Genomic DNA, 288,358 nt, shown 5'->3' on the forward strand with positions numbered 1-288,358 from the left:
GATTCATACATATAAAGCTATCTTATTCGAAGGTTTAAACTTGTAATCACTAGAACATAGTTTAGTTAATTCTAAACTTGTTCGCAAACAAAAGTTAATCCTTCTAACTTGACTTTTAAAATCAACTAAACACATGTTCTATATCTATATGATATGCTAACTTAATGATTTAAAACCTGGAAACACGAAAAACACCGTAAAACCGGATTTACGCCGTCGTAGTAACACCGCGGGCTGTTTTGGGTTAGTTAATTAAAAACTATGATAAACTTTGATTTTAAAGTTGTTATTCTGAGAAAATGATTTTTATTATGAACATGAAACTATATCCAAAAATTATGATTAAACTCAATGTGGAAGTATGTTTTCTAAAATGGTCATCTAGACGTCGTTCTTTCGACTGAAATGACTACCTTTACAAAAACGACTTGTAACTTATTTTTCCGACTATAAACCTATACTTTTCTGTTTAGATTCATAAAATAGAGTTCAATATGAAACCATAGCAATTTGATTCACTCAAAACGGATTTAAAATGAAGAAGTTATGGGTAAAACAAGATTGGATAATTTTTCTCATTTTAGCTACGTGAAAATTGGTAACAAATCTATTCCAACCATAACTTAATCAACTTGTATTGTATATTATGTAATCTTGAGATACCATAGACACGTATACAATGTTTCGACCTATCATGTCGACACATCTATATATATTTCGGAACAACCATAGACACTCTATATGTGAATGTTGGAGTTAGCTATACAGGGTTGAGGTTGATTCTAAAATATATATAGTTTGAGTTGTGATCAATACTGAGATACGTATACACTGGGTCGTGGATTGATTCAAGATAATATTTATCGATTTATTTCTGTACATCTAACTGTGGACAACTAGTTGTAGGTTACTAACGAGGACAGCTGACTTAATAAACTTAAAACATCAAAATATATTAAAAGTGTTGTAAATATATTTTGAACATACTTTGATATATATGTATATATTGTTATAGGTTCGTGAATCAACCAGTGGCCAAGTCTTACTTCCCGACGAAGTAAAAATCTGTGAAAGTGAGTTATAGTCCCACTTTTAAAATCTAATATTTTTGGGATGAGAATACATGCAGGTTTTATAAATGATTTACAAAATAGACACAAGTACGTGAAACTACATTCTATGGTTGAATTATCGAAATCGAATATGCCCCTTTTTATTAAGTCTGGTAATCTAGGAATTAGGGAACAGACACCCTAATTGACGCGAATCCTAAAGATAGATCTATTGGGCCTAACAAACCCCATCCAAAGTACCGGATGCTTTAGTACTTCGAAATTTATATCATATCCGAAGGGTGTCCCGGAATGATGGGGATATTCTTATATATGCATCTTGTTACTGTCGGTTACCAGGTGTTCACCATATGAATAATTTTTATCTCTATGTATGGGATGTGTATTGAAATATGAAATCTTGTGGTCTATTGTTACGATTTGATATATATAGGTTAAACCTATAACTCACCAACATTTTTGTTGACGTTTAAAGCATGTTTATTCTCAGGTGAATATTAAGAGCTTCCGCTGTTGCATACTAAAATAAGGACAAGATTTGGAGTCCATGTTTGTATGATATTGTGTAAAAACTGCATTCAAGAAACTGATTTCGATGTAACATATTTGTATTGTAAACCATTATGTAATGGTCGTGTGTAAACAGGATATTTTAGATTATCATTATTTGATAATCTACGTAAAGCTTTTTAAACCTTTATTTATGAAATAAAGGTTATGGTTTGTTTTAAAAATGAATGCAGTCTTTGAAAAACGTCTCATATAGAGGTCAAAACCTCGCAACGAAATCAATTAATATGGAATGTTTTTAATCAATAAGAACGGGACATTTCACATAGGATGTATCCATTCCATCCTTAAGGGAGTCAAGTCTCCCGAACGACACACTTGCTGATTCATTTCAGAAGTTGTAGTCCAGACCAGTTGTAGGGTGACGAAAAGTCTTGAAAAGTCATTGCTAAAATTGAATGGAAATCTACCAGGCCTCAACGTCAAACAGGGAAACTGGTAGTCGAAGCTTATCTCAATGAGGGAGATTTGCTAGCCAAATGGGAAGCGCACCATGATACACAAAATGTCAGTGATTGATCAGATTCCCAGTGGATAACCTCCAGAAAGGTAAGATATCAGCTTTTAAGCCTGATGAACTTCAATCTTTATGATTGACTTAACGGATTAGATGTTTACCTCATAATTGTCGATGATATCCAGACGTAATGTGTATCCTCCTAAGCACATTATTTTCTACCGACATCTCGCGATGTTAGGTACTGTGGGAGGCTTGGCTTGACCAATTGCGGGGTAGCCCGTGCGTTCTCTTGGCACACATGTTCGATTGTTATATTTCTGGTGCTCGGTTCCCACTTGATTCCCAGTTCCATTGAAGACTTATGTTATGATTCGAGATTCACTATTTCATCATTACGGTACGTTATCGAGATTATTTTGGTTACTATATTCATTCATATTGTTTGCGGTTGGGAAGTTACATCGGGGGAATGCAAGTGGGAACTATGGTTGTTATTTATTCCAAATCGTGCCCACGCTAGTTGTTTGTTTGGTTTCTTGTTCGTTTGGTTCTACATACATGTTTGAAGACATTATTATATGGTAGAAGATTATTATCGAGTTTATTTGCTTGAGGACAAGCAAAACTCTAGTGTGGGGTTGTTTGATATCGCATATTTTATACGCATTTTCCTTAGCGATATCGGGTACATTTTGGTCCTTTTGGATACGATTTGGAATTATTTCGGTGAAAGTTGTGAAAAGTTTGAGTTCCAAGACCAAGGAGGTTAATTTTGAAGTTATTTGATGGTTTTGGGTGATTTTCGATGTAAACGAGTGAAAGGGTTTGGTCCGATTCGAGTTTTGGTATTTGTATTAAGTTTTTCAGCTCATTTCAGCAAAAATGACATGGAGCGCCGCTCCAAAACGTGGCGCGCCGCGCCATTCCACATAAAATACAGTTCGAGCGTTTTTAAAAGGCAGATTTCAGCTCACCAGTAAAATGGCGCGCCGCGCGAGGAAATGGCGCGCCGCGCGAGTAAGGGCGCGCCGCGCAGGGTCTTAACTGGGTTCAGAATTGCACCTATTTAAAGCTCGAAAATTACCCTAATTTATGATTATCGTATCCAGACGAATTCCAGCAGCTTTTTGACGAACTTAGGAGATTTTTGGGGATTTCCAAGGTCATTCTAAGGTATCAATCATTCCGGAAACAAGTCTCGATTCGTTTATCTTTCAGGATTCAATCATTGATTAGGTTAATCTCTTGTCATAAACAATGAATTTCTCTATTACTTTATTTGTGATTTTTATTGTTGCCATGATTATTGGCTAAGTTCTTTAATGTTTGTCTAGATTTAATAACCTATGTATTGGATGCTACTTATCAGTTGTTTGATTAATTTATGATGATTTGATGTTTGAATTAAAGAACCATTCTTATTGAAGCTAGACTCTTCGATTCAATTGGTTGTGTACTTGTTTGATAGGACGAGAGTTCATTAATTTAGTGCATTAATTTACAATTGGTTTGTCTTAATTGATTGTTTGCTTACTCGGAGACGAGAGTAAATTGAATTCAAAAGGCTAGACGAAATAGGGGTGAATTATGCGCAACGAGAGTTGGTGTGATTGTGATTTGAGTCTTCATCTCAGTTGAACTGTTTAGTCACAATTAGGAGGTCATAGGCTACGGGGAATTCCGTGTCGTGTAATCTTAATTGAAGTGTTTGCGCTGGGGAATTCCAGGTGAACCGACTAGATAATTCACATAAGTTAGATAATAACTGGGGCTTAATCTAAATGCATCCAATACTAGGTGAAAAAGGTCTAGACAAGCATTCGTTTTTTTTATTTGTTTACAACTATCTTATTTTACTCGTTTGTTTGCTTTAAAACTTAAAACTGAAAACACTAAAAATATTGTTCAATCTTGTTATTAATTAAAGCTATCTTTGATTTTGGCTAATCGTTAAATAGCCAACAAAACAAATTATCTAGTAATTCAATTTTCTAGATTTAACTTAGTTTAATTCATTAGTTACAATCTTAATTTTCACGTCTAAACTGTCCTTGGAACGATCTTGGATTTACCAACTTTATACTATTGCACGATCGGGTACACTGCCCATTAGTGTGTAGTAAATCTTTAAACCGGTTTTTCCCATTATAAATAATAGACGCGATTTCACACATCAAGTTTTTTGGCGCCGCTGCCGGGGACAGTTGTGTCGAAGATTAAGATTGCTATCTAATTGTTCTTAGTTTAGTTTAGTTATATATTATTATTTCTTTTCGTTATTCTCAAGTTGAATCGGTGCGTTTAATCAGTTGTTAGTGGTGATTTCGCAGGTAACAGGTAGTGCATGCCACATACGCGTTCTTCTAATTCTCCGATTTTTCAACCATTTGCAGAACCCGAAAGAGAGTTATTCAGAGCATTAAGTCACGAAAAACAGTCTACAGTGGATTCATCTTTTTCTCCAAGTGCTAATATAATTAATTTGGGAAGTAGTTCTAAAACTGTGGTGCCCGATACACCACATGAAATCAGAGAAGAAGAAGAATCTTACATTTCCTTAGATCTTTTCGAGACTGAAGATATGGCTGACCAAGAACAACCACCTCGTCCTCAGACTATGGCACAAAAGTTGAAGGCCACACGAGAGGGCCAAGGCAATTCGATTACTCAACCGAACATCACTCAGCCTTTTCAAATTACAGGGCCGATCCTGAATTTGATTTCTTCTGATTGCCGATTTTATGGCAAGGATACTGAGGATGCTAACGAGCATCTTCGTAATTTTAATGATGTTTGCAATTTGTTTAAGCTACATGAGGTTGCCGATACTTCAATCAAGACAAGGCTTTTCCCTTGGACTCTTAAGGGAGAAGCTAAGAGATGGTTAGATAAGCAACCAGAGGGCACGATTACCTCTTGGGAGACTTTGGAGGATAAGTTTTTGTCGAAGTTTTTCCCTGCGTCTCGAGCTGCTAGACTTCAAGCAGAAATTTCACAATTTAGACAAAAGAGCAGTGAGACATTATTTGATGCTTGGGACCATTTTGCTACTTTTTTACGCTCGTGTCCGCAACACGGGTTGAATGATTTACAAAAGGTTCAGATTTTCTACAAAGGTTGTGACATTCCAACTCGTCAGAGTATTGATCAAGCGGCAGGTGGTACGTTAATGGATAAGACCGAAGAAGAGGCGTTAGAGATAATTGAAAAGCAAGCTGCTTACTCTCACGAATGGCATCAAGATCATGAGTCATTCCATTCAGCTTCAGTTAAGAGAACCGAGACCACTGGTGCGTATGATGATTTTGGGTCTATCAGTGCTAAGTTGGATTCTTTTGGTAGAAATTTAGAGAAGATGAATAAGGATATTCATGGTATGAAGGTTGGTTGTGAGTATTGTGGGGGTTTACATTTAGCTAAAGATTGTGATGCGGGGTTAACGATAGGTCAAAAGGAAGAGATAGCGTACATCAGTCAGCAAAATAATAATCAGTTTCAAGGGCGCGCTCAGTTTAACCGCAATTTTAATAATCCCTACAATCCTCAAGGTCGTCAGGGAGGTAGTAACGGTAATTATCAGAATTCGCCGGGTGGAGGATTTCAGCAACAAGCTCCTGGGTATTTTCAAAAGCCCCAAGCTGAAGAGAAAAAGTCGAATCTTGAAGCTATGATCGAAAAGCTTGTGATATCTCAAACTCAGCTTGTTACTACTGTTACTCAGAATAATGAGAAGAATGATCAGATGTTCCGGAATCAACAAGCCGCGATTCATAATTTGGAACAACAGATTGGTCAACTTGCTAATCAGAGAAATGAGAGAAAATCGGGGGAGTTACCAAGTAACACGGATGCTAACCCGAAAAATGGGCACGTTAATGCTTTCACCACCTGAAGTGGTATAGCATATGATCCACCAAAGAAGCCTGCTGAGTATGATTTGCGAGTTCCATTGGTTAAAGATAGTGAGCCGGTATTTGATAGTGAACCGGAGGGGGATAAGGAGCCGGAACAGGTGATTCAGGAAGTTGAAAATATACCGGTAAAGGTTGCTACTAAACTGGTAGCTAAGGAGTATCAACCACCGTTCCCATACCCGAGAAAACAGAGGTTAGAGAAGTTAGAGGCGGAAAAATCAAAGTTCATGGAGTTGATCAAGAAAGTGAATGTCAACTTACCTTTCATTGATGTTATTGCGGGGATGCCCAAGTATGCTCGGTTCATGAAGGATTTGCTTACCAACCGGAAAAAGATGGAAAGTGTTTCATCCGTGACGTTAAATGCAGCATGTACAGTGGTGGTGACAAACCAACTTCCCAAGAAGTTGGAAGATCCGGGTTGTTTTACTATTCCTTGTTTATTGGGGGATCTTGCTTGTATGCGGGCATTGGCGGATTTGGGTGCTAGTATTAATTTAATGCCCTACTCTATTTACCTTAAACTAGCACCTGGGGAACTTAGACCCACTCGTATGGCCATATAACTAGCGGACCGCTCTATTAAATACCCTCGTGGGATTATAGAGAAATGCTAGTTAAGACCGGGACATTAGTTTTCCCCGCCGACTTTGTAGTTCTAGACATGGAAGTGGATGAAAGGATTCCAATTATTTTGGAAGGCCATTTTTGAATACCGCTAGATGTCTAATTGATGTTTATGGCCAACAGTTGACCCTTAGAATAGGTGACCAAAAGGTGTCCTTTGCTATTGATAAGGCATTAAAATACCCCGGTTACCTAGATGACACTTGTTATTTTTTGCAAACCGTGGACACACATGTTGAGTTTTTGCAGGAGTTTCTAGAATTGCAGGGAACAGGGGAATGTGAAATAGCAAGTGATGAAGGGAATGTGTTAGATGAGGTGGATTTGATGACCACCCTAATGGATGAAGGTTATGAGCCAACCGAAGAAGAGCATGAGAAGTTGGAGAAAGCAAATGCATACAGGAGCAAAACTTCAATTGAAGAGGCTCCTGAATTAGAGTTGAAACCACTCCCGGATAATTTGGAGTATGCTTTTCTTAGGGAGGAGTCTAAACTCCCGGTGATTATTGCTTCCGATCTTTCTGTAAGTCAAAAGTCTAAACTTGTCTCCATGTTAAAAGCCCACAAACCGGCTATTGCATGGAAAATTCAGGATATTAAGGGTATTAGTCCCTCTTATTGTACACACAAAATCCTACTGGAAGATAACTTCAAACCGTGTGTGCAACGACAAAGGCGACTAAACCCACATATGCAGGAAGTGGTTAAAAAGGAGATTGTTAAACTCCTTGATGCAGGTCTTATTTATCCTATCTCTGACAGTCCTTGGGTGAGTCCGGTTCAATGTGTGCCCAAAAAGGGTGGCATGACCGTGATCACAAACGAAAGAATGAATTAATTTCTACCAGGACTGTCATGGGATGGCGGGTGTGCATTGACTATCGAAAATTAAATGATGCCACCCGAAAGGACCACTTTCCCCTTCCCTTCATCGATCAAATGTTGGAGAGGTTGGCGGGAAAAAGTTTCTATTATTTTCTTGATGGTTTTTCGGGATATTTCCAAATCCCTATTGCACCCGAAGACCAAGAGAAAACCACGTTCACGTGCCCGTATGGCACATTCTCTTATAGGCGTATGCCGTTCGGTTTATGTAACGCCCCTGCTACCTTTCAAAGGTGTATGGTGGCGATTTTTCATGATATGATCGAAGACTGCATGGAGGTGTTTATGGACGACTTTTCAGTCTACGAAGACACCTTCGAGTCATGTCTTCTTAATCTTGAGCGTATGTTGATTCGGTGCGAAAAAGCCAGTCTTGTGCTCAACTGGGAGAAATGCCACTTTATGGTTCGTGAGGGCATCGTTCTCGGGCACAAGATTTCTAAAGTTGGAATTGAGGTAGATAAGGCGAAAATCAATGTTATCGCCGGGCTTAAAGCCCCTACCGATGTTAAAGGTGTTCGAAGTTTTCTTGGGCACGCCGGGTTTTACCGGCGGTTTATCAAGGATTTTTCCAAAATTGCCACGCCCTTAAATAAACTTCTTGAAAAGGATGCTCCGTTTGTTTTCTCGGAGGAGTGTCACAAAGCTTTCAATATTCTTAAAGCAAAGCTCACTAATTCACCTATCCTTATTAGTCCAGATTGGTCTATGCCATTCGAACTTATGTGTGATGCTAGTGACTTTGCAATCGGATCCGTCTTGGGGCAACGTGTTGGTAAACATTTTCGGCCCATTTACTATGCTATTAAGACATTGCAAGGAGCGTAACTAAATTATACCACCACCGAAAAGGAACTCCTAGCAATTGTTTTCTCTTTTGACAAATTTCATGCGTATCTCATACTAACAAAGACGGTTGTGTATACGGACCACTCAGCCCTTAAGCATTTGCTCTCTAAACCCGATGCTAAACCGAGATTGATACGTTGGGTATTGCTTTTGCAAGAATTCGATGTAGAAATCCGGGATAAAAAGGGTGCCGAGAATCTAGCGGTCGATCACCTGTCACGTCTTGAGAACCCCTCCCGTGAGGTTCTCGATGAGACTTCTATTCATGATGATTTTCCCGATGAATATCTCATGAAGGTGGAGGAGTGTGAAGACCCTTGGTTCGTTGATTTTGCGAATTATCTAGTTGGTGGATTCTTAGAGAAGGGTTGGTCACATCATAAACATAAGAAGTTCTTTAGTGACCTTAAGTATTATTTTTGGGAGGACCCTTATCTCTTTAGGCGGTGTTCCAATGGAATGATCCGTCGGTGTGTTTCCGGAGAAGAATGCGAACGCATTCTTGTCCAATGTCATCATGGTCCGACAGGTGGGCATTATGGTCCCCAAGTTACGGGGCGAAAAGTCTTTGAGGCCGGGTTTTATTGGCCCACTATCTTCAAGGATGCCCACCGGATTTGTCAATCGTGCGATGCTTGTCAACGGGCGGGCCAAATCACCCAACGAGACGAGATGCCTCAAAATGTCATTCAAGTTTGTGAGGTTTTTGATATTTGGGGAATTGATTTCATGGGCCCGTTCCCGAAGTCGAATAATAAGCTCTACATTCTTGTTGCTATCGATTATGTTTCAAAATGGGTTGAAGCACAAGCTTTGCCCACTAATGATGCACGGGTCGTAGTTTCGTTCCTAAAGCAACTCTTTTCTCGGTTTGGTTCCCCGAAAGCTTTAATTAGTGATCGGGGAACTCACTTTTGTAATGCCCAACTCGAAAAGGTGTTGAAACGGTATGGGGTAACCCATAAAGTTTCGACATCCTACCATCCTCAAACGAATGGGCAAGTCGAAAACACCAACCGAGCTTTAAAGAGGAATCTTGAGAAAACTATTGGTTCTAATCCTAAGGAGTGGTCGTTTAAGCTCGATGATGCCCTTTGGGCATTTAGAACGGCGTACAAAACGCCAACCGGAACCACTCCTTTTCGGTTACTTTATGGCAAAGCGTGTCATCTCCCGGTGGAGATTGAACACAAAGCTTATTGGGCTCTAAAAACGAGCAATCTTGAACTTAAGGAGGCGGGTCGCCTTCGGTTGAGTCAATTGAATGAGTTAGAAGAGCTAAGGCTCGATGCGTATGAGAACTCACTGATTAGTAAGGAAAGAACGAAGAAGTGGCACGATAGTCGCTTGAAGGATCCTAAAGAATTTAAGGAAGGGGATCGTGTGCTTATTTTCAATTCGAGGTTTCGTTTGTTTCCCGGGAAGTTAAAATCTAAATGGTCGGGACCTTTTGTTGTTCGAAAGGTTTATTCTCATGGGGCGGTTGATTTGGTAAATTTGAAAGGGGAAGAGTTCAAGGTTAACGGTCATCGGCTAAAACACTATGTCGATGGACCGCAAGAGGTGAAAGATGAGATTAAACTCATCTTTACCTCTAACGACGCGTAATAATCATGGTTAAAACCATTGTTGTAGAGTTTGTATATTTTTGTGCTTGTTTGACAATATGTGCAATATAATCATGCTTGGATTTTTGTTGGGGTTAGTTTGGTGGTTTTAGGTTGAGAAAATGGGATTTAAAGGTTTACAAATACGAAATTCTGGTGTACCAGCACATGGAGCGCCGCTCCAGATCATGGCGCGCCGCGCCACTTTGAGACACCTGATGTACCAGATATTGAAAAAAGCTCGACATGATTTTTCAGTTAATCGGAGCGCCGCGCGACACTTTGGAGCGCCGCGCGGATACCCTGCGCGCCGCGCCAATTCCTGTCGGCCAGCCGTTTTCTTTTATAATTAAAATCAAACCCGAATTTTTACATCCACACAATTAGAAACGGGTTGGTAGCTGTATTTACCCCAATTCCTTTTATTCTTTTCATTCATAACATCTCTTTAACACTTACAAACACTTTGATTTTCAAAACCCTAAATCTCAAAACTTTGATTTCTTGTTTCAATTAACTTCAATCTTTCAAGAATGGCTCCCACCAAGGTCCGAATTTGTTTCTTTCTAACTAATTTCATCTTATTATGTGTAATTGTTTGTTTAATTTTTGAGTATCATGATGAATTAGTGTGGGGTTGCTTTAATTTGGGTTATGTGATTCAATTAGTCATGGGTTTTGTTAGATTATCATTGTATGCTTTGATTTCATGATTAATTTTGTGTTTTTGGAAAGTTTAACATGAACCTAGGGTTTGTAGGTTTAAAAATCCGAATTTTGTAAGTGAGAAAGGGGATATTTGCTTGAAGGTGTGGTAGTTCTTGAATTGTTCATGTGTTTTTGAGCTAGTGTGGGGTTGTGTCCATATGGGCGGGTCAAATTGTTTTGAATGACTTGAGCTATATTTTTCTAATTATGTGTAATGCCATGCTAGTAAGGATTAAACATATGATTTTGAATTGTGATGAAGATTTTGTTAATGGTTGTTGGAATTGGTAAACGTTGCAAACATGATGAAGTTTATTGGATTGTTGGTGTAGCGACCCCGACAAATCGTCAAATGACGGCGTCAACTGCGTATGGTCCCATTACATGGTCGTAAGTCTTTATAGCAAAGTTTGACCGAAAAGTATGTCGCATTCATTTCATAAATAAGGGTGTTTCAAAGTTTACAAAAGTAATTTCCATAACAAGTACATAACAATGTTTAAAGTTGGTATGAAACACGTGCGACACGATTAAAAGTAGTCAAAAAGACGTTTCACGTAAGCAAGTATACTCGACATCCAATGCAAGTATCAAATAGTATGAGCGGAAGCATGTATCACCTAAGTTCAAGGACCTGAGAAAAACATAGAGAATCTGTCAACGAAAACGTTGGTGAAATCATAGGTTTAAATAAGTAAATGAGTAATAGTAAGTTGAACCACAAGATTTGCAACATCGATAAAGCCATAGTACATTCTAAAAGTTAATATTCACGAGCACCCAATTATCAAAGCTTAACGTTCCGTCCGTTGAATACCCCATCAATTAGTGCTAGAACAACACTGTTCCCGAAAATATATTTCATTCGTAAACGGTAGCGAACCGTTTGAATGAGGGTTTGTCAAACCCATATGGCCATATAACATAAGTTCTCGCTTACACCATCTGATGTAACTAATGATAATCGGATTGGGGATTTTCATTCTAAACTCGTATGTAGAATGTTTGTTTTCCCGTTCTTGTGTTCACTTAGTTCAAAAGTATCGTTTATGTTTTCTCATCCCAAAAGTAAGTTAAAAGAGTAAAAGTGGGACTATGATCTCACCTTGTATGCACGAACCAAAAAGTACTTCGACAAGTAACGTGTGCAAAGAACAATGCTAGTCTTGACCTAAACAAATAGGTTGTATCAATAACGATAGTCACGAAGGGTCAAAGATGTTCAATTAGTCCTATGGCTCAATACGACTCGATTAATATAGCATGTGAATCAAATCATCAAGTTTTATGCAAGACACAAGTATAAAAGCATGTTAGAAAGATTGCATAATTAATTGATTAAGTTTGACAAAAAGTCAAACTTGGTCGGTCAAAGTCAACGAAAAAGTCAACACGTTCGGGTCGTGTCCCGAACTATTTTTCTGAGGTTTTTAATCATGTATGAGCATGTTAGGACAAGTTACATGTGAATCGGAGGTGCGTAGCATAGCAAACATTATTCAAAAATTGACCAAGTTGGACAGAATTCTGGCCAGGCCATTTGGCGCGCCGCGCGGGGTAGGGGCGCGCCGCGCCACCCTCTGTGCAGGTCTGTTTCTGTTTTTCCCAAGTATGCACGAGCCAAAACCTTTTCCAACCCAACTCTTGACCCGCAAACACTTATAATGCCTATTATATATCGTTGGAAAGGTATTTTGACGAGGAATACAACTAAGTACATTTCATCAATCAAACTTCCACTTACAACAACCAAAAACCGTAATTAAACATTCATAATCAAAGTTTAAGTTCCAAAAACGCATTTTATGATTCGGGCAACCAATTTACATGTATGTTATGCCGTTTCGAAGGTAATCAAACACACATTGCAACAAAACACTTAACAACAATATCTCATAGCATTTGACGCATCAAAAGTTCATGTAAAGCTCATCAAACCCTAATCCAAAATCACAAATTTAACAATCTTGCATATGAAACTAATCCATGTCAACCTACATACCAATTTGAAGCTAGTGATGTTAGGAACACAATTAAAACATGAACTTTCATCATTCAACAACATATGAACACCTAAAACTCAAGATTAAGCAAGCATTCTTTCAATATGAACTAGTTACATCAAAATATCAAAAACGAGCATACAAATCACATAAACAAACTAGACTCGAGCCATAGACACTAATTAACAACCTTATAACTTAAAAATCTCAAGAACACAAGAATTAGTGATTTTAGAAAGTTACCCAAAATTGATGAAATTGGTATGGAAACGAAGAGGAGATCACGAGGAGTTCAAATATGCAATTTGTTTTGATCGAATCCTTCTTGAACGAATTTGGATGATGATTGAAGGTTTGAGGGTTTTGAGAGAAAAAGGTGAAGTATTATTTGGGAGGTGATAAAATGAATGGAGGGGAAAGAGTTGACTAGTTGACCTAGTCATCTCTTTCTCCAATTGGCAACTTTAGTCCCTCAACTTAGGAAACGGGTACGGGAATTACCTAAACGAGATAATTCAAACGCGTATTAACGAGATGTGTTATAAACATATAACGGAACTTAAATAGTTAAACGGAAAAGTAAATGGAAAAAGGCGGGATGTTACATTACCTACACCTTAAAAGAAATTTCGTCCCGAAATTTAAGTAGGCGTAGTAGTCGTTGTTTCTTCCTCGAGATCTTGCGTTTCCGAATTCACGAATAGATGAGGATACTTCCTTTGCATTTGATCTTGTCTTTCCCAAGTAAACTCGGGTCCTCTTTTGGCATTCCAACGAACCTTGACAATCGGGATTCGGCTTTGTTTCAATGTCTTGACGGAGGTGTCCACAATTTCAACCGGTTCCTCCACGAAATGAAGTTTGTCATCAATGGTAAGCTCCTCGAGAGGAATGACGATATCGGGTTCGGCAAGACACTTTTTCAAGTTGGATACATGGAAAGTAGGATGAACGGAGTTCAATTGAGGCGGAAGATCTAAACGATAAGCAACGGTTCCAATACGCTCCAAGATTTCGAAAGGACCAATATACCGCGGATTTAGCTTCCCGCGTTTTCCAAAACGGATTACACCCTTCCAAGGTGCGACTTTTAACATTACTCGGTCACCGGCTTGAAATTCAAGATCGTTGCGTCATTTGTCGGTATAGCTCTTTTGACGACTTCGGGCCGTCCTGAGCCTATCTCGAATTTGAATGATTTTCTCGGTGGTTTCGTGAATGAGTTCGGGTCCGGTGATTTGCACGTCGCCTACCTCGGCCCAACAAAGAGGTGAACGACATTTGCGGCCATATAGCGCTTCAAAAGGTGCGGCTTTAATACTCGCGTGATAACTATTGTTATAAGAGAACTCGGCGAGAGGTAAGTGCTTGTCCCAAGCTTTTCCGAAATCAACCACGCAAGCTCGTAACATGTCTTCTAAGGTTTGAATTGTACGTTCGCTTTGTCCATCGGTTTGAGGATGATATGCGGTGCTCATGTCTAAACGCGTTCCCAACGCTTCTTGCAATGTACGCCAAAATCTAGAAACGAAACGGCCATCTCGGTCGGAGATAATCGATAAAGGTACACCGTGTCGGGCTACGATCTCCTTAATGTAAAGTTGTGCAAGTTTCTCCATTTTGTCCGTTTCTTTCATGGCAAGGAAGTGTGCGGATTTGGTGAGACGGTCAACAATAACCCAAATGGTATTATAACCGCCCGTCGTTTTTGGTAGTTTTGTGATAAAATCCATCGTTATCCTTTCCCACTTCCATTGCGGGATTTCGGGTTGTTGAAGTAGTCCGGACGGTCTTTGGTGTTCGGCTTTGACTTTGGAACATGTCAAACACTTGGAAACATAAGTAGCTACGTCCCTTTTGATGTTCGGCCACCAATATAGTTGTTTAAGGTCGTGGTACATCTTATTGGCACCGGGGTGAATCGAGTATCGTGACTTATGGGCTTCATCTAAAATAAGGCTTCGTAGGTCCCCATAACTAGGCACCCAAATCCTTCCGGCGTAATATCGGAGTCCGGTCTCCCTAATTTCGAATCGAGAGACGAGAATGTTCAAGAGCTCGTGTGAAAGGTTTTCATCCTTGAGAGCCTCATCTTGGGCTACCCGAATTTGGCTATTAAGGTTTGTGTGGATGGTGATGTTTAAGGCTCGAACACGAAGAGGCACCGCTCTTTCTTTTCGACTTAAAGCATCGGCTACTACATTTGCCTTCCCGGGATGGTAACGAAGCTCGCAATCGTAATCGTTTAAGGTTTCAATCCACCTTCGTTGTCTCATGTTTAGTTGCTTTTGATCGAAAATGTGTTGGAGGCTTTTGTGGTCGGTAAAGATAGTACTCTTGGTTCCATAAAGATAGTGTCTCCACATTTTAAGTGCAAAGACAACGGCTCCGAGTTCGAGATCATGTGTCGTATAGTTTCGTTCATGAATTTTGAGTTGTCGAGAAGCATAAGCAATGACTTTCGTTCGTTGCATCAATACACACCCAAAACCATGTTTTGAGGCATCACAATATACAACAAAGTCATCATTGCCTTCGGGAAGTGACAAGATAGGAGCGGTGGTTAGCTTCGTTTTCAAGATTCGGAATGCGGATTCATGTTCGGTCGCCCAAATGAATTTCTTTCCCTTGTGAGTCAATGCGGTTAGAGGACGTGCAACCAAAGAGAAGTTTTCGATGAATCTACGATAGTACCCGGCGAGACCCAAAAATTGACGAATGTGAGTAGGAGTAGTAGGAGTCTCCCATTTGCTAATGGCTTCGATTTTCGTTGGATCGACTTTAATACCTTGGTCACTTACAACATGACCAAGAAATTGAACTTCCTTTAACCAAAATTCACACTTGGAGAATTTGGCATAGAGTTGTTCTTGTCTTAAAAGTTCAAGCACAAGTCGGAGATGTTGTTCGTGCTCTTCTTCATTTTTAGAATAGATCAATATGTCATCAATGAACACAATAACGAATTTATCGAGATACGGTTTGCACACGCGGTTCATAAGATCCATGAACACCGCCGGTGCGTTAGTGAGACCAAATGGCATGACAAGGAATTCATAACTACCATAACGAGTTCGGAAAGCGGTTTTGGAGACATCTTCCCCCTTAACCCTCAATTGATGATAACCCGAGCGGAGATCGATTTTCGAATATACACAAGACCCTTGTAGTTGATCAAAGAGGTCATCGATGCGAGGAAGAGGATATCGGTTCTTAACCGTCAATTTATTTAGTTCACGATAATCAATGCACATTCGTAGGGATCCGTCTTTCTTTTTAACAAACAAAATCGGAGCGCCCCAAGGTGAATGGCTAGGTTGGATGAAACCACGATCAAGTAGTTCTTGGATTTGACTTTGCAATTCTTGCATTTCAGATGGAGCGAGTCTATATGGTGCACGCGCTACGGGTGCGGCTCCCGGAATAAGATCGATTTGGAATTCAACCGGTCGATGAGGCGGAAGACCCGGCAATTCGTCGGGAAATACATCGGAATAGTCACTAACAATTGGCACATCATCGATGTGCTTCTCATCGGACTCGACTTTCTTAACGTGAGCAAGGATCGCAAAACAACCCTTACGGAGTAGTTTTCTAACTTTAATACTCGAAACGAGGTTGAGTCCGGTGCAACTCTTATCGCCATAGACGATCAAAGGTTCACCATTCTCGATAGGAATTCGGATTGCGTTAAGATCACAAAGAATGTGAGATTTCGTTTTGACTAACCAATTCATACCGATTATTATATCAAAGCTTCCTAGTTCCATGGGTATCAAGTCAATTTCAAATTCCTTACCCAAAATTTTCAAAGTACACCCCCGGTAGTATGTGTCGGCACTTAAGAGTTTTCCGTCGGCCACTTCGATGGAATAAGTAGTATCTAAAGGGTGTGGTGGAGTGCAAAGGGTAGGAGCTAAAGTCTTGGACACAAAACATTTATCGGCACCCGAATCGAATAAGCAAGTAACATAAGAGTTGTTGAGAAGAAACGTACCCGTGACTAGTTCGTTGTCATCTCGGGCTTCCTCGGTGTTGATGTTAAAGGCTCGGCCTCGGTTGTTGGGGTTGGTTTTCTTTTTCGGGCATTCGTTCTTATAATGGCCCGTTTGGCCACATTCGTAACAAGTGACCGTTTTTGGAGGATTGGGCCCCTTTCGAGCGACGGGGGCGGTGCTTGTGCAATTGTTGGCCCTATGACCAACTCCTTGGCAACGGTGACAAATTAGCTTGTTACATTCGCCGTAATGATGTTTGTGGCACTTGTTGCACAAAGGTAAGTTTCCGACATAACCCTTCTTGCCGTCGTTGTTGAAGGGCTTTTTGGTGAAGGTGTTGTTGTTGTAGTTAGTTGATGGAGTGGCTTCCCATTTCCTTTTGTTGCCACCCGACTTGTCCTCGGCCTTAGGAGCCGGTACTACGATTTCGTCAACCGTTTCAATTAATTGGCGAGCCATGTTCATAGCGGCTTGATGAGTAGTGGGTTTGGATGACATCACCCCTTGTTTGATGCTTTTTGGAAGACCGAGCATGTAGAGCTCAATCCTTTGAGATTCGGGGTTAACAAGATTAGGACACATCAAGGATAGTTCGGCGAAGCGTTGATTATAAGCCTTAAGATCGTTTCCGACCGCTTTCAAAGCTCTTAGTTCTTCCTCGAGCTTTCGGGTTTCTTCGCGCGGAAAGTATTCGACAATCATCTTTTCCTTCAAATCGGCCCAAGAGAGGGCATGAGCTTCATCGGTACCCACCGATTGAACATAGGTGTTCCACCAAGTGAGAGCAACACCGGAGAACGTGTGGGTGGAGTATTTGACCTTGTCTTGATCCCGACAACCGCTTATGCTAAAGACGGCCTCGGTTTGTTCAAACCAACGAGTAAGCACAACCGGTCCACCGGTTCCATCATAAGTGTGAGGTTTGCACCCCATGAAAGCTTTGTAGGAGCATCCCTCGTTTGAGTTACCGGCCCCATTGTTGTTGTTGTTGTTGTTGTGGTTGTTGTTATTGTTATTGTTGTTGGAAGAGTGACCGGCCATGGCCGCATCTACGGCGGTAGCTATCATCCGTTCGAGAGCTTGTTCGGGAGTTTCATTGCGGCGTACACGACGAGGAGCCATTGTTCCTTCAAAACAAAATAATACCGTTGGTTAGTATTCTAAATAATACTAACCGTGATATGGGATAAAGATAGAGGGAAAATTATCCTTGACCCGCCTTAAATTCTTTATGTCATAATGTCGGTATGTTCATATGAGTCACCGTAATATAATTTCCAGGAATTATATTACCCTAATTCATATGTGCATTCGACATTACATCATATAGTCAAGGTGGCGTGTCAATTAAATTATACAACGCAAGATTTAGATAGGATAAGAGTAGATATGAGTAAGAGAGTTCGAGTATAAATGCACAAATAGTCAAGTAATTCCTACGTCAAGTCTATATGCCGGTTGTAGTCTAGACTCACCAATGTACCCTAAGACTCGGGGTTGACACCAATGAACTCTAAATCCCTACAACCAAAGCTCTGATACCACTTATAGCGACCCCGACAAATCGTCAAATGACGGCGTCAACTGCGTATGGTCCCATTACATGGTCGTAAGTCTTTATAGCAAAGTTTGACCGAAAAGTATGTCGCATTCATTTCATAAATAAGGGTGTTTCAAAGTTTACAAAAGTAATTTCCATAACAAGTACATAACAATGTTTAAAGTTGGTATGAAACACGTGCGACACGATTAAAAGTAGTCAAAAAGACGTTCCACGTAAGCAAGTATACTCGACATCCAATGCAAGTATCAAATAGTATGAGCGGAAGCATGTATCACCTAAGTTCAAGGACCTGAGAAAAACATAGAGAATCTGTCAACGAAAACGTTGGTGAAATCATAGGTTTAAATAAGTAAATGAGTAATAGTAAGTTGAACCACAAGATTTGCAACATCGATAAAGCCATAGTACATTCTAAAAGTTAATATTCACGAGCACCCAATTATCAAAGCTTAACGTTCCGTCCGTTGAATACCCCATCAATTAGTGCTAGAACAACACTGTTCCCGAAAATATATTTCATTCGTAAACGGTAGCGAACCGTTTGAATGAGGGTTTGTCAAACCCATATGGCCATATAACATAAGTTCTCGCTTACACCATCTGATGTAACTAATGATAATCGGATTGGGGATTTTCGTTCTAAACTCGTATGTAGAATGTTTGTTTTCCCGTTCTTGTGTTCACTTAGTTCAAAAGTATCGTTTATGTTTTCTCATCCCAAAAGTAAGTTAAAAGAGTAAAAGTGGGACTATGATCTCACCTTGTATGCACGAACCAAAAAGTACTTCGACAAGTAACGTGTGCAAAGAACAATGCTAGTCTTGACCTAAACAAATAGGTTGTATCAATAACGATAGTCACGAAGGGTCAAAGATGTTCAATTAGTCCTATGGCTCAATACGACTCGATTAATATAGCATGTGAATCAAATCATCAAGTTTTATGCAAGACACAAGTATAAAAGCATGTTAGAAAGATTGCATAATTAATTGATTAAGTTTGACAAAAAGTCAAACTTGGTCGGTCAAAGTCAACGAAAAAGTCAACACGTTCGGGTCGTGTCCCGAACTATTTTTCTGAGGTTTTTAATCATGTATGAGCATGTTAGGACAAGTTACATGTGAATCGGAGGTGCGTAGCATAGCAAACATTATTCAAAAATTGACCAAGTTGGACAGAATTCTGGCCAGGCCATTTGGCGCGCCGCGCGGGGTAGGGGCGCGCCGCGCCACCCTCTGTGCAGGTCTGTTTCTGTTTTTCCCAAGTATGCACGAGCCAAAACCTTTTCCAACCCAACTCTTGACCCGCAAACACTTATAATGCCTATTATATATCGTTGGAAAGGTATTTTGACGAGGAATACAACTAAGTACATTTCATCAATCAAACTTCCACTTACAACAACCAAAAACCGTAATTAAACATTCATAATCAAAGTTTAAGTTCCAAAAACGCATTTTATGATTCGGGCAACCAATTTACATGTATGTTATGCCGTTTCGAAGGTAATCAAACACACATTGCAACAAAACACTTAACAACAATATCTCATAGCATTTGACGCATCAAAAGTTCATGTAAAGCTCATCAAACCCTAATCCAAAATCACAAATTTAACAATCTTGCATATGAAACTAATCCATGTCAACCTACATACCAATTTGAAGCTAGTGATGTTAGGAACACAATTAAAACATGAACTTTCATCATTCAACAACATATGAACACCTAAAACTCAAGATTAAGCAAGCATTCTTTCAATATGAACTAGTTACATCAAAATATCAAAAACGAGCATACAAATCACATAAACAAACTAGACTCGAGCCATAGACACTAATTAACAACCTTATAACTTAAAAATCTCAAGAACACAAGAATTAGTGATTTTAGAAAGTTACCCAAAATTGATGAAATTGGTATGGAAACGAAGAGGAGATCACGAGGAGTTCAAATATGCAATTTGTTTTGATCGAATCCTTCTTGAACGAATTTGGATGATGATTGAAGGTTTGAGGGTTTTGAGAGAAAAAGGTGAAGTATTATTTGGGAGGTGATAAAATGAATGGAGGGGAAAGAGTTGACTAGTTGACCTAGTCATCTCTTTCTCCAATTGGCAACTTTAGTCCCTCAACTTAGGAAACGGGTACGGGAATTACCTAAACGAGATAATTCAAACGCGTATTAACGAGATGTGTTATAAACATATAACGGAACTTAAATAGTTAAACGGAAAAGTAAATGGAAAAAGGCGGGATGTTACAGTTGGAATCTAAATGAGTGATAAGTAATCATGTTTGTCATGTTTTGGGTTATGTTGATTTATGATTATGGTTCATGAGTTGTTTTGTTTTAAGGGATAATGTGGTTTGGTTGAGAGTGTAGTTTTTGACATTTTTTTTTTAAAGTATTATTTGTTAACTTGGAGATCGTTTTCAAAAGTGGATTGGCATAAAACATGATTTGGTTGTGAATGGTACTTGGTGTCTATTATTATGACTAACATTAACTTTTGAGTTTGTTGTTTTGTTTTCTTTACTTGTTTCATGAATGTAGAGATCAAGAGGATCCCAGGAACAACCAAGGCAACCACCGAATAATCCTGAATTATGGTTATCTCATATCTCGAATAATGAGGATTTGGAGGAAAGGTTCACCACAAATAGCGCTCGTCCGATTGAGCGAACTTATTATTTAGATTGGACGCATCTTTCATCAGAGGGTCCTAATATGGTTCGGGAGTTGCGTCGTTACTTGTGGGTAGTCTATGCGGGCAATGAGTTGAGACCTTATGAAAGGTTATTTGAGATTAATGAGGATATTTATGAGCAGATAACTATAGAGTTTTTCTCAACTGTTAGTTGTCGACCTCGAGTCTCTCCGACTGAGGCAGATTTCTTATCGTTTAGGCTTGGCGGGTTAGAGCGTCGTATGTCTAAGATTGAGCTGGCTCGGGCATTAGATCTATATCCTGAGTTGACTGATAATGATTTGAAGTGGCATTTGATGAATTGCAGAGTGTTTGGGGAGCAAGTTTTCAGTGAAAGTGATTATTGGCCGACTGTGGCAACTGCTAGTGCTGGTCCGTTTAGTTCGAGTCGAAGTGTTCAGTCGATGCTTAGACTTCCTGAGGATCGAATAATTTTTAAGATGATAGCTACTATGTTTATGGCAAGGAGAAACGCAAACAAAATTCAGCGAAGGGATCTTTGGATCCTACAACAAATTAAACTGAGGGAGCCGATCGATGTCCCATGTATGTTAGGGGTATGGTTGCAGGAAATTGGAATGAACAACTGCACGGAACGCCCATTGTTAGGTGGGCATTTTGTTACTAGGTTAGCTCGGGCGTTTTCGGTCCCTACGAGTCGATGTGATGTGGTGGGAGTTGAGGCGATGCCCACCAATATTCTGTTTTTCTCTAAGGCTGAGTTTATCCGTTGTGGTCCAGGAGGATGGGTTTTGTTTTCTGATGAAGAGCAATAGCAACAGCAACAGCCAGGTGACGGTGCAGGTCGAGGACGTGGAAGTGGAGCTAGTCGATCCACGTATGAGGCTGGGAGCTCGAGTGGTGCGAACGTACAGGGTACGTGGTCAATGGGTGAAGAGAGTTGGAATTCTTTGGTGAACAGTGTGGACGGTCTTCATTTAGAGTACAGGGACAGCAGGTCAGCATATGATGCTCAGGTGGAGCATAATCAGCGGATGTTGGCAGAGCAGCGTAGGAATAATGAGGATTTGATGACTTGGCACCAACAAAATTATGGGTCGATTAACACAACACTAGGACAGTTTGGAACAGAGTTGGGTCATTTGGGAGAGCGTGTTGATAGGGTTGAGTACGATGTTAGGGGAATTAGGGCCCACAATCAGTGGGAGATCCATCAGCGACAAATTCAGCGTCAGATGCGTCATAACCCGGAGGTGTATATTCCGACGCGAACTACCATTCCTGATTATACGTCTGTTACTCCTCCGAGACCGGATCCTTCATATGACCCGTACCAAGCTTGTCAGGATACGTATGGTGTGAACTGGGACCCTACCAGAGATTTTTGGCCGGGAAGTGATTGATTGTTGCGCGTGATTATGTTGTAATTTGTTTTAAACTATTTCCGTTTCGTTGGTTTGTACTTGGATAATTTTATATTTTGCTTATGTACTGTGGATTTATTTAGGCATAAGGCGTTTCGGTACCGGGTGGTGCCACCTTGTCCCATTTATGTAGTTCGTGTGTTTTTCTTTTCTTAGGTATGTTGGTGAAACAATTTTTTTTCAAGTCTGGCATTAAGTTCAGCAAAACTACTTGAGTGATGATATTGGTGTGAGGATCGGGAATGGACGATGTTCTTATGCTGGCAGTCAGTTCAGCGCCATCTGTCACTGTCATTCCACGATTAGTGGTTAAGCTCGATAAGTTTTTATTTTTCTTACCCTTTCGATTTTAATCAATTTTTGATTTCAAGTAATGGGGACATTACTTGATCTCAAGTGTGGGGTGGGGGATGTAAAATCTCTCGGGTTGGTTGTTAATAGAATCATCATTATTTTGGTTTTGATATCTAAAAGACTTGACGTTTCACGGGGTTTTGGTCGTAAAAAAAAATTGAAAAATTTAGGGGACATTAAAAAAAAATGAAAAATTAGTTAGCGAAAAAGAAAAAAAAATAGAAAAATAGTTAAAAAATCGACCAAAACCCTTGTTTAAGATTTGGCTTGGTATTTTTATTTTGTGAATTTGGAGAAGCCGAAAGTGTTCCACATGTTCATTTCCATTGAACATGAAATCCTACTAGTTCAAAGAACTCAATAGTAGGTCACCTGTACCAAAACGGGTGTAAACCGTGAGAGAGCGGTGATTGCATAGCGTGATTGTGACCGAATCACGTGCCAGATCAAAAACTTTTGGTTACTTGGTATAGCAGACTTCCGAAACTATATCATTTTATTATTGCATCATTTAATGATGTGATACTGTGGGAAGAGGAGCCTTGAGCTTCACCAGTGCTGTCCTTTTTAGGAGCAATAGCTACGTGCTTATGTTTGCTTAGACAACACAACCCATAGCCAAAAGCTATGGAACCCGAAGGTTTTCGGGATTTATCGGGAGTAAAGTCTTCCGAAAGTTGTTTCAAAACCAGTGTCAATTGAAACAGATTGGCACTTCCGAGTGACTCAGATCCACTCATTAAGGAAGTAAAGTCTTCCGACCGTTCTACTTGGTACGTATACCTCTTAAGCGTGCCATTTCATTACCCATCATTTCACGATGAGGTACTGTTAGAGGAGAAAGTCTTGAACTTTCAAAACATGTTCATTATTTTGAATGTGAAATCCTACATGAACATAACAGTTCATACGTAGGTCACTTGTACAAAAACGGGTGTCAACCGTATGAACGGTGATTGGATCGTGTGGTCAAAACCGGGCCATGCGCTAGATCAAAAACTTAAACAGGGCGGTCTTCATTGTTTCTCCTAACAAGGACAATGATGCGCCCGACCACCTAACATAACCACATAGGATGTATCCATTCCATCCTTAAGGGAGTCAAGTCTCTCGAACGACACACTTGCTGATTCATTCCAGAAGTTGTAGTCCAGACCAGTTGTAGGGTGACGAAAAGTCTTGAAAAGTCATTGCTAAAATCGACTGGAAATCTACCAGGCCTCAACGTCAAACAGGAAAACGGGTAGTCGAAGCTTATCTCAATGAGGGAGATTTGCTAGCCAAATGGGAAGCGCACCATGATACACAAAATGTCAGTGATTGATCAGATTCCCAGTGGATAACCTCCGGAAAGGTAAGATATCAGCTTTTAAGCCTGATGAACTTCAATCTTTATGATTCACTTAACGGATTAGATGATTACCTCATAATTGTCGATGATATCCGGACGTAATGTGTATCCTCCTAAGCACATTATTTTCTACCGACATCTCGCGATGTTAGGTACTGTGGGAGGCTTGGCTTGACCAATTGCGGGGTAGCCCGTGCGTTCTCTTGGCACACATGTTCGATTGTTATATTTCTGGTGCTCGGTTCCCACTTGATTCCCGGTTCCATTGAAGACTTATGTTATGATTCGAGATTCACTATTTCATCATTATGGTACGTTATCGAGATTATTTTGGTTACTATATTCATTCATATTTTTTGCGGTTGGGAAGTTACATCGGGGGAATGCAAGTGGGAACTATGGTTGTTATTTATTCCAAATCGTGCCCACGCTAGTTGTTTGTTTGGTTTCTTGTTCGTTTGGTTCTACATACATGTTTGAAGACATTATTATATGGTAGAAGATTATTATCGAGTTTATTTGCTTAAGGACAAGCAAAACTCTAGTGTGGGGTTGTTTGATATCGCATATTTTATACGCATTTTCCTTAGCGATATCGGGTACATTTTGGTCCTTTTGGATACGATTTGGAATTATTTCGGTGAAAGTTGTGAAAAGTGTGAGTTCCAAGACCAAGGAGGTTAATTTTGAAGTTATTTGATGGTTTTGGGTGATTTTCGATGTAAACGAGTGAAAGGGTTTGGTCCGATTCGAGTTTTGGTGTTTGTATTAAGTTTTTCAGCTCATTTCAGCAAAAATGACATGGAGCGCCACTCCAAAACGTGGCGCGCCGCGCCATTCCACATAAAATACAGTTCGAGCGTTTTTAAAAGGCAGATTTCAGCTCACCAGTAAAATGGCGCGCCGCGCGAGGAAATGGCGCGCCGCGCGAGTAAGGGCGCGCCGCGCAGGGTCTTAACCGGGTTCAGAATTGCACCTATTTAAAGCCCGAAAATTACCCTAATTTATGATTATCGTATCCAGACGAATTCCAGCAGCTTTTTGACGAACTTAGGAGATTTTTGGGGATTTCCAAGGTCATTCTAAGGTATCAATCATTCCGGAAACAAGTCTCGATTCGTTTATCTTTCAGGATTCAATCATTGATTAGGTTAATCTCTTGTCATAAACAATGAATTTCTCTATTACTTTATTTGTGATTTTTATTGTTGCCATGATTATTGGCTAAGTTCTTTAATGTTTGTCTAGATTTAATAACCTATGTATTGGATGCTACTTATCAGTTGTTTGATTAATTTATGATGATTTAATGTTTGAATTAAAGAACCATTCTTATTGAAGCTAGACTCTTCGATTCAATTGGTTGTGTACTTGTTTGATAGGACGAGAGTTCATTAATTTAGTGCATTAATTTACAATTGGTTTGTCTTAATTGATTGTTTGCTTACTCGGAGACGAGAGTAAATTGAATTCAAAAGGCTAGACGAAATAGGGGTGAATTATGCGCAACGAGAGTTGGTGTGATTGTGATTTGAGTCTTCATCTCAGTTGAACTGTTTAGTCACAATTAGGAGGTCTTAGGCTACGGGGAATTCCGTGTCGTGTAATCTTAATTGAAGTGTTTGCGCTGGGGAATTCCAGGTGAACCGACTAGATAATTCACATAAGTTAGATAATAACTGGGGCTTAATCTAAATGCATCCAATACTAGGTGAAAAAGGTCTAGACAAGCATTCGTTTTTTTTATTTGTTTACAACTATCTTATTTTACTCGTTTGTTTGCTTTAAAACTTAAAACTGAAAACACCAAAAATATTGTTCAATCTTGTTATTAATCAAAGCTATCTTTGATTTTGGCTAATCGTTAAATAGCCAACCAAACAAATTATCTCGTAATTCAATTTTCTAGATTTAACTTAGTTTAATTCATTAGTTACAATCTTAATTTTCACGTCTAAACTGTCCTTGGAACGATATTGGATTTACCCACTTTATATTATTGCACGTTCGGGTACACTGCCCGTTAGTGTGTAGTAAATCTTTAAACCGATTTTTCCCATTATAAATAATAGACGCGATTTCACACATCAGCAAGTTTCCATAAACTCTCTTCATCAACCAAATGGGTTTTACAACTAACAATCTCAAACCCTAACTTGAATATCAAATCTAACAAATGAAATTCGGAGTTAGAACTTACCAATACCACCAAAACATAGCTAGGAGTGAGATGAACAACTTTAAAACCCGAGCTTTGGCGAGAATTCGACTTCTTCTTCTCCAAATCAAGCTTTCTCACTCTAGAACTCTTCCTCTCTCTCTCTAGATGTGGATGAGAGTGTTTGTATGGGTGAGAAATGAGCTCCAATGGAGTTCTAGATCAGTCTTGATGACCCCAAACCGACCCCAATTGAAAAGATCAAAGTACCCCTCATTTAAACCTTTTAAAAAAGCTAAAAATTGCTTCTGACGCGATCGGAGCGCTGCTCCATAAGGTGGAGCGCTGCTCCAACCTTCAGGTCAGTTTTCAGAAACTTGTTTTGGCCATAACTTTTTGACCGTAGATCCGTTTTCGATGAATCAAATATCGTTGGAAACGTAATAAGATTTTCTTTCCAATGGTAAGGCTTTGAAACATCAACTCAAACATTATTTGGGGTTGAAAAGATACGTACACACCTTGTCACTTCAGACAATGTCCAGTTTCCTTCGACGTTCGAGCAAACAACACGTACATGCTTTGTACACTTCATACACGTATCGTACACCATAAATACATTATGTACAATAAATATTTAGGTCTTACAATATTTCAAAAGACGTTGCATTCGAGTAGTTGAGTTCATCAGGATTATTATTAAGTCAATTATAGTTGGATATATTATGAAATGGTAGGCATGCCATCAACTTTCGATGTAATGAAAGTTTGTCTTTTAAAAACGAATGCAATGATTGTAAAATGTATCATATAGAGGTCAAGTACCTCGCGATGTAACCAAATGTAATGTATTCGTCCAGATGGATTAGGACGGGGCATTAAACATCCAATTTGATTCTTTCAAACTTGATGGGAGATTCCTGGACACTATGTCCAAAGTTCCCAACCTGAAGAGATACATCCGAAGGCTTCTCTCTACAAAGGAGAGGATACCAGATTCTTACAAAATTCCCCTGAGTGAAGAATGCTCTGCATTACTCAGAAAGTCTCTACCACCAAAGCTAGGAGATACGGGCCAATTCATTTTCCCATGTTCAATATACCAATCTGGAACCATTCATGCGCTAGCAGACTTATCGCTAACTAAAATGACAATCCAACTTGCTGATCACACAATTCGATATCCTAAGGGCATAGTTGAGAACGTCTTCGTAAAAGTCGACAAATTCTTGTATCCTACGAATTTCGTTGTAATGGATATTAAGGAAGACCTAAACACACCAGTAGTGTTAGGAAGACCTTTCATGAATACAGCTAGGACTGTCATTGATGTGTACAATCAAACATTGATCTTGCGATCACATGGGGAGAGCATTACCTTCAAAATTGACCGACCAACCGATCTTTCTGGACAGGCAGAGATGTTTTCTATTTCCACCAGATGGATCACTTCCGATGACGAGTCTTCACCACCAGCCGATGATATCGAGATGGGTGTCGAATCACAGTCTGTAGACGACCCAGAAATGGAAGAAGAGGATCCCAGCGAAGAAATAGAGGAAGAGGAGGAATATTAAGAGGAAGAGGAAATGGAAGACGTAAAAGAAACTGCGATGATACCCTCTCTAAGCATTACGTGTCATGAAGAATTAATGAGGCTTGCGATAGAAGATCACAGTTTAATCATTTGTTTCAAGAAGAAGACTGACAAGGTTAAGGTTAAGGATATAGAAATTGACCCTGCAAGTGTCAAAGTGGAGAATCAGAATATTGAAGAAACTCATTCATCAAACGCATCCTCAGAAGTAGGGATGAGCACGGTACGGAACTTGTACCGAACCGTACCGGAATCGAAAAGTACCGGTACCGAATTTACCCAATTTCGAATACCGGTACCGTACCGTTTTTTCCAATACCGGTACCGGTAATTTTTGGTATTATACCGTTTGTTCCGAATTTACATTTTTTTCGATTTTTACATGTATTTAGTACGGTTTAAATACGTTTTTTCGATTTTTTCGGTACCTTACGGAAAAATACCGTTACCGAATTAGACCAATACTGAATGGTACCGTACCGAAATATACCGATACCGAATTAGCTTAAAATCAAGGACCGGAACCGATACCGAATCCCGATCGGTACCGATTTTTGGTACCGGTACCGGTTCGGTTTCGGGAAATCGGGAAATCTGCTCATCCCTACTCAGAAGAACACTATACCGATGATGACGAGGAAGAGCAACATGATGACATTCTGGATAACTCACACCCTCCAACCGAACCAGATCAAGGGGAGCCGGACTCTTCTTCAGATCGGATTCCAGTCATATCTACACATGCAGACATGATAACCTTCATCAATGATACCGATGAATTTGAAGATATTCTCGAGGCCATCCTGTAAATCAACAATTGATTTCACGCTACGCTTAACAGAACGAATTATGGCTATCCGAGAGGAATACAACCTCTATCTCCAAAGAGAAGACAATGATGTTGAAATCCTAGAAGAACACATTCAAGACTTTATCAATACGCTTCACGATCATATCTACCAAGAAGAAAGGCAACGAGAGCACAATTCAGTGTTTGCGCTATTCTTGAGACAAGATTCTGTCGAGATCAGAAGATCATTTACTCTAAGGTTTACAACGCCTTAGCCAGATCTGCACTTCTGTTCTCAGCAAACCAACGAGCACTACTGACTCTCATTCGAAAGCACATGGATCTTTCCACCGGACGCCTGACTTATTACTCTTATTTTGCAAATGATCGAGGATATTCATAGCTTTTTCGCTCTCCTAGAAAGAGATAATTTCGAAAGCACACCAGACAGGCTAATGATTTACTTAACAATTGATCACCATGCTGACCTGATTATCAAAGAGTTACGAGACGCAGTTACAGAGGAAGTAAGGCGTAATAATCCGTTCTCTCATCTTGAACCAGATCACGTCAATATTGCCACCTATGTTACGAAGCAGATATCACGTATCTTCCACGAATCCATAGATCCAAGTTTCACATTCAAAGCCGGATGTTGGGAGATATACTCAAAGACGGTGACATTAATGCTCGGGTCAGGATTGCTGTTCACTTCTTTTCAGCTTTGTCTTTTAACAAATCTGTGCAAAGCTACAGACTCTTACTGTGGAGATCACCATTCTGAAGATTTCGAGATTCTAAAGATACAGTTTCTAACATTGTTTGAAGACCTCCGAAATGAGCATCCCATCAGAGAAACAATCACCACCAGCACTACTTCTATGATTGACATTCATGGGTCAACCAGCAGAACTGTGGATCATATTCTTATCGGACTTTAAGACTTATCACAAGCCGAAACTGCGCACTACTTATCTTTCAGAAGATCTTCAAGAGAAGTACTGGATCTTCTACCACTATTGGTCCTACAATTTATCAAGATATACCCACTAAGACTCACATTCCCTAAGAAGACCAAGATTACAACCATCGGCGAGGAATGTTTGCTTTCTAAGGCATCACTACGGTCGAGCGAACGACCTTAAACAAAAGCGCTTCTCGGGAGGCAACCCGTGTAATAAAGTAGAGTAGAAGAATAAAGGATGACAAACGATCGATAAAAGACGCAAGGATTGAAAGCCATCCAGTATCATCATAAGCAACATCTGCTAGGGGTACTTCTTTCTTCCCGCTACTAGCTCAAAATTTAAACTATGCCATATCCTAGTTTATCACTAAGTGTGGGATCCCAACCCACTTAAACACTAGACAAATACTCCCAAATCTTCAACTAAAACTCCTAAGTGTGGGATACACTAGGAACATTGAGGACAATGTTCCTCTAAGTGTGGGATGTTGGTATAATCTTTTTATGCTATATTAAAATAAACCATTATGAAGATTTTAAGTTCTTAAGCCAAATTTCAAAATTTTTAATAAGAGAAAGCCTTTTCGAAAAAGTATTTTTGAAAACCCAAAACGTTTGTAAATAAAAGTAGGGCTTAAGAAGGGTGGAAATCTTGTTAGGTTGAACCAAATCTCTAATAGAGTATTGCATGACTAAGGCATTATCGACCTAAATTGATTATGGTGAGGCACCCCAAATAAGACCAGCATTCATCTTTAATGCTTCACTATTTTCCGTTGAGAGTGCCGATGTCTGTGCTCAGAATCAGAACTTGCTTTAGATCAACATTTGCAAAGTAGCGAAACGTGAGTCGGTTATAATCAGAAGAGCTAGCCATTTGTCAAAAATAAGCCTTTCGCACCTCCACTACTTCTACTCCACCACCACATTGACATCATCTTCACTATTACTCGAAAAATCCAGAAAATGAGATTCCTTATGAAAACCCGATGCTATAAACCTCTCAAGTATCATGACAAAGGTCTTGAAAAAAAAAGTTTACCGGCAAGAAGTTTCTCGAGATGAAATCTGAAAAAAAATTTGAAAGTTCTGAAAAAGGGAGCAGAACTTATAAAGAGAAACGCCGAAGAAGAACTTGACCGAAAATGATTATCAAAAGTTCAAAAGTGCTTCTCAAACATTTTAGCACTCCTATCTATCCGAATAAAAGTCTGCATAAAGACTACATTACCCTTTTTCTCACCCCTCAAAAACAACTTCTACCACTCCAAAATTCGTTTCCATCATTGACAAATGACCTAGAAGCTAAGATTACTACCGTTCTCACATTAGTAGCAAGGATTTGAGTCTTTATCAAGTCTATGACAATGGGTGCAGCATGACTTGATATGAGTGAATTCATTTCTTAGATCTATAGGGAACCCTAAACACTTGTGTGATTTGAGTGACCCGTGAAAGCTAGCCTATGTCATGTAACCTCCTCGCATGTTTGCAGAGATAGTTTCAGTCATAACATAGATGACTCACCTTATCTTTCGCTCTTATAATAAAAAGCAAACCGCTTAGGCTATTAGAAAAGAAACTCCGAAAAGATTTCTTAAGGTAAAATGAGAGTTTGCTTGAGGACAAGCAAAGTCTAAGTGTGGGATATTTGATATCGGCTAAAAAGTCACGTTTTCACCCCGGTATTAAAGGCCAAAAACAAGAAAGATTCGAACTTTGTTGGCAAAATACCCACTTCATCGGTTAGAATTGAAGAACAAGTAATTACGAAGACGGTGCAAAAAGAAACAAGAGAATCGGAGCTAAACGAAGATTCTAGAGCGAAAAAGGTAAAAGACAAGAAATAAAGTTACGATCCAGGGAACCAGGAAAGCCAAACGGCCTGCCAAATGGCCTGCTTGGATAAAAAAAGGCCTGCCAAACGGCCTGCCTGGCTCAAAAACGGCCTGCTAAACGGCCCAGACAAACGGCCCTTGCAAACGGCTTGCCCTGGAAAACGGCCCCTGCAAACGGCCTGCCAGCCGTTTGCAGGAAAAATCCTAGCTTACTTAAAGGGTCTTTGTCATTCATTCCAATACACACTTCAATTCACTTCTTTCTCTCTCTTGTACAATATTAGTCATACTTTCAAGGTCTTCGACTCCGTGCGGGAAACCTAGTACCCGGAGAAGAACGCCGAAGATTGTATTAGGAGCGGTCTGGAGTTTGAAGTTGTCACTTTTGTATTCGGAACTCGTTTAATCTACTGGTACTTCTATCCTTTATCTTTATATAATGTCTTCTAACATTATGTTCTGTGATATTGTTGCCATGATTAGCGAGTAGTTATCTTTAGTGTATGCTATGATGTAAGCAGTTATAATGCCAAAATAATGTTATGGTTTGTGTATGTTGTCGAAATGCTTTCCGATTATGCTTTAAACTTAATCGCTTTTTCAACTAATAGAACGTAGTTATTGGCTCTGTTATTGGGAAGTCGCGAACCCCGATTCAGAGTACACTATCTGTGTCACCCCTTGGTAAGAGAAGTCTTTCGGATACAACGTAAGATCGACTGAGGCACACCGGTTGTAGTAAGTCTATCGAGCTTTGGATTCCGACTGAGGACTCTTTCGTAGTGAAACATCTGACTAGACCATTAATACATTATCGGTCCCAGACCATGCTAGTGTAGTCACCAAGCATATAAACTTTGTACGTGCATGCTGAAGCACATTGGTTGTTGTAAGCTGTACCTCTGCAAAGTAAGACCATGGAACCCGGTCAGTGTTGATTAGTACACTGCACCATAACGCGGTCTCAAGCATTGCACCCCGCTTGAGGGATTCTTAGTTAATTAAGGAACTATTTGTTTAGACACATAAAGGATTGGACCGTTAGGATAACCGAACGTGTTCATGGAAGTCAACTTGACTTGGCCATGGTGTTCTTTATGGTTGAACTCTTTTTAACGGCCTAACTATCTTTTAAAACCAATCATTAACGAAAGCATTGAAACACATCACGTCTCTCAGATATGGTAAACAATGTATTCTATTATGTTTAAGAAAGTTTAGACCTTTGTGGAATGTTAATACGTCACCCAACCGAGTCGCTCAATTGGATGAGCCGTCTGAACGTGTATGCCTGTAGTCAGAGTGCACGGGCGTCGGGGTAAGGGACGTTGCTTTTGATTCAGAATCTTTAAGCCTATCGCATTACCCAGTGACATGTCTTACGACAGGGGCGTTTAAGACCAGTGTAATGAATACAAGGCCTCTGCCTATTCATGAGCCAGCATTCCATAATCTCGGCAGAATAACTGATGAAATCATAGTATGCACTTACTTTAACCTTATCTGAATTACATATTTTATCGCATTTACTTTATCTGTCTTATAAATTAGAAAATCCCAAAATTAAGTAACCACTACTCCTTCATAACTATCTTAGGCTTTAATATAGGTTCGATTCTACTGATATCTCAAAAATACGACTCTAGGTCATACTTCCCTTACTCATACTAAGGAGTAGTACGATTTAGGTCCCGCTAAATATAAATTTAAAACAGTACCCCCCTCTTAGTGGTTGATTCTGACGTATTGTGACCTAACGACACCGCACAAATAAAACCATTCGTTTCGGCCATATCCATATGGTTGTTTGTATATGGACGGCTGAACTTGGATCATCATCATGGGATTTTGATATTGGTAGTTAAACTGTGGTGGCATGACATGCTGAGGGAATTGGTTCTGTAATGGGTATTGGTACTGGTTTATTTGCGGTACGGTGTGTGATTGAGGAGTGGCAAAACCCGGTGGAGTATCCTCATTACCTGATTGTCTAGCTAACTCAAGCTCAGTAATCTTTTCCTGAGCTTCCTTAAGCTTACTTTCAAGCTCATGCACATAATCAGCCTCGTAAACTACCGCCTTATCCTCTACATCCAGAGCATTGAATGTTCCGGGGTGGATCGGGTTTGTAGCACTCGCATCTCTGTTATCTGCCATCTGTGCTACAAAACACTCGCACAAAAGCTTAATGGATAACTGTTAGTTTCCTAAACACTAACATGCACAACATCCTACATTAACTTAGCCCCCATCCCACGGACATGTTTGACTTAACTCAAGGTTTAGGAACAAATACGCGCACGTACTTGCTACTAAACCACGCTCTGATACCAAGTTGTAACACCCTAATTTTTTTTAAAGACAGTGGAAGTACTAATAATTATAAAAACAACCTTAATTAATATTTACAAACCATAGTTAACAAATCAACTTAGTTAACATTCCATAAGCAACGGTGTTACATAAAACAGTACAAAGAGAAAACATCAGAGTTTAGTTCGTAGTCAAACATGTCTTCTAACACGTCCGCAACACTCGTCCTAAACAGCAGTACCTAAACCTGCAAGGGTGGAAATGTGGGGGAATTAGCACAACTGCTAAGTGAATGGATACTATCTAACAGACCAAGCATAAGCAACTGAACATGCAAGGGTCACATATATGCTAACGTCCTGAACTAGCATACAACAACAACTGATAATATGAGGATCGGCAGCTTGTACGAGCACATGACTTAGCTGATCAGGCTACAGTCTGCCGATAGCCCGCTTTACTGAATCCACTGCATAACCGTCCAGACGCAACACATGCGTCCTTCTATGCTACACTAAACAATCAGCCTGATTAGTTCCGGTCATGTGCCTGTACAAGACGTCAATCCTCTAGTTGGAGCATAGTTGGTTGTTGTTGTATGTTGATGATGGTTGTTGTAGTACAAGTTGGTACTATATGCTAGACTTGTTAGGTGTTTCCATTCACTTAGATTCGGCTAACCCCCTCACCTCCTCCCTTGTAGGTTTTGATTCTGATCGGGCTATTAGGCGGGAGTGGACGTTTGAAGATATGTTTGACAAAACCTAAATCTGATGTCTAGTCTATGTTAAGTAAACAGTTTCTACAAAACACCTGTCATTTTGTAATGATGTAATTAAAAAATGATTTGTGATAATCATATTTGTAAGTAACTAAGGGTATTTATATAAATTAAGATTACCGCTGTGTATTTAAAAAAAAGCAGGGTGTTTCACGTATTCTGAAGGAGCTTAAGGATTTACGGAAGGACCCCGTACTTTATGTACCAAAGGTATAATTAGTTGAATTCTATATATACATGTATGTATATATGTTAATATTTTTTTGTTGTTATTGTCAAATGCAAATATGCTTTATTCTGTTCTGACTTTTTTGCTTCGTTGGTCCCTGTATTATACCTCATATTTCTAACAGTGTCCCTCGTGTTTATTTTATGTCTTTGGAATCCTTTGTTTTTCAAAAATTTGCAATCAGCATCTCTTTGTCAAAATTCTATTAAATAAGTTCGCTAAGTCTTGACATGTGTAATGTATGTGAGGATCATTTTTTTACCGTCTTCTTCATCAAAATCTGACTTGCTCAACTTCTTCTTCCCCAAAATTACAAGTCGTAATTTAATAAATCAAACTTCTAAAAATCAATATTTGGGTATACCTTCTGTGAGGCAAGTAAGATGAATACATATGTAAATTTTCTTAATCTGAATTGCGTATATAATAATAATTACAGTAGAATGAAACATCATTTACAAAATTAATTCATCAATCGTCATTTTTGTTGTTGAACAAAGGTTTGTCTAAGGCTTCTTTTGCTATGAATGTCCATTGCCTAAACAAACACGATTCACGCTTCTCTGTTTTAATCCACTTGCAAAATAGAATGAAACATCATTTACAAAATTTATTCATCAATTATCCTTTCATCCATATCTCTGATCTGTTGACGCTATCCAAAACAACGACTAGCCCCCATACTATTCCACCATCACCACCACGAGTTCTTCTGCTTGCCAGACACAATTTAAGCTTTAATTTACAGTGATGATTATATTTGGATTTTCATTTAAGGTCTTGAAAAGATGAGCGACAAACTTGAATTTCGATTTAACCATCGATTTACAGTGATGATTATTTCCATCGCCACACGATTCAGTGCTCTAATTTACATCACTGCTGAGTTCCATCATCGTCATTGCTTAGATCCACCAACAATGGAACTGGTTGGATTTTACCCAAACTTGATCAGATATTAAATTTGGAAATCAGATCTGGTGATAATATTGGTTGATTGAAGATGTATCATAATGTAACGACCCGACTTTTTCGACTTGTTTTTGTGCCTTGTGTTTTTACGAAGCTGCGTATTTGTGCGTACTGTGCTACTTTATACTCTGGAATCTTTATACACATGGCTTACTTTCATTTATGTGTTAAAACATTCCTTTAAGTACGTAGGATACTTAACTTGATCGCCGGAAGCCTTTATGACCGTTAGTGTCACTTGACGTTACGAACAAACTGCGTACTGCGTATACGTTTAACTTTTGTCGTAATCGGAATATTATGACTATGAAATATTAATTATTATTTTATAATAATAATTACTTGGGTTTATGGATGCTTAATTACGCATAGTAATTTACTTATGCTTACTAGTTAGTCTTGTTGGACTTTCTACCTTGTTGGGCCTTAGCCCACCCTACGCTAGTTAGTGGACTATTTAATTAGCCCAATTATTATTAGCTAGTAACCAATTAATATGTAAGATAAATGCCCATTTATTAGAGGGAACATACTAGCATTTATGTCAAGTATTATCCTTAATGTTGCGTGAGATCCCAACATAAGCACCAACTTTAGACAACCATTAACCAAAAAGTAAACTTTTATCCCCCCTTGTCCCCCATAATTCCAACGGCCATGACACCCCTCCCACGCCTGTGATAGCCCCGTCAAAACACTTAACGGCTCCGTCACTTGGTCCCACAGCTTGATCGAACTTAAATGAATTTAACAAACGACATTGCATTCTTTTATTTCAAAAGTTTCCCAAAAAGGAAAGCATACCAAAATATGTAGTTTAAAAGTAACCCACCATATTAATAATCCAAAGTTGACACAAAACATTGTCAACAACCCACAAGTAATAATTATTCAAAAACCGAATGCAAGCCAAAGTTTCATAAATTGTTTCATTAAAATCTGCCCAAATGCATGCAGACTCCTCTAAACACAGCGGAAGCATCACATAAACTCAAGTATATGTGAAAACATGCGAGTAAACTGTCAACACAAAGGTTGAGTGAATTATAGGTTTAAATAATTAAATAAACTTTAGACCACAAGATTTTAAAATGTTAGAAAACATTAAACATTATTCCATTATCAATGAGCCACCTGGTAACCACTTAACCCTTTATTTACCCTTGCCAAACACAATAATAATATACACTGGACAGTGTATCTACAATAAAATACGAAGTACTAAACATTCCGATTATAAATTGCTAGCGCAACTAGCTCGAAATGGGGTTGTCAAACCCGATAGATTTATCTGTAGGATTCGCGTTCACCGGTAGAAACCAATGATTACAGTTACCAGACTAGGGAATATTTTTGTCCAACTCACAATGAATAATTTAAATTTAATTGTCACTTGTTTCTAAACGTGAAATAAAATGCATGTAATCACATCCCAAAAATATACTTTGAAAAGTATGTAAAAACGGGACTATAACTCACCTTAATAGTAACGAAGTAACCAACACAAATAAGCGAACAGCAATGAAGTACTGTGATCAGGAATGATCACAACGCTGACCTATAAATAAAGCAGGTCGATATAAATAACTAACTTAGGTCAAGTCTTAGTATGATAGCTATTGTACATGTTGCAAGTAGACATAGAACAATACTCAATATGCATTGGTTTGATTGGAACAGCTTACGGACACACACTTTCTATTTTTAGAAAGTTTCTATTTTTAACAGGTTTCCATTTTTGGAAAGTTTCCATTTTTGGAAAGTTTCTATTTTTAGAAAGTTTCTATTTTTGGAAAGCTTATAAGTTAGGAAAGTTTCCTTAATTAGAAAGTCAACAAAAGTCAACTGAAAGTCAAAGTCAACCGAAAGTCGACTCAAAAGTCAACCTTGGTCAAACGTAGTCAACGTTAATTTTAAAAGTGTAAGTTGTAATAATAATGCAAGTTATAACGTTTATTAAAGTTAAATATGTCTAATTATGTCATATCATAAGTTTAATTGAATTAAAATGAATTATTAAAGTTAATATAAGTTTAAATGATATAATTAATATAACATAAGTATTTAATTAATTAATTTAATATTAGTCATAATATAATAATAAGTTTTAAATCATAACATAAGTATTATTAATTAATAATGAATTATTAATCATATCATAAGTTTCTAATTATAATTATTAAATCATAAGTATTTAATAATTAAATTATAATTAAATAATAACTAAGCCTTATAATAATTAAATAATTAATTAATCCTTATTATAAGTCTTATAATAATAATATCATAATGAAAGTTTAATACTTATCATAAGTATTTTTCATTAATAATAAAAGTGTTATTAATCATAAGTTTAATTAAAATGTTAATTAAATCATAAGTATTAATTAAATGATATAATAAATATATATCATAAGTCTTAAATAATAATAATTACTTTTTTATCATAAGTAATTAAATGATAATGAAATTCATTATTTATATCATAAGTTTAATAATTAATCATAAGTTTTAAATCAAAAGTTCATCGGGTCGTATCCTGAGCCCCGGGTGTCGGTTTTCGGCGAGCCTTACATATATCTCCGCCTAAGCAAACCACCCGACACTTTGGTACACTCAAGAACACCCCAAGAATAGTCCACAAGTCATGATGTACAGCCATTACACTACTTGGAACTTCAATTCACTCAAAATCGTGTTTTAGACATAACGGGTGATTCGTGGCTTGGATCGAGATGACCCGAACATGAAAGTTCATCCCACCATTAATCCTAACACACTAACACATCCTAAAGTCACCAAACATGATTACAAAGTCGGACCAAACCTGGTTCATACCAAAATCACATTTCAATCTTAACAAAATACCACTTTGATCATATATAGGGCTCCGGGAATCGAAACGACATGAATCCGGAGTGTAAAATTAATTTCTTGATGAGAGGAACTCATCTAGATACTTTATTTTAACTTTTATAACAGTCACAATATCAGAAATACACGAAATAGCTGCTGTCCCAATTTTATCAAACCGAAAACATGTGTTTATGAGTAATTCTATGCATACAAACACCATTACAACAACAAGTAATCATCATACTATTAAAATATAATCAAAATACAGAAAAATAAAGAAAAATCAAAAGTTCTAGGGTTAGGGTTTATACCCTAATCAATAATCAATGGATGTTATCGCGTAGAGAACAGAATGAGGAACGCGTTGGTGTTGATTAATCCTTGATCCAAGCAATAAAAATTGATGAAGATGATGATGTTGGTGGTGTGTGCCGTCGCCAAAAAGGGAGAAGGAGGAGGAAAACAAAAAAAATTAGAATGAGGGAATAAGGAATGTAATCTAGGTTTATTTCCTTAAATCACAAGTTTGGAAAAATGGCACATCACCCCCCTCCATGAGGGTTTTGGCTGAATGGGGTCATGGGGTGGGCTCCCATGGCCTAAATTTGAATAACTTGTATTTCCTTGTGGCCCGAATGCCCGATCGAAACCCGAAACGCGAAAACACGCTTACGCGATTAAAAATTCGGAGAGATAACAAATACGCGACGAAAAATAAATATAAATACTCTATATAATAATATGATCTTAAAATATCATTTTTAAAATAATTAGGATTTAAATATCCCAAAAACTTGACCGTTGGTTTGAAAACCGAAAAGATTTGCCGGATAGAAATCCGCGACACGTAGAAACGTATAATTCAAAATATGAATACAAATATTCACATAACACATAATAATTAATATATTATTATTAAAATAATAATATAGGTCATAGAAATGACGTAGCACAATTAACAGTTAATGGTCGTTAAATAATTAACGGTAAAAGATAACGGAAAAAGTAGGGTCGTGACAGTACCTTCCCGTTACGGAAATTTTGTCCCGAAATTTAAGCAGGTGTAGGGGTTGACTCAACATCTGGAAACAAATGCGGGTACTTTTGCTTCATCTGATCTTCACGATCCCAAGTGAACTCGGGACCGCGTCTAGCGTTCCATCTAAACCGGACAATTGGAATTCGGCTTTGCTTAAGAGTCTTAACTTCTCGATCCATAATTTCAATAGGTTCCTCAATAAAGTGTAGTTGCTTATCAACATGAAGTTCTTCCAAAGGAATAGTTTTGTCGGCCTCGGCCAAACACTTCTTTAAATTTGATACATGAAAAACATCGTGAACAGCACTGAGTTCTTGTGGCAACTTCAAACGATAAGCCATCGGTCCAACTCTTTCAATGATCTCAAACGGTCCAACAAAACGAGGACTTAACTTTCCCCTTTTACCAAAACGGATCACACCCTTCCAAGGTGAAACCTTTAACATAACACGATCGCCAACTTGAAATTCCTCATCTTTCCTTCCCCTATCGGCATAACTCTTTTGCCGACTTCTAGCGGTTCTCAACCTTTCCTTAATCTGTACAATATTCTCGGTAGTCTAGTGAATAATTTCTGGACCTGTGAGTTGAGCATCCCCAACCTCATTCCAACAGACAGGAGACCTACCCTTCCTACCATACAGAGCTTCAAACGGTATGGCTTGAATACTTGCGTGATGGCTGTTGTTATAAGAAAACTCAGCTAGCGGCAAATATTTATCCCACCCATTACCAAAATCGATAACACACGCTCGTAACATATCTTCTAACGTTTGAATGGTCCTTTCACTCTGACCATCTGTTTGAGGATGATAAGCGGTGCTCATATCTAACCTAGTTCCCAAGGCTTCCTGTAAGGATCGCCAAAACCTCGATACAAATCGACTGTCTCGGTCTGAAATAATGTATACAGGAACACCATGTCTAGAAACAATCTCTTTCAAGTACAAACGAGTAAGCTTCTCCATTGAATCTGTTTTCCTAATCGGCAAAAAGTGAGCCTACTTAGTGAGTTGATCTACAATCACCCAAATGGTGTCATAGCCACCCGCAACTCTCGATAACTTAGTAATAAAATCCATCGTAATCCCTTCCCACTTCCACTCGGGAATCTCGGGTTAAAACAAAAGTCCAGACGGTTTTTGATGTTCAGCGTTAACCTTAGCACAGGTCAAACACTTAACCACATACGTAGCCACATCACCTTTTAAATTAGGCCACCAATACAGCTCCTTAAGATCATGATACATCTTTCCTGAACCAGGATGAATAGAGTACCTAGACTTATAAGCCTCATCTAAAACAAGTTGTCGCAGTTCACCAAACTTCGGAACCCAAGGACGTCCTGCAAAGTATCTAGTACCATCTGCTCGTACCTCAAACTTCTTAGCCATACCTCTTACGTTCTCATTCACAAAATTCTCTTCCTTTAAGGCTTCTTGTTGTGCCTCAAGAATCTGCCTTGCGAGGTTTGTTCTAATTGTCATATTCAAGGCCCTAAACCTGCGAGGTTCAGCCCTTTCTTTGCGACTCAACGCATCCGCCACAACATTGGCCATACCCGGATGATACAAAATTTCACAATCGTAATCATTCAACGTCTCAATCCATCTTCGTTGTCTCATGTTCAACTGTTTCTGATCGAGGATGTGTTGAAGACTTATGTGATCTGTGTACACAGTACTCTTGACCCCATACAAATAATGTCTCCAAATCTTGAGCGCAAAAACAACGGCCCCCAACTCTAAATCATGAGTTGTATAGTTCTGCTCGTGAATCTTCAACTGACGTAACGCGTACACAATAACTTTCTTTCGTTGCATCAAAACACAAACAAAGCCTTGACGCGAAGCATCACAATAGACAACAAAATCATCATTACCCTCAGGTAGTGACAATATCGGAGCGGTAGTTGATAAGGCTAAAAAGGAACATATATTTCATAGCAATATCCCTCCTAAATAATAGATTTTTATATGTAATTGTATTATATTTTCATTGTAATTGTTTAAATAAATAAATGTGAAGACGAAGCACGAAGATTAAAGAATTGAAGAAAAAGTGCCACTAAAGCCTGAAAAGTGCCACTAAAGCCATAGTACACTTAAAAGTTCCACTAAAAAGTGAGTAAAAGACTCGCACGGATTTTGAAATTTAAGGAGAACAATTTTTGTGAAAATTACAAATCGCGAAACGTAAAGTGCACGATATAAAATAATACGAAAGGACGTTTGAAAATCCGGAACCAGGACATGAGTCAACTCTCAACGCTCGACGCAACGGACTAAAAATTACGAGTCAACTATGTACGAGAATATAATATAATATTTAAATAATTATATTAATTATTTAAATATTATAATTATATAAATAATATGTCGGCAAAGCAAAGTTCCAAACTTGGATGAGCTGTATTCACGATCTCCGCGACTCGCGGAGATCCCCGCCTTTTTCTATCGCGACTCGCGGAGCACAAGATTTCAGAAATGCCTATAAAAGGCTCGAGCATTTGGCCGAGTAAAATAACATAATAATAATAATACTCCGTAGTATAATATATATACATATATATATATATATATATATATATATATATATATATATATATATATATATATATATATATATATATATATACATATATATATATACATATATATATATACATATATATATATATATACATATATATATATATATACATATATATATATATATATAGTATAGATTAGTGTTATATTAGATTAGTTTGGGTTATGTAAAAGTTATTTTTACGGGTTTTTAAAGTCGAAATTCTGTCCGTGTAACACTACGCGATAAATACTCAATATAAGTTATGTTCTCCTTTTTAAATTAATGTCTCGTACTTAAGTTATTATTATGCTTATTTGAGCCAAAGTAATCATGATGTTGGACTAAATATTAAAGACGGGGTAATTGGGCTTTGTACCATAATTGGGGTTTGGACAAAAGAACGACACTTGTGGAAATTAGACTATGGGCTATTAATGGGCTTTATATTAAATTAACGATACCTCATTAATTTAATATAAAGGTTATGATTTGACATATCTATATATAACCACATACGCTTAATCGGACACGATGGGCGGGATATTTATAAGTACGAATTATTGTTCATTTGACCGGACACGGGGATGGATTAATAGTCAATGGACTCATTAAAACAGGGGTGGATTACATTCAAGGGTAATTGGTGTAATTGTTAACAAATATTAAAACCTTGGTTTACACACAGTCGATAACCTGGTGTATTCATTAAGCAAAGTATTAAGACCTTGTTACAGTTCGAATCCCCATTTAGTTGGAATATTTGACTTCGGGTATAAGGTTAAATTTGCCGAGCAGTTTATAATTATGACCGATGAACTATTATGGACAAAAACCAGATAGGTTTCAAATACATCCAGGACAAAGGACAATTAACCCAGGACAATAAATTAAAATCAAAACATCAAACATCATGGTTACGGAAGTTTAAATAAGCATAATATATTTTATTTCATTTTTCCTCGTACTTTTATTTATTGTCATTTTAATTATTGTTATTTATTTTATATTGTTAGTTAAATATCATCATTTACTTTCCGCTTCGCTTAAAATATAAAATCGACAAACCGGTCATTAAACGGTAAACTCCCCTTTTATATATTATTATATATAATTATATATATTTTGTACAAATATAGTTGTTTAAAAATATAGTGTGCAATAAGCCCGCTCCCTGTGGAACGAACCGGACTTACTAAAAACTATACTACTCTACGATTAGGTACACTGCCTATAGTGTTGTAGCAAGGTTTAGGTATATCCAATTTGTAAATAAATAATTAAAACTTGTGTAATTTGTAACGTATTTCGTAGTAAAATATAGTACTATCACGTACCCCCACGCTACGACATCAAGTTTTTGGCGCCACTGCCGGGAAACTTGGCGAAACGCTATATTTTTAATTTATTTTTGTATAAATATATTTTTATATATTTTTAGAAAAACAATATAAAATTTAAAAAAAAAAACCGAAAAAAACATATATATATATATATATATATATATATATATATATATATATAAAATTTTAAGATTTTTATAAAATTATAAAGTATTTCTATTTTTAATTTAGTTTTTTTTTAAAAAAAAGTTTTTATTTAATTTATATATTTTATTTAACTATTAAAACAGAAAATATAAAACAGAAAAATAAAAAAAATATATATAATAAAACTGACCTGTCGAAACTTGACCTGTTTTTGAACTGGAATTGAACCCTCCGCGACCCGCGGAGATTTTGAACTGGTTCACCGCGACTCGCGGAGCCGCCACCGACAGAAACCCTAAACATCATTAATTACGGGGTATTTATTATTTATTATTATTATTAACCCTATTTACTTATTATTATAATTAGTTTTAAGTTTTTAATTTAATTTGTATTTTAAATATTAATTAGTATTATTAAATATATATTTAAATTAATACTTTTATAAAATATAATATAAAAATAATATTTTCATAAAATTTGTATTTTTATCATTTAATTATAATTTGTATTTTTATCGTTTATTCGTTCGTAATTAGTTTTAAGATTAGTTTTTGACATAGTTTATTTTTATTTCTAGTTTTTTTTTTTTTTAAGATTTGCCGTAAAATCCCTTAAGTGCTTATTCCTTAGACTAAGATTTAGGTGCTTTAGAATTTTACGACGCCGTGTTTCGAGCTACTTTCTTATTATTATTTTTCGACGCCTATTTTTCGACTTTTTTTATTTTTCGACGTTTGTCGACGCGCACTCTTTTTCTTTCTTATTTCTCGACGCTTTAGTTTTTAGGACTTAGAAATTTTCTCTATTTCTTATCTAATATCTCAAACGGAAAGAAAAATTATTTAAGTGGTTAAATTAATGGACGTTGACAATTTTCTGATTCGTAGTAATAGTTGGATTTGTTAGTGGCTGAGTTGTGAGCTTCCGATTTAAAGGGTTCTGGCTCCCTGCTGCATCTTTTGGCTATTCGAAACGTGGGAAAAAGCAGAAAAGTCTATTAATTGGACAACTTATATAAGTTTTTCTATTTTTATAACTAATAGGATAATTAGTAAATGCACCACATTGTAGCTAAAATTTGGCCATCGCAATAAAATGGAAAATTTTGAAAACAAGGCTATGGAAACTTTTTTTGATATCCAAAATCAATTAAATCAATACTCTCAAACGGGTATTGATGACAATTCGTTCGGTCAATCTTGGATCACGAATGACGAAACAATAACTGGTTGTGAAATCTGTGGAGATTATCACTCAACATGGGAATGTTATTATTACGTTCCTATGGAAAATTACGCACCCACGGAACCTGAATGGAATGATTATGAAGAATACAATTCAAATTGGGATTATTCCCAAGAATATTTCCAAACTCAACAACCAGTAGACGAGGAAAATTACGTGTCTGAAAATTTATTAGACAATATGAAAATTAAACTCGAAGAACTCAATGCTCAAAATGAACAAATGAGAGAGTTTGTAAACCGGCAAGCTGAAACTCTATCAGACTACACACCTGTTGATCTAAGGAGTATTGTGCAAAAAAATCTCATATCATCGAATTTTGATGAATTCGAGAGCTCCGAAATCACCAACTATCCCGATGATACTTTTTATTCAGTCTTACCAATTTCACAACATATCGACACATTAGCCTCTACCGACGAAATCATCGATCCATCAATGGATAAAGAAGAAGTAAGGGTGACAAATTGGTACTCTTGGGAATACGATAACGTTGAAAATTTTACCCCCGAGGCCAAACCGAACTTCACCATTCCACAACCTTCCAACCCAATATTCTCAATAGACGAGTCATCCACCGAAAATGAACTACGAGCTGTAATAGATAATGACACCTCGAATTTCACCCAATTGGGTAATAGAGGTGAAAACTTTGATCCTGAGAATAAAAGGAAGGAAATATTAGGAATTGTCCACCCTATAGAAATAAGTATGTCGGTGTATATCGATCCATTTGACCAAGAACCAGAAAAGAGACATATCAATTTACTAAAAGCTACACTTAAAAAAGAATTAAGTTGTGACGATCGGGTGAGGCTAAACTTTAAATCCATTGATATATTATACACCACCCGAGATGTAAATAACTGGCTCACTATTTTAATTCGTGGAACTTATTCTACCGACTTCACATGTCGTCAGCTAAGTATGGGAAAGTCTAACCCCACTTAACGTTAAATTAGGGGTTCGGGTTAGTGCATAACTCGTTAATAAAAATGCATGATGAGTTAGGGTAAAAGACGTATTTTCAAAACTTAGATAACAGTTCAGAAAAGCAACCGTTTTTGAAGAAAAACATGTGTGATAAAACAAGAAGGAATAAACGATGAGGTGCACCATCTATCATCCTGCAATTTTATGGTATCTTTAACTACTTTCTACACTAATCACCCTCATGAATTTATAATTATAGTCTGATTTCATGCAAATGAGGGCATTGCATGATCTTAAGTGTGGGGAAGGGTTATAAATTCTCTCGGGTTTACACTTGGTTTTATTTGCCAAATTTTGTGAAAATTTTAAAAAATTTTCAACTAAATGAATTTAAAATCATGTTTATATATATTTATGAACGGTGAAAACTAGGTGTTAATACCGAAATTATCGTTACCTCGGAAAGGACATAAATTGAGAAACACCCTAAAACGATTGAATTCATTTAAAACGGAATAAAGGAGAATAAAAAGGCAAAGAAAGAAACTAAGTGTGGGGAGAATGTACCAAGTTATTCAATTAAAAACTATATATCACATGTTTCTGTAAAGTTATTGCAGGTGCTTTTGTTTTGGACTAAATTAACTATTTTACCCGATTTACTGTAATATATTTGAAAGAAAAGATGGATCTACACGATGAATCAATTCCATCATTAAAAGGAAGTAAAGTCTTCCGAAAAAGACACGCGCTTCTTGATTTAGGTCATGAAGTTGTCGTCCAGACCAGCTGTAGGTTGACGAAAAATCTAGAAAAGTCATCTCTAAAAACAGCAGGAAATCCACAGACCTCAGCATCAAACAGGGTCGCCAAGTGGTCAGATTTATCCTAACCATGAGAAGGATTTATCTCGTACAATGGGGGGCACCGTGCAAATTAGCTTGATAAGACTAATGAATCAGATCCCCAGAAAGGATAATCTCCTTAAAGATCAAAAATCAGCTTTTAAGCCTGATATTACTCAATCCTTGAGATTGACCTTAAAGATTGAGAATTACAAACTCATAGAATTCAATGATATCTAAACTCGAGCTTGAACGAGAAAATATTTTGATCAAAAATAAAACCGATTTGTTTTCTGAAAACCCATTTTCAATGCGTTCATTACCTTTGAACGTAAAATCCTAGGAATTCACCTGGAATTCATTAGGTCACCTGAACCAAATCGGGTGTCAACCGTAAGAACGGTGGTTGCATAGCATGGTCGGAGACAGGACCTTGTGCCAGACCGAAAAAACATAGGATGATCTTTACTATTGCTCCTACAAAGGATAGTAATAGCATCCGACACGTTTATAGACCATAATCAAAAGCAAGTCACGGGACATTGCCTTAACAGTTTCTTGTTCATCGCTTTCCTTTACAACCGGACGGTAGTTTACCAAAAGGTAATATACGGAGCAAGTATACTGGACGTGTTGCTTTCCGAATACAAGGTTAGCAAGTGGGTAACACAAAACCACAAGTGTTGAGCTAAAATTTTCAAATCTGAAACCCACACAACCCACAAAAATAATTTGCAAACACCGGTGAAGGGTTATTCCGGAAAACTTATCTAGGGTAAAAACTAGATTGAATTTTCAAAAGATCAAATGTTTTCATAAAGATCCAATTTCCTTACGGATCTAAATTTTCATAGTCATGTGGGACTGTAAACCGCCTTTCAAATGTGCACTTTGCTTTGGAAACCGAAAGTAAATCGGCTATTTGATTGCAAGTGTCGTTGACCTAAACCCGAGGCAACTGTGGATGACACACCCACCTTTAACCATGGTTCTATCGTTACTATCATTGTTTATACCACCATATCAAAATCACTAATGTACAAAGTATGATGAATAAAAAAGTGATTCATGTATGTTTTTATTTCAACTTTGTATTGCTTGAGGACAAGCAACGCTCAAGTGTGGGGATATTTGATAAGGCTAAAAAGGAACATATATTTCATAGCAATATCCCTCCTAAATAATAGATTTTTATATGTAATTGTATTATATTTTCATTGTAATTGTTTAAATAAATAAATGTGAAGACGAAGCACGAAGATTAAAGAATTGAAGAAAAAGTGCCACTAAAGCCTGAAAAGTGCCACTAAAGCCATAGTACACTTAAAAGTGCCACTAAAAAGTGAGTAAAAGACTCGCACGGATTTTGAAATTTAAGGAGAACAATTTTTGTGCAAATTACAAATCGCGAAATGTAAAGTGCACGATATAAAATAGTACGACAGGACGTTTGAAAATCCGGAACCAGGACATGAGTCAACTCTCAACGCTCGACGTAACGGACTAAAAATTACGAGTCAACTATGCACGAGAATATAATATAATATTTAAATAATTATATTAATTATTTAAATATTATAATTATATAAATAATATGTCGGCAAAGCAAAGTTCCAAACTTGGATGAGCTGTATTCACGATCTCCGCGACTCGCGGAGATCCCAGCCTTTTTCTATTGTGACTCGCGGAGCACAAGATTTCAGAAATGCCTATAAAAGGCTCGAGCATTTGGCCGAGTAAAATAACATAATAATAATAATACTCCGTAGTATAATATATATATATATATATATATATATATATATATATATATATATATATATATATATATATATATATATATATATATATATATAGTATAGATTAGTGTTATATTAGATTAGTTTGGGTTATGTAAAAGTTATTTTTACGGGTTTTTAAATTCGAAATTCTGTCCGTGTAACACTACGCGATAAATACTCAATGTAAGTTATGTTCTCCTTTTTAAATTAATGTCTCGTACTTAAGTTATTATTATGCTTATTTGAGCCAAAGTAATCATGATGTTGGACTAAATATTAAAGACGGGGTAATTGGGCTTTGTACCATAATTGGGGTTTGGACAAAAGAACGACACTTGTGGAAATTAGACTATGGCTATTAATGGGCTTTATATTAAATTAACGATACCTCATTAATTTAATATAAAGGTTATGATTTGACATATCTATATATAACCACATACGCTTAATCGGACACGATGGGCGGGATATTTATAAGTACGAATTATTGTTCATTTGACCGGACATGGGGATGGATTAATAGTCAATGGACTCATTAAAACAGGGGTGGATTACATTCAAGGGTAATTGGTGTAATTGTTAACAAATATTAAAAACCTTAGTTTACACACAGTCGATAACCTGGTGTATTCATTAAGCAAAGTATTAAGACCTTGTTACAGTTCGAATCCCCAGTTAGTTGGAATATTTGACTTCGGGTATAAGGTTAAATTTGCCGAGCAGTTTATAATTATGACCGATGAACTATTATGGACAAAAACCAGATAGGTTTCAAATACATCCAGGACAAAGGATAATTAACCCAGGACAATAAATTAAAATCAAAACATCAAACATCATGGTTACGGAAGTTTAAATAAGCATAATATATTTTATTTCATTTTTCCTCGTACTTTTATTTATTGTCATTTTAATTATTGTTATTTATTTTATATTGTTAGTTAAATATCGTCATTTACTTTACGCTTCGCTTAAAATATAAAATCGACAAACCGGTCATTAAACGGTAAACTCCCCTTTTATATATTATTATATATAATTATATATATTTTGTACAAATATAGTTGTTTAAAAATATAGTGTGCAATAAGCCCGCTCCCTGTGGAACGAACCGGACTTACTAAAAACTATACTACTCTACGATTAGGTACACTGCCTATAGTGTTGTAGCAAGGTTTAGGTATATCCCATTTGTAAATAAATAATTAAAACTTGTGTAATTTGTAACGTATTTCGTAGTAAAATATAGTACTATCACGTACCCCCACGCTACGACATCAGTAGTCAACTTCTTCTTTAAAATCTGAAAAATAGTCTCTTGTTCATCCTTCCACTCGTACTTCTTCCCCTTGTGCGTTAAAGCAGTCAGAGGTTTTTTTATACGAGAGAAATCTTGAATGAACCTTCTATAGTAACCTGCTAATCCTAGAAACTGACGAATCTGAGTAGGAGTTTTCGGAGTTTCCCACCTTTCAATCGCCACAATCTTAGCAGGATTAACTTGTATCCCTTGTTTGCTAACAATATGTACAAGGAATTGAACTTCTCGTAACCAGAATGCACACTTAGAGAACTTAGCGTACAACTCTTCTTTTCTCAACAGATCAAGCACTAACCTCAAATATTCCTTGTGCTCTTCATCACTCTTCGAATAAATAAGGATGTCGTCGATGAACACAATAACGAACTTGTCCAGATTGGGTCTACACACACGGTTCATGACGTCCATGAACACAGCAGGTGCATTTGTCAATCCGAACGGCATAACAAGAAACTCAAAGTGATTATAACGGGTGCGAAAAGCAGTTTTCAAAACATCATATTCTTTAACACGCAACTGATGATAGCCGGAACGAAGGTCGATTTTTGAATAAACAGATGAACCCTGAAGCTGATCGAACAGATCATCAATTCTCGGAAGGGGATAACGGTTTTTAATAGTAAGCTTGTTCAACTCACGATAATCAATGCACAAACGGAAAGAACCATCCTTCTTCTTAACAAACAGAACAGGAGCTCCCCAAGGGGACGAACTAGGACGAATAAAACCTTTGTCCAACAACTCACGAAGTTGACTTGACAACTCTTGAAGTTCGGAAGGCGCAACATGATAAGGAGCACGTGCTACAGGAGCAGCACCGGGAACAAGATCAATTTGAAATTCTACCGCGCGTTGCGGCGAAAGACCAGGTAAATCTTCGAGAAATACCTCAGGAAAATTTCTAACAATATGAACATCACCAATGCTCTTTGTTTCTTTTTCGGAATCAACAACATGGGCTAGAATAGCATGACAGCCTTTGCGAAGATGTTTAAGAATTTTCAAACAGCTAATAAGATTTAACTGTCGGCATTTCTTATCTCCAAAAACCATCAGCGGCTCTCCAACCACATTAGTAATACGAATAGCTTTATCATAACACACAATCTCAGCACGATTCGCAGATAACCAATCCATCCCAATAACAATGTCAAAACTACCAAGTTCAATTGGTACCAAGTCTACCTCAAAATATCTACCAGCCAAACTAATGTTACATTTACGATGCACAGTCTTAGCAGTAAGCACTTTGCCATTAGCTATTTCAACAATATAAGTATTGTCTAAAGGAGTTAACGGTGTTTTGATTTTTGGACTTAATTTACTCGACACAAAACTCAAATCAGCCCCTGAATCAAATAGTACATAAACTGATAAATCGTTGATCGAGAACGTACCAGTAACAAGTTTAGGATCTTCCTCAGCATCCCTGGTGTTAATGTTGAACATTCTACCACATGCAGTCTCTGCAGTCTTCTTGTTGGGACAGGCATCATGGAAATGCCCCGGCTTCCCACACTCGTAACAAACTCTCAGATTACCACCATTATTCGGCTTTTCATTAGCATTACCATTACCACCTCTATTACCAGCATTATTACCACTATTACCACCTGTAGAAGGAGCAACAGAACCAAGCAGAAGCACCGTACAATCCTTAGAAATGTGTCCCTGTTTGGAACACCTCTTGCAAGTCACGGTACAGAAACTATCATGAGCCTTGTAACAATGAGGACACACATGCAGACTGCAGTTATTTGAACCAGAAGTATCCTGCTTTTTCTGCTGACCTTGGCTTTGATTGCAGTTATTATCCCACTTTCTCTTCCCATTATCAACTTTCTTAACAGTCTCTTCACTGTGTTCGGTTACAGCAGCCTTGCTTCTTCTCAAGATCTTATCATTCAACTTATGAGCCATAGACATCGCGGCCTCCATTGTCTAGGGCTCACTAGACTCGACCCCATGCTCGATTTTCTCAGATAACCCATCGATGTAAGCTTCAATCTTAAGATTCTCATCCGCATAAACATTAGGACACAACAGAGTCAACTCGAAGAACCTTTGCTCGTAGGCATCTAATTCGGTGCCCTTCGTTTTCAAGTTCTTAAGTTCAACCTCTAACTTCTTAAGCTCACCCCTAGGACGGTAGCGGGTGATCATTCTTTCCTTGAAATTATTCCAAGTTAAACCATAAGCCACAACATTTCCCAAACTATTAACCAAGTTGTTCCACCAGGTCAATGCACTATCCTTAAGAGTGCAGCTAGCAAAACTAACCTTGTCCTCCTCTCAGACTCGACTAACCCTGAATATAGACTCAATTTTCTCGAACCAGCGGGTAAGTCCTATGGGTCCTTCCGTACCACTGAATTCCTGTGGACGACTTGCCATGAAAGCATCCCACCTGATTGTTATTCGCATTAGCATTAGCATTTGCATTTGCTGCCATAGCAGCAGCTGTCCCTTCGGTGATAAGACGTTGCATACGGGCTTCGTTGGACTCTCTAGGAAGCATGATCTTCAAAACAGAATAACACAACCGTTAGTACTAAGAGTAATACCAGTGTTATAAAGGAATAGATCGAACACGAAAAGATTAACCATTAAAATAATAGTCAGTAACCACTATGAGTAATAACATGACAGTTATGATTGTTATAGAAATAACCACCACATGCATACATATTTTATGATAACATCATACAACATACATAGCACCTAACATACATGATCTACATTACGCATAATATAACATGCCAAGAGTCACAACATCAGAAATAAAATGTGATAATGATAATAGATGTCATAAAAATAACCATCCATACATAATGAAAAACATCCCATAACAAAACCTTAATAAAATCCTCGGCAAAACGCCGTACATAACCCAAAAATGTATGTATGAAAGGACATTAAGTCTTATGAAATAAGTAATCAATCATGAATCATCATATCACATCTGCTTAGAGCGGGTGTGATAAGCTGGGCCAGCATGAGTCTCGGCCGGAGTCTCATACTTCCGCAACTTTCCTTTCACTTCTTCCAACTCTGCCTTCAAACCATGAACTGTGCTCTCGAGAGCCTTGAACTTAGCATCAACTTCATGATTACACTTATGATTCTCGAACCCAACATTGTTCTTGAAGCTAACAAACGAATCCATACTAGCTCGAATCTGGTCCATCATCTCGCTTTGTGGTAAAGTACGCATACAATCACTAAGCGCATTAATACGCGTCACTTCATTGTAAGCCCTGTTCATGTGAGTAAGGGTGGAAAAGTAGTAGTGAACAGGATCGTCGATCAAAGGTTGACCAGCACGGCGTCTTTCAGCAGCCGAAGGAGCAGGAGCACGAATGGAGTTGTTGCTCGAAGTCAACATCTACAAACAGTAAAACCACAAACCATATACCAAATAGAAATAAATGCTTATGATATATCTCATGTGAAATGAAATGCATAATAATGCTATAGCAAAAGGATCGGGCTGTAGACTAGACTCTAATGCACCCTAAGAACCACGGGTTAACCACATTAAGACTGCCTAGTTCCCTACAACCTGGCTCTGATACCTACTGTGATGGCCCCGTCAAAACACTTAACGGCTCCGTCACTTGGTCCCACAGCTTGATCGAACTTAAATGAATTTAACAAACGACATTGCATTCTTTTATTTCAAAAGTTTTCCAAAAAGGAAAGCATACCAAAATATGTAGTTTAAAAGTAACCCAACATATTAATAATCCAAAGTTGACACAAAACATTGTCAACAACCCACAAGTATTAATTATTCAAAAACCGAATGTAAGTCAAAGTTTCATAAATTGTTTCATTAAAATCTGCCCAAATGCATGCAGACTCCTCTAAACACAGCGAAAGCATCACATAAACTCAAGTACCTGTGAAAACATGCGAGTAAACTGTCAACACAAAGGTTGAGTGAATTATAGGTTTAAATAATTAAATAAACTTTAGACCACAAGATTTTAAAATGTTAGAAAACATTAAACATTATTCCATTATCAATGAGCCACCTGGTAACCACTTAACCCTTTATTTACCCTTGCCAAACACAATAATAATATACACTGGACAGTGTATCTATAACAAAATATGAAGTACTAAACATTCCGATTATAAGTTGCTAGCGCGACTAGCTCGAAATGGGGTTGTCAAACCCGATAGATCTATCCGTAGGATTCATGTTCACCGGTAGAAACCAATGATTACAGTTACCAGACTAGGAAATATTTTTGTCCAACTCACAATGAATAATTTAAATTTAATTGTCACTTGTGTCTAAACGTGAAATAAAATGCATGTAATCACATCCCAAAAATATACTTTGAAAAGTATGTAAAAACAGGACTATAACTCACCTTAATAGTAATGAAGTAACCAACACAAATAAGCGAACAGCAATGAAGTACAGTGATCAGGAATGATCACAACGCCGACCTATAAATAAAGCAGGTCGATATAAATAACTAACTTAGGTCAAGTCTTAGTATGATAGCTATTGTACATGTTGCAAGTAGACATAGAACAATACTCAATATGCATTGGTTTGATTGGAACAGCTTACAGACACACACTTTCTATTTTTAGAAAGTTTCTATTTTTAGCAGAGGTTTCTATTTTTGAAAAGTTTCTATTTTTGGAAAGTTTCTATTTTTGGAAAGTTTATAAGTTAGGAAAGTTTTCTTAATTAGAAAGTCAACAAAACTCAACTGAAAGTCAAAGTCAACCGAAAGTCAACTTAAAAGTCAACCTTGGTCAAACGTAGTCAACATTAATTTTAAAAGTGTAAGTTGTAATAATAATGTAAGTTATAACATTTATTAAAGTTAAATATGTCTAATTATGTCATATCATAAGTTTAATTGAATTAAAATGAATTATTAAAGTTAATATAAGTTTAAATGATATAATTAATATATCATAAGTATTTAATTAATTAATTAAATATTAGTCATAATATAATAATAAATTTTAAATCATAACATAAGTATTATTAATTAATAATGAATTATTAATCATATCATAAGTTTCTAATTATAATTATTAAATCATAAGTATTTAATAATTAAATTATAATTAAATAATAACTAAGCCTTATAATAATTAAATAATTAATTAATCCTTATTATTAAGTCTTATAATAATAATCTCATAATATAAGTTTAATACTTATCATAAGTATTTTCCATTAATAATAAAAGTGTTATTAATCATAAGTTTAATTAAAATGTTAATTAAATCATAAGTATTAATTAAATGATATAATAAATATATATCATAAGTCTTAAATAATAATAATTACTTTTTTATCATAAGTAATTAAATGATAATGAAATTCATTATTTATATCATAAGTTTAATAATTAATCATAAGTTTTAAATCAAAAGTTCATCGGGTCGTATCCTGAGCCCCGGGTGTCGGTTTTCGGCGAGCCTTACATATATCTCCGCCTAAGCAAACCACCCGACACTTTGGTACACTTAAGAACACCCCAAGAACAGTCCACAAGTCATGATATACAGCCATTACACTACTTGGAACTTCAATTCACTCAAAATCGTGTTTTAGACATAATGGGTGATTCGTGGCTCAGATCGAGATGACCCGAACGTGAAAGTTCGTCCCACCATTAATCCTAGCACACTAACACACCCTAAAGTCACAAAATATGGTCACAAAGTCGGACCAAACCTGGTTCATACCAAAATCACATTTCAATCTTAACAAAATACCACTTTGATCATATCTAGGGCTCCGGGAATCGAAACGACATGAATCCGGAGTCTAAAATTAATATCTTGATGAGAGGAACTCATCTAGATACTTTATTTTAACTTTTATAATAGTCACAATATCATAAATACACGAAATAGCTGCTGTCCCAATTTTATCAAACCGAAAACATGTGTTTATGAGTGATTCTATGCATACAAACACCATTACAACAACAAGTAATCATCATACTATTAAAATATAATCAAAATACAGAAAAATAAAGAAAAATCAAAAGTTCTAGGGTTAGGGTTTATACCCTAATCAATAATCAATGGATGTTATCGCGTAGAGAAAGGAATGAGGAACGCGTTGGTGTTGATTAATCCTTGATCCAAGCAATAAAAATTGATGAAGATGATGATGTTGGTGGTGTGTGCCATCGCCAAAAAAGGAAAAGGAGGAGGAAAACAAAAAAAATTAGAATGAGGGAATAAGGAATGTAATCTAGGTTTATTTCCTTAAATCACAAGTTTGGAAAAATGGCACATCACCCCCCTCCATGAGGGTTTCGGCCGAATGGGGTCATGGGGTGGGCTCCCATGGCCCAAATTTGAATAACTTGTATTTCCTTGTGGCCCGAATGCCCGATCAAAACTCGAAACGCGAAAACACGCTTACGCGATTAAAAATTCGGAGAGATAACAAATACGCGACGAAAAATAAATATAAATACTCTATATAATAATATGATCTTAAAATATCATATTTAAAATAATTAGGATTTAAATATCCCAAAAACTCGATCGTTGGTTTGAAAACCGAAAAGATTTGCCGGATAGAAATCCGCGACACGTAGAAACGTATAATTCAAAATATGAATACAAATATTCACATAACACATAATAATTAATATATTATTATTAAAATAATAATATAGGTCATAGAAATGACGTAGCACAATTAACAGTTAATGGTCATTAAATAATTAACGGTAAAAGATAACGGAAAAAGTAGGGTCGTGACAACACCCCATCCACCTATAAATACAAGCCTAATTTCATCCATTTTACACTTGCTTTCATTTGTAATTCACACACACTCACTCTCTAATTCTCTCTCTAGCCTATCTCTCTCTAAAAGTGTAAGTATTTTGAATTTCTCTTCTTCTTCTCCTTCTCATCATCACGAATTCATCATCATCATCATCATCATGGGTCTAGGTTTTTAGCTTTTAATCTTGATTACATCTTGTAGATTCAAACATGGATATGAATCTTTCAAGAACATGGAAGATTCAAGCTTTCTAGCTTTGAATCTTCACCCACTTTGTAGATCTATATTTTTTAACTTTAATCTTGCTATTTTGTTATAAAGATTCAAACTTGTGTTTGTAATCTTCATGTAACTTAAAGATCCAAGCTTTATTCTTCAAGATCTTCAAGAACAACCAAGATGCAAGCTTTCTAGCTTGAATCTTCATATCTTTTGTTGGATCTAAGTTTTCTAACTTATGATCTCATTATTTTGTTATAAAGATCAAAACTTGTGTTTATGGTCTTCATATAACTTAAAGATCTAAGCTTTATGCTTCAAGTTCTTCAAGAACACTAAAGGTTCAAGCTTTCTAGCTTTGTGACCTTATAACTTGTGTGAAAAGGATCCAAGCTCTCTAGCTTAGGGTTCCATCACTTCATTTGACTTATATTATGTTCATACTTGTTTGATTGAGGTAAAGTTTGTAGCTTTAGTTGTAAATGTAACTTGTAATTGTGTTAAGACTAAGGATATGATGTAACCTTGGTTCATCATCCATCTAAGACTCTTAAATGAGTTGTGTTCTTACTTGGTCTTAACATATTGTGTGTTGATGGTATAATCTTGATCAAGGTGATGCTAACCCATCAACGAGTTGTACACTTGAAGCTACAAGCATCAAGGATGAGAACCGTGATGAGCATCAAGCACTAAGAACCCCACTAGAGCACCTTGCTTACTGTTTTCGGGATCTGACCAGACCACTTGGGCTACTGGAAAGTTTATTTTCAGTTAATTCGGTTCGAGTAGATGATTTTCCGTTTAGACCTCGTCTTAATCTAAGTTACGGTTTAGGATTTATGGCCTTCCGAAAGTCATTACACCCTATTAACGTTGTGCTGAAATTTCTGACCTACTCGCACTTAAACCGTCGCCATGGTCAAACGAAGACGAGTTTGGTTCTGAAAATTTGTCAGCAACTAGGGGACTCATATACGGAGCCATAGCCACTGATTATGCGTCTTTTCGATTTACGTAGAGTTCGTAGAAGCTGACCGAAGTCAGCCTATTTTTTCGATCTCTATTCTTGTCAAACTTACTTAGCTTTTATGATGATGAACGATGATGATGATGACACTTAAACTTATTTTATGCATTATTAAAACTTATGAGGATAACCTACTGACCTAGCAACCATTGACTTAGGTTGACGACCTTTCAGACCGACTTACAACTTGCGTACTTTCATTATCGACTTTACCGCTCTTATCACTGTGAGTTATAGCATCCCTTTTTTACTTTATTATTTTGGGACTGAGAATACATGCGCTTTTTACGTTTTACATACTAGGCACGAGTAATTAAACTTTATATATGTGTGGGTTATACAACGGCATAAACTTTCTCCTTAGCTCGGTAACGTTTAGTCATTGGTTTTTTAACTGGTGAACGCGAATCTTAGATATGGATCCATAGGGTTTGACATCCCCACTCGGGCTAGTCGCGCTAGCATTTAACGGGTGTTTAATACTTCGTAAACTTACGCACTCGCCAAGTGTACTTTTAGGGGGTAATATTACGTTAAGTTAGTTACCGGGTGCCCACGGATAAGCATATACTTTATCATACTGATTTGAATTACTGGTTTAAACTGCTGGTTGAAGCACTGAAATCTCGTGGCCTACATTACATTACAGATTACAAACAAACTATAGCTCACCAACATTCGTGTTGACTTTTTAAGCATGTATTTCTCAGGTGCTTAGACGTTGTTGCTTCCGCTGTTTAGACTTGCTGTCTTGGTGTTAAACTTGCTGTTAAGGACCTGCTGTGCTAGAATTCCGCTGCATTACTTAGAGATGTCTCAATCATGGAACTTTTCTTTTGCATTCGTAGTTTATGTTATTTTCAAATAATGACTTTGTAACGACCTTTGTGTCACGTTATCTTTTGTAAACGCTATCTTTTATGAATGCAAAACTGATTTTCAAATAACATGTAGTATTCGACCGTGTAAAGATCCTGTTGTTGATGAATCGTACACGATGGTTTTGTACGGGGCATCACACCTATGGTCTACACGTATAAAATGAAAGTTGTAGAGCTATGATTTACGGGCGTTTGGGCTTTTGAATCACCTAAATCCGACTTCGTATGACAAAGTTATGCCCAAATTAGTGAAGACACGCAAGTTGCCACTTTTCAGCGTAAATTAAGCCCAAGAAGTAGCCCAGGAAGCTTCCTTACAAGCCCAAGATTTTCCTATAAATAGAGGGGGTCCCCACCTCATTTGGAGATCAGACGAGAGATCAGACACTCCACTTTTCGTTCACACACACTTTCTCTCTCTAGACTCCATCCTTCATCCGTCTTCCTCCATGCTCCAAGGCACATGACTCCAAGGCACACGACTTCAAGGCACGTGACTTCATCCTCCATCTGTCTTCCTCCATGCTACAAGGAATATGACTTTAAGACACATCACATGTTGCTGGACACTAGACATCATCCGTCTTCCTCCATGCTCCAAGGAATATGACTTCAAGACACATCACATGTTGCTGGACACTAGACATCATCCGTCATCCTCCATCCGCCATCCTATGTCGCTGGACACGACACATCATATGTTGCTAAACACTACACATCCTATGTCCCTGGACACTACACATCATATTTTCTCATGTATGACTCAAGATATACTTTATCACTCATGATACAGGCAGTACCTACATAAGCCCTATTTCAAGATTGATTTAAGCCACGCCATGGTTTTAGACCATGATCCGCGTCTGCAGGGATTCGTCCCGAGGGTAAACATCAATCGGCAAACTTCCCATCGCGTAGTACTTTCTACCTTGCACTTGTATGTATACATCTACTCTTTAGTAGAGAATACGTACCAACATGTGGCGCCATATTTTTCTATGACCGGGGAAAAAAAGTTAGAATACACAATATAGTTTTCCGTCATCCGGACTGCAAAAATTGTTACATTCTGACTTATAAAAATTACTCCATCATCCGTTTCAAAGAAACTCAGGAACGTAAAAAACTTCGAAAGCAAAAGAAATAGTCCACATCCGTGGGACTCTTACAAAAAGTTAACATTCGAAGATACGGATTAAAAAAATTTGCTAGAGTTCTACTCAAACAATTCGCATAAGTGTTATCTGCTATCCGCTACCCATTGTCCGAATTTTAAATAATGTTCATTTTGATACAACAAAGAATCACAAGTCCCAAAGTGTTCTTTAAATTCGACGTTCAAGTTTATCTCAAATTTGCACATTGAAGCACAGTGCACAATTGCTATTATCAGCATGTAAAAGACAAGATATATATTGGAATACTAGTTTTATGAGCCCGTACATTATGCGGTAGTTGTACAAATTTTTATTTGATAACATTAGTATTGATATTAAATCAAATATATAATACAATTACAATGAAAAAATAATTTATTACTAATAATATTTGTATCGAAATCATTAGTACTGAATACTATCATGAGCCCATGGATTACACGACAGTATATAAATTGATATTCGATAACGTTAGTGTTGGAAAAATAATCTGATGAGTCAAAAGTGTTTTGCAGATTTTAGAGTCTGAAGGTTTAGAGTCTGAAGTTACAGACTCTGGAATTGTTGGAGTAAACGTTTGAAGATTTCTTAAAGCAGAAGCCATAGAATATTCTGGAGATATGCTTGTTATTTAAGAAGATTTGTTTTGAAGATTTGATTTTATCTCCAGAATTTACTTCCTAGTTATTAGCAAATTTGGTTTGTTTTTAATTTATCTTTTCCATATTTATAGCTAAGTAGTTTTGGAAACCAAATCTCTAGATTTGGTTTTTATCTGTATAAATAGGGACGTATGGTTCATTTGATAGATGTACTTTACACGATTAATATTATCTTTCATATATCTTCATATCGTGTTCTCTCAATTCTTGTTCTTATAATTCTTATTTATTGTTTAATTGAGAGTCTGGTGTTCATAGATCAAATACTGTGAACTTATAACTGGTATCAGAGCGGGAAAGGTGTAAATCTAACTTGGTAATCTTTTAAAACGATCCATAATTTTCTTATCAGTACTATTACTACTCCAGATATGGCTGTAATTGAAAGGGATGGTGGTTCTAGCAAGTTTGAGGAAGATCTGAAAGCTGTTGAGATGACGGATAAGGACTTTACTTGCAATAAAGCTTCTACCTATAAGGTACAAAACTTTGTGAATTATCTTGATAATGAAAAAGTGAGAATTTTTCAGTACTTGTTGCTTAACTTTAAGTGGTGTTTAGAAGATATTGATAGGTTAAGAACACAAATTTTTGATCTTAAAAATGTCATCAAAGACAAAGATGCTGAAATTAAAGAATTGCAAAAATGTGAGGCAAAACTTGACACTTATAAAATGGCATACACAGAAGAAACTAAAAGGTTAAATACATAATTAGGAAGATCAATGAAAAGGTCAAAACACTATGAAACAATTTGTAAATCTTGGTGTGTTTCTTCCAAAAAGAATTCTGATGTTATTGCCAAACAAATTCCAAATGATGTCAAAGCTATACTAGGTGAAAACTACATATTAGATAATAATGTGGAAGTTGATCCTATTGTATTCAAGCCTGACACTTTACCTAACACTTTTGTAAAATTTGATGGTGATAAAAAGATTTTAACTAATGCTTTTGTAAGATCATTAGATCATGTTGAACCCTCAGAGACTATAATACTTGAAAGCAGGAATCCACTAGAGTCTGAACTTTTGAAACCTTCAGACTCTAACAGTTTAGTATCTCAAAGTGAAAGTGTATGTTCTGACCTAAAGTCTGACACCCAAGAGTCAAGTAGCAAAAGTGATTCTGACTCATCCTCTGATAGTGACACTTGTCCAGATCCAAAAAGGTCAATTAAAAGAAGGTCAAAGTCAAAACAAGCTAAGACTATTCAAAAACTCAAAAGAAAAATTTCAAAACTCAATGAAAAAATCAAGAGTCAAGAAAAACCTTCAGTTAAAAGATCATCTTGTTTTCCTAAGGAAATTAAGAAGATATGAAAACCCAAAGTTTGTGAAAATAAAAGTGTCTTACAATCTGTTAAGGATAGTTGATTTGGATTAGAAACAAGGCTTTTGTTTGGAGAGTGAAGAGCTCTCCAACTGAACCCACTGAAAAGTGGGTTCCCCTTAAAAACTAACCATTTTCTTTTGTCTTGTGTCTTGTGTAACAGGGTAACATGTGGTATTTGGATAGTGGTTGCTCAAGACACATGACTGGATGCAAAGAGCATCTTGTAGAGTTTGTTGAAGAGAAAGGTCCTTCTGTAAGATATGGTGATAATTCAGTTGCAAAGACTATTGGTTATGGTACTGTTATAGCTGGAAGTGTTTTATTTAAGAAAGTTGCTTTAGTTGAAGGGTTGAAGCATAATCTGCTAAGTGTGACTCAAATTGCTGATGAAGATTGTGAGATCAGATTAAGAAAGAAAGCTGGTATTATTTATGATCCTAAAGGAAGACCAACACTTGTAGCATGGAGATTTCAAAATGTGTATATGCTGGATTTAGATTCTGTTGATGCTAGAATAGAAACATGTTTGTACTCTCAGACTGTCCCTGAACTCAATTGGCTTTGGCACAAAAGACTTTCTCATCTTAATTTTAAAAACATCAATGAGCTTTCCAAAAAGAAGCTTGTAAGAGGTCTTTCACAACAACCTTTTAAGAAAGATAAACCTTGTTCTGCATGTATTATGGGTAAACAGACCAAAGCAAAATTTCCCTCAAAAACTCTAGCTACTATAAGTGATCCTCTTCACATGCTTCACATGGATCTATTTGGTCCAATGAACACTAGTAGTTTGGGTGGGAAAAGATATACTCTGGTGATTGTTGATGAGTATTCTAGATTTACATGGGTTATTTTCTTAGCTGCAAAAAGTGATGCTCCTGAAGAAATCATCAATTTGATCAAGAGAGAGCAGGTGAAAAAGGGTGTTCTTGTCAAACAATTGAGAAGTGATCATGGTACTGAGTTCAAAAATGTCACATTAATTGACTTTTGTGTAGAGTCTGGAATTGGTCAAAATTTCTCTGCTGTTAGAACTCCACAACAAAATGGAGTTGCTGAAAGAAGAAATAGAACACTTATTAAAGCAGCTAGAACCATGCTATGTCAATCAAATGTTGCCCTAAGGTTCTGGGATGAAGCGGTTAATGCAGCTTGTTATACTCAAAATAGATCCTTGATTGTGAAGAAACATGGCAAAACTCCTTATGAGTTATATCACAAAAAGGTTCCTACTATTCATTATTTTCATGTATTTTGGTGTAAGTGCTATATCTTGAATCAAAGGGATCAGCTTGATAAAGTGAGGCCAAAGTCTGATGAATGTATTTTTATGGGATACTCTTCTGTATCTAAAGCTTACAGAGTATTCAATCAGAGGAGAATGAAGATTGAAGAATCTATTAATGTTTCTTTTGATGAAAGTTCTTTAGAAATGGATCAGTCATTCAGGATTGAACTATCTGCACTTGGTGAATTGTCAAATTTAATTTCTGGAAACAGTGTTCAGACTCAGGATTCAGAGTCTGAGTCAGATGAACCTAATTTGTCTGGGTTGAAAAATTATTCTGCAGATAATTCTCATACAGAAGAAGTTCCACAAGAAGATGAGTCTGTTGTTATTCAAGAGGGTGATCAGTCATCAAATACCACCTTGGATCCTGCTAGAAAATCATCTAGAAATATAGTTCCTCCAAAGCATCTTAAGGATTATGTTGTGGATCCTACTGGTTTACCTAAACCTAGCTCTTCTTCTCAGACACCTGTGTCTGACTTTGCTATTGCAAACTATTGCTTCTTTTCTTGTTTTCTTTCACTGATCGAGCCCAAAGATGTATTTGAAGCATTGGCTGACAATGATTGGGTTGAGGCTATGACTGAAGAGTTGACAGAATTTGAAAGGAATGATGTATGGGAGTTGGTTCCAAAACTTGATGGTAAAACTGCTATTGGCACAAAATGGGTTTACAGAAACAAGGTTAATAAAGATGGTGTTGTGATCAGAAATAAAGCAAGATTGGTTGCTCAATGGTATAGACAAGAAGAAGGAATAGATTATGATGAGACTTTTGCTCCTGTTGCTAGAATTGAAGCTATTAGACTGTTTCTGGCATATGCTGCACACAAAGATTTCAAGGTGTTTCAAATGGATGTGAAGAGTGCTTTCCTGAATGGTAAATTGCAAGAAGAGGTGTATGTGAAACAATCTCCTGGTTTTGTAAGTAAGAAATTTCCTAAGCATGTTTACAGATTGAAGAAAGCATTGTATGGTCTGAAGCAAGCTCCCAGAGCCTGGTATGATACCTTGTCAACATTTCTTCTAGAAAAGAATTTTTCCAGAGGAGCCATTGACAAGACTTTATTTATCAAAAAGGAGAAAGGTGATGTGTTACTTGTTCAAATCTATGTTGATGACATTATTTTTAGGTCTACTAATCCACTTTTGAGAAAATAGTTTTCTGACATAATGTCTAAAGAATATAGAATGAGCAATTTATGTACTTTAAACTATTTTCTTGGGTTGCAAATTAAACAGAGTTCTGAAGGCATTTTTATTAACCAAAGTAACTACATTTCTGACATGTTAACTAGATTTGGTTTTAAAAATTGTTCTACTTTAAAAACTCCAATGAGTGTTTCTGAAAAGCTTGATAAAGATGAATCTGGAAAACTCACTTGTCAATCAACATATAGAGGTATGATTGGATCTTTGCTATACTTAACTGCTAGTAGACCTGATATAATGTTTGCTACATGTCTTTGTGCACGTTACCAATCAGATCCTAGGGAGTCTCATTTTAAAGCTGTGAAAAGAATTTTTAGGTACTTGAAAGGTACCCCTAACCTGGGTCTTTGGTATGCTAAAGACTCAGGGTTTGATCTAATTGGTTACACAGATGCAGACTATGCAGGTTGCAAATTAGACAGAAAAAGCACTTCTGGTGGATGTCAATTGCTAGGTGGAAAATTGGTCAGCTGGACTAGCAAAAAGCAAAATTCTGTGGCCACTTCCACAGCAGAAGCTGAATATGTTGCTGCAGGAAGTTGTTGTGCTCAATTACTGTGGATGCAACATCAACTTTTGGATTTTGGGTTATCATTGACCAAAACTCCAATAATGTGTGATAATGAAAGTGCAATTGCTATTACTGAGAATCCAGTGTTTCACTCCAGAACCAAGCATATTGAAATCAAACATCATTTTATAAGGGATTGTGTTGAGAAGGGCAAAGTATTTTTAAAGCATATTGGTACTAAAGATCAATTGGCAGATATTTTCACTAAAGCACTTCCTGAAGAAAGGCATTTTTATCTTCTTGGATAACTTGGAATGTTAAATCCATCTATTGAAATGTTGTCCAATGATGATATTTCTTGAGTCTGAATTATTTTCTTAGAGTCTGGGTGACGTAATATTGTTCAGAGTCTGGGAAAGTTTACTCAAGTGTAATTTTGTGTATAAATTTGTTTCCTTCTTTCGTCAAATAAAGTTTTTTTTTTTTAAATTTCGTTTTTAGGTTAAATTTTTTTTTCTTTATTCTATTTCCTAAAATAAAAGGGTCAAATTTGGTATTAATGAAGGGAGTTAATGGTAACTTTTTGAAAATTTTTGTCAGGAGTATTAATTTGATAATGATTGTGTCAATCTTTTTGATAACTTTCTGTTATGATGCATTGGGTCAATCTTGGCCGTGCAGACCAACCTGCAGATTCTGAGCAATCAGAGTCAAAGTTGTTACCCATGAATTGAATTGCACAAATTGCCATTCTCGAGTATCTTTTCCGCCCTACTCCGAAACCGGGTTTAGTTGGCTCGGTAATTTTACTCGACGTGTTGTTGTTTCGAAACAGGGAACAACTTTGAATACACAAGCTTGTAACCCGCGGATGAACCGCACACTAGAGCCTTATTGGGGCTAAAACCAATAACGAGAGCCTTTTTGGTATCATTGGAATTAACGGTATACTCCACCCCATGATGTTACACATACAGAGCAGGCTGAGGACATGAATGAGGAAATCCCACCTCATTCTAACCCATCTTCTCCCGCTGCTACTGAACAAAATCTCCATTTAACCAACCTTATGAACTCACCAGTTCATATTGAGAATACCACCATACTTAAAACCCTAGATGTTACAGCACTTGTGAATTCACCTCAAAAATTCACTAGGCAAGGTGCTTATAGTACTACTTCATCACCTCTGCTAGTGGTTGGTGAAGGCAGTGCTTTGACCCAACCTAAACCTGATAGGATAGTAAACTTGGATACCCTCATTACAGTCACTGAAGAAACCCACTCAGTTGACTTATTTGAAGAAGTCCCAATCCTGGACTCATATAACCAAATCCAAAAACCAGCTGCAATGACCAAGCCAACTGTTACCCCAGACTTAAGTCTGTCACTACCCATCCAAAATGTTTCATTCTTACACATTCTTGCACATGCTGCCAATGTTACACTCATGTCACAGGGTGTGATAAAGGCCTCAAATCCTTCTCTGTCCAAAGATCGCCCTACTTTTCAACAGGAAGGCTGTGAGGACATACCAACCCTACCCTTATCTTCTGGCACTACTTCTCAGACTGAGGCACTAGTCACCATGGTTGGCCTACATCATGCTTTGACCAAGTTGACTAAGGAGTTTTGATGACAAGCTCTCTGGTGTGCAGTCTAAGATTAATAATCTTAACTTTAATAGTAATTTTGTTTCCAAAGATGAGCTGTTGGAGGTAAGGAGGTTGGTTGGGGATATGCAGGAGTTGACTAGTACAGGTGGTTCAGGGTCTGTAACAGAAATTAATCACAGGTTGGCTGAGCTGGAGAAAAGGATGATTGGTGTTGATGAACTGAGACAATGTTTTACTGGGCTTGCTTCTGATATTTGTTCCCTCAAGAATCAACAGACTGAAATTTGAAAGGTCATATCTTCTCTGCCTTTAGATGATGTCAAAAAGGGGGAGAAAAGAAAGAGGTCAGATGATGCAGGTACAGGTACTGCAGATGCAGGTTTTGCAAGTGTTGAGGGGGAGCAATCAAAGAGAGCTCAAATTGAGGGGGAGCATCAGGTTGAGGGGGAGAATATAACTGATAGGGGTGTTGGTGATACTCAAATGGTTGCTGTTGGTGGTGTTGGTGATATTCAGGGGAGTTCTAGTGCTGTTGTGGTTGCTGCTATGCAAGGAGATTAAGAGTTAAATTGAATCAAATTGTTCGATTGGGTTTTTGTGAGTGGAAAGGCATAGCTGTGTGTATCCAGGAGTATACAGATGATCAAGTTATAGTGCAAGAAGTATTGAAGAGGGTATCTAGTTTGGTACACTTAGTATTTGAAGAAGGGTTTATAAGTTTCAAGGATTATGAGATATTTTGTGGGATGTTTGATCAAGAGATGAAGGAGAGGAGAGTTAAGGGTCATGTAGAGAGGTATGCTGTTCCAGAGCATTTAGAATTTGTTGATGAAAGGTATATTGAGTATTTAGATGCTTTAATGTTCAAAACAAATGGAAATCAAAGGATGATGATGAGAGTTGAGCAGTTTGAAGGATCTAGTATTGAGTTGTTGATTTGTTTGTTGACTAGATGTGTGACAGAGCAGACTTATTCTTTCAGAGTTAAATTGGTGAATCACTTGTATAGTAAACTTCCCATGTTGAAGAAAATTAAGTATATGAAGAGCAAGTGCAGGTTGATTGAAAGAGAGTTTGCAGAGTTGAACAAGTAGATGGACAGGTGGTTTTGACATCATCAGATAGGGGGAGATTGTTGGAAAAATAATCTGATGAGTCAAAAGTGTTTTGCAGATTTTAGAGTTTGAAGGTTTAGAGTCTGAAGTTACAGACTCTGGAATTGCTGGAGTAAACGTTTGAAGATTTCTTGAAGCAGAAGCCATGGAATATTCTGGAGATATGCTTGTTATTTAAGAAGATTTGTTTTGAAGATTTGATTTTATCTCCAGAATTTACTTCCTAGTTATTAGCAAATTTGGTTTATTTTTAATTTATCTTTTCCATATTTATACCTAAGTAGTTTTGGAAACCAAATCTCTAGATTTGGTTTTTATCTGTATAAATAGGGACATATGGTTCATTTGATAGATGTACTTTACACGATTAATATTATCTTTCATATATCTTCATATCGTGTTCTCTCAATTCTTGTTCTTATAATTCTTATTTATTGTTTAATTGAGAGTCTGATGTTCATAGATCAAATACTGTGAACTTATAGTTAGTATTGATATTTATCAAATGTATAATCAATTACAATGAAAACCCGTTTAAGACTAATAACATTTGTATCAAAAAAATTAGTATTAAATATTAACGGCATAAATTTTATGAGTCTATTTATGTGACATATTGTTTACTTTAAAATATTAAAATATTAAAAATTAAACAAGATATGATAATTTATTATATTTAAATATTGATGTGATCCTATATATTTAACTAAAAATAGAATATCATGAAATTACATACCTTTAATTTAGGGAGTTATTTTAGGGGTTATTATTATTTAATTCAATGTTTTTTTAACGGAAAAAATTAAAGAAAATATTATTAAACATTGCTTAAATTCTTTGCTAGTCTACAAACTGATATCGAAAAAGTACCTTTTTTTTTTTTTTTTATCTTTTTAGTATCATATTATATTACTTTACAATATAAAAATATATATTAAATATAAGTATTCTATTTTTATCAAAATTTCAATAAGTATTTAGTTTAATTATTTTGAGAAATAATATATTGACTCAAATTTATATGAGTTGAACATATAAACGGAGTAAAGAGAATCATAGAAAAATTAGCCAAGTCAGTTTCCTTTTGATTTTTTTTTAGGAATAGATCATTAATCTTTTAATAATTATTATTAATAATTAATATTTAATTAAGATTAGTAAAAAAAATAACATGTAGGATTAGTTTAATTGAGAGAATGATAAGTGTGTAAATTAATTTAGAAGCCGTTACATAGAATTATTTTCTTTCCTAGTACAACATATAAGCTCATGAGTTCTACATTATTTTAAAACCAATTAATGATAGATTGAGGTTCTCATAAGCTTATATACTGACATTATTTCTTTCCTACTTCCGATGTGAGATGACTTTGCATTTCCTTAACCGATTATCTCCAACAATAACAAGTATTGAAACACTTCAGTACATTGGCATCACTAAATTTTGGTTTGGTTAAACCGTTACAATGATTTGTTCACTCGTCATCAATATTATTTCAATATGCGTTCCATTTAAAGAATTTGAAGATGTCAAAATACAGAAGGCGTGAAAAATTTGTGGTCCGTCTTCCGATGCGATCTATGATGCCAAATTACACATGTGAATCTTTACCAATCCGTTAACCGTCTTCTGTACTCCGTCTTCCTGTTTTCGAAAGTATTACCAGTTACCACTTCACATATATCAGATTAAAGAACGCAAGGAGGTCAGTAGTCATTTTTTATGAAGATCATGAATGTTTTCAGAGATACGTGGAACGTATGGTAAAGCATTGAAAAACGTTTACAACTATGACATCAGAATTATGTTTTATGTCATACGAAGATCATTTTTAAACATAAATGAAGAAATTCATGCATCGAGCATCATCGTACAACGTACTCCGGAATACGAAAAGAACAGAACAAATTATCGAAGGAAGTTGATTTTAAAGGTGTACCATCAATAAAGCTATCATGATCCGTTAGACTCAACTAGTGTTCGAGCCCTCGCTTCGTTGCGGAAGTTCGGTTTTCAATGTATTTTATTGCATTTAGTTTGTAAAATCATTTTGTGGTTAACGATTATGTCGTTGAAGCGCAACTCGAGTCGAACTAAAAGGTATAACCCGTGAAAGATTTAAATGTTATTTTAAATTAACAATATATGTGCATTTCCGCATTTCGCAATAGAATTGTCGACTTTTAAAAATTTAACGGAGAATTAACGTGTATGAAAAGTACTCTAAATATTTAGCGCTTTTTAAAAAACGTCCGTTTTGCGTGTAGCTAGTGACATTGTGTTCCTAAAATTATTTTGAGTTTAACGATGATGGCGGAAAAATTTAACTCGTTGCGAGCGCGAAGATATGACCCGTTGAATATTTGGGTGGAGTTTGTTTAAGATTTTTTATGAGAATGAGTATTTGACAATTTACCCCCCTGTTTGGAGGGTATGTTTGATTTTTTAGATAAAGTGTGGGAGTTTTGTTGTGCATTTTGAAAAAAAAAAATAAAAATGAAAAGGCGAAAGTACTTCTAGGTACTATTAATTTTTCCTATGTCTTTTAGATATATAGTAAATAAATAATAATAATAATAATAATAATAATAATAATAATATCACCCATATGGATGAAACGAGTGGTCTTCAGAAAATGGAAGTTTGACGTTTGTATACTAACAATATAAAACAACCTTACTATGGTGACAAAAATTTGTTAGCCATCTTGCAAACACTTAGGTCAAGGCATCTAGAATTTTCTGCAAAAGGGAGGACGTACAGATATTAGCGAAAAAGTACAAGAATTTTTAACTCATGATATATGGAGATTGAAAAAGAAGCTACATCAGCTATGATATGTAAATGGTCTGTGAACATAAGATTTGACACAAGAAGTTTGAGACTAAGATGGAATTTTACTCACGAAAGAGAACTTCGTTTTCAATTTCGACAAAGGTCTAAATGGGATGCAGTTATTTTGAAAGAAGAAATAAAGGAGGCAAAACTTTAGCATAACGGAAGATGAAATTAAAGAATAGCATAAGATGATTCAAAATTTCAAGGCATATGGCACAAGAATCAGTCATACAAATCTTTCACACCCAAGCTCAGGACGTATCTATATTAAACCCATGTCCCGATTCAGGGCCGTCTCAACAATTTAAAATCACTAGACGAAAATAAAAATGAGCCCACATATATGTTAAAATTTTATACTACGCATAAAAAAATAATACGCCAATTTATCTATTTATTTACTTACATTGTATTTAACTATTAAAAACAAGGTATTTTAATTTTAATTGACAATTTTTTATTTAATTTAATTAAATATATTGAGAAAAATATTTACATATCCAAAATTTTGGGCCCTTCGAAATTTTAGGCCCTAAACAGTTGCCTATGTTGCCTATGCTCAAAGACACCTCTGTCCCGATTTACCTTGAGCAATCAATGATTTGCTACCATGTGCTCATAACAGCTTAATCTATTTAAGTATCATCACAAGAAGTTTTCTATCATGAATATGCATGTACGCATCATGTGTAAGGATTATAGGACCAAAACAATAGAGTAATTCCAGAGAATTATTCTTCCACAATCGACAAACGAAAGAACAATAAATAAAAGAATTAAAAACGCAAGATTTTAACGTGGTTATATGTAATCGAATGTTGATTACTTTAATCCACGGACCAACTAGAGAGACTTTACTGATATAATTCGTAGATACAACTGAGGGTTACATTAGGATGCTTATATAGGCCAAAAACACCTTGGAGAACAAGAAAAACATAAATTTAGAAACTTCTCGCCAGATGAAGCCGCGCCGCGTTATTTATGCCCGCGCCGCGCCTCCAAGGAAATTCTCCGGACAGTCGTTTTCCAAAACTGATGCTCTGTTTCAAGTGCTAGGCCGCGTCGCACCTTCCAAGGCCTCGACGCGCCTCCCCTGTTCGTCCGAATCCTTTTGTTTTGATATCCTTCACATCCAACAATCTCCCACTTGAAGATAGTCAAAACTATGACTCACATTTTGTCAACCTATCATGCCAAACTAACCAAGATCGTAAAAGCACCCTTTACCGCCAAACTCCATTTGGGACACGCACAATCCTATGACATACACCGGATAAGCATACTTTCGATACAAGGTCTTCAACACTTATTGTTAGAATCGAATCATCATCTCTCTATCTCCCTAGTCGGTCACCACCTTCTCATTAGTTCATGAGAAGACCCGTTGAGGCTACGCAAAACCTCAACTTGTCCATTGACACCACCTTAGTAAACATATCCGCGGGATTCTTCATACCAAGGACTTTCTCAATGTCAAAGTACCATCTTCAATACGTTCTCGAATAAAATGATACCTCAAATCAATGTGTTTCGTACGATTATGAAACACCGGATTCTTCGCGAGATTGATTGCACTTTGGTTGTCACAATATAAGACGCAATTGTCCTGTCTTTTACCCAACACACACAAGAAGTTCTTCAACCAAACAAGCTCTTTAGAAGCTTCCGCAATAGCCATATACTCGGCCTCGGTGGTCGAGAAAGCAACACTCCATTGTAGTCTAGACATCCAACTAATCGCCGTCTTACCAACCATGGACACATATCCCGTAGTACTCTTACCCGAATCACCAAATTCACCCAAATTTTCATCCGCATAACCTCTAAGTACAACATTGCTTTTAGTGAAACACAATCTCATACTAGAGGTACCTTTCAAATAACGAAGCAACCATTTAACCGCTTTCCAATGCTCCTTCCCCAGATTAGACATATAACGGCTTACAACTCCCAATGCATGAGCTATATCCGGTCTCGTACAAACCATGACATACATAATACTTCCCATGGCCGATCTATACGGAACCTTTTCCATCTCCGCTTTGTCTTCTTCCGTTTTAGGTGATTGATTCTTCGATAACTTTATCGCGCTACCCAAAGGCATAGTACGAGCCTTTGCTTTATCAACATTAAACTTTTCTACTACTTTCTCAATATACTTAGATTGAGACAAGTATAGAATACCTTTAGCACGATCACGCACAATACTCATTCCAAGTATTTGCTTAGAACTACCAAGATTCTTCATCTCGATTTCTTTTGAAAGCATACCTTTCAACTTATTGATCTCGAACATGTCCGAACTGCAAGCAACATGTCATCAACGTATAACAATAAGATTATGTAAGAAGACCTGAATTTCTTCAAGTAACAACAATGGTCCGCTTCACATTTTACAAAACCAACCTTCTTCATAAACTCATCAATTCTCAAGTACCATTGCCGAGGTGCTTGTTTCAATCCATACAAACTTTTCTTTAACATACAAACCCACTTCTATTTAGCCTTTACCTCAAAGCCCTCGAGTTGCCTCATGTAGATCTCCTCATCAAGATCCCCGTGTAAGAATGCGGTCTTCACATCTAGTTGTTGTAGATGTAAGTCCTCGGATGCGACTAACGCGAACACCAAATGAATAGTAGTCATCTTCACCACCGGTGAAAATATCTCTTGGTAATTAACCCCTTTTCTTTGTTGAAACCATTTAACCACTAACCGTGCTTTGTACCTCTTCTTGCCATCCACCTCATTCTTTATTCTATACACCCATTTGTTTTGCAACGCCTTTTTATCATGAGGTAATTTTACTAATGACCAAGTCTTGTTTTTCTCAAGTGACCTCATCTCTTCTTTCATAGCAAGCTCCCATTGTATGGATTATTTGGACTTTCTTGCTTCAAAGTAACTTTTGGGTTCACCATTCTCGGTATAGAGCAAGTAGTTTGTTGATGGAGAATACCTAGGATTAGGTTTGGGCACTCTAGTCGAGCGTCTAAGTATAGGAGCAATCGGTATGGTTGGACCGGTTTCATTAGCCTCCTCATCACTAGAACTCGCACTATGTTCGGAATTATTACCGCTATCTGAACCATCCCCGTCATTGTCAAGATCCGACCCATCACCATTAATCGGCAATTCATTGTTCCCCGAACTCCCACTAGAACCCGCAAGATCATCAAGAGAAACATCATCAAGAATAACATGATCCGGTTTTTGACTCCCCGTTTCCGGTTTGCCATAGACCGAATCTTCATCAAAGATAACATCACTCGATCGAATAACCTTTCTAGCTTCATTATCTCAACAGCGATAGCCCACCTCTTCAGAACCGTAACCAATGAATGTACACTTCTTTGACTTAGCTTCAAGTTTATCTTTATCAATATCTTTGGTCTTCACATAAACATTACACCCAAAGATTCTAAGATGATCATAACTAACCTTTTTACCTAGCCATTCTTCTTCGGGAATTCGGAAACCCAATGGTGTTGAGGGTCCCCTATTAATCAAATAAGCCGCCGTATTAACCGCATCCTTCCAAAACATCTTAGGCAAACCGGCATGTAGTCTCATACTCCTAGCTCTTTCATTCAACGTACGATTCATACGTTCAACGACCCCATTGTGTTGTCGGTATTGTTTTCAACATTATAATACCGAACTTTACACAATGGTCTTTAAACTCAAGACTACCATATTCTCCTCCATTATCTGACCTTAAGCACTTGACTTTTAAATTGGTCTCATTCTCAACCATAGCTTTCCACTTCACAAAAGTACCAAAAACTTAGGATTTAGATTTAAGAAAATAAACCCATACCTTTCGAGCGGGGTCGTCAATGAAGGTGACATAATAACGAGAACCTCCATGTGATTCTACATTCGTTGGCTCAAAAACGTCCGTATGAACTAGCTCCAATTTCTTCAACTTTGGTGAATTCCCCGATTTAACAAAAGTTACTTTCTTTTGCTTCCCATAAGTACATGGTTCACAAAACCCAAGCTCTATCTTTTTCAAATCCGGAATCCTCCCACTCGAACTAAGAACCTTCATACCCTTCTCACCTATATGCCCGAGTCTTCGGTGCCATAGAGTAGAACTAGCCCCAACGTCAACCGTAGCAATCACCGTGTCTTCTTCAAACACCTCAACCATATAAAGAGTTCACCTTTTATATCCACGAGCTATGACATTACTACCCTTAATCACCTCCCATTGTCAATTCTTGAAAGTAACCCCATTACCTTCTTCATCTAATTGATCAATCGAGATTAACTTCCTCTTTAACTTAGGAATAAACCTCACGTTCTTCAAAGTCCAATTAGAACCAAGAGTAGTCTTCAATACAACATCTCTTATACCTTTAATCTCGAGACTTTTGTTGTTTGCCAATCTAACTTTACCTTGATACGCCCAAAAATTCCTCATCACGCTCTTAGTGGGTGTAGCGTGAAACGAAGCTCCCGAATCCAAGATCCAAGACTCCACCGAACTTTCAATACTACATAGTAGTGCATCCTCCGTATCTTCCGCGGTCAAGTTAACATCTTTAACCGGAGCATTCTTACAATATCTTTGATAATGCTCCTTTTGATTGCAACCCAAACAAATAACGTCACTTCGGTCTTTCGATGGATACCTCTTCTTGAACTTCCCTTTACTCTTCTTCATACCGCTATCAACTTTCCTACCACGGTTGTAGGTACTTAACAAAGAACCGGATAACAATTCCCCCAAAATTCTCCTACGAGTGTCTTCACCGAGAATTAAATCCCTAATTCCTTCATACGCAAGCTTAGTAGTACCGGTAGAGCTACTAACCGCAGTAACCGTACCCGACCAACTTTTCGGTAATGATGAAAGCAAGATTAGTGCTTTTAGTTCATCATCAAATTTGATTTCAATCGACTCTAATCTTGAAACAAGATTGTTGAATTCGCTGATATGATCCGTTGCACTCATACCTTCCTTCATCTTCGTGTTGAACAATTGTCGCATGAGAAAAACCTTATTCGCCGCCGTAGGTTTTTCATACATGTTGGAGAGCGCCTTCAAACAATTAAACGTTGTCTTTTCATTCATGATATTACCAACAACGTTCTTGGCGAGTGCAAGACGAACCGCACCCAAAGCTTGACGATCCAAGAGCATCCATTCGGCATCGTTCATGCCTTCGGGTTTGGTCTCCAACAAAGGTTGGTGAAGTTTCTTTTGATACAAGTAGTCTTCTATTTGCATCTTCCAAAAGGCGAAGTCTTTACCATCAAATCGCTCGATCTTTAATTTACCGCCTTCCACCATCGTTCCCAACTCGAACATTGAGCTCTGATACTAATTGTAAGGATTATAGGACCCAAACAATAGAGTAATTCCAGAGAATTACCCTTCCACAATCGACAAATGAAAGAACAATAAATAAAAGAATTAAAAACGTGAGATTTTAACGTGGTTATATGTAATCGAATGTCGATTACTTTAATCCACGGACCAACTAGGGATATTTTATTGATATAATTAATAGATACAACTGAGGGTTACATTAGGATGCTTATATAGGCCAAAAACACCTTGGAGAACAAGAAAAACATAAATTTGAAAACTTCTCGCCAGACGAAACCGCGTCGCGCCATTTGTTCCCGCGCCACGCCTCCAAGGCAATTCTCCGGACAGTCATTTTCAAAAACTGATGCTCTGTTTCAAGTGCTAGGCCACGTCGCGCCTTCCAAGGCCGCGGCGCGCCTCCTCTGTTCGTCTGAATCCTTTTGTTTTGATATCCTTCACATCCAACAGCATGAAAGTCAAACACTACTAAAGTAAAACATTCAACATGTGAGGGTGATTGAGCTCATCATCCGGAACAATTCTCCGTGAAACGGTTTCCACCAGTTCACCAACAAATGGTTGAGGCGAACACAAATTACTATTACATTACTAAAAGGACATACAGTAGCACAATCAACAACATATGCAGCATCAGGGATCAGTCATGTTGATAACCGTTTAAGTCACGGAAGATTCATATTGTGTGTACATCATAAAGAAGCTCCTTTGACATATTCCAGGAGGCACTTCAATATCATCAGTATTCAATATATGGAAAGTGAAGAGATGGCGTAACGCAATATTCGTAAGTCAATGGTTAGTTATTCGAACCAAGAACAGGTATGAACTTTGTTCGAATGATGCCTTGGTATGACAACTGAATGACGGGATGGTTATTTTACATCTTTATATACAAAATTCGTAATTAACTTTTTGGTACTATTAACGATTCGGAAATAATATCAAGAAATTTAAAAATATTGACTTTTTAAGTTTGATTGAAAAGAAAATAGCAATGTCAAGCTAGATAAAAAAATCCGTTCATATCTTTTTTAGATTCCATTCAACATTTGGTAGGGCAACTTGGTTGGGGCAATCACAAAGGAGAAAAAAGGCTCAAAGACTAGAATACCGTACTTCGAGATATGATCTCGATGAAGTTCATTCAATCTCTGCTCCGTTAAGTGTTCAGCGTAATCCGTACTAACCTCAAGAATACTGTAAGTGATCTAGGAGAAGCGAAGAAACATGATAAATACCAATATACGATCAACTTTATGACTCAACCAATCGAGATTCATTTTTGAAACTACATAGAACTGATGCAAATCAGAGGGGCTTACAACAAACCTTGATCATTTGCAAGAAATAAACAGTTGAAATGCCTCTTTCAAGGTTTATGAGATGAAAATGAAATAATTAATAATGTGGGTTTTGACACTACTAGAAAAATGATTTTTCCGGACATGAGTTTTCCAGACGACAAAAGTCGTCCGCAAAAAGCCACTATCCGACAAAATTTTATGCTTTTTCGTTCGCTTTTTTCTGAATGGTTTGACCATCTTTTCCCGGACTACCCAATGTCGTCCGGAAAAATAGACACCCAATTATTGTACTGGCGAAAATTGGCTCCAAAAAAGGAAAGTTTCGCGCGTTTTTCCTCCGTTCGGAAAAATCGTTTTTCTAGTAGTGTGATGATGCAATATCAGTTTGGATTAACCGTGAGTTACGAGAAATGGTGGAAGAAAAGATATACAAAGAAGACACTCATAATCTCATCTAAAATCGCTCTCTATTTTGTGATCCGTTCTCCGCAATCTGAAGCATGCAATTTTTAATTTGGAATGTTATACTCAAGCACAGTGGTAATGATAAAACCAGACAAAATAACGTTTTAAGTACACATACTTAGATCTACACATGGTTTTGTTATAAAAAGAAAGAGAAATCAGAGAAAGGGAACGTGTAAACAAAGAACATTTATACACATCACGTTCTTTATCTTGCAATGATTTCAGCATAAGGGCATACGATTCGCACAGAAAATATTGAGCACAAAACGTAGAACCTATGACAGCAGCACGCCGAAAGGATGTATATGGAATTACAAAGAGCTTAGTACCTATCTACAGCTATCAAATACAACATGGATCATTATACAATATTTCAAGTGTAAGCGTATATGGCTACATTTGCGTAAGCCTATCACGTTACATGCAAGCTATCTGTTAAGAGTTCAAATTAGGACCATGACGAAAACAATCATATTGAAAAAACAAATGATAACGGCTTATGCTTCGGAGGAAAGTTAAGAAGACCATGAAAGGCAATAAACTTAAAGAAATTTTATGCGTAGTACTGTATGTTCAGATAGCCTGATCAACTATCTAGAACATGAGGTACGATCACAAACGTAAAAACTTCTTTAAAAGTAACAAACAAAGCAGTTATTCTTATGGCAAAATATTCATATATTTATCCGGCCGAGGATTTTTTAATCAGGTGACACAAAGCTGTGTGTCATCCCTGCCCTCATAAGAGAAATCTAGTCTCGGTAGCAGAAGTTCAATCGTAAACAAAAGGTTAAAAAGGCAGCGGTTTAACAACCGTCACATAGCCGACACATAGATCGTAGATTTAGAACCTACGTAATGTCGACGATAAGCAAAATTACAAGAACTAGTTCTTTCGACTTAAAGTCGAGCAAATAAAGCTTTGACAAAAATTCAAAGTACTACTCTTAAGCCGCATAATACATTAGCTCAAAACACACAACGAAAAATTACAAAGAGGCAAATTTCAATGTATAGCCGTTCAGAGTTCTCCGGCTAGAACAAATATTCCAAGACACAAATAAGGCCACCTAACGTTTTGCGTAAGCCCTGAAGGCTGCTTTCTATGCTTAAGCCCTTAAACAAAAAATGTAAGCAATAAACATACCACGTCAGCGTGCATCACAAAGATAGTCACATGACCTTCTTATGATACATGTTCCCGAATATACATTTAATCAAGCATATGATTCAGTTGCTTCATATATAGCATGAGTTGCAAACATTATAAAGACGACTACACAATCAAGTTCGAGTTATTTTGAAGATCATTAAAAGACATATCATTTGGGTACCAGATAACAGCACAAAAAAGTTCCCAAGGAAGAAAAAGCACTTGTTTTCTTTTTAAGTTTAATGTCATTATTTTTTGCAAAAATAAACACATAAAATTTGGTGTGGGGGGGGGGGGGGGGGGGGGGGGCTTAATGGTGTATCTTATGGTCTACAAGCATAAAATGCAACTTATAGAGCTATGAGTTACGGGCGTTTGGACTTTTGAATCACCTAAATCTGACTTCGTATGACAAAGTTATACCTAAATTAATGAAGACACGCAAGTTGCTGGGTTTCAGCATTAATTAAGCCCAAGACGAAGCCCAAGATTTGCCTAAAAATAGAGGGGTTCCCCACCTCATTTGGACATCAAACAAGAGATCAGATACTCCACTTTCTCTCGCACACACACTTTCTCTCTATACTCCATTCTTCATCCGTCTTCCTCTATGCTCCAAGGCACATGACTTCAAGGCATGTGACTTCATCCTCCATCCTCCATCCGTCTTCCTCCATGCTCTAAGGAATATGACTTCAAGACACATCACATGTTGCTGGACACTAGACATTATCCTTCTTCCTCCATGCTCCAAGGAATATGACTTCAAGACACATCACATGTTGCTGGACACTATACATCATCTGTCATCCTCCATCTGCCATCCTCCATCTTATGTCGCTGGACACTACACATCATATGTTGTTGAACACTACACATCCTATGTTGCTGGATACTACACATCATATTTTCTCATGTATGACTCAAGATATACTTTATCACTCATGAAACAGAAGTACATAAGTAAGCCCTATTTCAAGATTGACTTAAGCCACGCCATGGTTTTCGACCATGATCCGCATCTGCAGGGATTTGTCCCGAGGGTAAACGTCAATCGGCAAACTACTCCTCGCGTAGTACTTTTACCTTGTACTGGTGTAGTGACCCGTCCAAATCCACCTGGACGAATACAATAACATCTGGTCCCGTTGCAAGGTACTGACCTCTATATGATACGTTTTACAAACATTGTATTCATTTTAAAAGACAACTCATTTCAAAATAACCAAATGATATATGTTTTCCAATAATATGAATGACTAATCTGCCATTTACTTAATAACAGTCTTTTTGAACTCAACGAATTGAATGCAACGTCTTTTGAAATATGTCATGAATGACTCCAAGTAATATCTTTAAAATGAACAATGCATAAGCGGAAGATTTCTTTCATACCTGAGAATAAACATGCTTAAAAATGTCAACCAAAAGGTTGGTGAGTTCATTAGTTTATCATAAACATTCATTTCCATCATTTTAATAGACCACAAGATTTCATTTTCATAAACATCGTACAGGCATTTTGCAATCTGCATAAAAATCATTCATATGGTGAACACCTGGTAACCGACCTTAACAAGATGCATAAAGAATATCCCCATCATTCCGGGACTCTCATCGGATATGATAAATCGAAGTACTAAAGCATCCGTAACTCGGATGGGGCTTGTTGGGCCCAATAGATCTATCTTTAGGATTCACGTCAATTAATGGCCATTTCCCTAATTCTTAGGCTACCAAGCTAAAAGGGGCGATATTCGGTCTAATAATCCAACCATAGAATGTAGTTTTGAGTACTTGTGTCTATTTCGTCAAACATTTATAAAAGCAGCGCATGTATTCTCAGTCCCAAAAATATTGAAATGTCCCGTTCATATCGATTATAAACGTTTCATATTAATTGGTTTCGTTACGAGGTTTTGACTTCTATATGAGACATTTTTCAAAGACTGCATTCGATTAACATAACCTTTACTTTATCGATAAAGGTTTAAAAGACATAGCGTAGATTACCAAATAATGGTAATCTAAAGTACATCATTTACAAACGACCATTACATAATAGGTTACGATAATATATTACAACAATTTATTTTCCGAATGCAGTTTTTCTTTAAACATTATCATACAAGCATGCTGACTCCAAATCTTGTCCTTAATTTAGCATGCAACAGCGGAAGCTCTTAATAATCACCTGAGAATAAACATGCTTAAAACGTCAACAAAAATGTGGGTGAGTTATAGGTTTAACATATATGTATATCAATTTGTAATAAGAGACCACAAGATTTCACTTTTCATAAACATCCATCTCATGTCAGGCATTTCGCAAACTGCATAGAGATAAAAATCATTCATATGGTGAACACCTGGTAACCGACCTTAACAAGATGCATATAGAATATCCCCATCATTCCGGGACTCCCTTCAGACATGATAAATTTGAAGTACTAAAGCATCCGATTCTTTGGATGGGGCTTGTTGGGCCCGATAGATCTATCTTTAGGATTCGCTTCAATTAGGGTGTCTGTTCCCTAATTCTTAGATTACCATACTAAAAAGGGGCATATTCGGTTTAATAATTCAACCATAGAATGTAGTTTCACGTACTTGTGTCTATTTTGTAAAACATTTATAAAACTGCATGTATTCTCATCCCAAAAATATTAGATTTTAAAAATGGGACTATAACTCACTTTCACGTATTTTCACTTCGTCGGAAAAATAAGACTTGGCCACGGGTCGATTCACGAACCTATAACAAATATATACATATATATCAAAATATGATCGAATTATATTCACAACATTATTATTACGTTTTGACGTTTTAAGTTGAGAAGTTAGCAGTCCAACGTTAGTAGTCCACAATTAGTAGTCCACAGTTAGTAGTACATAAATAAATATATTTTCTGGAATCAATCCACGACCCAGTGTATACATGTCTCAGACTAGATCACAAATCAAAGTATATATATATATATAGTACATAAATAAATATATTTTCTGGAATCAATCCACGACCCAGTGTATACATGTCTCAGACTAGATCACAAATCAAAGTATATATATATATATATATATATATATATATATATATATATATATATATATATATATATATATATATATATATTATTTTAGAATCAACCTCGACCCTCTATATGCTAACTTGAGCATTACCGCAATATAGAGTAACTTACGGTTATTACAAATAATATATATAGATGACGTCGATATGATATGTCAAAACATTGTATATGTGTCTATGGTCTATCAAGATTACATAATATATGTTAGACTACATGTATAATACAATATAAGTTAGTTAAGTTATGGTTAGTATAGATTTGTTATAAAATTTTTACGTAGCTAAAACTAGCAAATTTATCCAATTTTGTTTTTCCCATCATTTCTTCGTTTCAAATCCGTTTTGAGTGAATAAAGTTACTATGGTTTCATAACGAACTAAAATTTATGAAACTAAACAGAAAAAGTATAAGTTTATAGTCAGAAATACAGGTTACAAGTCATTTTTGTAAGAGGTAGTCATTTCAGTCTAAAGAACGACGTCTAGATGACCATTTAGAAAAACATACTTTCACTTTGAGTTTAACCATGATTTTTGGATATAGTTTCATGTTCATAAGAAATATCATTTTCCTAGAAGAACAACTTTTAAATCAAAGTTTATCATAGTTTTTAATTATCCAAACCAAAACAGCCCCCGGTTTTACTACGACGGCGTATGTCCGATTTTACGGTGTTCATCGTGTTTCCAGGTTTCAAATCATTAAGTTAGCATATCATATAGATATAGAACATGTGTTTATTTGATTTTAAAAGTTAAGTTAGAAGGATTAACTTTGTTTGTGAACAAGTTTAGAATTAACTAAACTATGTTCTAGTGATTACAAGTTATAATCTTCGAATAAGATAGTTATATATATACATGAATCGAATGATGTTATGAACATCATCATTACCTTAAGTATAGTAGGTAAACCTACTAGAAATGATGAGAAAATAACTTGAGCTTCAAAGGATCTTTGATGGTTTGGAAGTTCTTGAAGTAGAATCATGAAGTAGAATCATGACATGAAAACAAGTTCAAGTAAGATTACTACTCGAATTAAGATAGTTATAGTTATTGAAATCGAATCAAAACTTGAATATGAATATTACCTTGAATTAGAAAGATAACCTACTGTAAATAACAAAGGTTTCTTAATCTTAGATAATTGATTGGAATGGATTAGAAAGCTTGGAAGTAGACTTGCAAACTTGAAAGTGTTCTTGAAGTTTTCTTGATTAGTTGTTTTGTATGTTGATCTAAGTTAGGATTTTTGAACTAGATTGAGCTAGATTTTGATGAAGATGATGAAGAAAACTTAGAACAATAAGAGAGAACTTGAGAGAGAGTAATTTGATTCAAGAAAATTGAAATGAGAATGTGTTTGTGATGCTTGAAGTTCACGTGAATATGGGGTTGCATATATGGTCACATTAGTTTATAATTTTGTGTAATCATTCATGCTAGTTGCCAAATGGTGGTTCCACATGTTTTTTGACTAAATGAGGGCTGCTAAGAGCTGATAATTGAAGTGTATATACCAATAGTAAATATATTTAGAAGCTGTGTATTGTACGAGTACGAATACGGGTGCATACGAGTAGAATTGTTGATGAAAATAAATGAGAATGTAATTGTAAGCATTTTTGTAAAGTAGAAGGACTTTGATATGTGTCATGAAGTCTTTCAAAAGTGTATTTATACATCTTAATACACTACATGTATATACATTTTAACTGAGTCGTTAAGTCATCGTTAGTCGTTACATGTAAGTGTTGTTTCGAAACCTTTAAGTTAACGATCCTGTTAAGTATAATTAATCCATTTTTAATATATCTAATAAGATGTTAAATTGTTATATTATCATGATAACATGATGTACTAATATATCTTAATATGATATATAAATATTAGAACGTTATTACAACAATAATCGTTACATATAGATTGTAATCTTGAGTAACCTTGAGTTGTTGACATATTTGTTATGTGGTTAGTCTAGATGTTCACATAGTATTCTAGCTCAGTATCATCATGTGTATCATCTTGTGTGGACTCTTGTTCCTTTTTGGGTTTATTAATTAATAATAATATTGCCGTTCAAAAAAAATCGTTACATATAGATATCGTTTTGAATTTCTTAAGTTAGTAGTCTTGTTTTATGTATAAAGTTCATTGTTAATATACATAATGAGATACTTACTTATCATTTAATCATGTTAAACATATATATATATATGTTCATATATATAATAACATGTCATATACAAATTATAACGTTCGTGAATCATCGGACAAACTGGGTGATCAAAAGTTAACACAAAATCTATTTCAGTTAATCAAGTCTTAACAAGTTTAATTGCTTAACATGTTGGAAACATTTATTCATGTAAATATTAATCTCATATAATATATAATCATGGAAAAGTTCGGGTCACTAAGTACCTACCCATTAAATAAATTTCGTCCCGAAATTTTAAGCAGTTGGAGGTGTTGACGTATCATCTGGAAATAAGTGCGGGTATTTCTTCTTCATCTGATCTTCACGCTCCCAGGTGAACTCGGGTCCTCTATGAGCATTCCATCAAACCTTAACGATTGGTATTTTGTTTTGCTTAAGTCCTTTAACCTCACGATCCATTATCTCGAAGGGTTCTTCAACAAATTATAGTTTTTCGTTGATTTTAATTTCGTCTAAAGGAATAGTGAGATATTCTTTAGCTAAGCATTTCTTCAGATTCGAGACGTGAAATGTATTATGTACGCCAGCTAATTGGTGCGGTAATTCAAGTTGTTAAGCTACCGGTCCGACACGATCAATAATCTTGAATGGCCCAATGTATCTCGGGTTTAGTTTTCCCCATTTTCCAAAACGAACAACACCTTTCCAAGGTGATACTTTAAGCATGACCATGTCCCCAATTTCAAATTCTATATCTTTTCTTTTAATGTCAGCGTAGCTCTTTTGTCGACTCTGGGCAGTTTTCAACCGTTGTTGAATTTGAATAATTTTCTCGGTAGTTTCTTGGATAATCTCCGGACCCGTAATTTTTCTATCCCCCACTTCACTCCAACAAATCGGAGACCTGCACTTTCTGCCATAAAGTGCCTCAAACAGTGCCATCTTAATACTCGAGTGGTAACTGCTGTTGTAGGAAAATTCTGCTAACGGTAGATGTCGATCCCAACTGTTTCCAAAATCAATAACACATGCTCGTAGCATGTCTTCAAGGGTCTGTATCGTCCTTTCACTCTGCCCATCAGTTTGTGGATGATAGGCAGTACTCATGTCTAGACGAGTTCCCAATGCTTGTTGTAACGTCTACCAAAATCTTGAAACAAATCTACCATCCCTTTCAGAGATAATAGAGATTGGTATTCCGTATCTGGAGATGACTTCTTTCAAGTATAGTCGTGCTAACTTTTCCATTTTATCATCTTCTCGCATTGGTAGAAAGTGTGCTGATTTGGTGAGACGATCGAATATTACCCAAATAGTATCATAACCACCTGCAGTCCTTGGAAATTTAGTAATGAAATCCATGGTAATGTTTTCCCATTTCCATTCCGGGATTTCAGGTTGTTGAAGTAGACCTGATGGTTTCTGATGTTCAGCTTTTACCTTAGAACACGTCAAACATTCTCCTACGTATTTAGCAATATCGGCTTTCATACTCGGCCACCAAAAATGTTTCTTGAGATCTTTGCACATCTTTCCCACTCCGGGATGTATTGAGTATCTGGTTTTATGTGCTTCCCTAAGTACCATTTCTCTCATATCTCCAAACTTTGGTACCCAAATTCTTTCAGCCCTATACCGGGTTCCGTCTTCCCGAACATTAAGATGTTTCTCCGATCCTTTGGGTATTTCATTCTTCAAATTTCCCTCTTTTAAAACTCCATGTTACGCCTCCTTTATTTGAGTAGTAAGGTTGGTACGAATAATTATATTCATAGCTTTTACCCGCATAGGTTCTTTGTCCTTTCTACTCAAAGCGTCGGCTACGACATTCGCCTTTCCCGGGTGGTAACGAATCTCAAAATCGTAATCATTCAACAACTCAATCCACCTACGCTGCCTCATGTTCAGTTGTTTCTGGTCAAATATATGTTGGAGACTTTTGTGGTCGGTATATATAAGACTTTTGACCCCATATAAGTAGTGCCTCCATGTCTTTAATGCAAAAACAACAGCGCCCAATTCTAAATCGTGAGTCATATAATTTTGCTCGTGAATCTTTAATTGTCTGGATGCATAAGCAATTACCTTCGTTCGTTGCATTAATACACAACCGAGACCTTGCTTTGAGGCATCACAATAAATCACAAAATCATCATTCCCTTCAGGCAATGACAATATAGGTGTCGTAGTTAACTTTTTCTTTAATAATTGAAATGCTCTTTCTTGCTCATCATTCCATTCAAATATCTTCCCTTTATGCGTTAATGCAGTCAAGGGTTTTGCTATTTTGGAAAAATCTTGGATGAATCTTCTGTAGTAACCAGCCAATCCCAACAATTGGCATATCTGCATCGGAGTTTTTGGTGTTTCCCACTTCTCAACAGTTTCAATCTTTGCCGGATCAACTTGAATACCTTCTTTGCTCACTATATGACCGATGAATTAAACTTCTTTCAACCAAAATGCACACTTTGAAAATTTAGCGTACAATTTTTCCTTCCTCAATAATTCCAGCACTTTTCTCAAATGTTCTTCGTGCTCTTGATCATTCTCTGAGTAAATAAGTATGTCATCGATGAAAACAATGACAAACTTGTCAAGATATGGTCCACACACTCGGTTTATGAGGTCCATGAACACATCTGGTGCGTTAGTCAAACCAAACAGCATAACCATAAACTCATAATGACCGTAACGAGTTCTAAAAGCAGTCTTCGGAATATCATCCTCCTTCACTCGCATTTGATGATACCCAGAATGTAAATCAATCTTCGAATAAATTGACGAACCTTGCAGTTGATCAAATAAGTCGTCGATTCTCGGTAGTGGATAACGGTTCTTGATGGTAAGTTTGTTGAACTCTCGGTAGTCAATACATAACCGGAATGTACCATCCTTCTTTTTGACAAACAGAACAGGAGCTCCCTACGGTGATGTGCTTGGTCGAATGAAACCACGCTTCAAAAGTTCTTGTAATTGGCTTTGTAGTTCCTTCATTTCACTGGGTGCTAGTCTGTATAGAGCACGAGCTATTGGTGCAACTCCTGGTACAATGTCTATTTGAAATTCAACGGATCGGTGTTGAGGTAGTCCCGGTAATTCATTCGGAAATACATCGGGAAATTCTTTTGCGACGGGAACATCATTGATGTTCTTCTCTTCGGTTTGTACTTTCTCGACATGTGGTAGAACGGTATAGCAACCTTTTCTTATTAGTTTTTGTGCCTTCAAATTACTAATAAGATTTAACTTCGCGTTGCCCTTTTCTCCGTACACCATTAAGGGTTTTCCTTTTTCTCGTACAATGCGAATTGCATTTTTGTAACATACGACCTCTGCTCTCTCCTTTTTCAACCAGTCCATACCAATTATCACATCAAAACTTCCTAACTCTACTGGTATCAAATCAATCTTAAACATTTCGCTAACCAATTTAATTTCTCGATTTTGACATATTTTATCTGCTGTAATTAATTTACCTTTTGCTAATTCGAGTAAAAATTTATTAGCCAAAGGCGTCAATGGACAACCTAATTTAGCACAAAAATCTCTACTCATATAGCTTCTATCCGCACCCGAATAAAATAAAACATAAGCAGATTTATTGTCAATAAGAAACGTACCCGTAACAAGCTCCGGGTCTTCCTGCGCTTCTGCCGCATTAATATTAAAAACTCTTCCGCGGCCTTGCCCATTAGTATTCCCTTGGTTTGGGCAATTTCTAATAATGTGGCCCGGTTTTCCACATCCATAACAAACTACGGCGGTATTATTTGTTCCGACATTATTTGTTCCTTTAATTCTATTATTCGTCAGTCCGTAGACCTCACACTTCGCCGCTCCATGACCATTTCTTTTACATTTGGTTCAAAATGCTGTGCAGAACTCATTCGGATGGTACTCTTCACACCTTTGGCATGGCTGTTTCTGCTTCTTGTTGATGTTATAGGGGTTGTTGTTATTGCGGTTGTTATTGTTGTTGGGACAATTGTTATAGTTATTGTTGTTGTTGTGTTTGTTTTTGCGAAAAATGGTGCGATTGTAGTTGTGATTGTTGTGTTGGTTATTGAAGCGATAGTTACTGTTGTTGGGTTGGTGACTCTTGTCACTGTTTTCTTCCCACTTTCTCTTGACTTGTTTCATGTTAGCCTCTTCGGCCGCCTGCTCTTTAATTCTTCCCTCAATTTGGTTTATGAGTTTGTGAGCCAATCGACTTGCCTTTTGTATGGAAGTGGGCTCGTTTGAACTCACATCCTCCTGAATCCTTTCTGGTAACCCTTTTACAAACGTGTCGATCCGCTCTTCTTCATCTTTGAACACTCTTGGACACAATAGGCACAACTCTGTGAATCGTCGTTCGTATGTGGTAATATCGAATCCTTGTGTTCGTAATTCTCTAAGCTCTGCCTTGAGCTTATTGACCTTGTTTCTGGGACGGTACTGCTCATTCATCATGTGTTTGAATGCTGACCACGGTAGTGCGTAAGCAGCATCTTGTCCCACCTGCTCGAGATAGGTGTTCCACCATGTTAACTCAGTACCTGTAAAGGTATGCGTAGCGTACTTTACCTTGTCTTCTTCAGTACATTTACTTATAGAAAACACTGATTCGACCTTCTCGATCCACCTTTTTAATCCGATTGGTCCTTCGGTTCTGTCGAATTCCAGAGGTTTACAGGTAGTGAATTCCTTGTAGGAGCATCCTACACGATTTCTTGTGGAATTTGTTCCATTGCTGGATTCAGAGTTATTGTTGTTTTGTATCGCAGCCTGTACTGCGGCTATACTTGCAGCAAGGAATGCACGGAAATCTTTCTCGCTCATATTCAAGTTCTGACGAGTAGTCGGTGCCATTTCCTTCAAAAATAGCTAAAAGAATTAAGTGAATCATATAGAATATTAAGAGTAGTATTTTGTAGCATAATATGAACTTATTATAAAAGCTTTTTCTTCATATTAGAGTTTTATAATTGTGATTAGGGTATTACCTACCAGTTAAAGTTCATACTTAATAGCTAGTACAAAAATTAACTACTACTATCAACATAATATTGTATCATGAAAAACTTTAATTCATTAACATTTCACGCTTAAATTTTTGATACAATATCATACAATCATACAATACCGTTATTTTACATACATCATGAAATAAGGCACACGATGACCATAATACCAGGCAGCTGTTAGGACAATTCTAGTGAAACTCAAACTGTTCAGTGATGGCAATAAAGACATGTAATTCATAAGACCAGAAACAAGTCATGCATTCGGGTTTCACTAGTACTATTTCCCATCCTTGATCAAGTGGGGAATAACCATTGTGACCGTTGGCAAGGCAGCACGTTGAAACGTCGTCAAAAGGACGGGGGTTACGTAATATCCAACAGCGGCGTAATAAGTTAAAAACCTTATCTCTTACCCCAACTACTGAATCTGTCACTTGTGTGAATGTTTCATTAAGAAGTTGCAAACTGATGTTCTTTTTCTCAATTTGATGAGAAGCGAACATCACTAACCCGTAAACGTAACATGCTTCCTTAAGTTGCATGTTTGAAGCCCTTTTTAATGAATGAAATCCTATATTGGGATATTCGGAGTCAAAATAGGCCCTCAACCCGTGGCAGAAAATTGCATTAGGGTTTCCCGCACTCATAGCCTTATAGAAAATATGACGTAACTTAAGGTTTCCCCAATGTGATATACACCACCTATCGAAGGAAAGCCTTTTATAAACCAAGGCATGCCTGAAACATCTTTCAAACGTCTTACAAACTAATTTTGCCATAAACAATTGAGCCGAGGAATCCTGACCAACTCTAGACAAGATTTCATCAATCATGTCCCGTGGTAGGTCTTCTAAAATATTCGGCTGTCTATCCTTAATGTCCATTTTGTATTTTTATACTGTAAAAGAGATGAAAAATTAGATCTTGTAAAGGATGATAGAATACAAACATTACAAGAAATTTTTACATATAACATAAAAGTACAAGTACACTACAGTACACATATTACACATCATGATTACAATTCTTTATTCCGACTCACTTGTTTCCTCCTCCTCGAACTTGGTTCGTTTTGCTAATTTCCTAGGGATACATGGTGCTCCTCTAATACGAGCCGTCATTTTCAAAAATGGTTTAAAAAAACCTGGTGGCTTAGATGTTCCCGGGTTATAGTTAAAATTTAAGAAATACGGGTATCCCATCGGGATATTTCATGTTAACATAAAGTTCATCGGTTTTGGATTCGGGTTTCTCTATTTTGATAGCTTTTCCCTTATTATTTTATTTTGCTATTTTAAATTGGGCTGAGGTAATTTCTATAACATCATCGGAATCCTCGTCGGGATCCGATTCATCAGAAAATTGGTAATTTTCTCAATATTTTGCTTCCTCGGCGGAAACACCATTGACCATTTTTAACTTTGGTCCATTGGTTGAGGATTTTCTTTTATTTATCTGTTTTTCTGTGGTTCTTAATATTTCCTCCTCCGGAACCTCTTCTTCCGGTGGCTCTTCTTCCGGTTCCTCTTCTTCCGGTTCCTCTTCTTCTTTCGGAATTTGTGAACACCTGGTAACCGACCTTAACAAGATGCATATAGAATATCCCCATCATTCCGGGACTCCCTTCGGACATGATAAATTCGAAGTACTAAAGCATCCGATTTTTTGGATGGGGCTTGTTGGGCCCGATAGATCTATCTTTAGGATTCGCGTCAATTAGGGCGTCTGTTCCCTAATTCTTAGATTACCAGACTAAAAAGGGACATGTTCGGTTTAATAATTCAACCATAGAATGTAGTTTCACGTACTTGTGTCTATTTTGTAAAACATTTATAAAACTGCATGTATTCTCATCCCAAAAATATTAGATTTTAAAAGTGGGACTATAACTCACTTTCACGTATTTTCACTTCGTCGAAAAAATAAGACTTGGCCACGCGTCGATTCACGAACCTATAACAAATATATACATATATATCAAAATATGATCAAATTATATTCACAACATTATTATTACGTTTTGATGTTTTAAGTTGATAAGTTAGCAGTCCAACGTTAGTAGTCCACAATTAGTAGTCCACAGTTAGTAGTACATAAATAAATATATTTTCTTGGATCAATCCACGACCCAGTGTATACATGTCTCAAACTCGATCACAACTCAAAGTATATATATTATTTTAGAATCAACCTCGACCCTCTATATGCTAACTCGAGCATTACCGCAATATAGAGTGACTTACGGTTATTCCAAATGATATATATAGATGACGTCGATATGATATGTCAAAACATTGTATACGTGTCTATGGTCAATCAAGATTACATAATATATGTTAGACTACATGTATAATACAATATAAGTTAGTTAAGTTATGGTTAGTATAGATTTGTTATAAAATTTTACGTAGCTAAAACTAGCAAATTTATCCAATTTTGTTTTACCCATCATTTCTTCGTTTCAAATCCGTTTTGAGTAAATCAAGTTGCTATGGTTTTATAACGAACTGAAATTTATGAAACTAAACAGAAAAAGTATAAGTTTATAGTCAGAAATACAGGTTACAAGACGTTTTTGTAAGAGGTAGTCATTTTAGTCGAAAGAACGACGTCTAGATGACCATTTAGAAAAACATAATTCCACTTTGAGTTTAACCATGATTTTTGGATATAGTTTCATGTTCATAAGAAATATCATTTTCCCAGACGAAAAACTTTTAAATCAAAGTTTATCATAGTTTTTAATTATCCAAACCAAAACAGCCCCCGGTTTTACTACGACGGCGTATGTCCGGTTTTACGGTGTTCATTGTGTTTCCAGGTTTTAAATCATTAAGTTAGCATATCATATAGATATATAACATGTGTTTAGTTGATTTTAAAAGTTAAGTTATAAGGATTAACTTTATTTGCGACCAAGTTTAGAATTAACTAAACTATGTTCTAGTGATTACAAGTTATAATCTTCGAATAAGATAGTTATATATATATATATGAATCGAATGATGTTATGAACATCATCACTACCTTAAGTATAGTAGGTAAACCTACTGAAAATGATGAGAAAATAACTTGAGCTTTAAAGGATCTTTGATGGCTTGGAAGTTCGTGAAGTAGAATCATGACATGAAAACAAGTTCAAGTAAGATTACTACTCGAATTAAGATAGTTATAGTTATAGAAATCGAATCAAAGCTTGAATATGAATATTACCTTGAATTAGAAAGATAACCTACTGTAAATAACAAAGATTTCTTGATCTTAGATGATTGATTAGAATGGATTAGAAAGCTTGGAAGTAGACTTGCAAACTTGAAAGTGTTCTTGAAGTTTTCTTGAGTAGTTATTTTGTATGTTGATCTAAGTTAGGATTTTTGAACTAGATTGAGCTAGATTTTGATGAAGATGATGAAGAACACTTAGAACAATAAGACATAACTTGAGAGAGAGTAATTTGATTCAAGAAAATTGAAATGAGAATGTGTTTGTGATGCTTGAAGTTCACGTGAATATGGGGTGGCATATATGGTCACATTAGTTTGTCATTTTGTGTAATCATTCATGCTAGTTGCCAAATTATGGTTCAACATGTTTGTTAACTAAATGAGGGCTGCTAAGAGCTGATAATTAAAGTGTATATACCAATAGTAAATACATTTAGAAGCTGTGTATTGTACGAGTACGAATACGAGTGCATACGAGTAGAATTGTTGATGAAAATAAATGAGAATGTAATTGTAAGCATTTTTGTTAAGTAGAAGTACTTTGATATGTGTCATAAAGTCTTTAAAAAGTGTATTAATACATCTTAATACACTACATGTATATACATTTTAACTGAGTCGTTAAGTCATCGTTAGTCGTTACATGTAAGTGTTGTTTCGAAACCTTTAAGTTAACGATCTTGTTAAATATAATTAATCCATTGTTAATATATCTAATAAGATGTTAAATTGTTACATTATCATGATAACATGATGTACTAATATATCTTAACATGATCTATAAATATTAGGACGTTATTACAACGATAATCGTTACATATAGATATCGTTTTGAATTTCTTAAGTTAGTAGTCTTGTTTTATGTATAAAGTTCATTGTTAATATAGATAATGAGATAATTACTTATCATTTCATCATGTTAAACATATATATATGTTCATATATATAATAACATGTCATATACAAATTATATCGTTCGTGAATCATCGGACAAACTGGGTGATCAAACGTTAACACAAAATCCGTTTCAATTAATCAAGTCTTTACAAGTTTGATTGCTTAACATGTTGGAAACATTTATTCATGTAAATATTAATCTCATATAATATATAATCATGGAAAAGTTCGGGTCACTACAAATATATATTGTAAAAGCATTTAAAACGGGAGCAAATGAAACTCTCAATACGATATTTTGTAGTAAAATATGCATACGACAGAACTGAACAATGCAGGGTTGGCCTCGAATTCACGAACCTATATCATTTATATATATATATATATATATATATATATATATATATATATATATATATATATATATATATATATATTAACACGTATAATTGTAATCGAACAAATTTATATATTATTAGTGATATAAATGTTATCTTATTAAATTATATGTTTCGTTAATATCTTAATTAAAATATATTTATTTTATATACTTTAAATAAATAATTAATATTTATTATAAAAATATTAATATAGTTTTATTAAATATATTTTTTATATAATATAACTAATTTTTATTATAAAAATAATAATAATATTAATAGTGAAATTGATAATAACAATAATGATATTACTAATACTAACAACAATGATAATAATATTAATTGTATAAATGATACTAATAATTATATTTTTAATATTTGTAATAACCTAATAACAATAATAATTAATAATAACAATAATAATAATAATAATAATAATAATAATAATAATAATAATAATAATAATAATAATAATAATAATAATAATAATAATAATAATAATAATAATAATAATAATAATAATAATAATGAGTAACAAATAAACTACCTCAAAGCAATAAGCTTTAAAAAAATTATGCCTCCACCAGGGCTCGAACCTAAGACCTCTCGCTAACCCGCTAACACACTTCTAAACCATTGAACCATCGGTCTGTTTTGGTATTAACCCGCGTGATTATTTATTTAACATGTTTTGACTGTTTATCTTCTATCATCAAGATCATCTATTATCATTATCATTCGCTCATAATCATTTCACCATTTCATAAAATCATCATATCGACTCATCATTCGATTATTATACACATCATTTTCTAATTATCATCAACCATCATCCTATACCTATAACACCATGATCATTATATATGAATCGTTTTTCATTTCATCATCAACATTAATATCGTCATCGTACATCTTCATGATCGTTCTTATTATCATCATTATTTTTGTATCATCTTCATAACTATATCACCATCTTAAAGATTCACATAAAATCATAATATAATCGTCATTTATATTGAATCATAATCATCGATTAACATCTTGATTTTCTTACTTCATCATCATCTTAACTAAACATCATTTTAATCTAATCTAAACATCATCATTTACCTTGATAATCGCATGTGGATATGTAGGTTTGATATCCTTGACCCACAACAGACAAAGTAGCTTATTTAAATGATCAAGTGGGAACTTTTGTTTGGTAACTTTCGGCCAAAATAAAGAACAGCTCAAAAGTCGAATAATTTAAACATGAGTAGATTATAAAACCCCGCGATGATCATTACTACTAATATATTAGTAAGATGATGATTAATTTGGGTCTTAAAGTGTTCCCTTTTGTTCAACAGAATTGTATAAGTGTATATGGGATGCTTTTGCAGCTGGAACGAGCATAACAGGAAAGGGAAAAAAATAGGAGCTGCTGCAGTGATTAAGTTTGTAGTTCAAACACTAGGTGGGTTTTAATGGTGGATTGAGTTGTTTCCGGTCATAACAGGAATGACAAAAAGTAACAGCAGCAGTGAATGCAACAGGGATCGAAGGATTGCAGCAGGTTACATTAACAGAAGAAGAATAGAAGATGGTGGTGGAAAGTGGTTCTAGTGGTGTATTAGAAGTGGTGGTCTATTAATGGTATTCGACGGTGGTTTTGAGGTGCAGGTGATGGAGAGTAGTGGTGGCTGGTTTAATGGAGGTAACTTTGTGGCGGTTTAGCGGCTAGAGAACAGTAATAATGAAAGCATGTAGGTTCATTGATGGGGTGATGGTTTTCCAGGTGGGTTGTGGTTGTGGGTCTTTACTGAAAATAAAGTAGATAAGATATAGTAGCAACCGAAATTGCTATTTTGTGGTGGTTTTCAGTTTATAAGTGAACAAATAAAAATATACAGCAGTAGTAACAGTAGGTACGATGATGGTTTGGATATCGATTCAACAATGAAATGAAAAGAGAGGAAGAGAGAAAGAGATGGAGAAAGGTGGTGATTTGATTCAAATGGTGTTAAGGTGGTGGTTTGATCCTAACGGTTAAGAGGGAGAGAGGAGAGTAAGGAGTTGATTTATTGTAGTGAAGTGGTGGTTGTTCTTGGTATTTCCCGGCTACTCAAATAGAAACAGAAGATCAAAGGTGATGGAAGGTAATAAACGGATGTTCTTGGTGACAGTCGAAACAGAAGATCATAAGTGGTACGGTGGTGGTATTTTGATGATAGACTAGATGATGGTTGTGATCATATTGATGATCAGTTAAGAAGAAGAAAGAAATGAAGTGGTGATGTTATGGGACCAGTTTAAGTGCATGTGTATATTGTATATATAATATAGATAACCTATTTAGAATCCAAAAATAGTGAATCTCAATCACAGTTTCAATTATCAATAGTCATACAAGTTTCAATTAGGCACAGAACTTCTTCAATCTAATCAACTCACGGGCCACAGGAAAAATTAGGAAAAAGCAAAAGCTGATATAGAAGTTTAACAGATTAGGCGTAAATATCTTGAGTTTTTAAATTATATTTAATATTAATGATTAATAAACATAATAATAATACTTTTAATAATATTAGAAATAATAAAAATACTATTAATAATAATGGAGATAATAATAATATTAATGTAAAAAAATAATTAATAATATCAATAAAAATAATTATTAATAATAATAATAACATGATAAAAGTAATAAAAATAATAAAAATGATAATTGTTAGTAATCTTGTTAATAATGATAATAATATATATTTTGATAAAGATAATAATAGTAATAACTATAAAAATGATAAATGATAATAATAATAATAATAATAAATGGTATTATTTTTATAATAATAATAATGATGATAACTATGATAATAACAATAATAATAACTAATAATATTTAAATTACAACTAGTTTATAATTTTAATCATTCTTATAATAGTATTTATAATTTATAACTATATATATATATACACACATTCATTTACAATTAATTGTTCGTGAATCGTCAGAAGCAGTCGAAGGGTAATTGCGTATATGAAAATAGTTAAAATTTTTGAGACTCAACATTACTGACTTTGCTTATCGTGTCGGAGATATGAAATCAGTTAGAGATTCGAGTTAAAAATAAGTTGAAATTTTTCGGGTCGTTACAGTACCTACTCGTTAAAGAAATTTCGTCCCGAAATTTGACTAGGATCGTCATGGTTGACAACAAAAATGTTTTCATGACGAATATGAGTTGAAAAATAGAGTTATATCGCCATTGAGTAATATGGATAAAACAATTCGATTACGTGAAGAGTACGAGTGAAGCTATCACAAAAGAGCGAAACGAGATACTTAAATGTTCGTCTTACTTTTGACATTGTCAGGGTTAATTTTTGGAATTTAAGGAATTTAAAGAAGATGTTCTAAGCAGAAAAGAAATGTAATAGCACGATTAATTAGCAAACTGCTGGAATCACGGATAAGATAGAAATATCAAGAAAATATTTTTTTGACCTGTTTAGAGGTTAAGTCGAATGAAAGAGTCGTGTAACATGGCACATGATGACGGTATGGTCTGTGAATCATCACGTTCTATTAGAAATTCATCATGACTTACTGTAATATAATCACGTTGGCCTGACGTCATTATATTATAATAACTCATGCTTCAATTCCCAACACTACTCCAGAAATCATTCATAATTTAAACTCGAAGGTTATAGAATGTAGAAACTAAAACAGTTTCTTTTATGATGTAACATAGATAGCACGAAGAGATAAACAATTTCAGACAAGAATATTTATGAAAGTATCTTCAGAAATATCGAAGATATTTATAATGGAAGATACGATGATATCTTTAGAATTTCTAAGCTTGAAAGATGATGAAGAAAATTTTCCGCAAGAATTTAGAATAACTAAGGAGCAAGATATTTGCTAAAGATTTCAGCAGATATTGAATCATCTGGATTCTTTGAACACATGTTTAGTCCTTGTGTTTTGTCCACAGTCTCCTTCATAGATTTGCTTAATCCGTTTTCCAGTACCAATTTTTTATTGAGAGTTTCCAACACTCCATTCTTTATCATCAAACTTTTAACCATTGAGACCATCTACAACTTTTGCTGCTTTATCAGCATTCAATGTTACTATATCTGAATCAGTGTTTATCAATCTGAGGTGTTTTCAAGAAATTTTGAAGAATTTGAATGCAGATTATAATTGTCAAGATACAAAAGATTGTTTAAGATCAAATCAAATGGCAAACTTGAAGAAATGTTTAACTGTAGAAGATGTAACTTATTAACGATATTTTAAATCAAAATGTGTAATAATTAATATTTCCTACTCTTTTAATACTTTTTAATTGTCCAATGTTAGTAGTCCAATGTTAGTAGTCCAATAGTCCAATATATAATCTTAGAATTAATCGACGTATTGTATACGTATTGCCTAAGACTCAATTACAACCCATTGTAACTATTGTCTTTGAAGTAATCTTGACGTATTGTGTACATGTGTCCCTTATTGCATAACTATTGTCTCAATTAATCAAGATTATATTATATTGTCTCGGAATTAACCAAGACTAATATATTATGACAGTATTTAAATGACGATACTTAAAGTGCGTAAAATAAATAACGGTATCTAAATGAAGACAAATAAAATTGCGAGTATTAAAATTGTGATAATTAATTGCGATAATTAAAATGACAATAAATAAAATGTAATAAGGAAATAGTCATAACGGATATAGGAACAGTTAGCTAGGATTTGGATAGTATAGATTTAAAATTTTACGTAGTTAATTAATTTGTTTCTAATCAATTTTATTTTGTCCATTATTTTCTTCATTATGCCACTTGTCACATCTTAACTTGGATTCTGATTTATCAACATCAGAATATGTAATTGAATGAAAATGATTGTTCATCGGTGATTGGATACATATATTTACGGATGCAAATAGGACAGTTAATGACTGTTGAATCATAATTGAAGAATGTACAATGTAATGTATTAATGTAAAATTTAAATATTTCTTGTGTATTACCTACCCGTTAAAATATTCTCATCATTAACAGTTTGTACAAAAAAATTTTTTAATTACAATCTTTATGAAAATATACCTATATATATTTTCTTCAGATGTAATTAGGATTTAATGAGTTAATATAATGTTAATCTCATTTGGTTTACGGTTGGAACTAGAAACGAATAATCTCTAAAACTTTAGAGATTACATAATCGCCATGTAGAACGAACATAAGTGATGTAGAACGATATGTAGAACGAAGATTATACTCGAGGTATAGATTATGATGTTGAGGCGTGTGATGTTGAGGCTTGTATTATTGATGGTACTAGTGTTGTTGGTGCTGATGTTGGTGGTACTGATGATGCTAGTGGTGTCGGTGATGCTGTTGGTGCTTGTAAGTTTTACACCACATTCTCCAAAGTTATTACTCGGGCGCGAAGCTCGTTGACTTCTTCTATTACTCCGGGATGGTTGGCGGTTTGAACAAGCGGGTGAATAAGGTTTAGGATTGTATAGATTATGTAATCGTTGCGAGATATCTTGGCAATGAAGGTGAAAATGGTGTTTCGGATTGGTTCGCCGGTGAGTGCTTCAGGTTCATCGCCAAGAGGTGAATTAGGTTGGTGGAAAGGATCGCCTTCTTTTCATCTCCATTGATTAGGTCGACTACGAACCCATCCCCTATTCATTCAGAATTGATGATGGCTGATTGCTTGATCCATTCCGGTTACACTGCTTTCGGAGCTCAGGTGGATATCTATATCGGAATAGCTGTCAGAATCCGAGGAACTCGAACTGGTTGCAGATTTCATCTTACACGGTTAGATAAAGGATTTTTCGATATGAAATGATTTTTAGATATCGGATGATATTCTAATAGTATACCTATATATAGTACGATGGATCCCGCAGATTACGGAAGAACTTTCGGAAGCTGTCAGGCAAAGTTTATAGTAACAGATACGCTAAGATATGAATTTTGTCTATACACTATCTATGCAGTAAATGCAATAAGATGTGTCTAGACTTAAGAATGATAAGCAGATAATTTTTGACATGAAATGATAAGCAAAACTTTTGACATGCAGACACGGTCGAAGTCCAGACTTACTAATGCATCTTAACAACTATCAGTTAGACACACTAATGCAAGACCTGGTTCGCTAAGACCACCGCTCTGATGCCAACTGTAGTGACCCGTCCAAATCCAGTTGGACAAACACAATAACATCTGGTCCCATTGCGAGGTACTGATGTGATGACGCGGAAATTTTCGACCAAATTTAAACTTTAATCTTTATATGATTCCGACACGATAAGCAAAGTCTGTAATGTTGAGTCTAGAAAATTTTGAAATCTATGTTCATGTAGTCAATTACCCTTTAACTATGCTCAACGATTCACGAACACTTGTTTGTAAATAAATATGTATATATATATATATATATATATATATATATATATATATATATATATATATATATATATATATGTATATATATATATATATATATATATATATATATATATATATATATATATATATATATATAATATATAAAAATAAGTATATATAACAATTTGGAATAGTAAAAATTCAATTTAATCATTAGAAGTAAATATTATAGTAATTATTTTATTTGTTTTTGTTAATATATTTATTATCTATTATCATTATAAATATTGTTGGTATTATTATTATTATTTGATTATTATTATTATTACTTAAATATTTAATAATTAGTAAACTAACTATACAAAATATAAAATCAGGAAATCTTCATACGAGTTTGTTAAGGGTATCAATCTAACTATTCCTGATTGATAACCCTCTAATGGAATCTCAATTCTAAACACAAAGAAACAAATTCAGTTAGATGTACATTTCATCTTTAATTATTTTATTTATTTATGTGTACCTGATCAAATTACTTGTTTACTTTCTTGTTAGACGTCCAAATCATATTACAATTCAAACAAATTAAGATTACTGCATATATTGAATATAACTTTATCTATATGTTATATTATACACATACACTAATATCTTCTTCTAATTCCCTGATCTATGGTTTGTTGGAGACCCATAACCACATTCTATCTATCTTATCTCCCTCTATCTATCTGTATATGATTATCAACACAAACATCACCTTGTTTACTTGCTTTGATCGACAACTATCTACAACCATCCTTACCACTATCACCACCAACGATCCACCACTACCCATTTAAACCATCACTACCATCGAACCCTCATCAACTAAATAATCCTAATCATCTTCCTGATAGAATGATCGATTGCCACCTTTGCCATCGAACTTGGGCAGGTTAATATTTTTATTTTTCTCTTCCATGAACAAAGATCACTTAATCAACCACAAAAGAACCGAAGGCTCCTACTTCTTGTTTCGATCAAACCAAAGATCAAGAACACTATCTTCATTCAAACAGCCACCTTTATGATTTATTCTTCATCGGTTGTCATCACAAAACCAAACACAAACCCAACCTATCTTGTCTTCAAACCATTCGGAAACCACAGCCATCTTGTCTCCTTCGTAACCCATCAATACAACACCACAAACCATCACCACAAAACCACCAGATCAACCGCTGCTATGCTTATCTTCTTTCTGTTTTCCTTTTCTTTTAATGACGATGAAAAAAAAAATGAATGAATAATGGTAGGGATGAAACAGATTGATATGCATTCACAGATATTAAATTTATAAAAGCCACTTTATAAAAGGCATCTTGGCCGACACCTTTATCCAGCGAATTTTTTTTATTTGATGTTGGCTGCTACCGATTCCCTTTACAAACCATGACACCCTTGAATTCGATTTTGGGCCGTAAACCTTGAATTTTTCTGTTGGGCTTCTGATTCCTGCAAGCCTGTTCAGTTTCTGTTTCTGTTGGGCCCTAACGAAGCCCAATTAATTTCTGTTTTGAATGAGCTGGCTTCTGTTGAACTTATCTGCTGCTACGACTTGTGTTATTTGTTTTTCTCTTGATCAGGATATTCATTATGATATACGAATATGTTTATGATAATGATATTCGAAGTAGTATGATGATAATCGAATAAACAATGATAGTGATGTTCGGTTGTATTAATGAAGATGTCAGATGATTATGATGATACGATTTAGGATGATGCTATTAGAATGTTAAGTTTATTATGATCATGATGTTGAACGTATACAATGAATCAATGATGATGATGATTGAACGTATATGAGGAAGATGATGATAAAACGAAGCTCGATTTTATTCATTTATTTTGTTGTTGTCTGTTTTTCTTCACTGAAATAGTTCGAAGGGTAAAAACCCTACTGCGCCTCATTAGAAACTTTAATTTGATTAGTGGGTTTGTTAATTAATCGCCATTATGGGCCGAGATCCTTTTTGTGCAAGTGGGCTGATGCAATTATGGACTAAAAAGGATGAATAAGGAACTGTAAGATGATGAATAGGATATAGATGATGATGTTATGGTATGATCATAATGTAATGATAATGATCACATGATGATGTCGATTTGGTATAGGAGAGAAGAGGAAGAACACGTGAATCAGATTAAATAGAATTACATTCAGAATTAGGACAGCAATAGGTGAGTAGAGGAATGGTTTATGGGTGTTACTGGTTAGTGAGAGGTTGCGGGATCGAGCCTGGGCGTAGGCGGTTTTCTATATCTTTTTAGGAAGCTCATTCTAAGGTAGTATATTAATATTCTTATTATTCTTATGATTATTATTATTCTTATTATTAGTATCGTTATTATTTATATAAAAACCATATTATTATTATTGTTAATATTACTACTAATATTATTATCATTATCATTATTAATATTATATTTATTATTATGAATATAACAAATAATGAAAGTTTTAAAAAAAAAATCTTATTAGTAGAATTATAAGTATATATTAACAATATCAATAAATCATTTTAGAAATATTCATATTTATAACAATCTAGGTATTTTTAATATAACACTAAACAGATATACATATATATTAATATAACTATAAAAATAGTAATCATTTTGAATATAATCACAAATTAAAAAGTATATGTTTTAATATATATATGAATGATATAGTTTTGTGAATCCGAGGCCAACCCTATAATTGTTCAATGTCGTCATATGTATTTTTACTACAAAATACATTAGGTGAGTTTCATTTGATTCCCTTTTTACTCTTTACATTTTTGGACTGAGAATACATGCACATTTATAAATGTTTGACGCAATAGACACAAGTACCTTAACTGCATTCTATGATAGAATTATCTGGGATTGGGGTTGATTATTATGACACGCATTAGCCCCCGGTTTCCGTTAGAGCGTATGAGCTCCCGAGCCGGGTAGATGGTTTATTATTTATGACATTTTGGCACCGGTTGTCCTATATTTTATAAACATGTGTTCAGCCGTGGGGTGTAAAGACCGGCACAGAGGTTCTATATTTTGAAGGCACATATATTCAACCGTGGGGTGAAAGACCGGCACAGATGGTTACTATTATATTTTGAATCCTCACCAGGTGTTCTTCATATGAAAGATATTTTTGTGCAGCTGGAATGGGACTTCTGCACGTTTTATAAAATTTAAAATCTTGTGGTCTATTAAAATGATGAAAATGAAATGATTACTATAAACTAATGAACTCACCAACCTTTTGGTTGACACTTGAAAGCATGTTTATTCTCAGGTTTGAAAGAAATCTTCCGCTGTGCATTAGCTCATTTTAAGGATATTACTTGGAGTCGTTCATGACATATTTCAAAAGACGTTGCATTCGAGTCGTTGAAGTTCATTAGAGATTATTATTAAGTAAATGACGGATTAGGTCATTTATAGTTTGGATATTATGAAATGGTATGCATACCTATCAACTTTCGATGAAATGAAAGTTTGTCTTTTAAAAACGAATGCAATGTTTGTAAAATGTATCATTTATAGGTCAAGTACTTCGCGATGTAATTAACTATTATGAATCGTTTATAATTAATATGGACTTCATCCGGATGGATTAGGACGGGGCGTTTCAGTTGGCATCAGAGCGGTGGTCGTAGCGAACCAGGTTGACATTAGTGTGTCTAGCTAGGAGTTGGTAGGATGCATTAGTGAAGTCTGGACTTCGACCTAGTAGTTGTTAGGTTATATTAATGAGTCTGGACTTCAACCTGGTCCGCATGTCAAAAGTTTTGCTTATCATTCTTGTCAAAAGTTATCTGCTTATCATTCTTAGTCTAGACACATCTTACTGCATTGATTGCATAAATAGTGTATAGATAAAAATTCATATCTTAGCATATCTGCTAATTCATATCTTAGCGTATCTGTTACTGTAGACTTTATCTGACACATTTCCTTAATTCCCTTCATAATCTACGGGATCTCCTGTACTATGTATAGGTATTCTATGTAATTAGAATATCATCCGTTATCCGAAAATCATTTTATCTCGAAAAATCCTTTATTTAATCGTACGCAATGGAACTTACAACTAGTTCAAGTCCCTCGGATTCCGATATGGAGTCCCACTCCAGCTCCGAAAGCAGCGGCACCAGAATGAATCAATCAATCATCCATCCCCAATTCATCTGATGGGTTCGTAGTCTTATCAATCATTGGAGACAAGAAGAAGGCGATCCCTTCCATCCACCACATTGCCCTCTTGGCGATGAACCTGAAGCACTTACCAGCGAACCTGTTCGTAATACCAATTTTTTCTCTTAATTCCAGAGTATCTCATCATGATTATATACTATCTTAAATTCTAGATCTTATTCATCCTTTTGTTCCGACCGACAATCATCCCGGAGTAATCAAAAAAAGTCAACAAGCTTCGCACCCCAGTCGTAGCCTTGAAAAATATGATGCAAAATGTACCAGCTTCAGCAACATTATCGGCATCAACAGTACCACCAACAACAACATCCGCATCCCAAGCCTCAATTTCACAATTTGTTCCACGAACATCAACATCATACGCACCATGGATACCAAGGGGTACCAACAGCAATTAACAATGAAGTATTGAACCATAACTTCATTAATATTCTGTGAAGAATATGTGGATCCTAATAATTAACGATGAAGTATTGAACCATAACTTCATTAATATTCTGCGAAGAATATGTGGATCCTAATAGTTTTAGAGATTACTTATTCTAGCTCAAACCGAAAAGCAAATGAGATTAATATCATATTAACTCATTAAACACATGATTACATTCGAAGAAAATATATATGTATATATATTTTTTTTCATAAAGATTGTGATTAAAAATTCTTTTGTATAAACTGTTAATGGTGAAAATATTTTAACGGGTAGGTAATACCCGAGGAATATTTAAGATTTCACATTAATAAGTTACACTGTACATTCTTCGAATCGGATTCAACAGTCATTTACTATCCTACTTACATCCATAGATATACGAATCCGTTCACCACAGAATAACCATTTCCAATCAAATTTCATATTTGGATTTTGACCTATCAGAATCCAACAAGTGGCATAATGAAGAAAAACATTTGACGGAATAAAATTTGTTAGAAACAAACAACTTAACTATGAGAAATTTTGTTAAGAATCCACGCTAACAAAATCCTAGCTAACTGTTCCTAGCTAACTGTGGACTAATCGACTGAGGACTACCAACAGTAGACAATTAAAAATGAATTAAAATATTGATTATAACATATGAAACTAAATAATTTTTCAAGTTTGCCATTTGATTTCATCTTAAACCTCATTTGTATCTTGACGATTCCAATCTGCATTCAAACATTTCATAATTCTTGAAAACACTTCAATCAATAGGATGAACCAACCGCACTCCATCTACGGAAGAAAAGAATGATGAATATAGATATGCATTTGAAAACACTCGGAATCTGAGTAAAACATTAAACCCGTATCTGTGCTAGCTCCTTTAGTATTATTATTACTCAAAATAACTTTACAATTCCTTTTCAAGGTAGCAAATTTTGTCACAGCTCCAGCAAGTAAAATTCGACTTCTCAGTCGGACTAGCCTTACTATAACCTTGATATATATATGCGTTCTCTTTTATTGTTACCGGGAAACTTTTCATATTCTACCATATTACCAGCAGACGTACCAGCTACCTCGTTGCTTCTTGGTTTAAATCTCTCTGATAAATCATTATATTTATTCATTGAAACCCTATCATATACTCATCTGCATCTTGTAACGAGAACTGTCATACCAATTACCGAGAATTAGCAATCAGTACTTTGAAAACTCGCAACATGTTGATAATGCTAAAAACGAACATATATTTCAAAGCATTATTCCTCAAGAAAGACAAGCTTTTAGTTGCAATTGTCCTATTTACAAGTGATATTCGGTTAAATAATAAAAGGTGAAGACAAAAGATAGATTCGACGAATTGAAGACGCAAACGACCAAAAAGCTCAAAAGTACAAAATACAATCAAATAGGTTCCAATTATTGATAAGAAACGTCTCAGAATTACAAGAGTACAAGATTCAAAACGCAAAGTACAAGATATTAAATTGTACGCAAGGACGTTCGATAATCCGGAACCGGGACCAGAGTCAACTCTCAACGCTCGACGCAACGGACTATAAATTACAAGTTAAGTATGTATAAAAATATAATATAATATATAATTAATTATATAAATTATATATATTATATTTATATATTAAAACCGTCGGCAGACTAGGATCCAAACTTGTGTGAGCTGGATTTACGAACTCCGCGACTCGCGGAGTTTGTAGTGCAAAAATGCCGCGACTCGCGGAGCCCCAAATTCTGAAACTGCCTATAAAATCCAACGCATTTGATCCGTTTTAAATATCCATCCATCAATCTCTCTATCTATATGTAAACGTGTATATATATATATATATATATATATATATATATTTTAATTTTAATTTTAAATCCTAATAATAAGGGTATGTTAGCGAATGTTGTAAGGGTGTAAGTCGAAATTCTGTCCGTGTAACGCTACGCTATTTTTAATCATTGTAAGTTATGTTCAACCTTTTTACATTAATGTCTCGTAGCTAAATTATTATTATGCTTATTTAAGATGAAGTAATCATGATGTTGGGCTAAAAATATTAAAATTGGGTAATTGGGCTTTGTACCATAATTGGGGTTTGGACAAAAGAACGACACTTGTGGAAATTAAACTATGGGCTATTAATGGGATTTATATTTGTTTAACTAAATGATAGTTTATTAATTTTAATATAAAGATTTACAATTGGATGTACCTATAAATAACCATATACACTCGATCGGACACGATGTGCGGGATATTTATATGTACGAATAATCGTTCATTTAACCGGACACGGGAATGGATTAATAGTCACTAGAATTATTAAAACATGGGTGAAATTATGTACAAGGACACTTGGCATAATTGATAACAAAGTATTAAAACCTTGGGTTACACGCAGTCGATAACCTGGTGTAATTATTAAACAAAGTATTAAAACCTTGTTATAGTTTAAGTTCCCAATTAGTTGGAATATTTAACTTCGGGTATAAGGATAATTTGACGAGGATACTCGCACTTTTTATTTATGACTGATGGACTGTTATGGAAAAAAACCAGAAGGACATATTGAATAATCCAGGACAAAGGACAATTAACCCATGGGCATAAAACTAAAATCAACACGTCAAACATCATGATTACGGAAGTTTAAATAAGCATAATTATTTTATTTCATATTTAATTTCCTTTATTTTATATTTAATTGCACTTTTAATTATCGCACTTTTATTTATTGTTATTTAATTTAATTGCACTTTTAATTATCGTACTTTTTAATTATTGCAATTTTATTTTATCGCACTTTTATTTATCGCAATTTCATTATCGTTATTTACTTTACGCTTTAAATTATATCTTTTATTTATTTAATATTTTACATTAGGTTTTAACTGCGACTAAAGTTTTAAAAATCGACAAGCCGGTCATTAAACGGTAAAAACCCCCTTTATAATAATAATATTACTTATATATTTTTATATTTTTATAAATTAAAACTAATATAGCATTAAGCTTTGTTTAAAAGATTTTCCCTGTGGAACGAACCGGACTTACTAAAAACTACACTATTGTACGATTAGGTACACTGCCTATAAGTGTTGTAGCAAGGTTTAAGTATATCCATTCTATAAATAAATAAATATCTTGTGTAAAATTGTATCGTATTTAATAGTTTTTCGTTGTAAAAATAAAGCTATTTCATATACACCTCGCATAGTATCAAGTATTTTTGGTGCCGCTGCCAGAGAACGCCGAAGCGAAACGCCACATAAAAAAAATAATTTCTTATTAAGTTTTAATTAGTTTTTGTAAAATATATACTTTTTAAATATAAAAAAATATATATAAAAAATAAAAACCGAAAAAAAAAATATTTATAAATTTATTTTTAAGATTTTTATTTATAAAATTATAAGTATCCTTATTTTTATTTTAGTTTTTAAAATATAAATTTTATTAAATTTACATAAATATATTAATTAAATTAAAAACAGAAAAATAAAAAAAAAATAATTACGTTGAACCTGTCGAAACTTGACCTGTCTCTTTTGAACCTGCAATCTCCGCGACTTGCGGAGATATTGAACCGGGCCAACCGTGACTCGCGGAGCTGCCCTGGCAGGCCAAACCAGAAACCTAATTTCGCATTTAATACGGAGTAATTAATTATTATTATTATTTAAACCCTAATTAGTTTTATTATTATTATAATTTAGTTTAAGTTTTTAATTAATATTAATTAGTTTAGGTTATAATTTAATTAGTATAATTAATTATAATTAGTTTTAATATATATAAAAATTAAGGCTTTTATAAAATAAATATAAAAATAATATTTCTATAAAAATTGTAATCTTATCATTTTTAGCTTCTTTTTATATTTGTTTCTTTTTAATTATTTAATCGTAATATTTGTATTTTTATTGTTCGTAGTTGGTGTTAAATTTAGTTTTCGCCGTAGCTTATTTTGATTTCTAGATTTTTAGGCCTTGCCGTAAAATCCCTTAAGTGCTTATTCCTTAGACTAAGATTTAGGTACTTTAGAATTTTTCGACGCCGTTCGACGCGCTACTTTCTTATTTTTATTTTTAGACGCCTTTTACCTATGTATCAATTATCACTCCAATTAGTAATCTCAATTTGCAATTTTAATTTTAAGTTAGTGATAATAATAAGGTTGGGTTAGTCGAGTGTTTTAAAGTTTTATAAGTCACTTTTTTTTTCTTTCTTATTTCTCCAAATTTAATACCGACGCGATCTTTTTCTTTCTTATTTCTCGACATTCTAGTTTTAGGACATAGATTTTTATTCTATTTCTTCTCTAAATTTCTTTAAATTACGAAAATTTATTTTAAGTGGTTAAATTGATAGACATCAAAATTTTCTGGTTCGTAGTAATAGTTGGATATGTACGTGGACCGGGTTTTTAGAGCCAAACAGTACTCAATTATATTGAGACCAAACGAATCTTGCCCCTCTGCTGCATCTTTTAGCTATTCGAAACGTGGGCAAAATCAAAAAAGTCTATTAATTGGATAACTTATATAATTTTTCTTTCCTTTTAAAAACTAATTGGATATTCAGTGAATGCACCGAGCAAGACGTTCACCACCTTTTGTACGTTCACCACCTGTAACTCGATCAAGACATCTAGCTAATATTGTCGCCGTTGATTTTTCTTTAGAATCGTCATCCAGTCGACCAAGTACTCCAATTTAAATTTCCGATAATCCATTTTTTGAACCCAACCTCACAATTGAGAATCCGGAGAATATTCAGGGACAATTCATAGATCCTGAACCATTAATTTTTCCTCCAGAACCACCAATCATTCAAACAGAGATTGTTGAGGAACGAACCATTAAATCAGAATCCTCTAGTGATTCAGATTCAACAAATTCAATTATGGAAAATCTGGAACCTTTAAGTATGGAAGACCGAATGAGAGCTAAACGCACTGGCCAAGGTCACGCAATTACTCATCCAGACATTAATGCGCCAGATTATGAAATCAAAGGACAAATTCTACACATGGTGACCAATCAATGCCAATTTAGTGGTGCGCCGAAGGAAGATCCAAATGAACATCTTCGTACCTTTAATAGGATCTGCACACTATTTAAAATCCGAGAAGTTGAGGATGAGCAGATATATCTCATGTTATTTCCCTGGACTTTAAAGGGAGAAGCCAAAGATTGGTTGGAATCGTTACCTGAAGGGGCGATTGATACATGAGATGTTTTAGTTGAAAAATTTCTTAAACAATTCTTTCCGGCATCTAAAGCCGTAAGACTTCAAGGAGAAATTGTTACGTTCACACAGAAACCAAACGAAACTCTATATGAGGTGATGTGTACAATCGAGACCTTTATTTATGAACGGATTTGAGTTGTTTTGTTACACGAATTGATTTATTGTATATGTGGTATTTTATAGATTTTAGGTTGATTTCACACATATATATAGGCAACTAGTCCTATCCGTGTAGTTTAGTTTGTTGGTAAATCCGATTCGTTCCACAGGGAGATGGAGTGTTTAATGGTTTTTAATAGTCTTTGATGTCAAACTTAATTAAAGGAGGTTTTGGATTAGGCATTTATAGTAACAGTAAAAGAAAATAACTTAAACTAAATTACTAAATGAAATTACAAGATTACAAAAATTAACTTAAAAAGGGAATCTAATTGAAATTATACTAATTATGATGCGACAATTATATTACTAGATGGTAATTAGTAAAATAGTAATTTTTAATAAAACTATATGTTTAGAATTTTGTTTTAAGCAATTATAATAAAAACTTAATTAAATTAACTAAATGACATTTTTAATAAAACTAATACAAATTAAAAGGTATTAAAATTAATTTACTAATTATAAACTAGTTACAATTTATAAACCTATAATAATTAATACTAATTTTAGGATTAAAACATGTATTTAAGTATTTTATAATAACTAAAACTAATTAACTTAATTATAATAATTAAAATAACTAATAACCTAAATATAAATAATATTAAATAACTAAAAACCCTAATTTTGACCTACTGGTACTGTAGCCGCGTCGAAGCCTTACACGATTCGTGTGACCATACACGATTCGTGTATGTGTAAAAATACGAGACAACTTTAACTGTTACGAAAAATAAATGTTTTTATGTATTTTTCTTATATTTTAAAATGGTAAATCGTAAATAATAATGATAATACTTTTATAAGAAATATAAATAAGATAATTGGGAGTGTTTACTTAATTGTGTCACCCCTAGGTTCATGGATTGTTTTAAGTTTTACGCCCTATTAAAATGTTATAGTATCAAACTTTACATTTTTCTCTCGAATAAATATAAAATTACAACTTAACTAAATAAAATCTAATTTTCATTGGATTCTTTTTAGAAAGCTACTATTCCCTAAGTATTTAAATTGAGACCTAGCCTAGTTTTGACTTTCGCCAATACCTAAATTATAACGGTTTCCCTTTTTATAATTTCACCTTCATATAACTTATCGATATCACCCGAACCACCGAAGTTTATTTCTAAATTGGTGTCAATAACTTATCCATAAATTCGTCTAGATCATTTTTAATGTTGAAGCTCAATTTATGTAAATAAAAACAACTTTCGTTATTTAAATTTAATAAATTAAGTGGCAAGGGTTAAATACCTAATTACATAAAAATGGTTCTTTTAACTAGGCTCAATATTAAAAATACTAAAGTTACATTTTAACTTTTACTAATGGTAACAATCCATTTCACTAGGGGCTCTACATTTAAGCAAACACTAGGGAAATTTAGCTATCCATTACACTAAGGTAGACATAAAAATATAGATATGCAAACATAATAACAACGCTAATTTTAACAGAGTAAACTTACTAAAATATCTTCACTTGCATTAACTTCAAATGGTAGAAAAATTACAATAATAACACCCCTTTCACGCGTACAATAACACCCTTTATCACGAACAATACACCCTTAATATTACAACTATTTTTAACCTTGAACTAATAGAGTAATAAAAATTACAGAATAATAACTTGCGTATAATAATTGTATCAAAATATGTGTGTCTTTTCTATTCTCTTTTGCTTTGAACTAGTACTCGGTATTTATCATGCTAATAGTAGGTCAAAAGCATTCAAGTTGCTGCACCACTTTGAAAAGAATTAGTTTTTAAAACATAAAGGAGCCGCCCCATTTGCAAGTTGAAACTGAATTTCGTCCAAACATTACACGATTCGTGTAGCTCCACACGTTTCGTGTAAGTACAATTCTTTGAGGTTGTAGATTTTTGAGTTACGGACGTCTGGACACCTGATTCGCCTTTTTTCGAGTCCGTATGATTTAGTTATGATTTTTCTCGTGCAGGCGCGCTGATTTCGTGATTTCGATCATTTTGACTTGTAGTCTTGAGGCGCGATGTTGTAGTCTTTTGTTGCTCATTAGAAATCTTCATTTTATCTTCATTTTGATCTTTATATCATTAAAAATCCATAATAGTATTTCATTCGACGCTTTGGATATTTTTACCAATTACAAACCGAAAACTACTCGAATACACATAAAAATCATAACATTTTGGATTGATATTGCGACGAAGTATATGTATATTTATAGCAATATCAAATTACCCCACACTTGAACGTTGCTTGTCCTCAAGCAATTACATCTTTTAACAGAATTAGAACATCACATATTTTTCCTTATTGAACATTTAGATCAGACAACACACACTACACGAAATGAAACACACGCTATATGAAATATATTACACAACACAGTATTTATTGGATCACACGCACACCACATGAAACGAAGTTCTGACAACAGAAACAAACATGAAACTCGTGATTAGGGTTTAAAAATTTGGATCCTTGGGGAAAATTGGACCTTGTGAAAACGTTTTATGATTTTATAAAATGTCATGCTAGTTTTTACACTAGACACGTTTTCCGGTTTTAACCTCAAATTCCGGTTGAGGGTAACTGAAAACCGAAGTCTCAGTCGGCGATTAGCAAGCTATTCGCCCCCATGATTGTAGTATCATGGAACTTGAAGCCAAATGTCCAAAAATAGTTTTACACAAATATAATTCATAAAATAGCATAAGTTTTAGAACAAAATTATATCGTGTCCAAATATCATCGGTGAACCATGAGTTTGCACACCTCAATTTGTTATGGCATATGTATGTTGACCGCGGTCAAACATAGATGCAGTTGATCTTTACGGAGATCATCCATCTGGGGATTAGATTCATTAGTCTTAAAAGCTAATTTGCATTGTGCCCCCCCATTGTACGAGACAGATCCATCTCATGGTTAGGATAAGTCTGACCACCAAAAACCCTGTTTGATGCTGAGGTTAGGTGGATTTCCAGCCGATTTTAGGGATGACTTTTCAAGATTTTTCGTCAACCTACAGCTGTTCTGGACTACATCTTCTAACATAAGTTAGCAAGTGTGTCAATTCGGAAGACTTTACTTCCTTACGTGATGGATTTGATTCATCCTCTATTACTCGTGATAATGGAATATTCAGGTTTATACATTCTGTAGCAATGATATCTGCAATAAACTTCAAAGAAACATGTGATAAATGGTTCTCAATATAAGGATTTATAAATTCTTGTTATAAATGGTTTTCTTTTATAAGTTTTAAACAAATAAACTTATGTATTTTTAATGTATGGAGACAACAATTTCGGTTTTTACACCTGATCTTTAATTGCTCGTAGTTACCTTAAAAATTGATTAGATACATTTGTTTAAAAATTTTCAAATTTTCATAAAAACCGATAACTTATTAGTTCTCGAGAATTTATATATTCCCACCCCACACTTAAGATTATGTAATGCCCTCATTACATAAAATCAGATAATAATGTATAAATTTGAGAGGACAAAAAATGTAGAGTATTTGGAACTTCCTTTGTTAACCGATTTGGATTTTCAAATTGTTTTACCTACGATCATATCCAATGTTTGTATCACAATGTAATTTGATGTTTCGTTTCGTCTAATTGCATTTTCGTCTGTACCTGTCAAAACCATGTTAAAAACACACAAAATATGGGGTTTTAATTCAATCGTTCAACACATTTTTACCCCACACTATATTTTCTTGCTAATATATAAAAAATAAAAACATAATAAGTTTTTTTTTTTTTTTACTTTTTCTCATTTTATATTTTTTTTATATAACTTATAATCAATTAAATTTAAAATATCTTTTATAAATTTATATTTGTAACGGAAATTCGGTTGTTATACCTGATCTTAATCCGTTTATAAATTTTTAAATTCAATTTATAAAATTTCAATTCATTAAAAGTTAAAGTTTTAATATTTTTCGAAAACAAATTTAAAATAAAATAAAAACACTCTATTTTTGTGTTAAAAAGATTAACATTTTTAAATTTTAAAACAAGTATATGAGAAATACAAATAAAAAGGAATTTAAAATAAAAACGAGACACACGAATGGGACTATTTACAATTTGTGAAGTTTTTTTAGCGAGTCGTTCACGCGACTCTACCCTAATTTTAACTAACGTCGGGGTGATAAACATCACCCTTCTTTACTCTAATAGAACCATTACATCAACCATTCTTACCACTAATTTTTGATAATAACCAAGAGTCCGAAAATCTTGACTCTTCAACCAGTTTTTTCAACTTATATTTCTCAAGTTTTGATAGGTTTGAAATCAATCTCTCTCTCAAATGTTTATCTTTTTTCGACATAGCATTTCTAATCCTACCATATAACTTCTTCATGGTTTTCTCAACAACACTATCATTGGGCGGTTTACTATCTAGTTTCTCCTCATCACCCTCCCCACACTTAGCTTGTTGACTAATGGGTTTGACATTGTCAACAATATTCACTGAAACTATCGGTGTGGGTGGTGGGTTCATACTAAACTCAGTTTGATAGGTTGCACTCTTACCTCTATTCTTCAAAACTAGTTTTCCTGTTTTCCAATCTGTTAAAGCACTTGCAGTTGCTAAGAATGGTCTACCTAAAATAATAGGTACAAACTTATCTTCTTTCATGTCTACAACTACAAAGTCAGCTAGAAACTCAAGTTCACCTGTTTTTACTACTAAGTTTTCAGCAATCCCTATAGGTTTATTAACCGACTGATCAATGAATCTAATGCCTGAATTGGTGGGTTTAAGTTCACCTAAGTTCAAATGCGAGTAAATGGAATAAGGCATGAGATTTATACTTGCACCTGAGTCAGCTAATGATCTAAGAATTTTAGATTCATTAAGCTTACAAGGTACTATGAATGGTCCGGGATCACCTAACTTAGGTGGCAATTCATTCTTCTTCAGAATAGCAGCACATTCTGCTTCAAGGAATGCGGATGATGCTTGCTCACACACTCCTTCTTTTGCCATCAAATCATTCAAGAATTTCCCATAGTTTGGCACACCTGCAACAACATCAACCAAAGGTACATTTACACATATATTATCCGTATTTAAAGGCTTACAATGATTCTCCTTTGGTTTTTCGGATGCAAGTGCTTGCGGGTATGGAATAGGTTCTTTATAGTCTTCCACTTTAGGTGCTTGCTTCACCGTATCTTCTGCTTCTTCCTTGATCTTCTTCAAATCATCATCAACCCTAAACTCGGAAGGCTCGGTGATTTCCATTTTCTTTACTTCCACATGATTTCCCGACATCAACCTCATCAAATAGTCACCATACTCGGGAGTTATTGCACCAACTCGGATCCCTTCATCTTCACATGTTATACTCTTCACACTTTCAACTCGAATACCATCAATCTCTTGATAAGGAGTGTAATCATCCATCTTGGATAAATCAGAAAATATAAACTCATCACACTCTTCATCATCATCTTCACACCCAAGAGTAAAAACAGGACTATGCTCTGGTGTTTTGAAACTTGCTTCATCCTCACAGAAACTATAAATAGCATTCACTTGTGAATATGCTGGAGCTTGAGGATCCTTCTTCTTTAGTATAACCGGAGGATTACTTGCACTTGGTGTTCTCTCTCTAGTAACTGTGAGATCCTTCCAACATCTCTTTCTAAAATCTGAATTGTGGCTTGTTGATTTCGGATTTGCTGAGTTTGGAGCTCTGCATTTTGCTCGTGCTTAACCATAAAATCTTTTAAGAGATCTTCTAAACCAGATTTCCTCTCAGGTTGAGGTTGCATAATTGCTAATGGTTGTGGTTGATTGAATGCTAGTGGTTGTGGTTGATTGTGTTGGAAATTATTTTGATAATTTCGTTGAGGTTGATTTCGGTTATTATAACCTGGTGGCGGATTTCTTTGATTTTGATTTGGGAAATTCCGGTTATTTTGGTAACCTGGATTTCCTCCTTGATAGTTATTATTATTTGATCCTGAAGGTCCTCCTACTTGATAGCTGTTTATAGGAGGATATTTTCGGTTGTTTGCTTCTATAGCTGGAAAATCACTGAAGTTCATTTCACCTTTTCGTAAGTATCCTAAGAAATTTGCTTGTTCTTCCATTGTACTTTGATCACAATCTCTAGTAAGATGGGGACCTTGGCACAGTTCACATCCTACTCTGATAGCATGCATTTCCTTGGTTACTTTTTCGATTTGCCTTGCTTGATTTGCTATTTGAACTTTTAAAGAAGCAATTTCATCATTGCTTTCAATACTAGCAACATTTGATGATCTAGAAAATTCTATTTCTTGATGCCAATTATGAGAATGGGAAGCTAAATCAGCAATGATTGTGTGAGCGTCTTCAGGTGTTTTCTTCATGATCGAACCTCCGGCTGCAACATCTATATCTTTTCTAGTTGCAACATTGACTCCTTTATAGAATATTTGGACCTTTTGGAATGTATTCAACCCGTGTTGAGGACATATTCGAAGCATTTTATTGAATCGGGTCCAAGCTTCATAAAGAGTTTCATTAGGCTTTTGTTTAAAGTGATTTATGTCACTTTGTAATTTTGCTGCTTTTGAAGCAGGAAAGAATTCTGACAAAAATTTATCCATCATATCATTCCAGTTTTCAATATAACCTTCTGGTAATGAGTCTAGCCAATCTCTTGCATCATCTTTTAAGGACCATGGAAAGATTTTTAAACATGCAACTTCATCGGTGACATCTTTGATTTTGAAAAGCTTGCAAATGCTTACAAACTTACGAAGATGCTCGTTAGCATCCTCATTTGGGGCTCCACCAAATTGACATGTATTAGTTACCATGTGTAAAAATTGACCTTTTATTTCAAAGCCATCACTCATCGTGGGTTGGATGATTGCGTGGCCTTGACCTTTTCTTGTGGCCTTCATTAATGCTTCCATCGTTTGATTTGTATCAGCCATTTCTTCTTCTTCTTTAATAATCGGCTCTATGATTGGTTGAATTATTGGTTCAGAGTCGGATTCTAAGAAAAGTGACTCTAAATTTTTAGCAAGAGATTCTACTTCTTGAGCTCTTAAGCGTTCGTGGAATTTCCTTTCGGGTTCAGGATGTGAAGGAGTTAATTCAGCGTTGGAGGAACGTAAGTTCATACATTAATTTCTATTATGAGATCACTTCACTAAAGGTTTATCTAGGGTTACCTATTTGTTTCTATTTTTTTAGTGTTTTTCGGTGTTTTAAAATTACTAGTACTTCCTATTTCTTTTTGTTGTTTTTGTCCTTTATTAATTCTTTGAGGTTCCGGATTAAGTTTAATGAGTTTAAGATTGAACGGATCATACAATTTGGGAAATTGTACAAAGAACTAAAGGATTTATTCAAAAACTTTGAACTTTCGTGGAAATGAATTTCCTCGAGAGGATCGAATAACATAAAAACAATGATAAAAACCTTTAAACAAACAGATTATCCTTCTGATTTTTGCCCACGTTTCGAATAGCCAAAAGATGCAGCAGAGGGGCAGGATCCTTCAAAGACCAATAAAATTGGTGATCCAACAACCCGGTCCACGTACAAATCCAACTATTACTACGAACCAGAAAAATTATCTATTTATTTAACTGCCAACTCCCCGGCAGCGGCGCCAAAAAGTTGATGTGTGCGAACGTAACCTTTATTTATGAACGGATTTGAGTTGTTTTGTTACACGAATTGATTTATTGTATATGTGGTATTTTATAGATTTTAGGTTGATTTCACACATATATATAGGCAACTAGTCCTATCCGTGTAGTTTAGTTTGTTGGTAAATCCGATTCGTTCCACAGGGAGATGGAGTGTTTAATGGTTTTTAATAGTCTTTGATGTCAAACTTAATTAAAGGAGGTTTTGGATTAGGCATTTATAGTAACAGTAAAAGAAAATAACTTAAACTAAATTACTAAATGAAATTACAAGATTACAAAAATTAACTTAAAAAGGGAATCTAATTGAAATTATACTAATTATGATGCGACAATTATATTACTAGATGGTAATTAGTAAAATAGTAATTTTTAATAAAACTATATGTTTAGAATTTTGTTTTAAGCAATTATAATAAAAACTTAATTAAATTAACTAAATGACATTTTTAATAAAACTAATACAAATTAAAAGGTATTAAAATTAATTTACTAATTATAAACTAGTTACAATTTATAAACCTATAATAATTAATACTAATTTTAGGATTAAAACATGTATTTAAGTATTTTATAATAACTAAAACTAATTAACTTAATTATAATAATTAAAATAACTAATAACCTAAATATAAATAATATTAAATAACTAAAAACCCTAATTTTGACCTACTGGTACTGTAGCCGCGTCGAAGCCTTACACGATTCGTGTGACCATACACGATTCGTGTATGTGTAAAAATACGAGACAACTTTAACTGTTACGAAAAATAAATGTTTTTATGTATTTTTCTTATATTTTAAAATGGTAAATCGTAAATAATAATGATAATACTTTTATAAGAAATATAAATAAGATAATTGGGAGTGTTTACTTAATTGTGTCACCCCTAGGTTCATGGATTGTTTTAAGTTTTACGCCCTATTAAAATGTTATAGTATCAAACTTTACATTTTTCTCTCGAATAAATATAAAATTACAACTTAACTAAATAAAATCTAATTTTCATTGGATTCTTTTTAGAAAGCTACTATTCCCTAAGTATTTAAATTGAGACCTAGCCTAGTTTTGACTTTCGCCAATACCTAAATTATAACGGTTTCCCTTTTTATAATTTCACCTTCATATAACTTATCGATATCACCCGAACCACCGAAGTTTATTTCTAAATTGGTGTCAATAACTTATCCATAAATTCGTCTAGATCATTTTTAATGTTGAAGCTCAATTTATGTAAATAAAAACAACTTTCGTTATTTAAATTTAATAAATTAAGTGGCAAGGGTTAAATACCTAATTACATAAAAATGGTTCTTTTAACTAGGCTCAATATTAAAAATACTAAAGTTACATTTTAACTTTTACTAATGGTAACAATCCATTTCACTAGGGGCTCTACATTTAAGCAAACACTAGGGAAATTTAGCTATCCATTACACTAAGGTAGACATAAAAATATAGATATGCAAACATAATAACAACGCTAATTTTAACAGAGTAAACTTACTAAAATATCTTCACTTGCATTAACTTCAAATGGTAGAAAAATTACAATAATAACACCCCTTTCACGCGTACAATAACACCCTTTATCACGAACAATACACCCTTAATATTACAACTATTTTTAACCTTGAACTAATAGAGTAATAAAAATTACAGAATAATAACTTGCGTATAATAATTGTATCAAAATATGTGTGTCTTTTCTATTCTCTTTTGCTTTGAACTAGTACTCGGTATTTATCATGCTAATAGTAGGTCAAAAGCATTCAAGTTGCTGCACCACTTTGAAAAGAATTAGTTTTTAAAACATAAAGGAGCCGCCCCATTTGCAAGTTGAAACTGAATTTCGTCCAAACATTACACGATTCGTGTAGCTCCACACGTTTCGTGTAAGTACAATTCTTTGAGGTTGTAGATTTTTGAGTTACGGACGTCTGGACACCTGATTCGCCTTTTTTCGAGTCCGTATGATTTAGTTATGATTTTTCTCGTGCAGGCGCGCTGATTTCGTGATTTCGATCATTTTGACTTGTAGTCTTGAGGCGCGATGTTGTAGTCTTTTGTTGCTCATTAGAAATCTTCATTTTATCTTCATTTTGATCTTTATATCATTAAAAATCCATAATAGTATTTCATTCGACGCTTTGGATATTTTTACCAATTACAAACCGAAAACTACTCGAATACACATAAAAATCATAACATTTTGGATTGATATTGCGACGAAGTATATGTATATTTATAGAGAGTTCCCCGGCAGCGGCGCCAAAAATACTTGATGTTTCGCGAGGTGTATATAAAATAGCTTATATTTTTATAGGAAATACTATTAAATACGATACAATTTTACACAAGATATTTATTTATTTATTGAATGGATATACTTAAACCTTGCTACAACACTTATAGGCAGTGTACCTAATCGTACAGTAGTGTAGTTTTTAGTAAGTCCGGTTCGTTCCACAGGGAATCTTTTTAAACAAAGCTTAACGCTATATTAGTTTACTTTTATAAAAATACAAACATATATATAAGTAATATTATTATTATAAAGGGGGGTTTTTACCGTTTAATGACCGGTTTGTCGATTTTAAAACTTTAGTCACAGTTAAAACCAAATGTAAAATATTAAAAATAAATACAAGACTTAAATTAAAGCGTAAAGTAAATAACGATAATGAAATTGCGAATAATAAAAGTGCGATAAAAATAAACTTGCGATAATTAAAAAGTACGATAATTAAAAGTGCAATTAAATAAAATAACAATAAAAATGCGATAATTAGAAGTGCAATTAAATATAAAATAAAAGAAATTAAATATGAAATAAAAGAATTATGCTTATTTAAACTTCCGTAATCATGATGTTTGACGTGTTGATTTTAGTTTTATGCCCATGGGTTAATTGTCCTTTGTCCTGGATTATTTAATATGTCCATACGGATTTGTCCATAATAGTCCATCAGTCATAAATATAAAGAGCGAAAGCCTTCGTCAAATTATTCTTATTCCCGAAGTCAAATATTCCAACTAATTGGGGATTCGAATTGTAACAAGGTTTTAATACTTTGTTTAATGAATACACCAGGTTATCGACTGCGTGTAAACCAAGGTTTTACTACTTTGTTAACAATTACACCAATTACCCTTGAATGTAATTCACCCCTGTTTCAACAAGTCTATTAACTATTAATCCAGTTCCGTGTCCGGTAAAATGAATAACTATTGGTATTTATAGATATCCCGCCCACCGTACCCAGTCAAGCGTATGTGGTTATATATAAATACGTCGAATTATAAGTTTGTATATTAAATTAACAAGGTATTGTTTAGTTAATATAAAACCCATTAATAGCCCATAGTCTAATTTCCACAAGTGTCGTTCTTTTATCCAAACCCCAATTATGGTACAAAGCCCAATTACCCAATTTTAGTAATTAGCCCAACATCATGATTACTTCGGATTAAATAAGCATAATAATAACTTAGCTACGAGACATTAAATTAAAAAGGTTGAACATAACTTACAATGATTAAAAATAGCGTAGCGTTACACGGACAGAATTTCGACTTACACCCTTACAACATTCGCTAACATACCCTTATTATTAGGTTTTAAAATTAAAATTAAAATTAAAATTAAAATATAAATTATATATATATATATATTACGTATATATTGAGAGAGAGATAGATATATTTGGTGATTTTTTCGATCAGAATTCGTTTGCTTTTATAGGGAGTTTCAGAAATTGGGGCTCCGTGACTCGCGGTATTTTTGGCCTTCAAACTCCACGAGTCGCGGAGTTTGCTTTTACAGCTCACACGAGTTTGGCTCTTTGTTTACCGACGGTTTTAAATAAATATAATATATTAAATAATTATAAGAATTATTTAAATATTATATTATATTTATGTGCATAGTTGACTTGTAATTTTTAGTCCGTTGCGTCGAGCGTTGAGAGTTGACTCATGTCCCGGTTCCGGATTTTCGAACGTCCTTGCGTACAATTTAATATCTTGTACTTTGCGTTTTGAATCTTGTACTCTTGTAATTTCGAGACGTTTCTTATCAATAATTGGAACCTCTTTGATTGTCTTTTGTACTTTTGAGCTTTTTGGTCGTTTGCGTCTTCAATTCGTCGAATCTGTCTTTTGTCTTCACCTTTTATTATTTAAACGAATATCACTTGTAAATAGAACAATTGCAACTAAAAGCTTGTCTTTCTTGAGGAATAATGCTATGAAATATATGTTCATTTTTAGCATTATCAAATATTCCCACACTTAAGCGTTGCTTGTCCTCAAGCAATATCGTCTTGAAATACTAGAATCACTTCTTTATTCTTCACACTTTGTACATCAGTGATTTCTATACGGCGGTATAAACAATGGTAGTAACGATATGGTTTACAGTCCCACATGACTATAAAAATTTAGATCCATTAAGGAAATTGGATCTTTATGAAAACATTTGATCTTTTGAAAATTAAATCTAGTTTTTACCCTAGATAAGTTTTCCGGAATAACCCTTTACCGGTGTTTGCAAATTATTTTTGTGGGTTTGGTGGGTTTCAGATTTGAAAATTTTAGCTCAAAACTTATGGTTTTGTGTCACCCACTTGCTAACCTTGTATTTGGAAAGCAACACGTCCAGTTTACTTGTCCCGTATATTACCTTTCGGTAAACTACCGTCCGGTTGTAAAGGAAAGCGTTGAACAAGCAACTGTTAAGGCAATGTCCCCTGACATGCTTTTAATTATGGTCTATAACGTGTCGGACGCAATTATTATCCTTGGTAGGAGCAATAGTAAAGCTCACCCTTATGATTTTCGGTCTGGCACAAGACCCTGTCTTTGACCATGCTATGCAACCACCGTTCTTACGGTTGACACCCGATTTAGTTCAGGTGACCTAATGAATTCCAGGTGAATTCCTAGGATTTTACGTTCAATGGTAATGAACGCATTGAAAATAGGGTTTTCAGAAAACAAATCGGTTTGTAATTTTGATCAAAATATTTTCTCGTTCAAGCTCGAGTTTAGATATCATTGAATTCCATGAGTTTGAATTCTCAATCTTTAAGGTCAATCTCTAGGATTGAGTAATATCAGGCTTAAAAGCTGATTTTTGATCTTTTAAGGAGATTATCCTTTCTGGGGATCTGATTTATTAGTCTTATCCAGCTAATTTGCATGGTGGCCCCCCATTGTACGAGATAAATCCTTCTCATGGTTAGGATAAATCTGACCACTTGGCGACCCTGTTTAATGCTGAGGTCCATGGATTTCCTGCTGATTTTAGTGATGACTTTTCTAGATTTTTCGTCAACCTACAGCTGGTCTGGACGACAACTTCTTGACCTAAATCAATAAGCGCGTTTCTTTTTCGGAAGACTTTACTTCCTTTTAATGATGGAATTGATTCATCGTGTAGATCCATCTCTTCTTTTCCTTCATCGGGTAAAACAGTTTAGTTTAGTCCAAAACAAAAGTATTTTCAGTTATTTGTTACAGATATATGTGACATATGTTTAAGATAACTTGGTAAATTTTCCCACACTTGGCTTTTATTTTCCTTTTTATCGTCCTCTATTCCATTTTAAATGAATTTTAACATTTTAGTTTGTTTCTCAATTTATGTCCTTTCTGAGGTAACAATAATTTCGGTGTTAAAACCTAGTTTTATCGTTCATAAATATGTATAAACACGATTTTGAGTTCATTTAATTGAAAATTTTTAAAATTTTTACTAGAATTGGGTAGTCAGTATATAAGACTAGGGCTGTTCTTTATTATCATAGAGTACTAGATTCTAATACAACTACTGCTTTACTAGTATTTTTAATGGTAACCAAGTGTATAAAGTAAAAATTTTAAAATCCGAAAGAATTTAACCCCTTCCCACACTTAAGATCTTGCAATGCCCTCATTTGCAAGAAATCAGTAACAATTTAAATTATTGAGGGTGATTTGTGTGACAATGATTAAATTTTACCAAAGTTTCCAAATATATTGGCGTTTGTTTGCTGAATGATAAATGGTGCACATCATTTGTTCATTCCGTCTTGTTGTTGTTTCACATATATTTTGCATCTTGTCGTCAAAATTAGTTGCTTTTGCTGAACTTAATGCCAGTCTTTGAAAATGCGTTGTTTTACCCTGTTGTGTACATAAGATAAACTACAAACATATATACATATTTTTGAAGTTTGGTATATTACCCCACATTCAAAAATTATTAAAATCTAAGAATAAAAGTTAGAAAATTATAAAAAATATTACAATATTAACATAAGTATTAAACGTATCAACATTACAAATTACAAAATAAATAAAACTAAGTAGACTAGGGATGATACTGGTACCAATAGGGGTTCCAAGCATAACCATAGGTGCTATAGAATGCTTCGGTAGAGTTATATGTAGGATACGGTGGTTGCATCTCTATAGACCAGGGAGGGAAGATGGGTTTTGGTGTAGGAATATAGTTTCTACCTATATGTTGGCAATGTGCTATGATTTGGTTTTGATGAACTTGCCAATCTTCAAATGCTCTCTGTCTAGCATTTTCGCACTCCTGTGAAGCTATAAACCTTTGCATTTCTTGCATTTCATTTCCCCCTCCTACATTACCTTGCTGTTGGTTTCTCTCAACCTGTGGATGTCTACCATGGTATTGTACTGCGGCGTTATTTCGCCTCTTCAAAACTTTCGCACCATGGTATACATTTAAACCTATAGTATCGCGGGGTTCTGGTTCTTCGACTAATAATCCCCCCCGACTTATATCCACACCGAGATATTCAGCAATCAAAGTAATAAAAATACCACCTCCTATTATGCTATGCGGTCTCATCCCCTAACCATAGCTGATAAATAATAACCCACACAATACGGTATACTTACAGCGCTTTGTGGGTCTCGAATACACATATGGTAAAACAAATCCTGTTCATTTACCTTTTCCTTGTTCTTACCTCTTTGTGTAATTGAATTAGCTAAAAACCTATGAATCACTCTTAATTCAGCTCTATCTATATCCAAATAAGAGTAATTTCCCCCTTTGAATCGGTGATGGCTTGTCATTTGACTCCATACACCGTGTGTATCAAAATTTTCATCTATCTTTCTACCATTTAGTATCAACCCTCTACAATCGGCAGATGCTAACTCCTCAGGCGTATATATACGTAAAGCCTGAGCCATGTCTAGTAAAGACATGTGGCGCATCGAACCTCCTAACAAAAATCTAATAAAAGAATGATCGGTTAAACTAGCTACCCGATCATTTAATTCTATACTACATAACAATTCTTCACACCATACTTTATATACAGGTCTACGCATGGTGAATAAACGTACCCAGTCATTAAAAGTAGAATTACCATACCTCTGTACAAGTAATTCCCTAATTGGCCCGGCCAATTCTACAGCTTCTAAGGGTCCCCATTCTATGACCCTAGGTACCTCAACAACCTTAGAATGAAGCGTATGCAACCCCCTTTGATATTTTGGATAATCTATCCAAAGTCTGTCAAATCTCAGGTTCGGGTGCAAATCTTCCAAGTGCATATCAGAAAAGGTCATGACTGGATGAGGTATATCTTGCTTGTAGTAGTTATCCACCTCCTGTTGTTCCGAATTCTCAGTAGGAGCATTGCGAGCTTGGGATGAAGATTCACCCCTTTCAGTCTGCAAAACACATCAAACACAATTTTTGTGCATCCAAATATGCATTAGTGTCAGCAAAATCATCAATTAAAATAATTACAATAACTTGATCAATTTATATCAAACTTAAGCTCATTTTCACATTTTTATCAAATCTACACTTTTTCAAATAAGCATATACGAAAATGTTTGCCAAGTTCATAAGCATTCAACTCAAATAACATGTTAAAATAATCATTACTAGCAATTAAACAAGTCTCAAATGGCATTATCTCTCAAAAATCAAGTTCATGAATTTTTAGACTTGAAAAAGTCCACTTTAATTCTCAAAATCATGTTTAGGCTCAAAGTTTGGATCATTTAACTACCTAAACATGTTACACTACTTAATTTAGCAACAATTCATGACAAAAATCGGCCATAACCTGTTTATATCAAAAAGCCCCAAATTTGCTCAAGAACACAAACCCTAGATTACTCAAAATTTGAAGTTTAAGGCTTCTAATCATGTTAAACAGCATCAATCTAGGTTATACAAGCATAATACATAAACAATTTAAGCCTAATTACACTAAAAAGCATCAAAATCAAATTGGGAAAAAAATTGCTCAAGAACACTAATTTCGGATTAAATGGTGTTTAGGTGTAGAAATTTACCATTTTTCTTGAGTAATTCCTTGATAGCATCCTTCTCAACATGATTTTAGTAAAAGATTTGATGATTAACGGTTAAAAATTGTGATTTTGGGGGTGTTTTTGCGTGTTTTTTCGAGGGTTTTCGCAGCTGTTCTTCGCAGTATGTTTTTGTGGGGAGTGAACTGATCTGTTTTTTTTTACGTTTTATTTTTTTCTGGGTTTTGGTCCCTCCGCGAGTTGCGGAGATTTACCCTTCAAACTCCGCGATTCGCGGAGTTTGTTTGTTTTTTTTTTTTTTATAACATCTTATATTAATTAAAACAATTAAGTAATTAATTTTAAAATTTTGTTTCCCTTGTTATTTAGGACGAGGTCGTTTCGGATCGATGCCCTAGTCCGTTCCTCGACAAAATTTTAAAATTTGTCTTTTTGTAGCGATTGTTTTAAAAGCTAAGATTTTTGGGTTTTTTAAATGTTTTTGGCATACTTTAATTCAATAAGATTAAAAATAATGATAATAAAAGTTCTCGTCCCTCCCTCGGGTAAAGCAATTTCGGTTCAAAGACCTAGTCTTCAACTTACGACGAATTTTAAAAATCATATTTTTAACTTAATGAGATAAAGTAAATTTTTGTTTTTAAATTCACACAATTTAAATATAAAATTCAAAATTAATATTAAAAATTCACACCAAACTTAAAATTTGAAATGCATAAAATTAAAAATTCATATTTTAAAAATTAAAAATTCACATCAAACTTAATTTAAAAATTCATATTATAAATTCATACCAAACTTATATTAATTTTTCAAATATTTACAATTTTAAATATATTGTTTTTACAAAGTTTACTATATTTATTTAAGATTTAAATATTAATTTTAAAAACATGGTAAAAATAAAATTAAAAATCTTTTTGACTTTTTATCCCACTTTAATCAATCAAATATTATCAAAAATATGCGCCCCTCTTTCCGGTAAAGTAATTTCGGTTCCAAGACCTAATTTAACTCATGACGAATTTTTGAAATATTTTGGGTTGATTGATTAAAGATATTTATACCTTAAGAATAAACGTTAAATTTCGCAGTGATGTAATAAATTTTTGTATGATATCAATAATTTCGGTCGCCAAACCTAATTTTATTCAATACCAATTTAATACTTTATAGCGAACAAATTAGCGTTTATTATCAAAAGGTTAAAAATAAAAATAAAAAAAAATAAAAACTGTACAAACATACCTGTGAAATAGATTTCTTAGTTATATGATCTATCCCATTCATAAGATAGTCGGTTTAATTGGTTTTCCATGGCTACATAGGCGTAACCTCGAGCATTCAGTGTTTTTTCTTCTAAACATATGAACGGTCCGTCTCTGCATAAAGTAACAAATTCGGTGTTTGAATAGGTTTGATTATTTGAACATTTACCTCCATGTGACCATTTTCCGCATTTGTGACATCTTTCTAGGTGTCGTGCTCTTCTTTTTGCTGCGGATTTTGATTTTCCTTTACCAAATTGTAACTTATTATCTTCGCATCTGGATTCTTTTCTAACTCCGTCCATTTTTTCTCTGATTACTGATACTATTTCATTCGGAAGTGTGTCATTATTACGTTTAGTGATCAAAGCGTGTAGCATTAGACCATGGTTTAGTTCACAGGCAGTCTTCATTTTGTAAAAACCTAAAAAAAATAAAAATTCAGAATGGGGGGAGAAGACTAGTTCTTTAGGGTCTGCTAGGGAAAGACCATTCGGGTTCCATTTTCGAGAACTACACGAAAACAGACAATCTAACTCTAACAGAAATACATATTATCCTTTAAAGACTTGATTCTCCCCACACTTAGTTAGCTGTGGTATCGAAATTGTGATTAACATTATTTTCAATTGAATCATCAACAACTTGTATATCTTTGACTTTTACTTCAATCCATTTGTTGATTTCCTCCGTAACTTTCACAAATTCAACTAACCTTGCCTTTTCTTTTGACGATAAATTGGATATTAATCGGTTATATAACTTAAAGTTTCCTTTAATCTTAGCATCGTGAATCCGTTTATAAAGTTTCTTCGTTGAACTGTTAAAAATGGATTCATCTAATTTCGTATCATCAACGGCATTCTTTGTGATTGGATCATCATTAAGTGTTTCTTTATCTTCCCCACACTTATGCGTTTTTATTGGTCTAACAGTTTTGGTTTGTAGAGATCTAAACTTTCGGTTCACAAAGGTGATAGATGTATCACCATCCCTAAGTGTCATTCTATCTTCTCTTACATCAATGAATGCCTCGGTGGTTGCTAAAAATGGGCGACCTAGAATTAGAGGAATATCAAGGTTTTCCTCCATATTAATCACTATGAAGTTTGCAACAAAGGTCAAACTTCCCACGTTAACAAGTAAATTATTTGCTATTCCAACCGGGTGTTTATTGGTTTGGTCAAATGATTGAACACCTATTTTGGTTGGTTTTAATTTACCCATGCCTAATCTTTTGTATAAGGAAAGAGGCATAATATTTGCACTTGCTCCTAAATCTGCGAGTCCATTATATACAGTACCATCATTAAGTAAGAAAGAAATGATAAATTCACCCGGGTCTCCTGCTTTAGTAAGTCGAGTTGGTTTGTAAACCTTTTTCGGGTGTTCTTTCCTTGGTTCTTTCATTTCTATTTGAATTTCTTGTTCACATTTTTCTTCGTTTCTTGGAATGGGAGGTTTGTATAGGAATTCTTCTTCATCACTCAAATTTGAATCCTCCCTATATTCCAGTTTTGATTTTTCATATGTTGTTGATAACATATTTATGTTTTCATTTTGAAGGTTTTCTTGGGTGGTGAAATTATTATTAACTTCATTGTCAACTTCCATCGGACCATGTATGTAATGTTTAACTCTGTGACCATTAACTTTAAATTCAATCCCATTTGAATTCATTAATTCTATCGTTCAGTATGGGAAAACTCTTTTGACTATGAATGGTCCAGACCATCTTGATTTCAATTCTCCAGGAAATAGCTTGAATCGTGAATTGAAAAGAAGAACTCTGTCTCCTTCTTTAAATTCTTTTGAACTTCTGATTCTTTTATCATGCCATTTCTTCGTTCTTTCTTTATAGATTAACGAATTTTCGTATGCTTCAAGTCTTAATTCTTCTAATTCGTTTAGTTGACTTAATCGTAGACGTCCGGCTTCATGTAAATCAAGATTACATGTCTTCAAAGCCCAAAACGCTTTGTGTTCAATTTCTACTGGAAGATGACATGCTTTTCCATAAACAAGTCTAAAAGGTGTGGTTCCAATTGGAGTTTTGTAGGCTGTTCTAAAAGCCCAGAGTGCATCCTCCAATTTAATGAACCATTCCTTCGGATTTGATCCTACGGTTTTCTCTAGAATACGTTTTAAAGCTCGATTGGTATTTTCAACTTGTCCACTTGTTTGTGGATGATATGCGGTGGAGATTTTATGAGTTACTCCATATCTTTTAAGAACTTTCTCAAGTTGATTATTACAGAAATGAGTACCCCGATCACTTATTAAAGCTTTCGGTGTTCCAAACCTTGCAAAAAGACGTTTTAAAAAGTTGACTACAACTCGTGCATCGTTAGTTGGGAGAGCTTGTGCTTCCGCCCATTTAGATACATAATCAATGGCTACGAGTATATAGAGATTATTATGAGATTTTGGAAATGGACCCATAAAGTCAATACCCCAAATGTCAAATACTTCACATACTTGGATGACATTTTGTGGTATTTCATCACGTTGACTTATTTTTCCGGCCCTTTGACAAGCATCACAGGATTTGCAAAGAAGGTGTGCGTCTTTGTAAATTGTAGGCCAATAGAATCCATCATCATAAACTTTTCTTGCTGTTAGTTGAGGCCCATAATGCCCTCCTGTTGGTCCTGTGTGACAATGGTTTAATATTTTACTAGCTTCATCTCTAAATACGCATCGGCGTATTATTCCATCGGGACAACTTTTAAACAGATGTGGATCTTCCCAAAAATAGTGTTTTATATCACTGAAGAATTTCTTTCGTCTTTGGTACGATAATCCATTTTCAAGGAATCCACAAACTAAGTAGTTTGCATAATCTGCAAACCATGGAATTTCTTTATAATCTATCTTCAATAGATATTCATCAGGAAAGTTGTCTTGTATGGCCGATTCATTTAGAACTTCTAATTCGGGATTTTCAAGACGAGAAAGATGATCAGCGGCGAGATTTTCTGCTCCTCTTTTATCTCGGATTTCAATATCAAACTCTTTTAAGAGTAAGATCCAACGGATTAATCTTGGTTTAGCATCTTGTTTTGAAAATAGGTATCTAAGAGCAGAATGGTCGGTATAGACCACCGTTTTTGCTAGAACGAGATATGATCGAAATTTGTCAAAAGCAAAGACAATAGCAAGGAGTTCTTTTTCAGTAGTTGTATAGTTCGTTTGTGCTCCTTGTAACGTCTTACTAGCATAATATATAGGTTTAAATCGTTTTTCAATCCTTTGTCCTAAAACGGCTCCCATTGCAAAATTACTTGCATCGCACATTAGTTCAAATGGTAGATTCCAATTTGGTGTTATCATGATCGGCGCATTAGTGAGTTTCTCTTTAAGAATATTAAAAGATTTGATACACTCATCTGAAAAGATGAATGGAGCATCCTTTTCTAGGAGTTTATTCATAGGAGTGGCAATTTTAGAAAAATCTTTTATGAAACGTCGGTAAAAACCGGCATGCCCTAGAAAACTCCTAACTCCTCTAACATTGGTGGGATGTGGAAGTTTAGCAATTACATCTACTTTAGCTCTATCCACTTCAATTCCTTCTTTTGAAATTTTATGTCCAAGAACGATGCCTTCTTTAACCATGAAATGGCATTTCTCCCAATTAAGTACTAGATTTGATTGTTCACATCTAATAAGCATTCATTCCAGATTAACTAGACATGATTTAAATGTATCACCGAAGACTGAAAAGTCATCCATGAAAACTTCCATGCATTCTTCTATCATGTCATGAAAAATCGCCATCATACACCTTTGAAAGGTTGCAGGGGCGTTACAAAGTCCAAATGGCATGCGTTTGTAAGCAAAAGTACCATAAGGGCACGTGAATGTGGTTTTCTCTTGGTCCTCGGGTGCTATTGGAATTTGAAAATATCCGGAAAATCCATCTATAAAACAATAGTAACTATTTCCGGCTAATCTTTCCAACATTTGATCTATGAAAGGTAAAGGAAAGTGTTCTTTTCTGGTGGCGTCATTTAATTTTCTATAATCAATACACACACGCCATCCTGTTACAGTCCTAGTAGGAATAAGCTCATTTTTCTCATTTGTAATGACAGTCATGCCACCCTTCTTAGGCACGCATTGAACTGGGCTTACCCATGGACTATCAGAGATTGGATAAATTAGACCTGCATCTAGCAGTTTAATAATCTCTTTCTTAACTACATTTTGCATATTAGGATTTAGTCTTCGTTGGCGTTGCACATACGTTTTATGACCTTCTTCCATAAGGATTTTATGTGTGCAATACGAAGGACTTATTCCTTTAATATCATGAATCTTCCATGCAATGTGTAACATCCCGCGTTTTTCCGTTAAATTTATTTTAACACCGTCTTTTTTTTTAATGACATCTCTCGTCACCTATATTTGTACACTTCATTAACTAGTGTTCTTGATAATCCCGTTACTCGATTACAACATCTCTCGTTAACTTGCGTTTTAAAAATATTCGATCGGTTAAATCCCGCACCCGCTTCTAAACTCGAGGGACTAAAATTGACACGGGGCAAACTAGTTGACTAGGTCAACTAGTCCACCCCAATCACCACCATTCAATCCCTCTCTCTCTCTCTCTTTCTTTCTTTTTTTCTCTCAAGAACACAAACATAATTCATCATCTAAATTCGGATCGGGAAGCAAACTTCAAAACAAATTACATATTCGTGATCCTCTCATCATCCTCTTCGATTTGGTACCAATTTCATCCATTTTGGGTAACATTTCTAAAACACTAAATTTTCTCTAAATTCGTCTTATATACTTGAAATTGTGTTAGTTAGTGTCTATGGCTCGTGTGTAACATGAATATATGTTTTGTTTGCTCGATTTGTGGTTTGGAGTAACTAGTTTGAGTTTTTGAAATGGGTTTGCTTAATCCTTGATTTTGGATGAGTTAATGTTGTTAGATTGTTAAAGTGCATGTTTTAATTGTGTTACTAGTATCATTAGCCACATTTGGATGTGTAGGTTGATTAAGAAAACTTCAAAAACCCGATTAATGATTTTGTGATGTTTGACTAGGGTTTGATAGTTCTTGACATGAACTTTTGGATGCTTAAATGCCATGGAGTGTTAATTGTTAGTGTTTAGTAGTAATGTATGCTTCATTACCTTCAAAACGGCATATCGTATGTGTAAATTGGATTCCCGAATCATAAAATACGTTTTACGAACTTGAAACTTTGAAAATAAACCTTTCTTGATCAATTGACGAGTTTTCGGTTATTGTAAATGATGTTTTTGATTGACGATATATGGTTAGTTGTATTCCTCGTCAAAATACCTTTTCGACGATATATGATAGGCATTATAAGTGTTTGCGGGTCAAGAATTGGGTTGGAAAAGGTTTTGGTTCGTGCACACTTGGAAAAACTGACCAGAATTCTCTGGCCAGGTAGTGGCGCGGCGCGCCACATCCCCGCGCGGCGCGCAGAATCGCCTGGCCAGATTCTGCTCACTTTGTCACATTTCACGCGAAATGTTTGACTAGCTACAGACCTCCGATTCACATGAAACTTGTTCTAATATGCTTATATATGAATAAAAACCTCAGAAAAATAGTTCGGGACCGAACCCGAACGTGTTGACTTTTTCGTTGACTTTGACCAAGTTTGACTTTTAGTCAAACTTAACCAAACTTTTATACAATCATTCTAACATGCTTTTATACTTGTTTCTTGTATGAAACTTGACAACGTGATTCACATGCTATACTTGATCGAGTCGTAACGAGCCATAGGACTAATTGAACACATTTCACCCGACCTTGTGTCGTAACCGGTTAATTGATATAACTTACTTGTTTAGGTCAAGGCTAAGCAACTTTCATGCACACGTTTACTTGTTGAAGTACTTTTATACTCGTGCACTCGAGGTGAGATCATAGTCCCACCTTTTCAACAACTTTTTATACTTTTAAATTGTGGGCTGAGAAACATATACTTTGTTACATTTTGTACTACTTACTTTTATACTTTGAACACAAGTACAAGGAAAACAAACATTCCACAGCGAGTTAGAACAAAAATCCTCAATTCGATTATCATTAGTTACACTTGCAGGGTGTAAGCGAGAACTTATATTGTGTGGCCATACGGGTTTGACAAACCCTCATTACGGACGGTTCGCTACCGTCTACGGATGAAATATATTTTCGGGAAACAGTGTATGTTCTAACACTATTGTGATGGGGTTCTATGGAAGGAAACGTTAAGTCTTGATAATTGGGTGCTCGCGAACCAACTTTTGGAATGCAACTTTTGGATGATCAATTTATGGAAATACTAAATCTTGTGGTTCAAAATATAACTTTTACTAATACACCTATGATTTCACCAACGTTTTTGCGTTGATAGTTTTCTATATGTTTCTCAGGTTCATACTTGGCTATTTGATACATGCTTCCGCGTACACTCATACTTGCTTGGGGTCAAGCATACATGCATACACTCTGATTATTTGCTTGGAGTCAAGATACATACATACATACGCTAGTGATAGCACCTTTGGATTCAAACTTTTATTTACATACTTACGCTATTTTTAGCAACTGTGGTTTCAAACTAATTATGTCGCAAGTTATTCATTCATACCTTATAACTTTGTAAACTTAAACTTATTGTCGATCCGTTTGTTAAACTAAACTTTGTACCTTTCAAATGAACGCGACATAATTTTGGTCAAACGAGTCTCATATAGGGACTACGACCACGCAACGGGACCTAAGTTAACGACGCCGTCAATAACGGTTTTGGTCGGGTCGTTACAAGTGGTATCAGAGCGTTGGTTGTAGGGAACTAGGACGTGCATTAGTGTGTCTAACAGAGTCGTTAGGACGCATTAGTGAGTCTAGACTACAACCGGATAGTTAGCATTTGCATTCTGACATACATTTGCTATAGATAGCACTTACTTGACTACTTGTGCATTATACTTGAATCATTCTTAGGCAAACTTTTTAATGGTACCCAACCTTCATCATACGAACTCGTATTCCGCCACTTTTTGGTAACACACGTAAATTCATGATTCATACACGTATGGATGACGACGACTTCATTAGTCACACTTGTTCGGGAACTCTGTCTCCCAGATTGTTATTTGCCACCGTTTCAACTTACTATCGGTTTCCCACTGGTGTTTCTTACTATCTACTTTTTGGTGTTACTACCATCACTACTCTAGGTGAGTATCGTCATCAACATTTATCACTACGGTTGCGTACTACTCGTTATCATGACTCATTACTCTTTTCATACCTGAATACATTTTTGTCTGACTCGAACCGCATTGACGTGAACAATCATTTATACACTTCCCTCGGGGAACGCTTCCTTAGATTTGCAGAAATTCTTTCGATTTAATACGAGTCACGTTTGAGACGTCGTTACATTTTGTTCATTTTAGGTCTTCACGATGACACGAACTTGAATCTATAGAGTGATGTGGGAATGGAGGTATGAGTTAGCGTAATATAACGACACTCGATCAACGTGGTTATATTACGGTAAGACATACCAAAGTTCTAGTGACGCGTGATGGTGGTTAGACTCGATCAACCTAAACACCACCATGTGCCATGTACATGACTTCATCTTTTCAGGTTTGGACATCCGAAAACTCCGAGAATATTTATAATAACCATACCGGGGACACACCTTCAATTATTGTCAAATTATATTTATGCTTCCGAATGAATTACCGATTCCATTCGACTTCAACCGTATGTCACACGGGTATACTAGCTCGTCCTCGCGCAGTCTTATTGACTAACTACAATTTACTCGTTATGCTCGCATCGAGGCGGAAACTTCTCTCGCCTTACACTCGTAATTCCGGTTCAGGAAATCTTTTATTTTAAATTCTCAATGGAGAGAGACTCTTCACGTTATACTAGTATTCACCTCGAGGGTGAATAGTTCCGACGAACGTTTTTCTTTCAAAAACCCGATAAGAACTTGCCCCGACGAACGTTTTTGGAAACCGATAAATCTTCCGCGACGCGAATTTTCTTGAGAAACTTGTCCTAGCTAACGTTTTCAATTCCTAGCAAACTTGTTCAATATGCCTTAGGGAAATGTACCCCGTTTCGGATCGAGATCCTCGTTTCACTTCTAGATTTTGGAGTGCCTTACAAAAAGCCTCGGGACCGCGTTTAGACATGAGTACCGCGTACCATCCACAACCCGACGGACCGAACAAACATGCGATTTAAACCTTGGAAACCATAATACAAGTTTGTATTACCAACTTCAAATTTACTTGAGAAAAGTATTTTCCTTTAACCGAATCCTCGTACTACAATGATTTTCATTCGAGTTTTAACGTCACTCCTTTTGAAACCACATGTGACCGGAAACGTCATTCTCCTTTGTCGAACCAAGTAAACGATGATCAATTCACCGGGGCCGAGGTTATTCATGAGCAACCGAGAAAATTTATTCATATTCAGGTAAAACCCTACGCGACTCGTAATCACCAAGAGCTACGCCGATGTTAGACGTAAATATTTCAAATTCCACGTGGGAAACCGCGTCACGTTAAGAGTCGTACCTTGGAAAAGTGCAATCCGTTTCGGGAAAACGTAGGAAGCTAAATCCGCGATATTTTGATCCTTTAAATTCTTGGGGTGTTTTGGACCCGTCGCTAGCCATTTAGACTTTTCCGACTCATTTTGGGTCTCCGTTTATCCTACATTCGATGTATCAACTCAAAGACGTGTTTTGCGAAACAAGAACTTGTCATTCCTTTTCGATAAGCTTACTATCGACGATAAACTTCATTCCTAGGAGGACCGGTTGAAACCATGAATCGTGAAACCAAACTTCAATCCAACGTAAAAATCCCGACCGTCGAAGTTCGTTGAAATACCCTAGGACGTACTTCTCCCTCATTCGTAGAATTGGCAACACAAGATCTCGAGGAAGATTCAACAACTACCACTTCCAACTAAATTTCGGGACGAAATTTCTTTTGAGGTGTGGATAATGTAACATCCCGCATTTTTCCGTTAAATTTATTTTAACACCGTCTTTTTTTTTAATGACATCTCTCGTCACCTATATTTGTACACTTCATTAACTAGTGTTCTTGATAATCCCGTTACTCGATTACAACATCTCTCGTTAACTTGCGTTTTAAAAATATTCGATCGGTTAAATCCCGCACCCGCTTCTAAACTCGAGGGACTAAAATTGACACGGGACAAACTAGTTGACTAGGTCAACTAGTCCACCCCAATCACCACCATTCAATCCCTCTCTCTCTCTCTCTTTCTTTCTTTTTTTCTCTCAAGAACACAAACATAATTCATCATCTAAATTCGGATCGGGAAGCAAACTTCAAAACAAATTACATATTCGTGATCCTCTCATCATCCTCTTCGATTTGGTACCAATTTCATCCATTTTAGGTAACATTTCTAAAACACTAAATTTTCTCTAAATTCGTCTTATATACTTGAAATTGTGTTAGTTAGTGTCTATGGCTCGTGTGTAACATGAATATATGTTTTGTTTGCTCGATTTGTGGTTTGGAGTAACTAGTTTGAGTTTTTGAAATGGGTTTGCTTAATCCTTGATTTTGGATGAGTTAATGTTGTTAGATTGTTAAAGTGCATGTTTTAATTGTGTTACTAGTATCATTAGCCACATTTGGATGTGTAGGTTGATTAAGAAAACTTCAAAAACCCGATTAATGATTTTGTGATGTTTGACTAGGGTTTGATAGTTCTTGACATGAACTTTTGGATGCTTAAATGCCATGGAGTGTTAATTGTTAGTGTTTAGTAGTAATGTATGCTTCATTACCTTCAAAACGGCATATCGTATGTGTAAATTGGATTCCCGAATCATAAAATACGTTTTACGAACTTGAAACTTTGAAAATAAACCTTTCTTGATCAATTGACGAGTTTTCGGTTATTGTAAATGATGTTTTTGATTGATGATATATGGTTAGTTGTATTCCTCGTCAAAATACCTTTTCGACGATATATGATAGGCATTATAAGTGTTTGCGGGTCAAGAATTGGGTTGGAAAAGGTTTTGGTTCGTGCACACTTGGAAAAACTGACCAGAATTCTCTGGCCAGGTAGTGGCGCGGCGCGCCACATCCCCGCGCGGCGCGCAAAATCGCCTGGCCAGATTCTGCTCACTTTGTCACATTTCACGCGAAATGTTTGACTAGCTACCGACCTCCGATTCACATGAAACTTGTTCTAATATGCTTATATATGAATAAAAACCTCAGAAAAATAGTTCGGGACCGAACCCGAACGTGTTGACTTTTTCGTTGACTTTGACCAAGTTTGACTTTTAGTCAAACTTAACCAAACTTTTATACAATCATTCTAACATGCTTTTATACTTGTTTCTTGTATGAAACTTGACAACGTGATTCACATGCTATACTTGATCGAGTCGTAACGAGCCATAGGACTAATTGAACACATTTCACCCGACCTTGTGTCGTAACCGGTTAATTGATATAACTTACTTGTTTAGGTCAAGGCTAAGCAACTTTCATGCACACGTTTACTTGTTGAAGTACTTTTATACTCGTGCACTCGAGGTGAGATCATAGTCCCACCTTTTCAACAACTTTTTATACTTTTAAATTGTGGGCTGAGAAACATATACTTTGTTACATTTTGTACTACTTACTTTTATACTTTGAACACAAGTACAAGGAAAACAAACATTCCACAGCGAGTTAGAACAAAAATCCTCAATTCGATTATCATTAGTTACACTTGCAGGGTGTAAGCGAGAACTTATATTGTGTGGCCATACGGGTTTGACAAACCCTCATTACGGACGGTTCGCTACCGTCTACGGATGAAATATATTTTCGGGAAACAGTGTATGTTCTAACACTATTGTGATGGGGTTCTATGGAAGGAAACGTTAAGTCTTGATAATTGGGTGCTCGCGAACCAACTTTTGGAATGCAACTTTTGGATGATCAATTTATGGAAATACTAAATCTTGTGGTTCAAAATATAACTTTTACTAATACACCTATGATTTCACCAACGTTTTTGCGTTGACAGTTTTCTATATGTTTCTCAGGTTCATACTTGGCTATTTGATACATGCTTCCGCGTACACTCATACTTGCTTGGGGTCAAGCATACATGCATACACTCTGATTATTTGCTTGGAGTCAAGATACATACATACATACGCTAGTGATAGCACCTTTGGATTCAAACTTTTGTTTACATACTTACGCTATTTTTAGCAACTGTGGTTTCAAACTAATTATGTCGCAAGTTATTCATTCATACCTTATAACTTTGTAAACTTAAACTTATTGTCGATCCGTTTGTTAAACTAAACTTTGTACCTTTCAAATGAACGCGACATAATTTTGGTCAAACGAGTCTCATATAGGGACTACGACCACGCAACGGGACCTAAGTTAACGACGCCGTCAATAACGGTTTTGGTCGGGTCGTTACACAATGGCTGGTTTATGAGCTTTCAACACAGAAATGAGTTGTGATTTCTCATTTTCAGTAAGAGAAGACGATATTATTACAGGTAATTCAGATTCACCATGTAAATAAGCGTATTCCAAATGGTTTGGAAGTGGCTTTAACTCTAATTTCGGAGGTTCTTCTATCGATGATTTGTATCGATATCTGTCTTCTTCTTTTAGCATTTGAATTTCTTCTGTTGTTGGTTCATATCCATTAGCTATAAGTGTAGCTAACATTTCAGCTTCATCAATTGGTTCATTACCTTCTCCTAAAGAACATTCTCCTGTTCCTTGTAATTCTGAAAATTCTTCTAATAATTCTGCATGTGCATCTATAGTTTGAATATAATAACATGTATCATCTGCAGATTGCGGTTGTTGCATTGCTCTATCAACTGAAAAGGTAACACTCTCATCTTCTATACTTAGGGTCAGTTTCTTACCGAACACGTCTATCAGTGCTTTAGCCGTGTTTAAGAATGGTCTTCCTAATATGAGAGGAACTTGAGAATCTTCTTCCATGTCTAGAACAACAAAATCTACTGGAAATACTAAAGTACCAACTTTAACTAGGATGTTCTCCATTATCCCTCTAGGATATTTTATTGATCTATCGGCTAGTTGTATGCTTATTCTGGTTGGTTTCAATTCTCCAAGGTCTAGTTTAGCGTATAGTGAATATGGCATTAGATTTATACTAGCACCTAAGTCTGCCAATGCTTCTATTGAACTAAGACTACCCAGAAAACATGGAATTGTGAAACTTCCTGGATCGGATAATTTTTCTGGTATCTTATTCAACAACACTGCTGAACAATTAGCATTCATAGTAACAGCCGAGAGTTCTTCCATTTTCTTTCTATTTGAGATTAGATCTTTCAAGAATTTAGCATATCTAGGCATTCTTGAAATCACATCAATGAAAGGAAGATTTACATTTATCTGTTTAAACATATCCAAGAATTTAGATTGCTCGGCTTCAAGTTTCTCTTTCTTCATTTTACTCGGGTAAGGAAGTAGTGGTTGGTATGGTTTAACATAAGGTTTAGCCTTAACTGTGCTATCTTCATTAACCTCTTCAACTACCGGTTCTTTTTCCTTATCTTGATCAGGTTGTGGTTCTTGTGGAGTAGGAATAGCTTCATCAGAAGTTACTGGTATTTCAGGTGGTTTAAGTGTTGTACCACTTCTTGTGGTAATGGCTTTAGCTGTTTCATTTCGGGGATTAGCATTTGTATCACTAGGTAGACTTCCCGGTTTTCTTTCACCTATTAACCTTGCTAGGTTACTTACTTCTTGTTCCAGATTTTGAATAGAAGCTTGTTGATTTCTAAATGCTTGAGCATTTTGTTCATTAGTTTGTTTCTGAGATGTGAAAAACTGCGTTTGAGTTTCAACTAGCTTCGTCATCAAATCTTCTAAATTCGGCTTTTTATCATCGGTTTGTTGTGGTGGTTTGTTTTGAAAATTAGGTCTTTGCTGATTGTAAGTATTATTGGATACTTGTTGATTGCTAGGACCTTGTTGGTTTTTGTATGGAATATTTCGGTTATAATTCTGGTTTTGATTGTAAATCGGTCTTGGCGGTTGATAATTATTCTGATAATTATTTCCAGGCCTTTGGTTTATGTATGAAATATTCTCTCTTTGTTCCATTGTTAATTCAATACTGAGACAATCTTTTGTCAAATGTGGTCCTCCACACTGCTCACAACTAATTCGTATCGAGTGAATATCTTTAGTCATCTTTTCCATTCTTCTTTCAACAGCATCTATCTTTGCGGAAATGGAATCTAAGTCATGGCTAGAATCGGCTCTAGCTGCTTTAGATGATCTAACGATATCTTTTTCTTGGTGCCACTCATGTGAGTGGGAAGCAGTGTTATCAATAATTTTGTAAGCATCAGTTTCGGTTTTCTTCATAATAGAACCACCAGCTGCTATATCTATGTCTTTCCTTGTAGTGATGTCGCATCCTTGGTAGAATATTTGTACTATTTGACAGGTGTCTAAACCATGTTGCGGACATCCTCTTAACAACTTTCCATATCTAGTCCATGCCTCATATAGAGTTTCATTTGGCTTCTGTGTGAACGTAACAATTTCTGCTTGAAGTCTTACTGCTTTAGATGCAGGAAAGAATTGTTTAAGAAATTTTTCAACTAAAACGTCCCATGTATCGATCGCCCCTTCAGGTAACGATTCCAACCAATCTTTGGCTTCTCCCTTTAAAGTCCAGGGAAATAACATGAGATATATCTGTTCATCCTCCACTTCTCGGATTTTAAATAGTGTGCAGATCCTATTAAAGGTACGTAAATGTTCATTTGGATCTTCCTTCGGCGCACCACTAAATTGGCTTTGATTAGTCACCATGTGTAGAATTTGTCCTTTGATTTCATAATCTGGCGCATTAATGTCTGGATGAGTAATTGCGTGACCTTGGCCAGTGCGTTTAGCTCTCATTCGGTCTTCCATACTTAAAGGTTCCAGATTCTCCATAATTGAATTTGTTGAATCGGAATCACTAGAGGATTCTGATTTAATGGTTCGTTCCTCAACAATCTCTGTTTGAATGATTGGTGGTTCCGGAGGAAAGTTTAGTGGTTCAGGGTCTACGAATCGTTCCCGAATATTCTCCGAATTCTCAATTGTGAGGTCGGGTTCAAAAAATGGATTATCGAAAATTTGAACTGGAGTACTTGGTCGACTGGATGACGATTCTAAAGAGAAATCAACGGCAGTAATATTTGCTAAATGTCTTGATCTAGTTACAGGTGGTGAACGTACAAAAGGTGGTGAACGTCTTGCTCGGTGCATTCAATGAATATCCTATTAGTTTTAAAAAGGAAAGAAAAATTATAATAAGTTATCCAATCAATAGACTTTTCTGATTTTGCCCACGTTTCGAATAGCCAAAAGATGCAGCAGAGGGGCATGATTCGTTTGGTCTCAATATAATTGAGGACTGTTTGGCTCCAATAACCCGGTCCACGTACAAATCCAACTATTACTACGAACCAGAAAATTTTGATGTCTATTAATTTAACCACATAAAATAAATTTTCGTAATTTTAAGAAATTTAGATAAGAAGTAGAATAAAAATCTATGTCCTAAAACTAGAATAGCGAGAAATAAGAAAGAAAAAGAGCTCGTCGGAAAAAGGTCGAAAAAGAAAAATGGTTGAAAAATAAAAGGTGACGGAAAAATAAAAGAAACTTATAAAACTTAAAAATACTTGACTAACCTAACCTTATTACTTCAACTAACTTAAAATTATAATCGCAAATTGAGATTACTAATTGGAATGATAATTGATACATAGGTAAAAGTCGTCTAAAAATATTAAAGCTTACAGGAAAAACTAAATCCCAAATGGCAATAACTTAAAAAGAAACTAAAACTTAAAAAGGCGTCGCAAAATTCTAAAGCACCTAAATCTTAGTCTAAAGAAAAAGCACTTAAGGAATTCTACGGCAAAGCCTAAAAATCTAGAAGTAAAAATATCTATGGCAAAAACTATGAATTAAAACTAAATATGAGCGAAAAATACAAAAGTTACGCTAAAACAATTAAAAAGGAAAAAAATATAAAAATATATAAAAAGTTGTGAAAAGTACAATTTTTATAAAAATATTATTTTTATATTATTTATTTATTAAAACTATTAATTTTACAAATTAATTAAACTAATTTAACTAAATAAAACAAATTAAATAAAAAGAAACTTTAAAATAAAACTTAATTATAATAATAATAGATAATTAGGGTTTATAATAATAATAATTAATAATTACCCGTAATTAATGATGTTTAGGGTTTCTGTCGGTGGCGTCAGAGAAACTCCGCGAGTCCCGATAATCGATGCAGCAAACCCCGCGAGTCGCGGGGTTTCAAAATTCAACTGATAGGTTTTAAATATTCGACGCTGGTTTTTCTTTTTTTCTTTTTATTTTCTGTTTTTATATTAATAAAAGATATTTAAATAAAACTTATATTTTTATAAACTAAAATAAAAATAAAGAAACTTATAAAACTTTTAACAAACTCTTAAAAATATATAAATTTTTGTTTTTCTTTTTATATTTTTGAATATTTAAAATGTATTTTTATAAAAACGAATTTTAATAAAAGTAAACTAAAAATCTCTTTTTTTTTATTAGCGTTGCGCTTCCGGCGTTTAAGAGAGTTCCCCGGCAGCGGCGCCAAAAATACTTGATGTTTCGCGAGGTGTATATAAAATAGCTTATATTTTTATAGGAAATACTATTAAATACGATACAATTTTACACAAGATATTTATTTATTTATTGAATGGATATACTTAAACCTTGCTACAACACTTATAGGCAGTGTACCTAATCGTACAGTAGTGTAGTTTTTAGTAAGTCCGGTTCGTTCCACAGGGAATCTTTTTAAACAAAGCTTAACGCTATATTAGTTTACTTTTATAAAAATACAAACATATATATAAGTAATATTATTATTATAAAGGGGGGTTTTTACCGTTTAATGACCGGTTTGTCGATTTTAAAACTTTAGTCACAGTTAAAACCAAATGTAAAATATTAAAAATAAATACAAGACTTAAATTAAAGCGTAAAGTAAATAACGATAATGAAATTGCGAATAATAAAAGTGCGATAAAAATAAACTTGCGATAATTAAAAAGTACGATAATTAAAAGTGCAATTAAATAAAATAACAATAAAAATGCGATAATTAGAAGTGCAATTAAATATAAAATAAAAGAAATTAAATATGAAATAAAAGAATTATGCTTATTTAAACTTCCGTAATCATGATGTTTGACGTGTTGATTTTAGTTTTATGCCCATGGGTTAATTGTCCTTTGTCCTGGATTATTTAATATGTCCATACGGATTTGTCCATAATAGTCCATCAGTCATAAATATAAAGAGCGAAAGCCTTCGTCAAATTATTCTTATTCCCGAAGTCAAATATTCCAACTAATTGGGGATTCGAATTGTAACAAGGTTTTAATACTTTGTTTAATGAATACACCAGGTTATCGACTGCGTGTAAACCAAGGTTTTACTACTTTGTTAACAATTACACCAATTACCCTTGAATGTAATTCACCCCTGTTTCAACAAGTCTATTAACTATTAATCCAGTTCCGTGTCCGGTAAAATGAATAATTATTGGTATTTATAGATATCCCGCCCACCGTATCCGGTCAAGCGTATGTGGTTATATATAAATACGCCGAATTATAAGTTTGTATATTAAATTAACAAGGTATTGTTTAGTTAATATAAAACCCATTAATAGCCCATAGTCTAATTTCCACAAGTGTCGTTCTTTTATCCAAACCCCAATTATGGTACAAAGCCCAATTACCCAATTTTAGTAATTAGCCCAACATCATGATTACTTCGGATTAAATAAGCATAATAATAACTTAGCTACGAGACATTAAATTAAAAAGGTTGAACATAACTTACAATGATTAAAAATAGCGTAGCGTTACACGGACAGAATTTCGACTTACACCCTTACAACATTCGCTAACATACCCTTATTATTAGGATTTAAAATTAAAATTAAAATTAAAATATAAATTATATATATATATTACGTATATATTGAGAGAGAGATAGATATATTTGGTGATTTTTTCGATCAGAATTCGTTTGCTTTTATAGGGAGTTTCAGAAATTGGGGCTCCGCGACTCGCGGTATTTTTGGCCTTCAAACTCCGCGAGTCGCGGAGTTTGCTTTTACAGCTCACACGAGTTTGGCTCTTTGTTTACCGACGGTTTTAAATAAATATAATATATTAAATAATTATAAGAATTATTTAAATATTATATTATATTTATGTGCATAGTTGACTTGTAATTTTTAGTCCGTTGCGTCGAGCGTTGAGAGTTGACTCATGTCCCGGTTCCGAATTTTCGAACGTCCTTGCGTACAATTTAATATCTTGTACTTTGCGTTTTGAATCTTGTACTCTTGTAATTTCGAGACGTTTCTTATCAATAATTGGAACCTCTTTGATTGTCTTTTGTACTTTTGAGCTTTTTGGTCGTTTGTGTCTTCAATTCGTCGAATCTGTCTTTTGTCTTCACCTTTTATTATTTAAACGAATATCACTTGTAAATAGAACAATTGCAACTAAAAGCTTGTCTTTCTTGAGGAATAATGCTATGAAATATATGTTCATTTTTAGCATTATCAGTATTGCACACATAAAATCCTTATGGAAGAAGGTCATAAAACGTATGTGCAACGCCAACGAAGACTAAATCCTAATATGCAAGATGTTGTTAAGAAAGAAATTATTAAACTGCTTGATGCAGGTTTAATTTATCCAATTTCTGATAGTCCATGGGTAAGCCCAGTTCAATGCATACCTAAGAAGGGTGGCATGACTGTCATCACAAATGAGAAAAATGAGGTTATTCCTACTAGAACTGTAACAGGATGGCGTGTTTGTATTGATTATAGAAAATTAAATGACGCGACCAGAAAAGATCACTTTCCCTTACCTTTCATTGATCAAATGTTAGAAAGATTAGCCGAAAATAGTTACTATTGTTTTCTTGATGGTTTTTCCGGATATTTTCAAATTCCAATAGCACCCGAGGACCAAGAGAAAACTACATTCACGTGCCCTTATGGTACTTTTGCTTACAAACGCATGCCATTTGGACTTTGCAATGCCCCTGCAACCTTTCAAAGGCGCATAATGGCAATTTTTCATGACATGATAGAAGAATGCATGGAAGTGTTCATGGATGACTTTTCAGTCTTCGGTGATACTTTTGAAACATGTCTAGCTAATCTTGAACGAATGCTTATTAGATGCGAACAATCAAATCTAGTTCTTAATTGGGAGAAATGCCATTTCATGGTTAAAGAAGGCATCGTTCTTGGTCATAAAATCTCAAAAGAAGGAATTGAAGTGGATAGAGCTAAAGTAGATGTAATTGCTAAACTTCCACATCCCACCAATGTTAGAGGAGTTAGGAGTTTTCTAGGGCATGCCGGTTTTTACCGACGTTTCATAAAAGATTTTTCTAAAATTGCCACTCCTATGAATAAACTCCTAGAAAAGGATGTTCCATTCATCTTTTCAGATGAATGCATCAAATCTTTTAATATTCTTAAAGAGAAACTCACTAATGCGTCGATCATGATAACACCAAATTGGAATTTACCGTTTGAACTTATGTGCGATGCAAGTGATTTTGCAATGGGAGCCGTTTTAGGACAAAGGATTGAAAAACTATTTCAACCTATATATTATGCTAGTAAAACGTTACAAGGAGCACAAACGAATTACACAACTACTGAAAAAGAACTCCTTGCTATTGTCTTTGCTTTTGACAAATTTCGTTCATATCTCGTTCTAGCTAAAACGGTGGTCTATACCGACCATTCTGCTCTTAGATACCTATTTTCGAAACAAGATGCCAAACCAAGATTAATCCGTTGGATCTTACTCATACAAGAGTTCGATATTGAAATCCGAGATAAAAGAGGAGCAGAAAATCTCGCCGCTGATCATCTTTCTCGTCTTGAAAATCCTGAATTAGAAGTTCTAAATGAATCGGCCATACAAGACAACTTTCCTGATGAATATCTATTGAATATAGATTATAATGAAATACCATGGTTTACAGACTATGCAAACTACTTAGTAAGTGGATTCCTTGAAAAAGGATTATCGTACCAAAAAGGAAAGAAATTCTTTAGTGATATAAAACACTATTTCTGGGAAGATCCACATTTGTTTAAGAGTTGTCCCGATGGAATAATACGCCGATGTGTATTCGGAGATGAAGGTAGTAAAATCTTAAACCATTGTCACACAGGACCAACAGGAGGGCATTATGGGCCTCAACTCACAGCAAGAAAAGTTTATGATGCTGGATTCTATTGGCCTACAATTTACAAAGACGCACACCTTCTTTGCAAATCCTGTGATGCTTGTCAAAGGACCGGAAAAATAAGTCAACGTGATGAAATGCCACAAAATGTCATTCAAGTATGTGAAGTATTTGACATATGGGGTATTGACTTTATGGGTCCATTTCCAAAATCTCATAATAATCTATATATTCTCGTAGCCATTGATTATATATCTAAATGGGCGGAAGCACAAGCTCTCCCGACTAATGATGCACGAGTTGTAGTCAACTTTTTAAAACGTCTTTTTGCAAGGTTTGGAACACCGAAAGCTTTAATAAGTGATCGGGGTACTCATTTCTGTAATAATCAACTTGAGAAAGTTCTTAAAAGATATGGAGTAACTCATAAAATCTCCACCGCATATCATCCACAAACAAGTGGACAAGTTGAAAATACCAACCGAGCTTTGAAACGTATTCTAGAGAAAACCGTAGGATCAAATCCGAAGGAATGGTCCATAAAATTGGAGGATGCACACTGGGATTTTAGAACAGCCTATAAAACTCCAATTGGAACCACACCTTTTAAACTCGTTTATGGAAAAGCATGTCATCTTCCAGTAGAAATTGAACACAGTGCATTTTGGGCTTTGAAGACATGTAATCTTGATTTACATGAAGCCGGACGTCTACAGTTAAGTCAACTAAATGAATTAGAAGAATTAAGACAAGAAGCATACGAAAATTCGTTAATCTATAAGGAAAGAACGAAGAAATGGCATGATAAAAGAATCAGAAGTTCAAAAGAATTTATAAAAGGAGACAGAGTTCTTCTTTTCAATTCACGATTCAAGTTATTTCCTGGAAAATTGAAATCAAGATGGTTTGGACCATTCATAGTCAAAAGAGTTTTCCCATACGGAACGATAGAATTAATAAATTCAAATGGGATTGAATTTAAGCTTAATGGTCACAGAGTTAAACACTACATAGATAGTCCGATGGAAGTCGACAACGAAGTTAATCACAATTTCGATACCACAGCTAAATAAGTGTGGGGAGAATCAAGTCTTTAAAGGATAATATGTATTTCTGTTAGGGTTAGATTTTCTGTTTTCGTGTAGTTCTCGAAAATGGAACCCGAATGGTCTTTCCCTAGTAGACCCTAAAGAACTAGTCTTCTCCCCCCCATTCTGAATTTTTTATTTTTTTTTAGGTTTTACGAAATGAAGACTTCCTGTGAACTAAACCATGGTCTAATGCTACACGCTTTGATCACTAAACGTAATAATGACACACTTTCGAGTGAACTGGTATCAGTAATCAGAGAAAAATTGGACGGAGTAAGAAAAGAATCCAGATGCGAAGATAATAAGTTACAATTTGGTAAAGGAAAATCAAAATCCGCAGCGAAAAGAAGAGCACGACACCTTGAAAAATGTCACAAATGCGGAAAATGGTCACACGAAGGTAAATGTTCAAATAATCAAACCTATTCAAACACCGAATTTGTTACTTTATGCAGAGATGGACCGTTCATATGTTTAGAAAAAAAAACACTTAATGCTCGAGGTTACGCCTATGTAGCCATGGAAAATCAATTAGTCCAACTATCTTATTAGTGGGCTAGAGCATATCACTAAGAAATCTATCTCACAGGTAAGTCTGTACAATTTTTATTTTTATTTTTATTTTTAACCTTTTGATAATAAACGCTAATTTGTTCGCTATAAAGTATTAAATTGGTATTCAATAAAATTAGGTCTTGCGACCGAAATTATTGATATCATACAAAAATTTATTACATCACTGCGAAATTTACCGTTTATTCTTAAGGTATAAATATCTTTAATCAATCAACCAAAATATTTCAAAAATTCGTCATGAGTTAAATTAGGTCATGGAACCGAAATTACTTTACCGAAAAGAGGGGCGTATATTTTTGATAATATTTGATTGATTAAAGTGGGATAAAAGACCAAAAAGATTTTTAATTTTATTTTTACTTTGTTTTTAAAATTAATATTAAAATAATATTGTAAACTTGTTTAAATCAATATATTTAAAATTGTAAATATCTGAAAAATTAATATAAGTTTGTATGTATAAAAACAAAAAATATAATTTAAGTTTGGTATGAATTTTTAATATGAATTTTTAAATTTTATGCATTTTAAATTTAAGTTTGGTGTGAATTTAAAAAAAAATTTACTTTATTTCGTAAGTTAAAAATATGATTTTTAAATTCGTCGTAAGTTGAAGACTAGGTCTTTGAACCGAAATTGCTTTACCCGAGGGCGGGACGAGAAATTTTATTATCATTATTTTTAATCTTATTGACTTAAAGTATGCCAAAAAAAAAAATTAAAAAACCCAAAAATCTTTGCTTTTAAAACGACGCTTAAAGAATGACAAAATTTAAAATTTTATCGAGGGACGGACTAGGACACCGTTCCAAAACGACCTCGTCCTAAAAACCAAGAAAAACAAAATTTTAAATTTATTTTATATTTGTTTTATAAGTTAAGGATTATAAAAAAAAAAAAAAAAAAGAGAGAGAGAGAGAGAGCCGCGACTCGCGGAGTTTGAAAGAGGTAAGTACCGCAACTCGCGGAGTCTGCAAATTCCAGAAAAAAATATAAACAGACGAACAGATCAGTTTACACACAACCAAACTCAAAAACTGCGAAAACACACCCAAAAACACACACAAAAATCATATTTTTTTCACCATTTTTCATCAAATCTTTCACAAAATCATGTTGAGAAGGATGCTATCAAGGAATTACTCAAGGAAAACGGTAAATTTCTACATCAAAACACCCTTTAATCCGAATATTTAGTGTTCTTGAACAAATTTATACCCAATTCGATTTTGATGATTTTTAGTGTAATTATGCTTAAATTGCTTGTGTATTATGCTTGTATAACCTAGATTGATGCTATTTAACATGATTAGATGCCTTAAAATTCAAATTTTGAGTAATCTAGGGTTTGTGTTCTTGAGCAATTTGGGACTTTTTGATATAAACAGGTTATGACCGATTTTTGTCATGAATTATTGCTAAATTAAGTAGTGTAACATGTTTAGGTAGTTAAATAATCCAAACTTTGAGCCTAAACATGATTTTTGAGAATTAAAGTGGACTTTTTCAAGTCTAAAATTCATGAACTTGATTTTTGAGAGATAATGCCATTTGAAACTTGTTTAATTGCTAATAATGATTATTTTGACATGTTATTTGAGTTGAATGCTTATGAACTTGGCGAATATTTTCGTATATGCTTATTTGAAAAAGTGTAGATTTGATAAAAATATGAAAATAAGCATAAGTTTGATATAAATTGAACATGTCATTGTAATTATTTTGATTGATGATTTTGCTGACACTAATGCATATTTGGATGCACAAAAATTGTGTTTGATGTGTTTTGCAGACTGAAAGGGGTGAATCTTCATCCCAAGCTCGCATTGCTCCTCCTGAGAATGCAGAACAATAGGATGTTGATAACTATTACAAACAAGATATACCTCATCCAGTTATGACATTTTCAGATATGCACGTGGAAGATTTGCACCCGAACTTGAGATTAGACAGACGTTGGATATATTATCCAAAATACCAAAGGGGCTTGCACACTCTTTATTCTAAAGCTGTTGAAGTACCTAGGGTAATAGAATGGGAAACATTAGAGGTAGTGGAATTGGCCGAGCCAATCAGGGAATTACTTACTTAAAGGTATGGTAATTCTACTTTTAGTGATTGGGTACGATTATTCAACATGCGTAGACCTGTATATAAAGTATGGTGTGAAGAATTATTGTGTAGTATAGAAATAAATGATCGGGTAGCTACTTTAACCGATCGAACTTTTATTAGATTTTTGTTAGGAGGTTCGATGCGCCACATGTCTCTACTTGACATGGCTCAGGCCTTACGTATATATACGCCTGAGGAGCTAGCATCTACCGATTGTCAAGGGTTGATATTAAATCGTAGGAAGATTGATGAAAATTTTGATACGCATGGTGTATGGAGTCAAACGACTAGCCATCACCGATTTAAAGGGGGAAATTACTCTTATCTTGATATTGATAGAGCTGAATTAAGAGTAATCCATAGGTTTCTAGCGAACTCGATTACACAGCGAGGTAAAAATAAGGAAAAGGTAAATGAGCAAGATTTATTTTACCACATGTGTATTCGAGACCCACAAAGCGCTGTAAGTATACCTTATTGTGTGGGTTATTATTTATTGGCTATGGTTAGGGGGATGAGACCGCACAGTATAATAGGAGGTGGTATATTTATTACATTAATTGCTGAGTATCTCGATGTGGATATAAGTCGGGGGGGGGGGGGGGGATTATTAATCGAAGAACCAGAACCCCACGATACAATTGGTTTAAATGTATATCATGGTGCTAAGGTTTTGAAGAGGCGAAATAACGCCACAGTACCATATAATGGAAGACATCCACAGGTTAAGAGAAATCAACAGCCAGGTAATGTGGGAAGGGGGAAATGAAATGACAGAAATACAAAGATTTATAGCTTCACAAGAATATGAAAATGCTAGAGATCGAGCATTTGAAGATTTGCAAGTTCATCAAAACCACATCATAGCTCATTGCCAACATGTAGGTAGAAACTATATTCCTACTCCAAAGCCCGTATTTCCTCCCTGGTCTATAGAGATCCAACCACCGTATCCTACTTATAACCCAGCTGAAGCATTTTATAACATATACGGTTATGTATGGAACCCCTACTGGTATCAGTATCAACCCTAGTTTATTTAGTTTTATTTATTTTATTTTTGTAATGTTACTACATTTAACACTTATGTTGATATTGTAATGGTTTTTATAATTTTCTAACTTTTATTATTAGATTTTAATAATTTTTGAATGTGGGGTAATATACCAAACTTCAAAAATATGTATATATGTTTGCAGTTTATCTTATGTACACAACAGGGTAAAACAACGCATTTTTAAAGACTGGCATTAAGTTCAGCAAAAGCAACTAATTTTGACGACAAGATGAAAAATAAATGTGATGTAACAACAAGACGGAATGAACAAATGATATGCACCATTTATCATTCAGCAAACAAACGCCAATATGTTTGGAAAATTTGGTAAAATTTAATCATTTTTCTACGCTAATCACCCTCAATAATTTAAATTGTTACTGATTTCTTGCAAATGAGGGCATAAATTGTTACCTCGGAAAGGACATAAATTGAGAAACAAACCAAAATGTTAGAATTCATTTAAAATGGAATAGAGGACAATAAAAAGGAAAATAAAAGCCAAGTGTGGAAAAATTTACCAAGTTATTTTAAACATATGTCACATATTTCTGTAACAAATAACTGAAAATACTTTTGCTTTAGACTAAACTAAAAAGTTTTACCCGATTTACTGTAAGAAAGATGGATCTACACGATGAATCAATTCCATCATTAAAAGGAAGTAAAGTCTTCCGAAAAAGAAACGCGCTTCTTGATTTAGGTCATGAAGTTGTCGTCCAGACCAGCTGTAGGTTGACGAAAAACCTAGAAAAGTCATCTCTAAAATCAGCAGGAAATCTACAGACCTCAGCATAAAATAGGGTCGCCAAGTGGTCAGACTTATCCTAACCATGAGAGGATCTGTCTCGTAAAATGGGGAGGACGCCATGCAAATTAGCTGGATAAGACTAATGAATCAGATCCCCAGAAAGGATAATCTCCTTAAAGATCAAAAATTAGCGTTTAAGACTGATATTACTCAAACCTAGAGATTGACCTTAAAGATTGAGAATTACAAACTCATGGAATTCAATGATATCTAAACTCGAGCTTGAACGAGAAAATATTTTGATCAAAATTTCAAACCGATTTGTTTTCTAAAAACCCATTTTCAATGCGTTCATTACCATTGAACGTAAAATCCTAGGAATTTACCTGGAATTCATTAGGTCACCTGAACCTAATCGGGTGTCAACCGTAGGAACGGTGGTTGCATAGTATGGTCAAAGACAGGACCTTGTGCCAGACCGAAAAATTATAAGGGTGAGCTTTACTATTGCTCCTACAAAGGATAGTAATTGCGTCCGACACGTTATAGACCATAATTAAAAGCATATCAGGGGACATTGCCTTAACAGTTGCTTGTTCAACGCTTTCCTTTACAATCGGACGGTAGTTTACCGAAAGATAATATACGGAGCAAGTATACTGGACGTGTTGCTTTCCTAATACAAGGTTAGCAAGTGGGTGACACAAAACCACAAGTTTTGAGCTAAAATTTTCGAATCTGAAACCCACCAAACCCACAAAAATATTTTACAAACACCGGTGAAGGGTTATTCCGGAAAACTTAACTAGGGTAAAAGCTAGAATGAATTTTTAAAAGATCAAATGTTTTCATAAAGATCCAATTTCCTTAATGGATCTAAATTTTATAGTCATGTGGGACTGTAAACCACATCGTTACTACCATTGTTTATACCACCGTATAGAAATCACTGATGTACAAAGTGTGAAGAATAAAGAAGTGATTCTAGTATATTTCAAGACTATATTGCTTGAGGACAAGCAACGCTCAAGTGTGGGAATATTTGATAATGCTAAAAACGAACATATATTTCATAGCATTATTCCTCAAGAAAGACAAGCTTTTAGTTGCAATTGTCCTATTTACAAGTGATATTCGGTTAAATAATAAAAGGTGAAGACAAAAGATAGATTCGACGAATTGAAGACGCAAACGACCAAAAAGCTCACAAGTACAAAATACAATCAAAGAGGTTCCAATTATTGATAAGAAACGTCTCAGAATTACAAGAGTACAAGATTCAAAACGTAAAGTACAAGATATTAAATTGTACGCAAGGACGTTCAAAAATTCGGAACGGGACCAGAGTCAACTCTCAACACTCGACGCAACGGACTAAAAATTACAAGTTAACTATGTATATAAATATAATATAATATATAATTAATTATATAAATTATATATATTATATTTATATATTAAAACCGTCAGCAGACTAGGATCCAAACTTGTGTGACCTGGATTTACGAACTCCGCGACTCACGGAGTTTGTAGTGCAAAAATGCCGCGACTCGCGGAGCCCCAAATTCTGAAACTGCCTATAAAAGTTAACGCATTTGATCCGTTTTAAATATCCATCCATCAATCTCTCTATCTATATGTAAACGTATATATATATATATATATATATATATATATATATATATATATATATATATATATATATATATATATATATATATATTTTAATTTTAATTTTAAATCCTAATAATAAGGGTATGTTAGCAAATGTTGTAAGGGTGTAAGTCGAAATTCTGTCCGTGTAACGCTACGCTATTTTTAATCATTGTAAGTTATGTTCAACCTTTTTACATTAATGTCTCGTAGCTAAATTATTATTATGCTTATTTAAGATGAAGTAATCATGATGTTGGGCTAAAAATATTAAAATTGGGTAATTGGGCTTTGTACCATAATTGAGGTTTGGACAAAAGAACGACACTTGTGGAAATTAAACTATGGGCTATTAATGGGCTTTATATTTGTTTAACTAAATGATAGTTTGTTAATTTTAATATAAAGATTTACAATTGGATGTACCTATAAATAACCATATACACTCGATCGGACATGATGGGCGGGATATTTATATGTACGAATAATCATTCATTTAACCGGACACGGGAATGGATTAATAGTCACTAGAATTATTAAAACAGGGGTGAAATTATGTACAAGGACACTTGGCATAATTGATAACAAAGTATTAAAATCTTGGGTTACACGCAGTCGATAACCTGGTGTAATTATTAAACAAAGTATTAAAACCTTGTTACAGTTTAAATCCCCAATTAGTTGGAATATTTAACTTCAGGTATAAGGATAATTTGATGAGGATACTAGCACTTTATATTTATGACTGATGGACTGTTATGGACAAAAACCAGACGGACATATTGAATAATCCATGACAAAGGACAATTAACCCATGGGCATAAAACTAAAATCAACACGTCAAACATCATGATTACGGAAGTTTAAATAAGCATAATTATTTTATTTCATATTTAATTTCCTTTATTTTATATTTAATTGCACTTTTAATTATCGCACTTTTATTTATTGTTATTGTATTTAATTGCACTTTTAATTATCGTACTTTTTAATTATTGCAATTTTATTTTATCGCACTTTTATTTATTACAATTTCATTATCGTTATTTACTTTACGCTTTAAATTAAGTCTTTTATTTATTTAATATTTTACATTAGGTTTTAACTGCGACTAAAGTTCTAAAAATCGACAAACCGGTCATTAAACGGTAAAAACCCCCCTTTATAATAATAATATTACTTATATATTTTTGTATTTTTATAAATTAAAACTAATATAGCGTTAAGCTTTGTTTAAAAGATTTTCCCTGTGGAACGAACCGGACTTACTAAAAACTACACTACTGTACGATTAGGTACACTGCCTATAAGTGTTGTAGCAAGGTTTAAGTATATCCATTCTATAAATAAATAAATATCTTGTGTAAAATTGTATCGTATTTAATAGTTTTTCGTTGTAAAAATAAAGCTATTTCATATACACCTCGCATAGCATCACATGTCTACATCAACAGTTATATGTATACATATAACCTTTATCTCTTAGAATTACAATCTTCCATTCTGAAATTCTGATAAGTCCCAGTCTACGAATTAATACTCTGAATGTTGAGAACGCTGAGGAAGCAGCAAACTGTAAACGATCTTAACAGTCGAAAGTATGATGATAAAGAATGGAGCGTTGGAAACGCTCAATAGAAAATTTAGTACCAAAAAGCGGATTATGCGAAATTATGAAGGAGACTGTGGACAAATCACAAGGACTAAACTTATGCGTAAAGAATCCTGATGATTCTGATTCTGATTAAATCTTTAGCGAATACTTTACTCCTTAACCACTCTAAATCATCGTGAATGAATTTCTTCATCACAATTTGATTCTGAAATCCTAAGATATCATCGTACCTTTCTTTATTAATATCCTCAATATTTCTGAAGATATCTTCATAAATATTCTCGTCCGATATTAATTATCTCCCTGCGTTATCCGTATTATATCATAAAAGGAAACTGTTTTAGTTCTATATTCTGCGAACCTTCGAAATTTAAAATATGAATGTTTTTGAAGTAGTGTTGGAAACTGATGCATGAGTTAGTATAATATAATGACACTTGATCAACGTGATTATATTACAGTAATTCATGCTGAGTTTCTAATGGAACGTGATGATTCACAGAACATACCGTCATCATTTGCCATTTACACGACTCTTATATTCTACCCAATCTCCAAACATATTAAGAACATATCTTCTTGATAGTTTTATCTTTCCAGATATTCTGGTAATTTAACAAATCAAAATCGCGCCATTACGATTTCCTTCTTAGAACAATTACTATGTTCATTCTGAAATCCATATCTACGAATTCTGGACCATTACATACGATGCTTAATCGCAAGAAGAGGAAACGAAAGAATGAAGTTTCGAAGTATAAATGGAGGTATAAACCGCAGCAAATCGGAGAGGATATTAACTGTGGATAACAGTGATTATAAAAGACAGAAGCAGAGACATCGAAATATAGGGGAAGATATAAAACCCAATAACAACCCCGAAACTACAAACCGTGTATATCAATGCGTATAGCAATCTAAAGAAACGGGAGAATGAAAAACACTATAACCCCAAGGTAATGATAGAAGAAAGTAACTTCCTCCGGTGGTAGATGAAAAAGAAGAATAGCAGATATGAAGGTTAGGAGTATATCAAGGATCAGAATGGGATGGAGCATATTAACAAATAAAATAGGAATTAAGGAGAAAGAATAGAAGGGTGAGATATGGAAAATAAATAAATGAAGATGGGTGGATTTATAGTGAAATATCCGACATAACAATCGAAACAGATTATCGCATTAAATCAAAGGAAATCCTGATTTCCTAAATCGCCGAAAACCCCAAATCTTATTACGAAGATTTTCTTTAAATCCCATGAATTCCAGAAATCAATCATAACTACGTCATCAGTTAAAACGATACTACAATTACTCATTTCGCTCTTTTACGATAGCTTCACTCATACGCTTCGAGAAATCGAATTTTTTTTATCCGTATTTCTTAATCATGATAAAACTCTATGATCAGCTTATATTCGTCATGAAAACATTTTTATTGTTAGCCATGACCACCTCACTCAAATTTCGGGACGAAATTTCTTTAACGGGTAGGTACTGTGATGACCCAGAAATTTTCGACCAAATTTAAACTTTAATCTTTATATAATTCCGATACGATAAGCAAAGTCTATAATGTTGAGTCTAGAAAATTTTGAAATCTATGTTCATGTAGTCAATTACCCTTTAACTATGCTCGACGATTCACGAACACTTGTTTGTAAATATATATATATATATATATATATATATATATATATATATATATATATATATATATATATATATATATATATATATAAATATATAAAAATAAGTATATATAACAATTTGGAATAGTAAAAATTCAATTTAATCATTAGAAGTAAATATTATAGTAATTATTTTATTTGTTTTTGTTAATATATTTATTATCTATTATCATTATAAATATTGTTGGTATTATTATTATTATTTGATTATTATTATTATTATTATTACTTAAATATTTAATAATTAGTAAACTAACTATACAAAATATAAAATCAGGAAATCTTCATACGAGTTTGTTAAGGGTATCAATCTAACTATTCCTGATTGATAACCCTCTAATGGAATCTCAATTCTAAACACAAAGAAACAAATTCAGTTAGATGTACATTTCATCTTTAATTATTTTATTTATTTATGTGTACCTAATCAAATTACTTGTTTGCTTTCTTGTTAGACGTCCAAATCATATTACAATTCAAACAAATTAAGATTACTGCATATATTGAATATAACTTTATCTATATGTTATATTATACACATACACTAATATCTTCTTCTAATTCCCTGATCTATGGTTTGTTGGAAACCCATAACCACATTCTATCTATCTTATCTCCCTCTATCTATCTGTATATGATTATCAACACAAACATCACCTTGTTTACTTGCTTTGATCGACAACTATCTACAACCATCCTCACCACTATCACCACCAACGATCCACCACTACCCATTTAAACCATCACTACCATAGAACCCTCATCAACTAAATAATCCTAATCATCTTCCTGATAGAATGATCGATTGCCACCTTTGCCATCGAACTTGGGCAGGTTAATATTTTTATTTTTCTCTTCCATGAACAAAGATCACTTAATCAACCACAAAAGAACCGAAGGCTCCTACTTCCTGTTTCGATCAAACCAAAGATCAAGAACACTATCTTCATTCAAACAGCCACCTTTATGATTTATTCTTCATCGGTTGTCATCACAAAACCAAACACAAACCCAACCTATCTTGTCTTCAAACCATTCGGAAACCACACCCATCTTGTCTCCTTCGTAACCCATCAATACAACACCACAAACCATCACCACAAAACCACCAGATCAACCGCTGCTATGCTTATCTTCTTTCTATTTTCCTTTTCTTTTAATGACGATGAAAAAAAATGAATGAATAATGGTAGGGACGAAACAGATTGATATGCATTCACATATATTAAATTTATAAAAGCCACTTTATAAAAGGCATCTTGGCCAACACCTTTATCCAGCGAATTTTTTTTTATTTGTTGTTGGCTGCTACCGATTCCCTTTACAAAACCATGACACCCTTGAATTCGATTTTGGGCCGTAAACCTTGAATTTTTCTATTGGGCTTCTGATTCCTGCAAGCCTGTTCAGTTTCTGTTTCTGTTGGGCCCTAACGAAGCCCAATTAATTTCTGTTTTGAACGAGTTGGCTTCTGTTGAACTTATCTGCTGCTACGACTTGTGTTATTTGTTTTTCTCTTGATCAGGATATTCATTATGATATACGGATATGTTTATGATAATGATATTCGAAGTAGTATGATGATAATCGAATAAACAATGATAGTGATGTTAAGTTGTATTAATGAAGATGTCAGATGATTATGATGATACGATTTAGGATGATGCTATTAGAATGTTAAGTTTATTATGATCATGATGTTGAACGTATACAATGAATCAATGATGATGATGATTGAACGTATATGAGGAAGATGATGATAAAACGAAGCTCGATTTTATTTATTTATTTTGTTGTTGTCTGTTTTTCTTCACTGAAATAGTTCGAAGGGTAAAAACCCTACTGCGCCTCGTTAGAAACTTTAATTCGATTAGTGGGTTTGTTAATTAATCACCATTATGGGCCGGGATCCTTTTTGTGCAAGTGGGCCGATGCAATTATGGACTAAAAAGGATGAATAAGGAACTGTAAGATGATGAAGATCGTAAAAGGATATAGATGATGATGTTATGGTATGATCATAATGTAATGATAATGATCACATGATGATGTCGATTTGGTATAGGAGAGAAGAGGAAGAACACGTGAATCAGATTAAATAGAATTACATTCAGAATTAGGACAGCAATAGGTGAGTAGAGGAATGGTTTATGGGTGTTATTGGTTAGTGAGAGGTTGCGGGATCGAGCCTGGGCGTAGGCGGTTTTCTATATCTTTTTAGGAAGCTCATTCTAAGGTAGTATATTAATATTCTTATTATTCTTATTATTCTTATGATTATTATTATTCTTATTATTAGTATCATTATTATTTATATAAAAACCATATTATTATTGTTAATATTACTACTAATATTATTATCATTATCATTATTAATATTATATTTAGTATTATGAATATAACAAATAATGAAAGTTTTAAAAAAAAATCTTATTAGTAGAATTATAAGTATATATTAACAATATCAATAAATCATTTTAGAAATATTCATATTTATAACAATCTAGGTGTTTTTAATATAACACTAAACAGATATACATATATATTAATATAACTATTAAAATAGTAATCATTTTGAATATAAACACAAATTAAAAAGTATATGTTTTAATATATATATGAATGATATAGGTTTGTGAATCCGAGGCCAACCCTATAATTGTTCAATGTCGTCATATGTATTTTTACTACAAAATACATTAGGTGAGTTTCATTTGATTCCCTTTTTACTCTTTACATTTTTGGGACTGAGAATACATGCGCATTTATAAATGTTTGACGCAATAGACACAAGTACCTTAACTGCATTCTATGATAGAATTATCTGGGATTGGGGTTGATTATTATGACACGCATTAGCCCCCGGTTTCCGTTAGAGCGTATGAGCTCCCGAGCCGGGTGGATGGTTTATTATTTATGACATTTTGGCACCGGTTGTCCTATATTTTATAAACATGTGTTCAGTCGTGGGGTGTAAAGACTGACACAGAGGTTCTATATTTTGAAGGCACATGTATTCAGCCGTGGGGTGAAAGACCGACACAGATGGTTACTATTATATTTTGAATCCTCACCAGGTGTTCTTCATATGAAAGATATTTTTGTGCAGTTGGAATGGGACTTCTGCACGTTTTATAATATTTAAAATCTTGTGGTGTATTAAAATGATGAAAATGAAATGATTACTATAAACTAATGAACTCACCAACCTTTTGGTTGACACTTGAAAGCATGTTTATTCTCAGGTTTGAAAGAAATCTTCCGCTGTGCATTAGCTCATTTTAAGGATATTACTTGGAGTCATTCATGACATATTTCAAAAGACGTTGCATTCGAGTCGTTGAAGTTCATTAGAGATTATTATTAAGTAAATGATGGATTAGGTCATTTATAGTTTGGATATTATGAAATGGTATGCATACCTGTCAACTTTCGATGAAATGAAAGTTTGTCTTTTAAAAACGAATGCAATGTTTGTAAAATGTATCATTTAGAGGTCAAGTACCCCGCGATGTAATCAACTATTATGAATCATTTATAATCAATATGGACTTCATCCGGATGGATTAGGACGGGGCGTTTCAACTGACCTCTATATGATACGTTTTACAAACATTGCATTCATTTTAAAAGACAACTCATTTCAAAATAACCAAATGATATATGTTTTCCAATAATATGAATGACTAATCTGCCATTTACTTAATAACAGTCTTTTTAAACTCAACGAATTGAATACAACGTCTTTTGAAATATTCCATGAACGACTCCAAGTAATATCTTTAAAATGAACAAATGCACAACGGAAGATTTCTTTCATACCTGAGAATAAACATGCTTAAAAGTGTCAACCAAAAGGTTGGTGAGTTCATTAGTTTATCATAAACATTCATTTCCATCATTTTAATAGACCACAAGATTTCATTTTCATAAACATCATACAGGCATTTCACAATCTGCATAAAAATCATTCATATGGTGAACATCTGGTAACCGACCTTAACAAGATGCATATAGAATATCCCCATCATTCCGGAACTCTCACCGGATATGATAAATCGAAGTACTAAAGTATTCGTAACCTGGATGGGGCTTGTTGGGCTCAATAGATCTATCTTTAGGATTCGCATCAATTAGGGGCCATTTCCCTAATTCTTAGGCTACCAAGCTAAAAGGGGCGATATTCGGTCTAATAATCCAACCATAGAATGTAGTTTTGAGTACTTGTGTCTATTTCGTCAAACATTTATAAAAGCAGCTCATGTATTCTCAGTCACAAAAATATATATTGCAAAAGCATTTAAAAAGGGAGCAAATGACACTCACAATACGATATTTTGTAGTAAAATATGCATACGACGGAACTGAACAATGCAGGGTTGGCCTCGGATTCACGAACCTATATCATTTATATATATATTAACACGTATAATTGTAATCGAACAAATTTATATATTATTAGTGATATAAATGTTATCTTATTAAATTATATGTTTCGTTAATATCTTAATTAAAATATATTTATTTTATATACTTTAAATAAATAATTAATATTAATTATAAAAATATTAATATAGTTTTGTTAAATATATTTTTATATAACTACTTTTTATTATAATAATAATAATGATAATATTAATAGTAATATTGATAATAACAATAATGATATTACTAATACAAACAAAAATGATAATAATATTAATTGTATAAATGATACTAATAATTATATTTTTAATATTTGTAATAACCTAATAACAATAATAATTAATAATAATAATAATAATAATAATAATAATAATAATAATAATAATAATAATAATAATAATAATAATAATAATAATAATAATAATAATAATAATAATAATAATGATGATGATGATGATGATAATGATAATAATAATAATGAGTAATAAATAAAATACCTCAAAGCAATAAGCTTTAAAAAAAATTATGCCTCCACCAGGGCTCGAACCTAAGACCTCTCGCTAACCCGCTAACACACTTCTAAACTATTGAACCATCAGTCTGTTTTGGTATTAACCCGCGTGATTATTTATTTAACATGTTTTGACTGTTTATCTTCTATCATCAAAATCATCTATTATCATTATCATTCACTCATAATCATTTCACCATTTCATAAAATCATCATATCGACTCATCATTCGATTATTATGCACATCATTTTCTAATTGTCATCAACCATCATCCTATACCTATAACATCATGATCATCATTTTTGAATCGTTTTTCATTTCATCATCAACATTAATATCGTCATCATACATCTTCATGACCGTTCTTATTATCATCATTATTTTTGTATCATCCTCATAACTACATCACCATCTTGAAGATTCACATAAAATCATAATCTAATCGTCATTTATATTGAATCATAATCATCGATTAACATCGTGATTTTCTTACTTCATCATCATCTTAACTAAACATCATTTTAATCTAATCTAAACATCATCATTTACCTTGATAATCGCATGTGGACATGTAGGTTTGATATCCTTGACCCACAACAGACAAAGTAGCTTATTTAAATGATCAAGTGGGAACTTTTGTTTGGTAACTTTCGTCCAAAATAAAGAACAGCTCAAAAGTCGAATAATTTAAATAGGAGTAGATTATAAGACCCCGCGATGATCATTACTACTAATATATTAGTAAGTTGATGATTAATTTGGGTCTTAAAGTGATCCTTTTGTTCGAAAGAATTGTATATGTGTATATGGGATGCTTTTGCAGCTGGAACGAGCACAACAGGAAAGGGAAAAAAATAGGAGCTGCTGCAGTGATTAAGTTTGTAGTTCAAACACTAGGTGGGTTTTAATGGTGGATTGAGTTGTTTTCGGTCATAACAGGAACGACAAAAAGTAACAGCAGCAGTGAATGCAACAGGGATCGAAGGATTGCAGCAGGTTACATTAACAGAAGAAGAATAGAAGATGGTGGTGGAAAGTGGTTCTAGTGGTGTATTAGCAGTGGTGGTTTGTTAATGGTATTCGACGGTGGTTTTGAGGTGCAGGTGATGGCGAGTTGTGGTGGCTGGTTTAATGGAGGTAACTTTGTGGTGGTTTAGCGGCTAGAGAACAGTAATAATGAAAGCATGTAGGTTCGTTGATGGGGTGATGGTTTTCCAGGTGGGTTGTGGGTCTTTATCGAAAATAAAGTAGATAAGATATAGTAGCAACCGAAATGGCTATTTTGTGGTGGTTTTTGGTTTATAAGTGAACAAAGAAAAATATACAGCAGTAGTAACCGTATGTACGATGATGGTTTGGGTATCGATTCAATAAAGAAATGAAAAGAGAGGAAGAGAGAAAGAGATGGAGAAAGGTGGTGATTTGATTCAAATGGTGTTAATTTGGTGGTTTGATCCTAACGGTTAAGAGGGAGAGAGGAGAGTAAGGAGTTGATTTATCGTAGTGAAGTGGTGGTTATTCTTGGTATTTCCCGGCTACTCAAATAGAAACAGAAGATCGAAGGTGATGGAAGGTAATAAACGGGTGTTCTTGGTGACAGTCGAAACAGAAGATCATAAGTGGTACGGTGGTGGTTTTTTGATGATAGACTAGATGATGGTTGTGATCATATTGATGATCAGTTAAGAAGAAGAAAGAAATGAAGTGGTGATGTTATGGGACTAGTTTAAGTGCGTGTGTATATTGTATATATAATATAGATAACCTATTTAGAATCCAAAAACAGTGAATCTCAATCACAGTTTCAATTATCAATAGTAATACAATTTTCAATTAGGCGCAGAACTTCTTCAATCTAATCAACTCACGGGCCACAGGAAAAATTAGGATAAAGCAAAAGCTGATATAGAAGTTTAACAGATTAGGCGTAAATATCTTGAGTTTTTAAATTATATTTAATATTAATGATTAATAAACATAATAATAATACTTTTAATAATATTAGAAATAATAAAAATACTAATAATAATAATGGAGATAATAATAATAATATTAATGATAAAAAAAATAATTAATAATATCAATAAAAATAATTAATAATAATAATAATAATAACATGATAAAAGTAATAAAAATAATAAAAATGATAATTGTTAGTAATCTTGTTAATAATGATAATAATATATATTTTGATAAAGATAATAATAGTAATAACTATAGAAATGATAAATGATGATGATAATAATAATAATAATAATAATAATAATAATAATAATAATAATAATAATAATAATAATAATAATAATAATAATAATAATAATAATAATAATAATAATAAATGGTATTATTTTTATAATAATAATAATGATGATAACTATAATAATAACTAATAATATTTAAATTACAACTAGGTTATAATTTTAATCATTCTTATAATAGTATTTATAACTATATATACACACACATTCATTTACAATTAATTGTTCGTAAATTGTCGGAAGCGGTCGAAGGGTAATTGCGTATATGAAAATAGTTCAAAATTTTTGAGACTCAACATTACAGACTTTGCTTATCGTGTCGGAGATATGAAATCATTTAGAGATTTGAGTTAAAAATAAGTCAAAATTTTCTGGGTCGTTACAACTGGTATGTATACATCTACTCTTTAGTAGAGAATAGCCAAATAGGTACCAACAAAGATGCAAGAAGATGAATATCCATGTTGATCTCGGAACTACATTTCTATTATCCAACAACGAATCTGGTTGACATTTTATTATTGAGTGGTAGCAAACGTAACGAATCAAAGTTTTCATAATGACAACTAATTGTTGTAGTTTTGCTACTATTCCTATTATCGAGATAGTGATTTTTAGTGATGTATTAAATTTTAATTTTAACATTTTTCTTGAATAATTAAATATTAAAATTTTAATTTGGGTATGAGGATGAGGGGAAATAAGACGAATTTACCTCACATATGCAATACATATGGCAAGACTTAACGGACTTATTTAAAGGTAAAAAATAATCCTGAGGGATGATGTTAGCAATATGGGGTATAATACAGGGACCAACGAAGTAAAAAAGTCATATCGTGTCAAGAATTACAAAACCCATCTGATATATAGTTTTCATAAATGGATAGTAGGTTTTGTCTTTTGCCTAAATTAAAAGGGGTCACTTGTAAGATTTTATTTGTATATATACGTGTGCACCTATCTAAAGTGTACATCATAAAATCTTCCATCTCACAATGGAAAAAAATAGTGAAATGAAGCTTTTTGGAACCGTTGCTAGTTGTTACACCCCATATTTTTAAGGTATATTTTATTATCTAAGATGGTTTTAAATTAACTTAACATTTGTTAGAAAAAAGACTTGTCACGTAAAGAAAGGACCTAACTTGCAAAACTTTAAGTGGGGGAGGGTCAAAAGTGAAAATATGTGTTAAAAACTGGGACAGCAACCCCATTTATACAAAATGCTGAAATTTTTAGAAGAGTGTTATGTGTGTGAGAAAATGATGAGATTTTGGGAAATCAAGTAAGAAGGCTTCAACTTTTCACATGAAACATATTGTGAGGGTGTAATCAACCTAGTGGTACTAGAAGCTTTAGTTCTTCATCTTTCCTCATCTTTTGGAGAATTGGGGTTTTGGTAACCCTAATTTGAGGTATGAGTTAATTGTCTTCTAAACTTAAGTTTAAGTAGTTAAATGATACTAGTATTATTAGAAATCATGGGTTTTGATTCCTTTGAAACCCTAATTCGAAAATTAGGGTTAGAGTTTATGGATTTGGGATTTATTGAAATAATAAACTACTTTAATGAAATTAGTGGTTTTAACTACTGAATTGAGAGTCAAAACCTGATTTTGACTAAGGTTGACCAAGAAAGTCTATGTGCAAGTCAAAAGCTTGTATGTGATTGGTAAGGAGATAAGAAAACTTGCAATTTGTAAGTCTTGTGTAATATTCATAAGGTGTCAAAATGGGTATTGTGTGTCTAAAAGGATAAACCCTAAGTGCATTGACTTTCTTTGATCAAGTGTAAGTGAATGGTGATAATGTTGATGATTGTAGACTAAATTGATCCGTTTTACCTTGTATAAACTGATTTTGGTCAATAGAAATTCTTAAAATTGATTTTTATGAGAGTTGGTGATTTCTTGATGAAAAGCAAAATTTGGACAGATTTGAAGTGTCGTTTTAAAATGGTCTTAGCTCTTAAACCGTGACTCCATTTGGGGCGTGTAGACACTCGTTGGAAATCCCTATGTGTCTAGTTTTCAGAATGGTAGGTCTCGTGTGTTGATTGTGGGAGGAATTCAATCAAACTTGCAAAGTTTGACAGGTTGTGCAGGCTGTCCAAAAATGTTACTGTTGGTAAAATGGGAATAAGAGTTAAGGATAACCAAATTGGGTCTTGTTGGGTTAAAATGGGTAACCCATTTTAACTAAGTGTAGTAGATATGTGATATATTGTATGTATACCTATTGTATAGGTAAATTGTGCTTGAGAACGATTATGTTGACTTCATGCTTGAAAGTGCTTGTTGGATTGCTAAAATTGAATTTATTTCTTGGAATAGAGGTGAGTACGCATATAATTTGGTAATTTCATATTGATATGTGAAATTGTGTTAGTAGGTATTGACATGGTTCCCGGGTAGATGTGACATGTCGTACCAATCGCAAGGTTTGGTTCCCGAGTGGATGTGACAAACATCGCGACTTAGTTTTAAAAGGAGACTTGGTTCCCTGGTGGATGTGACAAGTCAAATGTTTATGACGGCTCGATTCCCGGGTGGATGTGACAAGCTTATGATCCATGGTTCACCGTCGAATGCCTGGTTCCTCGGTGGATGTGAGGTATTGATACGTTTCCCGGGTGGATGTGACATGTCATGACCAATTGTAATGTCATACCCCCAAATAGGCCGGGGAAATATGACTTCACAATATCACAACACAAGTATGTATAAACGAGAATGACTCTAAATGAGACATTTTATAACAAAACTTGAATTTGCAGCTGAAACATAATAATGTGTTACATAATGAAACTCATATGTATATAACAAATGATAAGTCTAATATGTGGACTCCAATGCAACAGCTAACTAAGCATCATGGGGCAGCACACAAGCTAATCTTCACCTGAGACAAAACATGCTTAAAGTGTCAACCAAAAATGGTTGAGTAAACAACATAGGTTTAATAATCATAATAAGTTTTTAGACCACGAGATTTAATTCAAAATATCAAAATATTCAATATGCCATGAGTTATAATATCGAACTAAACATTAACCCCTGACACTGTACGGGTGTCGGCAATCATTATTATGTACCCCCTTGACGATTACGCCAATGGGTAGAGACGTCACTCTCAATAGGCCTACTCACAATAATTAAGCTTGCAAATTTCAATTCCAGCAATTAACGATATTATGACGGGTATTTGCATGTAACAATAAATACATGTTTAACAAAAGTCTCACGAAATTGCATATCAAAAGGTTTAGGTACTTGTGTCTAAATTGTAAATCATTTTAAAAGCAAGCATGTGTCTCACCCCAAAGTTTGTAAAACAGTTAAGAAATAGTAAAAAGATGGGCTATGAAGTTCACCTTAATATCAGATAGATATTCCACGCAGGTTATATGATCGGAGTGTTGAACACGGAGATCTCAACCTAGAGATATTATGTTCGATTTGTTAATGTCTAATAGACGTAATGTTTGTTTATTAATATAGCAAACTATATTAACAGTGACCGTTCTCGAGAAAAATTATATTTATATAAGTGATATTATACTTAGTGTACTTAAGTGTTACTATATAGATAAGTGTATAAGTTATAATAATAATAATAGTATCATTCTTTAATTAATCAATTATTAAGTAATCTCATTAATACAGGTATTGTATATATATATCCATACCTACACGTTACATATTATTATATTATGTATATGTTTATAACTATACTATATATGTATATATCTTATGTATGTGTTACATATATATTAGTGTAAGATGATACATATATATATACTTATTACTTTTATTATTATGTTTACTAATCGCATATAACTTACATAATGCACATTCATTCATACATACACACGTACATATACATACATATATACACATACATATACACGTATGTATATATTTACATACACACACACACACACACACACATATATATATATATATATATATATATATATATATATATATATATATATATATATATATATATATATATATATATATATATATATATATATATAGTGTATACATGCACATACGTACGTATGCATGCATGCATGTGTACCATTATCATTATTATTTACCAATCTTCTCTCATACATAAAATCATAAACCTTAACTTCATTAACTTGTTTCACGTTACATCATACTTGTTCATAACCATTAATTACCTATATCATAATCGCTTCTCATAATCATTGTTCATGTTCATAATTCATGATCATACTTAATCATTCTTATTAATCATATTCATGACTAGTTTATTAATCACTAACCATTATTCTTTCATGCACAATACTTATAATCATATATCATTAACATTAATTAACCTAGTGTCTTATTAATCTATAATCATGACCATACATCTTTTATCTTTTAACCTTATTACATGAAATCATAACTTTTATCTTTAACCTAATCAATACATAAAATCACAACTTTTTAACATAATAACGAGTAATCTTTTAGCTATAATCAATTCATAATCTTTATCTATTTAAATCTTGTAACCTAACTTAATCAACACATAAAATCATATCTTTTAACATATCCTTAATACTTATATTTATTCATACATGATATACATAATACTTATAATCTTTTTCATGTACATGATCTTAGTCTCTTTTAATTATAATCTCGCAATCCTTATTCCTAATCATCATACTTATTAACAACTAATTAATCTCATTATCATAATATCTTTAACCATATTCCTACATATAATCATAAACTTCTTATTAATAACTATTTATAATACTTGATCAAATTCTTTATCATTAATCATTATACATAACATAATACTTATTAATATACTTGTATGTAATTAAATAAAGAACAAGATCACTAGGGTTTATAGACTACCTTACAAGAATGAGACCTAGGATTGATGATGAATGCGTAATAAAACAGCAACCAGCAGATCCAGTAGCAGCAACCACGACCCAAAAAGGGGTCTGTTTGGGTCTGACCTGGTTCGACTGAACCCACAGTAGTAGCAACAGTGACCCAATAGGGTTTTCTTGGGTCCCCTTTGATCGACATAAGTACAGCAACAAACTAGAAAGTTCTTGGGCTGTTGAGGTCACGAAATCAGGCAGGAAACAGAAGCAGATAACGCAGCAATTTATGCAGCAACAAGGGATCATCTTTGGGGCTGGTTGGTCACGAATTGCAGGAAAACAGGCTGAACAGCAGAAGGGTTTTAAAGATGGTAATTGTCGACTGAAACAGGCTGTGTTGGAGGGTTGTTTTGGTCGACTGCAACAACAGGTTTGAAGGCTGCTGTAGTCGACTGCAGTTGGGGATTTTTAAGGGTTGCTAGTCGACACAAGAAGGCTGGAATGTGGCAGCTTAGTCGACAAATAAATTAGAGGGAAACAAGGAACTAGTCGACACTTTTTGCAGCAGGATTCGTGATGCAATTTAGGGAGATCATGAGGCCTTATATAGTTTTGTAGGTTTCCTAGTTGCTCTCTAATACTTGGAGATCAAGAACCTTAATTTGAATCAAACTAGGACTTGCAAAACTTAGTGATCAAGTTAAATTTTCCTAAAGAAAAACTACAGCCGAATTCTATATGATACAGATGATTTATATTTTTTTTAATACCATAATACCTATTTATTTATATATATTATTTATATATATATATTTTTTTTTACAATTAATATTAAGGTTATATTTATTTTAAGTACATTTTATTTAACTATTAGTCCCTAACTTTATTAATTTCTACTTAGTTCTAATTTAGTTTAATTCTTATAAAAGTCACATTTAATTTATTACATATAGTTTATGTTATTAATTCAGTATTAGGGTTAGGTTTTATTATTAATAAACCTTTAGGGTTAGAGATTAGGTTATTAATTATTATTAAGTTTAGGGTTTTATATCATATTAGGATTTTAATAATAATTACGATCATTTAATATAAGTATAAATGTTCGTTTGTCAAAATGGATAACAACCCTAATGATGATGCGCAGAATATGACATTGAAACCCTAAGGACAATTTGGTAAATTCAGAAGGGAAAAATGAGGGTTGTTATATGTAAGGTTTGGTTCCCGGGTGGATGTGACTAACCTTACAACTACTTGTTGATTACTTGATTGTATGATATGATGCGGTATACGATGTAACTTATCTCTACAAGTTTATTGAAGTTTATGTATGTAATGTACTCACTAAGCGTTTCGCTTACTCGTTGTTGTTTAACCTTTATATAGGTTTCATTTTGTGCAAGGGAAGGGTAAGGACATGGCGTTTGTCGAGTTGTTATGATCTTACGTCTGGCTTGAAGACTAGACTTTGCACTTGATGGATTTGATTGTTGTTCTTTTGGATGGGTAGTAATTACCTTAAAACTTATGCTCTTGATATCTAGTCTTTTGGTCAAGAAGTTTCAAATTGGTCAAGTTTGCCACATGATTTTATAATGGTTCAGTTAACATTGTATGAATGTATGTGATCTTTTAAACTCGATGAAAAGTTGATTTGGATGTAACTATGTGTTTTTAACAGGTTATCCTGATTGGTTTTTTGTTACCAATAAATATTGTTAAAAGGTGTCAATTTGGGCAGAATGGTAGTTACAAAGGTTTACCCTGTGGGTAACCAGTGTACCCGCCAGGTAAAGTAAAAAAAAAGAGTGTGTATTTTTCTGAAAACGGGTCAAGGTCGTTTCAGGTGGTATCAGATTATAGTTTAAGGTATCTAGGATGTAACACCCCATCCTACATTGGATAGAGAAAAGAAATATTGGTCCTTTATAAGCTTAAAGTTGTGGCTAATTAATATCTCCTACAATGGTTTTAGTTGTTAACCTGGAGATACCCGATTAGTTCACCGTTTTAGCTTATAAGGGGCGATTGTCTCTCGAGTTGCGACGGGCACTCAGTTCGTGCATCTCTTGGGGCCGATTCGAGGGTCGTTTCATCTGGTATCAGAGCTAAAGGCCTCTCAGGGTGTGACGAACACTCGGTTCGTGCATCTCCTGGGGTATCCTCACGGGGTGTGACGTGCACAATGCTCGTGCATCTCATGGGGTATGGATCCTGGGTATTGATTATGTTTCAGCCTGACGAGGACGTCAGGAATTTAAGTGGGGGATTTTGTAACACCCAATCCCACATCAGATAGAGAAAAGAAATATTGGTCATTTATAAGCTTAAAGTTGTGGCTAATTAATATCTCCTACCATAGTTTTAGTTGTTAACCTGGAGATACCCGGTTAGTTCACCTTTTTAGCTTATAAGGTGCGATTGTGTCTCAAGTTGCGACAGGCACTCGGTTCGTGCATCCCTTGGGGCCGATTCGAGGGTCGTTTCATAGGAGGTTGCGTGTAGCGTAGAGTTACCTAGACTTAAACCATAGGGATTGTGTACTGTATTGATATTGCTCCATTTAGACATATTTATTACGCAATATCGACCTCATTTTATTCAGTTTTGATGATCGTTGGGGCTTTAAAGTTTTTTTCCTGTGCCAAAGTGTCCACTCAAGTCAAAATGCCTAACTTGGTGTAATATTGACCAAGAAATGTTCAAAAAGTGCAAAGAAAATGACAAGTGCAGGAAACAGCATCAAGAGCGCCACTCCTGATTAAGGAGCGCTGCACCTCACAGCCCAGAGCACCGCATCTATGGTAAAAGCGGCGCAATCACCAACGTTTTGTCTCAATTTCTTCACAGTGAGCAGAAGCGTCGCTCTTCAGAGGCAGAAGCGCCGTTCCTACAGCTCCAAGAGCGCCGCACCTACGTCAACAGCGCCGCACCAGATGAAGTATAGAGTGCTGCACCTGAGTCTAAAGCGCTGCACCAATTGAAGCCAAGAGCATCGCACCTATGTCAAAAGCGGCACTCCTGACGCTGATTCAGCCCACTTTCCTCACCTCTATAAATAGAATAAGATAGGTCATTTAGCAAGTGAGCTGCAGTTTTTACTCCGAATTACACACACAAAACCTAATTTCATCATCCATTAGAATTCTAAGGTGATTTGGAGGAAGCAAGCTCAAGTTTCATCTGCATTAGTGCTAGATCTTTCTTTTGTTATCAAATTGGGTTATAATCTTAACTTTACTCTTTCTTATTTTGAATCAATTAGTTTTAATCTTTACTTAATCTTCATCTAAGTTTAATCTTTACTTATAATCTTTGTTTATCATCATTTATCTTTGAATCTTAGCTTGTAATCACTCAAGATGATGTTTATTGATGCTTTCATGATTATTGCTAGTGTAATCTTTACTATGAGTAGCTAAATCTCTTGTGTTTGCTTATCTATGAATCTTTAATGCATGACGTGCCCTTAATCTATTGAATGAAAGTTGTTTTGAATGAAAATACATGAGCTAGTATTATTGAGTTAGCCATGAGGTCCATTGCTATGTTTGATATTGGTTTTACTTTAATTACATGGATTGAGTAGCTCTTTAAGTGATTTTAGTAGTGAATCAATTTGTGCTTCAACACCTTTGGTGATCTAGACAACTAGAATAAGAATTTCAAGTGATTGTGTTTCTAGGCTAGGTTGGTTGTAACAACCCAACCCGTAATACAAACGATCACGCAGAAATATCAATTAATTTTTTTTTTGCTGGAACAGCATATGGCGCGGCGCGCCATATGGCCGCGCGGCGCGCCAAACTGGCCTGTCCAAAAAGTCATGAAATGAGAAAATGTTTGACCACTTCTCGACGTATTTAGACAAAACGCTTTTCACAACCTATTCATATATGAAAAACTAACACGTTCCATTCATAAAATAAGTTTTACGAGGCCGGGCCCACATCGGCCGTTTTACGACTTTCATACGAAAATACAAGTTTTCAATCACATGATTTGTAATACAAAATAAAGACCGAGCATGGCGATTAGGGATACGCTACCCAATCCTAATCAATCCAAAAGCAAGCCTTCTAAAGCAACTACGCGAGCCACTAGTTCCCACGCTTACCCGAGCCACCTCATCCAAGCAAATCTATAAAAAGTAAACAACGAGAGGGTAAGCTAATGCTTAGTGAGTGAAAATATACTACATACATATATATGCATAAAATGGACACGCCACACCAATAATCAAATACCGCATACCGAAGTATCCAAGCATAAAGGCAAGCTAAGCTAAGCATACCATATAATCACTAAGCAGCAAGCTAGTAACAACAACCATAAAGTAAGTCACCAACGACGATGTGAACAACGCCAATAAGTTACACCCGGAGGGTTAGCTACATCACAACAATACATTAATATAACCCGAATAATTTAACATGCTACACTACAACGCGTAATCATGGTTAACCAATAACACAAGGGAATGGTACTTCGAATTTCCCATCAGTGTTCGTAACAACCGTTAGTGTACAACGAAATATATCACTAACCCCTAGGCGACACGGACAACGAAATATCCGTTCAAGCAATCGTTAGTGTACAACGAAATATATCACTAACTCTTGGGTATTTTGGACAACGAAATATCCATCATTAGTGTACAACGAAATATATCACTAACTCTTGGCCCTGCCCCTCTCCCGCCCTACAAATAGATACATTATATACACACATGTATAATCATTCCACTCACAACCACGTGTGATAACGTACACCCAAAGTGTGTACTTCGCCAAAGGTGGTCAACTAAAACGCACAACCGTGCCAATTGGACCCATACACAAGTCCATCAAATCCACCTATATGTGAAGTGAGTTCTATAACCGAGAACCACTTCACCCGACCCGCACCCATCCTACACATACATATGCACATAGGATATTAACACTCACCTTGTCGCCTTGATGAATGCTTCCAAGTAATCTGCGACTCGTCAATGGAAAGTACCTATTCCATTATCACGAAACAAGCAACACAATTAGGGTTGACATACAAACCAACCCAATTCGACACTTGGTGCCATTTTGACCCAAATGCACTTCCAAGCACAAACCGTGCCCAAACTAACCAATAATCACTAACACAAGTGAGAATGGTCCTAATATGCCAATTAAACCCAATCATAGGTGTTAAACACCTATCTTGCCCATAATGACACTTAAACCCTAATTTTTGACCCAAAGGAGTCAACATCGCGCCGTTAGCGAGTTTTGGCACCAAAACATATTTAACTCGGTTTTATACCTCAACTTAATCCATTTTAAGTTTATAAACCTCATTAAATCAACAATTGGGTCATAATCATCACCAAACCCTAATTTTGACTCTAGTCAAAATTAGTCAACCCAAATTCACCTAAAGTGGTTCCAACACTTCCATAATCACTAAACCTAGTGATTAAACTCAAGATTAAAGCCTAATCAAGGCCAAATAGTCAACCAACCCAAAACCCGCCAAATGACAAGAATAACTAGTCACCATAAACTCATTTCATCATCTAAGAGGGTTTCACAACAAATCAAACTCAAACCCTAACTTGAATATCAAATCTAACAAATGTAATTCGGAGTTTGAACTTACCAATACCACCAAAATGATGCCGTTGACGAGTAGAACAACTTTAAAACCCGAGCTTTGGTGAGAATCCAACTCCTTCTTCTCCAATTCAAGCTCTCTCACTCTAGAACCCTTTCTCTCTCTAGATATGGATGAGAGTGTTTGTGTGGGTGAGAAATGAGCTCCAATGGAGTTCTAGATCAGTTTTGGTGACCCTAAACCAACCCTAAATGAAAACACCAAAGCACCCCTCATTTAAACCTTTTAAAAAGGCTGAAAATTGAATCAGACGGGATCGGCGCGTCGCGCCAAAAGGTGGAGCGCGCCTCTAACCTACAGGTCAGTTTTCAGAAACTTGTTTTGGTCATAACTTTTTGACCGTAGCTCCATTTTTGATGAATCAAATATCGTTGGAAACGTAATAAGATTTTCTTTCCAATGGTAAGGCTTTAAAACATCACCAAAAACTTTATTTGGGGTTGAAAAGATACGTACATACCTTGTCACTTCAGACAACGTCCAGTTTTCTTCGACGTTCGAGCAAGCAACACGTACATGCTTCGTACACCTCATACACGAATCGTACACCATAAATACATTATGTACCATAAACATTTGGGTCTTACATTGGTTTTCAATTGAACTTTGTTCATCATAGTGGTGTTTGACTATCTTAGGTGACTTTGATGGTTAAAGGGTTTTAAGTGATTTTAAGCCAGGCATAATCTCAATAATCAACTCATACATTACTTGATCTAGTGTTGCTAAGCTTATGTGAATTTGCAAGGTAAAATTGGATTAAGAATATTTACTAGTTCAAACAACTTAAGTGATAACAATTTGGAGAAAAACAAGGGTCATCTAAGCATAAAGAGGATTAGATAAGTGAACACTCTTCATCATATTGATTACTTCTCATTTCTTGATTACTTGTTACTTGTTAAGTTTTAGTTTATTTATCGCAAATTTAGTTGATTAGTCAAAATCTCTCGCAAACCCCCCCAATCAAACAAAACCCCTAGGATAACTATTAGTTTCAAATACATAATCTACAGCGCTCTCACGGGACGAACTTGATAAGAATACTTGCATTAAGTACTATAGCAACCGGGTTTTAAGTGCTTGATAGATTGTGCGTGCTTTTTGTGATATTTGAATCTTGTATAAATTTAGGGAGTTATGTATGGTATATTCACGCCACGTCACACTTTCTTAGCGCTGCTGCCGGGGAGCGGTTAGATAAGTTAGGTTGTGTATTTGGTACAAGCTTTTAGTTATTCGATCCTTTTGTAAGGATTCGTCCTTACAAAAGTTACTTTTTTTGTCTTTTATTTATTATTTTGTATTGGATAATCACTTGTGTTTTTGTTGTCGTTGAAGGTTAGGTCTATTGGTGTATGATAAGAAGATCCCACAAGGATCAAGATTTCACACAACCATTTTCCGATCCGGAGAAACATATACACGGGGTTTATAAGCGTAGAGAAGAACGGGAATTAAGGAAGAATTTTGAGGTTTTGCCATTTTGTTTGATAGAAATCGACGGAGAAGAAGAGGGTAATCCACATGGTAATCCTCCACCGGTTGTTAATGAAGTAGTTGCAAATGATCCAAATGACACTCTGATGTGGAATGTTAGAATGGTGGCACAAACAGTTGTGCCTCCGGCTATCACAAAACCACCAATCGAAGCAGAAAATTGGAAGATCGAGGGTAACTTTTTCACAATGTTCAAGGATAGAGTTTTTCGCAGGCTTATAGATGAAAACCCTTTTGATCACATTCAATATTTTAACGATATTTGTGATATCTACAAGAACAAAGATGTCACCGAAGATGCTTTTAAGCTAAGGGCATTCCCATTCACGCTTGATGGAGAAGCTAAGGCTTGGTTAAGGAACTTGCCATCGGATTCGATTAGGTCTTTTCAAGATTTGAATGAAGCATTTATCAATCACTTTTTCCCACCTTCAAAGGTGGAGCGTTTAAGAATGGAAATTAATGGGTTCACGCAAAGAGGGGATGAGTCTTTGTATGATGCGTGAGTGCATTTCAAGAAGCTATTAAGAGCTTGCCCACCTCATGGTCTAACCAAGAAGGAGTACATCAATAAGTTCTACCGGGGTACCAATTTTCAAACTAAGCAATATCTTGATTCATCTTCGGGTGGAGTGTTTATGTACAACTCACCCAATGCGGCCGAAAAGTTACTAGAGGACATCACGGTTAATACATACGAATGGGCACCTTCACCAAGAGATTTAGCGAGAAAGAATGTGGCTCAAGTGGAGAGTGAAGATGGGCAAGTTACCTTGGCAAGCTTGAATAACCAATTTCAATTATATGGGAAAGAATTGAAAAAGATACAACAAATGCTAGTGGCTATGCAAGTCGGTTGTCAAAGGTGTGCAGGACCACACCTCACCAAAAATTGTCCCCAAGTTAATCAATGTACTCACATTGACTTGGATGACATTCCTATGAATTCGGAAGCTCATGTGAACTTTGTGAGCAACCAAAACTTTCAAAGAGGAGGAACTTCTAACCAAGGCAATAACTCTTTCCAAACAAACAATAGCTACTACAACCCTAACCAAAAGCAAGTGTCATTTAACACTCAATACAACACACCTCCCGGATTCTCCAACCAAAACCGAAACCAAGGCTACAATTCTAACTATAACCAAAACCGCTAAAATAACTTCCAATCCCACAACCAACAAAATTATAACAACCAATCTTACAACCACCAATCCAACCCAAATTACCAAGGAAACCAAAGTTATCAAAACCAAGGTTATAGTCAACCCCAAAACAACCAAGGTTACAATCAATAACCTCAACAAACTCAACCAAATAACCAACCTTCCGAATCTTCTAAAGGACTAGAAGAGCTTATGCAAACCTATATCAAAAAGGTGGAATCAACCGAAGCATTTTTGTTAAAGGAGAACGAGTTCTTGAAGAACAACTTAAGCAACAACAAACCTCATTCCAAACCTTAGAGAGCACCATTGGGAGAATTTCAAGTTATGTTTCCGAAAGACCTCAAGGAACTTTACCACCCAACACTCAAGTTAACCCAAACACCTACAACAATAACCGTCAATAACACCAAAACCAAAACAACAACACTACAAGGGTTATTCCTATTGAAGGAAACAACAACCAAAACCCTAGCTACCCAAACCGAAATGAAAACGTGAATGCCATAACCACTCGTAGAGGTCTCACCACTCAAGGAGTTGAAGAACCACAATCACAAACCTTTATCACCCAAGAACCACTACCAAGCTTCATTGAGGAAGAAATCGGGGTTAGTAATGAGAAGGGTAAAGAAAAGGGTGATGCAACCGGGGTCAATGGTAATGATGCAAAGGGTGACAATGAAAAGGGTAAGGATAAGGGTAAAGAGTCTTCGAAGGTCACAAGGCCGGTTCCAGATCCAAAAGCTTTAAGGAAGGACAAGTTGGCGGCTCAATATAAAAAGTTCTAAGACATGATGAAGAATGTGTCGGTCAACTTGCCTATTACCGATGTGCTCAAAGGAATGCCCAACTATGGACGCTTCATCAAAGAGTTAATCTCTCAAAAGGGTAAATATCATGAGGAAACGTTCTTCTTTATCGAAGAGGAGTGCAACAAGATACTTGCATCAAGGCCAAGGATCCCTAAAAAGTTAGGTGATCCGGGAAAATTTGTTTTCCCATGCAAGTTTGGTGAATCGGAAGTGTTCAATGCACTAGCCGACTTGGGAGCAAGCATTAACTTAATGCCCCACTCACTTTATGAAAGACTTGGCCTTGAACCTCTCAAACCAACCAAAATTAGTATAAGATTGGCCAACCATTCGTTTGACACCGCAATTGGAATCGCCGAGGACATCTTGGTTAGCATTGACTCCTTGGTGTTCCCGGTTAATTTTGTTATCATGGAGATGAAGGAGGACCTTCAAGTCCCCCTCATCTTAGGTAGACCATTTCTTGCCACCGCCGACACCATCATCTTAGTACAACGCAACCAACTCAACATTGAAGTTGGTGATGAGCGTGTGACCATAAACATTCGGGAAGCTATGAAGTAACCAAGCAACACCGATGATGATGAGTGCTATGCCCTAGACCATATATGTAGCGACCCCGACAAATCGTCAAGTGGCGGCGTCGACTACGTAGGTCCCATTACCTGGTCATAAGTCTTTAAAACAGACGTTTGACCCAAAATATGTCGCATCCATTCAAGTGTAAAGATTGTTTCAAAGTTTACAAAGATAATTGACCACAAGTTAAGTTACAACGTTATAAGTACAAATGAAAACTATGCGACACAGTTTAAATAAGTTCAAAAGATGCTCCAAAATGCATGTATACTCGACATCCAAGCAAGTATCAAAAGGGTGCAGAAGCATGTATCACTAAGCATTCAAAACCTGAGAAAACATAGAAGAATCTGTCAACGAAAACGTTGGTGAAATCATAGGTTTAGTAAGTATTAAACGTTGTTTTTGAACCACAAGATTTTGTATTTCCATAACGTAGATTATCCAAATCATTTGCATTCCAAAAGTGTTGTTATACGCGAGCACTCAATTATCAAAACTTAACCAACGTTACCCCATCACACAGTGCTAGAACCCACACTAAAACACAAAAATATATTTCATCCGCATAACGGTAGCGAACCGTCCGAATGAGGGTTTGTTAAACCCGTATGGCCACACAATATAAGTTCTCGCTTACACCCTGCAAGTGTAACTAATGATAATCGAATTGAGGCATTTTTGTTCTAACTCGCACGTGGAATGTTTGTTTTCACACTTGTGTTCAAAACATAAAAGTAAGTAGTACAAGATGTAACAAAGTATATGTTTTCTCAGCCCACGATTTAAAAGTATAAAAGTTGTTTAAAAGGTGGGACTATGATCTCACCTTGAGCGCGAGAGTTAATAAAGTACTTCAACAAGTAAACGCGTGCAAAGACAAGGCTAGTCTTGACCTAAACATATAGGTTATATCAATATCGGTAAGCACAAACGGTCAAAGATGTTCAATTAGTCCTATGGCTCGTTACGACTCAATTAATATAGCATGTGAATCAATTTGTCAAGTTTCATGCACGATACAAGTAGTTAAGTATGTTAGAACGATTGTATAATCGTTTGGTTAAGTTTGACTAAAAGTCAAACTTGGTCAAAGTCAAAGTCAACGGGGTCGGGTCGGGTATCCGACAATTTTTCTAAGTTATATAATCATATATGAGTATGTTGGCCAAGTTTCATGTTAATCGGAGGTCCGTAGCATAGCAAACATTTTTACGTCAAAAGACAACCCAAACAGCCAGTTTTAGTACAATGGGACGGCGTCCCAAATGGCTAGACGGCGTCCCACAATGAAGGGTGGGACGGCGTCCTGATATCCTAGACGGCGTCTAGGTTCAAAAGGTGGGACGGCGTCTAGGAGTTTGGGACGGCGTCCCAAAAGGCTTACAGGTCCTGTTTGCAGAAAACACAAGGCACGAGCCAAACTTCAATCAATCCTAGTTTATGATCCGCAAACAATCAAGACATGTATTTTATATCACCGGAAAGCTCTTTCGATAAGGAACACAACTAGATACATTTCCTAAATCAAATTTATCATTTTAGACAACAAAAATCTCGTCGAAAGTTCGTTAAACGTTCCAAAACAAGGTTTCAAGTTCATCAATTGCAATTCAAGTTTCGGGAATCCAATTTATACATATGATATGCCGTTTTGAAGGTAATGAAACATGTAATACAACTAAACACTTACTAACAACATTTCATGGCATTCAAATCATCAAAAGTTCATTTAAAGTCTATCAAACTCTAACGAAAATTCACAAAAATCAATAGTCATGAGTTTGATGTTTCCTTAATCAACCTATACATCAAAACGAAGCTAAAGATACTAGTAACACTTTTAAAACATGTACTTTAACAATCTAACAACATTTGATCATCCAAAATCAAGGATTTAGCAAGCAATTTTCATAATGAACTAGTTACTCCCAAAAACAACAAATCGAGCATACAAATTACATACACGACATCACAATGAGCCATAGACACCATTTAACATACTTTTAAGTCAAGAACACGAATTTAAAGAAATCTAGTGTTTAAGAAATGTTACCCAAAATCGAAGTGGTTAGCATCAAATCAAAGAGGATGATGAGAGGATCAAGAATATGTAGTTTGTTTGGATTGAAGCTCGCTTGAACGGATTTGGATGATGATTTAAGGTTTGAATGTTGGGAGAGTTTGAAAGTATCAAAAAGGAAGAAGGAGGTGAAATGAATGGATGGAGGAGAAGGGTTGACTAGTTGACCTAGTCACTAGTTTGACCCTTTGGCGACTTTAGTCCTTCGAGTTCAAATCGGGTGCGGGATATAACCAAACGATTTGTTTTAAGTTACACGGGAGTACGGGAGATATTGAGATCCGATAACGAGAATATTTAAAATGTTACATAACAAAGGATACGAATCTAGATGCGAAGGGTATTATTTAAAAAGAAAAAGACGGGCGTTAAAATAATTTAACGGAAAAATGCGGGATGTTACATTATCCACACCTCAAAAGAAATTTCGTCCCGAAATTTAGTTGGAAGTAGTAGTCGATATCTCTTACTCGAGACTTTACGTTGTCAATGTTATGAATAAGTGAAGGCACGTCCTTGAGTGTTCTCATGAATTTGGATAGTTAGGGTATTTCGTTGTATTAAGGTTCGGTTTTTTTTTACGATCCCTGGTTTCAACTGGTTTTCCTATGAAGAGAAGTTTGTCATCGATAGTTGATGTATCTAGCAGGATTGCACGTTCCTGTTCCGCAGGACACGTTTCTAAGTTTGTTACACGAAATGTAGGGTAAACGGAAACTTAATTTAGTCGGAAGTTCTAAACGGTAGGAAGCGGTTCCAATACGCCCCAAGGTTTCAAAAGGGTTAACATGTCGCGGGTTTAACTTTCCCTGATTCCCGAAACGGATTACACCCTTCCAAGGTGCAGGTTCTCAATATTACGCGGTTACACACTGGGATTTGTGAGGTTTTCATCTAAGTTTGGTATAACTCTTTTGGCGACTATGGATCGTCTCGAGCCCTCCTCGGATTTGAATGATCTCAATTGTTGTTTCTTGATGGGGTTCGGATTCGGTGATTTGCTTGCCACATGCTTTGGTTAAATGAACAGGGGTATGACATTTGCGGTCATATAGGGTTTCGGAGGTGCGGCGTTAATATACGAGTGATAGCTGTCGTTGTAAGAGGAACTACGAAAGGTGACAATACCAGTCTGTAACATGTCTTTCCAAGATTGAATCGTACATTTGCTCGGTTCGTCGGTTGTGGGAGATACACGGTACATGTGTCTAAGCGGGTTCCCAAGGTTCCTTGTAAAACTAGAAGTGAAACGAGTATTTCAATACGGAATAATTGACAAAGATACACCGTGTTGGAATAGAATCTCTTAAGATACGTTTGAACAAGTTAGTTAGGGTTCGAAAAAAAAATGTTCGTTAGGACTATTCACCCTCGTGGCGAATACTTATGTAATATGAGGAGTTTCTCTATCCATGGAGAAATGTTACAAGGAGTTTCTTTAAACGGAAAATGCGAACGGTAAAGATAGTAGTGAAATGAGGACTTAGAATAGGATGAGTTTACATCTCGAGGTTGCCATAACGTGCCTCTAGTTGTCAAAAGTTGAAGTCTGAAAGAGAAACGAGGTAGTACACGTAGTTGTATAGTTCGGGGTTGAATAATAGTTGACCGATTATCAGAAACACAAGGGCGTTAAGTCAAAGAAGAGTGAAGTATCGTTGGATTGTGTGCTATCTTAAATTCCAGTAATATCAGACGGTGGCGGTGAAATAACAGAGGTATGTAGTGTGGTACGTGATGACGAGAAGATTGATCGGATCCACAATTTAGTATTCGAATTCTTCGTGTAAAATAACGAATTTTAGTTATGTTGATTTTTGAGTCGGGAGAGTATGCCTTTCGGCGTTCAAATAGAAATATTTCCATGTTCGAGTTCCATCTATTGCTATACGATTTTAACTAGAAATGTTGGTGTGAAGAATCACGCTCAAGGTTCGAACACGGAGAGGTTTAGAGTTTTCCTTAGTGAGTTAACGAGTTTAAAAGTCGTGTGACACCGTGTGATACCATTCTGTAACACCCCAGCTTAACATGACCACAATATAGTCCGCTTTGCCCGCAGGCGCACGGCTTTTTCTTGGCGATAACACACGAGAAAAGTCAGAAAGGAATCTTCGGTAACAACCGGTGAGATCTAATATTTTTACGAATATAAGTCTGAGTTGGGAGAGTTTCCTGCTTACATGTGGCTTGATTTCGAGATTGATTGTAATGCCTTGACCATTAACATCATGGTCTAGAAAATTGGACTTCGTTCAACAGAAATTCTCACTCGCAGAATTTGGTATAGAGTTGCTCTTTTCTCAAAAGTTCGAGCTTAAGATGGTGATGTTGTTCGTTTTCCTTCTTTACTTGAATAAGTTAAGATGTCATCTATAAATACGATAACAGATTAGTCTATATGAATTTGCATACGCGGTTCAAGAGGTTTATGGATACGGGCGAGCCCTAAATAAATCAAACGGTACTAAGAGAGATTTACAACTAACGTTGCGAGTTCGGAAAGTGGCTTAGGAGACATCGTCTCACTTAACCCCCAATTGATGATAACCGGAACGGAGGTCGATTTGGAACATACGGGATTCGTGCAAATAATCATGAGGTCATGGATGCGAGGGAGAGGGTATCAGTTTTCAACCGAAAATTTCTTAGTTCACAATAATCTATACATAAATGTAGGGCAACAATTTCTCCTTAATGAATAGGTTTTGAGTTCCTTAGTTCTATTGGTGTCGAGTTCAATTTCTTAACGTATATCCTCCGATAATATTTATAGGCACACAATATTTTTCCGTTGATTGCTTAAATCGCCTAAATAGTATCTAGGGGAAAAGATGGAAGGTAATGAGTACAAGTCAAGTCTTGGTTGTAAAACGTCTAGTGGTAATCGAATCGAACAAGTATGAAGTATACGGTTTGTTGTGAAGAAACGTACCCGTGACTAGTCCATCGTCGTCTCGGGCATCCTAGGTGTCGATGTTGTAAGTTCAACGGCGCGCGTTGGTTTTTGCTTTATTCTTTGGGCATTCATTCCTAAAATGACCCGATTGGCCACATTTGTAGCAAATACTCGGCTTTGGTGCGTCGGGCCCCTTTTGAGTGACGGGGGCGGCACTTTCACAATACTTGGCAATATGACCACTACCTTGGCACCGATGGCAAATTAGCTTGCCACATTCACCAAAATGATGCTTGTGGCATTTGTTGCAAAAAGGTCGTGTCCCGGCATAACTTTTCTTGCCGACGGGGGTGAGAGGTTCCTTGGCAAAGTTGTTGTTGTAGTTACTCGATTGGGGGGCTTCCCATTTTCTTTTGTTGTCACCCGACTCATCCTCGGCTTTAGGTGCCGGCACTTCAATCTCGTCTACCGTTTCGATCAATTGACGGGCCATATTCAGGGCCTCTTGGTGATTACTGGGTTTGGATGACATTACTCCTTGTTTGATGCTCTTGGGAAGACCATCCATGTAAAGTTCAACCCTTAAAGGTTCGGGGGTCACGAGGTTTGGGCACATCAAGGATAGCTCAGAAAATCGTTGATTATATGCCTTTAGGTCATTCCCGACCGCTTTTAAAGTTCTTAGTTCGTGTTCGAGCTTACGGGTCTCTTCGCGCGGGAAGTATTCGGTGATCATCTTTTTCTTTAAGTCGGCCCATGAGAGTGCGTGGGCTTCATCGATACCCACCGACAGCACATACGTATTCCACCATGTGAGGGCGATACCGGCAAAAGTGTGGGTAGAATATTTGACTTTGTCTTGGTCCCGACAACCGCTTATGCTAAAAACGGCTTCTGTTTGCTCAAACCATCGGGTGAGCACAACCGGTCCTCCGGTCCCATCGAAGGTGTGAGGTTTGCACCCCATGAAAGTTTTGTAGGAGCAACCCTCGTTTGAATTACCGGCTCCATGGTTGTTGTGGTTGTGGTTGTTATTGATGTCGGAGGAGATACTAGCCATAGCCGCACCTATGGCGGTGGCTATCATGCGTTGAAAAGCTTGTTCGGAAGTTTCATTACGTGGCCCGCGACGGGGAGGCATTGTTCCTTCAAGACACAAGAATATCGTTGATTAGTATTCTCAATAATACTAATCATGATAGGGAATGATGATGTAGAGAAAATTTTCCTTGACTCGCCTTAAATTCGTTATGTCATAATGTCAGAATGTCCATATGAATCACCGTAATACAATCCCGGAAATTATATTACCCTGATTCTCATGTGCATTTAACATTACCTCATAAAGTCAAGGTGGCGCGTCAACAAAATTTATCAACGTAAGATCAAGATCGAATACGAGTTAGATATGATAGAAGAGTTCGAGTATAGATGCACAAATAGTCAAGTAATTCCTACTTCAGTCTATATGCCGGTTGTAGTCTAGATTCACCTATGTACCCTATGACTCGGGGTGGACACAAATGAACTCTAAATCCCTACAACCAAGGCTCTGATACCACTTGTAGCGACCCCGACAAATCTTCAAGTGGCGGCGTCGACTACGTAGGTCCCATTACCTGGTCATAAGTCTTTAAAACAGACGTTTGACCCAAAATATGTCGCATCCATTCAAGTGTAAAGATTGTTTCAAAGTTTACAAAGATAATTGACCACAAGTTAAGTTACAACGTTATAAGTACAAATGAAAACTATGCGACACAGTTTAAATAAGTTCAAAAGATGCTCCAAAATGCATGTATACTCGACATCCAAGCAAGTATCAAAAGGGTGCAGAAGCATGTATCACTAAGCATTCAAAACCTGAGAAAACATAGAAGAATCTGTCAACGAAAACGTTGGTGAAATCATAGGTTTAGTAAGTATTAAACGTTGTTTTTGAACCACAAGATTTTGTATTTCCATAACGTAGATTATCCAAATCATTTGCATTCCAAAAGTGTTGTTATACGCGAGCACTCAATTATCAAAACTTAACCAACGTTACCCCATCACACAGTGCTAGAACCCACACTAAAACACAAAAATATATTTCATCCGCATAACGGTAGCGAACCGTCCGAATGAGGGTTTGTTAAACCCGTATGGCCACACAATATAAGTTCTCGCTTACACCCTGCAAGTGTAACTAATGATAATCGAATTGAGGCATTTTTGTTCAAACTCGCACGTGGAATGTTTGTTTTCACACTTGTGTTCAAAACATAAAAGTAAGTAGTACAAGATGTAACAAAGTATATGTTTTCTCAGCCCACGATTTAAAAGTATAAAAGTTGTTTAAAAGGTGGGACTATGATCTCACCTTGAGCGCGAGAGTTAATAAAGTACTTCAACAAGTAAACGCGTGCAAAGACAAGGCTAGTCTTGACCTAAACATATAGGTTATATCAATATCGGTAAGCACAAACGGTCAAAGATGTTCAATTAGTCCTATGGCTCGTTACGACTCGATTAATATAGCATGTGAATCAATTTGTCAAGTTTCATGCACGATACAAGTAGTTAAGTATGTTAGAACGATTGTATAATCGTTTGGTTAAGTTTGACTAAAAGTCAAACTTGGTCAAAGTCAAAGTCAACGGGGTCGGGTCGGGTATCCGACAATTTTTCTAAGTTATATAATCATATATGAGTATGTTGGCCAAGTTTCATGTTAATCGGAGGTCCGTAGCATAGCAAACATTTTTACGTCAAAAGACAACCCAAACAGCCAGTTTTAGTACAATGGGACGGCGTCCCAAATGGCTAGACGGCGTCCCACAATGAAGGGTGGGACGGCGTCCTGATATCCTAGACGGCGTCTAGGTTCAAAAGGTGGGACGGCGTCTAGGAGTTTGGGACGGCGTCCCAAAAGGCTTACAGGTCCTGTTTGCAGAAAACACAAGGCACGAGCCAAACTTCAATCAATCCTAGTTTATGATCCGCAAACAATCAAGACATGTATTTTATATCACCGGAAAGCTCTTTCGACAAGGAACACAACTAGATACATTTCCTAAATCAAATTTATCATTTTAGACAACAAAAATCTCGTCGAAAGTTCGTTAAACGTTCCAAAACAAGGTTTCAAGTTCATCAATTGCAATTCAAGTTTCGGGAATCCAATTTATACATATGATATGCCGTTTTGAAGGTAATGAAACATGTAATACAACTAAACACTTACTAACAACATTTCATGGCATTCAAATCATCAAAAGTTCATTTAAAGTCTATCAAACTCTAACGAAAATTCACAAAAATCAATAGTCATGAGTTTGATGTTTCCTTAATCAACCTATACATCAAAACGAAGCTAAAGATACTAGTAACACTTTTAAAACATGTACTTTAACAATCTAACAACATTTGATCATCCAAAATCAAGGATTTAGCAAGCAATTTTCATAATGAACTAGTTACTCCCAAAAACAACAAATCGAGCATACAAATTACATACACGACATCACAATGAGCCATAGACACCATTTAACATACTTTTAAGTCAAGAACACGAATTTAAAGAAATCTAGTGTTTAAGAAATGTTACCCAAAATCGAAGTGGTTAGCATCAAATCAAAGAGGATGATGAGAGGATCAAGAATATGTAGTTTGTTTGGATTGAAGCTCGCTTGAACGGATTTGGATGATGATTTAAGGTTTGAATGTTGGGAGAGTTTGAAAGTATCAAAAAGGAAGAAGGAGGTGAAATGAATGGATGGAGGAGAAGGGTTGACTAGTTGACCTAGTCACTAGTTTGACCCTTTGGCGACTTTAGTCCTTCGAGTTCAAATCGGGTGCGGGATATAACCAAACGATTTGTTTTAAGTTACACGGGAGTACGGGAGATATTGAGATCCGATAACGAGAATATTTAAAATGTTACATAACAAAGGATACGAATCTAGATGCGAAGGGTATTATTTAAAAAGAAAAAGACGGGCGTTAAAATAATTTAACGGAAAAATGCGGGATGTTACAATATAGACCTTTATGTGAATGAAGAGCTTAAAAAGCTTTTGGGGGTTGATACTTCGGGATTTAACCAAGTTTTTGAAAGTGATATTGTGGACTTAGAAGCTGATTTTAATGAATTGATGGATGTTAGTGTCGACGATTATGAGCTTGAAGGTGAAACAATTCGGGAAGAGTCATTTGAGGCTATTCCTAATGAGGATAGATTTCGAATCAAATCCTCATGGGAAGAACCTCCCACTCTCGAGCTTAAAGAGATCCCCGAGCATCTTGAGTATGCTTTTCTAAAAGAGTCGGGTCAACTACCGGTGATCATCTCTAAGAAACTCACCGTTGACCAAAAGTCAAAGCTTGTTTCACTTCTCAAGTCTCACCATAAAGCAATTGCATGGAAAACCACGGATATCCCGAGGATAAATCCATCATATTACACTCACAAAATCCTTATGGAAGAGAACTACAAACCGGTTGTCCAATGACAACGAAGGCTAAACCCTAATATGAAGGATGTTGTGAAAAAGGAGGTTATTAAGTTATTAGACGCGAGCCTAATTTACCCCATCTCGGACTCACCATGGGTGAGTCTCGTGCAAGTGGTTCCCAAAAAGGGTGGGACCACAGTGATCGTTAATGACCAAAATGAACTTGTCCCAACCCGAACCATCACGGGATGGTGTGTGTGTAGTGACTATAGGCGTTTAAACGACACCACGAGGAAGGATCATTTCCCCCTCCCGTACATCGATCAAATGATATAGCGTTTAAGTGGGAAGGAATTCTATTGTTTTCTCGATGGGTTTTTGGGGTACTTCCAAATCCCCATTGACCCCATGGACCAAGAAAAAACGACCTTTACATGCCCATATGGTACTTTTGCATATCGCCGAATTCCCTTCGGGTAAACGCCCCGGGGATATTCCAAAGGTGTATGCTAGCGAATTTCTCGGATATGATTGAGGACTCCATGGAGGTTTTCATGGATGACTTCTCGGTTTTCGGAGACTCTTTCGACCATTGCCTCCACAACCTTGATAAAATGTTGACACGATGTGAGAAGGATAATTTAGTGCTTAATTAGGAAAAATGCCATTTCATGGTGAATGAAGGGGTGGTTTTTGGACATAAAATTTCTAAAGCAGGAATCGAGGTCGATAAAGCCAAGGTTACCGCCATAAAAGACTTACCCATACCCTCAGATATCAAGGCACTCCGAAGTTTTCTTGGACACGTAGGATTTTACCGCCAATTTATAAAGGATTTTTCTAAAATCGCTCGACCCATGACCAAATTGCTAGAAAAGGACCAACCTTTCTTATTTGACGATGATTGTATCGAGGCTTTTAACTTGCTTAAGGGGAAACTCATTAACCCTCCAATTCTAATCTCTCCTGATTGGGATAAAGATTTTGAATTGATGTGTGACGCGAGCGATTATGCGCTCGGGGCAGTCCTTGGTCAAAGAGTTGACCAACATTTTTGACCGATTTATTATGCTAGTAAGACGTTGACCAGGGCACAATTAAACTACACTACTACCGAGAAAGAACTTCTCGTGGTAGTGTTTTCTTTTGACAAATTTCGTTCTTACCTTGTGCTTTCAAAAACGGTCGTATACACTGACCATTCCGCGTTGCGATACCTCTTTCAAAAACAAGATTCAAAACATAGGTTGATTAGGTGGGTTCTTTTCTTGCAAGAGTTTGTCATAGAAATCAAAGATAAGAAGGGGGCCGAGAATGTGGTGGCCGATCATTTGTCTAGGTTAGACAATCCCAGGTCGCAACCCTTAAATGAGTCCAAAATTCGGGATACTTTCACGGATGAACACTTGATGAGAATTGAGTTAGTAGATGAGATCCCATGGTTTGCCGATTTTGCAAACTACTTAGCTTCAAATGTTTTGAGAAAGGGTCTTTCATATCAACAAAAGAAGAAATTTTTCAATGACCTTAGGTATTATTTTTGGGATGACCCGGATTTGTTTCGCATTGGGGCGGATCAAGTAATCCGAAGGTGTGTGTATGGGCAAGAAGCCCGGGATATTTTGAAAAGTTGTCATAGTGGGCCCACGGGTGGCCATTTTGGACCGAATCACACCGAGAAAAAGGTGTTCGACTCGGATTTCTATTGGCCCACTATATTTAAAGATGCTCACGATTTGGTAAAACGTTGTGATTTATGTCAAAAGTCCGGTTCCATTTCAAAGAGGTATGAAATGCCTCAAACCGGTATTCAAATATGCGAGGTATTCGACGTGTGGGGCCTAAATTTCATGGGGTCATTTCCAAACTCGAATAAGTGCCTTTGCATTTTGGTAGCGGTTGATTATGTTTCGAAATGGGCCGAAGCTAAATCCTTGCCAACGAATGATGCAAGAGTTGTAGTGAAATTCTTAAAAAGCTTGTTTGCTAGGTTTGGTGTTCCAAAAGCATTGATCTCGAATCGAGGAACTCATTTCACGAATCATCTCATGGAAAAAGTCATGGAAAAATATGGTGTAGTGCATAGGTTCTCGACTCCTTACCATCCCCAAACTAGTGGTCAAGTAGAAAACACTAACCGAGCTTTGAAAAGGATTCTAGAAAAGACGATTCAAAACAACCCAAAGATTTGGTCCACCAAGTTAGAAGATGCATTATGGGCATTTAGAACCGCCTTTAAGACACCCATAGGAACGACACCGTTTAGACTAGTGTATGATAAAGCTTGTCACCTCCCGGTTGAGGTGGAACATAGGGCTTTTTGGGCAATAAAAGAGGTTAACCTAGATTTGGCCAAGTCAAAAGAGAAACGGGTCATGCAACTTCATGAATTAGAGGAACTAAGGTTACATGCATACGAGAACTCGTTGTCATATAAGGAGAAAACAAAGAAGTGGCATGATGCCCGATTGAAAGGTCCTAAGGAATTTCACCCAAACAACAAAGTGCTTGTTTTTAACTCAAGGTTCAAATTCTCGCCGGGAAAACTTAAATCTAGGTGGTCGGGTCCTTATGTGATAAAGAGAGCGTATCCCACGGGCTATGTAAAATTGTATGGGAATGGAAACACCTTCTAGGTAAACGGTCATAGGCTAAAGATTTACAATGATGAAGTCAATGCTTTCGAGCTTGATGACATCAAGCTTTACCCCAAGTAACATCTTTGTGGCAAAACGGGTCTAGTGATGGACCCGTGATCAAAAACTATCACATTTGTTTATATGTTCATTTTTAGCTTGCATTTTATTTAGGATTGTATGATATTCTTGTTTTGATAGTTGCATTTGCATTTAGCTGCATTTCGTGCATTTTGGAAAACTGCAAAATGTTAAAAATGGCTTGTGAATGAGTTGAATTGTTTGGATAAAAATGCTCCAGGTAGAGGAGTGACGCTCTTGGTGCAACAGCGACGCTTTTGGCAGCTCAGGAGCAGCGCACCTTCTCCAGGTGCGGCACTTTTGGTGGTAACTTTTGAACAAATTTGATCAGTAGCCAGAAGCGACGCTCCAATTCATTGAAAGCGGCGCTCTTTGTGCCCAGGTGCGGCGCACCTATATTAAGTGTGGCGCTCCTATGCCTGGCACTTTAAGGGTCGTGTAAACTCAGCAAAATTTAAATTTTTCTTTCACCCATTTCATTTTTCTCTCTCTAAAACGGCTAAGCTCCCGAAAATTTGAACTTTTGCTCCAATCTAACATCTTTTGTGAAGATTTCTTGCACTTTTATCAACATTTAACATGACTCAAGTAAGATCTATGCTTCATTAACACTTTTCTTTAAATTATTGCATGATTCTTGCTATGTTCTTATTTTTACTTGTTGCTAGATCTCTGAACATTTGATGATGTCTATGATAAATTGGTGATAGATTCTAGTTATTCTTGTGATTCCTAGCATGATTTATGTGTTTGACTTCACCAATTGGGATCTTGAATTTCTAGGGTTCATCCCAATTTGGGGGGGTTTTGAAATTGATGATTAATTGAGAGTTTAATGATGAAATTGGTTTCATTGCGCTTCTATAACATGCTTAAATTGAAAAGAATCAAACTTTCATGCTTGAATGCTCCACAATTCGCATTAGGGTTCTTGATTTTTGCATGTTGACTTTGTTTGACCAAATTGGGTGACTTTATGACTTAAGCTTCTTATAATGTTGATGATTGATGTATTATGGCTAATTGCTTTGTGACTTGGCATGCTACTAGTCTTAATCTTAGTTTGACTTTTGAATTTTGACTAAAAGTTGACTTTTGCATGTGAGCAATTTTGACCATATTTGTTCTCTATGAAGCTTTTTGTCTAGAATTAAATGTAGGGGGTGCATTACCCCATTGATTTTGAAGAGACACAACCACCTCACGCTAATACCATAAGGTTGTTTGTGTATTCATTGTTTGATTGAGTGTGTTTCAGGGAAGTTCTTCAAATGGAGAAGGATGTGAAAAGACCACCGATGCCCATGAATGGTTGAAAATGCTTTTGTCGGATGAAACAATTCAATTCAAGAATGTTAATAGGATTCACATGCCGGTAATCCCGGCCAAGTTCATCAATTGGACCGACTTTGATTTAGCGGGTTTAGGTCATCAAATTAGGGAAACGTTCACGGTTGAAGATGACAATAAGGTTAAGCGTCCATGGGAGATGCTACTTTACATGAAAGAAAACATTTACCCGTTGTTAACTCGTGAGTTCCTAGCAACTCTTAGGGTTGATTTCAAGGTCATCTCCCCATGGATTCGCAACTACCTTCGGTTTAGACTAGGCGAAATGGAGTGGCAAATGAGCATGGCTCAATTCATAGAATGCTTAGGGCTCTACACCGACTCAGATCCCGCCTATACCTTTGAATACTTGGCAAAGTGTGAAACCTACAACCCAAATGAGTTCGATCCAAAGCAAGCATGGAGAGAAATTAGTTATGAAAAATTAACCCCTACAAATCAAGTTCCAGAAGCACTCAAAGGCCCCATCCTTCGTTGCATCCAAAGGTTCATTCCCAAATCGGTTTTCCACCGAACGGAGTGTGTCGATAAGATGACAATGTTTGATATTTGGTTGGTTCATGGTATCTACAAGAGAAAGCACCTTCACATTCCAAAACCTCATCGCAAGTTATCTCTTTGACCCAAGTGGCGAGAAGTCGGAGCTTCCAAGTGTGGTGGTCACTATGTGACTCGAATCACTAAGTTTTTGAAAGTCAATTTTAATGAGTCGAATGAGTTGCAATGGAGCAATTGGGTTATCAAGAATGCATGAGTAAGCATCCTGTGGTGGCGCACAAACAATATGTGGAACTTCGGTAATCAATCTTCATCATGGTTTGAGAAACACTTTAATTAACGCACTAGCATGTAACTTAACTTTATTTAGCATTGTGTGTGTGGAACATGGAATTACTGATTCGTTGTGAGGTAGTAGGCTCATATTGCTACTCTCACACATGATCATTTCAAACTTTGTAATAATTCAACAATGCACGTGCGTGGATAATCTTGTAGTTGTTTGTATGCTCTTGCTTGTTATGGTTCTTAGTGGCAGGATTCACATTATTGATGATTGATCCAAGCTTGGCATTAAGTTCAGGCGTCAAGCTCATCAACTTGCAATAATTTGGTGACTAAGTTTCTCGAATGGTGACAACAAAGATTAATTGATCTACTCCGGTTTTTATTTTCTCATCTCTTCTCTATTCTAATTCAAAATGCCCCTCAATTTTCAAAATATTCTTTTGTTTAATACAATGAGGGCATTGCATCAAACTAAATGTAGGGGGAGAGTAAATCTCGGGTCATTTTGAACTTTTTCGGGTTAAACTTATCACATACGCTCTATAAAGGCTAAAACTTGCATTGTTGATCAATTTTTGGAACAAGTTTTGAACCATTACATTAAGTAACATCATAAACATCTAAAATGGTTAAAACTTGTGAAAATTTCCAAACTTTTTGGAAAAAGTAAAGTCTTTTTCCATTGTGTTTCAAATTTTTAGGGAAGTAAAGTCTTCCCTTATGTTGGCAATTGTAATACCAAGTGAAAGTAAAGTCTTTCACTTTTTTATGTGAGTTTGTGCTCCAAATGTTGAATATCAATAGAAAAATCAAACTTGTGCTTGAAAGTTAAAGTCTTTCATGCACATTGCTTCAAAAAAACCAAGTGTTTAAAGCTTCGCGCTTTAGCACTTCTGGATGACTCAAGTTCATCCATTTTGGTAGGGAGTAAAGTCTCCCGAATTTTGTACTACTTGGTGTGGGACACTTCCTAATCCACACCATTTCATATTGACATTGGTTGTCTCATCATTTCAAGATGGTTCAACTGATGTATCATACCGAGGGAAGAGGAGCCACCGAGCTTCAACGTATGCTATCTTCTTGATGAAGAGCAATGGCCTCGTGCTAGTGTTGCTAGACAACACAACCCATAGCCAAAAGCTATGACACCTTGTTGAGATTTCAACTAACGAAAAGGTAGTAACTACTTCCTACCTTTTCTTAAAATAACCATAAAATCTTGTTATGTGGGAAGTAGAAAAATCAAACACTTGGAAGTAAAGTCTTCCAAGTAATCTTGGGTACCAAACTTGAAAGTAAAGTCTTTCAAGTCAATTTTTGTTCCAAGCTTGGGAGTTAAAGTCTCCCAAGTTAAGTTTGTCTCACCCGCTCGGCAAGGAATTCAAATTCCTCCCAAAAATTTGGAATTGATGGATCTCTTATTTTGGCCACGTGGGGCCCTAATTCCACGAACCTCTGTCAATGCTTTCTCCCTACTATGAGAGAAACCATAGAGTTGTGATAGAAAGCTTAATGAGTACCGGTCATCCTATGACCGGATCGACCATAAAGATAGGGGTAACCAGTCCCCTACGCTTTGGCGCACCCACCTTAACCCTAAACTTGGAATTGAAAAAAAATTAGGTGTTTTGGGGGCATGGAGGTGGAAGAGGGATAACCATCGCGGGGTTGACTAAAGGATCACACTTTTCGGGGCATGTGCTTTTTACATGAAGGAATTCTTGGCGAACAGTAATTTTGATGATTTTTCATGACCCATTCTCAATTTGGGTACATTTTGTGAGCTTTATGGTGATTTGAGCTTGTTGCCTATATTTTATGTCACCCTGTTTGTATAGTGGTGAATTTGCTTATTTTATGAATAGCGTTGATTTTTGGCTTGATTGATGGCTATCCCGCGAATCCTACATAATTGGTCAAGGTCAAGGAGGTCAAAGTGTTGATTGTGATGAACCTTAGGCTTGATGATTTGGTGTTTGATGGCCTCTTAGGTGATGTAGTTGATCTTGACCAGGGAATGATTGTTTTGGGTAGACCTAGGTTTGGATTGTTGTTGATTTGGTGGTGATTGAAGATTATGGAAGCGTTGATTTATGCTCATGCCACTAGTGGAAGAAGAAGAGTAGGAGAATGCTTGGTCCTCAGCAATTTTAAAAGGTTTTGGAGTTCATGTTAGCCAACAAAGTGCTCATTCTAAAAAGGTATCACTTATTGCCTACATTGCACTTTGGCTCTAATCATTAAACGTTTATTTTCTCCAAGCCTTGTTCTATTGATTTGCTTGCTTGAGGACAAGCAAGGGCCAAATGTAGGGGGTTTGATATTGCTCCATTTAGACATATTTATTACGTAATATTGACCTCATTTTATTCGGTTTTGATGATCGTTGGGGCTTTAAAGTTGTTTTCCTGTGCCAAAGTGTCCACTCAAGGTAAAATGCCTAACTTGGTGTAAAATTGACCAAGAAATGTTCAAAAAGTGCAAAGAAAATGACAAGTGCAGGAAACTGCATCAAGAGCGCCGCTCCTGATTAAGGAGCGCCGCACCTCACAGCCCAGAGTGCCGCACCTATGGTAAAAGCGGTGCAATCACCAACGTTTTGTCTCAATTTCTTTACAGTGAGCAGAAGCGTCGCTCTTCAGAGGCAGAAGCGCCGTTCCTACAGCTCCAAGAGTGCCGAACCTACGTCAACAGCGCCGCACCAGATGAAGTATAGAGCGCCGCACCTGAGTCTAAAGTGCCGCACCAATTAAAGCCAAGAGCGCCGCACCTATGTCAAAAGTGGCGCTCCTGACGCTGATTCAGCCCACTTTCCTCACCACTATAAATAGAATAAGATAGGTCATTTGGCAAGAGAGCTGCAGTTTTTACTCTGAATTACACACACAAAACCCTAATTTCATCATCCATTAGAGTTCTAAGGTGATTTGGAGGAAGCAAGCTCAAGTTTCATCTTCATTAGTGCTAGATCTTTCTTTTGTTATCAAATTGGGTTGTAATCTTAACTTTACTCTTTCTTATTTTAATCTTTACTTAATCTTCATCTAAGTTTAATCTTTACTTGTAATATTTGTTTATCATCATTTATCTTTGAATCTTAGCTTGTAATCACTCAAGATGATGTTTATTGATGCTTTCATGATTATTGCTAGTGTAATCTTTGCTATGAGTAGCTAAATCTCTTGTGTTTGCTTATCTATGAATCTTTAATGCATGATGTGCCCTTAATCTATTGAATGAAAGTTGTTTTGAATGAAAATACATGAGCTAGTGTTATTTAGTTAGCCATGAGGTCCATTGCTATGTTTGATATTGATTTTACTTTGATTACATGGATTGAGTAGCTCTTTAAGTGATTTTAGTAGTGAATCAATTTGTGCTTCAACACCTTTGGTGATCTAGACAACTAGAATAGGAATTTCAAGTGATTGTATTTCTAGGCTAGGTTGGTTTTCAATTGACCTTTGTTCATCATAGTGGTGTTTGACTATCCTAGGTGACTTTGATGGTTAAAGGGTTTTAAGTGATTTTAACCCGGGCATAATCTCAATAATCAACTCATACATTACTTGATCTAGTGTTGCTAAGCTTATGTGAATTTGCAAGGTAAAATTGGATTAAGAATATTTACTAGTTCAAACAACTTAAGTGATAACAATTTGGGGAAAAACAAGGGCCATCTAAGCATAAAGAGGATTAGATAAGTGAACACTCTTCATCATATTGATTACTTATCATTTCTTGATTACTTGTTACTTGTTACTTGTTAAGTTTTAGTTTGTTTATCGCAAATTTAGTTGATTAGTCAAAATCTCTCGCAAACCCCCCCCCCCCCCAAATAAAGCAAAACCCCTAGGATAACTATTAGTTTCAAATACATAATCTACACCGCTCTCACGGGACGAACTTGATAAGAATAATTGCATTAAGTACTATAGCAATCGGGTTTTAAGTGCTCGATAGATTGTGCGTGCTTTTTGTGATATTTGAATCTTGTATAAATTTAGGGAGTTATGTATGGTATATCCACACCACATCATGTATACAAATACGTGAGACCTAAATTTGTGTTTAATGATATAACCAAAACTTGTTGTGTTATGTGCTTTGATAGAAGCTTAGTAGCTGTTGAATAAATATATGAGCAAACTTGTGCATATTAATTGATAAAATTGATGTTCTGACCTGATAGGAGATTACTACCTATAGTATGTAGGTAGACATATGAGAAATGTTAGGTTGATAAGTGTTATTTGAACTTCATGTGTTGACAAGGTATGTTTGGATGAGTGTGACTTAGCTTCAGGGTAGGTAATGATGTTTTGGTAGAAGATAATTGACTATTATGTGAAAGTAGCGAACTTGATTTGCCCTATAACATATATTTACTGTACGTTATGATATGACCAAAGGATAATACTTGTAGAGAATAGGTAAGTAATCATGATATTAAGTGATTCAATTATGAATGTGAACTTGCATTCATATATTTGTGTAAATGTTTGCTTGGATGTCATCTAACTCCATGTAAAGTACTTCATATGTCATGTTAAGGCGATAAGTACGTGTTTGTAACAATGCCTGATCAACATTATTACAATCGTGTATCTTGTCACACGAGCACGATATATCGAGTACGAAATGGAGGAACATGACATGGTTAGGAAAGATCTGCGGTGAGTAGGGCGTTATGTAGTGATTCCTGGATCGCGTTGGCTTTCGAAAATAATGTGTTAGGGGATTGTCAGATCCTAGACCTTTTCAGAGTAGAGTTCGTCTAGTGATGTTGAGTTGTGAATCGAGTGCGAATGATGAGCCGATTGGGAGAATCTTGTAAGGATTCGCCCTTATCCTTAAGGGTATGGTTGCAGAGGACGTTGGATGTCAATTGAGAAGAATTCGTGTCAATGCCCATTCGTGAGGGCATTGGAAGGGAGGAGACGTACGGCTGGGTGTGTGAAATGAGTAGAGTTGAGGTGAATTGACGTGGTTATAAATCTATAGAGGTGAGTTTGATGTGCTTATAGGGCAGACGTAAGACCAGCAAATGGTGTACCGAGTAAAAGAGAAGCTTTTTGCATTTGAGCCATATCCGTTAGGATTAAATTGTTGTGTTCATCGTACACCAAATGAAATATTGATGATATGTGGTGGTGCGGGCATATGTTGATATGCAGGCAAGTAGTGAACTTAAATTACCTTTGGGGACTTTCGAGGATGCGTATAGAGTGGTTCGTGTTTCAGTTGTAGGGTTGTATATGAGGAGTAGAGATTTCTCCAACAATACGAGTATAGGGGGATGTCTATCCGGGAAGACTTGGAAATTCTTGTTGATAATAGTCGTGACAAGTTTCATTCATGTGTGGAAATAAAGGGGGAATGTGAGCCCTACTTTAGATGTTTCGACATTAAGAATCGAAAAGAAACCCTGCCGAGGGTGCTTGACTTTGAGCGTTGCGAAGGTTATGACCTTGGAACACAAAGCATAGAAGAAATTATTCAAGTTGCAATAAAATCTAATGTATTGCAATGTCTGGTGATGCTGAGATGACTTGTGATATCTATGTATTTAGTTGAGTGAATTCTAAGAAGCAGTTGAGAGATTCTAAAGAAAATAAGGAAAGTACCACTATCTTAAGTGTGGAATAAAGAAACCTCGGTATGTGAAATTGAGGATTTAATTGTTAAGTGACAAATGATGATGACAAGGTGTAAAAATGATGTGACATCAGGTACCTCACATACCTCCTCACGTATTGTTTGACTCCGACTGCGTTAAGTCAATCATGGTGTTGTCGGGTTGTGAATACTGGTGGGGGATAATTGACTGAATGTAAGAGTTAGGGTGAAAATCCTTCATAGTGGTGAATTCTGGCAATGAGTTGAGGGTTGTTAACATTATATCTGATAGTTGAGAGTGTCAAAACTAATGAAGGGACGATAATAATTCGCTAGGTGGAGAAGGAAAGAAATATGACTTAACGTCATATGCAATCGCATATGTGCGATCACTAGGTGATGAAAGTTAAAGTGTGTATGACGAGCTAATCTTGTTGTTCCTATATGCCTGAGAACATAGGGTTAGCTCAACAGAGTGAACCTTTGGTGGATGAAATTGGCTGAGTAGATTGATGATCTCGGAATATCTGTATAAGAGTTGTGTAGGACGATGAAAAAAGAACATACTCAATGACATTGATGAAGAGATGACAGAACTAGCGTGAGGTTCGATCATGTGATACAATGAGAATGTGACATTGCGGGACACACGTCGGTGATTATGAATAAATGCTCGAGATCATAAAGTATAACTAATTGTTGAAGTTAAGCCATTTGAGCTGGCACAGAACAAAGAATGGATACATACAAGTAGGTCTGTTGATATAAGGTGACATTCCAAATATCAAACTTGCTTGGAGTTTCAAGGGTAGGTCGCAAAGATGGGTGACCTAACGAAGAAAATGACTTGTCTTAGAAATTCGCCAGATACCATGACGGTTAGCATTGAATAAGATGGTGGTCGTGTTATTACTACCATACTTGTTATGAAAATGGTGGGGAAGACCACACGTTTTAGGTGAAGAAGTCGAGTTATACTCGAAACATAAGGTTACTTGCGGATGAGGTTAATACCTAAGTGCCATGTAGTGTTATTAGCGGTGCAATTGAATTTTAATGCAAGACAAAGAGCCATTGTCTATGCTGTAAGTAAATGGGTGGTAGTTGGAAAGGGTTACCCCGCTCTTGATATTAATGTGATGGTGATTGTACTTTCTTTGACGGTGTGACCTCGTTGCCTGTTTGACATCAAACAGCGAAAGTGGCAGGGTTTTTTGAGTAGCTACTACCATGAAATGGTTACAACCTGAGTGAGTAAAATATTGTGGCGGATACGTTGAGTGAAAGAGTCAACATATGAGGATTCGAGTTGAGTAATTTTAAATGATCATTGTGAATAGTTAGCTAGTCTGCACGTGTAAAGCTCGGATGAGAACATAACCAATAGAAGGCAAAGAACGGATAAGAATGCAAGAAGGGTACTTCGTGAAATACTCGAGAGAATTGTTGTTGGGGTATGTTAGAACATGAACATTGAATTCGGTGTATGGATAAATGTGAATAACTTGAGGACACGTGTAAGCCTTAGGATTTGAAACATCAGAGTATAACCAATATGTACTGCACTATAAGAGATAAGTAGTCGATAATGAATAGAGGTTTGGTGAAATATGGTGTGCCATGTGTCACCTAATTGAGAGTAAGCACAGTATGAAGGTTGCAACAGTCTAACATTTCATAATGAAAGTGGGAGATCGTGAGCTCTATATGAAGCCACTCAGATGGATGAAGATTTAATGACTAATGGTTATTAACCTCTCCGATTTTGGAAAGGCCCTTGGCTTGGTCATTAATACATGTGGTGCAAAGAGGATATCGCGAAGTGTTGATTTCAAGTTTTCACGGTTAAAATAGAGTGAATTATCTGTGAGCAGTTCGAAGTGGCTCAAGATAGATGAAAGTGTTAGGCATATGAGTAATCATGACCGATTGAGTTTTGTAAGTATATTGTTGATGTATAAGGTATCACGAGGAAAACAATTTGCTATTCGAATTGAAATATAAGAAGGTTCGGTCCCGTATGTTGAAACTTACAGAAATCTGACTGAAGTTATGGGAGTGGCATACCAGTTAGTTTCACTCAATAAACTCGAGGAGGACATAGTACATTTTATGTTTCTTAATACTGGAATGCCTCACTAATGAGTTACGTCGGTAACATGAGATAAGGTGAACATAGCTAATGGGTGCTTGTATTAAGATGTGTCGATTGTTGATTAACATAATGAGGTATCCGAGATAAGTTGGAGAATTTATTAAATTAATGGAAACAATAGGAAGGATTTAGAGTGGCTTTTGAGCTTGGAGTATGTTATATTACATACCAGATTATATGTGGTGTGATCACGGGGACGTGATCTAGTTAAAGGGGGAAGAGTTTTAACACCCCATATATTTTATTATCTAAGATGGTGTTAATTAACTTAACATTTGTTAAAAAAAGGACTAATCATGTAAAGAAAGGACCTAACTTGCAAAACTTTAAATGGGGGAGGGTTAAAAGTGAAAATATGTGTTAAAAACTCAATTAGAAATCTGTGACAGCAGCCCCATTTATCCAAAATGCTGAAATTTTTAAAAGAGTGTTATGTGTGTGAGAAAAGGTGGCGATTTTGGGAGATCAAGCAAGAAGGCATAACTTTTTCACATGCAACATATTGTGAGGGTGTAATCAAGCTAACTACTACTTGCTAGTGCTACTAGGATGCTTTATTTCTTCATCATTCCTCATCTTTAAGAGAACTGGGGTTTTGGTAACCCGAATTTGAGGTATGAGTTAATTGGCTTTTAAACTTAAGTTTAAGTAGTTAAACGATACTAGTATTGTTAGAAATCAAGGGTTTTGATTCCTATGAAACCTTAATTCGAAAATTAGGGTTAGAGTTTATAGATTTGGGATTTATTGAAATAATAATCTAGTTTAATGAAATTAGTGGTTTTGACTACTGAATTGAGAGTCAAAACCTGATTTTGACTAAGGTTGACCAAGAAAATCTATGTGCAAGTCAAAAGTTTGTATGTGATTGGTAAGGAGATAAGATGACTTGCAAATTGTAAGTCTTGTGTAATAATCATAAGGTGTCAAAATGGGTTATGTGGGTCTCAAAGGATAAACCCTAAGTATATTGACTTTGTTTGACCAAGTGTAAGTGAATGGTGATAATGTTGATGATTCTAGACTAAATTGGTCCGTTTTACCTTGTATAAACTGATTTTGGTCAATAGAAATTGTAAAAATTAATTTTTATGAGAGTTGGTGATTTCTTGATGAAAAACAAAATTTGGACAGATTTGAAGTGTCGTTTTAAAACGGTCATAACTCTTAAACCATGACTCCATTTGGGGTGTGTAAACACTCTTTGGAAAGCCCCATGTGTCTAGTTTTCAGAATGGTAAGTCTCATATGTTGATTGTGGGTAGAAGTTAGTCAAACTTTTGCAAAGTTTGACAGGTTGTGCAGGCTGTCTAAAAATGTAACTTTTGTTAAAATGAGAATAAGAGTTAAGGACTAACCAATTTAGGTCTTGTTGGATTAAAATGGGTAACCCTAGGTTTGCTCACCTTGTTTGACCAAGTGTAGTAGATATGTGATATATTGTATGTATACCTATTGTATAGGTAAATTGTGCTTGAGAACGATTGTGTTGACTTCATGCTTGGAAGTGTTTGTTTGTAACAACCCGACTTTTTCCATTTACTGTCGTTACTTGTTCGTTAAGTATTTAATGGTGGTTACTTAGAATTATGTGTTTAATAGAATTAAATACATGCTTATTAATGAGATTCTTGAATTAATAGGTTATATTAATTTATGAACTTATTTCGGAAAGTGAAATAACTAGAAAACGTTACGACTAAGTTAATCGCCTATAATGCTTTTCAGTTTACGGAACTCAGAAAAACGACGAAATAATTATTTTCAATAATTATTTACTTTAAGAAAACTAATTTAATTTATTATTTATATAATGAATTAAATCCGTTGATTTTGTTTCAACTACTAGTTAACGTTCCGGAGACCCGGTACGGTTAACGGCATTCGAAACGGACCACGCGCGTACCAAGAGTTAAGTAAAAATGAGCCCGAACACCCATTAAAGGGCCATTCGGCCGAACCCTCCCCAACACCACTTAATTGGATTGTTTTGGTCCATTACTTGCTAGTTGGTCATTAGTGGGGAGTATTAGGCCCTAAACCTAGATAAAAAAGGAAATTAGAAAGCTAGGAGCCTCATTCTTTCTCCCCTACAAGTTGATATCTCCCCTCTCTCTCTCCTTCTTAGCCATCGGCCATCACCACCCCACAACCACCATCACAAGTTGTTTTTGGAAGAAACCCCGTGCACGAAAGACGTTCCTTTGATCGTTCTACACACGATAGTATAAGCAATTTAATCGTTTGAGGTATAAACGCTAACCCAAGTTTTTATAAATCTGAATTTTGTTCAATTACATAGTGTATTAGAGTCTAGTGCTCAATTAATGGTGTCTAGTGTTGTTAGTTATCGTTTGATTGCGTAATTAACGTTGTATGTATGAAAAACGAATTTGTTTCTTGTTGATTTGAAATAATTGACATGAGATCTGATTTTGTAATATGTTTATATAGAAATATATTAAAAAGTTATTAATTTTAGACTCCGATTTTGCGTGATTTCGTTATCGTATGCTTAAGTTATGCTTAATCGAAGATTTGACTAGGTTTTGTGCGTAATCCGAATTTTATAAGGTGCATTATTTGTGTTTTAGCTTATAAAAAGTATAATATTGTATTCCTTATGAAAACTTATGCAATTTGGACTTAGGATTTGCGTCAAAAGGTTATGTAATGCTCCCGATATGTTAAACCGAAGTTTCGTGTTGTTAAGTGAGCTGAATCTGTTTTCAAAGTTACATAAAAATTTCTAGAGTGAACTAGGAATTGATTTAGACTTTTATCTTATGTAATATGTTAGTTTATATGTTAATTGACATGTTTCATTTGTATGCAAACTTTCGAGAACGTGATTTTCCATGAGATATATGCTAGTCTAAATGATATATCTGTTTGATGACCAAAACTGGAAGGTCTGTAGAGGTTTGAAAAACTGTACAAATTGGCTAAAGAAATATTTCTGATTATTTTATCACTAAACTTTTGAGATGTTTTGAGATGATTCCAATTGGCCGTTCATCAAAATCTATTTTCTATATTTTCTGAGAAATATTTCAAAACTGACGCGCGGGCAGAAATTGCTGTGATGAACAATGATTAGACCCCTTCTGACTTCTGACTTTTATTTATTGTATGAGGCTTTGGCCAGAATTTTTGGAATCTATTTTAAGTGTAGTTAAAATATGGAGTTGTTCATGATTTAGTGATTTATGTGCTATGAACTATAGTTGGATCTTTCTACGACGTACGAATTTCTAATATGTGCTTTAAGATGCAAAAGTGCAATATGCTTAATTAAGACTTGTAAAGTGGTATTTGACCTAGGTTTGACTTTTTGACCATGTTTGTATGACCTACTGAGATGTTTGACTTTAGTTGACCACTTTGACCTAGTTGACTTTAGGGTTGACTTTGGTTGACTTGCTTGGATTAGTTGACTTTTACTTGTTCGTTGAGTCAGTCTGAGCACTAGGACTTTGCATACACTATGGGTTGACATGGTTTGACCTATAAGTGTACACTTAAGATGATTTACTTATTTAGGTTACGTTGTTCAGTCGAGATTGTTCGACAACCGTATATTTTGCTATGAAATTACAAGTGCTTTTGCTAAGGTGAGTCTACAGTCCCTACTACATTTTTACAGAGATGAGATGCATGATTTTTACAAATGTTTTACATATTAGGCACAAGTAACTTATAAAGAATATACATATGAGTTCAGATAAAAAATCCCTTAGCTTGATTATATTAGTTACTTTGTACGCTCGACTAATAGGGACGGTACCGTTAGGTTTGACAAACCTCGCCTAAAACATAGTAGGCATCTATTTTGTTGTTACTCGTACACTTGATCGGTGTAGCGCAATGTATAGGGTAAACTAAAGACGTGGGCTCGGCCTACGCAAAGGTTAAAACTTTATAATCAAGTGCTCATGATAATGTATACTTTTCCAATGATGTTTTCTAAAAAAATCTTGTGGCCTAACTTATGAAATGATTTACTAAACATGTAGTTTCACTCAACGTTTTTGTTGACATTTTGCATGTTTCATCTCAGGTACTTAGAGGTAGTGCTTCCGCTTATCTGAAGTTATTATGTTGTTTGCTGCTAGAACTGGACGGCGTCCAGCATATTTATCATTTTCATTACAAGAACAAACATTCGCATTTAAACTACTTTATTTCAAGATGTTTTGGGTTCATAGACCATAGTCATTCATGTCAAATGTTTTCCAGTTACATTTTCTTTAATAAATGACTTTGATTTGATAATTAATGCGAATACTTTTCGAAAACATCTCATATAGAGGGCGTGACCGCTAAACTGTGGGACCAGGAGTTAATATTCTGTTAGTGGATTCTAACGGGGTATTACATTTGGTATCAGAGCAGATCGGTTACCTAGGACTAGGCTGCATTAGAGAGTCGAACGATAGGACTTCTATTGAGTCTAGACTTTAACCTTAGACTCGTTAAGTTACATGAACCCTAGTTACATTAGTTATTATTACTTGATTTCTATAATGACAAGATTACTAGATGAACTAACTTTGTGATTTATTTGAGTGCTAGATGACTTCTTCCAATCCTATTATTCTTACCGATTCTGACACGGAATCCGAGGAAACCTTGCAAGCACAAGGGAATACGATACTCGAGTTTGTAGATGATACCGAAACGGAACCCGAGATGGAAACCGAGCACGAGGATGAGCCTAAGGGAAAAGAATCGGAAGAGGATCCCGAGGAAGACTCGGAACCCGAATCTGAATCCAAACCTGACATACCTGCTTCGCCCCAGTCACCTTTTGTTAAACCCGACTATGTTAACCCCTACGGACCGAGAGGCCACCGTAGGATACCGAAAGGACCTGCTCGAGGCAACAACCCATTTTGTAAGAGTTTTCGCTATGACAGTCAGTCGCTAAAGATGTGTCAACTTTACCATCCCTATGATGCTTCTACATCTACTTCTAAACCTAGTACCTCCACAGCTGTTGCTAATGACAACAACCCCAATGACCACACATTGCGAGTCGAGAATTTGGAGAAGATGGTCGAGTATTTGTTGAAGGAGTTTCAAAAACGCAAATAGAAATTGCTCATTTAGACTTAACCCACGCTATTGAATACTATTTGAATATTACTATTTATTATGTGATATTCGCACATACATTGCTAGATGTGGTTTTACTTATGTGGTTTTGCTTATGACATGAGAAGATATGTTACTTTCGTTGGTTATGCATGATGTTTGAACAAGATTTTTTATTACATTAAGTGTTGGGTTTATTAATGATTGAACATTCTTAGTGTTGCTACTGCTAATGTTAATCAGTGATAATGCTACTAGTGTACATTGTCCTCACTACTGCTACTACTACACGCTATGTATCGCTATTACTTATTATTAGTTCTACTAAAATCGCTACGATTTAATATTATCTACTATACATCATCCCGTTGCTAGTATAATTTTTATATGTCGATTTCATTGACGCTAACCGAATGTGTTATCTTGACCAGAAAGATAATTCCACCCAAGCAAGTTTCTCAAGCTGATGTTCGTCGGTGGATCACTGAAGGATTGATCGAGGCCGTGGCAGAACTCCGTAATGGAACCAACAACAACAATGTGAACGCTACCAATCAGCGAAAGCAGGATACAACCAATACTCAGAACAATGGACAAGCAGGGTGTACGTATAAGACCTTCTTGAGTTGTGAACCACGCTCGTTTAATGTCACCGAAGGTCCAGTTGGTTTGACTCGTTGGTTTGAGAAGCTTGAGTCTGTTTTTCGTATCAGCGGTGGTAGAGATTCGGATAGAACGAAGTTTGCAACTTCTAAGTTATCAGATGGTGCCTTGACATGGTGGAATACTTATGCAAATTACGTAGGTATGGATCAGACTTTTGAGACTCCATGGGAGGATTTGAAACGACGGATGATCGAAGAGTATTGTCCCTACACAGAAACTGTTAAGATGGAGCGGAAACTCCAAAACTTGAAGCTAGTGGGTACTGATCTGGGCAGTTACAACAAGAAATTCTTTGAGCTTGCTCTCATGTGTCCGCATATGGTTACTCCTGAATGCCGCAAGATCACTCTTTATGCGAAAGGTTTGACCGAGAAGATTCAAAACGGTGTGACTACTTCGAAGCCGAGAACTATACAAGAGACTATTGAGATGGCTAGTGAGTTGATAGACCAAGTTGAACAGTGAGGAAAGACTCCTGCCTTGATCGAGACTAAAACGTATGATAACAAGAGGAAATGGAACAACAATAATAACAACTCGGGGAAGAATTTCAATCAGCAACCCTTTAAGAAACAAGATACTGCTAAAGGCAGCACTGCAACTCCGAATGCTAATTTTGGTTATAAGGGAAGGTTACCGTTGTGTGCTAAGTGTAATAGGCATCACCCGGGAGATTGTATGAAGAGGTGTGATAAGTGTAAGAAGAATGGACATGTGGCTGCCGAGTGTAAAGCTGGAACAAAAATGTGTTATGGGTGCGGAAAGGAAGGTCATTTCCGGAAGGATTGCCCACCTACTAGTAAGACGGCTGAACCTGCTAGAGGAAGGGTTTTCAACATTAACTCTAGTGAAGCTCGTGATGATCCTAAGCTAGTCACGGGTAAGTTTCTTCTCGATAATCAACATGTTTATGTACTTTTCGATTTCGGAGCTGATAGAAGCTTTGTGTCTAGAGATTTTTGCCCTAATCTTAAGAATCCTGTATCGTCATTAGAAAACTTATACTCTATAGAGCTAGGAAATGGTAATCTAATGAGTGTTGATAAGGTTTACCGTGATTGTACTTTGACTTTGGCTGGAATGTCATTTTAAGATAGATGTGATACCGATTAAGCTAGGAAGTTTCGACCTTGTTGTTGGAATGGATTGGTTAGCCGAGAATAGAGCTGACATCGTTTGTTATCAGAAGGAAATTCGCATTCCTGTTATCGAAGGTGAACCTCTAATGGTGTATGGAGAGCGAAGCAATACGCCGTTACATTTTATCAACTGTTTGAAGGCGCAAAAACACATGAGAAAGGGTTGTCTTGCTATGCTGGTTCACGTGAGCAAAACTGAATTTGAAGGCAAGAAACTCGAAGATGTGCCCATTGTTAGAGAATTTCTCAATGAGTTACTCGGATTACCTCCACGTAGAGATGTAGAGTTCTAGATTGATTTAGTTCCCGTAGCAGCACCAGTAGCGCGTGCACCGTATAGACTTGAACCACCAGAATTGCAAGAGTTGTCTAGTCAACTGCAAGAGCTTTTAGACAAAGGATTCATTCTACCGAGCTAGTCACCATGGGGAGCTACAATATTGTTTGTGAAGAAGAAGGATGGATCTATGAGACTCTGTATTGATTACAGGGAGTTAAATAAGTTAACCAACAAGAATAGATACCTGTTGCCGAGGATTGACGATTTGTTTGATCAACTGCAAGGATCAGCGTGTTACTCTAAGATCGATCTGAGATCAGGTTATCATCAGATGAGAGTGAAGGAGACAGATATACCGAAGACAGTGTTTAGGACACACTATGGTCATCATGAATTTACTGTAATGCCGTTTAGATTGACGAACGCACCAGCTGTGTTCATGGATCTCATGAACCGTGTGTGTAAGCCATATCTAGACAAGTTTGTTATTGTGTTCATCGATGATATTTTGGTATATTCTAAGTGTGAGAAGGAACATGAACAACATCTCCGTTTGTTACTAGAGATGCTCAGGAAGGAGCAGTTATACGTGAAATTTTCGAAGTGTGACTTTTGGCTGTAAGAAGTGAAATTTTTGGGTCATATCGTAGGTGTCAATGGTATCCAAGTTGATCCTGTGAAGATAGAGACAGTTAAGAAATGGGAGACTCCTAAGTCTCCAACACATATACGACAATTCCTAGGTCTCGCCGGTTATTATAGAAGATTCATTGAGGGATTTTCTACTATTGCCCGACCGTTAACAGCATTGACTCACAAGGGTAAGAAATATGAATGGACAGAGTTGCATGAAGCTGCATTTCAGTTGTTAAAAGAGAAGTTAACAACTGCACCGATTTTGTCTTTACCCGAAGGAACCGAGGATTTTGTAGTTTACTGTGACGCTTCATGACAGGGTTTTGGCTGCGTGTTGATGCAACGTAAGAAAGTGATTGCGTATGGATCACGACAGTTGAAGATACATGAGTTAAACTATATGATTCATGATTTAGAACTAGGAGCTGTAGTCTTTGCGTTGAAGATGTGGAGACATTATCTGTATGGTACTAAGTTTACTGTTTTCACGGATCACAAGAGCTTGCAACATATTTTCGATCAGAAACAGTTTAATATGAGACCGAGGCATTGGATTAAACTATTGAACGACTACGACTGCGACATTAGCTATCACCCTGGTAAGGCTAATGTAGTGGCAGATGCTTTGAGTAGGAAGGAGAGAGTTAAGCCTATTCTAGTTAGAGCATTGAACTAGACTATTCGAAGGAACCTTACTTCTCAGATACATGATGCACAGTTAGAGGCGTTGAAAGAAGAGAACATTACTAACGAATCGCTTCGAGGAATTGATAAGAAGTTCATTACTCGAGATGATGGAACCCGATATTTCATCGACAGAATTTGGGTACCGAAGTTTGGCGGATTAAGGGAACTAGTGCTAGAGGAGGCACACAAGACAAGGTATTCTATTCACCCTGGATCCGAAAAGATGTACCAAGATCTTAAGGTACTATATTGGTGGCCTAATATGAAAGCTAATATCGCTACTTATGTTGGTAAGTGCTTGACTTGTGCTAAAGTTAAGGCAGAGCATCAGAAACCGTCAGGATTTTTGACACATCCAGAGATTCCACTATGGAAGTGGAAGAATATTACAATGGATTTTATCACTAAGTTGCCTAAAACGCTAGGAGGTTACGATACGATTTGGGTTATCGTTGATCATCTTACGAAGTCCGCTCATTTTCTACCAATTAAGGAAACGGATAAGATGGAGAAGTTGGCACAGATCTACATAAAGGAAGTAGTTTCTCGACATGGAGTGCCGTTATCCATTATTTCTGACAGAGATAGTAGATTTACATCTAGATTCTGGAAAGCTATGCAAGATGCCATGGGAACTCGTTTAGATATGAGCACATCATACCACCCACAGACTGATGGTCAAAGTGAGAGAACTATTCAGACACTAGAAGACATGTTAAGAGCATGTGTTATTGACTTTAGAATTGGATGGGATAGACATCTACCGTTAGTAGAATTTTCTTACAACAATAGTTATCACGTAAGTATAAAGGCAGCGCCTTTTGAAGCACTGTATGGCAGAAAGTGCAGATCACCTATTTGTTGGACTGAGTTAGGAGATAGTCAGTTGACTGGTCCTGAGATTGTACACGAAATGACTGAGAAGATCGCGCAGATACGAGAGAGAATGAAAATAGCGCGAGATCGTCAAAAGAGTTATGCCGACATTAGAAGGAAAGATTTGGAATTTCAGGTTGGAGACAAAGTTATGCTCAAGGTATCACCTTGGAAGGGTGTAGTGCATTTTGGAAAAAGAGAAAAGTTAAGTACGAGGTATATCGGACCGTTTGAGATTACCGAAAGAATTGGTCCAGTAGCGTATAGACTGAAGTTGCTGCAAGAACTCAGTGACATTCACGATACGTTTCATGTTTCCAGTTTGAAGAAATGTTTATCAGACGAAAGTTTGATAATTCCGTTAGATGAAGTGCAAGTTGATCCTAAGCTTAATTTCATTGAAGAACCTGCTGTGATTATGGATCGCGAGATTAAGCAACTAAAGCAAAGTAGAATTCCGGTTGTTAAGGTTAGATGGAACGCCCGTAGAGGACCAGAATTCACGTGGGAACGTTAAGATCAGATGAGACTTACGTATCCGCAACTGTTTCTCGAGGAGACGACTACGGCGGATGAGCACTAAAATTTCAAGATGAAATTTTTCATAACAGGTGGGTAATGTAACAACCCGACTTTTTCAGTTTATTGTCGTTACTTGTCCGTTAAGTATTTAACAGTGGTTACTTAGACTTATGTGTTTAATAGAATTAAATACAGGCTTATTAATGAGATTCTTGAATTAATAGGTTATATTAATTTATGAACTTATTTCGGAAAGTGAAATAACTAGAAAACGTTACGATTAAGTTAATCGCCTAGAATGCTTTTCAGTTTACGGAACTCGAAAAAACGACGAAATAATTATTTTCAATAATAATTTACTTTAAGAAAACTAATTTAATTTATTATTTATTTAATGAATTAAATCTGGTGATTTTGTTTCAACGACTAGTTAACGTTCCGGAGACCCGGTACGGTTAACGGCATTCGAAACGGACCACGCGCGTATCAAGAGTTAAGCAAAAACGAGTCCGAACACCCATTAAAGGGCCATTCGGCCGAACCCTCCCCAACACCCCTTAATTGGATTGTTTTGGTCCATTACTTGCTAATTGGGTCATTGGTGGGGAGTATTAGGCCCTAAACCTAGATATAAAAGGAAATTAGAAAGCTAGGAGCCTCATTCTTTCTCCCCTACAAGTTGACATCTCCCCTTTTCCTCTTCCTCTTGGCCGTCGGCCATCACCACCCCACAACCACCATCACAAGTTGTTTTTGGAAGAAACCCCGTGCACGAAAGACGTTCCTTTGATCGTTCTACACGCGATAGTATAAGCAGTTTAATCGTTTGAGGTATAAACGCTAACCCTAGTTTTTATAAATCTGAATTTTATTCAATTACATAGTGTATTAGAGTCTAGTGCTCAATTAATGGTGTCTAGTGTTGTTAGTTATCGTTTGATTGCGTAATTAACGTTGTATGTATGAAAAACGAATTTGTTTCTTGTTGATATGATTTAATTGACATGAGATCTGATTTTGTAATATGTTTAGATAGAAAGATATAGAAAATTTATTAATTTTAGACTCCGATTTTGCGTGATTTCGTTATCGTATGCTTAAGTTATGCTTAATCGAAGATTTGACTAGGTTTTGTGTGTAATCCGAATTTTCTGAGTTGCATGCTTTGTGTTTTAGCTTATAAAAAGTATACTACTGAATTCCTTATGAAAAGTTATGCAATTTGGACTTAGGATTTGCGTCAAAAGGTTATGTAATGCTCCCGATATGTCAAAACGAAGTTTCGTGTTGTTAAGTGAGCTTAATCTGTTTTCAAAGTTACATAAAAATTGATAGAGTGAACTAGGAATTGATTTAGACTTTGATTTTCTGGAATATTTTATTTCATATGTTACTTGACATGTTTCATTTGTATGCGAACTTGCGAGAACGTGATTTGCCATGAGATATATGCTCGTCTAAATGATATGTCTGTTTGATGATCAAAACTGGAAGGTCTATAAAGGTTTGCAAAACTGTACAAATTGGCTAAAGCAATGTTTCTGATTATTTTATCACTAAACTTTTGAGATGTTTTGAGATAACTCCAATTGGCCGTTCGTCAAAATCTATTTTCTATATTTTCTGAGAAATATTTCAAAACTGACGCGCGGGCAGAAATTGCTGTAATGAACAATGATTAGACCCCTTCTGACTTCTGACTTTTATTTATCGTATGAGGCTTTGGCCGGACTTTTTGGAATCAATTTTAAGTGTAGTTAAGATCTGGAGTCGTTCATGATTTAGTGATTTATGTGCTATGAGCTATAGTTGGATCTTTCTACGACGTACGAATTTCTAAGATGTTATAATAACCCAAATAAAATTGTTCTTATAAATATATGATCATGAACAAATACTAATTTACTTTTATTATTAATATTAAATATTATTATTTACATCTTAATAGATATAAATAAATATAAATATGAGTGAGTTATAAATAAATAAATAAATAAAATAATAACATAAACAATCCATGGGCAGCTTCTTTTAAGTTTTTCATTTTGTGGATAATAAAACACAATCTAAAAAACCCTCCAATCCTACTACCCTCTAATATCCTACTTCCCACCTCCTACAAACTTACGTTATTAACCATCCCCATCTATATATACATATGGCCATATCCTTATTATATCTACCAACTTGTTTAGCTTTTTAATATAAGAAGAGGACTTCATTAAAACAATGAAGTTCCTCCTCGCATTACAACGATGGAGGCTAGCTCGATCGAAAAACAATGAAAGCTTAACAAAAATAAAATGCAATTACATACAAAGTAAGAAGGGATTTTGATCCCAAACATAGAATTGTAAGCCATGACACAATTTAAGGTTGCACGCCCAAAAGAAGACTTTAAGTTTGATGTTTCGGATGATGACCGAGCGACAAGAGAATTTGCCATTAAAGATAATATCGTTACGAGCGATCCAAATAGACCACAAGGTTGCGGGCCCGATCAATTTCCAAAACTTGGAAGCATTAATGCCCATGTCGTAGTACCAATCAAAGGAGAAATCTACAACCGAGCTTGGAATAATCCACCGAATATTCCAACAACGGAAGAGTTCGGCCCAAATTTTAAAAGTCCAATTACAATGAAGAAGGAGGTGTTCAATAGATTCTTCTTCTAGCATACACCACACACATAACTTGGAGAAATTTTGAGGAAAAATATGTCTTTGTGCTAAAATGAGACGAACGGGAATACTCTTTCTAATAGCCAACCAATGGAAGAGCATAACCTTAGAAGGAACATTGTTACTCCAAATAACTTTGGGCCACACCGGGGTGGTAATATGACCCGTTTGCACGATGATACGAATTGTGTCCGCAACCGAAAAGGACTCACAAGAATCATGATTCCACAAGACAAGATCAACTTCATTATCACAAAGGGAAAATCTAGATAAAAAATTCAAGAGCTCAGAATACTTACAATTCTCATAACAGTCAACAGGCTGCAAAAAAGCTAAAGCCCAACCAGTTTGGACCTGCGCAATATCAGCTGGGAATCGGACATCTTTGACAGAAACATTTCGGTTTGAACAAATAAGGAAAAGAGACGGATACTCATCTTTCAAAATGAGCCCCTCGGCCCAAGGATCGAGCCAAAACAAAATGCTTGCCCCGTTTCCTAACTTCCATTTCCAAATATTAGAGCCCACGATGAGATTGGAAACATCGTCTTTTTGCAAGTAAATAATATCTTTCCAAATCGAGGAAGGATGGGACGATTGCAATGAGGAGACATTGTTCATAATTTTACAGCGAAACAAAGTACCAAAGGAAGAAACAACGATAGACTTCCAAAGAGAGAGCTTGTTGGAGTTAAGTTTTGCCCACCATTTTGCCAACAAAGACAATATGTACATAGACGTAAATTCTTCACCAAGTAGCTATCATTCCCCAAAATTAATAAATACACACTCTTACAAAGAAAGAAGTTTTGAAGAATCTAAGAAGGAGAGAGGTCAAACAAGAAGATTAAGTTTCATGTTTAGTCTGTGGGTTTCATATTAAAGGTAAATAAAAATACTTGAATATTTATCTATTTCTATTTATTGATTCATTCATATATAAATGATAAAATATTATATATGTATAAAAGATTGATAGAACCAAACTTTAAACTCACCATTATTTTAGTTATTAAGCGAGAGTGTTTCGGGACTAAAAATATTGATTTTCACTAACGAATCTGAACATAATACTCACACTATAATTGTATATGATGGGATTAAATATATAATTTCAACTAAGAAAAAAAAAGTATATATATAGATATAGTTGCTTCAGTACGTAGACTTAAAAAAAAGGGTAAATAAAGTTGTTTCGGTTGATTGCGTAGACACAAATCAGAGAAGACAAAGTCACATACATAATATTTGAAACTTTACACTTATTATCCCTGAAGTATGTACAACTTAACAATATTAACCAAACTTAATATTAAAGTTACGGAAACCGCCATGTAATATTATGACTTGGTAAATTAACAAATACTACGTTTTTTTTTTTTTTTTTTTTTTTTTTTTTTTTTTTTTTTTTTTTTTTTTTGTAATTAGACTTGAGTACTAACACAAAGAAGTTTAATTGTAAGAGGCCCTGAACCATTCATTATCATCCTAGTACACGTACACGATTTATAAACAATAAAGTTGGGATAGACAAAATTTAATTTATTGATACAATAGAAATAATATAATGAAATCTTAATAAATTAATCTAAAATAGAAATTATTATTTGTAGACTTGTGAAAGTTAGTGGAGCATTTTGCTATTCTTGAGAGCTTTAGACATTTATCCAGGTACGGATGTCCGTACTCTTTCTTTCAGCGTTATCTTGAACTGCTTCTTTGATTATCACTTTCATTCATGCTTGCGCGTTTTGATTCTATATATCTAATTGACTTGAACTATTTGTTAAGCGAAACTATATTTTTAAGTTAAACTATATATCGATTTAAACTATCTATTTAAGCTAAATTGAGAAAAATGATATTTATAGATTGTAATAATTTTTAAGAAAAATATTTGTAAAATAAATGGTTTTGAGAAACTTTGTGGGCCTGAATTATTGTGGAAACGTTTAAGAAAATATTTGTGGGACAAATGATTTACGAGAACTTTGATCAAAATGGTTTTTGAGAAAACCTTTATGAGAAACTAATTAATTTTTGGTAAACTTGATGAACTTATTTATTTTGAGCGTTCTTAATTCATTTCATTAGGTTCCATATGTACGGTGAACATAATTTTGGTGTTGGTTGGTATGTTCACTGTGCTACCATAGAACCCTAGATTTTAGACAGGAGATAGGTATACCGAGTCAACTACCTGTGGAGGTACCACAGGCTTGTCATTGTGGCAACCAGTGACTTGGCACTAACCGTGGCGGTGTGATTTGTCACGGCGTCTCTACTTTATATTGTGCTCGTGGGAGAGCGTTTGGTTTATTTGGGAGGCGTATGGATGCATCCTAGGATATGTTATGATATGATCTGTGTAGAGCAGTTGTGTTGTGTAGTGCCATACACACCTTCTGATTAGGGGAACCACCTGGAGTCATGACCAGTGTGATTTGCGCGATATATGGTACTGATAATGCTAAAAACGAACATATATTTCATAGCATTATTCCTCAAGAAAGACAAGCTTTTAGTTGCAATTGTTCTATTTAAAAGTGATATTCGTTTAAATAATAAAAGGTGAAGACAAAAGACAGATTCGACGAATTGAAGACGCAAACGACCAAAAAGCTCAAAAGTACAAAATACAATCAAAGAGGTTCCAATTATTGATAAAAAACGTCTCGAAATTACAAGAGTACAAGATTCAAAACGCAAAGTACAAAATATAAAATTGTACGCAAGGACGTTCGAAAATCCGGAACCGGGACCAGAGTCAACTCTCAACGCTCGATGCAACGGGCTAAAAATTACAAGTCAACTATGCACATGAATATAATATAATATATAAATAATTCTTAAAAATTATATATATATTATATTAATATTTAAAACCGTCGGCAGACTAAGATCCAATTTGGAGTGAGCTGGAATTTCAAACTCCGCGACTCGCGGAGTTTGAAGGCAAAAAATGCCGCGAGTCGCGGAGCCCCAAAAACTGAAACTCCCTATAAAAGCAAACGAATTCTGATCGCAAAATCATCCATAATCTATCTCTCTCTCAATATATACGTAAATATATATATATATAATTTATATTTTAATTTTAATTTTAATTTTAATCCTAATAATAAGGGTATGTTAGCGAATGTTGTAAGGGTGTAAGTCGAAATTCTGTCCGTGTAACGCTACGCTATTTTTAATCATTGTAAGTTATGTTCAACCTTTTTAATTTAATGTCTCGTAGCTAAGTTATTATTATGCTTATTTAATTCGAAGTAATCATGATGTTGGGCTAATTACTAAAATTGGGTAATTGAGCTTTGTACCATAATTGAGGTTTGGACAAAAGAACGACACTTGTGGAAATTAGACTATGGGCTATTAATGGGCTTTATATTTGTTTAACTAAATGATAGTTTGTTAATGTTAATATAAAGATTTACAATTGGGCGTCCCTATAAATTACCATATACACTCGATCGGACACGATGGGCGGGGTATTTATATGTACGAATAATCGTTCATTTAACCGGACACGGGAATGGATTAATAGCCACTAGAATAATTAAAACAGGGGTGAAATTATGTACAAGGACACTTGGTATAATTGATAACAAAATATTAAAACCTTGGGTTACACTCAGTCGACATCCTGGTGTAATTATTAAACAAAGTATTAAAATCTTGTTACAGTTTAAGTCCCCAATTAGTTAGAATATTTAACTTCGGGTATAATGATAATTTGACGAGGATACTCGCACTTTATATTTATGACTGATGGACTGTTATGGACAAAAACAGACGGACATATTAAATAATCCAGGACAAAGGACAATTAACCCATGGGCATAAAACTAAAATCAACACGTCAAACATCATGATTACGGAAGTTTAAATAAGCATAATTCTTTTATTTCATATTTAATTTCCTTTATTTTATATTTAATTGCACTTCTAATTATCACATTTTTATTGTTATTGTATTTAATTGCACTTTTAATTATCGTACTTTTTAATTATCGCAAGTTTATTTTATCGCACTTTTATTATTCGCAATTTCATTATCGTTATTTACTTTACGCTTTAAATTAGGTCTTGTATTTATTTATTATTTTACATTTGGTTTTAACTGCGACTAAAGTTTTAAAATCGACAAACCGGTCATTAAACGGTAAAAACCCCCCTTTATAATAATAATATTACTTATATATATATATTTGTATTTTTATAAAAGTAAACTAATATAGCGTTAAGCTTTGTTTAAAGATTTTCCCTGTGGAACGAACCGGACTTACTAAAAACTACACTACTGTACGATTAGGTACACTGCCTATAAGTGTTGTAGCAAGGTTTAAGTATATCCATTCTCTAAATAAATAAATATCTTGTGTAAAATTGTATCGTATTTCGTCGTATTTTCTGCTAAAATATAATAGCTATTATATATACACTCCGCTACCATATCAAGTTATTTTTGGCGCCGCTTCCGGGGAACAATCTAGCTTAAAAGCCGGAAGCGCAACGCTAATTAAAAAAAAGTATTTTTAGTTTACTTTTATTAAAATACGCTTTTGTAAAAATACGTTTTAAATATTCAAAAATATTAAAAGAAAAACAAAAATATAAATATTTTTAAGAGTTTGATAAATATTTAAGTTTTATAAAGTTTCTTTAGTTTGTAAAAATATAAGTTTTATTTAATTTATTTTATAAATATATTTTACCGAAAAAAAATTTTTTTATATATATAAATCTATTTCTGAGATATTTTTTAAAAATAATAAAGTAGTTCTATTTTTTTATTCTAGTTTTTAAAATATAAGTTTTTATTATATAAATATTTTTATTTAAACAAAAAAAAACGTCGAATTTCAAAACTGTACCAGAGTTGAATTTTGGAACCCCGCGACTCGCGGGGTTTACTGCTTGGAATACCGCAACTCGCGGAGCTACCCTGACACCGACAGAAACCCTAATCTGCATTTAATTACGGGTAATTATTAATTATTATTATTATTATTAACCCTAATTAATTATTATTATTATAATTAGTTTTACTTTTTATTTAATTTATATTTTAGTTAAATTAGTTTAATTAAATTGTAAAATTAATAGTTTTAATAAATAAATAATATAAAAATAATATTTTTATAAAAATTGTATTTTTTATAACTTTTTGTATATTTTTATATTTTATCCCTTTTTAATCGTTTTTGCGTAATATTTGTATTTTTAGCTCATATTTAGTTTTAAACTTAGTTTTTGCCATAGTTATTTTTACTTCTAGATTTTTAGGCTTTGCCGTAAAATTCCTTAAGTGCTTTTTCTTTAGACTAAGATTTAAGTACTTTAGAATTTTGCGACGCCTTTTTAAGTTTTAGTTTCTTTTTAAGTTATTTCCATTTGGGATTTAGTTTTTCCTGTAAGCTTTAATATTTTTAGACGACTTTTACCTATGTATCAATTATCATTCCAATTAGTAATCTCAATTTGCGATTATAATTTTAAGTTAGTTGTAGTAATAAGGTTAGGTTAGTCAAGTGTTTTTAAGTGTTATAAGTTTCTTTTATTTTTCCATCACCTTTTATTTTTCAACCATTTTTCTTTTTCGACCTTTTTCCGACGCGCTCTTTTTCTTTCTTATTTCTCGCTATTCTAGTTTTAGGACATAGATTTTTATTCTACTTTTTATCTAAATTTCTTAAAATTACGAAAATTTATTTTAAGTGGTTAAATTGATAGACATCAAAATTTTCTGGTTCGTAGTAATAGTTGGATTTGTACGTGGACCGGGTTATTGGAGCCAAACAGTCCTCAATTATATTGAGACCAAACGAATCCTGCCCCTCTGCTGCATCTTTTGGCTATTCGAAACGTGGGCAAAATCAGAAAAGTCTATTGATTGGATAACTTATTATAATTTTTCTTTCCTTTTAAAAACTAATAGGATATTCAGTGAATGCACCGAGCAAGACGTTCAACACCTTTTGTACGTTCACCACCTGTAACTAGAACAAGACATTTAGCAAATATTACTGCCGTTGATTTTTCTTTAGAATCGTCATCCAGTCGACCAAGTACTCCAGTTCAAATTTCCGATAATCCAATTTTTGAACCCGACCTCACAATTGAGAATCCGGAAAATATTCAGGGATGATTCGTAGATCCTGAACCATTAAATTTTCCTTCGGAACCACCAATCATTCAAACAGAGATTGTTGAGGAACGAACCATTAAATCAGAATCCTCTAGTGATTCCGATTCAACAAATTCAATTATGGAGAATCTGGAACCTTTAAGTATGGAAGACCAAATGAGAGCTAAATGCACTGGCCAAGGTCACGCAATTACTCATCCAGACATCAATGCGCCAGATTATGAAATCAAAGGACAAATTCTACACATGGTGACTAATCAATGCCAATTTAGTGGTGCGCCAAAGGAAGATCCAAATGAACATCTACGTACCTTTAATAGGATCTGCACACTATTTAAAATCCGAGAAGTGGAGGATGAACAGATATATCTCATGTTATTTCCCTGGACTTTAAAGGGAGAAGCCAAAGATTGGTTGGAATCGTTACCTGAAGGGGCGATTGATACATGGGATGTTTTAGTTGAAAAATTTCTTAAACAATTCTTTCCTGCATCTAAAGCCGTAAGACTTCAAGGAGAAATTGTTACGTTCACACAGAAGCCAAATGAAACTCTATATGAGGCGTGGACAAGATTTGGAAAGTTGTTAAGAGGATGTCCGCAACATGGTTTAGACACCTGTCAAATAGTACAAATATTCTACCAAGGATGCGACATCACTACAAGGAAAGACATAGATATAGCAGCTGGTGGTTCTATTATGAAGAAAACCGAAACTGATGCTTACAAAATTATTGATAACACTGCTTCCCACTCACATGAGTGGCACCAAGAAAAAGATATCGTTAGATCATCTAAAGCAGCTAGAGCCGATTCTAGCCATGACTTAGATTCCATTTCCGCAAAGATAGATGCTGTGGAGAGATGAATGGAAAAGATGACTAAAGATATTCACTCAATACGAATTAGTTGTGAGCAGTGTGGAGGACCACATTTGACAAAAGATTGTCTCAGTATTGAATTAACAATGGAACAAAGAGAGAATATTTCATACATAAACCAAAGGCCTGGAAATAATTATCAGAATAATTATCAACCGCCAAGACCGATTTACAATCAAAACCAGAACTATAACAGAAATATTCCATACAACAACCAACAAGGTCCTAGCAATCAACAAGTATCCAACAATACTTACAACCAGCAAAGAACTAATTTTCAAAACAAACCACCACAACAAACCGATGATAAAAAGCCAAATTTAGAAGATATGATAACGAAGCTAGTTGAAACTCAAACGCAGTTTTTCACATCTCAGAAACAAACCAATGAACAAAATGCTCAAGCATTTAGAAATCAACAAGCTTCTATTCAAAATCTGGAACAAGAAGTAAGTAACCTAGCAAGGTTAATAGGTGAAAGAAAACCGGGAAGTCTACCTAGTGATACAAATGCTAATCCCTGGAATGAAACAGCTAAAGCCATTACCACAAGAAGTGGTACAACACTTAAACCACCTGAAATACCTGTAACTTCTGATGAAGCTATTCCTACTCCACAAGAACCACAACCTGATCAAGATAAGGAAAAAGAACCGGTAGTTGAAAAGGTTAATGAAGATAACACAGCTAAGGATAAACCTTATGTTAAACCATACCAACCACCACTTCCTTACCCGAGTAAAATGAAGAAAGAGAAACTTGAAGCCGAGCAATCCAAATTCTTAGATATGTTTAAACAGATAAATGTAAATCTTCCTTTCATTGATGTGATTTCAGGAATGCCTAGATATGCTAAATTCTTGAAAGATCTAATCTCAAATAGAAAGAAAATGGAAGAACTCTAGGCTGTTACCATGAATGCTAATTGTTCAGCAGTGCTGTTGAATAAGATACCAGAAAAACTATCTGATCCAGGAAGTTTCACAATTCCATGTTTTCTGGGTAGTCTTAGTTCAATAGAAGCATTGGCAGACTTAGGTGCTAGTATAAATCTAATGCCATATTCACTATACGCTAAACTAGACCTTGGAGAATTGAAACCAACCAGAATAAGCATACAACTAGCCGATAGATCAATAAAATATCCTAGAGGGATAATGGAGAACATGCTAGTTAAAGTTGGTACTTTAGTATTTCCAGTAGATTTTGTTGTTTTGGACATGGAAGAAGATTATCAAGTTCCTCTCATATTAGGAAGACCATTCTTAAACACGGCTAAAGCAATGATAGACGTGTTCGGTAAGAAATTGACCCTAAGTATAGAGGACGAGAGTGTTACCTTTTCAGTTGATAGAGCAATGCAACAACCACAATCTGCAGATGATACATGTTATTATATTCAAACTATAGATGCACATGCAGAATTATTAGAAGAATTTCCAGAATTACAAGGAACAGGAGAATGTTCTTTAGGAGAAGGTAATGAACCAATTGATGAAGCTGAAATGTTAGCTACACTTATAGCTAATGGATATGAACCAACAACAGAAGAAATTCAAATGCTAAAAGAAGAAGACAGATATCGATACAAATCATCGATAGAAGAACCTCCGAAATTAGAGTTAAAGCCACTTCCAAACCATTTGGAATACGCTTATTTACATGGTGAATCTGAATTACCTGTAATAATATCGTCTTCTCTTACTGAAAATGAGAAATCACAACTCATTTCTGTGTTGAAAGCTCATAAACCAGCCATTGCATGGAAGATTAATGATATTAAAGGAATAAGTCCTTCGTATTGCACACATAAAATCCTTATGGAAGAAGGTCATAAAACGTATGTGCAACGCCAACGAAGACTAAATCCTAATATGCAAGATGTAGTTAAGAAAGAGATTATTAAACTGCTAGATGCAGGTTTAATTTATCCAATTTCTGATAGTCCATGGGTAAGCCCAGTTCAATGCGTGCCTAAGAAGGGTGGCATGACTGTCATTACAAATGAGAAAAATGAGCTTATTCCAACTAGGACCGTAACAGGATGGCGTGTATGTATTGATTATAGAAAATTAAATGACGCCACCAGAAAAGATCAATTTCCCTTACCTTTCATAGATCAAATGTTGGAAAGATTAGCCGGAAACAGTTACTATTGTTTTCTTGATGGTTTTTCCGGATATTTTCAAATTCCAATAGCACCCGAAGATCAAGAGAAAACCACATTCACGTGCCCTTATGGTACTTTTTCTTACAAACGCATGCCATTTGGACTTTGTAACGCCCCTGCAACCTTTCAAAGGTGTATGATGGCGATTTTTCATGACATGATAGAAGAATGCATGGAAGTTTTCATGGATGACTTTTCAGTCTTCGGTGATACATTTGAATCATGTCTAGCTAATCTTGAACGAATGCTTATTAGATGCGAACAATCAAATCTAGTACTTAATTGGGAGAAATGCCATTTCATGGTTAAAGAAGGCATCGTTCTTGGTCATAAAATTTCAAAAGAAGGAATTGAAGTGGATAGAGCTAAAGTAGATGTAATTGTTAAACTTCCACATCCCACCAATGTTAGAGGAGTTAGGGGTTTTCTAGGGCATGCCGGTTTTTACCGACGTTTCATAAAAGATTTTTCTAAAATTGCCACTCCTATGAATAAACTCCTAGAAAAGGATGCTCCATTCATCTTTTCAGATGAGTGTATCAAATCTTTTAATATTCTTAAAGAGAAACTCACTAATGCACCGATCATGATAACACCAAATTGGAATCTACCATTTGAACTAATGTGCGATGCAAGTGATTTTGCAATGGGAGCCGTTTTAGGACAAAGGATTGAAAAACGATTTCAACCTATATATTATGCTAGTAAGACGTTACAAGGAGCACAAACGAACTATACAACTACTGAAAAAGAACTCCTTGCTATTGTCTTTGCTTTTGACAAATTTCGATCATATCTCGTTCTAGCAAAAACGGTGGTCTATACCGACCATTCTGCTCTTAGATACCTATTTTCAAAACAAGATGCTAAACCAAGATTAATCCGTTGGATCTTACTCTTACAAGAGTTTGATATTGAAATCCGAGATAAAAGAGGAGCAGAAAATCTCGCCGCTGATCATCTTTCTCGTCTTGAAAATCCCGAATTAGAAGTTCTAAATGAATCGGCCATACAAGACAACCTTCCTGATGAATATCTTTTGAAGATAGATTATAAAGAAATTCCATGGTTTGCAGATTATGCAAACTACTTAGTTTGTGGATTCCTTGAAAAAGGATTATCGTACCAAAAACGAAAGAAATTCTTCAGTGATATAAAACACTATTTTTGGGAAGATCCACATCTGTTTAAAAGTTGTCCGGATGGAATAATACGCCGATGTGTATTTGGAGATGAAGCCAGTAAAATTTTAAACCATTGTCACACAGGACCAACAGGAGGGCATTATGGGCCTCAACTAACAGCAAGAAAAGTTTATGATGCTGGATTCTATTGGCCTACAATTTACAAAGACGCACACCTTCTTTGCAAATCCTGTGATGCTTGTCAAAGGGCCGGAAAAATAAGTCAACGTGATGAAATGCCACAAAATGTCATTCAAATATGTGAAGTATTTGACATTTGGGGTATTGACTTTATGGGTCCATTTCCAAAATCTCATAATAATCTATATATACTCGTAGCCATTGATTATGTATCTAAATGGGCGGAAGCACAAGCTCTCTCAACTAACGATGCACGAGTTGTAGTCAACTTTTTAAAACATCTTTTTGCAAGGTTTGGAACACCGAAAGCTTTAATAAGTGATCGGGGTACTCATTTCTGTAATAATCAACTTGAGAAAGTTCTTAAAAGATATGGAGTAACTCATAAAATCTCCACCGCATATCATCCACAAACAAGTAGACAAGTTGAAAATACCAACCGAGCTTTAAAACGTATTCTAGAGAAAACCGTAGGATCAAATCCGAAGGAATGGTCCATTAAATTGGAGGATGCACTCTGGGCTTTTAGAACAGCCTACAAAACTTCAATTGGAACCACACCTTTTAGACTTGTTTATGGAAAAGCATGTCATCTTCCAGTAAAAATTGAACACAAAGCATTTTGGGCTTTGAAGACATGTAATCTTGATTTACATGAAGCCGGACGTCTACGATTAAGTCAACTAAACGAATTAGAAGAATTAAGACATGAAGCATACGAAAATTCGTTAATCTATAAAGAAAGAACGAAGAAATGGCATGATAAAAGAATCAGAAGTTCAAAAGAATTTAAAGAAGGAGACAGAGTTCTTCTTTTCAATTCACGATTCAAGCTATTTCCTGGAAAATTGAAATCAAGATGGTCTGGACCATTCATAGTCAAAAGAGTTTTCCCATACGGAATGATAGAATTAATAAATTCAAATGGGATTGAATTTAAAGTTAATGGTCACAGAGTTAAACACTACATAGATAGTCCGATGGAAGTCGACAACGAAGTTAATCACAATTTCGACACCACAGCTAACTAAGTGTGGGGAGAATCAAGTCTTTAAAGGATAATATGTATTTCTGTTAGAGTTAGATTGTCTGTTTTCGTGTAGTTCTCGAAAATGGAACCCGAATGGTCTTTCCCTAGCAGACCCTAAAGAACTAGTCTTCTCCCCCCATTCTGAATTTTTATTTTTTTTAGGTTTTTACAAAATGAAGACTGCCTGTGAACTAAACCATGGTCTAATGCTACACGCTTTGATCACTAAACGTAATAATGACACACTACCGAGTGAAATAGTATCAGTAATCAGAGAAAGATTGGACGGAGTTAGAAAAGAATCCAGATGCGAAGATAATAAGTTACAATTTGGTAAAGGAAAATCAAAATTCGCAGCGAAAAGAAGAGCACGACACCTAGAAAGATGTCACAAATGCGGAAAATGGTCACATGGAGGTAAATGTTCAAATAATCAAACCTATTCAAATACCGAATTTGTTACTTTATGCAGAGACGGACCGTTCATATGTTTAGAAGAAAAGACACTGAATGCTCGAGGTTACGCCTATGTAGCCATGGAAAACCAATTAAACCGACTATCTTATGAATGGGATAGATCATATAACTAAGAATACTATCTCACAGGTAAGTCTGTACAGTTTTTATTTTTTTTTATTTTTATTTTTAACCTTTTGATAATAAACGCTAATTTGTTAGCTATAGAGTATTAAATTGGTATTGAATAAAATTAGGTTTGGCGACCGAAATTATTGATATCATTCAAAAATTTATTACACCACTGCGAAATTTAACGTTTATTCTTAAGGTATAAATATCTTTAATCAATCAACCCAAAATATTTCAAAAATTCGTCATGAGTTAAATTAGGTCATGGAACCGAAATTACTTTACCGAAAAGAGGGGCGCATATTTTTGATAATATTTGATTGATTAAAGTGGGATAAAAAGCCAAAAAGATTTTTAATTTTATTTTTACTATGTTTTTAAAATTAATATATAAATCTTAAATTAATATTGTAAACTTTGTAAAAACAATATATTTAAAATTGTAAATATTTGAAAATTTTATATAAGTTTGGTGTGAATTTTTAATTTTTTTAAAAAAATATGAATTTTTAATTTTATGCATTTCAAATTTTAAAGTTTGGTGTGAATTTTTAATATTAATTTTGAATTTTATATTTAAATTGTGTGAATTTAAAAACAAAAATTTACTTTATCTCATTAAGTTAAAAATATGATTTTTAAAATTCGTTGTAAGTTGAAGACTAGGTCTTTGAACCGAAATTGCTTTACCCGAGGGAGGGACGAGAACTTTTATTATCATTATTTTTAATCTTATTGATTTAAAGTATGCCAAAAACATTAAAAAACCCAAAAATCTTAGCTTTTAAAACAATCGCTACAAAAAGACAAATTTTAAAATTTTGTCGAAGGACGGAATAGGACATCGATCTGAAACGACCTCGTCCTAAATAACAAGGGAAACAAAATTTTAAAATTAATTACTTAATTGTTTTAATTAGTATAAGATATAAAAAAAAAATAACAAACTCCGCGACTCGCGGAGTTTGAAGGTTTAAACCCCGCGACTCGCGGGAGGACCAAAATACAGAAAAAAATAAAATCGAGCTGAACTGATCAGTCCACACAAAACTCAAAAATACTGCTAAAATAATACCCGAAAAACCCGAAAAACACCCCCAAAATCACAATTTTTAACCGTTAATCATCAAATCTTTTACTAAAATCATGTTGAGAAGGATGCTATCAAAGAATTACTCAAGAAAAACGGTAAATTTCTACACCTAAACACCATTTAATCCGAAAATTAGTGTTCTTGAGCAATTTTTTCCCCAATTTGATTTTGATGAGTTTTAGTGTAATTATGCTTAAATTGTTTATGTATTATGCTTGTATAACCTAGATTGATGCTATTTAACATGATTAGAAGCCTTAAACTTCAAATTTAGAGTAATCTAGGGTTTGTGTTCTTGAGCAAATTTGGGACTTTTTGATATAAACAGGTTATGGCCGATTTTTGTCATGAATTGTTGCTAAATTAAGTAGTGTAACATGTTTAGGTAGTTAAATGATCCAAACTTTGAGCCTAAACATGATTTTGAGAATTAAAGTGGACTTTTTCAAGTCTAAAAATTCATGAACTTTATTTTTGAGAGATAATGCTATTTGAAACTTGTTTAATTGCTAGTAATGATTATTTTGACATGTTATTTGAGTTAAATGCTTATGAACTTGGCGAACATTTTCGTATATGCTTATTTGAAAAAGTGTAGATTTGATAAAAATATGAAAATGAGCTTAAGTTTGATATAAATTGATCATGTCATTGTAATTATTTTGATTGATGATTTTGCTGACACTAATGCATATTTGGATGCACAAAAATTGTGTTTGATGTGTTTTGCAGACTGAAAGGGGTGAATCTTCATCCCAAGCTCGCAATGCTCCTGCTGAGAATGCGGAACAACAGGAGGTGGATAACTTCTACAAACAAGATATACCTCATTCAGTCATGACATTTTCTGATATGCACCTGGAAGATTTGCACCCGAACCTGAGATTTGACAGACTTTGGATAGATTATCCAAAATACCAAAGGGGTTTGCATACTCTTCATTCTAAAGTTGTTGAGGTACCTAGGGTCATAGAATGGGGACCATTGGAAGCTGTAGAATTAGCCGGGCCAATTAGGGAATTACTTGCACAGAGGTATGGTAATTCTACTTTTAACGACTGGGTACGTTTATTCACCATGCGTAGACCTGTATATAAAGTATGGTGTGAAGAATTGTTGTGTAGTATAGAATTAAATGATCGGGTAGCTAGTTTAACTGATCGATCTTTTATTAGAATTTTGTTAGGAGGTTCGATGCGCCACATGTCTTTACTAGACATGGCTCAGGCTTTACATATATATACACCTGAGGAGTTAGCATCTGCCGATTGTAGAGGGTTGATACTAAATGGTAGAAAGATAGATGAAAATTTTGATACACATGGTGTATGGAGTCAAATGACAAGCCATCACCGATTCAAAGGGGGAAATTACTCTAATTTGGATATAGATGGAGCTGAATTAAGAGTAATTCATAGGTTTTTAGCTAATTCGATTACACAAAGAGGTAAGAACAAGGAAAAGGTAAATGAACAGGATTTGTTTTACCATATGTGTATTCGAGACCCACAAAGCGCTGTAAGTATACCTTATTGTGTGGGTTATTATTTATCAGCTATAGTTAGGGGGATGAGACCGCATAGCATAATAGGAGGTGGTATTTTTATTACTTTGATTGCTGAATATCTCGGTGTGGATATAAGTCGGGGGGGATTATTAGTCGAAGAACCAGAACCCCGCGATACAATAGGTTTAAATGTATACCATGGTGCGAAAGTTTTGAAGAGGCGAAATAACGCCGCAGTACAATACCATGGTAGACATCCACAGGTTGAGAGAAACCAACAGCAAGGTAATGTAGGAGGGGGAAATGAAATGCAAGAAATGCAAAGGTTTATAGCTTCACAGGAGTACGAAAATGCTAGACAGAGAGCATTTGAAGATTGGCAAGTTCATCAAAACCAAATCATAGCTCATTGCCAACATATAGGTAGAAACTATATTCCTACTCCAAAACCCATATTCCCTCCCTGGTCTATAGAGATTCAACCACCGTATCCTACGTATAACCCAGCCGAAGCATTTTATAGCACCTATGGTTATGCGTGGAACCCCTATTGGTATCAGTATCATCCCTAGTCTACTTAGTTTTATTTATTTTGTAATTTGTAATGTTGATACATTTAATACTTATTTAATATTGTAATAGTTTTTATAATTTTCTAACTTTTATTCTTAGATTTTAATAATTTTTGAATGTGGGGTAATATACCAAACTTCAAAAATATGTATATATGTTTGCAGTTTATCTTATGTACACAACATGGTAAAACAACGCATTTTCAAAGACTGGCATTAAGTTCAGCAAAAGCAACTAATTTTGACGACAAGATGCAAAATATATGTGAAATAACAACAAGACGGAATGAACAAATGATGTGCACCATTCATCATTCAGCAAGCAAACACAAATATGTTTGGAAACTTTGGTAAAATTTAATCATTTTCACACAAATCACCCTCAATAATTTAAATTGTTACTGATTTCTTGCAAATGAGGGCATTGCAAGATCTTAAGTGTGGGAAGGGGTTAAAATCTTTCGGATTTTAACATTTTTACTTTATACACTTGGTTACCATTAGAAATACTAGTAAAGTAGTAGTTGTATTAGAATCTAGTGCTCTCTGATAATAAAGAACAGCCATAGTCTTATATACTGACTACCCAATTCTAGTAAAATTTTTCGAAATTTTCAATTAAATGAACTCAAAATCATGTTTATACATATTTATGAACGATAAAACTAGGTTTTAACACCGAAATTATTGTTACCTCGGAAAGGACATAAATTGAGAAACAAACCAAAATGTTAAAATTCATTTAACATGGAATAGAGGACAATAAAAAGGAAAATAAAAGCCAAGTGTGGTGTAACGACCCGGAAATTTCCGACCAAATTTAAACCTTATCTTCTATATGTCTCCGACACGATAAGCAAAAACCCTAATATTGAGTCTAGAAAAGTTTGAAATCTATATTCGGATAACTAGATACCTTTTGACTACTCCCGACGATTCACGAACAATTAATTGTAATTAGATATGTGTATATATATATATATATATATATATATATATATATATATATATATATATATATAAAATAATATATAAATAAATATAGTTAACCTAAAAGTTGGGATTTTTCTGAGTATTTGTATCCGCCACTATTTCACAACGGGGTATGATATATTTCCCGGAAAACTGTCGGCAGTATTAATATTAAAGATCACACGTTTAAGTTGATATTTATTATAATATTACATTTTACTGTGATTGATTTCCAAATTACCAACAACTACCTAACATGTATACATATTATATATATAGGAATATATATAGACACACATTTATACAAGCTCATAGATTTCCTCCTTCTTCCTTCTTTCTTTCTTGTTACTGAAGAACTCATCACCATAAATCACCAACACATTTTCCTACTTCTTCTTTGTGATCATCAAGAACCGTCACCATACCTTAAACACCACCATCAAAGACCCACTTGTACGATTACAAACCCATCAAACCATCTATTATACACCTTCACTTCCTTTTTGAATCAAACCAAGAACGAAACCCACAAATCCAATACTAATCGAAAACCCATAACAAAATTCGTTGTAAATTGCTGCTACTCTTATTCCTTTCTGTTTCAATTGTAAGCTACTGCTACTCGCTATCTTCTTGTTCTTGTTTCTATTATGATCGAACCACAAACCACTTGAAAAACCGTCACTCACCTCACCACCACAAACCAAAACCCACAAACACCATTACCTTCTTTGAAACAAACCTAAAACTTCCATCACCTCTCTATCACACCTCTTTTTCTCCCTCTCTCGTCTCCTCTTTCTATCTATGAACCCTAAATCACTTGCTATTATATTATTACGATCACTGCTACTGCTACAGCAATTGTTTTTGTTTCGGAGTGCAATCACAGCCATCCGCCACCATCTCCTTCATCATTACCACCTGCATCCTCATCGCCTCCGTTATCTAGAACCATCACCTTATAACCACCTTACTCTCTCTCATTCCCTTTCTTGACCGACATCGAACTTCATCGAACTTTTCTGTTTTTCCATCGAAATCCATCATCAAATGAACCAAACCCACCACTTTTGTCACCATTGAAACAACCCACATTCACCATCATCTTATATTAGATATTATAAGATATCTTCATATCTTCCGTTATACATATTCTTCATATTTCTGGAGATATTTTCACAACTATTCCTATCTGCAATCATTTATCTCTCTGTAACATCTGCGTTACAACATAAAAGAAAATGTGTTAGTTTCTAAATTCTGAAACCTTCGAGTTTAAAATAGGAATGTTCTGAAGCAGTGTTGGGAACTGATGCATGAATTAGTATAATATAATGAAACTTGATCAACTTCATTATATTACAGTAAGACATGTTGAGTTTCTAATGGAATGTGATGATTCACAGTACCACCATCATGTGCTATGTTACACGGCTCTTACATTCTATCCAATCTCCAAACACATTAGGAACATATCACCTTGATAGTTCTATCTTTCCAGAATATTCTGGTAATTCGACAATTCGAAACTATTCCATTACTATTTCTTTCTAAGAACATTAGCTATGTTCATTCCAAATTTCATACCTACGAATTCCGGACTATTGCTCGCTTGACTCGAGGACGGGAAGAAGAAATGAAGGGACAAAGCCCCGCAATAGAAATTGGGGTAAAAATCACAGCAAATAGTAGGAGATATTAACTGTGGATGACAATGATTATAGAAGACAGAAGCAGGAGCATCAAAGTATAAAGGAAGATATAAAACCCAACCACCACCCAGAATTTACAAACCGTGTATATCGATCCAGATAGCAATATAAAGACACGGGAGAATTAGAAACACTATAAACACAAGGGTATAGTAGAAGTAAATAGATTCTTCTGGTGGTAGATGAAAAAGAAGAATGACAGATGTGAAAATTAAGAGTATATCAAGGATCAGAATGGGAAGAAGCATATTGACAAATGTCTTAAAATAGGAATTAAGGAGAAAGAGTAGAAGATAGGAGTTGTAGAAAATAAGGAAACAAAGAGGTGAATTCATAGTAAAGTATCCGACAGAGAATTCAAAACAGATTGCCGCATTAAAACAAAGAAGATCCTGATTTTCTGAATCGCCGAAGAACCAAATCTTGTTACGTAATATTTTCTTTAAATCCCTTAAATCCCGGAAATCAATCATAACCACGTCATCGGTTAGAACGAATCCATATTTACTCAATTCACCCTTCTGTGATAGTTTCACTCGTGCGCTTCACTTGATCGAACCGTTTTATCTACACCTCTCAATAATGATAAGACTCCATTATCATCTCATATTCGTCATGAAAACATTCCTATTGTTATTTATGACAACCTCTACCAAATTTCGGGGACGAAATTTCTTTAACGGGTGGGTACTGTAATGACCCGGAAATTTCCGACCAAATTTAAACCTTATCTTCTATATGTCTCTGACACGATAAGCAAAAACCCTAATATTGAGTCTAGAAAAGTTTGAAATCTATATTCGGATAACTAGATCCCTTTTGACTACTCCCGACGATTCACGAACAATTAATTGTAATTAGATATGTGTGTATATATATATATATATATATATATATATATATATATATATATATATATATATATATATATATATATATATAAAATAATATATAAATAAATATAGTTAACCTAAAAGTTGGGATTTTTCTGAGTATTTGTATCCGCCACTATTTCACAATGGGGTATGATATATTTCCCGGAAAACTGTCGGCAGTATTAATATTAAAGATCACACGTTTAAGTTGATATTTATTATAATATTACATTTTACTGTGATTGATTTCCAAATTACCAACAACTACCTAACATGTATACATATTATATATATAGGAATATATATAGACACACATTTATACAAGCTCATAGATTTCCTCCTTCTTCCTTCTTTCTTTCTTGTTACTGAAGAACTCATCACCATAAATCACCAACACATTTTCCTACTTCTTCTTTGTGATCATCAAGAACCGTCACCATACCTTAAACACCACCATCAAAGACCCACTTGTACGATTACAAACCCATCAAACCATCTATTATACACCTTCACTTCCTTTTTGAATCAAACCAAGAACGAAACCCACAAATCCAATACTAATCGAAAACCCATAACAAAATTCGTTGTAAATTGCTGCTACTCTTATTCCTTTCTGTTTCAATTGTAAGCTACTGCTACTCGCTATCTTCTTGTTCTTGTTTCTATTATGATCGAACCACAAACCACTTGAAAAACCGTCACTCACCTCACCACCACAAACCAAAACCCACAAACACCATTACCTTCTTTGAAACAAACCTAAAACTTCCATCACCTCTCTATCACACCTCTTTTTCTCCCTCTCTCGTCTACTCTTTCTATCTATGAACCCTAAATCACTTGCTATTATATTATTACGATCACTGCTACTGCTACAGCAATTGTTTTTGTTTCGGAGTGCAATCACAGCCATCCGCCACCATCTCCTTCATCATTACCACCTGCATCCTCATCGCCTCCGTTATCTAGAACCATCACCTTATAACCACCTTACTCTCTCTCATTCCCTTTCTTGACCGACATCGAACTTCATCGAACTTTTCTGTATTTCCATCGAAATCCATCATCAAATGAACCAAACCCACCACTTTTGTCACCATTGAAACAACCCACATTCACCACCATCGTGAACAACCTTCAACGCCATCACCTTTAATCTATTCTTCTCTCTATATTTCTCTTTTCTCTCCCTGCTACATACTCTCAATTGCCGCTGCTATGGAGTTCGTTACAAACTACAAATCATCCCCACCATGAACTGTTACAGCCTGCGTATGCATCGTAATATATTTTTTCGATTTCATCTCCTGCTACTGCTATGATGGACGATTACTGTTGCTGTAATAGTTTCTATGCCACAGAACGAATGCCAAGTTGTGTTTAGACAACGAATATATTAATAATAATGGAACGTACAGTAGGGTATTATACAATAATCAGATATGGAAGATGTGGACAAATTAACTAAAACAAATGCCATAAATTATGTTGGGATTAGATGAAAACAAGGTGAGTGGGAGAGGGTCAAGAATGGGGTCGGGAATGGGGTCTGGAACTATGAAGTGATTTTTTTTTTTGGAATCTTAAGTTCCATATACAGCAACCTCAAATCTGCGTTAAACTATTCTTGATATTTAATTGGGCCATAAACTCGTTTAGATAGTGGGCCGTGTTTGTTAAATTTCTGTTGGGCCGTATGTTTGGTTGTCTGATGGGCCGAGTCACACAAAGACCATGCAAAGTTTTGTTGTTACCATTCTGATTTTCGATGAGGAGATAGAAACAGATGTAACGAGTTATATGTATAATTATTAACTGATCTAAATCAAGAAAAGGGGAATGGAGGAGAGGATAGGGAGTGTCTTGGTTTTGCGAGAGGTCTCGGGTTTGAGCCCGGGCATGGGCAGTTAAATTTTTTTATGGAGCCTTTTCTAATGAGGTTCGTGAATCCGAGGCCAACCCTACATTTGCTCAATGATGTTATATGTATTTTTACTACAAAATACATTAGGTGAGTATATAGTCCCTTTTAAACTTTAAATATTTTGGGCTGAGAATACATGCGCTGTTTTTTTTTTTATAAATGATTTACGTTATGGACACAAGTGATTAAAAATGATATTCTGCGGATTGATGTGCTAGGTAATTTAGTTATATGTTATATTAGCATGTAAGCGCGAATCCTAAAGATAGATCTATCGGGTTTAACACCCCCATCTAGTAGGCTGCACTAGACATAAGAACTAGTGGGCGGATGTTTAGTACTTCGAGGTTTATTTATACACTTGCGAGTGTACATATCCATCTTTGCGAAGATGACTTATTATATTATTGTTAAGGTTGGTTACTGAGGCCTCAACATAAGCAGAATGATTTTATACACTTGCGAGTGTATTATATTTTTATATATGAAATCTTGTGGTCCATAGTTATTACGCTGCTAGCATCAAACCTATATATCTCACCAACTTTATGTTGACATTTTAAAGCATGCTTATTCTCAGGTACGAATTAAGTCTTCCGCTGTGCATTTGCTCATACTAAAGACATTACTTGGAGTCGATCATCGCAATGGAACCAAATGTTGAAGATATCGTCCGGATGGATAAGGACGGGTCCTCACAGGTGGTATCAGAGCGTTGGTCTTAGCGAACCAGACCTTGCATTAGTGTGTCTAACTGGTAGTTGTTAGGATACATTAGTGAGTGTGGACTTTGACCGTGTCTACCTGTCAAAAAGTTTTGCTTATCATTTCTCGTCGGAAACCATCTGCTTATCATTCTTTAGTCTAGACACGTCTTACTGCATTTAGTGCATCGATAGTGTATAGACAAAAATTCATATCTTAGCGCATCTGTAGACTTGCTTGTCATATGCCGTAGGTTCCTCTGTAGGCTACGAAATCTTTAGTATTATATATAGATATTCTATGAAGTTAGAATATCATCCTATATTTGAAAATCATTTCACATCGAAAGATCCTTCTCATTCACCAAATTGCCCTTTTGGCAATGAACCTGAAAGCATTTACCGGCAAACTTGTTCGAGAAACCATTTACCCTCTCATTTCTAGAATATCCCGTCAGGATTATATAATATTCTATATATTTCGAATCGTACTCACTCGCTCATTTCAATCGTCAATCATCCCGACATAATATAAGAAGTTATCAAACTACATGCTCGAGTAATGGCTTTGAAGAATCTGGTGCGAAAGTTACAAACACCAGCAACATCACCAGCATCATAATCCGTACCACTATCATCAACGCCGACAATACTCTTATCACCCTAAAACCACAACCGTGTCGTAAATCTCATCACAACCTGTACCTCGGATATCAACATCACACGCCTCAATATCATCATCTGTACTTCAAGTATAATCTTCATTCTATATATCGTTCTACATCGATTACCTTCGCTTTACGTAACGTTCTACCTCATATATCTTCGTTCGATATGGTGATTATGAAATCTCTAATGTTTTAGAGATCATGTAATCCAGTATTAACGATAAATCAAATGAGGTTAATACCTTATAAACTCATCAAATTATAATTACATCCGAAGAAAAATATATATGCAAGTATATTTCATAAAGATTGTAATTAAAATTCTTTCGTACAAACTTTTAATGGTGAAAATATTTTAACTGGTGTGTAATACCCGAGGAATATTTAGAATTCACATTAATAAGTTGCACTGTACAATCTTCGAATCTGATTCAACGGTCATTTACTATCCTACTTACAACCACCAATATACGTATCCGTTCACCACAGAATAACCATTTCCATTCAAATTTCACATTTGGATTTTGATCTATCAGAATCCAACAAGTGGCATAATGAAGAAAACATTGGACAAAATAAAATTTGTTAGAAACAAACGGATTAATTAATTGAAATATTATTAAGATTTCACGCTAACTGTTCCTAGCTAACTGTTCCCAGCTAACTGATTAACATTTAATTTATCGCAATTTACATTCTCGCAATTTTATTTATTGTTATTTAATTTCCGCACTTTTTAAATAAACGGGACACGTATACAAGGTTTCGACTTATCATATTGACCCATCTATATATATATTTCGGAACAACCATAGACACTCTATATGTGAAGGTGGGAGTTGGCTATACAGGGTCGGAGTTGATTCCAAAATATATATATACTTTGAGTTGTGATCGATACTGAGACCGGTACACGGGTAACGATACGTATTAATTAATTTGAATATTATATATTTAATTTATGAAATTATTGGACCATTGGACAATCGGACTATTAGACTGCTAACTTTGGACAAGTAAAATGAATTAAAATATTGATTATAACATATGAAACTAAACTAATCTTCAAGTTTGCCACTTGATTTCATCTTAAACCTCATTCGTATCTTGACGATTACAATCCGCGTTCAAACCTATCATGATTCTTAAAAACACCCGACTGAGAAGTTGAACCAGCCGCACCTCGTCTACGGAAGAAAGATTTATGCATACAGTTATGCACCTGAAAAATTTTCGAAACCGAAGTTATAGTTAAAACGTATCCGCGTCGAATTCCCTATCATTCATTAGCAAAAACAACCTTGCAATTCCTTTTCAAAGTAACTAAATTTTGTTACAGCTCCAGCAAGATAGCTTCAACTTTTCAGTGAGACTAGTCTTATTATAACCTCGAAATATATACGTTGTCCTTTCACCATCGTTACCGGGGAACCTTTTATATTCCCCCATACTACCATAAGCGTTTAATCATCTAAAAACACAATTCGCCCGAAAACACCTCGGATTGATAATCGACGATTCAGATATGGCTGCATTAAATGCAGAGGAAACAGTAAACTTGTAGATGGCCTAAATGGCTTAAAGTTGATGATAAAGAAGGGAGTGTTGGGAACGCTCGATAGAAAATTTGGTACTGAAAAATGGATTGAGCTAACCGTGAAGGAAACAAAGAACAAATACAAGGACTGAATCTGCTTTCAAATAATCCAAATGATTCAGTGTCTGTTGAAACCGTCAGTACGAACCCTACTCCTTATTCTAAACTTTTTCCGATGATATTATTCATCATCATCTTATATTAGATATTATAAGATATCTTCATATCTTCCGTTATACATATTCTTCATATTTCTGGAGATATTTTCACAACTATTCCTATCTGCAATCATTTATCTCTCTGTAACATCTGCGTTACAACATAAAAGAAAATGTGTTAGTTTCTAAATTCTGAAACCTTCGAGTTTAAAATAGGAATGTTCTGAAGCAGTGTTGGGAACTGATGCATGAATTAGTATAATATAATGAAACTTGATCAACTTCATTATATTACAGTAAGACATGTTGAGTTTCTAATGGAATGTGATGATTCACAGTACCACCATCATGTGCTATGTTACACGGCTCTTACATTCTATCCAATCTCCAAACACATTAGGAACATATCACCTTGATAGTTCTATCTTTCCAGAATATTCTGGTAATTCGACAATTCGAAACTATTCCATTACTATTTCTTTCTAAGAACATTAGCTATGTTCATTCCAAATTTCATACCTACGAATTCCGGACTATTGCTCGCTTGACTCGAGGACGGGAAGAAGAAATGAAGGGACAAAGCCCCGCAATAGAAATTGGGGTAAAAATCACAGCAAATAGTAGGAGATATTAACTGTGGATGACAATGATTATAGAAGACAGAAGCAGGAGCATCAAAGTATAAAGGAAGATATAAAACCCAACCACCACCCAGAATTTACAAACCGTGTATATCGATGCAGATAGCAATATAAAGACACGGGAGAATTAGAAACACTATAAACACAAGGGTATAGTAGAAGTAAATAGATTCTTCTGGTGGTAGATGAAAAAGAAGAATGACAGATGTGAAAATTAAGAGTATATCAAGGATCAGAATGGGAAGAAGCATATTGACAAATGTCTTAAAATAGGAATTAAGGAGAAAGAGTAGAAGATAGGAGTTGTAGAAAATAAGGAAACAAAGAGGTGAATTCATAGTAAAGTATCCGACAGAGAATTCAAAACAGATTGCCGCATTAAAACAAAGAAGATCCTGATTTTCTGAATCGCCGAAGAACCAAATCTTGTTACGTAATATTTTCTTTAAATCCCTTAAATCCCGGAAATCAATCATAACCACGTCATCGGTTAGAACGAATCCATATTTACTCAATTCACCCTTCTGTGATAGTTTCACTCGTGCGCTTCACTTGATCGAACCGTTTTATCTACACCTCTCAATAATGATAAGACTCCATTATCATCTCATATTCGTCATGAAAACATTCCTATTGTTATTTATGACAACCTCTACCAAATTTCGGGGACGAAATTTCTTTAACGGGTGGGTACTGTAATGACCCGGAAATTTCCGACCAAATTTAAACCTTATCTTCTATATGTCTCTGACACGATAAGCAAAAACCCTAATATTGAGTCTAGAAAAGTTTGAAATCTATATTCGGATAACTAGATCCCTTTTGACTACTCCCGACGATTCACGAACAATTAATTGTAATTAGATATGTGTGTGTGTATATATATATATATATATATATATATATATATATATATATATATATATATATATATATATATATATATATATAAAATAATATATAAATAAATATAGTTAACCTAAAAGTTGGGATTTTTCTGAGTATTTGTATCCGCCACTATTTCACAATGGGGTATGATATATTTCCCGGAAAACTGTCGGCAGTATTAATATTAAAGATCACACGTTTAAGTTGATATTTATTATAATATTACATTTTACTGTGATTGATTTCCAAATTACCAACAACTACCTAACATGTATACATATTATATATATAGGAATATATATAGACACACATTTATACAAGCTCATAGATTTCCTCCTTCTTCCTTCTTTCTTTCTTGTTACTGAAGAACTCATCACCATAAATCACCAACACATTTTCCTACTTCTTCTTTGTGATCATCAAGAACCGTCACCATACCTTAAACACCACCATCAAAGACCCACTTGTACGATTACAAACCCATCAAACCATCTATTATACACCTTCACTTCCTTTTTGAATCAAACCAAGAACGAAACCCACAAATCCAATACTAATCGAAAACCCATAACAAAATTCGTTGTAAATTGCTGCTACTCTTATTCCTTTCTGTTTCAATTGTAAGCTACTGCTACTCGCTATCTTCTTGTTCTTGTTTCTATTATGATCGAACCACAAACCACTTGAAAAACCGTCACTCACCTCACCACCACAAACCAAAACCCACAAACACCATTACCTTCTTTGAAACAAACCTAAAACTTCCATCACCTCTCTATCACACCTCTTTTTCTCCCTCTCTCGTCTCCTCTTTCTATCTATGAACCCTAAATCACTTGCTATTATATTATTACGATCACTGCTACTGCTACAGCAATTGTTTTTGTTTCGGAGTGCAATCACAGCCATCCGCCACCATCTCCTTCATCATTACCACCTGCATCCTCATCGCCTCCGTTATCTAGAACCATCACCTTATAACCACCTTACTCTCTCTCATTCCCTTTCTTGACCGACATCGAACTTCATCGAACTTTTCTGTTTTTCCATCGAAATCCATCATCAAATGAACCAAACCCACCACTTTTGTCACCATTGAAACAACCCACATTCACCACCATCGTGAACAACCTTCAACGCCATCACCTTTAATCTATTCTTCTCTCTATATTTCTCTTTTCTCTCCCTGCTACATACTCTCAATTGCCGCTGCTATGGAGTTCGTTACAAACTACAAATCATCCCCACCATGAACTGTTACAGCCTGCGTATGCATCGTAATATATTTTTTCGATTTCATCTCCTGCTACTGCTATGATGGACGATTACTGTTGCTGTAATAGTTTCTATGCCACAGAACGAATGCCAAGTTGTGTTTAGACAACGAATATATTAATAATAATGGAATGTACAGTAGGGTATTATACAATAATCAGATATGGAAGATGTGGACAAATTAACTAAAACAAATGCCATAAATTATGTTGGGATTAGATGAAAACAAGGTGAGTGGGAGAGGGTCAAGAATGGGGTCGGGAATGGGGTCTGGAACTATGAAGTGATTTTTTTTTTGGAATCCTAAGTTCCATATACAGCAACCTCAAATCTGCGTTAAACTATTCTTGATATTTAATTGGGCCATAAACTCGTTTAGATAGTGGGCCGTGTTTGTTAAATTTCTGTTGGGCCGTATGTTTGGTTGTCTGATGGGCCGAGTCACACAAAGACCATGCAAAGTTTTGTTGTTACCATTCTGATTTTCGATGAGGAGATAGAAACAGATGTAACGAGTTATATGTATAATTATTAACTGATCTAAATCAAGAAAAGGGGAATGGAGGAGAGGATAGGGAGTGTCTTGGTTTTGCGAGAGGTCTCGGTTTCGAGCCCGGGCATGGGCAGTTAAATTTTTTTATGGAGCCTTTTCTAATGAGGTTCGTGAATCCGAGGCCAACCCTACATTTGCTCAATGATGTTATATGTATTTTTACTACAAAATACATTAGGTGAGTATATAGTCCCTTTTAAACTTTAAATATTTTGGGCTGAGAATACATGCGCTGTTTTTTTTTATAAATGATTTACGTTATGGACACAAGTGATTAAAATGATATTCTGCGGATTGATGTGCTAGGTAATTTAGTTATATGTTATATTAGCATGTAAGCGCGAATCCTAAAGATAGATCTATCGGGTTTAACACCCCCATCCAGTTGGCTGCACTAGACATAAGAACTAGTGGGCGGATGTTTAGTACTTCGAGGTTTATTTATACACTTGCGAGTGTACATATCCATCTTTGCGAAGATGACTTATTATATTATTGTTAAGGTTGGTTACTGAGGCCTCAACATAAGCAGAATGATTTTATACACTTGCGAGTGTATTATATTTTTATATATGAAATCTTGTGGTCCATAGTTATTACGCTGCTAGCATCAAACCTATATATCTCACCAACTTTATGTTGACATTTTAAAGCATGCTTATTCTCAGGTACGAATTAAGTCTTCCGCTGTGCATTTGCTCATACTAAAGACATTACTTGGAGTCGATCATCGCAATGGAACTAAATGTTGAAGATATCGTCCGGATGGATAAGGACGGGTCCTCACATGTGGGAAAATTTACCAAGTTATCTTAAACATATGTCACATATATCTGTAACAAATAACTGAAAATACTTTTGCTTTGGACTAAACTAAACTGTTTTACCCGGTGAAAGAAAAGAAGAGATGGATCTACACGATGAATCAATTCCATCATTAAAAGGAAGTAAAGTCTTCCGAAAAAGAAACGCGCTTCTTGATTTAGGTCAGGAAGTTGTCGTCCAGACCAGCTGTAGGTTGACGAAAAACCTAGAAAAGTCATCACTAAAATCAGCAGGAAATCCACGGACCTCAGCATTAAATAGGGTCGCCAAGTGGTCAGATTTATCCTAACCATGAGAAGGATTTATCTCGTACAAATGGGGGGCACCATGCAAATTAGCTGGATAAGACTAATGAATCAGATCCCCAAAAAGGATAATCTCCTTAAAAGATCAAAAATCAGCTTTTAAGCCTGATATTACTCAATCCTTGAGATTGACCTTAAAGATTGAGAATTACAAACTCATGGAATTCGATGATATCTAAACTCGAGCTTGAACGAGAAAATATTTTGATCAAAATTACAAACCGATTTGTTTTCTGAAAACCTATTTTCAATGCGTTCATTACCATTGAACGTAAAATCCTAGGAATTCACCTGGAATTCATTAGGTCACCTGAACCAAATCGGGTGTCAACCGTAAGAACGGTGGTTGCATAGCATGGTCAAAGACAGGACCTTGTGCCAAACCTACAAATTATAAGGGTGAGCTTTACTATTACTCCTACAAAGGATAGTAATTGCGTCCGACACGTTATAGACCATAATTAAAAGCATGTCAGGGGACATTGCCTTAACAGTTGCTTGTTCAACGCTTTCCTTTACAACCGGACGGTAGTTTACCGAAAGGTAATATACGGGACAAGTAAACTGGACGTGTTGCTTTCCAAATACAAGGTTAGCAAGTGGGTGACACAAAACCGCAAGTTTTGAGCTAAAATTTTAAATCTGAAACCCACAAAACCCACAAAAATATTTTGCAAACACCGGTGAAGGGTTATTCCGGAAAACTTGTTTAGGGTAAAATCTAGCTTGAATTTTCAAAAGATCAAATGTTTTCATAAAGATCCAATTTCCTTAAGGATCTACATTTTCATAGTCATGTGGGACTGTAAACCGCCTTTCAAATGTGCACTTTGCTTTGGAAACCGAAAGTAAATCGGCTATTTGATTGCAAGTGTGGTTGACCTAAACCCGAGGCAACTGTGGATGGCACACCCACCTTTAACCATGGTTCTATCGTTACTATCATTGTTTATACCGCCGTATCAAAATCACTGATGTATAAAGTGTGAGAATAAAAAAGTGATTCGAGTGAAGTGTGATTTTATTTCAAGTTATGTATTGCTTGAGGACAAGCAACGCTTAAGTGTGGGAATATTTGATAATGCTAAAAACGAACATATATTTCATAGCATTATTCCTCAAGAAAGACAAGCTTTTAGTTGCAATTGTTCTATTTAAAAGTGATATTCGTTTAAATAATAAAAGGTGAAGACAAAAGACAGATTCGACGAATTGAAGACGCAAACGACCAAAAAGCTCAAAAGTACAAAATACAATCAAAGAGGTTCCAATTATTGATAAGAAACGTCTCGAAATTACATGAGTACAAGATTCAAAACGCAAAGTACAAAATATAAAATTGTACGCAAGGACGTTCGAAAATCCGGAACCGGGACCAGAGTCAACTCTCAACGCTCGACGCAATGGACTAAAAATTACAAGTCAACTATGCACATGAATATAATATAATATATAAATAATTCTTAAAATTTATATATATATTATATTAATATTTAAAACCGTCGGCAGACTAAGATCCAATTTGGAGTGAGCTGGAATTTCAAACTCCGCGACTCGCGGAGTTTGAAGGCAAAAAATGCCGCGCGTCGCGGAGCCCCAAAAACTGAAACTCCCTATAAAAGCAAACGAATTCTGATCGCAAAATCATCCATAATCTATCTCTCTCTCAATATATACGTAAATATATATATATATATATATATATATATATATATATATATATATATATATATATATATATATATATATATATATATATATATATATATAATTTATATTTTAATTTTAATTTTAATTTTAATCCTAATAATAAGGGTATGTTAGCGAATGTTGTAAGGGTGTAAGTCGAAATTCTATCCGTGTAATGCTACGCTATTTTTAATCATTGTAAGTTATGTTCAACCTTTTTAATTTAATGTCTCGTAGCTAAGTTATTATTATGCTTATTTAATCCGAAGTAATCATGATGTTGGGCTAATTACTAAAATTGGGTAATTGGGCTTTGTACCATAATTGGGGTTTGGACAAAAGAACGACACTTGTGGAAATTAGACTATGGGCTATTAATGGCCTTTATATTTGTTTAACTAAATGATAGTTTGTTAATGTTAATATAAAGATTTACAATTTGGCTTCCCTATAAATTACCATATACACTCGATCGGACACGATGGGCGGGGTATTTATATGTACGAATAATCGTTCATTTAACCGGACACGGGAATGGATTAATAGCCACTAGAATAATTAAAATAGGGGTGAAATTATGTACAAGGACACTTGGTATAATTGATAACAAAATATTAAAACCTTGGGTTACACTCAGTCGACATCCTGGTGTAATTATTAAACAAAGTATTAAAATCTTGTTACAGTTTAAGTCCCCAATTAGTTGGAATATTTAACTTCGGGTATAAGGATAATTTGACGAGGATACTCGCACTTTATATTTATGACTGATGGACTGTTATGGACAAAAACCAGACGGACATATTAAATAATCCAGGACAAAGGACAATTAACCCATGGGCATAAAACTAAAATCAACACGTCAAACATCATAATTACGGAAGTTTAAATAAGCATAATTCTTTTATTTCATATTTAATTTCCTTTATTTTATATTTAATTGCACTTCTAATTATCGCATTTTTATTGTTATTGATTTAATTGCACTTTTAATTATCGTACTTTTTAATTATCGCAAGTTTATTTTATCGCACTTTTATTATTCGCAATTTCATTATCATTATTTACTTTACGCTTTAAATTAAGTCTTGTATTTATTTATTATTTTACATTTGGTTTTAACTGCGACTAAAGTTTTAAAATCGACAAACCAGTCATTAAACGGTAAAAACCCCCCTTTATAATAATAATATTACTTATATATATATTTGTATTTTTATAAAAGTAAACTAATATAGCGTTAAGCTTTGTTTAAAGATTTTCCCTGTGGAACGAACCGGACTTACTAAAAACTACACTACTGTACGATTAGGTACACTGCCTATAAGTGTTGTAGCAAGGTTTAAGTATATCAATTCTCTAAATAAATAAATATCTTGTGTAAAATTGTATCGTATTTCGTCGTATTTTCTGCTAAAATATAATAGCTATTTTATATACACTCCGCTACCACATCAGGTACTATTTGGCACTGTGGGTGCGATTCTGATATTCTGTTTTGTATGTGTACTCGGTATGGATGACCCTTCCTTACTCTGACTTTATTTCATTACTCTGGTGTTGTGGTGTTAATCGATGGAGAATTTTATAAAATAAAATATATTTATTATTCCGTTCACTCTTATCCTTTGAAATATTACTGTTATTATTATTGTTTATATCTGTCAACATCCACGCACTGAGCCAGTAGCTCAGCCGCATTTTCTTTTCTTGCGGCAGGTAATCAGGGTAAAATGGGATGAGCGTGAGAGCTTCAAGATATGAAGATGCCTTAGAGACCTACCTATCTAATGCCTTAGTCTGGACTTATATAATTATGTTTCAAAATCCTAAGTTATTATTAAAAACTTATTAATGGTTGTGTAAGACGTCGGTTGTGTATTTAAATAAGACCTTATTATGACTTTGAATATTTATCAATAAATGTGACCTTCCATTCCTTGTTGGAAATGGGGTGTTACAGATGTGCTTTAAGATGCAAAAGTGCAATATGCTTAATAATGACTTGTAAAGTGGTATTTGATCTAGGTTTGACTTGTTGACCATGTTTGTATGACCTACTGAGATGTTTGACTTTAGTTGACCACTTTGACCGAGTTAACTTTAGGGTTGACTTTGGTTGACTTGCTTGGATTAGTTGACTTTTACTTGTTCGTTGAGTCAGTCTGAGCACTACGACTTTGCGTACACTATGGGTTGACATGGTTTGACCTATAAGTGTATACTTAAGATGATTTACTTATTTAGGTTGCGTTGTTCAGTCGAGATTGTTCGACAACCGTACGATTTGCTAAGAAATTACAAGTGCTTTTGCTAAGGCGAGTCTACAGTGCCTACTACATTTTTACAGGGATGAGATGCATGCTTTTTACAAATGTTTTATATCTTAGGCACAAGTAACTTACAAATAAATGTATATTTGGTGTTTGATTTTGTTAGGTTACAATGAAAAAAACCGACACACGTACCACAAACACAGCATCCACCACCAACCGGCATCAACCACCGTAGACCGGCAACAACAGTTTTCGGAAAACAGCAGCAACAATGCTTCCAGAAACAGCAAACGGCATCAATAGCAGCTGCCGGTTTGTTTGCGTTGGTAAAGTCAGCTCTTTGGTATCTACTGTACATATGCTCAGTCTAGGTTATTTGTTCATTTATAGAGATGGTTTACAATTCTACTCTTATTTCCCATAATTAAATGCACTAAATTGAAGTTACAGGGAGATGGTAATTTGTATTGGTTCTCATGAAAGTTTAGATCTATAGTTTAAACTAGTTTTTCAACCCTCGCTTCGCGCCGGGGTTCGGTTTTCAATGTATTTTATTATGTTTATTTTGCAAAATTATTTCGTGGCTAACGATGATGTCGTTGAAGCGTAACTCGAGTCGAACGAAAAGGTATAACCTGTCAAAGATTTAGATGTTATCTTAAATTAACAATATATGTGTATTTCCGCGTTTCGCTATGGAGTTGTTGTCTTTTTAAAATTTAACGCAATTAACTCGTTAGCTTATATTAACACTCCGTATGATTTAAGAATAGAATATTTACTGAGTAATATCAAAAAAATTAGTAAATAATTTTTTAAAAAAATAATAAGACTCATATGTATATGTTGTTAATAGATAAAAATAAGTACGGAGCCCGTGAGGAAAAAATCAACGTGTATGAAAGGTGGACTCAAATATTTAGCGTTTTTTAAGAAGCGTCCGTTTTGCGTATAGTTAGTGACATTGTGTTCGTAAAATTATTTCGAGCTTAACGACGGTGTCGGAAAAATTTAACTCGTTGCGGGCGAGAAGATATGACCCGTTGAATATTTGGGTGGAGTTTAATTAAGAATTTTTATGAAAATTTTGAGTTGACACTTTACCCCCTGTTTGGGGGGTTGTTTTTAAATTTGGAACGGAGTGTGGGGGCTTTTTGGAAAGGGACAAAGTGTGAGGGGCTTTTTGGAAAGGGAAAAAGAAGTGAAAAGACGAAAACGCCCTTGGTACTATTCATAGATTTTGTCTAATAGTTAATATAGTAATATTTTAGTTTGTATCATGATATACTGAGTTATTTTAGTTTATCCTTTTTTCTGATTCAAATAATTATGTATAATGGATAATGGATGTTAAGATGATGTTTATATTAGTTAAATGAACATACGATTGATGCACACCAAGTGTTTGCTTAAATGTGTAGGTGAAAAGTGGGGTATTTCTTCAATACATTTGTTTAGCATCTGGTTATTCAATAAAATAAGGCTGTTGTGGATTTAATAAATGATATGTGTAATGACACCTGACGATTAAGAGTTAAATGATCAAGGTTTAGTTTTCGATGTTGCATATCTCGGGTGATGTTGTTCTTTTTATGTGAGTTTTGTTGTTGCAAGGTTAGTTATATATGTATTCCCCATTAGAAAGAACTGAAGATTTTGATTTAACATACTTGCTATTATAGATTTTTCTTTGAAGACTCCATAGAATATAGATTGCTTGATTAGATCTTATAAGTTCCACTTTTGAAGCAATTAAATATTCAAATTGCACTGATATTGCTAAATTTTGTGGAGCTCATTATATATTGATTTATCTGGTCTACAGAAAAAGATTGTTATGCAGGGGTGGTTGTAGCATGGACTGAAATGGGTTTCACAGAAGGTATGTATATATGTATGCTTATTATATCTTGTGACATTTCAGTGGATAAGATTGTTGTTCATCACGAATGTGTATATGGTTAGTGTTAGATAATAGGATTAGGCCCAAGTCTAATACGTGGGCTTGGGTCCGTTAGGGTTTTTAGGGTTATATGTATCTTGTATATCCCTATATATACCGTGCTATAATAAACTACCACAACCATCCACGGCTGCCGCTACCCATTATTCAAATATCACGGCATACATTCCAATTCCAAGAAAAAAAAATACAAATGTGGCAGCTAATACAAATACATGTGCGCCTAGTGTATTGGTTCTTCATTTATCATTTTCTTCTTATTTACCTGTTTGTTTTTTTTTTATCGCATCAAACCTCTTAGATTTTTAATGGACCGTAATCGTTAAACCACAACCTCTTTCAGTCTTCATATTTAGTTATCACACCCACATAGTTTTTTGTCCTTATTCATCCTTATTCGCACTTATTGTCTTTTTGGCAATTTTCTATTATTCATGATTTAAGAACTTAGTATAATCATAATCGGCGTGGGGCTGAGCTGCCTAGCTTGACTAGGTTCCAAACCCCGAAAAAAAAAAGAGGAATACAAAAAAAAACATCCTTTACAGCGTTGAATACCGTTATCGTCGCCAAAAGTAGCATATCAATGCGGTTCTTGATCCTTAGACACAGCAAGCCACGACGTAAAAAAAAACGCTACGGAAAAGGGGAAGCAATCAAGAAATCTGCAACTCTATCAACGAATATCAGGCTATTAATGTTTATGTTTATTGTTTTGCTCCAGTCCGAACTTTTGCGATTTCGTCGTTCGGACTGCGGGGGAGTGTTAGATAATAGGATTAGGCCCAAGTCCAATACGTGGGCTTGGGTCCGTTAGGGTTTTTAGGGTTATATGTATCTTGTATCCCTATATATACCGTACTATAATAAAGTTAAACCCATGGGGTTTCATTCTATAATAGTTAGTTTTAGTTACGTCTCTACTACATAATATCTCATGTGCTATAATATTATTTAGAGTTTCTGCAGTTAACACTTTAGTTTTTTTATTATCACAATTATACACTATTTGAAGGTTTGGACAACTACAGAATTTCACATGTCCAAGAACTTTTACATTTTTAAGAAATCATCTCTGCAACGTAGGTAAATCTGACTTCTTATATCTTTTCCCCCCCTATTTTGTATCTTTAAGTACTTTCAGTGTTTAAGATATTGAATAACCTTTTGGAAAATTAAGAATCAAGCTTCAGTTGTTTAGACATATTTGGGTTGTATTTTTATTATATGTAATGTAATAGGTTGTATTATTTGTGATCTTTTCTAAATGGGTGTAGGACAAAATTGGATCATCTAATCTAATGCAAGTTTATATAAAGAATGGAACTGCCACATGGTGTAATGCTTATGCCATATACTATTTTTATCTTTTTATTAAACTCATCTGATACTGAAAGTCTTATTTCATCACCAATTTTGATTTAAAGATCATATTTTGATAATGAGTTATATCACTTTTGAGTTTTTAAGAGTCAAGTGTAACCTTTGTGTATGTGTATGGGTCAATATCTTTATCATTCTGCTTTTGGTAAGTGGCTTCGACAGTTTTTGTTTCTTTGTTATAGATGATCCATTTATTATCATTTAACCTTACCTCTAACATACAATGCTTATATCCTTATACCATACATCATATCTTTGTTATAAAATATCTAGATTGTGTTATAAAATATCTAGATTGGATGTTAATTTTATTATTATTATATTTCTTGCATAGTAATATTTTATACTATAAATAGACAAGTATGGTAACCATTTAAGGTGCACAATTTCTCTTGAAATATCAATATCATTATTTCTTCTCTCATTCTTCTCTCTTTTTCTCTCTTTGTTCTTATAACCATTAAAGGTAGTTATAAGCCTACTGAATTATAACACGTTATCAGCACGAAAAGCTTAGTGTAATTAAAAGATATCTCAAACGATCACGAATCACTAATCAAGGTATGAAATTATTAATAATTTTCAGACTCGAATATATCAAATTTTGGACTACTAACATTTATATTTATGTTATTTAAGTTATATATGGTCGGTTATACCACCTGAATTATATTTCTGTAATCTAACTTTTACTAACTTAACTAACATTTATATTTATGTTATTTAAGTTATATATGGTCGGTTATACCACCTGAATTATATTTCTGTAATCTAACTTTTACTAACTTCACTAACATTTATATTTATGTTATTTAAGTTATATATGGTTGGTTATACCACCTGAATTATATTTTCTGTAATCTAACTCTTATTAACTTCACTAACATTTATATTTATGTTAATAAGACCTCATGATTGTACGCAACACGTCATTTGACAACACGGTACTTTATGTACGCAACACGTCATTTGACAACACGGTACCATGGGTCGAGATTAATTCCGATCAATACGAATACGACGGGGTCTTTATATGTTATCTAACATTTATGATTATTTATGCAATTAATCATTATTTATTTCATGCATACTAATGTTTATTCTTAAATTTATAATTTTAAAAGTTAAAATAAAAAAATAGTTTATATTTTTATTAAAAGTAAATCTTAAAAGTTAAAATAAGAAAAAGTAGTTTGTACTTTTATTAAAAGTAAATCTTAAAAGTTAAAATACAAAAAGTAGTTTGTATTTTTATTAAAAGTAAATCTTAAAAGTTAAAATAAGAAAAAGTAGTTTGTATTTTTATTAAAAGTATATCTTAAAAGTTAAAGTAAGAAAAAAAAGGGGATGGTAAAATGGAATAGTTTTTTGCCAAAAATGAAGTATTGAAAATGAAGTGGTCTCCTTCTATAACTAAAAAAAATATATACTTTTATCAAATGAATTTTTTTGTGGCCGACAATTTCAAACACGAGTCCGTGTTTAGTTTATCAAGAATATCTCTTGCTTTGGTGAAAGGTCACGATCACGATATCAGGTGTTGTGAAAGAATTAAAAAATTGGTCAAGTGGCCTTTTAAAAACTAGAAAAAAAATTTAAACAAAAAGTTTTTTTTTATATATTTATAATTTACGGGTAACGTAAAAAAAAGGAAGTTTTTTTTAAGAAAAAAAAAACAAAGAAAGTGTTTAAATGAGTTTTACAGAAAGGGGGAAAGCAAAGTAAAAAAAAAAACTTTTTTCCAAACAAAGGTAAATGAAAGTAGGACTTAATACAAGAAAAAAGTAAACATCTCCTAGACGTGATAAAATCTATCAATGATAAGTATTAGACTTGATGAGCTAAATGTGACAAAAATGTTTCAACATGTCATATGTTAATTTTCTAAAATAAGTTATTATTATTCCGAGTTTAACACATATACATGTGTTAATTAAAAACAACCTTTTTGTTCTTATGTAGTGTTGGGTTGCAATTTTGGTTGTATGCCATAATTCCATCCAGTAGAGTGACAATAGAAAACTTTTGATGATAATCAATAAAAAACTTTTTTCCAAACTTGTCAAATGTTTTGTTAAAAACGTGACCGTTGAAAAAAGGAGGTTGAATAATAAAACTTAAAAAACAAATTATTTTTTTAAGAGTGTGCATCAAAATGGCCCGTTTAATAATGGGGAGTAAAAATATAGTCAAATTGTTTCAACGAACAAGGGTTCAATTGGATGTCTCTTAAAAAAAATCCGCGGGTACGGGTGATGGATCCAATGGATCCGCATCCACGACCCGCGGGTGCTATCCCTAATTGTGACAAGTACAAATCAACTAAAAGTCTAAAAAATAAATGCTCTTATAGGGACCAAATGTTCACAATAATTGCCTAAGCTAGATATGAAACAAATAGTTCATAAAAAAAAAGGTCGTTGTGCGTTTTCGGGATGATAGCCGAAATACACTTACAAAAGTAGGTCAGCCGTCAATTCTTTATGGCCATATCAACGTAGATCAATAAAATCATTTATGGTTTTGATAAAAGATTAATTAAAAATTAATTGTTTTTTGGTCTTGGATTCTCGGTAACAAAAGCAAAGGTTGTTTTTGGTTGCCACAACAAACAAGACAGAGGTTGTTGACTTTGTTGTTAAACATGGTACAAGTGAACAATAACAATAGATTATTGTTTTTGAAAAGAATAATGATGCGTTAATTTTATTGTATAAAATAAAATTAAAGAAAATGGTTTTCATTGATGACTATGAACAAACGCAAACAAAGTGTTTGTGGTATTTGGTGATTAAAAAAAAGTGCATCTAAAGCTTCTACTGAAAATAATATGCATCTAAAGCTTCTACTGAAAATTAATGTGCAAGGTACAACGTATAACTATATGGTCAAATTCATTTGAGCCTTCGGAGTCACAAGTATATGATGTATATATATATTACTCAATTAACAAAATAGTAAATCTAAATTAATTCATATGAATAGTAAAACGAAATTAATTAATTTACTATTCACATAAAAAAGCGCATATGATAAAAAGCGCATCGCATATGATAAGCGCATATGATAAAAAGCGAATATGATGAAAAGCACAACGCATATGATGAAAATCGCATATGATTAAAAGCGCATATGGTGAAAAACACAGCGCATATGATTAAAAGCGTATATGGTGAAAAGGATATATGATAAAAAAAAAACACATATGGTGATTTATAAAAAAAAAAAAAACACATATGGTGATTAATGGAAAGCACATATGGTGATTAATGAAAAGTATATTGTGAAAAAGAATCACAAATGTTTCTTGAAAGAATTCAAGGTAAGATATATGAACCAATTCATCCATCATGTGAACCATTTTGATATTTCATGGTTCTAATAGACGCATCTAGCGGATGGTCTCATATTTGTATGTTATCAAGCCGTAATATGGCATTTGCAAAGTTTCTTGCACAAATTATTAAATTGAGAACACATTATTCTGATTACACCATTAAAAGGATGAGACTTGATAATGCTGGTGAGTTAACATCTCAAGCATTTAATGATCATTATATATCTACAGGGATTGTTGTTGAACATCCAGTTGCTCATGTGCATACACAAAATTGGTTTAGCTGAATCAATAGATAAACGCTTACAGCTAATAACTAGACAATTGATAATGAGTACAAATCTCTCAATATTTATATGTGGACATGTAAATTTACATGCTGCGACATTAATTCGCATTATACCATGTGGAAGTCGTAAATATTTTCACTTAATACTTGATTTTGGCCAAGAGCCAAATATTTTCTACCTTAAAACATTGGTTGTGCAGTGTATGTTCCAATTGTATCACCACAACACAATAAAATGGTTCTTCAAAGAAAGATGATAATATATTTTGGATATAAAACATCTTCAATCATAAGATATATTGAACCCATGATGGGTGATGTTTTTACAGCACGTTTTGCTGATTGTCATTTTAATAAAACATTATTCCCTAGATTAGGGGGAGAAATAAAAATAAAAAATAAAATGATGCTTCATGATGTGAACATCAATTAAGGTATATTGAACTCGCACAAAAGAATGTGAAACGAAAGTTCAAAAATAATGCATATGCAAGAACTTGCAAATTAATTACTTTATGCATTTACAGATATAAAAAAGTGACTAAATCATATATACCAGCGATAAATGCTCCAGCTCGAACTGAAATTCCAAAAGCTGGCAATAATGTCACTGTTGAGTCTTTGCCACGCATCAAACGTGGAAGATCAATTGGTTCCGAAGATAAAAATCCTCGAAAAAGAAAATCAGCTGATAATGAGGTAAGAGAAAGTGTTCAAGAAGAACCACAAATCAATATTCCTTCTGCAGAGGATATTGATAAATGTAAATACTAAAATTGCGATAAATTATGCAATATTATGGAACCGAAATAAAACTAAAATCTCTATGAGATATTTTCATATAATGTTACAATGACATCATGAATAAAGATGATGATCTGGAACTAAAATCTGTCATTGAATATACAAAATGGACATGATTGAGCTCAATAAAAAGGAGCAATAAGAGCTGAATTAGAATCGCTCGATAAAAGAAAAGTTTTTGGATCAATCGTTATCACTTTTAAAGATGTGAAACGTATGGGATACAAATGAATTTTTATCCGAAAAGAAATGTGCAAATGAAGTTACAAGGCAAAACTAGACTTGTAACTCAATATTTCCCACAAAGACCAGAAATGAATTAGGAGGAAAAATTATCCTCCTGTAATGGATACAATTACTTATTAGATACTTAATCAACCTGGTAGTTATTTAAATGCATCTCATGAATGTTGTTACTACTTATCTGTATGGATCACTTAATAGTGATATATATGAATATACCTAAAGGGTTAAGGTATCATAAGCATCTAATGTAAAACCCAAGGGAATATATTCCATTAAATCACAAAGATTTCTAAGTGGGTTTATACAAACGGGACGTATGTGGTATAACCGATTAAATGACTACTTGATAAAAAAAGGGTATAAATATAAACTTATTTTGCACGTATGTTTTATAAAAACAATGTTCGGATATGAGATCGTAGTTGTTTATGTCAATGTTCTTAACATCATATGAACAAATAAAGAGATCTATGAAATCATTCAACTTCTAAAGAATTATTTTGAAATGAAAGATCTTGAAAAAACCAAGTATTACCTTGGATTGCAAATTGAGCATATGCCTAATGGTTTACTTGTACATCAAACAACTTATACCGAAAAGATTTTAAAACATTTTTTTTAAAGACAAACTCATTGTTGTTAGATCACTCAATATTGACACTGATCTATTTCATCCCTGCGAAGATCATGATAATTTTAACAGATCGGAAGTTCTATATTTTAGTGCAATTGAGGTTCTTATGTATCTTATAGATTATACAAGATCTGACATTTCTTTTGCAGTTAATTTGTTGACAAGGTTCAGCTCAGCCCCTACCAAAAGACATTGGAATGGGATCAAACAAATAGTTTGATACCTTCGGGGAACTACTAATTTATAATTATTTTATTCTAACAACTCGAAACAAGATTTGTTTGGTTATACAGATGCAGATTATTTATCCGATCTACATAAAGCTAAATCTCAAACTGGATATGTATTCCTAAATGGAGGCACCGCAATATCATGACGTTCTCAAAACAAACACTTGTTGCAACATCATCAAATCATGCCGAAGTGATTGCATTACATGAAGCTACTCGGGAATGATTTTAGTTAAGATCAATGATACAAATCATTATTGATTCTTGTGGACTAGAACGCTATAAAAGCGTAACAACTATCTATGAAGATAATACAGCTTACATAATACAAATGAAAGAAGAGTATCAAAAATGACAGAACAAAACATAAATGCTGACGAGGCGCTAAAGCTATAAACGGTCTTAACGGTCATAAGTTTGATGGAAAAGAATGGTATATTGGTAAGGCTCAGAAAAAGACTGAAAGGGAATAGGAACTGAAACAACGGTTTGAACAAACCATGAATGAGACTGTAGACAAATCACGAGGGCCAAACTTGTACATAAAAGATTTAGATGATACAGTTTCAGATGAAAACCTCAGATTTTTCTCATATACTCAAGATATCGTAAAAGACAACCAGATTAAAATGAGATACGTTCAATCAACAACTCTGCTGATCTTTATACCAAAGCACTGCTAACTGATATTTTCAGAACACACGTTCATAATATTGGCATGAGGCATGTTCAGAAGATGTAACAACTCAGGCGTTGCCTACTTGAGGGGGAGTCAACTTTATGCTGCACTCTTTTTCCCTTAGCTAAAGTTTTATCCCAATGAGTTTTCTTTAGCAAGGTTTTTAACGAGGCAGTACTAGTTATTCTCTAATAAAATTGTCATCCAAGGGGGAGTGTTATAAAATATCTAGATTGTGTTATAAAATATCTAGATTGGATGTTAATTTTATTATTATTATATTTCTTGCATAGTAATATTTTATACTATAAATAGACATGTATGGTAACCATTTAAGGTGCACCATTTCTCTTGAAATATCAATATCAATATTTCTTCTCTCCTTCTTCTCTCTTTTTCTCTCTTTGTTCTTATAACCATTAAAGGTAGTTATAAGCCTACTGAATTATAACAATCTTTATAATTTTGTTTGTTTATATTGTCTAATATCAAGTAGCCTATTAAAGGAGATTTCCATATGAAATAAAGAAGGTTTACATAAAATATATGTGAAGCTTTTGTGGTTTGCTCTAATAACAAATAACGTGTGCACATAGTGATTGTATACATATATTTTACGAGTATAAATGTTGTCACAATAATGCTTGTAGATTCCTGTTTTTAATTGTTGTTCTTTCAAGTATTTGTTTAAACATTGTTGTTTTCTATCTCATGTAACTTGATGAATTATGTTAGTTTATCTACATGTTGATTATATAACGTATTGTACGTTAATTATTTTTTTGTAAAAACCCGTAATTCCACGGGTCTTTGCACTAGTTCTAACTGAATTGTTTAATTTGGGCTAGTGCTTGACTAGACTTTGTAAGATCACTTTTATAATAATTTTAGGTCGTTGGCCACTTTACCCAATACAGTATATATGGTCTTTCGAGCCCATATTTTTATTTTATTAAAATAAACTCATATAAGAATAGTAAATAAATCGAAGGATGATGATTTCATGACTAAATGCTGAGACCGAATTGAGAGTGGGATTACCTATAGATCAATAGATTATTACAAATTTCGTATATATCATTCACATATCACCATAATATTAAATTTATCAAATGTTACTCCTTCAAATATTTAAAATTAAGGAATGTCAATTAGATATTCCACACACACACACACACACACACACACACACACACACACATATATATATATATATATATATATATATATATATATATATATATATATATATATATATATATATAAAGTTACAATTATAACAGTTATTATAATTTATAATAAGTATTATAATTTATAATATAATAATAACTATTATAAAACAAATTAGCTACATCAAATTTTGTTCTAGATTTAATCACCTTACATATGTTATATGTTGGTGGTTTATTTGAATTTTTTTTTTCAATGTTGGAGAATGTTTTGAAATTCAGTCAACAATTTTAAAGACCCTGTTCACTCGATACTATTACACATATATTTATTTCGTTCATTAACAGTCGCGCAGTGCACGAACTCAAAGCTCGATATTTAAATTTGCAATAATCTAACTTTATAACTTCAGTTGCTAATGTTGCAGCTTTTTATTTATCCATGCTGACATGTAATTAGTACAATTAATCTCATTTTAATTATAATTATCAATTTAAGTATCTCAATTTAATTACAATTATTATCAACGTATTTGACCTGCAATTTGAAACGGATAGTAAACCCCCTAAACAATATTCACCATCTCTCGAATGTTTATGGTACTTTTTGAAGTTATTGCAGATGTATATTCAATTTCAGACATACTTTTTAATTTGTATACTTTAATTTTTTCGTAAGTTTTCAAATCTATGTGGTCATGTGATTTATGATTGATTTCATTTGATAAATTCTTATATTTTTTCTATTTATTTAATATCGCTATTTATATACCAATATGAACTGCAAATTATATTTTTCCCCAGATTTTTACACACTCGTGCAACACACAGACATAAAAACCTAGTATATATATACTTGATTTTTTGAGTCCGTGCGTTGTAGGGTGTGTAATAATCCGTGTAAAAAATGTAATTTACATTCCTATTGTTATGTAAATAGTAATACTAATAAAATAGGAAAAATATAAGAATTATTTAAGAGCACGTAGTGTTGACAAATTTTAAAATTTGTGCGTTGCACGGTGGGTAAAATAATCGTGCAATATTAATTGATTTTTTCAAACAATTATTCTTTTGAGTTTAAGAAGCCGTGGTGTTGACAAATTTTTAAAAATTCTTTTGAGTTTAAGAGCCCGTTGTGACAACCCGAAAATTTCCAACCAAATTTAAACTTAATCTTTATATGTTTTCGACACGATAAGCAGAGTCTGTAATGTTGAAATTTCAAAAACTTTGAACTGTGTTCATGTATTCATTTACCCTTTGACTGCTCTCGATGATTCACGAATAATTAATTGTAAATAGTTATGTGTGTAAATATATAAATAATAATTTGAAATATAATTTGAAGTATTATATATTGTTGTTATTAATTATGTAAAATAAAAATAAAAATAGGATATTATAATAATTATTATTTAAAATATATCTATAAATATAAATAAAGTATATATATAAAAAATAAATATTAAATGATTGTAATACTCGTTAGACGTTTCGATTATTAATTAGAGAAGTTTAATTCGAACTTATATGATTTTAAAATAAACGGTGATCCAAAAATGAGTTCTATAAATTTTAGGCTTACCAAAAATGTATTTAGGATCTAGGTATTTAATTTTAACACTTTCTATATTTTTCTCCAGAATTGAGAGGGACAGTTGATGTAATTTTTATTTAATAAATTAAGGATCGAATTTTATATCATAATGACCAAAATAAATAAATATAGTTAATTTAAAAATATGAGATTTTTCTGAACACTTATATTTGCCACTGAGTAACAACGGAGTACGAAATAATAGTCCGAGAAAACTGTCGGTAGAATAAATTAAAACACTGGCTGCTATACTATTGAATTTTTCATTGAGATTACTATTTGATTACTATTTGCACAGTTTAAAAACGTAAATTGAATTATTATATGGGTTTACTGTGTTTGTTTTACATTCCCTCACATATATGTGTTCGGTGTATATATATATATACATATGCAGAAGGCATATTAAAACACCTCACACCACCTTTAATAACAACCCATATCACCCCATCTCTATTTTGGTATTTCCTCTTCCTTCTCCTTCACAATTCCCATCTCTCTTCTTCTCTCTCTCTCTCTTCTAGTTTGAAGAACCAACACCACCTTCTCAATACTTCATTGGATCAATAACCCAAAAACATGAACACCCTGGTTGTGTTATACGAATCACATCACCCACCTTCAAACCTCACCACTCGATTATTGTTATTGCATCACATGCTCGTTCAATAGGTTTGATCACTAAACCACAACCAATGAGTCGCCACCACCACCTAGCCTTCATAATCATCACCATAACCATATCACCATCGACCACACCTAGGACTTACAACTCGAACCATGTTCCTGCTATTCGAATAACCCTAACAAAACTACCCTTGTTGCTACCCATTTTATGGCTTATATTTCAATCCCAGCCCAAAACCGACACCACAAAAAGCTGTTAAAACAGCCTGTGGTGACAACTATATTACTGTTTCAGTCCGACTAATAAAACATCCCAAAACGCCACCTAGAACTCGCTATTTTTCTGTTTAGTTTTATGTCGAACAGACCCAGACATAACCCTACTACCACCTCCTTCAATCGTTAACCACCTCACCACCATCAAACGACTACTTCTACATTTGCTTCGATAGTGAACCCAGCAAACACCCAAAACAATCACAACGTTAAACTACAGCTGCTGCGTTGTATTTTGTTTTTCTGTTCTTTTTTTTCCTATCCTGCTACAGTCCGAGAACTATCACCACCACCATTACCATTGAAACCCATAAATATTTTCTATTTTAATCAACCCAAAACACCACCAACAAATTTTCTCCTGTTTCTGCTTCGTTATTTTCGTTCGATGATAGAGAATGATGATGATGAACCTTTAAAACCCTATCACGATGATGATGATTTATATATACTTTTTTAAACAATAATGATGAGGAAGAGATACGATGAGAAGGAGAAAGAAACAGATAAACTGCTTGTTGCTATTGCGTGATTTTTTTTCTTTCTTTCTTTGTGGCCGACAATTACAAACAATAAACCCCACTTGATTTATTTTATTCACCTACTTCACAAGATCTGTTTCTTTTCTGTTTTAAAAACGAAACCACAACTGGATCCCTATTCTGTATTTGTTATCGAATTGATTGTTGGGTCATGATCATGATATCTTTTGAATTGGGTCGATAAATACTAGGTGGACTAGTGAGACACTTGGGCCGTGTTTGTTCATGATGTTGAGCCATGTTAAAAATCACTTTGCTCGACTACTAGGCCGCTGCCATTCGGTTTGATTATATATTTTTTTCTATTTTGGACGATGCAATATAGGGTGATGATGAGTTAATAACTATGGTATAATATAGATGATGATGTTGGATATTAGAATGAGGGTGCTCGATGAAATGAAAAAGGTAGACGATGAGGATGATGATTATGATCGTGCTTCTGTAAATGGTGATAACATGATGATAATAATGATATATTGTGATGTTAATTATGATAGAACTATAAATATTTAGATGATGTATGATGAGGTTTGATGAAGAAAAAGTGTAACGACCCGTCCTAATCCTCTTGGACGAAGTCATTAACATTTGGTCCCATTGCGAGGCGTTGACTTAAATATGCCATGAACGACTCCAAGTAATATCTTTAAAATGAGCAAATGCACAGCGGAAGGTTTCTTTCATACCTGAGAATAAACATGCTTAAAAGTGTCAACCAAAAGGTTGGTGAGTTCATAGGTTTATCATAACAATCATTTCAATATCTTAATAGACCACAAGATTTCCGTTTATAAATATATGTACACTCGCAAGTGTATAAAAGTATTCTATAAGTTGTAGGCACCCGGTAACAAGCCTTAACGTTCATGTTTTACCCTCTGAAGTACACCAGATCATGTGTGTTTAAAATAACCTCGAAGTACTAAAGCATCCCATAGTCAGGATGGGGTTTGTCAGGCCCAATAGATCTATCTTTAGGATTCGCGCCTACCGTACATAGACAAGTAGTTTAATGTTACCAAGCTAAGGGTATATTTCTGGTTTAAACCCACGTAGAATTAGTTTTAGTACTTGTGCCTATTTCGTAAAACATTTATAAAACAGCGCATGTATTCTCAGCCCAAAAATATATATTGCAAAAGCAACTAAAAAGGGAGCAAATGAAACTCACTATACTGTATTTTGTAGTAAAAATACATATGACATCATTGAACAATTATAGGGTTGACCTCGGATTCACGAACATATATCATTTATATATATTAATACATATATTTGTAATCTAACAAATTGATTATATCTTAAATTGTATATTATATATTTAATTTGTATGTATCTTTAAAAATGACAAATATTTATATAGTTATATTAATATTTATATATGAGTTATATTATATTAAAAATACATCTTTTGTTATATATGAATATTTATATAAAAAAAAATATGTTTATAATATGTAATATTATTATAAGTATAATTTTATATACATAATATTTATTTGTTGTAAAAATAATAATGATAATAGTAGTAATAATAATAATAATAATAATAATGATAATAATTTTTAATAATAATAATGATACTAATATTTATATTAAAAAAATATAATGATAGTAGTACTACTAATAATAAAACTAATACTTATGATAATAATAATAATAATAATAATAATAATAAAAATAAAAATAATACTTATGATAATAATAATAATAATAATAATAATAATAATAATAATAATAATAATAATAATAATAATATTGAAAACTACCCTTTAAAGCTTGTTCTAAAAATAAATGCCCGTGCTCGAACTCAAGACCTCTCGCTCACCCGCAATGTCCCTAACCATCCAAGGTAACATGATTTTCTATTTTAATTTGCTAATAAATTCCATTTAACAGTGTCATATTTTTCCCCTTTTCTAAAAAAAATGGCAGAGGCTGGGTTCGAACCCAAGACCTCACGAATAAGTACACAACACATCAAACCATTGCTCTAACTGCATTTATCTGTAATAATTCTCTTCTTAAATGTTTTAACCATTACGTAACAGTCTTCTTCTTCCATATATTTTCACATAAAATCACCAATCATAATCATAATCGTATCACTATGTCATCGTCCTATCATCTAGCCATTATCATCATAGTATCATTCAATTGTCACCATAGCATCATCATTGTTATTCCGACATCATCATCAACATACATCATAGCCGTAACCATAATCATATTCACGTAATCATAGTCACTATTCATCATCTTCCTCAAATCATCATCGTTTATCATCCTTAATTATCACTTCATTATTATTGTTATTTTATTTTTTTATATGCGTTTAAAATCCTAACAGACACCTCGAGTAGCAGCTGCAGTTGATTATAACAGGAACATAATAGCATCAAAACGATACGAGTATAGCAGCAGAAAGTTGCAGGTTACGTGGATTTTGGTTGAATGGTTTCGAATATCAGAAGAACAGAAAAAAACAGAAAATAGAAGGAGTTGCAAGTTACGTCGTGGTGTTCAATGATGGTGGTCCTCAGTTTTGAAGTGATGATGGAGAGTGGTGATCCTCGGTGGTGGAAGTTCACGGTGGTGTGGTAGTTTGAGGGTTGAGCTGTAGGAGATGGTTCTTGAAGGTTGACAACGGTGGTGATGGTTCAAGGAAGAATAAGAAAATAAGGAAGTAAAGGTGATGGTGGCCGGTGGTAGGGTGGTTCATGGTGGAGGTGAAGGTGGCCGTGAGGTGATGGGTTTCTAAAGATGGTGGTGGTCGGACATAATTGTTGTGTGCTTCTCGGTTGATAAATCATATATGCATATCATATATATGTTTAGGTATGCATTATATATATGAATTCATATATGAATGAATTAGGTAAAAAGAGGAAACATTAAACTAATCATACTCAATTATGCATAGTGAAGCAGCCTCTGATATGATTATTTCTGCCGACACTATTTTCACCGAGTGGTATATCGTGTCCATTGCTAAACAGTTAATGTATAAAAGTGTCCCTAAAAATCCCAAATTTTCAGATTAAATATCTTTAATTATTTCACTCATTAACTGTTTGAAACCTGATCAAAAAGGTTATATAATTATTTATTTTCTTTTCCAATTATTATGTACGGAGTACTAAAATTTAAACTAAAAAGGTAAAAAAATATTTTTGTCAAAACTAAAATCCTCGTAATCAATTTACAGTCCAAATTTTATCTTAATCATTCATGAACATGTATTATATCTATACTAAAACTAACAAAACGTCAACCGAGTGTCCTTGAAGTTTACTAATTAGGCTCAAAATCAATTATTTTTAACATATTCTCTTTCTATATATAAACAGTTTTAAATAGCAAGTTTTATTACACAAATGAATATATTTATTGTAATATTCATATATTCATATATATATATATATATATATATATATATATATATATATATATATATATATATATATATATATATATATATATATACCTATATATATAATAATAGTTTATTAATTTAATTCAAGTTATTATATATACATACATGTACACATATTTTTACAAATAATGATTCGTGAATTGTCGGGAATAGTCAAGGTCAAATGATTTCATGAAATAGTTCAAAATTTTGAGATTCAACCTAACAGACTTTGCTTATCGTGTTGAAAATACAATATCGTATCGAGAGTTTGATTTAAAATTAGTCGAAATTTTCTGGGTCGTGACTGTACCTACCCATTAAAGATATTTCGTCCCGAAATTTGAGTGAGGTAGTCATGGCTAACAATAAAAATGTTTTCATGAAGAACATGAGTTGATAATTAGAGGTTCATCATTATTGATTAATATAGATTAAACAATTCGATTATGTGAAGCGTACAAATGAAGCTGTCACAAAAGAGTGAAAAGTTTCGTCTTAAGTTTTGACGTAGTCATGGTGGATTTCCGGAATTCAAGGAATTTAAGAAAATCCTCTAATCAGAAAGAAAATGTAATAACACGATTTATTAGCAATTGTTGGAATTACGGAAGAACATAAATATCAAAAGAAATATTTTCGTGATATGCTTAGAGCTTAAGTAGAATGAAAAAGTCGTGTAACATGACACATGATGACGGTATTGTCTGTGAATCATCACGTTCCATTAGAAATTCAGCATGACTTACTGTAATATAACCAAGTTGGCCTGACGTCATTATATTATACTAACCCATGCTTCAATTCCCAACACTTCTCCACAATTTATTCGTAATTTATACTTAGATTTTACAGAAGTTTCCAATATGATGGAATGCAGAAAACACGAAAAGGTAAATAATTTCGGACAAGAATATTTATGAAAATATCCTCAAAAATATCGAAGATATTTATGATGATATTTTGGAATTTCTAAGTTCAAAAGTTGATGAAGAAAAATTTTCCACAAGATGACTTCGGAGCAAGATATACTCTAAAGATTTCATCGAATCCAGAATTACGTGGATTCTTTGAATATAGAGTTTAGTCCTTGTATTTGTTCTTTGTTTCCTTCATGGTTAGCTCAATTCATTTTTTTTTCAGTACCCAATTTTCTATCGAGCGTTCCCAACACTCCATTCTTTATCATCAAACTCTTGGCCATTTAGGCCATCTACATGCTGCTTCGTCCGCATTTTCAAAGTTAACGGATCTGGATCATTGGTTATCAAATCGAGGTGTTTTTAGGAGAATTGCGTTTTGAGATGATTAAAAGCTGATGGTAGTATGGTGGAATATAAAAGGTTTTCTGGTAACAATAAATTATCACACATATATAACAAGGTTATACTAAAGTTGTCTTGCTGGAGCTGTGACAAAATTGGCTATTTTGAAGAAGAACTGCAAAGTTATTTTGGATAATAATAACACTAAAGGAATTAGCACAGCTACGTGTTAAATGTTTACTCAGTTTTCGAGAGTTTTTCAGATGCATAACTATATGTATCAACCTTTTCTTCCATAGATGAAGTGCGGTTGATTCATCCTCTCGATTGAGGTGTTTTCAAGAACCATGAAAGGTTTAGACGCAGATTGTAATTGTCAAGATACAAATGAGGTTTAAGATGAAATCAAGTGGCAAGCTTGAAGGATTGTTTAGTTTCATATGTTATAATCAATATTTTAATTCATTTTAATTGTCCAATGTTGGTAATCCATAGTTCAAAGTCCACAGTTAACAGTCTAATAATTCATATATAATTTAATATATATTATTTGAATTAATTAATACGTATCGTGACCCGTGTACATGTCTCAGACTCGATCACAATTCAAACTATATATATTATTGTAAAATCAACCTCAACCCTGTATAGAGAACTCGATCATTACTGCATATAGAGTGTCTATGGTAATTCCAAATAATATATATAGATGCGTCGATATGATATGTCAAAACCTTGTATACGTGTCCCGATATTTAAAGTGCGTAAAATAAATAACAGAAATTAAATGACGATAAATAAAATGCGTAAAATAAATAACAGAAATTAAATGACGATAAATAAAATTGCGAGAATTAAAATGCGATAAATAAATTGCGATAAATAAAATGTAATACAGAATTAACAGTTAGCTAGGATTTTGTTAGCGTGGATTCTTAACAAAATTTCATATTGTTAATTAGTCTGTTTCTAATCAATTTTTATTGTGTCCATTATTTCTTCGTTATGCCACTTGTTGGATTCTGATAGATCAAAATCCAAATATCAAATTGAATTTGAATGAAAATAGTTATTCTTTGGTGAACGGATACGTATATCGGTGATTGTAAATAGAATAGTAAATGATCGTTGAATCAAATTCGAAGAATGTACAGTGTAACTTATTAATGTGAAATCTAATTATTCCTCGGGTATTACCTACCCGTTAAAATATTTTCACCATTAACAGTTTGTACAAATGAATTTTTATTTACAATCTTTATGAAAACATATATACATATATATTTTCTTCAGATGTAATCATGGATTTAATGAGTTAATATAATATTAAACTCATTTAGTTTTCGGTTGGAACTAGAATAAATAATCTCTAAAACTTTAGAGATTATATATTCGCCATGTCGAACGAAGATAAATGAGGTAGAACGATACGTAGAACGAAGATCATACTCGAAGTACAGATGGTGATATTGAAGCATGGATTGTTGATGGTACTGGTGCTGTTATTGATGGTACTGTTGGTGCCGGTGATGTTGCTGAAACTGGTAGATTTTGGACCATATTCTCCAAATTGATTACTCGAGCGCGAAGTTCGTTGACTTCTTATATTATTCCGGGATGATTGTCGATCAAAACGAGAGGATGAATAAGATCTTGAATTTTATATAGAATATAATCGTGGCGAGATATTCTGGAAATGAGAGAGAAAATAGTATCATGAACAAGTTCGCAGGTAAGTGCTTCAGGTTCTTTGCTAAGAGGTGAATTTGGTTGATGGAAAGGATCGCCTTCTTCTCGTCTCCATTGATTAAGTTGACTACGAACACATCCTCAATTCATCCAGAACAGATGATGGCTAATTGGTTGATCTATTCCGATCATACTGCTTTCAGAGCTCGAGTGGAAATCCATATCGGAATAGCTGTCGGAATAACTATCGGAATAGCTATCGAAATCTTAGGGACTCGAACTGGTTGAGGGATTCATCTCGTACGATCAGATGAAGGATTTTTGATAAGAAATAGATTATATGATGTAGATTAGTACCCTGCAATACATAATTTACATATGCATATATAATACTAAAATCCCATAAGTTACGGAGAAATCTACGGAATATGTCCGGCAAAGTTACAGTAACAGATACGCTAAGATATGAAGTAGCAGATACATTAAATATGAATTTTGTCTATACACTATTCATGCAATTCAGGCAGTAAGATATGTCTAGATTAAGAATGATAAGCAAGTGATTCCCTAAGAATGATAAGCAGGTAATTTTTGACACGAAATGATAAGCAAAACTTTTGACATGTAGACATGGTCGAAGTCCAGACCCACTAATGTACCTAAACAACTATCAGTTAGACACACAAATGCAAGACCTGGTTCACTAAGACCACCGCTCTGATACCAACTGTAACGACCCATCCTAATCCTCCTAGACGAAGTCATCAACATTTAGTCCCATTGCGAGGCGTTGACTTAAATATGCCATGAACGACTCCAAGTAATATCTCTAAAATGAGCAAATGCACAGAGGAAGGTTTCTTTCATACCTGAGAATAAACATGCTTAAAAGTGTCAACCAAAAGGTTGGTGAGTTCATAGGTTTATCATAACAATCATTTCAATATCTTAATAGACCACAAGATTTCCGTTTATAAATATATGTACACTCGCAAGTGTATAAAAGTATTCTATAAGTTGTAGGCACCCGGTAACAAGCTTTAACGTCCATGTTTTACCCTCTGAAGTACACCAGATCAGGTGTGTTTAAAATAACCTCGAAGTACCAAAGCATCCCATAGTCAGGATGGGGTTTGTCAGGCCCAATAGATCTATCTTTAGGATTCGCGCCAACCGTACATAGACAAGTAGTTTAATGTTACCAAGCTAAGGGTATATTTCTGGTTTAAACCCACGTAAAATTAGTTTTAGTACTCGTGCCTATTTCGTAAAACATTTATAAAACAGCGCATGTATTCTCAGCCCAAAAATATATATTGCAAAAGCAACTAAAAAGGGAGCAAATAAAACTCACCATACTGTATTTTGTAGTAAAAATACATATGACGTCATTGAACAATTATAGGGTTGACCTCGGATTCACGAACCTATATCATTTATATATATTAACACATATATTTGTAATATAACAAATTGATTATATCTTAAATTGTATATTATATATTTAATTTGTATGTATCTTTAAAAATGACAAATATTTATATAGTTATATTAATATTTATATATGAGTTATATTATATTAAAAATACATCTTTTGTTATATATGAATATTTATAAAAAAAAATATGTTTATAATATGTAATATTATTATAAGTATAATTTTATGTACATAATATTTATTTGTAGTAAAAATAATAATGAAAATAGTAGTAATAAAAATAATAATAATAATAATAATAATAATAATGATAATAATTTTTAATAATAATAATGATACTAATATTTATATTAAAAAAATATAATGATAGTAGTACTACTAATAATAAAACTAATACTTATGATAATAATAATAATAATAATAATAATAATAATAATAATAATAATAATAATAATAATAATAATAATATTGAAAACTACCTTTTAAAGCTTGTTCTAAAAATAAATGCCCGTACTCGAACTCAAGACCTCTCGCTCACCCGCAATGTCCCTAACCATCCAAGGTAACATGTTTTTCTATTTTAATTTGCTAATAAATTCCATTTAACCAGTGTCATATTCTTTCCCCTTTTCTAAAAAAAATGGCAGAGGCTGGGTTCGAACCCAAGACCTCACGAATAAGTACACAACACATCAAACCATTGCTCTAACTGCATTTATCTGTAATAATTCACTTCTTAAATGTTTTAACCATTACGTAACAGTCTTCTTCTTCCATATATTTTCACATAAAATCACCAATCATAATCATAATCGTATCACTATGTCATCGTCCTATCATCTAGCCATTATCATCACAGTATCATTCAATTGTCACCATAGCATCATCATCGTTATTCCGACATCATCATCAACATACATCATAACCTTAACCATAATCATATTCACGTAATCATAGTCACTATTCATCATCTTCCTCAAATCATCATCGTTTATCATCCTTAATTATCTCTTCATTATTATTATTATTTTATTTTTTTATTTTTATATGCATTTAAAATCCTAACAGACACCTTGAGTAGCAGCTGCAGTCGATTATAACAGGAACATAATAGCATCAAAACGGTACGAGTATAGCAGCAGAAAGTTGCAGGTTACGTGGGTTTTGGTTGAATGGTTTCGAATATCAGAAGAACAGAAAAAAAACAGAAAATAGAAGGAGTTGCAAGTTACGTCGTGGTGTTCAATGATGGTGGTCCTCAGTTTTGAAGTGATGATGGAGAGTGGTGATTCTCGATGGTAGAAGTTCACGGTGGTGTGGTAGTTTGAGGGGTGAGCTGTAGGCGATGGTTCTTGAAGGTTGACAACTGTGGTGATGGTTCAAGGAAGAAGAAGAAAACAAGGAACTAAATTTGATGGTGGCCGGCAGTAATGGTGGTTCACGGTGGAGGTGAAGGTGGCCGTGAGGTGATGGGTTTCTGAAGATGGTGGTGGTCGGACATAATTGTTGTGTGCTTCTCGGTTGATAAATCATATATGTATATCATGTATATGTTTAGGTATGCATTATATATATAAATTCATATATGAATGAATTAGGTAAAAAGAGGAAACAGTAAACTAATCATACTCAATTATGCATAGTGAAGCAGCCTCTGATATGATTATTTCTGCCAACATTATTTTCACCGAGTGGTATATCGTGTCCATTGCTAAACAGTTAACGTATAAAAGTGTCCCTAAAAATCCCAAATTTTCAGATTAAATATCTTTAATTATTTCACTCATTAACTGTTTGAAACCTGATCAAAAAGGTTCTATAATTATTTATTTTCCGTTCCAATTATTATGTACGGAGTACTAAAATTTAAACTAAAAAGGTAAAAAAATATTTTTGTCAAAACTAAAATCCTCGTAATCAATTTATAGTCCAACTTTTATCTTAATCATTCATGAACATGTATTATATCTATACTAAAACTAACGAAACGTCAACCGAGTGTCCCTGACGTTTACTAATTAGGCTCAAAATCAATTATTTTTAATATATATTCTCTTTCTATATATAAACAGTTTTAAATAGCAAGTTTTATTACACAAATGAATATATTTATTACATATGTTAAGTAATTAAATTTAATATAACAATATATATATACAAGTAATATTCATATATATATATATATATATATATATATATATATATATATATATATATATATATATATATATATATATATATATATATATATATACCTATATATATAATAATAGTTTATTAATTTAATTCAAGTTATTATATATACATACATGTACACATATTTTTACAAACAATGATTCGTGAATTGTAGAGAATAGTCAATATCAAATGATTTCATGAAATAGTTCAAAATTTTGAGATTCAACCTAACAGACTTTGCTTATCGTGTTGAAAATACAATATCGTATCGAGAGTTTGATTTAAAATTAGTCGAAATATTCTGGGTCTTGACAAAAAGAAAAACAGAAATACGAGTTATAAGAAATTAGATTCATTTTATATTAGGAAATGCTAAGCAGAGCAGTTGGTTAGTGGTGTGGCTGAGAAACGAGAGGTCGTGGGTTCGAACCCGGGCATGAGAATTATTTTTTTAAGGCCAATTCTTTGAGGTAGTTATTTATTTATTTACTTATCATTATTATTCTTATCATTATTATCATTATAGTTATTAAAATAAATGTTAAGTAATATTATTATTAGTAAAATCATTATTTTTATAGTTATTATTATTAGTATTATTATTAGTATTATTATTAGTATTATTATTATTATTATTATTATTATTATTATTATTATTATTATTATTATTATTATTATTATTATTATTATTATTATTATTATTATTATTATTATTATTAATATTATTATTATTATGATTACTACTTTTATATTAACAATATTATTATAACAAATAAATATTTTCTATATAAGAGTATATATATTCCAACTACCACAATATTACATATATTTATATATATTAAGATTATTTATATAAATATTTACATATAACAAAATTATTGATTTTAAATATAATATTAAACTATATAAATATTAATTATTTTAAATATATACAAATTAAATATATAAGATATATAATTTAAGATATAATATATGAATTTATTTGATTACAATTATATGTGTTAATATATATAAATGATATAGGTTCGTGAATCCGTGGCCAACCCTGCATTGTTTAGTATCGTCTTATGCATATTTTTACTACAAAATATCGTACTGTGAGTTTCATTTGCTCCCTTTTTAAATGCTCTTGCAATATATATTTTTGGGACTGAGAATACATGTGCTTTTATAAATGTTTGACGAAATAGACACAAGTAATCGAAACTACATTATATAGTTTAATGGATCGAAACCGAATATGCCCCTTTTAGCCTGGTAATCTAAGAATTAGGGAACTGGCCCCTAATTGACGCGAATCCTAAAGATAGATCTATCGGGCCCAACAAGCCCCATCCGTTGTTGCGGATGTTTTAGTACTTCGAAATTTATCATGTCCGAAGGGAGTCCCGGAATGATGGGTATATTCTATATGCATCTTGTTAATGTCGATTATCAGGTGTTCAATCCATATGAATGATTTTTATCTCTATGTATGAGATGTTTATTTATGAGAAACGGAAATGAAAATCTTGTGGTCTATTAAAATGATGGAAATGAATATTGATGATAAACTAATGAACTCACCAACCTTTTGGTTGACACTTTTAAGCATGTTTATTCTCAGGTATGAAAGAAATCTTTCGCTGTGCATTTGCTCATTTTAGAGATATTACTTGGAGTCATTCATGACATATTTCAAAAGACGTTGCATTCAAGTCGTTGAGTTCATCAAGATTATTATTAAGTCAATTATAGTTGGATATATTATGAAATGGTATGCATGCCGTCAACTTTCGATGTAATGAAAGTTTGTCTTTTAAAAACGAATGCAATGTTTGTAAAATGTATCATATAGAGTTCAAGTAAATCGCGATGTAACCAAATGTAATGTAGTCGTCCAGATGGATTAGGATGGGTCATCTCATGTGGTATCAGAGTGGTGGTCTTAGTGAACCAGGTCTTGCATTAGTGTGTCTAACTGATAGTTATTAAGATGCATTAGTGAGTCTGGACTTCGACCGTGTCTGCATATCAAAAGTTTTGCTTATCATTTTTGTTGGAAATTATCTGCTTATCATCCTTAGTCTAGACACGTCTTACAGCATTAATTGCATAAATAGTGTACAGACAAAAATTCATATCTTAGCGTATCTGCTTACTGCAAACTTTGCCTGACATATTCCGTAAATTCTTCCGTAATCTACGAAATCTTTTGTTCTATATAAATAGATATTCTATGTAATTAGAATACCATCCAATAGCCGAAAATCTTCTTATATCGAAAAATCCTTTAATCAATCATACGAAATGGAATTCGCCACTAGTTCAAGTCCCTCGGATTCCGATATGGATTTTCACTCAAGCTCCGAAAGCAGTGTGACCAGAATGGATCAACCAATTAGCCATCATCTATTCTGGATGAATTGGGGATGGGTTCGTAGTTTACTAAATCATTGGAGACAAGAAGAAGATGATCCCTTTCATCCACCACATTGTCCTCTTGGCGATGAACCTTAAGCACTTACCGATGAACCTGTTCGAGACACTATTTTCTCTCTCATTTCCAGAGTATCTCGTCACGATTATATACTATCTCAAATTCTAAACCTTATTCATCCACTCGTTTTGACCGACAATCATCCCGGAATAATGGAAGAAATCAACGAGTTTCGCGTCCGATTTGTAGCCTTGAAAAACATGGTGCAAAATGTACCAGCTTCAACAACATCACCGACACCAACAATACCACCAACATCCACACCAGTACCACCAACAACCCAAGTTTCAACATCACATGCTTCAATATCTCATTCTGTACCCCGAGCATAATCATCGTTCTACATATCGTTCTACATCATTTATTTCGTTCGACATAGCGATTATGTAATCTCTAATGTTTTAGAGATTATATATTATTGTTCTAATGGTAAATCAAATGAGTTTAATATCATATTGACTCATTAAATCCATGATTACATCTGAAGAAAATATATAGGTATATATATTTTCATAAAGATTGTAATTGAAAATTCTTTTGTACAAACTGTTGATGGTGAAAATATTTTAGCGGGTAGGTAATACCCGAGGAACATTTAGATTTCACATTAATAAGTTACACTGTACATTCTTCGAATCTGATTCAACAGTCATTTACTATCCTACTTACATCCATAGATATACGTATCCGTTCATCGCAGAATAATCATTTTCATTCAATTTCATATTTGGATTTTGACATATCAGAATCCAACAAGTGGCATAATGAAGAAAACATTGGACAAAATAAAATTTGTTAGAAACAAACAAATTAACTATGAGAAATTTTGTTAAGAAACCACGCTAACAAAATCCTAGCTAACTGTTCCTAGCTAACTGTTAATTCCTTATTACATTTAATTATCGCAATTTAATTATCGCAATTTTAATTCTCGCAATTTTATTTATCGTCATTTAATTTCTGTTATTTATTTTACTCACTTTAAATATCATCGTATAAATCGGGACACATATACAATGTTTTGACATATCATATTGACGTCATCTATATATATTATTTTTAATAACCATAGACACTCTATATGCTGTAATGCTCGAGTTCGCTATACAGGGTTGAGGTTGATTCTTAAATAATATATTTACTTTGAGTTGTGATCGAGTCTGAGACATGTATACAATGGGTCACGACATGTATTAATTAATTCAAATATTATATATTAAACTATATATGAATTTTTGAACTACTAATTGTGGACTATTAACTACTAACATTGGACAATTAAAATGAATTAAAATATTGATTATAACATATGAAACTAAACATTTCTTCAAGTTTGCCACTTGATTTCATCTTAAACCTCATTTGTATCTTGATGATTACAATCTACGTTCAAACCTTTCATGATTCTTGAAAACACCTCAATCAAGAGAATGAACCAACTGCATCTCATCTACGGAAGAAAAGATTGATGCATATAGTTATGCACCTGAAAAACTCTTGGAACCTGAGTAAACGTTTAACACGTATCTGTGCTAGCTCCTTTGGCACTGTTATTACCGAAAATAACATTTCAATTCTTTTTCAAATTAGCCAATTTTGTCACAGCTCCAGCAAATCAGCTTCAATTTTTCATTCGAATAAACCTTATTATAAAGATTACCCCTTCATCATCGTTACCGGAGAACCGTTTATATTCCACCACATTAGCAGTAAACTTACCAGCAACTGTATTTATCTAGGATCTTCCAAAAAATCATTATAATTATCAAAACCCCATCATTTACTCATCTACATCTTGTAACAATAATTGCCATACCAACTACCGAGAATTAGTAATCAGTCTTTCGTATCTCGCAAAGATTCTACGCCAACAATTATATATACATATAACGTCTATCTCCTAGACTTATATATTTTGAATGTGAAGTTTGTGAAAAACACCCCAAACTGCAAACTAGTTCTTCGAAATTGGAAAAATGCTGATGAAGCAGCAAAAACTGTAAACGACTTAACAGTCAAAAGTTTGATGATAAAGAATAGTCTGTTGGCAAAGCTCAGAAAAGTTGGAACTGGAAAATGAATTGAGCAAACTATGAAGAAGGCTGTGGACGAATCACAAGGACTAAACGTGCCTTCAAAGAATCCAAATGATTTAGTGTCTGCTGAAATTATTATCGAATACCTTGCTCCTAACTCTAAACCTTTACGGACAAATCTTCTTCATCATCTTTCGATATTAGAAATTCTAAGATATCATCATATCTTTCATTATAAATATCCTCGATATTTCTGAAGGTATTTTCATAACTATTCTTATCTGAAATCATTTATATCTTCACGATATCTGTGTTACATCAGGAAGGAAACTGTTTTAGTTTCTAAATTCTGAAAAATTTGAACTTAAAATATGATTGTTATTGAAGTAGTGTTGGAAACTGAAGCATGAGTTAGTATAATATAATGACACTTGATCAACGTGATTATATTACAGAAAGTCATGCTGAGTTTCTAATGGGACGTGATGATTCACAGACCATAACGTCATCATGTGCCATGTTACACGACTCTTACATTCAATCTAATCTCTAAACATATTAATAACATATTCCCTTGATAGTTCTGTCTTTTATCTTGAATTCTGGTAATTTAACCAATCAAGATCGTGCTATTACGTTCCTTTCTACTTAGAACATTAGGATTATTCGAAATTCATATCTACGAATTCTGGACCATTATTCGCTTGAATTAATGTCGGGAAGAGAAAACAAAAGTATGGAACTCCAAAATATAAAGGAAACGAAGGGAGTGGATTTATAGTAAAATATCCGACAGAGCATTCGAAACAGATTATTGCATTTAATCAAAGAGGATTATAATTTCCTTATTTACCGAAGAATCAAATCTTATATAGATTTCGAAGATTTTCTTTAAATCCCTTGAATCCCGGAAGATTAACCGTGACTACATCAAAAGTTAAGACGAATCTCTATTTCTTCATTTCACTCTTTTGTGATAGCTCCACTCGAACACTTCGAGTAATCGAATTGTTTTATCCATATTATTCAATAGTGATAAAACTTTATTTATCCACTCATATTCGTCATGAAAACATTTTTATTGTTATCTATGACGGCCATACTCAAATTTTGGGACGAAATTTCTTTAACGGGTAGGTACTGTGACAACCCGGAAATTTCCAACCAAATTTGAACTTAATCTTTATATGTTTCCGACACGATAAGCAGAGTCTGTAATGTGGAATTCTCAAAAACTTTGAACCGTGTTCATGTATTCATTTACCCTTCGACTGCTCTCGATGATTCACGAACAATTAATTGTAAATAGTTATGTGTGTAAATATATAAATGATAATTTGAAATATAATTTGAAGTATTATATATTGTTGTTATTAATTATGTAAAATACAAATAAAAATAGGATATTATAATAATTATTATTTAAAATATATCTATAAATATAAATAAAGTATGTATAAAAAACAATATTAAATGATTGTAATACTCGTTAGACGTTTCGATTATTAATTAGAGAAGTTTAATTCGAACTTATATGATTTTAAAATAAACGGTGATCCGAAAATGAATTATATAAATTTTAGGCTTACTAAAAATGTATTTAGGATCTAGGTATTTAATTTTAACACTTTCTATATTTTTTCCCAGAATTGAGAGGGACAGTTGATATAATTTTTATTTAAAAAATTAAGGATCGAATTTTATATCATAATGAGCAAAATAAATAAATATAGTTAATTTAAAAATATGGGATTTTTCCGAACACTTATATTCGCCACTGAGTAACAACGGAGTACGAAATAATAGTCTGAGAAAACTGTCGGTAGAATAAATTAAAACACCAGCTGCTATACTATTGAATTTATCATTGAGATTACTATTTGATTACTATTTGCACAGTTTAAAAACGTAAATTGAATTATTATATGGGTTTACTGTATTTGTTTTACATTCCCTCACATATATGTGTTCGGTGTATATATATATACATATGCAGAAGGCATATTAAAACACCTCACACCACCTTTAATAACAACCCATATCACCCCATCTCTATTTTGGTATTTCCTCTTCCTTCTCCTTCACAATTCCCATCTCTCTTCTTCTCTCTCTCTCTTCTAGTTTGAAGAACCAACACCACCTTCTCAATACTTCATTCGATCAATAACCTAAAAACATGAACACCCTGGTTGTGTTATACGAATCACATCACCCACCTTCAAACCTCACCACTCGATTATTGTTATTGCATCACATGCTCGTTCAATGGGTTTGATCACTAAACCAGAACCAATGAGTCGCCACCAACACCTAGCCTTCACCCTAAACTATCATCACCATAACCATATCACCATCGACCACACCTAGCACTTACAACTCAAACCATGTTCCTGCTATTCGAATAACCCTAACAAAACTACCCTTGTTGCTACCCGTTTGCTTATGTTTCAATCCCAGTCCAAAACCGACGCCGCAAAAAGCTGTTAAAACAGCATGTGGTGACAACTATATTACTGTTTCTGTCCGACTAATAAAACATCCCAAAACGCCACCTGGAACTCGCTATTTTTCTGTTTATGTTTTATGTCGAACAGACCCAGACACAACCCTACTACCACCTCCTTCAACCGTTAACCACCTCACCACCATCAAACTACTACTTCTACATCTGCTTCAATAGTGACCCAGCAAACACCTAAAATAATCAAAACGTTAAACTACAGCTGCTGCGTTGTATTTTGTTTTCTGTTCTTTTTTTTTCCTATCCTGCTACAGTCCGAAAACTATCACCACCACCATTACCATTGAAACCCATAAATATTATCTATTTTAATCAACCCAAAACACCACCAACAAATTTTCTCCTGTTTCTGCTTCTATTTTCGTTCGATGATAGAGAATGATGATGATGAACCTTTAAAACCCTATCACGATGATGATGATTTATATATATATATATATATATATATATATATATATATATATATATATATATATATATATTTAAACAATAATGATGAGGAAGAGATACGATGAGAAGGAGAAAGAAACAGATAAACTGCTTGCTGCTATTGTGTGATTTTTTTCCTTTCTTTCTTTGTGGTCGACAATTACAAACAATAAACCCCACTTGATTTATTTTATTCGCCTACTCCACAAGATCTGTTTCTTTTCTGTTTTAAAAACGAAACCACAACTGGATCCCTATTCTGTATTTGTTATCGGATTGATTGTTGGGCCGTGATCATATCTTTTGTATTAGGCCAATAAATACTAGGTGGACTAGTGAGACACTTGGGCCGTGTTTGTTCATGATGTTGGGCCATGTTAAAAATCACTTTGCTCGACTACTAGGTTGCTGCCATTCCGTTTGATTATATATTTTTTTTCTGTTTTGGACGATGCAATATAGGGTAATGATGAGTTAATAACTATGGTATAATATAGATGATGATGTTCGATATTAGAATGAGGGTGCTCGATGAAATGAAGAAGGTAGACGATGAGGATGATGATTATGATCGTGCTTCTGTAAATGGTGATAACCTGATGATAATAATGATATATTGTGATGTTAATTATGATAGAACTATGAAGATTTAGATGATGTATGATGAGGTTTGATGAAGAAAAAGAAAAAACAGAAATACGAGTTATAAGAAATTAGATTCGTGTTATATTAGAAAATGCTAAGCAGAGTAGTTGGTTAGTGGTGTGGTTGAGAAACGAGAGGTCATGGGTTCGAACCCGGGCATGAACATTATTTTTTTAAGGCCAATTCTTTGAGGTAGTTATTTATTTATTTACTTATCATTATTATTATTCTTATCATTATTATCATTATAGTTATTAAAATAAATGTTAAGTAATATTATTATTAGTAAAATCATTATTTTTATAGTTATTATTATTAGTAGTATTATTATCATTATCATCATCATCATCATCATCATCATCATCATCATCATCATCATCATCATCATCATTATTATTATTATTATTATTATTATTATTATTATTATTATTATTATTATTATTATTATTATTAATATTATTATTATTATTAATATTATTATATTATTATTATGATTACTACTTTTATATTAACAATATTATTATAACAAATAAATATTTTCTATATAAGAGTATATATATTCCAACTACCACAATATTACATATAATTATATATATTAAGATTATTTATATAAATATTTACATATAACAAAATTATTGATTTTAAATATAATATTAAACTATATAAATATTAACTATTTTAAATATATACAAATTAAATATATAAGATATATAATTTAAGATATAATATATGAGTTTATTTGATTACAATTATATGTGTTAATATATATAAATGATATAGATTCGTGAATTCGAGGCCAACCCTGCATTGTTCAGTATCGTCTTATGCATATTTTTACTACAAAATATCGTACTGTGAGTTTCATTTGCTCCCCTTATAAATGCTTTTGCAATATATATTTTTGGGACTGAGAATACATGCGCTTTTATAAATGTTTGAAGAAATAGACACAAGTAATCGAAACTACATTATATGGTTGAATGGATTGAAACCGAATATGCCTCTTTTAGCCTGGTAATCTAAGAATTAGGGAACTGGCCCCTAATTAACGTGAATCCTAAAGATAGATCTATCGGGCCCAACAAGCCCCATCCGTTGTTGCGGATGTTTTAGTACTTCAAAATTTATCAGGTGTTCAATCCATATGAATGATTTTTATCTCTATGTATGAGATGTTTATTTATGAGAAACGGAAATGAAAATCTTGTGGTCTATTAAAATGATGGAAATGAATATTGATGATAAACTAATGAACTCACCAACCTTTTGGTTGACACTTTTAAGCATGTTTATTCTCAGGTATGAAAGAAATCTTCCGCTGTGCATTTGCTCATTTTAGAGATATTACTTGGAGTCATTCATGACATATTTCAAAACATGTTGCATTCAAGTCATTGAGTTCATCAAGATTATTATTAAGTCAATTATAGTTGGATATATTATGAAATGCTATGCATGCCGTCAACTTTAGATGTAATGAAAGTTTGTCTTTTAAAAACAAATGCAATGTTTGTAAAATGTATCATATAGAGGTCAAGTACATCGCGATGTAACCAAATGTAATGTATTCGTCCAGATAGATTAGGATGGGTCATCTCACCCGTGGTGTTGACAAATTTTAAAAGTGGTTTTACGTGGTGTTAGTAACTTAAAGTTTATGACTTATGTATATGTATCTATAGAAGAAATACACATATATTGTATTTGTAGGAAAGAGTACTGTCATCATTTCTATTGAAAAATCAATATTTAATATGTTAATTAATAACTAATATTAAAAAAAATTGGTCAAATTACTACTTATTTTAATAAAACATTGGTTTCGAATTTGTCAAATGTAATGGAAGGGACAATTATTCAAGGGCGTGGTGAAAGGGTAGTTGACCAAAACCAAATTTATTTATTAAGGAGTACAATTTTAATTTTAATTCTAAATAAACTCTAATCTAATTTAGTTATATATATAATTATCTATATATGTAAATCTATATCTATATACGTATATATTGAAAAATTAAAAATTAATTCAATTTAATAAGAAAATGACACATAAGTAAAAAATATTTTTGATATATATATATATATATATATATATATATATATATATATATATATATATATATATATATATATATATATATATATATAGGGAGAGGATACAGTGAGAACTTTTTTAGCGTGAGAACTTTAGGAACTCCAAATACACTCCAAATATACTATCATGTGTTCTACATTTTTTTGTTCGAATTTCAAAAATGTAGAACACATTTTTGTTCAAATTTCACAATTTTTATTCGCCCGCCACTTTTTTGTTGGCCCCCCTTTTTTTGTTCGAATTTCAAAAATGTAGAAAACATTTTTGTTCGACTATCATGTGTTTTACATGTGATTCTGCATGTCAAATCCAATTACATGTAATTGAAAAAAAAATTCAAATTTTTTTTTCAAAATAAAATTTCAACAGGAAACAGACTTTAATTCGGTGATTTGATTAAGTTTGTTATCATTTCGTGATCATATCTTCAAAATTTCAGACTTTAATTCAGTGATCTGAGCTAGTTTTGATCAAAAACTTTGATGAAAAATGACTAGGAACTTCGAGATCAACAGGTTTAATTCACACAAAGGCGGAATTAGTGAATCAAACCAATCAAAGTGAATATGGGTAGCTTTTTGGGATTAAATTAGTCAAACCACAACAAGGATTGTGATTAGATTAATGCCTAGAACTATTATTCACTACCATGAGTGATTTGGGTTGAGAGATAACCGGATCAGGTGAACCAGATCTGAGTGATTGTGTGTGAGAGAGGCTTAACCTAAAATGAAGAACATAAGACTTTATATACCCCTGCTGTTGACTCACCCGTACGAGTCATCCATCACACGTACGAGTTGGCTTCATCAGCCGTACGGGTGATCACTCACTCGTGTCTTCTCATTCAGGTTATAATTATGACTTAGCTCAGCATCAACAGTGCGTATGAGCCTGTCAGCCGTACGAGTGATACTTCACTCGTACATCTGACTAAGTCTATCAAAGTCAAACATCCGTATCGCATTCCTGCAGTACCTGTAACCACATACAAACACAGATAGGATAATAACGAGCGATCTTGGTATCCCATAAACTGAAGTACCTGCAATGGACGTAGGTTAGATGTCTAGGGACTTTACATAAAATGCATCAACAACTCCCCCTAGGACCTAGACCATCGATTACAATAAAGTAAACGTCCATGAAATACATATAAGTCCAAAAGTAGCATCAGTCTAATTACATTTCCAGATTCTCTCTCTCTCCAAAATACATCATCATCAAAAACAAAAACAAACAAACAAAAAAATCACAAACTAGCATCACATTATCCGACACACATCAGCTCCCTTGAACTTAGTTTGAGCTTTGAGCATCACTTTCTCTGTTGAGGTATGCATAGAGGACATCAATCACACGTTGATATCTCATAGCTTCCTCCTTTCGATCGTCTCTGAATGTAATGTGATGGCGGTGAAGAGTCTCCACATCAAATCTCGACAAGTTCCTCAGCCACATAGGATCTAGAATCCTCACATTGTCAAACTGTATGCTTCCATCATCCTTCTCAATTGCAGTTAAGATCACTGCTTCTTCCGACAACTCATCATAGAACCACCATCTGAAGTTCTTATAGATATCCTTGGGTAATGGCATCAAGGGAGATTGTTTCATATACTTAGCTGGACAGAACTTAACAACACGGATAGGTCCTCCTTTAGAATTTTTCTTTGTTGGGTGTATGGAAAACCTAGCGGCCGTTAACTTAAAGATGTCCCATTTCCCTGTTTTATACTCATACCTGAGTTTTCTCTGAAACAATCTGGAAAGGTCACAATCTTCAGCGTTCAACATCTTCAGCTTCGTAAGCTGCATGATCTCGAAGTACGTTAGAGTTTTGAAGTGACTTGGACGTGCCATATAAACAACTCCTCCTTCCCTCTTGATCTCAAAACAATTGATCTCCTTGAAATAGCCCCAACTTAAAATTTTACCCTTGGAGTACTTCTTGGTTCTTTTACCTTTCTCATAGAAACTGACAAACTTCGGCTCGAGCACTGGCTTATCTACTTGATCAGGGTTAACAATGTTCTGTCTCCACCAACTTTGATGATCTTCGTCTTCCTTAACGTTTCTATTCACTTTAACCCTATCACATTTGAACCATTCATTAATCTCATTCCATGTCTCGGCTTTAGCTTGTTCTGCTCAGAGTTTCTTATTGTTCAATTCAGTTTCTTTTCTTTCTTTCTCAACGAGCAGTTTCTCATGTCGGATCTTCTTGTTTCTTTCTATCATAACATCCACTTCTTTCACTTGTTATTTGTATACCTTCCTCGCCTTTTCTAACTCAATTAAGTTCTTCCTTTTCTCCTCACAACTCAGATTGAAGAAGTCACTTAAGGTGTTGAGTGATGGATGCGAATATGGCTCAAGCGAAGGCATAACAATCTCAACTTCTTCTTCTTCTTCATCATCAGATTCTGTTACAAATTCGTCTTCGGACTCAATAATCACATCCTCTTTCAAACTCTCTTTACCAATAGAATCTTCACTCTTCTCATTTTCGAACAGATCAAAATTACTTAAGTTGATATTTTGGATTGATTCGGGAGGGATACTTGACAATGACTCTTCTTATGGAGCCTTGTTTTCAGCTTCAGCTGTCTCTGCATTCTCCGTATCATTTTCGCTGTCATATGCTAGAGCAGCAAGCTGTTCCATCAGAAATTCACTTGGTGGAACGTCCCCCTTTTCTGCATCATTAAAAACATTTGAATAATTCACATAATATTCAGCAGTAAAGACCTCACCATATTCATTAAAGCTTCGAATAGGTATCACTAACGGTATATCAAAAGAGGGTCCTCCAGTTCCAGCATCTTCTTCATCATCTTTTTCATCACCTTCTCCCAAATTAGAAGAATACTCTTCTTCTCTCTCCTTAATCAACTTGGTTTTACCAGATGTTAGCTGTTCAATCTTTTCATTTAACTTCTTCATCTTCTCCCTGTTCGTACTCTTAATCGCCAAAAACTTCTTCTTCAACTTATCTGTTCTTTCTTTCTGACGGTCCAACCTATCAGATAACCTCTTGTTCTCTTCAACCAACAATTCAATCTTAGCATTACTGATCTTCTTCTCCTCCTCAGTAGCTTGATTCTCCAAATTGGTTATTTTCGTGACAAAGACATCAACAGATTTTGCTGAGTCTTATATTCATCTGATGTGACCTAAGGTGTTGTTGTGGCAGGTTTTGGTGAGGTAACAGCAGCCCTTGCATCCTTCATGAAACCGGATGGCTTTCTCTGAGCTTGTTGCCTTGAACCTCCCTGTGATGATCTCTAAGGTGACTCATAAGAGTACTTTGTTCTTTTCTCCTTCTTTTTGAGTTGCTCTGCGGTCATAGGATCCTTTCCTTTCCTTTTTCTCTGAATTAAGCTGGCATCCTCCTCTGTCGCTTCATCATCACCCTCGATAATCTCATCATCAACATTACCTCATCCTTGAACATTACCAGCAGCTTTCTGATTATCACCCTCACCTTCCTCATCTGTAACTTCATAGTTAGAGTCTGAATCCTCATTCCTCCAAGCATTACCTGCTGGACATCAATTGTTCTTCTTGATAAGATGACAAATGAGCTTTCTATTAAAGTCAGGCTTTAACTCAGCAATCCTTGTCTCTTCCATTCTGCGGAAAGTAATCGGATTCATCGGCTTCAGGTGGATAATATCCTCTTCAAGCTTAGGTAAATTAGGTGCAGCATCATTAATGATTAATTGAAGAAAACGGGCATAGATCAGGTATCTCTGGGAAGAACTGAAGTGATTTGCCTTGAAATAGTAGAAAACAAAACCCGAAAAATCATATGGAGCCTTGAGAACAAGTGCTACAAACATACTCTGCACTTTCTCGTTCAGCTTGTCAAAACCAGATTTACGTCCACTCAAACAATGCATGATTACATGAGCAAGATATCTAAACTGCGGTGGCAGACATGTCTTCACCAGCTCAGATTTGCCAACAAGGTAACCAGAATAAGCACATCTTCTGAAACAACCATGGATTCGTTTTCTACTGATAGTCATATGGGAGCAGTTCTCGTCATTGAAACCCAAAATCCTTCTAATCACATTCTTAGAAACAATAATATCATGACCTTGAATCTTACTAACAAGCTTATCTTCATCAACATCCAACACAACATTTCTCCAAAACTCTCTCTGATGACTGTAGTATGCAGTGCATTCAGTAGAAATAGCAGTGTGTATCCTTGATCTCTTAAGAAATTTGATAATCTCCTTAAAGTGAGAACCTCTCTCTAAATTAGTGTCATAGAGAGCGACTTGATTGTTCAGTTCACCCATCTCTAGAGGAATCTCTTACTGAGCAGGTGGGATGACTGGATTCATTTGAGGATTCGCTTGTGGATTAACTTGTTGCTCCCCCTGTCCTTCAACGTTATCAACTGGAACATTTACTTGTTGTTCTACCATCTGATGATATCTAAACAGAAACTGAAACATTTACAGAACAGTTAGATATATAAATCAATCACCATAAAACATTAAAGCATTTGCATCAACGCATCATAAAAGTATTGAACAGGATGAAATGTGCGAGTGACAGTGTCACACGTGCGGCTGAGAGATCATCCGTGCGAGTGATATAGTCACTCATGTCACTGTTGACACGTTTGAGCAGTAATATGGTTTCAGACAGGGTACACGGCTGATGCAGAAATTCTAAGCGAGTGAATCAACCGTGTGGTGACTCGTGCAGTTTATCACACATGTCAGCTCTTGCAGACGAGTGATCAATAAAATCAAGACAAACGAGTGAGTTCAAAGGTACAAATGGTTGATCATCAACCGTGCACTGACTCGCGCGAGTCATGCCTCACGCGTGCGAGTGACTTCACTCGTGCATTTCTGATGAAACCGTATTAAATGCCTTTTTTTAAATCATCAAAATCACATAATTGAGCACATTATGGACCGATTTACATCACGATAGCATCATAAGGCAACATTAAACACAAAACAATTACAGATGCATATCAAGACAACCTTCAATTGCATGAAATTCGAGTTGTACACACTTAGGGTTTTGACACATTAAAACACAAAATTAACTAACTTAAACTCGATGAAATCATACCTAATAGGTAGCGCTGGATTCGTCTAAGTATGCTTAACGTTCGTTGCAAAAGAATGCTTGATCGGTGATGATCGAAAATAGAGAGAGAAAAAGTATTGGGTGCACAAGTGTGAGCTGTTGAGCTCATCACCCCTATTTATACTCTCGTGATCAACCGTGCGGTTGATCACATGATCCACCATCAAACGCGTGTCTCACCTAGATCACACGTGCGTGTGACCCAATTGTCTTAGGACAAGTTGATCAGGGTCATCCGTACGGTTAACCTCAAACATGTGGTCAATCGTACGGTTCACACATCAAACGTGCGAGTGAGCACTTAGGCAATTTCAAAACATCAAAAATTCTACAACCTTAGGATTTCGACTTGTTCGGCAATCTTAGATCTAACAAGTACTTTCAACTTGAGTCAAAAATCACTAAACCTTCAAGAAATGATCATTAACACTTAGGCAGATAAAATCCTAACCTAAACAAGGTTATTACTCTAATCAATCTGTGATCCAAGAGTAAGTCCTACAGTGTAATGTCAACTTAAGTTCATTAGCAATCTAAAACATCAATGTCCTTCAAATAGTCACAAACTCTACGAGCTTATAACTCATGGATTTGGTGGCCCAATATCTTGATTTCAACAAAGTTCTTTCAGATGTCGTTATGCACTCTGAGGATAATCAGAAAAACAAGGAAATGATAAAATCTTTATGGATTTTCTGATGCAAAATGTCATGCAACTAAAATTATGCAAATGAAAGACATTCTATCATGAAATGCAATAACATGCAAGCCAAAATCTTTTTGTTGTTTTATAGTTTATAATGCAAACAAAATAACAGAACAGATATATAAGACATACAAATCCACATTCTTTTTGTGAGCAAGATGATTAACAATTTTAAAAAAAATGGATCAGAACTGACATATTGAATCAATTTCTATCGTTCATTCCTAATTATCCAATCTATGTCTATTATCATGCAATTACTGATATCAATCCTCATTAAACATGAACATATTCATTCCGGACACTTCGACAATCATGTTGGCATTCATTACTTGAACACTATAAAGCAATGATTTTTGAGATCATGCTAAGTTCATTAATCCTTGATTCTTCCATCACTTATGATTGTGCGTTTTTATTAGGTTGTCAATTCATTACAAGTAACTTTCCGTTATCTCTTTCCATGTACTTCATTTAAATTGAACAGGATGGTTCTCACGGCATTTTGAATAACCCTGTTAGCCTTTGGCTTCTACCAATGTGTTGACAATCTTCAATCTAGTTGGCTTGGCTGATCTCGGAGTATATTAGATTATCCGAATAGGCACACTATTTACCGCGGGGATTGGTCTACAGTTAAAGCAGACTTGCCTGATGACCAGTCGTCACACGAAATAAATCTCGAGGCCCTTAACTTCTTTATGTTTAAGTTATCATGGAAAACGGAATCGAAAGTTAAACTTTCATAACTAAGTATTAGAGTATATCTAGGTAAGTATCTTTCCAACTTACAGTCTTAATGGATATAACTCTATATTGCAGAAGACAAGAATCTTGATAGTTCAGTGTGAACGTCGTGATTAAACAATTCAAGCTGCGCGGGGGCGTCACACTAAGAATGATCTGAGTTCTTTATGAGCACATCATGAATCAGCATTCTTCATACTTTTCAGGACTTTACCATCTTGATACGCCAATTTTATTGACATTGATTTTCTTTTGATATCTTGATTTTACAGCACATCACTGTCTTTTGATATATTGATTTTGAACGCCATCATGAATGGATTTTCTATTTTTATGCATGAACTCATGTTTCTTTGTTATGTGCTCAGATCACTCGAAGGTGTTCTCCCTTAAATGCTTAAACGGTCTGCAATAAGGAGTTATACTTTTCGACCTTAAGTGAGAAGGGACACTTACTTTGGACATAAACTAATTTTATCTGTATCTTCAGGGTTTAGTTTCTATTATTAAGTCTCAGGCTCGTGACAACTGGTATGCACCAGTCAAACAGATAATCCTCAACCCCTTAAATGAACTATTGAATGTCCCATTCATAGCTGTGAAGCTGAATTGGTAGAGCAACGTTGAATATTGCTTGGGGACATCCAACACCAACTTTCTCTAACAATTATCAATTATGATAGGGGATACCCTCAACCGACTGTTGAGTTCCTCAACAACTATCATTTCATACAGTTTCGGAGATAATTAGGTGATTATCTTCAAATGCTACAGATCGTCCATGACTTCTGAATCTTAGATGATCGTTATTCTTATTATGATTGTCTAAAGCCAAGAATTCATAAGTCACGTCTACCAGTACATCACACAACAGATAGACATAAACATTCAAATCAGTCATTACTAATCAAATATATCAATTCTGTACAGTAATTTCTTCATTTTCAACATATTAATCAAAACAAGCTCATTTTTGGATTTTTTTAACTTTTTAAGATTTTCTGGAGAGGCATTTTTCACTTTTTAGGTATTTTCTGCTGATAACATATACTCCCCCTAAAATGCTGAAATATAAAATCTTTTTGTGTTTTAGCATTTTAACCAAACAGAAAAATAACTACAGACTAGCATGCAAACATGAAATAAATCATGCAAAGGAATGCAAACAGAAAGCAAAAATATGCAATACAGATAATTAAACAATTAAAAATCTACATGTCATGCATCCTACATGCAAAGTCTAAAAGCTTGACTAACCCTCATACACAACATCCGTAATTACTTTGTCTCGATCAATGATGCCATTCATCTCTAGTAGGAGTAAGAACCTAGGTTTATCAAAAGCCTTAATGTATAGGTCAGCCCTTTGGTCCTTAGTACCTATTCTCTTAACCTCAATAATCTTTTTCTCATGACAATCCCTAAGAAAATGATATTTAACACCTATGTGTTTAGTCTTAGAATGTTGCACATGATTCTTAGTAATTGCTATAGTAGCAGTATTATCAATATAAAGAGGAGAGAAAGAGATTCTTAGCCAGTAATCGCGAAGTTGTTGTTGGATCCAAACAACTTGCGAACAACAACTAGCAGCAGCTATATATTAAGCTTCACACGTGGAAAGAGCAACTGCAGTTTGTTTCTTGCACTGCCATGTCACCAGCCTTTCACCTAGAAATTGACTTCCTCCTGATGTAGACTTGTTGTTGATTTTGCAACCAGCATAATCTGAATCACTGTAAGCTACAAGATCAAACTTCTCATCGTTCAAATACCAGATACCGAGATTTGGCGAATGCAACAGATAACGTAGAATTCTT

At 34.6% G+C, this 288,358-nt stretch overlaps 1 pseudogene; it reads left to right on the forward strand.

Annotated features, from left to right (window-relative positions):
- The first annotated feature begins 9,109 nt into the window (after window positions 1-9,109).
- Window positions 9,110-223,728, forward strand: LOC139849634 (uncharacterized; annotated as a pseudogene).
- Window positions 223,729-288,358: the final 64,630 nt, after the last annotated feature.

Source organism: Rutidosis leptorrhynchoides, chromosome 5, assembly GCF_046630445.1.
Source record: "Rutidosis leptorrhynchoides isolate AG116_Rl617_1_P2 chromosome 5, CSIRO_AGI_Rlap_v1, whole genome shotgun sequence".
NCBI classification, from domain to species: domain Eukaryota; kingdom Viridiplantae; phylum Streptophyta; class Magnoliopsida; order Asterales; family Asteraceae; genus Rutidosis; species Rutidosis leptorrhynchoides.